Source organism: Xenopus laevis, chromosome 2L, assembly GCF_017654675.1.
Source record: "Xenopus laevis strain J_2021 chromosome 2L, Xenopus_laevis_v10.1, whole genome shotgun sequence".
Taxonomy (NCBI): Eukaryota; Metazoa; Chordata; class Amphibia; order Anura; family Pipidae; genus Xenopus; species Xenopus laevis.
The window spans coordinates 28,333,338-28,621,695 of NC_054373.1; the positions used below are offsets into that span (position 1 = coordinate 28,333,338).

Genomic DNA, 288,358 nt, shown 5'->3' on the forward strand with positions numbered 1-288,358 from the left:
CCTTCTTTGTCATAAACAAATTATTACTTTACTTCTTCAGAAACCTATGTCCATCAAACCAGGTTAAAGGGTTTGTAAACCCCAAAAATATACAATATATATATATATGTGTTCATTACAAATGTTCAGTGTTTTCGAAGTTACCAGTAAATTGCCAAATCTGTTACAACCTTTGTGGCTTGTCAGGGGCGTAACTATAGAGGAAGCAGACCCTGCGGTTGCAGGGGGGCCCAGGAGTGTAGGGGGCCCAGTGAGACCCTAATTAATTAGCAATTTTAATATATCTTGGTAAAATAGGCCAACTTATAAATATTTTGGGGCCCTAAATTGAATTTGCTATGGGGCCCAGTAACAACTAGTTACGCCACTGTGGCTTGTATTCTCTGCACTGCTGGTTTTGACTAATGAAACAATGCGCATTAGCTAGCTGTGATCTTTAAAACCATTAAACATTTTTCAATAAATCGGAAAGGCTGTTTAGAATTACATTTCCTTTATTAGGCATGATGTTATTTTTGGGTTTACATCCCCAGCATATTTTTTTCTAAATATACTTTTTTCTAAATATATATTGTTGATTGTTTTATGCTAATGACGGAATAGGTGACGGTGTGGATAATCAAATGTATCGGATTAGGGACCTTCACAACTCCCCCTTATAGTTATAACCCTGGTCGTTCCCTTGATTATCTCCTACCCTGTCCGCTGTAAGGTATTGTGGTTACTAATAAGTGTGGGGCCTTAAAAGCCGTCTGCCATTGGTAGAAAATTATAGGCATGACACTGTCCACTGTGATTGGCTAAACCAAATGTATAAAGGCCATAATGCAGAAAGCATTCCCTTCCTTATGTAAGAATTTTCTGCATACTCTGTACAACCAGTTCCATGTAGTGCCCATAGATATACTGGGTTTTACTATTATATGGAAATTGTCTCACAAGAGGCCACAATATGGCCGCTCCTTCTCCTACATACAAAGAATAGGACATTCTATAACATAATAAACATTAAAGTGAAAGTGAACTACCCCTTTGAGTGCAATTCACATCTAACCTATTGAAGGGTGTGATTCAAACACCCCCCCTAGAAAGTGTTACATGGAATCCGACCCGGCCCAAAAGAGACAACATCTTAGTTGACATATCAGCCCCTAAAGAACTACCGGTATAAAAGGAATTGCTCTAGTCTCTCCGGTAAATGCAGCTGGGGAATTATCTGGAGGCAGGAAGATCCCAGATAGTTTCGTACGCAAAGTCGGCATAACTGAGCCAGCGTAGCGGGGCCTGTGGAGAAAAGTAGGAATGGAGTTAGAAACATTTACAAGAATGGTACAGGTATGGGACCTGTTATCCAGAATGCTCGGGACCTGCGTCAAATCATGTAAACATTAAATAAACCCAATAGGCTGGTTTTGCTTCCAATAAGGATTAATTATATCTTAGTTGGGATCAAGTACAAACTACTGTTTCATTATTACAGAGAAAAAGGAAATATTTTTAAAAATTTGGATAAAATGGTAGACAGTATAGTAAGAGAAAAGCTGAGCACATACATGGATGAATTCTGCCAAAAAGAACATGGAGACCCAACTTCTGTGCCATGAGGATTAGGTGTTTAGTGGTATTTGGTTTGTCACACATCAGTTACACCATTTAATCTTATGAAAGGCATCTGAGGGGTTAGGGTAGCCATACAACCCATATTGAACCCAATTGGCCCTTGGGCTGAGCAGACAGGGGGCCATACACATTTTAGGTCACCTTTGTATTATAACTTTCTATTGATTTTGATTGATCCTTCAAATGATCGTGGTTTTCAGACTTTTTGAAGCCCCCTCTCTTGTCCAACATTAGGTAAAAACCCCTTAACCAATATCGTGTCAATAATATCATAGCTGCTATCTAAGAACATTACCCAATATTTTGAATTCTAACACTACAAATCAGTTTCCCCTACACATATCATATCGTCCACTTTTTTTCAGGCCCTTCTTAGTGGGCAGCCCCTTTGAGAACAAACCTTTGTATTTAGAACTCATAAGTTTGCACATTGTGTCTTATGTAAAACTCCCCAGCGGGTCTACCCAAAATATGACAGGGCGAAGATAATATATTGTGGTTGCGCCCACTTCCCTGAGGCTATATCAGGTTTGTTGAGGTGTCAGATATGGATAAATACATTGAGACAAGCAGTGTGTGTGTCATGTTTTGTGATCGGAATTTCTTCAATGTTCTCATGAAAATATTTTCAATAGTTTCAAACACACCCTACTAGTTGGCAGTAGACTTAAAGGGCTAGCAGTCATCCATAAAGCTGACACTATTCTTTACAGAATGATGTTTCAGCTTAGAGAGCCCCGGAAGGCGAGGGCATTTGATTTAGTACCTTCTGCAAATAAAAGCACTTGTTCTACAGGACTCCTGGGTGCTGCGAGCTCCACCGGGTATTTGCCTTCAGTATTTTTACACTTTACATTAGCTCCATAGTCAACCAGCAACCTTGCAATTTCTTCACTTGACTTCCTAGCTGCCGCATGCAGGGGGGTGTCTCGGAAATTTCCACAGTTCACATTTGCTCCTATCAGAATGAAGAAGATGATTAGATGATTAACTCTGTATAGTAGTGATTCTGCATGTATAGTGGCATAAACAACTATACTTCAAAGGATTCTATTACCAACCAGACTGAACTGCTCATGTGGAGAGGGGGGAATGATGGGGTTAGGAAGGCTCAGGGTGGTGGACCAAACGTCACTTACATTGGTGCCATTTTGCCTGAACCGTTGCAGAATCCCTCCTACCCAACCCTAGAATAGCAAAGGGTTATGGTATGGTGGTGGTTCAAGGCTTTTGTTGGGTTACATTATATCATCACAACTAGGGGGGAAATAGTGGCAGTTGGGGGCTAAAGCCCAGGCTTTACTTATGGCAAGGATACGTTGTCTGTGAGCATAGGTTCTGCAAAGTGACACCAATAGGTTCCCTGTTTCCATTTGCCCATCTAATCCCTTTAGGTTGGGTGGGCAAAGCTGTTTTATTATCCCAAAGGGGGATTTTCCATAACAGTATGTGGTAAAGGGTTTTATTGTAAAAATCACAAAGGTGAAAAGGCCTAATAATAGTAAATACAGTAGCAAATGTGGTTGAAAAATGTAAAAAGTATTTATTAGGAGTGGACATGTTTACGAGTTTCATGCCAAATGGGCACTTACTCATAGACTGTGAGTAAGTGCCCATATGGCACGAAACACATTAGGCTATACATGTCCTAATAAATACTTTTTACATTTTACAACTACTTTTGCTACATTTACTATTAGTAGGCCTTTGCAACATTGTGATTTTTACCAGTTTTTGGCAACCGTTGGGCTGGGGTTTTTGTAAAGACACATGGTATTACTTTTTTGGGACTTTATATTCATATTCACTCCTTAGGACAGGGGTGTCCAAACTTTTGCAAAGAGGGCTGGATTTGGTGAGGTGAAAATGTGTGGGGGCCGACCATTCAGCCCGACATTCTTTGAACTATAAGCATCGTTTAAACAAGGAATAGCATAGCAGTAATATTAAGGCACATTAGTGAAATGATCTGCCCCATGGTCTATACTGCTGCCTGTGTGCTGAAGGTGTTAGTAATAGACACATACTGGCACATTCTGGTGCACAAACAAGATTCTGAGATGATACAAGACTTGTCTTAATAACAGTGTCCACAAAATGGCTCCTGCCTGATTGCTATAATCATGAATTCCCAGACTGATGGAAACAAGATTCAAATAATTTATATAGTGTAATTAAAGTTCATTTGGCTTGACTACTGTGATAAAATAGGATTTTGAATAATTTTTTTGGGTGACTGGCCCCCTTTAATTTCATTATGGAGGCTGAGGGCCGGTGTAAATTTGAAACAGGCTGCAATTGGCCCCCGGGCCTGACTTTGGACATGCCTGCCTTAGGAGCAGACATGCACGCCATTTTTGTTGATTTAGTAAAGGGTATTATTGCAAAGGTATGGGGGCTGTCCCCATGATGTTATCAGAGTCATACAATATTTATTTGATTTACTGTAGAAGAAGAGCTAAAACCCTGGATGCTACAATGAGCTTCTTGTGATATTGAGACAAGCTATATGGGCTTCCTGTGCCTTGGTCAGTCTTCATAAAGGGTGAACTTTACTTCAATAGTTATGCAAAGAATGGCTCAGTAAAGCAAATACTGCTATTTACAACACCCCAAGAAGACTTTCAGAAAGGTTTCATTACTGCTATACATATTTTAACCTGAATATTACAAAACTTCACCTAACTCAAGGAGCTTCTTGACACATCCAGTTCTCTGGTTGGTACAGGCCACATAAAGGGGTGAGCCGCAGTTCAGCAACTCCTTATCTACATCTGCTCCGTGGGCAATCAGAATCTCTGCACATTCCCTGTGACCTGCGGAGGGAAGAGAAAACTACTGTCAATGTAGAGCTTGAATGAGGCTTCGGTTAATTGCACATACTAACTGATTATATGTAATGTGTCATTATTTTCCTTTATTTATATACCACTGACATGTTAATTAGCTCATTACAAGGGTTTTTATTATTCCCATCAGTCTCTGCTACAGTGGAGCCTACAATTGAATTTTCCTATCACATTCACTCATACTAAGGTCAGTTTTATCAGGAGCAAAAGGACACCTCTTAATGCTCATTCTAGAAGCACTTGGAAAACTAGAGATAAGTACAGAGCATAGTGACGGTGTCCCAACTGTCTGCCATCGGGTAAGTGGTAAGTTTAAGGCTCCATTTGCTCTATGCCTGATAGTGTCCCTATCTTGCATGTCTGAGTAAGGAGCAAGTTAAAGTACAAGTATGGGGAGGATGGAGGGGACCCGAAGGTGCATCTTCTGCCTTTCATGAATACAGCACTGACAAATGCAGGCAGCAGTGTATTCATGGGGAACATGCAGGTCTCTGCATTCCATTTTGTGCATTTTGCTCCCTGTATTTAGTAAATGGCCACTCTACTACAGGTATGAGACCTGTTATGCACAATGCTCCGACCTGGAGTTTTCCAGATAATGGATCTTTTCGTAATTTGGATCTTCATACCTTAAGTCTACTAGAAAATCATTTAAACATTAAATAAACCCATTAGGCTGGTTTTGCTTCCAATAAGGATTAATTAAATCTTAGTTGGGATCAAGTGCAAGCTACTGTTTTATTATTACAGAGAAAAAGAAAAAAATTTGATTATTTGGATAAAATGGAGCCTATAGGAGACAACCATTCCGGAATTTGCAGCTTTCTGGATAACGGGTTTCCGGATAACAGATCCCATACCTGTACTTTTAATGGAAATGTGTTTGCTCTCAGATCTAAGGCGTCCATCCATCTCTTATGGTCTATAGCTCTTCCTAATCCCCCCCCCAAAAGCCCTAAAAGATAATATCATTATTTTTTTAAACTGGCAGGATAAGAGCATTTTATTTGTAAATTAGTTTAGGGCATTTTTATTCTCTGGCATGAATGGTTCACCTTTAACTTAACTTTTAGTATGTTCTAGGACAGCTAATTCTAAGTAACTTTTCAGTTGCCCTTTGTTTTTTTCTTTTTGTTTTTATAGTTTTTGAATTATTTGACTTCTTCTTCTGACTTATTCCAGCTTTCAAATGGGGGTCCATCTAAAAATCGAATGCTCTGTAAGGCTACTAATGTATTGTCATTGCTACTTTGTGTTGCACATCTTTCTATTCAGGCCTCTCCTATTCATATTCCAGTCTCTTGTTCAAATCAAAGCAGGGTTGCTAGGGTAATTTGGAACCTAGCAACCAGACTGTTGAAATTGCAAACTGGAGAGCTGCTGAATAAAAAGCTAAATAACTCAAAAACCACAATTAATGAAAAATGAAAGCCAATTGCAAATTGTCTCAGAATATCACTCTCTGCATAATACTAACAGTTAATTTAAAGGTGAAAGACCCCTTATTAATGTACCTCTTTTAACTGCTTCATGTAGAGGAAAGACTAGCTGGGTCTCTAGCTCTGGGTTAGCGCTGTAGTCCAATAACATACTGACACAGGCAACACTTCCACAGCTGCAGGCATTGCACAGGGGTGTGATCCCATCTATAGTCACTGTATTAACCTGTAAGTCAAACACTGGAATGTTATGTACAGTAGATATTTATACAGCACACAGACAATATTGTTGCAGCAAGATGATCCCCAAGACAGGGTCAAGTAAGGATACCTATTAAAATAAATGCAACGCTTCTTTCTGCACATTTAGGGGCAGATTTACTAAGCTCAAGTGAAGAATTCGAATGAAAAAAAATTCGAATTTCAAAGTATTTTTTTGGGTACTTCGACCATCGAATTGGTCTAATTCGATTGAATCGAATGATTGGAACGATTCGAAGCAAAAATCGTTTGACTATTTGATCATTAGATAATCAACGTACTGTCTCTTTAAAAAATACTTCGACTACAAACTTCACCACTTTAAACCTACCGAGGTGCAATGTTAGCCTATGGGGACCTTTTTTTTGGTCGAATAAAAATCCTTTGATTGATCACTTCAAATTGTTCGAATCGTTCGATTCGAATGATTTTATCGTTCGATCGAGCGATTTTTATTCGATCAAAGTATTTGCACTAAAATCCTTTGAATCCTTTTTTAACCCTCAAAATTCGACCCTTGATAAATCTGCCCCTTAATATGTAGTTAGTTCTCATGGGAAAAGCTTTTCTTTTTTTGTTGAAATTCAAGGGAAAGTGGACAGGTCTCTGAACCCACAGCTAAAAAACAACTCTGGTATGAAAAAAGGATCATCCAATTAAATTCAGGTATGGTTTCTTGGTATAAAACTGTTCATCGCTAAGGATTAGTCTTAACTTTTATTCAAATAATTCATGAAAATGAGAAATATGTAAAAATACGAAAGCTTAGTAACTATAGTGCAAATTTCAGTCCTAATTTTAAAAGGAACGATTTTCCTTCGATCAGAAGTTTGTTAGAAAGCCTATGGAGACCTTCCCCATAGGCTTACATTGATGTTCAGTAGGTTTTAGTTGGCGAAGTAGGGGGTCGAAGTTTTTTTAAAGAGACAGTACTTCGACTATCGAATGGTCGAATAGTCGAACGATTTTTAGTTTGGATCATTCGATTCGAAGTCGAAGTCGAAGGTCGAAGTAGCCAATTCAATGGTCGAAGTAGCCAAAAAAAACGTTTGAAATTCGATGTATTTTTTCTTCTATTCATTTACTCGAGCTTAGTAAATGTGCCCCGTTCTATAAATACTAAAAGTTAACGTAAAGGTAAACCACCCCTTTAATGAAAATAATAAATATGTCAATATATGAAGGCTTAGTAATTCTAATGCAAATTTCGGTCCTAATTTAGATCAAACACAACGTCACTGTGCGCCTTTTTATATCTACACAAGGGAATGATTTTGCCACAAATCATCCCTATTGCCCCTGATACTTACATATGCTCCATGCTCCAGTAATGTTTTAGCACAGGCTACGTGGCCCCCAAGGCACGCTTCATGAAGAGGAGAAACGCGGTCTATGGTCAAAAGGTTTACATTAAATCCCTAGATTGTAGAGTAAAAAAAAAGCTCCCGGTTACAAAGTTTTATAGGCATAAACCAAACTGTCCAATGATGGCTCTGTGCACCTCCCCTACAAATGAGTCATCAATACCATGCAAATAAACAGTGGTGTGACTACCAGGGGAGCAGGGGGTGCAATTAGACCAGGGTCCGCCCCCCCCCCCGGAAGATCGCGCCCGATGTAGTCGGCTGCAGCCGCAAAGAAAATCGGCACCTAGTTACGTTACTGCAAATAAACAACATTTAAATTCCATCTAGTTAAAGGAGAAGGAAAGGCATGTTGTACTTGGGGGTGCCAAATATTAGGTACCCCCCAAGTGATTGTATTTACTTACCTGAAACCCTGTGCCGGTGCTCCTATCAGCAGAAAACTGCACCGGCCAGAGTTTATACCAGTGAGCACCACAGAGCGATTCACTTCTGGCTTCTTCTTGCTTCTCGCGGCTGCGCATGCGCATTAGAGTGAAAAACCGAACTTTAACGAAAAAGCTGACTATTTCGTTCTACAGCGCATGCGTCTGCCCCGGGAAATTTGAAGAGTGAAGAAGCAGGAAAAGGATCACTCCGTGGTGCTCGCTGGATTAACCCCAGGTCGGTGCAATTTTCCCCTGATAGATGCACCCCGAGTAATTATACCTTTCCTTCTCCTTTAAAGGGGTTGTTCAGCTTTGAGTTAGCTTTTAGTATGAAATAGAGAGTAATATTCTGAGACAATTTGCAATTGGTCTTCATTTTGTATTATTTGCAGTTTTTCAATTATTTACATTTGTGTTCAGCTGCTCTCTAGTTTGGAATGTCAGCAGCTATCTGGTTACTAGGGTCCAAATGACCTTAGCTAGTGGTTTGCATGAGAGATTGATATATTTGAATAGGAGAGGACCTGGATAGAAACATAAGTCATAAAAGTGAAAACAACAATGAAATGGTAGACTTTTATCCAGGATGCTCGGGACCTGGGGTTTTCCGGATAACAGATCTTTCTGTAATTTGGATCTTTATATCTTTACTAGAAAATCTTGTAAACACTAAATAACCCCAATAGGCTGGTTTTGCTTCCAATAAGGATTAATTTTATCTTAGTTTGGATCAAGTACAAGGTACTGTTTTATTATTAAAGAGACAATGGAAATAATTTTTAAAAATTTGGATTATTTGGATAAATGCAGTCTATGGGAGACGTCCTTTTCGTAATTCGGAGCTTACTGGATAACGGGTTTCTTGATAACAGATCCTATACCTGTATGTAAAGAGGCAGAGCAATTCACGAGCATTTCGTTGGAATTCCTAGAATGTGTTGTGCCCTAGCAAACGGCAAACAATAGAATTTAGCAGGTTTATTTACAGTTGACCCACTGCTGTCAGTTTGGAAGTTCTCCTTAATCCCTTACGCAGGCAGTTTTTAAGTTTCTAGCTGTCTTTGCTACTGAAAACAATGTCATTGTCACGCAGAAATATTATCCTTGGGACTAATGGTTGGGGGATTTTGTGCAAATGTAGATGTAATTGCAATCAGTAGTTGATTTATTTATCTGACCCATTTTGTATGCATTTAAAGTATGGGGTAAGCTGCTTGTGGATCAGTACCTGTGCAATTAAAGTTTTGAGAGAAAGAAGGCGCCCGTGAAATGCTGCATCGTGCAGAGGAGATCTGTCTGCCCAAGAACCTGGGAAGAAAACAAAATGTGATTAGTGTAGCTGCACGCATAGCTCACCTGTGTGAACCCTGAGACCCTTCCATGTATTACCAAGATCTGTACTGAGTGTGTCCATCCCTAGGGCCCTGGACTAGATTTAGGGCCCCATGATTAAAGGGGCTACTTTGGACAGTAAAAGCGCAAATGACATAGGGGGAAATTCACTAAAGGGTGAAGAGACTTATGTTAGCGAAAATCGCCAGCTTGACGTCATTTTGGGATTTACTTACAGGCGCAGGTGTAACTTCGCTAGCAAAGGAGATAGACACTAGCGCTACTTCACACTCTTACTCCAGGTGAAGTTTCGCTCTGGCGAAAAAGGGTTACTTCGCAAATTCACTAAGATGCGCCTTTTACTCAATGTTACCTGTTCCGCCAGACTTGCCTTTTCCAGCTCAGACCAGGAGAAGTGCATTGGAATGTATAGGGCTTCTTCAATTCCTAGTTGAACATTTTTCTAAGTCCCAAAAAACAGCAGCGTCTTTTACTTTTTCACGGTGCAAAAGTCCGTAAATTTTTTTTTGGGTTCCCTCCTTCCCCCCTACATTTCCTAACATATGGTACATAAACTATACACTGGGCTCATGTGTAGGGCAATATAACAACTTTATTTTATGTAATATAATGTATTTGCTGCAACATACACGTCCACTCAACTTTAACTTCCCGCCAAATGCAAACCAGCCAATGCTAGCGCAACTTTGATTTGCTTGGCACAGTAACACTACCGCAACTTTTCCAGAGTTCGGCACCCTGGACGCAACTTCGGATTTTAGTGAATTAGCGTTGTCCTGGTGAAACTACGCATGGCGAAGTGTTGTGCTATGAGCGAAGTCGTCGCTGGCGAATTTCCGCACCAAAAAATGAAAGTGTTTTAAAGGAATGACAATATAGTATACTGTTGCCCTCCGCTAGTAAAATGGCTGTGTTTGCTATAGAAATACAAATATAGTTTATATGAACAAGCTGCTGGGGGGCAGCCATTCAAGCACCGGATAGATAGCAGATAAATTCTGAAGAATCCCATTGGATACTACAGAGCTTTATCTATTTACGTATCTACTGTGTATCCTGAGCCTTTTCTCCTTTTTCAGCTTTGAATGGCTGCCCCCGTGGCTACACAGCAGCTTGTTTATATAAACTATAGGAGTGTTTCTAAAGCAAACACATCAGTTGTACAAGTGCAGCACAACAGGACATTACATTTTCATTACTTTAAAACACTTTCATTTTTTGGATGTATACATGAGGCATTTCCAGCCTGCGCCGCATGTTTATCTGTAGCTCACAGCATCCCTCTAATAGTTCAAGGCTGTCAGTGGGATGTGGGAATAGTATTTCAGCAACAGCTGCAGAATCACAAGTTAAGTACGACCAATTTCCCTTAGATTAAAGGAGAACTAAAGAAGTAGCTAGAAATGGTGTAAAAGTACATTATGCTTTGTGCTTGTGTGCCAGCCCAAGGCAACCACAGTCCTTTAGCAGTAAAGATCTGTGTCTCCAAAGATGTCCCAGTAGCTCCTCATCTTCTTTTCTGCTGATTCACTTCACATGCTCTGTGCTGCTGTCACTGAGTTTAGGGACCGACTCACAATATACTGTATATACAGAATATAAATGTCACAATATAAGGCTGATTAGTAATTAATACAGATAATTACTACATGGCAACACAGAAACCAGTGCTGATTGTGTGCAATACAGTGCATATAGCTGGGGTACACATTCCACTATACAGCAGCTCTATGCCATGAAGTGAATATCCCGTTATCCTTTTCGGCCTCCTTTCATGTTGGAGGAGAAGTAAAGTAGTTAAACGAGACGGAAAGTAATTTTATTCTAGGGGGTGCCAAATATTAGGCACCTGACACCCTGGACCGGTGCTCTATCAGGAGAAAACGACACCGACCCGGGGGTTATACCAGTGAGCACCCCGGAATGATCGTCTTCCTGCTTCTTCTTTCTTCAAATTTCCCAGGGCAGACGCATGCGCAGTAGAACAAAATAGTCGGCTGTTTTCATTAAAGTTCGGCTTTTCGCTTTACTGCACATGCGCAGCAGCGAGAAGAAAGAAGAAGCAGGAAGACGATCATTCCGTGGTGCTCACTGGAATAACCCCCGTGTCGTTTTCTCCTGATAGGAGCACAGGCCCGGGGTGTCAGGTAAGTCAATACAATCACGTGGGGGTCCTTACTTTTGGCTCCCCCAAGTGCCAAATGACTTTCCTTCTCCTTTAAGCAGTTAAGTCAGGGGTGCCCAAAAGGTAGATCGGGGTAGCTGGTGATCAGTCGATCTCAACAGCTTGTCTAAATCCCCCTCCTGTTTCATGCTTTTCATTTATTATGTTATGGTTACATAAGAAAGTGTTGTTTGTTAAATATAACAATATACATTTTCCCATGTAGATCATAATTGAACAACATCACTAAAAGTAGACCTCACGTTAGTACATTTTGGGCACTCTAAATGAAGGTCTCCATCTAGTTACACCACTGTCCACTGTAATAGTGATGGGCGAATAAATTCGCCTGGCACTTATTTGCGGCGAATTTCCGTGTTTCGCCGGCGGCAAAGAAATTCACAAATCTCCAGCGAAAATTTGCCGGCGTCAATTTCCGATGTTCACATTTTTTTTGTGAAAACATTAGAATTTCACGATTTTTTTTGTAAAAATGTTCGAATATCATGATTTTTTTGTGAAAGTGTTCGAATTTCCCGATTTTTTTGTGAAGACTTTCGAATTTCCAGATTTTTCCGTGAAAACGCTCGAATTTCTTGATTTTTCCGTGAACTTTCCAATTTCACGAATTTTCTGCGAATTTTTCCCATCACTAGTAATAGAGAATGATTATACAGAAAGAAAGACCTCTATCATGGGTCAGTGCAACTCAGATACAGAAAGCAGTATAGACGGGCTGTTCTGCCTGGCGCTTATTCAAGTGATAGTACAAATATCTGTTAGTATTCTGTTAGTATAATGTTAGTATAATGCATGTGACATACCTCCCTGGAATGTATGACAGATATGATTCCCATACAGAGCATTTCTTAACTCCCACGGCAAATATGTTATTCCGGACAGTTCATGCCTCTGGGTTATTAGTTGACTCCCACTGACAAATATTGCTGCAGGGGCAGACATGATGCTGCTGGGAATTAGCTATAAGCCGGGCCCCGTGCAAACACATCAAAACATCACATGACTCCCTTGGATCAGGAACTGCTGCACGGCAGAACTTTGGATCGTATTTCAGAACTAGCAATGACACTGCCCTGTGCACCCCCCTCCCATGAAATCCAAGTGTCTTACAAAATAAAAGTGGTTGTTCACCTTTAAATTAACTTTTAGGGGCAGATTTACATAGGGTCGAATATCGAGGGTTAATTAACCCTCGATATTCGACTGCCGAATGTAAATCCTTCGACTTTGAATATCGAAGTCGAAGGATTTACCACAGATAGTTTGATCGAACTGAAAATCTTTCGATCGAACGATTAAATCCTTCGAATCGTTCGATTCGAAGGATTTTAATCCATCGATCGAACGATTTTTCTTCGACCAAAAAATTGATAGAAAGCCTATGGGGACCTTACCCATAGGTTACATTGCACCTCGGTAGGTTTTAGGTGGCAAAGTAGGGGGTCGAAGTTTTTTTTTAAAGAGACTTTTCTGCTTAGGAAAATAATTAGAAACCTTTCTCAAATCTTTCCTAAGCAGAGGAACATCAGAACAGCCTCTTTCTCTCTCCTGACAACTTCCTTGACTACTTGGTGGTCAGACTGGTGGGAAACAGACCAGCAGGTGGCGCTGTTGTAACAAAATTCATTCATATTAACAGCACATGTGTTCCTAAATATCTTGGAATGAAAAAAGAATAAATAATGAATGTAAATTACAAAAGTTCTTAGAATAGCACTCTCATCAATTTTACATTCACTTGTTTTAAAGGTTTACTTATCCTTTAAGACTTCTTCATACTGAAAGGGGACCGGGTGTATTAGTAAACAAAGCAAAGTGTAGCTGGAGATATTATCCCAGAGTCGAGAGCAACAGTAATATGATATGCTGGTCTGTTTATAGATAGTTTATATAACGGATTCCATGACACAAGATCTGTGCAGCGTGAGCAGCCTGGCACGGCAGGGGTTAATACACGCAGCAAGTTAAAGGCCAAACTGGACACAATATGGTCGTTTGGACACACAGAAGTGTTACCTTGAGCTATGCCATAGATCTCCTCGGCTATCCTGGCTGCTTCCTTCCGGTTCCCCCTGACAATATAAAAGTGTGTGAGCAGAGCCAAGGACACCTTGATTAGTAGCTTAAAGCAAAAGAGGGCAAAAATAGCGATATATATGTTATTGAAAGCTAGCAGGATGGCACTGGCCTCCATTGTAGCCGAGCGTCTCTCCGGTGGCTTCTCTCACTGGAGCCGTCTATTTTGGGCATCGTACAAAGTCTATTTTAGGCCTTCCCACTGCGGCTGCATTTGAGTGTTTATGGGACAGTGACAGACTCCCCACACTCAGGCTTTGGACGCACTGCTTGTTTCCATAGGCGTAGCGGGGTATTAACAGAACAGTGAATGTATAGTTAAAGGGGTAGCTCACTTTAAAGGGAAACTATATTATAAAGTAAGGGGCGAGGTCACACGTGGCGTTTGTACTTTGCTTTTTTAAAAACGTGCAGCAGATCGTAAATACACACAAAATGAAGCCCTATTGAAAATAATGGAATTCGCACTACAGCAATTCCCACAGGGTGCTTGCGAGCCAACATCCGCCAAGCAACACTATGCATACCTCCCAACTATCCCGTTTTTAGAGGGACAGTCCCTTTTTGGACAGCTTAACCCGCAGTCCCTCGTTTGTGCTGGAAAGTCCAGTTTTTCTCTGCACTGAACAGCCAGAAAAAGAAACAATGTTTCCAACTTAATTGGCTTTTGGCAGAGAGCCCAGAACAGCCACAGAAGAAGATAAGATATTTTTGTAACAATTTCTAGATAAGCAAATAAGTAATTGTAACAATGTAAGATAACAGGTCCCATGGAAAAAGTTAGATTCACAGCTTAAAGGGCAATTCACCTTCATTAGCAAAACTGTAATAACTGAAAAAAAAACACAGAAATATGTTCAAGCTTTCATAAACTGCCAAATTTTGTAAAATGAACATGGTAATTAGGGGATAGGACCTCAAAAATGGGTGTGGTCTAAAAAAATTGCCGCACTACGCGCAACTATTTTTTTGTACCTATTTTTATTTCCAAAATGTTGGGAGGTATGCACCAGTATTTGTGTTTTTCAGCAGAAACGCTAATACGTCATATTATTGAACTCTACGGGATCTGCAGGTTTGGAAACACACAGCTGAAATACGCCACGTATTTTCAATATGGCGGCCAAACTCTCACAAGATGGATTGCGCATATACAGTTAGGTCCATAAATCTTCGGACAGAGACATCTGTACATGACCACAATGAATTTTAAATGAAACAACTCAGATGCAGTTGAACTGCATAATTTCAGCTTTATTTCAGAGGGTTAAACAAAAAGATTGCATAAAAATGTGAGATACTAAAGCTTTTTTTTAACACAATCGCTTCATTTCAGGGGCTCAAAAGCAATTGGACGAATTAAAAAACAGAAAATAAAATGCTCATTTCTAATACTTGGTTGAAAACCCTTTGCTGGCAATGACAGCCTGAAGTCTTGAACTCATGGACATCACCAGATTCTGGGTTTCCTCCTTTTTAATGCTCTGCCAGGCCTTTACTGTAGCGGCTTTCAGTTGCTGTTTGTTCGTGGGCCTTTCTGTACGAAATTTAGTCTTCAACAAGTGAAATGCATCTTGGAAAGTGTCTGTGACACTCACATGCTCAGTGGGCTCTGAGCAGCTGTTGAGAAGCTAAGCTTAGGGGTCGTCACTAATTATCAAGCAGAAAATTAGGTTGTCTGTAATATAAGCTGATGCTACAGGGCTGATTATTAAATTCTGATGCTAATTGCACTGGTTTCTGTGCTGCCATGTAGTAATTATCTGTATTAATGACTAATCAGCTTTATATTGTGACATTTATAGTCTCTGTGTACTGTATATTGTGAGTGGGTCCCTAAGCTCAGTAAGTGACAGCAGCACAGAGCATGTGCAGTGAATGGGGAGCTACTGGGTTTCAGGAACATTACACATGGCTCTACTATTAAAGGTGCGTAGTTGAGGAAATATTTCATTTCATTGTTACGTGTGGGGTATATTGATTGAAAATATAAGTTCTGTTAAAAGAAAGTCCAACACAAGGAGCTGGAAATTTTTATACCTTATTGTCCCCAATCATTCCAACAGCTGAGGGGCCAGAAACACAATAAAGTGAAGAATGGTTGCTTGCAAACAGTGCAAAAAGTGAAATGTTATTCTTTATACTGAACTTGCCATAAGGCAAACATAAGGACATTAATCTTTAGACTGTTATGGATTACCATAATATAGAAATACTCGTGTATTTTGCCTATAGTATAAAATAAAAGATGTTTCTGCTTTAATGAGATATTTGCTGCAAACTGAAGAGCTGCTGAATAAAAACGAAATAACTCAAAAACCACAAATAATAAAAAATGAAAACCAATTAAAAAAATTGTCTCAGAGATATCACTCTCTACATCATACTAAAATGAATTTAAAGGTAAACAACCCCTTTAATAAAGTTAAGATAAAACTTTCATTGCAGCATTACTGCTGTAGATTTAAATCTATAAATATATGGAACCTCTAATGGGGTACAGGAGAGGCAATGGTCTCTTAGACCTACAGTATTAGTAAAGAAGGAATAGCTCTCCCTTGCCAAGAGAGAAGAAACCTGGTATATACTGGGCATTCTACTAAACAGCCTGTACAGACTAATTTACCCATCTCAGCTTCAGCATGTGGCATTGAGTTCCAGTTCACCTCTGAAGAAGCAAGATTGGTGAAACGCGTCAGGCTTGATGGCATCACCTTACACTTGGGAAGGAACTCATGGAAGAGAGGAGCACCGACATTTAAACTTTATTCTCACCACTAGTGGATCCAAAGTATTGAGCTTCTCATTGAAGAGATAAGTATTTTGGGTGAAAAGAGAGATTCTGATAAGCTAATACCCAAGAGGGGGACCTGTGAATACTCATCTAAATATGCTTAACGGATTAAGGTTGTGGTCTTCTTGATCTAACATTTTTTTTAAACCGTGCAGTCTCCTGCGACTATTGGGGATCATTGAGTGTTCTCACACATATATGGTGTATCATTGAAGTACTAAATACATGTATGTAATCTATTATCCGGAAACCCGTTATCCAGAAAGCTCTGAATTATGGGAAGGCCATCTTTAGAAGTAGAGACGCTGCTGCGCTTTCTTCACTATAGAGTTGGTGTTAAAGGACCAGGAGAGGTTCTCCGCAAGATGTACCCCAAGGAATTTGGTGCTCTTGACAATTTCCACCGGAGATCCGTCAATGTACAGTGGAGAATGATCCCCACATGTTCCCCTTAAGTCAACAACTATTTCCTTTGTTTTGTTTGTATACATAGACAGATTATTGACTTTGCACAACTCCGTTAGCCATTTCACCTCTTGTCTATATGCTGACTCGTTGTTCTTGCTGCTGAGACCTCCTACGGTTGTATCATCAGCAAACTTGATGATGTGATTGGATCCATGACTTGCCACACAGTCATGAGTCAGCAGTGTGAACAGCAGTGGACTAAGCACACAACCTTGGGGAGCTCCCGTGCTCAGTGTGATGGTACTGGAGGTGTTTTTTCCCATTCGGACTACCTGAGGTCTCTTGGTCAGGAAGTCCAGGATCCAGGTGCAGATAGAGATGTTCAGGCCCAGCATGCTCAGCTGAGGAATGATTGTATTGAATGCTGAGCTGAAGTCTATGAACAGCATACAAACATATGTGTCTTTATTGTCTAGGACAAGTGACAAGTGCAGGGTAGTGGCGATGGCATCGTCTGTTGAGCAATTGGAAGGTTGGCGAATTGCAGTGGATCCAGAGATGGCGAGTGTAGGCCTTTGATGTGTCTCATGACCAGCCTCTCAAAGCACTTCATAATGGTGGATGTTAGTGCGATAGGACGATAGTCATTTAGGCAGGACACGTGGGACTTCTTTGGCACAGGAATGATGATGGACTCCTTGAAGCACCTCGGAACAACAGCGGTGCTCAGGGAGATGTTGAAGATGTTGGTGAGAACATCTGCCAGCAGGTCTGCACATTCTCTGAGCACTCTTCCAGGGATATTGTCTGGTCCAGAAGCCTTATGTGGGTTGACTCTGCGGAGAGTGTTCTACGCATCAGACTTGGCTAGACATAGCACCTGGTCGATATTATTTATTAAGCATATCTGCAAGGGAGGCATCATCATCACAGACTGGTGTTGTCATCCTGTAGTTGGTGATAGCCTGAATGCCTTGCCACATGCGCCCGCTGTCTTGGAATTGGCTATGTATCCTATGACTATATGCACGTTTGGCTGCATTCATGGCCTTGGACAGTTTTGCCCTACAAAGCGGTAAACTGTTCTGTTTTTCATAAACTCCCTCTTCCCTCGCTAAACAGGGTTATTTGTTCATTGGGAGATAGTGAGCTCTGCATAAACAAATCACGAGCTGCAGCCTTTGTCAGGCTTGGGGATAAGGAGTATCTCATTATCTAAAGGACTTATCAGAGGACTGGTCATTTGTATTATCAATGCTCCTCTGCTCAGGAGACACAAGCAGTGGTTTCATTTCCAGCAGGAAGTGGAAGTGGTTTCAATTGCTGGGTAACGGGGTGATTCACTTTCAAGTTAACTTTTGGTATGTTATAGAATGGCCAATTCTAAGCAACTTTTCAATTGGTCTTTGTTATTTATTTATTTTTATAGTTTTCTACTTATTTTCCATTTTCTTTTGACTTTTTCCAGCTTCCAAATAAGGGAGGGGGGGTCACTGACCCCATCTAAAATCAAATTCTCTGTAAGGCTACAAATTTATTGTTATTGCTATGTTTTATTACTTATCTTTCTAATCAGGCCTCTCCAATTCATATTCCAGTCTCTTATTCAAATCAGTGCATGGTTGCTAGAGTAATTTGGACTCTAGCTACCCAAATGCTGAAACTACAAACTGGAGAGCTGCTGAATAAAAAGATAAATAACTCAAAAACCACAAATAATAAAAAATGAAAACCGATTGCGAATTATCTCAGAATATCACTCTCTACATCATACTAAAAGTTAACTCAAAGGTGAACAACCCCTTTAAGTGCAAGAAATAATAAAAAAAGTAGATTTCTTAATCACATGAATCAATGAGAAAAAATGTTCAGCACAATCCCTATTCACTGAGCTCCTGTTGAAAGTAATGCGTTCTACTTTCCCTTAAAAATAGATAAAGGGGTGATGGGAGAGGGAGTCTACTGTTATAGGTGATGCTTCTCATCTGTTGTATAGGCAGCATTATGTGCAAAAAAGCAGGAAATCAGCAATGAAAGTCCCGCTATTTCTCGTCCCAAAAATACAAATATAATTCCCTTCAAATTTGACATTGTAATATAATAGCAAAATATTGATTATGCTCTGTATTTTATACACCTGAGCATCTGTATTCTCCTAACCATTCTATGTTTTAGGCAGACACTTTACTCCAATGCAGTTAAAGGGGATAATTAACCTCTGTTTTACATGAGCCGAATCAATAGGGCTTTTGTAGGAAATGCCTAATAATTAACAGTAATAATAGACTATACTTCTGGGAGAGTTATTGGCATTTTTTGTGTGCATGGAAGAGTCCACTTCCTGGTCCTTGGGTGAATTTCTATTTCCTTTCTGGTGCTTGGGATAACTGTGTCATAAGTGAAAGAGGCTAAGCTGAGGCAAAGAAACAGATGACAATTTTATTATTTAACAATATATATTTATGGCAAAAATTTGATATATTTTTCTTTTTTGCCAGAGAAGTGGAAGAATACACTTCCATGACCAGTCCTTTTTATTTGGCTCATGTTGAACATAGGATTTCGACTCCCCTTTAGTTTGAAACGGATGTAAATCATAGCAAGTAACACATTGTGCTTTCAATAAACTAGACTCATTCATATACCTTTTACTAATGGTTTGCAAACCTGCCTCCCCATAGCAACCAATGACAGATTTGTTCTCTATATTTGACTTACAGTAAATGAATGAACACTAATAACTATACGTAACTGCACTGGGGCAGATTCACACAGTTTTAGTAAAGAAGCTCCTGTGACTTTTCATTAACTTGACTTTAACCATACAAAGGGCTAGAGTTATGGAGCTACTCCTGCAGGCTCAACCCGTCCAAAAATCTATAGGGCTTTCCAGACTGCCTGCCGGACCGATATTTGCCAGAAAACTCAGTCAAATATCTAGCGGGTGTGTTAGAAAATTGCATTAGACAAGATTAGATTTGGTTGAAGTGCTCCTCTACCAAAGGGTCTCACCTAGGCTCAAATGTTCCCATCATGGTCCCGGGGTTCAAACAATCAGATCATCCTGATATGGCACAGTGCACTAGTGGCCAAATTGTGCAAATATCCACTTGTCGGATTAACTATAGCTAGCTTTAGACAAGATGGGATACCACACTATAACAGAAGTGTGGGGCCCTAATATAAAGATGGAGTAACTTTTTAAAAGTGGTTGTTCATCTTCCAAATGCTTTTCAGGTTGTTCTCCAGAAATAAAGACTTTTTCAACTACTTTCCATTATTTACCGTTTCTCCCCCTAAGTTTAAAATTTCCGACTTTTAAAAAATCACACATTATTCGGAATTTATTAAATCCCAAGGATGGAAAAGTCCGAATCTTAAAATCCGGCATTTCAGACCTGTCTAGGTTGCATATAAGTCAATTGGGAGAAGTCCCAATGATTTTTTGATGGGCGCTAGGTTTCGTGCAATACCCTGAAGTTTTCGGGTGAAAAATCTGAAAAGATCTTGAAAATCGGATGAAACCGAAAAAAATCTAGTAAAAAAAAAAAAAAGTAAAATCTCTATTTTTTTTTCCTGCAAAGCAAATTTTGGGAAAATGTAATAATAAATAAGCATAAACAACCCGAGTGGATTTGATCAGTGTTTGTAGCAGAAAATATTGAGATAAATTCAGACTTTGATAAATAACCCTTTTAATGTCCCTGTCTCTGGTGTTTGAGTCTGGCAGTTTAGTAATTCAGGTGCAAACTCTAAACTGTTACAATTTTGCAACATTTAGTTGATACATTTCTCAGCAAAATCTCTGGAATATTAGCAACTATTGTATCAATTCTAACAGCTGCCTGTGGGATTCTGCTCAGCAGGGACAAAGATAGGAAATGTATCCACTAAATGTATCAATTTAGAACAGTTTGCAGGGTCAGCGACCCCCCTCCCAGAGCTGCTTTAGAAGCTAAAAAAAAAATGACATTTTACACTTCAATATTAGAAAAACAGTCACGCATAAAAATAAAAGTAATTGGAAAAAGTCTTTATTTTCTGAAAACAACTAAACTGAAAAAAGTGTTGGAAGATGAACAACCCGTTTAAATGCAAAGCACAATCCCTTCAGCTCTAGTTGGACTCCAGCCAAGCATCAGCCAGTTAGCTTCCAGTTGTCGATATGCAGCACTAAATTGGAATACAGCTTAAAGGCCACTGCCGAGGTATATATTAAAATATCAACCATGTTTTTTTAGTATTGCCAACATTTTCTCCCCATGGGGCTTCTACATTACCCAAAGATCAACCCTGCTGATGTTGTAGGTAGAAACTCAAGCAGGCTTGCAGGGACCTCCACATAATGTTACCTTTAAAATGTAGAAATGAAGCGATTAGAAATGGTCCAAAATGGCAATCTTTGGATTGCAATAGGCAGCATTGCTTACTGAAGAATACTGTATGTGAAAAGTTTTCATTTCATAGATAAAAAAAAAACAGTAAGAAGTGGATTAAAACGGACTATGATCCAGTCCAGTTCTCCAAGTATATCAATGCTCCACAGAAAGGCCAGGCGTTTCTTTACAGACATTGGTGTCCCTCTGTCTGGTGAGGTCACGCTTCTTTTCCACAGAATACGGTCTTGACCAAGCACCATTTGGCCCTGTTGCATCTACAGCAATATCAATAGAAGAATCTGGAGTCATCCATCTGAGAAAGTTCAGCAGCAGGAAGCTTACAATGGCAAAAAGGGCAAAAATACAGCCAATTACGACTCCACAGTGTGTTACAAGACGCTCAAGCCTCTGATCCATTGGTAGTACTTCTTCCTGAGCCACTCGATCGTATACCTGCAAAAAGCCAGATATCATGGGAAAGTGATCTTACAGAATCTTCAACAACGGAATCCTTAAACATAGGGAGATGTCACCAAACGAAACGGACCTCTCTCCAATATACCCAACTTGATGTGGGCGATATTGGGCTGATCCGATCGTGGGCCCTAAGGCCCAACAACTGGATCACAACTAGAATAATAAGGGCGGGCAGATCGAGAACCATATCAATGAAAGATGCGGTCCTAGATCCAACAGGAATTTTAAATGCGCCCGATCGACATCTGGCAGACTTTCAGACAGATATTGATTGGTGAAGCCTGTTGGAGGGCCCCATACACTGCCCAATAAGCTGCCAACTTAATCTGTCGGTAGCTTGTATCTGTCTGTGTATGAGGGCCTTTAGTGAAAGAGCATTATCTGCAAAGCTGAAATACCTTCTAAAAGATATTGCAGTAGCAAAAGTCGAAAAGTACCCAAGTAATCTTGTCTATGGGTGGGCATATTAGGCTAAAGGCCCCCATACATGGGCAGATATAAGATGCTGACAGTAGGCAGTTTATTGGGCAGTGTATGGGGCCCTCTGACGAGCTTCCTCAATCGATATCTAGCCAACGTCTGGCCGAAAGACGGCCAGACGTTGATCGACCGGGCTTAAAAATCCCATTGGATCAAGGACGCATCAGTTCGTTGATGCCGTCCTTGATCTGCCCGACCGGTTTTATCCTCGTTTCTCCTCAAGGTGGGCATATCAGGGAGAGATCCACTCGTTTGGCAATATCCATATGTATGGTCAGCCTTAAAGTGGTCATACATGACCCAACCACATACTGAGCTAAACCTTCTTTTGCTTGTGTTAAGTCCAGGGGTGGGGAATGCTCCTAAGGGTTAATATCAGCAACAAGGGGGAACTACATCTTCTATTACCCAAAATAGGCTTCATAATAATAGGGTGCACTCTAAATACAGAGTTGTAATCTGTGTGGGTTCCAGGAAGATTAAAGGAGTAGTACATGGCTGCACAGTGATTTGTAGCCTCATAGCACTGGGGTTTGATTCAAACCAGATCACTATCTGCCTGGTATTTAGGGTTGCCACCTGGCCGGTATTTAACCGGCCTGACTGGTAAAAATGATGGTTGATCCCAATAGGAAAAAAAGCTAAATATATAGGAAGGCCGGTATTTTTTTCAAGAAAAGGTGGCAACCCTACTGGTATTTGATATGCTGCCCCCTGTGTTTGGTGTGAGTCCAAACACATACAGGCAGGCATCTGAAAAAATGACCATATGATATTAATGTCAGTGGTAGGGTAGGGAACTCATGGAAATGATTCAATGATAATAACAGTCAGCTCCAGAGACTACAGAAAAAACAGCATGAAAAATAAAGACATTCAGGCTCAAGTCACTATTTTCCCATCAATAGTTTCACCAAGACAGCTTAAACATACTTTTTCAGTTCTCTCAGCCACATCTCTCCATGTATAAAATTTGCTCACTGTTCTGTGGATTGTTTCGGGGCTCGGCAATTTCCCTGCCAGCAACCTGTTAATCGCTTGCTCTAAGCCACCGCACAGAGACTTCACCGACGGCTCACAAAGGATAATGAAATTCTCAGGCAACACCTCAGGAATTCCACCCACTCTTGTGCTCACCACCTGTTAGAGGAAATAATATTGACTTGTGAAAAATGTGTTGTTCAGCAATCGGATTGCTAGGGTCCAAATTAACCTAGCAACCATGCACTGATTTAAATAAGAGACTGGAATATGAATAGGAGAGAGACATGAATAATTAAAAACTATAAGGGTCAGGCCACACTGAGCGTTTTGGGGAGATTTGGTCAACTGGCGACTAATCGCCTCGTCTTTGCGGCGACCAATCTCCCAAAACGCCTTCCCTGACGCTGTGCCGGCTAAGATGAAAAAACGCGAAGACTTCCGAAGTCGCCACCGCCGCATGTGATTAGCGCTAGCGTTTTTTGATTTTAGCCGGCACAGGGTCAGGGAAGGCATTTGGGGAGATTGGTCTTCGCAAAGACAAGGCGTGTGGCCTAACCCTAAAAAAGAAAAAATGAAAAGTTGCTTAGAATTAGCCATTCAGCACCTTTTAAGTTAACTGAAAGATGAACCACCCCGTTAATATTCAAAGCTATGGGATATTGTGTAATTTCTAGATTTTTGAAAAAACAAGTTCTATATGTAGTGGATAGAAAGGTATAAGGTAAAGAAAAAAAATCCACATAGAATGTTTCAACCGTCAGTTTATTATAACTAAATTATAATACCTACTGGCCAATACAAACAGGCTGTTGCTTCACTGTTGTAAAAAAATCTGGAACTACCAGTTCATGTTTTACTTGATGTAGGCAGCTCAGTTTACTAAGCCTCTAATGATTTGGTGAAGTTAAAGAGACAGGGTTTTAACAACAAGGAAGTGTAAAAGCCATGGAGGCGATTTCCAACAGCTTATCCCCAACCAGTCCATGTAAGCATATTTTCTCTGACACCCTTCTCTCAGATCAGGTGATGGTAGTATTTAAAATAGTTCACCTTCAGATAAATTTCAAGTAAGATGTAGAAAATGGGTCAATTTTTGTTTTTACTAAATTAGTCAGCCCTCCAACAACTAAAAAAAGAAGGTATAATATTATAAATCCTTATTAAGGTTGGTAACAGCGATTGGTAACATTAAGCCATTCAGATGTACCTGTAATCCACAGCTGGCACCTTCCACAATGGCCATGCAAAAGGCCTCAGTTAAAGACGTGTTCAAAAAGATATCCCCTTGCACCAGGACATTGCGCACCTGCTGATGCTCCAGGGCTCCCAAAAGTCTCACCCTAAAAGCAACAGAAATTTAACAAAATGTCAGGAAAATAAACACTATACTCCTCTGTATTGGGTATTGAACCTTCACTGTCATTTTAAAAGTGGACCTGTCACCCAGACATAAAAAGCTGTATAATAAAAGTCCTTTTCAAATTAAACATGAAATGCAAATTCTTTTTTTAAAAAGCATTCATAGCTGTTGTTAACTCATTTAAAAATCTCAGCTGTCAATCAAATATTGCCTGTCCCTCCTCCCCTCCCTGCTGTAATCTGAGCCCAGAGCTATGAGTGAGCTTGATGTCACACCAAGCTAATATGGCAGCTGCTATCCTAAACAGGTTCTAGAGCTGTTTACTCAGGTATGGTAAAGCATATTAAAGGACTATTGTGGCTAATCTATTGCCAAAAATCTGCCTCAGTAGCTTTCCTTCTTCTTTAAAGGTTAAAATGAAACCAGCAGTGCATGTGTGTTTACTGCACCCTAAGCCATTGCATTGTGTATAAAGAACCACAAAACATAAGAAGGGCAGCAGCGGAGGGCTTTGTCTTATGAAACGGAGATTTAGATAATGGAGCTTCTATTGCAGATCTGCACATTTGGGAGGTGAGTCTAAAGACACATTGGGAGTACGTTAAGAGATGAAGATTATTCCAGTACAGTACCTGTCATGGAGTTGGTACCTTTCTCGTACCTCTTCTAAAATGATTCGTTTTGGACCCTCTCCCCCGATAATGAAATGGAGATTCGGGTATCTCTGACACATTTCAGGAATGATACCGCCCAGCAAATCAATTCCTGCAGCAAAGAGAAAACAAGAACTGTATTCTGCTTCCCATGAGTACATAGAAGCAACCTGAAGTTGGGTGTAATTGGTAGCCCCCCAAGCATCCACACAAACAGAGGTCAGAGGCTTGATAAAGGGCAGGCGCACAAAACGTTGCCAGGTCTTTGGCACAAATAAACACTTTTCGTAGTGCTGCAGCATAAATTGGGAGAGGGGCATATCACTGTGCCAATGTGGTCCTCATACAATGGGATTTTCTAATCTTCCTCTCCAGAATGAGATTAAAAGGGAACTCCACACAAACATTACCTTAACTTTTTGAAAAGTAAACATAATTTCAAGCAATTTTGCAATATACATAAATTTAAAAATATGCAGACTTTTTCATGTTTTTTAATGGTTTGGAAGAGTTCCCTGAGCCTAGCCCCCTGCTGATGTGTCTGACTACTTTGCTGAGCTGGCTGACTACTGTTACTTTGTATCAACAGCCATCTGTCCTCCAAACCCCACAATTCCCTGCACACGTGATTTCAATAAGGAAAGGAACATCTCAGTGCAACGCATTGTGGGTTATGTAGTTCCTGCATGCTGTCTGTAAGCTGTGGAGAAGTTAGAATTTGTAAAATCAGTGTTTAGTCCCTCCTTCCCTGCCAGGATTTCAAATGATGCAGAAAGAAAAGAACTGTTAACCAGCTGGATTTCAGCATAGAAAATGTCATTTATTCATACTTTTTGAATAAACGGGTAACTGTAATGGATATATTAGGGGTTTTTGTGGGCCTCTTTATCAAATATTGGTTTGGAAGCCAGAGTTCCCCTTTAATAACTTGGTTACCAGTGTGAACACAGAATTACTGAAGCAATAGGGCAGGGGTCCACAACCGCCGGGCCGAGGAAAATTGAATTGGGCTGCCGAGCCTAGGGGACAATTAACGATGTGCGCCGAATTGGACGCCGACCCCCTCTCCCCGGGCCAAAAAAGGGGACCGCTGCATTAGGGTGCCCAGAAACAAATACAGGTATAACATCTATTTCATACTTACATATGATAATTTAATAAAGAATTTAAAATGGTAATTACTCACCCTTTCTGTAAACGAGTCTGCTAACTACAACAACGGTAATTCTGCTCCTGTCTCTTTTTTTGGGGTCTGGATTAAAGTCTGTGGGGTCAATAGCATTTGGGATGACAGACACAATTTCAGGATTCAGAGCTGCTCGGAGAACAGTGTTTTCTTTGCTAGTGTAAGAAACGCAGATGATGTGACTGGTGTCGCATAGAGACACGGTGAGAAGTTTGTTGGTGAGCACCGAGCTGACATCAGCGAATCCAAAAAGAGAGTGGTCTGTGAAAACTGTATGCAGTCCCATGGTCTTGGCATGGAAGAGAGCATCATGGGCCATAGCCGAGAAGGAGCTGTGGGAATGAATGACAGAGACACGTTCCCTTACAAATATAAACCTGAGGAGTGGAAGGCTGTGCAGTAGTGTTGTTGCTGTGGACTGGTTGTACATGACCTTCAACGGTAAGTAATAAACTTTCAGACCATTGGTGAGGTAGCGAATACCTTTCCTGTCCCCGTAAGCATGAGTGACAATGATAACTTTGTGTCCTCTTTCAATCAGGCACTGTGACAGCTGATAAATGTGACTTTCCACTCCTCCCACGTTCGGATAAAAAAAGTCTGAGACCATACAAATGCTGTGGAACCTATGGGTGCCATGGCAAGCACATGCAGCAGTATTGTAGGGGCTAGTGCAAGAGCAGAGTCTCCTGTAACCCATGGCCAACACTCAACTGGGGAATTCAAAATTCTGTAAAACAAAAATAAAATAAAATTGTAAAATCATATTAAAGAATATGCACTTAGCTTTTCAAAGCATACAATGGACTTTACTACTCATAAAATAAGATAGAAACCTAAAAATGAACTTGTCAGTACACTGAATTGCAATTGTTCTTGTTAGAACTTATGATAACAGACCAGCGATAAAAAGTAGTTACGGAACGCATTTTAGGACATCCTGCAGCGAAATACAAGTCCTTCCTGCGATGTTCTGCCTTCGGAATATCGCATCGGTTGCTGTTACCGTCACTCATCGTCCAAATCTGCAATCACACCTCTGCCCTCTACCCTCCCTTCTGAGCCGTCAGTCATACAAACTCCGACCTCAGCCTTCCACCTTCTGCCCTCAGTCCTCTTCCTTCTGCCCTCTTCCCTCCCTGCTCAGCCCTCCACCCTCAGATCTCTCTTTTCAGCCGACAGTCTTGTCCTAAGTTTCTAAAGTGGTGAGCGAGGGCCGAAAGTAGAGAATTGCGGGTGGAAGGCAGAGGACTGAGGGTGGAGGATGGAGGGCTGAGGGTGGAAGACTGAGGGTGGAGGACTGAGGGCGGAGTTCGTATGACTGACAGCTGAGAAGGGAGGGTAGAGGACGGAGGTGTGACTGCAGATTTGGACGATGAGTGACGGTAAAAGCAACTGATGCGCCATTCCAAAGGCATAGGACATCGCATGAAGGACAGGTATTCCGCTGCAGGGTGTCCTAAAATGCGTTCCATATACAGTTGCCTAGTCTGTGACAACCCATGTAAATGCTGGTTATACTCTCACTGGTGAGCCACTGCACCAATACATTTCTCATAGTCCTGTCCTTGAGGTTTAATAAATAGGTCCCTATAACTACGAATGATATTTATTAAAAAATCCCAGCAAACCCAGCCAGCCTGAAGCTAAGAGCTGAAATTCACCAGATACCTGTCATTCTCTGTATCCCCATGATTACCTTTTTGCTTCTTATAACTGTCAGATACAGGTAATGACTCCCTGCACCCTGATCAACTCCCCGCTGCCCTATGTGCTAATACACAAGCCATACCTGCTGCTGCTGCTGCTCACCTTTCATTTTGTCCTTTATAAGGTGAGTGACACCAAGTGATGAATAAGTCTCCATTGATTTACAATGTAATGTCTGCTTGTCCCCTTGTTACCTCTGCCCCTAACTACTGTCCCTGCTACATGCGACCCCCCAAAACTTCCTTAACTGCACCCGGGATCCCCTCTGCCTCCCCCTGACTCTCCCTGGGGTCGGAGCAGCGTCTGTACTGACAGCGCCATTTAGGGACCTTGCACATGTCACGTGTCTCATTAGCGGGAGCTCCAGATGTTCCGTATAGAAAGTGCCTGCTCCCCCTCCCCCAGGCGGCAGGAATATACGGGCCGCACCATATGGCCCGTATAGTGTCTCTCTACCCCTGTACAACTACAGGCTCTCACCAGCTATCCGGCTCCTCCTCTTCCCCGGCTCCTGGAGAAGACAGCGGAAGAGAAGGCGAAGAGAGAGGCGACATTTCCTCGGGCTCAGCCATGTTACACTGTTGACGTTCCACGTCACTATCCCGGAAAGCAGCGCCAGTGTCGTAAAGGCAGCAAAGTAACGCCTTGTCCCCGGGGCGGCCCAGGGCTTCCAGTCTTTTTTGTTCCTGAATGAGGCGTTTGTATTGTCATTCGCTGTGTCTGTGGGACTGGGAACTCTCCCTCCAACCTGCCAGCGCCACAACACTGGGAAGGTCTCAACTCTGGGGAATGAGTAATAAAGTGTCGCAGCAACAAACTGCGACTGAGACGCTGTCCTTTATCAGTGTAGTGCTGGGACTTGGATGTTGAGGAGGAGTTAGGGGCTCTCAGAATGGCCACAAGAAAGGACTTACCTACTAGGGATGCACCTAACCCACTATTTTGGATTCGGCTGAACCCCGATCCTTTGTGAAAGATTCTGCGAATCCCAAACCGAAACTGAACCCTAATTTGCATATTCAAATCAGTGAATATTTTTTTTTTTATTACTTCCTTGTTTTGTGACGACAAGTCACATGATTTTAAAGATTCAGATCCGGTTCGGCCAGGAACAAATATTCAGCTGAATCGGAATCCTGCTGAAAATGGCCGAATACCGAACTCAATCCTGGATTTCGCTGCATCCCTAATTCCTACTGAAATTAACCCTTTCCCTGCCAGCCGTTTTGTCCTAGATGCGAACATCTACTGCCAAGCAGTTTTTAGATATTTTGCACTCTTTCAGTTTAAGGGCCTTTCCTGGGGCGGTCTTTTAGTTTACCCAGCAAAACAATATATTGGTTTTTTTTCAGGACAACCTGAACTTTTCAAAATATGCAAGAATGTTGGTGTAATTCTACTTCTGTAAAAAAAATATAGGCTTCTAAGTGTCTAATAAAGTGAAAAAAAATCACGTTTCACAAAGAACAATCGCATATATCAGAAAGATCATTTATTTTATGTACGAGAACACAGCCGATTTGGAAAGGTCTATGTCTCCTGAACGCGGCAATACCAAATATATATAGTTTTATGGATATTTCTCACATTATAGCTCAAAATCTACAAGCAGTACACTACCAAATTTCCAAAGCACCGCTCCCTAAACGGCATACTTCTGATTTCAAGGCCAAACATTCCGCTAACAGTAGGTTTACCCTAGAAAACTACCCATTACTAGAAAGAACAGATTCTGGTGAATCAAAAATGGGTAGAAATATCTTTGTACTCCAAACTACCAAGTTGCAATTGTTTCCTAAAGTTATAATGTTTTATAGAAATTGGTGAATTTTTTAAAAAAATGACCTCAAAGCTTCCACTCTACAGCATCATATCTCCCACACATCATTAGGTATCAATGTAAAACACCCCAAATATAAAAGCCTGGGGTCCATTGAACAGTTTGATGCCCAATATAGGTGTACCCAAACATGTGGTATATAGGGGCCCTAAAATGTAGACACCCCATTTGAGCTATCAGTTCTGTAATTCCAGATACTGCAAAATCAACACATTTACATAGTTTGGGGGGGGGACAAAGTTAGAAAAAAGTATGCTCACCCCAGAAAACCATATATTTTCGGAAAGTACACATTCCCCCGAATCCAAATTGGGTATGCATGTCTTTCTACTCCAAAGCAGCAAGCCGCAAACCATTCCTACATTTGGCAATTTTGGTGCCATTTTCTAAAATCACCTCAAAATTTCTACCCTGCAACATTGTATTTCCAACATACTATTATGTATCAATATAAATAACCCCAAATATGAAAGCCTGGGGTCCCCTGAACAGTTTGATTCCCAATATGTATAGGTGTACCCAAGCACGTGACATATAGGGGCCCAAAAATGAAGACACCCCAAAATCAACACAAAATCAACACATTTACATAGTTTGGGGGGGGGGGGGCAAAAGTAGAAAAAGGTAAGTTCACCCCAGAAAATCATATATTTTCGGAAAGTACACATTCTCACGAATCTAAATTGGGTATGCATGTCTTTGTACTACAAAGTACCAAGCCGCAAACCATTCCTAAATTTGGTGATTTTGGTGACATTTTCAAAAATCACCTTAAAATTTCTATCCTACAGCATTGTATTACCCATATACTTTTAGGTATCAAGACAAATGACCCCAAATATGAAAGCCTAGGGTCCTCTGAACAGTTTGATGCCCAATATGTATAGGTGTACCCAAGCACGTGGCATACAGGGGCCCCAAAAGGAAGACCCCCATATGGTCTGTCATTTCAGGTACTGCAAAATCAACACATTTACATTTTTTTGGGGGGGGCAAAGATAGAAAAAACTAAGTTCACCCCAGAAAACCATATATTTTCGGAAAGTACACATTCCCACGAATTTAAATTGGGTATGCATGTCTTTGAACTACAAAGTACCAAGTCACAAAACATTCCTAAATTTGGTGATTTTAGCGACATTTCCAATAATCACCTCAAAATTTCTAACCTGCAGCATCATATTTCCCACATACTTTTAGGTATCAAGACAAATGACCCCAAATATGAAAGCCTAGGGTCCTCTGAACAGTTTGATGCCCAATATGTATAGGTGTACCCAAGCACGTGGCATACAGGGGCCCCAAAAGGAAGACCCCTCATATGGTCTGTCATTTCAGATACTGCAAAATCACATTTACATTGTTTTGGGGGGGGCAAAGATAGAAAAAAATAAGTTCACCCCAGAAAACCATATATTTTCGGAAAGTACACATTCCCACGAATCTAAATTGGGTATGCATGTCTTTGTACTACAAAGTACCAAGTCACAAAACATTCCTAAATTTGGTGATTTTAGCGACATTTCCAAAAATCACCTCAATATTTCTACCCTGCGGCATCGTATTACCCACATACTTTTAGGTATCAAGAGAAATCAGGCCAAATATGAAATTTTAGGATCCTCTGAACAGTTTGATGCCCAATATGTATAGGTGTACCCAAGCACGTGGCATATAGGGGCCCCAAAAGAAGACACATTTACATCGTTTTGGGGGGTAAAGGTAGAAAAAAGTAAGTTCGCCCCAGAAAACCATATATTTTCGGAAAGTACACATTCCCACAAACCCAAATTGGGTATGAATGTCTTTGTACTCCAAAGTACCAAGTCGCAAGTCTTTCCTAAATTTGGCAATAAAAGCAACGGTTTTTACATTTTTGAAAATCGCCTAAAAATATTGCAATTGGCTGCATTTATCTCACCCAATTTCTTGCATACAATTGTAAAATAACATAAATATTGATGCCAAGGGTCTACTGAACAGTTTGATGCCCAATATGCATTGATATACCAAGGCAGCTGGCATGTGCGGACCCCAAATAAAAATAGTGCATATGAGTTTTCTCCGCTGCCGATTCGCCTTCTGTGAACATAGACCCTTGACTTCATATTATGTGCCTCAAGACCCTCCTAACAGCAAAGACCCCCCAAAACCATATGTTTTTGGAAAGTGCACATTCTGACGAATCCAACAAAGATAAAGACGTCTTTCTACACCAAACTACCAAACTGCAAAGCTTTTCTAAACTTAAAGGTTTTTACAACATTTCTGAAAATTGCCTAAAAATGTTGCAGTTTGCCGCATTTTTCGCACACAATGTTTTACGTACAAAAAAAATTAACCCTAAATATGGATGTCAGAGGTCTAATGAATAGCTTGATGCCCAATATGCATAGATTTACCAAAGTATGTGGTGTGTACGGACCCCAAATGAAAAACATGCATATGAATTTTCACACTAGCCAACTAAGCTGCTAAAAACAGTACCCCGACTTTGCGTTATGTGTTGTAAGACCCCCAAACTGTAAAAAGCCCCCAGAACACCATATATTTTTGAAAAGTACATATTCTGATGGATCAAAAAAAGTAAAATATATCTTTCTATACCAAAGCACCAAACAGCAAAACTATACTAAAGATACATAAGGAAAAGTAAAGGGGACCCATCACCCAAAAAATATATTCAAAATCCTATTTTATCACATTAGTCAAGAAAAATTTACTTTAATTACACCGTATAAATTATTTGAATCTTGTTTCTATCAGTCTGGGAATTCATAATTATAGCAAGGCAGGAGCTATTTTGTGGACACTGTTATTAAGACAAGCCTTGCATCATCTCAGAATCTTGTTTGTGCACCAGAATGGGGGACCTGATGTCCATCCCCATGCCCTGGCTACACAATTAAACAGTGAAGAGAACGGGGGAATGTGGGGAGAGCAGTGACATCTAGGAAGTGCTGAATGGAAAGTGAAAGTAATTGGCTGCCCTGCCTCTATGCCTAAGGCATAGAGGAGGGGCAATCAATATTTGATTGACAGCTGAGATTTTTAAATGAGTTTACAACAGCTATGAATGCTTTAATAGAAAAAAATAATTTAGATTTCATGTTTAATTTGAAAAGGACTTTTATTATACAGATTTTTGTGTCTGGGTGACAGGTCCACTTTAACTACAGTAATTCCCTTGCGAGTATCTTCAAAAAAAATAAATAAATACCACCCTATGAGGAGCCAACACCTAGGGGCAAATTTATCAAGGGTCGAGGTGAATTCGAGGGAATTTTCGAAGTAAAAAAATTCAAAGTAATTTTTTGGATACTTCGACCATCGAATAGGGTACTCCTGTCTCTTTAAAAAAAACTTCGACTTCAATACTTCGCCAACTTAAACCTGCCAAAGTGGTATGTTAGCCTATGGGGACCTGCCAGAGCATATTTCAAAGTTTTTGGGTTGCGAAGGAAAATCGTACGATAAAATCGTTCGAATCGTACGATTTGAAGTACGATCGGAATACAATCGTATGATGAATAAAATCCTCCGACATCGAATGTCGAAGGATTCTATTCGATGGTCGAATTTTTAAGTATTTTCCACTTCGAAATTCAACCCTTGATAAATCTGCCCCCTAAACTTTGTGCTGTCTAAAGTCTGATTCCCATATTGAGTCAGATATCCATGTTACCACAGACTGGGGGCAAAGTGTTAAAGGAAAACTATACCCCCAAAATGAACACTTAAGCAACAGATAGTTCATATCATATTAAGTGGCATATTAAAGAATCTTACCAAACTGGAATATATATTTAAGTAAATATTGCCCTTTTACATCTCTTGCCTTGAGCCACCATTTTGTGATGGTCTGTGTGCTGCCTCAGAGATCACCTGACCAGAAATACTACAACTCTAACTGTAACAGGAAGAAGTGTGGAAGCAAAAGACACAACTCTGTCTGTTAATTGGCTCATGTGACCTAACATACAGTACAGTGAATCCTACGATCCCAGGTGGCGGCCCTAATTTTTTCTATTTATGATTACCCAATGGCACATACTACTAGAAAAGTATATTATTATGAAAATGGTTTATTTACATGAAGCAGGATTTTACATATGAGCTGTTTTATGCAATATCTTTTTATAGAGACCTACATTGTTTGGGGGTGTAGTTTTCCTTTAAATTATTATGTCACACAAAGTAGTCCGAGATTTGCAGCAGCTCTGGTCCATAAAAATGCCCAGAGGAACCCATTTGTGCTGCTTGTCTAGTGCTGGGCAGCCTTGCCCATACAATGAAAAAGCCTAAATAGAAAATAGTTTAGAAATCAGAGTTTATGCCTATAGGTAAACAGGCTAAAAGGCTTAATGCATGCAAATGAAATCTATGGTCTTGTCTGTTTTTGTCCTATAAGTGTTATTTAGAAAAGATTCCACCAATAACTATTTATGTGCAATTCATTTGGTATTTAGAACACGTATGAGAATCTCTATGGATCTGTGGTGCATTAATATGGTGCCCAGGAGAAAGTCTGCAAGTGAGCCGTGCTTAGATGGAAAAGTACCATGTCCCAGGATTTACAGGAAAAGCTCTGCCTCTTGCATTTATTTTTTTTCAGTCCCTGTAGTTTATTGAAGTTTATATTGTCCAGTGGTGCCATTAAGACCAGAACATTGTGATTATATTAATGCAATTATTGTATTGCAATCATTCCCAAAACTTACAGGGATATGTTATGGAGAAGGAACATGGACGCATTGGTTCTTTGGCAAAAACTGATGCAGTTCCTATGGAACCTCTTCAACGCCATAGAAAAATCCACAATATCCCACAGTGTAAGGCAACAGATACTGCATGAGGTCTCAGATGAGACGGCTCACAGTTCAGCACAACTAAGCCAATGGGGATCTCAGGGATGAGTCTTTTGTTTGCTCAGTTATGAACTGCTAAACCCAATCAAATAAAATAATAGGAATAGTAAATATCTTTTTCCCCAAGATAAAACTCTTGATAAGTCACATGTGTTTCTGAGCTGAGTGGATCCCCTACGGTATGTAAGGCAATGAGAAATGTATATTTTTTATTGTGCGTTTGTTTAGAGAACAAATATTACACAACGTGTCCTTGGTTATCAAACTTGACCTTTAATGATTGGATGTGGTAACACTTCCCAGTGACACAGATCAAAAAAGACAAGATCCGCACACACACAGCAAATATCCTAGAGGTCCCTATCCCTAAGCTCCGAGTCAGGATCCCAAGCTTTGTTGTACAATATCTTCATGCCCGTTCTACTGACTGATTCTAAATATCATTTCTGCACCGTTAAATTAATTCTACAGCTGTTCTACTGCTTCATAAGCATCGCTCACTAACTGGTATTGTCAGATAGAGTCTGCTTGCTGTATACACAACAGCTGTTTAATGTGGCAGGTTTCTATTTAAATTCTGCCTTTTTTTCCTGTGTTTAAATGTTTTTATACATGTAAAGCAGTAGAAGCAGAGCTTTGCAACAATAACAGAACAGATATAAAATGATTACCAAATGGAGCCCAGTTGTGAGTGGACTTTATTGATGGTCTGTGAAAGGTATAGAATATAATCAGACAAAAATACAGTAAATAATGTAATAATATATATGTAAAGGATTATGATATTAGAAGTAACAGAGGATTACCATGTGCTCAAGCACAAAATGGCACACATTCAACCACAAAGTCACTTGTAGAGTAGCAACTAATACATTGGGGCACATTTACTACATTTTCTCGAAGTTCACCTCAATTCGCCATGTGAATTTTCACAACACATCTCATATTTACTAAAAAAAAGGAAGTACAGTACACCTTTTGAAAAGAAATGCGGTGAAGTAGCCAATAGAAGTGGGCAAAATCCGTCTAGAGAACCATGCACCATGGATAAAATTACATGGAAAGAGTGATATTGATAGTGAGATTTAAAAGCGGCTGCTCTATCTTTTACAATGGTAGTTCACCAGCCTGTTCCTGGAGAACTTTCTCTTGGTCGAAAATTTGTTTTTGTGCTCTTAGTAAATTGGAGAATATTCACTGGAGAAATTTCACCTGGATAACAGATGGGAATTTACTCCAATTCAAAGAGAATTTTCACCACTGAGAACTCAATTCTCCAAAATTTGTTGTATTCTCCTTTAAGTAAAATGGCGATGTTGAATTTTTCTGCCATTTTTCCTGAATCTCTCGATTTTCTTCAGGTTTTTGCCCGAAAACCCACAAAAGGTAGGATTTTCGGGCTAATCACACGACCCTGATAAATTCAATTTGGGATAAGTGCCTTTACCATTAACTTATACAGGACTTCGACAGGTCTGAAATGGCAGATTTTCAAATTTGGGCTTTTTGCAGCATCGGGGGATAATAAATCTCGAATTCGAGTATTTTTTCTCATCGAAAAACTCGAGTTTTGCCCCAAAAAGCCCTCCCAGAAAAATGTAATAAAGGTTTAATAAATAACCCCCCATGTGTTGTTCTAAAGTTGTCCAACAAATGTTGGCAGGATTGTTCTCCCCAGTTATTGTCTTTATTGGTGGCACCATGTGGGCATGTTGGGATAATTGGAAGTGGTTATTTATGTTCAGACAGTGTCTCAGATAAGAGCATGGCAGAGAGCAGGCAGCAGCATACATCAAGGTTTCAGCTAATAAAAGTTGTGCGATCCAAACAGCGGCACAAACATAGAGCAGAAATAGACTCACTGGAAAATCATCCATAGTATAAATTCATTAGATATGTACAGCTTGACCCAAAACCTGTAATGACCACTGGGTTAACCACTGGTTGGGCAGGTTCAGATTGAAATTTTGGAAACCATTGAGGTTTAGGGTTGGATTGTGGGTCAGAACTAAACTCCTCCACTAGATTCCCTGTTTTGGAACCAGAAGCGCGTACTCAAGTAGTATACAGAGCGAGAAGACGAGCGTATGTTTTGGGTGTGGGTCCTACAACATTATGTGGCTAAAGGTGGCCATACACACCGAGTCGGCAGCTTATTGGCCCGTGTATGGGGCCCTCCGACGGGCTTCCCCGATCTTAATCTGTGTGAAAGTCAGCCAGATCTTGATCGTTGATGTGGTCCCGCGATCCGACCGCCCGTTACCCATGGTTAGGATCCGATCATTGGCCCCTAGGTAAGTAATACAAATGTCGCACATAGAAGCTGATTTAATCCGACACGACTGTCTGATGTGAAAGCTGCATGTTGCGTCTTCTTCCGACAGTTGCGTCGGATGAAATCAGCTTCTACGTGCGACATTTGTATTACTTACATTAGATTCTGTGCATCCGACGTGACGCCTGTGCTTCATCACGTCGGAAAGGATGGACGCGCACCGAAAATAGGCTGTGTAGTTCTACCCTAAGGCTCTTCTATTTTATTGGAACAAGGGGCAGCTTTTACAAGACAGTGTTTATATCAATGACACCAGCAGTTGTATGTGGCACTACTTCTCTACTGGAAGAGCTTTACAACATAGTTTATTAAAAATTATACTGTATATTGCCTCTTTAACATGTATTACCTATTTAATAGAATCTCTTCATTGTGGGATTTCGGTTACACCCACACTATGTGCCCATAATATTCCTGCAGTGAGCTCAGGCATGGAGATCCTTATTTTATCAGTCACATTATCCCGTCAGTCCTGGCATGGGTCTCCATATCCATGTAGCTGGCGGCACTTGGGATTTACCTGTGAGTAGAAGGTCTGTGCAATTCCCAGACAAATAAGAACTGATCTGAAAAGATAAAGGGAAAGTACAGAGAACAAGCGAGGGTAACAGGCACATCGGTCAGCCTGGCTGCTGACAAACATTCCTCCTTACAGTTCTGGAAGATCTGCTATCACACGATCCGGTGGTCCACCTGAATTCACCTCAGATGGCTTTAACGGCATGGCTCTCCAAGACTTGCTGAAGCAGAGCAGTTGCAATAAACTCTTATCCTCAGAGATGAAATGTGCTTAAAACACCAGGATTTCTCATCCAGTGTGAACAAAGCAGCTACAATATAATTCCCACTGCTGATGCATAATGAAACACTGATCATCAATAAATAATGAGAGACCCTATAAGAGCACAGAATAACACCATGGGCCAGGTTATTGCCAATACATCAGTGTAGAACACGACACATGCACATCAAGGGGCCATGAGCTCTAGAATAGAATGTATCCCACTTGTTTGATTGCTGTTTTATTTATCACAATGAACACAATGAAAGAGGGCAAATCAATAGTTAATCCCTGAGGGAACCATTTCTCTTTCTAGAGAAATTCACAAGAACTCAGTGTGACACATTTTCTACTCTCGGGATTTACTTCTCTTTAAAAACCTTTTCTGCCTTTTGTTGTTTGAACTGTGGCCCTTTGATCTGCTTTAACAAGCTGCTAAATGCTGCCCGGTCTCCTTTCCTCTGCCAAGTATAAGGGCAGAACACATGGCACATGCACCAGAGGTGGGTAGTAGCGCACGGGTCTTGATATTTTATTAATGCTTCAAATATTCACAAATGGCAAGCAAATGAGATGGGTGGGAGCGTTGTGTGTGTGCTAGCTATGCGTGAACAGTAATTTTTGCGAATAAAAATTCACAACCTCTCATATAGCAAGAAAGCAGTTCAGTCTTAAAGTAATCTTCTGCACTGCTAAACTGCATCTCATCTGCAGGGGTTCATGTTTTGCTGGTTTGCTTTTATATTTGCATGATATTTTCCCATCAACATTAACCCTCTTTGACGATTTTTATTAAACCCATCTTAGCTATTGGCTGTCTCTGCTTGATTCTTTCTGATTTACAGTCGTATCCCAAACAATTAGGGGCAGATTTATTAAGGTTCAAATGATAAATTTGAATTTAAAAGCACCAACTTTAAACTTGAATGTGAGATTTTTCACTGCTCGACCATGGAATAGGTTCTAATTTGAATATTTGCCACCTAAAACCTGCTGAGTTCATTTACAAGTCAATGGCAGAGGTCTGTTGAACCATTTGAATATGTTAATTGCCTTCCTGACATTCAAGTTTTTTTTTTACGAAGGAAAACTAGATTCCAATTAGATTCAAACTCAATTAGAATATTTGGGTCAAGACTATTCGGTCGAATATTAGACGTTCAAGTTTTTTCATAAATAACCTCCCATTCGAGTTGTGAGTACATTCGAATGTATTCGATTTTTGATAAATAACCCCCTTAAATTCAAATAGCTATCAATCAGGTGGATTTAACTACAGTTTGTGCAGCCATTAGTTGGCTGCTAAAGCAAGGAATAATAGTTTGCAGGGAATATTCTAACACAAATAGACAACAGGCTGTTGTCAAATATAAAACCTCCAGTGGAACAGAAGTTGGTGAAAAGTGAACTAACCTTGTATTGTTTGAGGGGCCCAATTTACTAAGGGTTGAAGTGAATTTTCGAATTAAAAAACTTTGAATTTCGAAGTAACTTTTGGGTACTTCGACCATCGAATAGGCTAGATTCGACTTCGATTCAAATTAAAAATACTTCACCGACCATTCGAAAATCGAAGTACTGTCTCTTTAAAAAAACGTCGACTTCGCCACTTTGCCACCTTAAACCTGCTGAATTGCAATGTTAGCCTATGGGGACCTCCTAGAACCTATAGCCAGTATTTGGCTAAGTTTTGAGAAGTCAAAGGATTTTTTTGTAAAATTGTACGATCATACGATTAAAGTACGATCGTACTATCTTAAAAATCCTTCGAATTCGAATGTCGGACTACCCTATTCGACGGACGAATTTCGACATTTTTTTCACTTTTAAATTCGAACGTTGATAAATCTGCCCCTGAATGTACTGTTTATGAAAAATCAACAATTTAACACCTTATGCCTCTGATGGAGGACTTGTTGAATATAGTGCAAGGGAATCTGTGACCTAGAAATCTGGCAAACTTAACATAACCAGATAAATCAACATCAGTCAAGATTCTGACGTTATGTTGGGATCTTTTGTATTACTAATTGCTTACAAAGCTCCTTATGCCAGTCTATTCCAAAATCCAAAAATATATAACCCAACAAAAACAAAACAATTTTTGGTCAACTAAACATTCATAATTAAGCTGTTGAAGATGGATTAGTAAACTTATTCGCAAAGAAATGTGCAATTATACAAAAGACTATGATATATTAGATATTTGATATATTATATGGGCAGTAGCCTCCTCTTCTGTTTGCGTCCAGAACCATTGTGTCGGCTTTGGAATGGGAACACTAGGCTGATGTCAGAGAAGAACCACAAGACTTTGTATTTTCACCCCAAAATCAGCTAAATGTGTCACCTTCAAGTCGCCACAATTGTTTTGGATACGAACAGAAGAGGAGGATGCTGTCTGAGCAAGGGCTGATTTTCATCCTGCATATTTCAGTAGGCTGTTTTCAGCCCTCTTGTGGCACTAGCCTGTGTGAGGATTTCTTATCTTAGATACAAATGATCATTTCTCCAATTACATGATCTCCAATCATTGCTTTAGACCAGTGGTCCCCAACCAGTAGCTTGTGAGCAACATGTTACTCTCCAACCCCTTGGATGTTGCTCCCAGTGGCCTCAAAGTAGGTGCTTATTTTTGAATTCTGGGCTTGGAGGCAAGTTTTGGTTGTATAAAAACCAGATGTATTGCCAAACAGAACCTCAATGTAGGTTGACAATCCACATAGGGGCTACCAAATGGCCAATCACAGCACTTATTTGGCACCCCAAGAAAATTTTTCATGCTAGTGTTGCTCCCCAACTTCTTTTACTTCTAAATGTTGTTCACGGGTTCAAAAGGTTGGGGATCCCTGCTTTAGACCATGGTCAGATGGGGTGTTGGCTCCACTGCCAGTGTTTTGTTTGGCAGGTGCATTCACTCTCTTCCAAATCTCTGTGTAGCTGCACTGAAAAGTACAGCTTTGACCTGAGTGGAACGAGAAGCGATTGGTACAAAAATGCCCGTGTTTGCAGGCTGATCTCTGCTCTGCTCTGTGTATCTGCATTCACACTGAAGATGTATGTAACCCTTTCCACACCCCTTTGTGTTACACTATTTTTGTGGTAATTTGTTTTTTTACATCTGTGATATAAGAGAGAAGGGAAAATAATTTTATAAATCATTTGTTCTAGAGTCCTGCGCAGAACCAATTTCTAAGACCCGGACCCAAACTCGAAACCCGCAGCCCGCGACCCGAAGCGCAACCCGCATATTTAACCACTATGATCCACTACCCCACCCAGACTCGCAACTGCCTTATCTGCAACCCAACCCACAACCCGCTGACCAACATCAAACAGGAAGTGATTTTGCTAAAAAACGGACGTGACATCATCAAGAGTGGGCGGGGACAGAAACAAGTTTTGTAACATTTTAAAAGGACTAAAATATAGACAATATAACATAGCCAGGGGCGTAACTATAGAGGAAACAGACCCTGCGGCTGCAGGGGGCCCAGGAGGTACAGGGGGCCCCATGAAGCTCTCATTGATGAGCAATTTGAACATATATTGGTAAAACAGGACAAACACTGGATATGTTGGGGGCCCTAAAATTAATTTGCTGTGGGGCCCAGCAACATCTAGTTACGCCACTGAACATAGCATAATAAATTTAGATGACCCGCAACCCTCGACCCACATCTATACCCACACCTGAAAATCCTACCCTCATTCTGCAGAATACCAGATTTTTTTGCGGGTAATCCACGGGTACCCAACTCACTGCAGGACTTGTTCAACATAAGCTTCTGCTAAACATACTTTATTTATATAGTTTTGAACTTCTGTAGTCTTGTTACTTCTTGAGCTCTAGGGCACAATACACTTGGGGGGGTTATTTATGAAAGGTTGAATGTTAGATTTTTTTTATACCATGAATGAACTCACAACTCAAATTGTTTCTTATTTAAGAAAAAACTTGAATCAGCGAGTTCAAGTTGCGAAACTAGAAAACTCAAATTAATCGAGTTTTTGGCAAAAACCATCTAAAAAACACAAACATCATGGAGGCTATTAACATCTGCAAATGGTTCAAGGGACGTCTGCCATTAACTCCTACATGTCCTTGACAGGTTTTAGATGGTGTATTTTTGGAATTGAGCTATTTCCAGGGTTGGGGTATAATAAAATATAATAGATATAATTTTTTTAAAAAGCTGACAAATTAAAATTTTCTTTTAACCTGAAAATGTGGTTTTTGGCCACAAAATAACCTTGAAAACTCAAATATTTAAGGAAAACATAACTCAAACCCAGGGCTGGATTTCTCAGGCGGGCGGCCCTAGGCCACACGGTCCAGTCGCGCAGTCCCACTTGCAATACCCCCACCCGCGTGCACATGCGTGCATGTGTGTATGAGCCGGTAAAGTGGGGATACACCACTCCCCAAAAAGCCGCCCCTAATTTTCTGCCGCCCTAGGCCCCGGCCTGCTCGAACCTAAATAAATAACCCCCCATAGATCCACTGACTTACAGTTCTATGTTTAGCTGCACTGACAGGCACATTGTTGGCATATATATAGTATATATATATATATATATATATATATATATATATATATATATATATATATATATATATATATATATATATATATATATATATAGACAAATACAAGATTCCTCTGCACTCAACCCATTATCAATATATTTAAGACATAGACATTTTGTGCATACTGCTACTGAAAAATGCCTTACCCTTTAAACAACACAGGGATTGTTTGTCCATATATTGCAATATATTTAAGCTGGCCAACTACGTCAAAGTCATCCCATATCTGGCCAGTCCTATGCTCAATTTTCATCTGATTCATTAAGAATTCAATTGCTTAATTATACATTTTATAAAAGGGACGAATACGTTTTACCTGCAACTTACTTGCTGCTTTCAAAGTAAAACTCCCAAACTTGGCTGCCCTTTTATTAGACACCAGTGGGATCACCTGAATATATATATATAATACACAAAAGCCATGAATATATTGTAAATTATATCCTTATAAACGGTGAGTAGTGATGTCATCAGTTATAAACGGTGAGTAGTGATGTAATTTCTGTCACATGACTCACTAAAATTTGTGTATTATAATTAATAAAGTACCCCCAGTTGTAAAATATGAGGATATTAGAAGTTACCTCGGAGTTCCATGACCTGTATAAAAACACTCGGCCTTCGGCCTCGTGTTTTTATATGGTCATGAAACTCCTCGGTAACTTATAATATCCTTATATTTTACAAGAGGGGGTACTTTATTCACTATATTATTATATCTACCTTGTGTTGATGCCTACTGAGTCTCTTCACAGTTCATGCAAGTTTTAGATTAGCCACAAGGGGTCAGTAGTTTTGCATGTCATATTTCACAGAGGAATGGTCTGAATACAATTTTTCGGGATTTGTGTATATGTATGTATATTTTGGCCAATGTTGTGTTATTCTGTAAACTCATGCTGATCAGAATTTCAGACTTTTATCCAGAGAGCTTGTAGTAGCCAGCAGTTGAGCCTCATGGCTGAATTTTCAGTTCCTGGACAGACAAAGTGGTGTAACAGCAAGAACAGCAGAAACAGTTCATATCAACGGAAGCCTTCTAGTGGCCAGAGGTAGAACACACCACAAATAACATCTTATTGCAAAATGTATGGTTATTCTGTATCTAATTACTCCAATTGTTGTTGGTGTTACATCTCTATTAAAAACATATGTATTTATGTATGTCTTTATTTATATATCTCTGCAAGGATATGTCGTGCTGTTTAAAAGTACACAATGTGTACACAAAGTACACACAGGAAGTAACAATAAAAAAAGTATAAATACAGAGATAATAGGTTTAGTGTGGTAAAAGAGAAAGTAGAAAGGAGGTCCCTACCTGCAGCGCAAGTCCGAAAAAAGGGCTGCAATCCACCATGTTTTGAACTTTGTTTCATGCTTTGCAGGTAGAAGAATTGCTGCATGTCTGTATCCAAAATGGAGCTAGTGTGGTACCTTTGGTGGCAGAAGTAGCTGGATAAAGTGTAACTGGTCTGTGGTATCTAGGGGCAGACTGGTGTTGGGGATGGATTTGTGACTTCAGGGGCCAACTGGTGATGTCTGGTGCAGTCTAATGATGTAGTAGGGCTATGACATCACATGCTACACAGTTTGGTGGTGTGGGAATGGTATACGTTATCTGGAAATCCGTAATTCTGAAAGATCGGAATTATGGAAAGTCTGTCTCCTATAGAATCCGTTATAATCGTAAAATAAAACTTCCTTTTTCTCTGTAATAATCAAACAGTAGCTTGTACTTGATCCAAACTAAGATATAATTAATCCTTATTGGAAGCAAAACCAGTTTATTGGGTTTATTTGATGTTTACAAGATTTTCTAGTAGACTTTAGGTATGAAGATCCAAATTACGGAAAGATTCATTACCTCCGGATGAGGTCCCATACCTGTACACACACACACGCACACACACCCCGTACAAAAAACTTTTCTGGACCCTGCCCACCCTGGCCTCCAAACCCCACCCAAGCCCCACCCCAGAGCACACCCGCACCACAGTTTAAAGACCACACAAAATCAGCACTAAAAACAGTAAAACCTCCCCACACACAAATTTAAAAAAAATTGGTGACCAGGGCCCCCCTATAAATTAAAAAAAAAACATTTGTGCCAGGGCCCCCCATAAAAGTTTTTTTTGAATATAAACAATAAAAAAATTTTAAAAAATCATTGCTGGTCAGGACCCTCATTAGTTAAAAAAAACGTTAGCGCCAGGGCACCCCCATAAATGTTTTTTTTAAAAAAAAAACATTGGCGACAAGGCCCCCCATACGTTCATAAATTCAAAAAAACATTGGGGCCCCAGAGATTATTTGTTTTTAAAATATTGGTGACAGGGGCCTATAGAGTACTAAAATAATACGTTGGTGGCCAGGGGTCTAATAAAATAAAAACCACATTGGTGTTTAGTAGAACTGAACTCATGGCTTCAGGACTTCAACTTTGGGTCTTTTCGCGGCTTCGGGACTTCGCTTTTTCAGGACTTTTCCTGTCTTTTTGCGGCTTCGGGACTTCGGCTCTTCAGGACTTCGGCAATTCGGGACTTCAGAGGCTTAGGCACGGCTTCGACGCTGTGAAGGGGGCAGGCTATTTCGAAAAATGCAGCACCGCCGGGCCCCCCTTTAGGCCCAGGCCTGGAACGATAGTGTGGGTGACTAATCTCCCCAAACTGCTTCCCGCCGGCAAGAATACAAAATTTCCGAAGATGCCTCATATTTTCGCCGGCGGGAAGGATGTTCGGGGAGATTAGTCGCCCGCAGTAGAGAAGATTTGTTGCTGGGCGACTAATCTCCCCGTCTGGCACCAGCCGCACCACCCTAAGAGGGAACAATTGAAGGACACTAATGGGCACTTTTGTATGTACCCCTTGTGGCTCTTTTACTTCTAAGTAAATAATCTCTCCTGTGTTGTTATGACTTGTCACTAAAAGAATTCACCATGACAAATGTGCGTGTGCGACACAAGCCTTAGTATCAGCCGGGCTTCATGTGTTGTTTGGCAATGCTGCAGATTAATGAAGCACATAACTCGGCCTCTGTAACCAGATTCAGTGGTGACTTTGAGGCCTGTTATACATAACATATGACTCGTGTATGTTAGCGCTGTACACTCCGTAGATAATGCGTTGCAGCCCCAGAATAAATATTCCCGAGATTTGGCAACGCATCTCTTGTGACATATTACGATGACAGGAGTGGAAGTTCTCTAATTCCTGGGGACTCATAAATCCTGTCCACATTCTGCCTGCTCAGACACACTCAGCATTTGCTGCATTGCTTCTATTCTTTTTACGTTTCGTCATCAATAAGATTTCCAGATGTACAATTTCTGCTTAATAACTTTAACTCCTACACAAGTAAAACACTGGCCTTTAGTTCAGTGATCTGCATAATGTCCTTCAGGACATTAAACAGCATTAAGGACGGAGAGCAGTTGGAATGAAGAGTATTTCCAAGTGTTACATGTTTTCAGTGGTGTAACTAGATATTACTGGGCCCCACAGCAAATAATTTTTCAGGCCCCCAAAATGTTTAGAGGTTGACTTGTTTCTCCAATATTTATTGAAATTGTATATGAATTAGGGCCTCGTGGGGCCCCTATACCTCCTGGGCCCCCCTGCAGCCGCAGGGTCTGCTTCCTCTATAGTTACGCCCCTGCATGTTTTCTTCAGGGCAAACTAAGGCAATGGCAGTAAATTTTATATTTTATTGGGGGCACTCCCATACCCATGGTAATTATTAACAGTGGGTGGACTGCCATGCCATAACACAACCTCTATTGCTGCCTGGTTCTCTGTTCACCGACTGAGGAAATGGTGCAGGAACTCCAGCAAGATGTTCTCATACAACTACTAAATGGGCCCTCATATCTAATGTTTTTTTGGCATCAATGCCATTTTTTTTAATAAGAAGAGGCTCTATTTATAGATGGGACTATCTGCATGGAGGGGTCTTTTCATTGTCATTATGATCCCTTACAGTACTGCAGCAACTGAAACTATGTGTCTGTCAAAAAGCCTTAATATATATATCAGTGATGTGCAGGTTGACCACCAGTTGGTTGGGATCAGGTTGAAATTTGACAAACCATTGGAACCAGAAGCACTCAAAGAATTAGTGTACAGAGCACTGGCATCATTCATTAAGCAGGAGAAACTGCAGATAGTTGTGTGCTCATTACACTGCTTCATCTTTACTTCTACAGCCCACCCCATACACTTCCACTTTACTTTCTTTAAGGTGCCATGCACAGTCCATAGTAGCTGTCAACAGCCTGCATAAAGGATTATGGCCAAAATTCAGTGAGATATCTATTAGGCAGATTTGAAAATCCTGTTGGACAAAGACAACATGTTAATGCAATGTTATACTGATTGGTCTGAATAAGCCCCAGTGTGTGGCTGACCAGATCAATCAAATAACCGCTATTTTGCAGTCTTGTGTATACTCAGCTTTTACATTTTGTTGAATAGACCTGCTAATTTTGGAGTGTATGAGAGGCACTGGAAACTACTTGGTGGTAGGATTGGAAAGGGAAGGGGTTAGCTGTGTTACCCTTTAGGACTACTTAACATGAAAAGGACTAGCCCACTGACATCCCAGGAGAAATCCCAGGGGTCCCACCCCAGGTCCATACACACTGGTCAGGGGAGATGTCATTGATGTGGCACAGTAAGGGTGGGAGGTGGATGTTATTGGTTAAAAGTTGGTGGTGCAGGCCTTGAGGTCAGGTCTTCCAGTGGGCCCAAGGGTTTTGGTCACTGGTAACCTGATATTGATACCAATACTTAAAAATTCACTTTTCACAAGTGCTTGATAATGCAATAGCTTTAAATGAAAATTTGGAAACTTGGAACCTCATATTTTTTTTAATTCAGTGACAGACCCCTAACTGAAAGAGAATCGGGTAGGAATCCCCAGTAAATCCAGAGTATCAAGGCATGTGTTGCAAGAGCAGCAGAAACTCTTCCAAGGTTACATGGAAGGCTATTTTCATGTCTATAGGTCTCTGAAGGTTACCCATCCAACGCTAGGGTTCCCAGTAGCGAAAGCTGGTAGAATATTTAGAGGCAGAATATCCCCCAGAGCTGAGAAGCAGAGACAACATGTGCTGTGCTTGTTCTGCTGTACCTGCAGTATCTTGTTCTGCTGTAAAAAAAAACTGCCTCGGATAAAGTAGCGGTTAGAAGTACAGTAATAAATATAAGTTACCTGTTTTGGAACCTCTTGTACCAGAGTAGCTTTGCACCATAATATTGACACCTCCTCCTGGTTTTTGTGAGCACTTTGGGGACCTGTTTACTAAAGCGGTCAAGTTTTCCCTTTACTTGATTTCATCCCTAAATGCAGGATTTTCTAGGGGTGCAAGAAATTTCTCACACACACTTACCAGTTTGACCATTGATGTTATTTACTAAACCAACTCACTGGCTTAAAGCTTAAAACAATTAAACCCATAGGGCAAAGTTGGGCAAGTGAAGCTGTTACTGCTGGTGCTAGCATAGGGAGCAATGGAGTAGTACTCTTCATACCCAAGTACCCTTTATGTATGTTTGAACCAGCATTCACTGAATATGCACAAAATGAACCTTGTATGTTAATTATATTATTCTAACTGTTCATAAAATAAAGGGCAGAATCCCAGGACCCTTACTTTTTTTAAACTTTAAAGGGGTGGTTCATCTTTAAGGTAACTTTTAGTATGTTATAGAATGGCCAATTCTAAGCAACTTTTCAATTGGTCTTCATTATTTTATTTTTTATATTTATTTGCCTTTTTCTTCTGACTCTTTGCAGCTTTCAAATGGGTGTCGCTGACCCCTTCTAGAAACAAAAGCTCTGTAAGGCTACACATTTATTGTTATTGCTACTTTTTGTTACTCATCTTTCTATTCAGGTCTCTCCTCCATATTTCAGTCTCTCATTCAAATTGCTAGAGGAATTTGGACCATACCAACCAGATTGCTGAAATTGCAAACTGGAGAGCAGTTGAATAAAAAACGAAATAACTCAAAAACCTTAAATAATAAAAAATGAAAACCAATTTCAAATTGTCTCAGAATTTCACTCTCTACATCATACTAAAAGTTTCTGAAAGGTGAACAACCCCTTTAACTAATGAAAAGGAAATGCATTAGGATTATAATGTTTTCAAGAGTTTTTTATAAAGTTTTTTTTGTGCTTTTGATAGATGCTGTGAGTTAGCGTTGATTGAAATTCCAGGATTGGCGGTGATTGCCTCTTATGTGTTGCTCTGGACCTGCAACTGTTACAATGGGACCTATCCTGAACTGCTTGGGGTACTTCTTTCCATCCCAGTAAGTACACCATTGGTTGGATATGAAAGCTGCTGCTTGTAGTTATATAATTGTTGTCCTTTTGCTTTATTCAGCATGAGGATACATGAGTCAGACATATTGCAACCAATATAGCACCCTTGCTATTGATAGACTTACCAGCTGTATTTCCAGGCTTGGAATAGATGCACTTATCTTTTTTCAGCTTGGTTTTTTTTGATGATTGTGATGCACACACATTGATGGCAGGAATGTTGTATGGTAGGTTAAATAGTTATATAGTAGCTGAGGTTAAAATGGCATACTTACATTGAAGGAGAAGGAAAGCTCCAAGACGGTTTAGTGCCAACAGATTAGCCACAATAGTGCAAGCTAGAACGCTATATTTACTCTGCAGAATGCTTTACCATACCTGAGTAAACAGCTTTAGACACTGTCTGTTTGTTTAGGATAGAAGCTGCCATTTAAACTTGGTGTGACATCACTTCCTGCCTGAGTCTCTCCCTGCTTACTTACAGCTCTGAGCTCAGATTACAGCAGGGATGGGAGGAGGGAGGGGGGAGGAGCAAACTGAGCATGCTCAAGCCCTGCCCTGGAGGTTTATGATGAAAACAGGAAGTCTGATACAGAAGCCCATATGTATACAATAAAAGGAAAAAATGCTGTGTTTCTTTTGACAAAGGACTAAGAGCAGCATTACTTTGAGGGTTTACTGATGTATTTATATAGACCTTTCTGATAAAGCTTACTTCATTTTAGCCTTTCCTTATCTGTCTTCTAAGGGTATGTGGATAAAATTTGGTAGTCAGATTCACCATTAAATGACTGTTAAAATACTAATAAAAAAGAACTGAAGGACTAGATGGGGTAAGGTTCCTTCTTGCACCTCCTGGATGTTTAGAAGGTTTTAGGCCAGACCAAGCGGACCCTAGGCTGTGGAGAAACACAGGCCGAGAATCTGCTACTCCGCTCTTACTTTGCTTCTGCTCTGCCTGCAACTGAAAACATTGCCCACAAAGACAAGGTGGATTTTGGAGCTGAAATGCAAGATTTTGCATTTCTCGTCGAAATCCACTGCACCTGATGCAATTGTCAGCCATGTCCACTGTCCACTGCATATTGTGCAGAGGCCTGAATACTGTTATTGGAAAAGCTGTTTATTTATTTAAAGGCAAAACACGTTCATAACATGTTTTGCATAACAAATTTATGCAAAGAGAACAACATTTCCAGCTAGGGGTAAAGTAATGGTTTAAATGTCTCTGGTTTAAATGGCTCCATCAGATCTCAAATAAGCAGACAAGTGATAGTAAAATGTATTTCTGATTTATAATATTTATAATATAATATGATGAAATTCTTTCGTTGGAATTTGACCTATACACAAGTCTTCAGCAGTAATATGGGAACCATAAAGCTGTCTTTTCTGAAGATAAGCACGTTATCCTGTTTTGTCCTTTCCCAATGCATATATAGACATGTTCTTCCAGATAAGATTAATAACACAGTGCAGGCATCCCTTGTTTTCTAGATCCAGTTAACATAGTCTTTGAGCTATTTGGGTCCATTCATAACAGTGATAGGAAATTTGTCAATAACACACAGTGATGCAGGAGTCAATGCATTAATAGGCTACACAAGCATACAATCTGTCACCAAATGGGATGGGTACAGGTCTATAGTATATTTAGAAACTTCACAGCAGGTTGAGGGTGGTTACGGTTAGGTGCAAGTCAGGAAGCTCCTAACATGAACATCAATACTGTCCTGCATCATTTTGAGTGATAATGAAGAACATGTCAGTATCACCTACTGGGGCAAATTTACTAAAGAGCGAAGAGACTAACGCTGGTGAAAATTCGGCAGCATGACGTCATTTCGGTACTTCGCCGATTTACTAACGGTCGCTGGCATAACCACTAGCGAAGGTGATAGACTATAGTGGTATTTCGCTGCCTAACGCCTGACGAATTTGCTCTCTGGCGAATTGACGTAACTACGCAAATTCGATAAAATGCAGATTTTACTGAATGTTACCTCTTGCGCCAGACTTCGCCACCTCGGACCAGGCAAAGTGCAATAGAGTAGATAGGACTTCCTCAAAATTTAGTTGAAAAATGTTCTAAGTCCCAGGAAACGCTCACGTATTTTCCTTTTTTCAGGGTGATAGGCTGCAAAAGAGCAAAACATTTTTTTGGGGGTAACCGACTTTCCCCCTACATTTCCTAACATATGGCACATAAACTATACACTGGGCTCATGTTTAGGGCAATATAACAACTCTATTTTATTTTATTAAGGTTTCCCGGGCTTGTGTAATGTAATGTATTTGCTGCAACATATCCGTCCATTCAACTTTAACTTATGCCGTATGCAAATTAGGCAACAGTAGAGCAACTTCGCTTTGCTTGGCGCAGTAACGCTAGCGCAACTTCGCCAGTGTTCGGCACCCTGGACGCAACATCGGATTTTAGTGAATTAGCGTTGTCCTGGCAAATCTATGACTGGCGAAGTGTTGCACTGTGAGCGAAGCCGTCGCTGGCGAATTTTCGGAGGTTAGTAAATTTGCCCCTAAGTATCCACCCTAATGATGTTGTTTCTAATGTTGATTGTTCCCAGACTTGAGTTATCTGTAACCTAAGCTATCTATCTAAAACCAGCTGAGTTATGTCACATGCAAGCATTACATTAAATAAGGAACCAGTGTACCCATGTTATGTATCAAATTTAATGGTCATCATTAAAAAATGTTTAAAAAGATGTTTTCAAAAAAAAGGAGATAAAACCTGCACAAATGGAATTCCTTTTCTAAACACGTTATGTTTTATAGACCAGTAATTAAAAAAAACATATAGATGCACAAGCACAAGACTCAGTTGATATGATATGGAATACTGATGGGCTGGAAATATGTTCTAACTGTGGCAAGAGCAGGTTATACACATTATTATTCTCTTCTTAGCCTCAATATAATTGTCCATCGTGCTTCATGGGACTAGAGCTCCTTTCCTTCAATCCTCAGGGTTTCTTACAATCATTTTAGTATATATATAACCCCCTAGTTACTGGTTGGCCCAAGTCTTAAGTTGGAGGACTACTTGTTTCAAAATCAATATTGATGTAAGCAATTGTTTAAAAACAAAGTTAGCACACTTCACAGTTTGTATATTCCTCCTGGCAGTGTCGGACTGGGATCTCAGGGGCCCTCCAGAAAACCTTAGTCCTTGGGGCCCACTTTTCAAACGATTATTCCTCCTCTCCTCAAACAATCTATTTTTTTCCTAGTCTGTTCAAAATATACTATATTCTTCTATTATTAAGCCCCTTAAAAAAATAGGGAATGACCATGAAATAGGCTAAATGGTTAGAAGCAAGAGGGCCCACTGACACCAGGGCCCACCAGGAGTTTTCCTGGTATCCCGGTGGGCCAGTCCAACACTGCCTCCTGGAAAACATAGAAACAGAATGTAATACAGGTATGGGACCTGTTATCCAGAATGCGAAGGACCTGGGGTTTTCCGGATAATGGATATTTGCATAATTTGGATCTTCATGCCTTATGTCTACTATAAAATCAAGTTAACATAAAATCAACCCAATAGGCTGATTTTGCTTCCAATAAGGATAAAGTATATGTTAACTGGGAACTGTTTAATTGTTATAGAGAAAAAGGAAATCATTTTTAAAAATGTGGATTATTTGGATTAAATGAAGTCTATGGGAGACGACCTTTCCATAATTCAGAGCTTTCTGGATGGGGTTTCCACATAAAGGATCCCATACTTGCATATATTACCTAAAGTGTTGCTGATTTAATGAATACCTTTTTAATATCTAATAGCAGCAACCATATTCTGTCCCGTCTGCCTACACGTTATTGGAAAAAACTATGTGGACAGCAAGGTTTTTACTTGGCACTTCTTATGAAGAGCAATGACATTAGAACTATAGACGTGTTCTGGCTTTTTCCAGAGTTAGCTTTCTTCGGTTAGGCAATACACACAGATATGCAACATTGTCTGTTCTTTCTCTCTGGAATCAGTGATGGTTTTTTTTTTGGTGTACTCCTGTTTTTCTCCAGTTGCCTGAATGTTGAGGATCCTTCCCCTCACAGAAGCAGTGAGTAGTAAGGGCAGATGAACTTCTTAACGGTTGCATAAATGTGCACTTAAATGTCCAAACATTGATAGGGTCAAATAGCTAGACCTTGCAAAGCAGCATGATTTGTAGTGTTGTTCAGGGGCTTTCTCTGCTTGGGAGCCAAGATGTTCCTCTTCTCTCTTTGGGACACTGAAAATATTTTGCACATACTTGTTTCCCGTTGGGACATTCTTTTATTTGGAATGGACACTTGTCTTCACAACTACAAGGAAAAATAAAAAACAACCCAAAAGCAACAGTTTAATCTCAATGTCGAACTCATATTCTAAAGAAGCGTCTTCCTCTGCACTGGGAACTGATTACCAGCACAGTATTACACAGAATCATCTCTGACTAAAACTCTGGCTCACATTTCTTGAGAGGTCATTGCCTACTCTTGCATTTCTGTACATTTGACCTGAACAACTCCAAAGTGCCTGTTATCTAGGGGCTGATTCACTAAGGGTCGAATATCGAGGGTTAATTAACCCTCGATATTCGACTAGGAATTGAAATCCTTCGACTTCGAATATCGAAGTCGAAGGATTTAGCGCAAATACTGCGATCGTACGATCAAAGGATTATTCCTTCGATCGAACGATTAAATCCTTCGAATCGAACGATTCAAATCCAACGATCGAAGGAATATCCTTCGATCAAAAAAAGTTAGGCAAGCCTATGGGGACCTTCCCCATAGGCTAACATTGAGTTCGGTAGCTTTTAGATGGCGAACTAGGGGGTCGAAGTTTTTTTTAAAGAGACAGTACTTCGACTATTGAATGGTCGAATAGTCGAACGATTTTTACTTCCAATCCTTCGATTCGAAGTCGTAGTCGAAGGTCGAAGTAGCCCATTCGATGGTCGAAGTAGCCCAAAAAATACTTCGAAGTTTTTTTACTTCGAATCCTTCACTCGAATTTAGTGAATCGGCCCCCTAGTGTGTTCTATTATCATTCCATATCCCCAGACCCAGTACCTTGGCGTTATGCTTGATTGTGCCCCGTCCTTCACTCATCACATCAATAACTTTCCTACCTTACAAAATAAAATTCAAACTAAAGATCTTGACATTCAAAGCAATTCACAATTTTGCTCCGCCATACACCTCTGAAGTTATTTCCAAGTACTCAGCTACTTGCTACTCTCCTCTACTGATCTACTCATCAACATCTCAACCATCTAACTCCTATTTCCTATTGTCAGTAATTAGGGAAGGTTTTAATGGGAGGATTAGCTATCTAGCTAGAATTAAGTGTAATATACAATGCCCTTGATAAAGGTACAATACACACCTCCCAATGCAAAGTGCAGAAGATAGGAAACCCACCTGCATGTATCAGGAAAAAATATTTTCTGTTTCTTGGCACAACTTTCTAGTGTCTCCCTACATTCACAGAGGCAGCTCTCTTGGTTCAGAACATGGTGTATGCTGGGACATGTCCGCTTGCACACACATTCACAGTTGTCTTCAAATTCCATGTGGGCTCCACATATAGCTAGTTCTGCATTACAAAAATAACATGTGTTCTTGAGTGGGAACAGTATAGCAAGTAAATGTGCAATCACATTAGTGATAAGTAAATGAAATATTCTAAGCCAATCGCAGGGCAACACTGCATAATATTTTTATTACTTCAAAACACTTTATACTGTTCCTTTAAGATTTCTTTTCTCACAATTTCAACATTTTACAATTTGGCCCCTATTGGCTCAAAGTGTTCATTATAAATAGATGTCTTGCGAAAATGCTAATTCTGTGTCCCAACACTGCTGCAACACCTAGGGGCAAATTTACCTAAGGTCGAATTAATTAACCCTCGATAATAATTGAAATCCTTCGACTTTGAATATCGAAGTCGAAGGATGTATCGCAATTCGAACGATCAAAGGAATAATCGTTTGATCGAAGGATTATCCTTCGATCAGAAAATTGTTAGGAAGCCTGTGGGGACCTTCCCCGTAGGCTAACATTGGCCTCGGTAGGTTTTAGGTGGCGAACTAGGGGGTCGAAGTATTTTTTAAAGAGACAGTACTTCGACTATCGAATGGTCGAATAGTTGAACGATTTTTAGTTTGAATCGAAGTCGAAGGTCGAAGTAGCCCATTCGATGGTCAAAGTAGCCAAAAAAAACTTCGAAATTCAAAGTTTTTTTCTGCTATTCCTTCACTCGAGATAAGTAAATGGGCCCCTTATTGTGCATTATAAATGAATTGCCCGGTGACACTAGGGTACATGGTGTCACATGATACCAGTGCAGGAATCACCATGCTGACTGATTATGACATGTATACTCTTCTGTGCAAGACTTGATCACAGAACCACATTCTTTTTCAATATGTTAACAGCTTTCATTACTGCACTTTTAATACCTTCCCTTCTTCTACTGATTGTTGGCTCCCTTTGAAGCACACACTCACACAGGTTGCTATCCCACTGCCATCCATTCGGGCAGCTTGTATCTTCCTGGTCGCAACTGAAAAAAAAAACAAAAATATTTCACAATATCAGAATATGATCCATTTGCTTGTTGGAAGGAGCTTGCAGCACTCTTTGCTTGCTTCCATGAATCCATAAAAATATGGAGTCGCATGGAGATCCAGTGCAAATCAACTGGCATAATACCAATAGCTGTTGGGTGCAAGGGAACCCTGTTATTCACACGTACCATAGGTATCCCTAGCATGTTGTGCCTTGTTTGCACATCTAATTGATGCACATGTTCTCTTTTACAGTGCCCCACTCAGGGGGTAACACTACTTAAACGTGATTCAATCCAGAGCATTTTTAGTGATATTCCTAACTTAGAACTGGAGTGTCTATAAACATCATATGTTTCTGAATGACCCAGCCACTGACTAGTGTTAAAATAGAGATATATCTTAAACGTGAAAACACTTTCACTTTTCTAAGCTCCAGGTAAGAATCTCGACTCTAAATGGATCACCCAGAGAATAGGCAAGATAGCCTTACCTTTCAAATAACCCATTTTTCAATATAGTTTTACTGATTTTATATTTCATTCTCCTGTTGGTTTACAACCACAAAGTCACTTCACTGTCAGTAGACAGGAATTTTATTGGACCCCTAGTTTACGAGGTTGTCCTTTTTTTTAACACTGCATGTATTTCGTGTGATTTGCATATTAGTAGTTGCTAAATTGTTGTTTACAAAAGTATGATGTTTAGACTGGTTTCCTTGAAAAATGGAAAGCTATGTGGCTCAGCTCTCTCTCACTATAAAAGTGCAAGCTTGGTGGTACAGTATACTCCTGATTAAGCTGGCCATAGACGCAAAGATCTCATCGTACGAATCGAGGATTCGTACGATTTTCGGAACGTGTGTGGAGAGTCCCGACATTTTTCGTCCGACGGAGATCGGTCGTTTGGTCGATCGGACAGGTTAGAAAATTTCTGTCGACTGCCGATAATATCTCTGCGTGTATTGCCGATCGTACGATTTTCAGTGGGAGACTGTCACCAGCTTTGTCTATCGTACGATTGCTGTCAGGGGCAGAACATCGGCTGATCTGTTCTTTAACTACTTTATTTGGTCGGAATGGTAAGACTTTGATCTGAATGGTTAGTGGCGGGTCGGGAGATCGGATCTTTGCATCTGTGGCCAGCTTTAAGCTTAACTAATTTTCATAGTGTGCAGGATTTTAGTGTGTGTAAATAAAGCAAAAGTTCCTGCCACATCCTTTAGTCTCCCCCTTTGGATAACCTTGATCACTTTTGTTTTCTTTCAGAGTTGCAGCTATTTGCTTATTTCATCATTTCCTTCATAATTATTTGTTCCAAAAGTCATATTTCTCTATCAAATTCCTATTAGAAAATAAATAGCGATAAAATAATATCACTGTTTTCATGACCTTTCAGTTCTTGTTCACGAAAGAGCAAAAAGGCAGGTGGCCAGACCACATTAAGGCATTGTTCAGATCCTTCTGCTATCTAAAAATGATTATTTTGCCTGTTATTACTGCTGTTGTATTTGATACAGTTAGTGTTTCTATTTTCATCTCAGTTAATATTCATTGGGTGTCCAATTTAAACACCTCAGGGGCAAGGCATCCACTGGTTTGTGAGCGGACAATTTTTATTGCTCAAGAAGTTTGATTAATGTAAAACAGATGGAGGCTTGAAACTCTCATATGTCATCAATCAATCTTGACATAAAATGACTAAGGAGTTGATCGTTACCCCTTATAGGTGTTAGGCTGAAAGATGGAATGTAAAAAAAAAAAAGTAGAGTGGCTTGGTATTTTAAGGGGGGTTACTGAATGTTCTTTTATTTTCTCAACCATTAGTCAATCTATATTAACCTTGAGAAACCCCAGCAATGTTAGAACCTCGGAGGTTTATGCTACAAACACATGTACTTAGGAATGCAGACAATATTTGTCTTTTTTAACCAACACATTCTTTTTTATTGTGCAAGAAATCACATTAGACATGCATTGTTCTGCTGAGTTTAGCTCAATTTTGCAGATCCTCGACAAATGAGATAAGAGGGACTTGAACATATAACAAAGAGTGGACCAGTGTTGTTAGTGGAGTACCGCAGGGCTCTGTACTAGGTCCCTTGCTTTTCAACTTGTTTATTAATGACCTGGAGGTGGGCATTGAAAGTAATGTTTCTATTTTTGCAACTTTGTAGAGTGATTTGTCTAAGTTGGGAAACTGGGCAGCAAATTGGAAAATGAGGTTCAATGTTGATAAATGCAGGTTATGCACTTTGGCAAAAATAATATAAATGCAAGTTATACACTAAATGGCAGTGTGTTGGGAGTTTCCTTAAATGAGAAGGATCTAGGGGTCTTTGTAGATAACAAGTTGTCTAATTCTGGGCAGTGTCATTCTGTGGCTACTAAAGCAAATAAAGTTCTGTCTTGCATAAAAAAGGGCATTAACTCAAGGGATGAAAACATAATTATGCCTCTTTATAGGTCCCTGGTGAGGCCTCATCTGGAGTATGCAGTGCAGTTTTGGACTCCAGTCCTTAAGAGGGATATAAATGAGCTGGAGAGAGTGCAGAGACTCAGTGCAACTAAACTGGTTAGAGGGAGGGAAGACTTAAATTATGAGGGGAGACTGTCAAGGTTGGGGTTGTTTTCTCTGGAAAAAAGGCGCTTGCGAGGGGACATGACTACACTTTACAAGTACATTAGAGGACATTATAGACAAATAGCAGGGGACCTTTTCACCCATAAAGTGGATCATTGTACCAGAGGCCTCCCCTTTAGACTAGAAGAAAAGAACTTTCATTTGAAGCAACGTAGGGGGTTCTTCACAGTCAGGACAGTGAGGTTGTGGAATGCACTGCCGGGTGATGTTGTGATGCTGATTCAGTTAATGCCTTTAAGAATGGCTTGGATGATTTTTTGGACAGACATAATATCAAAGGCTATTGTGATACTAATTACTAAGTAGGATACTATTAATTCCTATTTATTCTTGTAGCTCAGTATTAAATCTTGCCTGCTATGGTTCCTTATAGCATGAACCAGATAAATGTTAGAACTGGTTTTCCAAAGACATGGGAATATGAGAATGAAAGCCTAGCCTATAGCCAAGGGAAAGCCCAGCTAGAGCCAAAAGTGTATAGGTCTGTATGACTGTTGATGAATCCACAAAATTGAATGTACTTTTTGAAGTTAGTTTTGGCTCTTAGCTTAGAAGTGGGGACATGTCCTTTTGTTTGCCTTTGCCTCTTTATGCTGATTGTTGCTTTTATAGCTGGAGAGGAGCATGCACTCCTCTAAAAACTTTTGGCTCATAGCACAAATATCATTTTGATTATAGGGGATCTTTCTGGAACACACTGTTCTATGTTCTATTTTAATTGCGTTTTGATATTGACTCTAAAAGTGCCCATACACAGGCAGATCCACTCGTTTGGCGATGTCGACAAATGAGTGGATCTCTCCCCGAGATGCCCACATTGAAGTGGGCATATTGGGCTGATTCGATCTTGGGCCCTAGGGGCCAACGACCAATAAGCTGCCGACTCGATCTGTCTGTAACTTTTATCGGCACGTGTATGGGGGCCTTTATACAGTTAATCATTTACTGTTTTGAGGTCAGTTTCAAGATTGGTTGCTAAAGGGAATTTTTTCCCCTATGGACTGTAAATTGGAGGACTACAGACTGGGTGCCCATAACTTTACTACAAAGTGTCCAACAAATACAGTATTAACAATGTAGAAGTAAGTGATTTGCTGTATTAGGGCTATGGCAGGGGTCCCCAACCACTGGGCCACAGGCTGTGCTGAACTGGGTTGTGTCTGGTCCCAGTCTATAATAGCTGCAAAAACAATGAAAAAGGCCCTAATTACCTGCAATCCCAACTACCTGATGCACCATTGCCATGACAACAGCTGTGCGAAGCCCAGAAAGCTTTCTACTGATCGCGATAAGGACCAAAATACTGTTTGGAAAGTTTTTTGGTAAGCCTAAAATGCACCCAGGCATCTACATCCCCCCGACCCTTGTAAAAATGGTCTTGCTTGAAACTGGTCCATGGTGCAAAATAGGTTGGGGACCAGTGGGCTTTGGTGCATTTCAATCACTATCATATGCAGCCCGGAAACACCTCTTCCAACTGAGAGGTCTATGGGAAGCGCTATGCCTAAAACTCAATTGGCAGGACATGAGGTGCATTGTTTTAAAAGCCTTTAAAGTAATTTTGTTTTCTTGAAGCTTTTCTTACTTTATAATTTAACAAAAAGACTAATAATGAACATAACTGAGAAGAATATAGGAGAAAAAGAACACAAGTTACCCGTATTCCGGATAGTGGACAGATCTTCGTATAATGGCCTTCGAAAGCCGTGGAGAACTTGGCGTGCATTTGCAGCTTGTGTGATTGGCTATTTTGATGGTTACGGGTTCTGGTGCTTGTGTTAATGGAACCGAGATTTCAAAAAGCTAAAGAAGGAGAAAACCATGATCAGTTTGTGGTTTTTATTACAAATTTGCCTTTAATGCTTGAAATATGAGGCAATGTTTTTTTGAAAGACATGGGGTTATTTATCAAAGGTCCAGTTGATTTTTACCGAAAAAATTCAAGCTTTCAAGGGTATTTTTTTTCAGTTAAAACTCAAATTTTTGGGTAAAAAAAAACCTTGATTTTTTTTTAGATGTATTATACCTTGATCCTGGAAATAGCTAGAATCTCAAAATACTTCAGCTAAAACCTGTCGAGGTGATGTAGAAGTCAACAGCAGAGGTCCCTTTATCTATTTAGATGTTTATAGCCTTCGTGATGTTCAGGTTTTTCTTGGTGGGTTTCGCTCAAAAACTTGATAAATTAAAGCCATTCGAGTTTTTTTTTTCGCTGAAAACTCGATCAATTCAAGTCTTCAGGATCTTCACCCCGAATTCACTGATTCGAGCTTTTTCCATTTCTTAAATCAGAAAACATTCGAGTTGTGAGTTCATTCGAGGTATAAACAACCTCACAAACCTCTAAAACTCGACCTTTGATAAATAACCCCCCATGGTGTAATTGTCTACAACTGCTCCTAATTACTTGCACTCAGGATGAGTCAAAAGGAGTGTGAATCCCTTGAATATACTGTAGGAATACCCTGCTTCTACTTACTGTATGTTATTTTTTCAATATTTAACTATCCAACTGGGGTTATGAAGAGGGACAATATATCAGCAGCCTTTAGTTATTAATCATCTTGAGATTGGAAGGTCTGGATAAGGATTTGGAGGTGTTCAAATGATAGGGGCACATTTACCTAGGGTCGAATATCGAGGGTTAATTAACCCTCGATATTCGACAGTCGAAGTAAAATCCTGCGACTTCGAATATCGAAGTCGAAGGATTTACCGCTATTCCTACGATCGAACGATCGAAGGAATAATCGTTCGATTGAACGATTAAATACTTTGGATCGAACAATTCGAAGGATTTTAATCCATCGATGGATGGATATTCCTTCGATCAGAAAATTGTTAGGAAGCCTATGGGGACCTTCCCCATAGGCTAACATTGGCCTCGGTAGGTTTTAGGTGGCGAACTAGGGGGTCAAAGTATTTTTTAAAGAGACAGTACTTCGACTATCGAATGGTCGAATAGTCGAACGCTTTTTAGTTCGAATCATTCGATTCGAAGTCTAAGGTCGTAGTCTAAGGTCGAAGTAGCCCATTCGATGGTCGAAGTAGCCATATTCGACCATTCGAAATTCGAACTATTTTTCCTCTATTCCTTCACAAGAACTAAGTAAATGGGCCCCATAGTGTAGGTTACATAATTTTTTCACAAATAAATATGTAGCTGAACTGTAATAGGTGACTTTACTTGACATGCCTGTTGTAAGACATGGTTATGAATTGCTTTTTTCGAAAGCTTTTCTGTTTAAACCTCCATGTCTTCTGCAGTACAAGTCAGACTTTGAGTTGTTTGGTGGCAGCCCTATAGAAACAACTGGCCGCTTGTCAGATCTAGTGAAAACATCGTAATGCAACTAATATTTGCAGCAATGTGTGGACATTTACAGTTCACATATCTTCACATAAATTGTGCGTAGAACAGATATGAAAAGTACATATTGAGGCCCATAGCAGGACAGATGCAGATCAACTTTTTTCATTGTCAAGAAACAATGATTTCAGTTCTGTCTGCCTTGAAATCCAATTTTAATTCAGGATGATGGCACACAGGGCACTTTACTGTCCACGGGACATGTACCCCCACAGGGGACAAGGCGCTTGAAAATACCTTGTCATTGAGAACTGTGGGAATTGCCACGAGTAAAATATGAATTACATAAATGTGTGCCTTCTACAATATTATATGATTATGCTGTTCATATGTGTTACCTGAGGTCATTCCTGCAGTTCCCATTGGCTGGTTATTTTTGGGTGTTTTGCCTATTTCAGTGCAATTTTCTACGGGTAATGGGCAGGGCAGGGGTCTGTATGGGGGCCCTGGCACAGGAGCACCGGTGGGCCCCGGGCCCCCCAGTCTGACCATGTGTGTACTATCACTAGGGATGCACCAAATCCACTATTTTGGATTCAGTGTCGGACTGGGATGCCTGGGGCCCACCAGAAAACCTTTAGCCACAGGCCCACTCTCCAAAATATTTTTTCTTTTTTTGTCATTCACTTTCTTTATTTTTTCAATCACTGTTCCTCAAATATTATTATCAGTCTCTACCTCCACTTCTTCTCTTTAGTCTTATATAGAAATGGGGCAACTGCTGTTTAATTTGCATACAAGGTGAGTAGAAGGGCCCACTGACACCTGGGCCCACCTGGAGTTTTCCTGGTATCCCGGGGGGCCAGTCCAACACTCTTTGGATTTTTTTTTTGGAAAGATTCGGCCGAATACCAAACTGTTTTGTGACAAAAAGTCACGAGATTTCGGTTCGGTTCAGCCGGGCAGAAGGATTCGGCTGAATCCAAATCCTGCTGAAAATAAATCAAATCCTGAACCGAATCCTGGATTCGGTGCATCCCTAACCATAAACATTATAGTGATACTGACATGTACTTTTGTTTACAGTAGTGTCAGAATGCCCTCCCCATTATTCCCTTTGATAAAGGGTTGTTTAATAGACTGAGACAATTTGCAATTGGTTTTCTTTGTATTATTTGTGGTTTTTGAGTTATTTAGCTTTTTAATTCAGCAGCTCATCAGTTTGCAATTTCAGCAATCTGGTTGCTAGGGTCCAAATTACCCTAGTAACCATGCATTGATTTGAATAAGAGACTGGAATGTGAATTGGAGAGGCCTGGATAGAAAGATGTGTAAAAAAAAAAAAATAGCAATAATGATACATTTGTAGCCATACAGAGCATTTGTTTTTAGGTGGGGTCAATGATCCCCATTTAAAAATCTATAAGAAAGTCAGAAGAAGAAGGCAAATAATTCAAAAATGATATAAAATAAATAATGAAGACCAATGGAACAGTTTTTTATAATTAGCCATTCTATAACATACTAAAATTAACTTAAAGGTGAACAACCTCTTTTAAAAAAAAACCTATTCCTTGTCCTCCTCTGAGGCCTCCTTGGACTCTTGATACTCTTCTCCACCTGCTCCAGCCATCATGTTGGGCTTGGGTGGGAGTACAAATACAAAGTTTATATGGTGCTCCAGCCAGCCCCCAGCCAACCCAGCATTATTGTTCCAGCCAGAACAAGGGGAGTCCAAAAATGGTACAATGGTAGTTAAGGACAAGAACATACAAAGTGATATTGAGACATTTCTGTAAAAAAAAAAATCTAAACTTAGGTCAAGAGCAGTGTTGCAGATTCTGTGGCTATGGCAGTATCCTATAGTTTTATATGAGTCAAAGTTGTAATTAAATAAGACACTAAAGATACTAGTTTGTGCTCCAGTCTGCTTGAAACCAGAAGAAAATGTTGTAATAATCCATTGCAATGCATAGAATTGTCTGCAGCAATTTGTCATTATTTGAAGCATCTTTAGAACAGACATCTGGCTTCTTTCTCGCTGTCAGATTAGCTACATTTTTATTTATGTAGCCGGAGACCAACATTTTTTTAATTATTTGTGGAATGGATTTCAAAAATGCTACCAATGTGTTTACCATTGAATGACACGTTCAGAGTATCGTGTCAGCAGTCAAATAGTGTCTGAGATTTAAAATGAGATAAGGGAACACAAGGTTCTTATCTGCTGTAAACATCTGTTTCTTTTTATTTGCATTCACTGTAAAACCAAAGAGGTCTCCAACTACAATACCAATGCTAAACAATGAGCATTCTACATGCAGACATTGCTTATCTGTGTGCAGATGCTCAGCATTAATCCGGCAAGTTCAAGAAAAGTATATGAAAGAAACCATGGAATGGGATCCGTTATCCGGAAACCCATGATTCATTATGCTCTGAATTATAGAAAGGCTGTCTCCCATAGACTCTTTTAATTCAAATACTCAAATGTTCAAATTTCTCTTTTCTCTGTAAAATGGAAAAAAATGTACCTTGAACTTGATCCAAACTAAGATATAATTAATCCTTATTCGAGGCAAAACCAGCCTATTGGGTTTATTTAGGGGCACTTTTACTAAGGGTCAAATTTCGAAGTGGTAAAACTTCGAAATTCGACCATCGAATTGTAGAAATTCGATAGTCAAAGTTTTTTTTTTGAGTGAATGTAACCTTTTTCGATCGAATTCAAATCGTTCGATCGAATGATTTTCAAGAATAAAACTTTGACTTCTAAAAACTTAGGGGCAAATTCACTAAGCCGCTAAGCGCCGAACGCTAGCGTTAATTCGCTAGCATTTGGCATTTTCGCTACTGCGCAAATTCACTAACGAACGCTGGCGTAGTTTCGCTAGTGTTACTTCGCAACCTTACATCAGGCGAATTTTCGCTAGCGACGAAACTACGCAAATTCACTAACTTGCGCAGTGTACTGAACGCTACCTTTTACGCTAGACTTCCTTCACCACCTCAGACCTGGCGAAGCGCAATAGAGTAGATAGGGATTGTTTCAAAAAAAGTCAATTTTTTTTCTAAGTCCCAAAAAAATGCTGGCGTGTTTTCTACATGATGGCTAGCGTAACTTCGCTTTATATAGCGAATCAACGCTAGCGCATCTTTGCAACCTTACACTAACCCTGTGCGCAACTTCGGATTTTAGTGAATTTGCGGAGCCCTGGCGAAACTACGCCTGGCGAAGTGCGGCGAAGTTGCGCCTGGCGCAACTTCGCATCTTAGTGAATTTGCCCCTTAGCCAAATACTGGCTATAGGTTCTAGGAGGTCCCCATAGGCTAAAATAGCAAATCGGCAGGTTTAAGGTGGGGAAGTGTCAAAGATTTTTAAAGAGACAGTACTTCGATTTTCGAATGGTCGAATAGTATACGTTTTTTCAATTCGAATCGAATTTTGGCCTATTCGATGGTCGAAGTACCCAAAAATTAATTCGAAATTTGAAGTTTTTGAATTCGAAAATTCACTTAGTAAAGGTGCCCCTTAATGTTTACAGGATTTTCTAGTAGACTTAGGGTAGGGACACACTGGGCGATTTGGGGAGATTTAGTCGCCTGGCGACTAATCGCAGCGACTTTTCTCCCCGAATGCCTCCCCTCACTCTGCGCCTGGATAAAATGAAAAGTCGCCGGCGCTAATCACACACGGCGATTCGTTTTCCGAAATCGCCCGAAGTTGCCTCACGAGGAAACTTCGGGCAACTTCGGAAAACAAATCGCCGCGTGTGATTAGCGCAGGCGATTTTTCATTTTATCCAGGCGCAGAGTGAGGGGAGGCATTGGGGAAAGATTGGTCGTGGAAAGTCGCGGCGATTAGTCGACTAAATCTCCCCAAATCGCCCAGTGTGTCCCTACCCTTAAGGTATGGAGATCCAGATTACAGAAAGATCCATTATCTGGAAAGCCCCAGGTCCTGAGCATTCTGGATAACAGGTCCCATACCTGTATAATAAAATCAGCAAAGGGTACAATGCATAGCTAATAGCAGAAAGCATCCTAGTATATTGATATTGTACAGAGTTGAGTGAAAATTGGTGGTTAAGCCTTCTTTGTTTTAAGCATTTTAATTAGGATCCTTCAAACTGATTCCACCAACCAACCAATCAATCAAAATATTGATAAAAATAATGTTGACAGTTTGATAAATGCCATGAATGTAAAGGTGGCCATACACAGAGAGATCCGCTCATTTGGCAATATCGGGCTGATCCGATCGTGGCCCCTGGGGCCCAACGATCGGATCCTAATGAATGGTAATGGGCGGTCGGATCTCGGGGCCGCATCAACGAACAGATGCAGCTGCGATCCGACGGGATTTTTAGTCCCATCCGATCGAGATCTGGCCGACTTTCGGCCAGATCTCGATCGGGGAAGGCCGTCGGCGGCCCCATACACGGGCCAATAAGCTGCCGACTCGGTCTGTCGGCAGCTTTTATCGGTACGTGTATGGCCACCTTAAGTCAAGCTTTCTTTTGCAGAAAGTTTCAAGACCCAAGGAAGACATTAAGGGGGTTATTTATTTTGCAAAAATCACAAAAACATTTTTTTTATAAAATCGGACTTTTAAAAAAAAATATCAGAGTTTTCAGGTGAAAAATCTGAAAAAATTGTTAAAGTCGGATGAAAAATCTGAAAAAATCTTGAAAATCTGATTTTTTTTTCTCACAAAGCAAATTTTCAGGGAAAATGGAACAATAAATAAGCGCAAAAAACCCGAGCGGATTTGATCGGAGTTTGTAGCAGAATATATTGAGATAAATTCTGACTTTAATAAATAACCCCCTCAAAGGAATTTACGCTAAGCCCCCTTAGTTACAAAGACCCCCAGCTTGTGGCTGCATTGTACATACCCCAATGTTCAAAGAAATCTAAGCCATATATATAAAAATTGAATGAAGGCTGTTGCATAACAGGGTCTTTCAAAAAATGATTATCTATTATTTAACAAATCAGATTTGTTAAATAATAAATATAAATTTTTTGCCAGACCCTGTTGTGCAACAGCCTTCATTCAATTTTTATACATATATACTGTTAGTACCAGGGCAATAACCCATATAAGTGAGTGCATGATTTATGCAAAAGTGCATCACAGTACAGTACAGTACTTATTGAAAGAGCACGTCCATTTAGGCAGGCAGCCCTGGGGGGGACATGCAGGTCCGTGTTCTCTATTTTGGAGGGAAGAGACCTACAGCTGTTCTTTTATGTACAGTAAAGGGCTAAACGTGCAATGACTCGACTCATAAAAATGTATTTGAAGGTTTGATACTGTGCCAACCTTAGGCCAAAGTCACCCGTTTTGATAAAGAGGGATGCTCTAAATCCAACTTTTTCCAGAATCATTAGATTTCTCTATTAGCACAATATGAATACAGAACTTAAACATCACGTGATATTTCATGGGCAACTGACAATTACACATTTTTGTTCTTTTGTTTTTTACTTTTGCTCAAGTTAGAAAATTCGGAAAAAGGTTGGGCTGGTACCAATAGAGGAGTCAACATTTGGTGAATCCCTACTTGTACAGACAATGCATTCCGTTCTATTCGAGGCATGCCATAAGTATACAGAGTTTATAGAAGGTTATAGAAATGGTTTACTTTGCCATATTCTGCCCCTGTGACTTTATTATATATGTCTCACTGTTGGCTCAGTTGGGATATTTATTTCATATACTGTACGTATTGTTGGTTGTGAGTTCTACAATCTCACAAACTTACCGTCTTGAAAACATATGAAGTGCTCGTGTTTACACATGAGATTCCTTCTTCGTTGCAGCAGCCTCCGCATCTAAACACTGATACACAGGGAGGCTTGAAAAAGGTGTTGGTTGAGGTGCCAAGGTCCTTTCCAACATCCACACAAGTTTCCCTGGGAATACACTGAGTCTTCTGCCATTCCTCATCTATAACTGTTACAATACAGAAATAGCCATGAATGTCACTAGCAACAAGTCTACTAGAATATGGCACATTTTATTCACAGTTATTAGCATAATTACATTCTGATAGCTATTGCTGGCACTTGTCGTAATCTTCTATAAAGCAGAAGAACACCTTCCCCATCTAGCCCTGGTGCTACCATTGCAGTAGATTACCTGTTGGTACCATTGCAGAATGTTTTGGGGCTCCAAAAAATCTGCAATGGGATCAACTAGGAGCCTGCTCATTTCAGAGGTCAGACCAGCAATGTACAGACTAGGGTAAAGCAAGATCATAGCTTTATACAGTGCTACGCAATATGTTGGCGCTATATAAATACATGTTATTATAATAATAATAATAATAATAATAATAGCTGAAAATGAGCAAAAGATCAGGGGACAGTCAGAAACAGGCCAGAGTAAGAACCAGGAAAACACACAATGTTAAAGGAAGGAGTGAACCCCTCCCCACACTGAACACCAGATATTGGTCAAGGATAGGGGTTTGTTAGTGAATTCCTTTTTGGGCCACTGTTTAAGAGCAATGGAATAAGTTATGAGATAGGTTACTGCTCCTGGCCAAGGTTTGCACCTTTTGTTATATATGGGGGTTATTGCCTTGTACCACTGTTAATATACACCCCCTCATATGACTGAGAAATGATCTTTCCTACATAGAGGCACATGCAATGGGAACAGTGATTTCCAGAAACAATTCTTTTCATGATATTCATGTACCGGTACATCTGTGAATTGTGTAGGCTCCTCTCTGATAGAAGAATGTTTCCTGGTTCTGAAATGCAAGCCATAAAGTGGGAATTTGTTGACTGATACTAAGCATTTCATTTTATTCTTTTATGGATCCCAAAGGCAACAAATAAATTGCCTTGTTTCAAAAATACAATCTAAAACATTGTTTATCTTCTTGCCTTTTCTCTTTGTTGCACGCCAACACGACAGATCAACATGTTCTCGGGTTTATTTAGGTAGGATCATCTCATTATGAGGTTTTTTTTGTAATTTGTAAATTTTTTGTGTGCATCTGGCAAGCATTAAAATAACAATAACAATGCATTGGTTAAAGCCAATAGAGCAGCTTTTGTATATATATTTATATTTATTTATATATATTTATTTATATTTATTTATATATTTATTTATTTATTTTATACAGGTATGGGACCTGTTATTCAGAATGCTCGGGACCTGTGGTTTTCCGGATAACGGATCTTTCCGTAATTTGGGTCTTCATGCCTTAAGTCTTCTAGAAATTAATTTAAACATTAAATAAACCCAATAGGCTGATTTTGCTTCCAATAAGGATTAATTATATTTTAGTTGGGATCAAGTCCAAGCTACTGTTTTATTATTACAGAGAAAAATGAAATCATTTTAAAAAATTTGGATTAGTTGGATAAAATGGAGTCTATGGGAGATATCGGGTTTCCATATAAGGGATCCTATACCTGTACTTAATTATTAGAGTAAAACCAGCCCATTAAGTATATTTAATGTTTACATTATTTTCTAGTAGATTTAAGAAGATCCAGAAAAACCCAGGTCCTGAGCATTCTGGATAATAGGTCTATATATATAGTATGGTACCTGTTATCTTTCCATAATTTGGATTTTCATACCCTAAGTCTACTATGTAAACATTAAATAAACCAAATAAGCTGGTTTTGCCTCCAATACGGATTAATTATTATTATATCTTATTATTAATCAGTATTATATCTTATATCTTATTACAGAGAAAAAGGAAATACTTTTTAAAAATTTGGATTATTTGGATAACATGGGGTCTATGGGAGTCGGCCATCGAATAATTTGGAGCTTTCTGGATAATGGGTTTCCATATATTAGTATAATTTTAAAAACGAACAAGATATATGATATAAGACTATGAATCAACAGGCTGACATAATATAACAGTCATATGTGATAGAAGAGAAGAAACTCTGTTTAATGTATTCTTTTAGCAAAATATATGGAACTGATCCCAGATTCACGGCTAAAAAAAGAAAAAGAAAATAAATGGCTAAATAGTTGGACGTGCATCTGTTTTTTAAATAGTTATCATCAACAAATACATGCTAAAAGGCTTAGCTCTGTCAGGCCTTAGGTAAGACTTTATGAAGTGCCTTTTGACACATTTCATGCTGACCAGACTTCATTGTTTTCAGTGAGATGTGTGCTCTACAAAAGAATTTCTAAAAATATATACACTTAAACTGTCATCTGGAACTGTCAGTTGATTTTTATTCCAAGCCCCATATCTTGATATTTTAATCCAAGATAGGAATGAGCCTATCTATCAAAAGTTGTAACCATAACTCCCCAGTGTTGTGCATACTCCACTCAACAACATTTTTAAAAGGAGTCTGTGGAGCTCTATAAAGGGCAAGCCATTAGCTAACTTCCTCCAACTTTATAATCATATCCTATTAGCACAGTACAAGCATCTGAACAGAATTCCTGACTCACCTCGCCTTGTGTGACCCAAACTTCCCTTCTTTAACCCTATTGAGCTTCAGCCAACAATGTGTTCAAACCCTTCTGAGATGAAGGTATCACAACCACCACATAGGGTAGCGGTGGAGAGGCTGGAGGTTCGAAGCCTAAAGGATGGATAACTCAGGGTATAGCCATAAACGGCTGAACTGAGTCAATAGGCCATGTTAAAGTGAATGTGAAGTTTAAAGGAGAACTAAAGCCTAACTAAAGAAGTAGCTAGAAATATTGCACATTATGTTTTGGGTTTCTGCAACAGCCTAAGGCAACCACAACCCTTTAGCAGTAAAGATCTGTGTCTCCAAAGATGCCCCAGTAGCTCCCCATCTTCTTTTCTGCTGATGCACTGCACATGCTCTGTGCAGCTCTGTGTCATACTATAAGGCTGATTAGTAATAAATTACTACATGGCAGCACATAAACCGATACAAACTCCAGCAGCACTCCGGTATAGTAAAAGAAATTTATTTGTGCAAATGAAGCAACGTTTCGGGCATAACCAGCCCTTTATCAAGCAGCTTGATAAATATATCCAAATTACTGGTTAACTACATCTGCATTTTTTTTTTGCATTAAACTGTGAATGGCTGAATTTTGTTTCCTTAATTAAGTCAGGCACCATATTTCCATGTTTTCCCAATCTTCACATTTTCTTTATGTTAACCATTGGAAGTATGAGACTGATGGTATTAACATTAGGTATTAACAGCCTTAGGTCCTATAATAAACCAAAGATGCCCTTTGATGAATAAAGCAATTTTTTAAAATGATAAATTATTTATAAGTTATGTTGACCCCGAAGAAGCCAAAGGGACTTGGATAAAGTACTTGATTTTAAGTGCTTCATGATAGCTGATAAGAGATTGGTAAGTGTTTAGTGATGGCTGATAAATATGTCTCGCAAATAAATATACAAGATCTAAAAATATTCTAACAACTTTGACCATGGGAACTAAGTGAAGAAAGCATGTTATAACTGTGCTGATTAAACTTATATAAACTATTATGTCTGCTGATAACAGCATTGAGGGTTATGAAATACGGGGGTCAGAACTTGTGTCTTATTTTACATTTCTAACTTTGGACAAGATAAGACAGGGGAACTCAAATGAGTTTTCTCCCATTTGAATTGGTTGAAAAGTTTTATACATTTTTCTGTTTTATGAACATGGACATTTAAGTCATCCAGTTATCAGTACAGGAAGGAAGACTGGACTTACAGGTCACATTCCCACACAATATTCTAGGCAGATTTCCACGGTTACTTTTATGTAAAATGCCATAAAATAATCTGGACCTAAATTTTAGGGGGTTATTTATTAAGGTTTAAGTTGTTGGTCAAAACTCATATTTTCAGGTTTAAAAAAAAAACTAGAGATTTATTATATCCAGACTCTTGAAATAGCTTGAACCATGTGAAGATGTTAATAGCCTTCATGATGTTCGAGTTTTTTTTATTTTTTTGCCCGAAAATTTGAATAATTCGAGAAATTTTACTTTTTTCCTGCGGAAATTAGAGCTTTTGGGTTTCGTAACTTGAACTTGCAGAATCGAGTTTTTTTCCATTCGAGTTTTTTCTTAAAGAAACCATTCGAGTTATGAGTTCATTCGAGTTCATTTGAGGTATAAAAAGCGCTAACATTCGACCTTTGATAAATAACCCCTTAATCAAACCACATAAAATCCTTTAGTTAATCCACAAACTACATAGTTTCATAGTGCAAATGATCCCCATTGCTATTCAGTCTCCTGCTATTAAAATTCACAGCATTCATAAGACCTGTGAGTGCGACTCTTTCTCTACATTTATTCACATATATAAAATGATATATAATCATATCTATAGTGACTGTAGAGATCACTATAGCCTTCAATATACTTGTCCAATAAGTCATCCAAGCCACTCTTAAAGGGGTACTATCGCGGAAATGAAAATTTAATATAAGCTTCCTCATACTGAAATAAGAAACTTTCTAAATACAATCAATTAAAAATTCTGCATGTTTTCTCAAATGAATGATCCAATATATCTTATAGGGGGGCTCCAGATGTATTAGAGCTCACTCAAATAACTGATTCCAGTACAAACAAAATATAACAAAATAATTGCCTTTTGCCCTGCAGCAGATTAGGTACCTGTATTTCAGCATACATACTAGATGTGTAAAAGGTGTCCGGAGATCTCCATTTCGGATCCAAGATGGTGGCACCCATGACTGCCGCACCACGTTTTCGATGTGGAAATTCAAGGACCTGGGTTCAATGCCTGAATATAGGTCCTTCTTGCTAAGAGTTCCTGGGTGTTCTAAATTTCTAATTTAACTTGTTCTACTGGTTTTTGACCTCTTGCTTTGACTCTGACCTTGCTACTAGAAGATTGCAGGGCTGGTTGCTGGTCATTAACGGTAGGATCTGGACAGATTTTAGTGATTTAGATTTGCTCAGGTGTTTCCTATAAATTGAGACCTCAGGATCCAATATCCTGTGGCACTTAATTTTTTTGAAATTCCTGTCTTTTCATGGTTAAATAAGCCTAAAAATACAAGGCCAACTGCATAAGGAATGCCTCAGGCAGTCAGGTGTCTCTGCACTTCCATGATTTAACTTCCAAGCTTATAGCGAGCCACTTCTGTGTTTTCAGGTGCAGTAACTGGGTAGAAGGTTGGGTATGGCTACTGCTGGAATATTGGATCAGAGATGGTAAATTGCAATTTACATGATCAGTTATTGGTAATGGATGGTACGGTCAAGTTCTAGCGATTGTGCAGGTGTCTCCTACAAATTGCAAACTCAAGACCTAATAATATTTGTATCTTTTTGTTTTTAGATTAATACAGCTCGTGCTCTGGGAATGGCTGTGTTTCTCAATACATAGGCATTTTCGGCGCAGGAATAGAGCACATTAATTGTGAGTAGTGATTTTAATGTATGTTGCAAGACTTCCGGTTAAGCAAACCATATTACTGCAAGTTGCAGAGTTTTAAAGGACACTGGACACTTTGGACACTTTGGTTTTTTGGATTATATATAAACAAAAGGTACTTGAATATTTATTATGTATTTTATGTATTTTTATATGTCATAAAGGGTTAATATAAATTTTATCACATGGGAGGAGTAAATGTGTTCTCCCCTCCCCCTACTGAGGTATATAAAGGCATAAATGTTACACTGGTGTTAAGCTTGATAAAGGGCTGGTTATGCCCGAAACGTTGCTTCATTTGCACAAATAAATTTCTTTCACTATACCGGAGTGCTGCTGGAATTTGTATTGGAATTTGCACTGGACCTGGGCAGACAGAGTCGCATCTGGCACCCGACGCTACAAAAAGCGGTGAGATTGATTGTGTAGCACTACACTCTATGCTTGTATATGCAAACTCAAGACCTAATACCCTGTAGCAATTGCTGAATTTTCAAGGCTACATCACCCCAAAAATGCACAAGGCAGGCAGTTGGGTGTTTGTGCATGCCCAAATAGAGGAACAAGCACCACCCTAAGTTCGAGTGCTGGTTAGGTGACTGTAGCCTAAATTGTTAAGGCTGCTATAATCCTGAAAATTTAGAACATTGGGTGGCACTGATGCAGTATAGAAATTGGTCTTAAAAACTCTTTGATTTTTTGATTTAACCGAGTCTTCCTGAAAATCTCTGTATAGAAGTCTTGATATACAGTCTATAGAAGGAGATTTAACTACATAGAATTTTCCGCTTATCATTTGCAGGAAATGTTTTCATATAATAAATGCATTGTTTTGTTTTGCAAACTGCGTTGCAGTACATTTAGCAATTTTTAATAAGTGACATTTTCCCTGACTTACCCTTTAATATTTCAATGTCATAGAAAGCAGCTGCAAAACGTGTTGAGCGATGGGAAGCAGACCTGGAATCTGAGCCAATGTAGGATTTAAGCTTTGATCTGCATCTCCAAAGTTTCAGCTCCCTGGGATGAGTTATTCGAAGAAACTCCTCGAGATTTGCAGCAGATCTGATTTTCATCTCCAGCTCGTTCTGGGATGTTCCCTAAGGTAGAAAATAGTGGTGATTTAGAAAAGGTACATGGATTCCCTTGGGGACATGTTAGTATTCGTTAGTATGCAAGCTTCACAGGAACGTCAGCCTAACTACTCCTCCTTGCAAGTCAAAAATATGCAGCCTTCACTACTGTGTTAGCCAGAGACCCCCAAACTTTTTTACCCAGGAGCCACATTCAAATGTAAAAAGAAGTTGGAGAGCAACATAAGCATTTGAAAAGATCTTAGGGTGTCAAAGTTGTGATTGGCTACAGTGTTGGACTGGGATGCCAGGGGCCCACCAGAAAACATTAGACCGTGGGCCCACTTTCCTACTATTATTTCTCCTCTCCTCACTCAATCTCTTTATTCTCCTAGTCTTTTATATTTACTTAGTCTATTATTCCATTATTAAGCATTTTTTTCCCCATAAAGAAATAAGTAATGACCATAAAATTGGCCACATAGTTAGAAGCAAAAGGGCCCACTGACACCTGGGCCCACCGGGAGTTTTCCTGGTATCCCGGTTGTCCAGTCCGACACTGATTGGCTATTTTGTAGCTTCTATGTGGATTGGCAGCCTACATGAGGCTGTTTGGAAGTAGTATTTAGGCAACCAAAATTTGCCTCCAAGGGCAGGAATTCAAAAATAATCGCCTGCTTTAAGACCAATGGGAACAACATCCAAGGGGTTGGTGAGCAACATGTTGCTCATGAGCCACTGGTTGGGGATCCCTGATGTAAGCAATGCGTCTGGCACATACTGCTAAACAAATTTCTAATGGGTCACCAGGGCAGCTCAAAAAATGCTAAAGAACTCAGATGTCTATTGGTCTTCTTGTTGACCCAACTATTTGACCTTCTAGTTTGTACCACCATGTGAGTGGTTCATAATGAGCCCATCTATTACATTTCTGGCGATGTGTTGCGGTACAATGTTGCTGCACCACAAATACTCTTTTTTCTGAGCCTAAGAGGCAGTAACCAACAGTAGCCATTGTGCCAGCTTCAATCTCCTGCCTCTGAAATAACATTACTTAGCTCTCTAAAAACATTAACAGTTAATACTTATTTCAGGAAATAATAAAGCAGAAGTCCACACACTATTATAGAAGTAACCTGGAAAGTATATCCTACAAGATGGGAATTTGACAGTGCACCAAATTGTAAATGATTTTCTTATAAATGGTAGATGTAGATGACAGTGCTGGTAGAAGGCATGTCAATATTCCTGTTGCGGCAGCGCATCCATTGGGAATGATCAATTATAATGATAGTGGAGTGGAGGCTAGCTGGATGTCCAAGGTGAAGAGGCTTCAGTGTGGGCAATGGAACTTGTAGGAAGCATAAGAGGAAGTGGCTGAATCTGTACATGAGAGTAACTGTGCTGGAAATTGTCCATGGAATGTGATAGCTGGTCAACATCTGATGAGGAGGTACTGAATATTCTTCATTAAAAGATTATATACTCCCTACAACTACTACAATAACAGGTTACTAGAAGTAACCTAGAGCTCCTTGATCTTTATGAGAGCTTGAATGCTTTTATATGGTTACCTCTTTATAATACAAAATATAAAGATACAACACTCTGCACCCATATTCTTCATGTTCTTTCAAAACTGGCATCAAACCTATTGAGCTGCAGATTTAATAAAAAGGCACAGCATAACAATTGCCTGTCTCAGACACTGACAGATCTGCTACATTGTGATTACTAGGATGAAACAGCAGAAAAACAAAAGACTGTTATACCGAAGTCCATGAAATAGCCTATCCTAGAAAACGTGTCCATTATTCATACAGTACACCCCCTGCTGTGAAATGTAAGGATAATAGATGTCACATCAGAGTTCTATCATCTGAATAAAGGCAAAAACTCCTCAGTGACTTCTAATTTCCTTATATACTGTATTTCACATCAGGGGGGTCGATCCCTGACAGCACAAGACTCCAGTATATCCCCAAGAGACAGTCACTTTTAGACATCAATTGGCTTCTCTGCTTTGATCAATCCAGGAAGCCAGGGTGCTAATGTGCTAGTAATGGAAGCAATACAGCAGTAGAAATAATCCATGTCAGATACTATAGGTTTGATAGTTATTTCAATAGTGGTTTTAAGTTATTTGTATGCATTGGCCAGGACAAAAGTTACTGTTACTGCCCCAATCAAACAATTAAACCACTAACCACTGCATCACGAGGAAGCCACATGGGCATCTGTTCTTAAGAAACTGGTTAAAAAAATATTCATTAAATAAAAGTTCTTCCTGTTCTTCCTATTTTGCCTAATAAAAGAAAACATAATTCTGATTAACATTCCAAAACACATTTTCAGTGCTCTTGGAGTTATTTATAAAAACAATTGCTATTGAAAGCAGCATTGGCTCAACTGCTGGTTGTTACTTTTTTTAAACAATCTTGCAAAAGTCTTGGTTCCCCAACAAAGACAAGTCTGTTAGGGAGAGATGCATTTTTAGCACATTTTTAATTTTTAACACAATGTGAAACCAACACCATATAATATACTTAATATAACACCATATAATATACATAACTGCCAACATTATCCTATATGTCGCCTTTTAAAATCCTAGAAGATTTGTAATGAATGTATATTGCAAGTTACACGTCTTAATCCCTCACCAAGAATATCCTAATAAATTCTCTCCTTATAAGGGCAAAGACACACATAGAGATTTGGGGAGATTTAGTTGCCCAGCGACAAATTACCTCTTCTTCGGGCGACTAATCTCCCCAAACTGCCTTCCTGCCGGCTAGAATGTAAATCAGCGACGGGATGGCACTCGGAGCACTTCGTTTTCCGATGTTGCCTCACGAGGAAACTTTGGGCGACTTTGGAAAACGAAGCGCTCCGAGTGTCATCCCGCCGGCGATTTAGATTCTAGTCGGCAGGAAGGCAGTTTGGGGAGATTAGTCGCCCAAAGAAGTGGCGATTTGTTGCTGGGCATCTAATATCCCCGAATCTCCATGTGTGTCTCTGCCTTAAATGGTGCTTAGTGATATTATCAGTTATAATACTTGTGTATACTTCTTATATGATACAAGAATATTAGAATTCACCCCGTAGTTGCATGCCATGTATAAAAGCACTCTGCCTGCAACCTTGTACCTTATATGGTCATGGACCACCTTGGTGACTTAAAGAGCATGTAAAGGAAAAAAAATAAAATCCCATTTTTACTTTCTTTAATGAAAAAGAAACCTATCTCAAATATACTTTAATTAAACAATGTGTAGTGTTTTTATAAGAAACCTGACTGTATGCAGTGAAATCCTCCCTTCATTTACTGCTGTGGATAGGAATTGTCAGACGGTCCCTAACTGCTGAGCAGGGAAACAATCATACTTATGAACAGCAGGGGGAGCCACCGCCTTACTTCCCAGCCATGCAGAACTCAAGCAACTTTGTTTATGACGATCCCTAAGCAGCCCAGACCACACTGAGCATGTGCACAGTCTTAGTCTTGCAAAGATGTTTAACAACGTTACAAGATGGTGACCCCCTGTAGCCAACTTTGAAAGCATAAATTATTTGTTTGATTAGGCTTGTGGTGCAGTAAGTTCATTTTTATATTTAGTATACAAAATAGAGCATTTCTTGCCTTATTCTATTTTAGACTTTACATGCCGTTTAAAACATACTAATATTTTACAATGGGGATACATTATTCACTATTTATGTAGTAAAGTATATTGTGAGTTGGTCCCTAAGCTCATGTAAGTGACATCAGTTCAAATCATGTGCTGGGAATCAACAGAAAAGAAGATGGGGAGCTACTGCTAAAGGGTTTTTGTTGTCCTGCATTGGTACTAAAGGCCAAAAGATATTATTTGTTTACTAAGTCTTTGTTGAAGTTTAATTTTTTTAATAGTAAAACCAAGTGCCTCAGTGGTACCATGCGGTCCTTAGTTGTATGACTATCTACAAGGAGTTCTCACCATGTCTGTGAGTTCAACCCCCCTCTCCAAAAATTGGCAGCATAACTGACCCTGTAGTGAGTGAGTGTAACAAGGACCATAGATTGTAAGCTCCATTGGGGCACCGCCTGATATGTTCCACAGCTCTTTACAGAGGTTATTCATTGTGCACACCAGCCTGTATCAATAAAGAATAATAATCATACAGAACAATATCAACAGTCACTTATCTTGCAGGCGCATGGAATCCCCCTGGTTTAAAGGCTTCTTTTCTTTGCATAAGCAACTTGCTTTTTGGCGGCAATGGCCCTTTAAATCATATATCAGCTGCCAGAACTCTCTCAGTCCCGCTGTTTATTAAAGGCATTATCCTTTTTATGAGTGACGGTTATGTTTTTGTCATGAAAACTGCAGTTTCTGTAGAATGTTAAGATGTACCATATGCCCCGGGTTCTTTTGGAATGCCTTCTTGGAATGTTACCACAAACGTGATGCTTGTGGAAAGAATTTAGCGAAAAAATGCGGTAGAACAAATGTAATCTATTTCAAATTGTTGTTTTGTTATGATGTGGTAATGATGTGAGGCTCGCAGGGAAGCTTTGTACACTATATAAGGCCAGCCATGCAAGCAGATGTCCTCTATACTCCACTATGTATATGAAATACGGCAGATTACGTTTGACTCGACTCTACAGTGAAATGTATGGATTGGCAAAGGTCACTACAACTACAACTCCCAGCATCACGTTGTCTACTTTACAAGTAGGGTGTTAGGAACTGTGGGCCCCACAACCCTGGACAAGATTTGATGTGCCTACAGTATTTGAATCACAAGCTCTCAGTGTCGGACTAGGGTACCTGGGACCCACCAGAGAACCTCAGCTCAAGGGCCCACCAAAGGTATAACTCACCTAACCCACCCCCACCCTGGTCTAGGTGCTCTCCCCAAGTTGTCAAAGCATTTTTAAAATGCTGGCATACCTTTACACTGCTTATGTCTCTGATTCTTCCTTTTTTTTCTTCTCTTTCCCCAGTTTCCAAGATGGCATGTTTTTAATGCCCCATGTCTCCTTTCCTATTCCAATTTTTATCTGTCATTGTTTCCTCTGTCTTTTCTCCTCATGTGCCATGTACTTCTTCCTCCCTACCCCCCTATGTACCAATCTCTCCCCTTACTTATGTCCATTCTGCTCTTGTAATCTGTATTACTAGCCCCATCTTCTGCTTAACCCTTTACAATCTCCCCTAGGGTTCCTTTGCTTCTCCTTTACAGTTCCAGCAGTTACTCCATGTTGTAGCCAGCTGCTCACCATTCTGATCGTACTCCTTGTTGTAAAATATGAGGATATTAGAAGTCACGACCAAAAACATTTTAAGCAAAAAACATCTTTAGGCCCTCAGCTAAAGGGAGCGGACAATCTGTAAGCAAAAAACTAAATATAGGTGCAGGGCACATTGGTAACTCACGTATAGATCAGACCGAAGTTTGTAGATAAAAAATTGTAATTTTATTTAAACATTCATCTTATTGCTTGACGCATTTCGTGTAGCTAGGACACTTAATCATAGGCTATAGGATATTAGAAGTCACCTCAGACTTCAGGCTATACTAAATAGTGTACCCCTGTGGTGAGATATGAGATATTAGAAGTCAGCTTGGGGGTATATTTATCAAAAAGTGAAGTTAAAACTGAATTGCACTGAACTTTTACTTTCACCCCTTTATAAATACGCCTTGAAAAATCCCATAGAAATGAATGGAGAGAGGCAGTATTTCACTCTAGCGGACTGTGGTTACCTCTAACTTCACTCTTTCATAAATATACCCCATGGAGTTCTGTCTCCTTATAAGAAGTCAAAGGGGCAAATTCACTAACAGGCGAAAATTCGCCAGCGATGGCTTCGCACACTTTGCAACACTTCGCCAGGTGTAAATTCGCCTGGACAACGCTAATTCACGGAGATCCGAAGTTGCACACAGGATACTGAACGCTGGCGAAATTACGCTCAGCAGTTCGAAGTTACGCGAGCGTTGGCTAATTAGCATACAGCGTGCAGTTAAAGTACAATGGCCGTATATGCTGCAGCAAATACATTACACTATACAAGGCCAGGGAACCTTAATAAAATTATATAAAGTTGTTATATTGCCCTTCACATGTGCCCACAGTATAGTTTAGGTGCCATATGTTATCAAATGTAGGGGGGAAGGAGGATACCCGAAAAAAAAATTTACGATCTTTTTCAGTCTATCACCTTTAAATACAAACGGGGGAACTGTGACTTGCAGCTTATTTGAAGAAATGTGTTCAGATTTTTAAAAATGATTCCCCTTTTCTCTATAATAATGCAACAATACCTTGTACTTGATCCCAACTAAGGTATAATTAATCCTTACTGGAGTCTAAACCATTAGGTTTATATGATTTTTTAAGTAAATCGTTTTTTTAGTATGAAGATCCAAATTACTGAAAGACCCCTTATCTGGAAAGCCCCAGGCCCCGAATAATCTGGATAACAAGTCCCATATAGGGTTGCCACGTATCCTGTTTTTGGAAGGGCTGCCCCGGTGAAAAGTGCCTGTCTGGATTTTCGAATTAGGAAAACCAGACAGGACATGTAAGTGAATGACATGGAGATCAGCCAATCGATGATCGCCACATCATCAGTCCCGCCCCCTACGTCACCCACCCTGCCCCCTTCATCAGCTATTCCGCCCTTGACATCACTGCCCCGCCCCCTACATCACCTGCCCTGCCACTCAGCATCACCACCCAGCCCCCGACATCATCCGGCCCGCCCCTGTCCGTTTACCAAAACAAGAAAGGTTGAAACCCTAGTCCCATACCTGTATAAGAATTCAGCCAAAACCTCTGGAAGTGTTAATGCAAACAAAGTGAAACTTGTACCAAGACAGAGGCAAAGTCAGTGCTATACAATATTGCTTTGTATACAACCTTTTACAATAAAATGTGGGTGCAGTTGCTGCAGATATCTGATGGACAAGTCATCAGAGTTATCAAAGTCAGAATTTATTTCATTATTTTCTGCTACAAACGCCGATCAAATCCACTCGGTTTTTTTATGCTTATTCATTATTGCATTATCCCAAAAATTCGCTTTGCGGGAATAAAAATCAGATTTTCACGTTTTTTCTCCGTAATTTTTCTCAGATTTCCACGATTCTTTCAGATTTTTCAAGATTTTTTTCGGAATTTTCCTCCAAAAACGGTGAAAACGTTGGGGTTTTGCCCGAAAAACCCAGCGCACATCAAAAAATCATTGGGACCTCTCCCATTGACTTATACGCAACCTCGACAGGTCTGAGATGCTGGATTTTCAGACTTTTCCATTCTCGAGGTTTAATAAATTACAAAAATTTGTGATTTTTCAAAAGTCGAATTTTATAAATAAAAAAACAAAATCACAAATTTTTCGTGATTTTTGGCATTCGGAGTTTAGTAAATAACTCCCTAAGTTTTAAAACAAAACTGATCTGATTTAAATTCCCCCAGTCTGCAAATTGGACGCGCATGTTTTGAATAAGAGCAACTGAGAGCAGCTCATGGCAGCTGTCTAATGCCTTTTATTTATTGTCATGCAACAAACATGGCCTGATGTGCACTGATTGATTTCATGCGATCTGACTCTCAGCATTTGTATAGCTGCAGTCGGCCATCTCTGGCCAGTTATAGAACAGCAAACGCAGAAACAAACCACCTATTTCTGAGAATTCCCTCTGTTCATGTGCTATGCACGCCTGATTTTTTTGCTGTCGCTTCAACTATAACCTCTCAGGGGGGGCAAATTTACTAAAGGGCAAAGTGAAAATTTGCCAGCGTGACGTCATTTCGGAACTTCGCCGATTTACTAACGGTCGCTAGCGAAGGAGATAGACTCTAGCAGTACTTCGCTCCCGAATGCCTGGCAAATTTGTGAACGAACGTAACTACGCTAATTCACTAAGATGCGGATTTTACTGAACGTTACCTCTTGCGCCAGACTTGACTTCGTCACCTCAGACCAGGTGAAGCGCAATAGAATAGATAGGACTTCCTCGAAAAATAGTTGAAAAAACGCTGGCGTCTTTTCCTTTTTCATGGTGATAGGCTGCAAAAGAGCGTAAATTTTCTTTGGGGTAACCTGCTTCCCCCCTACATTTCCTAACATTTGGCACATAAACTATACACTGGGCAATATAACAACTCTATTTTCTTTTATTAAGGTTTCCCGGGCTTGTGTAGTGTAATATATTGGCTGCAACATATACGTCCATTCAACTTTAACTTCCCGCCGTATGCAAATTAGGCAACGCTAGCGCAACTTCATTTTGCTTGGCGCAGTAACGGTAGTGCAAAGGTAGTGCAACTCAGCCAGCGTTGGCGAATCTATGCCTGGTGAAGTGTTGCGCTGTGAGCGAAGTCGTTGCTGGCGAATTTTCGGAGGTTAGTGAATTTGCCCCAGGGAGTGAATAAAATAATACTGACACTATGCCACCTGAGGACAACATTTCCTTTGGGTTGGTGTTTATTTTGTTGAAATCACTGTATTTTCATAATTACTGCAGCCTGAATATACACACCTTACTCCTTCCAGAACACTAGAAGTTCTGCCATAGGGAATTATAAGTAGCAACCTGACAGAGTTGAGTCTGTATTTTGAGGCGACTGTAGCTCTGAAAATACAATTAGTTAACCAAACAATAGGACCAAATATTGTTATGCTGACAAAATACAAACAAAGTTAATTTATGTATGGTATGGTGTATACAGCCTTACGCATTTTGTGCTTTTAAGTGCAACAAAGCACAAAATGCGTAAGCCTGCGTACACCTTACCATGTACAGGTAGGGGATCTCCTATCTGCAACTTTGATATTTAAAAAGCTCCAAACTGTGGGAGATTTCTTGTATGGTTCATTTTAAGAGAATAATATCCTTTTAATGATTTCCTTTCCCTCTATAATAATAAAGCAGTATAGGTATGGGACCCCTTATCCAGAAACCCATTATCCAAAAAGCTTTTATTGACTACTTTATTGACCCCTTCCATTTTAAGGAAATAGTTTTTAAAAATGGTTTCCATTTTCCATAATAAAACAGTAGCTTGAACTTGATGGTAACTAAGCTACATGAATCCATATAGGTGGCAAAACAAAAAAAAAAAAACGGTGGGCTCCTGCCGGCCCAGACCTGCTTCCCCAGTTGACGTGCTGTGGTGCAGTGTTTTTCGCGCATGTGTGCTGGGAGTTGGACTGCCAGGAGGGCCCTTCGTTTTGTAGCCCTGGTGGGCCTCCAAGAATCCAGTCTGACCCTGAAAGGGGTCAATAAAAGTGGACTATAAACAGTTGTGGTATGATTGGCCCCAGCTAGGGAAGAACTCCTAAAACAAATTAGAGCCTTTGCCTATGGTGAACTATACCCAAATCTACTTCCATTTTCAATTTAATTCAATAGAGGAGAGGAGAAATATACCCTATTTGAATGTGGTTCCTACCTTCCATTTGTCACCCTAGATGCACAGCAAAGCAGGATACTCCATAAAGAGTAGCGTCTTGCTGTTTATACAACATTTTGCTTTCTGGCGCTTTGCAAGTTTGGACTTTTGAAGGCAATCCCGCTTTATAATAGTCACCAGCGTTTTTTACAACTTTAATGCATTTCCGGCAAAAAAAAACAAAAAAAAAACGCCCAAACACTTTAATGGGCGTCAGCAACAATTCACCGCCGCGAATTTTTGCCAAAACGAAACGGCTGAAATTCGCCCATCCCTACTCACTTGAAATAAATGAATATCTGTGTTTTGTGAAATATGCTTTAGTTATCTTTTAGAGGAAATTGAACTTTCATTAAAAGTTGAGCAGCTTCAAACAGAAGGCGTCACTGAAAAATATAAGCAGCTAAACCTTAACTGAGAAAGCTGTAACTACAGGGGTGTATCTACAGAGGGAGCAGACCCTGTTGTTGCAGGGCAGCCCAGGAGGTACAGGGGTCCCATGAGGCCCCTTATTGGTAAAACAGGCCAACCTCTAGAAAATTGGGGGCCTAAAAAAAGTAATTGGGTCCCGTAATATCTAGTTACACCACCGTGTAAACACAATTAAAGCAAAATGAAATCCTGTCACTGAGCGAAATCAAAGAAATTTTTGTCAGTCCGACTGAAAAAGACATCTTTTGAAGGCAGATGGGATCCTACAGGGTCATTGGATCTGAGTATGTGTAAGAAATTCTGACGGCCTCATAAACTGGGTGGTAAACTGGTTGAGTAGAACCAGACTTCTGCAAGTGTTCATTAGACTGAGTGTGCTGCTGCTCTACTCCCAGTCTGGCCAGCTTTGTCCTTTACAATAACTCCCAGCCCTTCTTCAGGTTGGAATATCCAGGCCCTGATTTAGCGTTGGTGTTTGTAATGAGCTGCATTCGCAAGGAATAAAATAGGGATGCACCGAATCCACTATTTTGGATTCGGCCGAACCCCCGAATCCTTTCGTGAATAGTGAACAGACTCCGAATTTGCATATGCAAATTAGGGGTGGGAAGGAGGAAACATTTTTTACTTCCTTGTTTTGTCACAAAAAGTCACGCGATTTCCCTCCTCGACCACAATTTGCATATGCAAATTAGGATTTGGTTTGACCGGGCAGAAGGATTCGGCCAAATCCGAATCCTGCCTGAAAAAGGCTGAATCCTGGCCGAATCCCGAACCGAATCATAGATTCGGTGCATCCCTAGAATGAAATGCTGTCACATGACTAGTGAGCAAGCAGAAAAAGGACTACATTGTTCAACTTTTTTGTTGAACCTGTTATCCAGAATGCTCGGAAACTGGGGTTTTCCAGATAACAGATTTTTCCTTAATTTGGATCTTCATACCTTATGTCTACTAGAAAATCATGTAAACACCCAATAGGCTGGTTTTGCTTCCAATAAGGATTCATTATTTCTCAATGGGAAATGGCCTTTCTGTAATTTAGAGCTTTCTGGATACCGGGTTTCCTGATATCACATACCTGTACAATGTTAATACAACTTTTTTAATAAGAAGTTTTATTACATACACTGCACATTATCCCAAACTATAAAATTCACAATCGCTATCCTACTGTTGTGTGAAGGGCAAAGGGTTCCCAACATGTTTGTTACATTTGCGCAAAGGCAAAATTCTATGCAATATTTAATCATTTTTAATTTAATTCTATGCAATATAATAGTTTTCCCATTAAAGATTTTACATTCCCCCCCATATTTCTCTAAAATCACGAAGTTATTAAAAGATCCGAAATATAAAAAGTACGAACATAAAAAAAATAAGAATATCTCAAAAACCTCGAAAAATTCTAGACAATTACAAGTGAAAAAATATCTGAAAACCTGAAGCGATCCTAGAGGGGGGCGGGCCCTGGTGCGTGATGCGCAGCCAGGCCCCGCCCCCTCCGAACGGCCGCATTTGGCCGCATTTTCAGCGGCGAACAGACTGCCGGGGGGCCCTGAGGGGGTGCGGGCCCTGGCCCGCTCGCACCCCCTGCTCCCCCGGTAGTTCTGCCACTGGTTAAAAAGAAAAGGTCCAATAGGGTCAGCACAGCTCTCATTGACTTCTATGGGACCTCAACAGCTTTTACTTGGAGAAGTTTTGTATTAGAGTTTTAGTGGTTTTTACACTTAATAGATGTTGAGATTTAGAGGATTTTTAAAAAAAACATGAATTTTTAGAGAAAAAATAGAACATGTGAAAAAAAAAAGAAAATCCAAATGTTAGTAAATAGGCCCCTTAGTGCTTTTCCTTCAGTACTCATGTTCCCACTATGCATTGGGTGGGAACATGATTTTTGGATCAACCTGGGAGTTACATAAAATCACTGCAAACGTGTACTTTTCTATTTTATCCTCTTCTTCTACCTTGTTCAGATTAATGGAGGCCAGAAATATGCAGACTTTAGTTTTATTCAACCAACTGACCCCTGCAGTGGCTTAACTAGATATTACTGGGCCCACAGCAAATTATTTTCCAGGCCCCCAAAATATCTAGAGATTTACTTGTTTAATTGAAATTGTATATGAATACAATATATATAGGGCCTCCTGTGGCCCCTGTAGTTACACCTCTCGACCCCTGGGCTGAACACAGGGCTGCCATCAGGGGGGGACAAGTGTCCCGGGCCTGAGCCCGGCAGTGCTGCACTTTTGAAAGAGCCGGGCCCCCCATTAGAGAGAGTACGGCCATTTTTAAAGTTCCAAACAGCCGGAACGCGGAAGTGCCGAAAAGCCGAAGGACCCAAAGCCACAACAACAGCCGAAGCCCCGAAGCAGCCCATGAGTTGTTTTTTTTTTTAACTTGTAATGGGGGCCCTGGCGCCAATATTTTTTTAAAAAATATATTTTTTGTGTGTGAGGAATTACTTTTTTAGCGCTGATGTCTGTGTGATCTTTTAACTGTGATGTGGAGTGGGTCTTGGGCGCCAGTGTGGGCAGTGCCCAGAAAAATTTGTTGTACGGGGCCCCGTGATTTCTTATGGCAGCCCTGTATGAAAAACTGTATACAGGGCTGCCATCAGGGGGGACAGGGGGGACAAGTGTCAAGGGTCGGGCATGAAGTGGGGCCCGGCAGTGCTGCACTTTTGGAAGAGCCGGGCCCCCCTTGAGAGGGCCTGAGCCGTGCGGCCATTTTTCAAGTCCCGAACAGCTGAAATGCGGAAGTGCCGAACAGCCGAAGGACCCGCATCCATGAAAATAGCTGAACTCCCGAAGCGGTGAAAAGACCCGAAGTCACAAAAGGAGGTGAAGTTGAAGTCCTGAAGCCACGAGTTCAATTCTACTGAACACCAATTTGTATTTTGTTTTTTTAATCCCCTGGCCACCAATGTATTATTTTCATATTCTATAGGCCCCTGCCACCAATGTTTTTTTAAAAAATGTTTTTTGGAGCCCCAATTTTTTTTAACTTGTAAGGGGGGCCCTGGCACCAATGCTTTTTTAAAAAAAACAAACTTTTATGGGGGGCCGTGGCACCAATGTTTTTTGTTTAACTTATAAGGGGGCCCTGACCGTCAATAGCTTTTTATAACTTGTGTGTGGGGGGGTTACTTTTTTTAGCACTGATGTCTGTGTGGTCTGTGATGTGGAGTGGGTGGGATCTGGGGTGGGGCTTGGGCGCTAGTGTGGGCGGGGCTCAGGGGGACCCGTGATTTCTAATGGTGGCCCTGACTGTATATGACCCAAATGAGCAAATAATTGTGATCCACTCGTTAGGCTGGTGTTCTCCATGCAATAGTCTGAATCTTCTCATGTGCTCCATCCTTTAATCACTTCCAGAGCTTGTCAGGCAGCAAGGTCCAAGTCCAAACCGACCGACCAAATCTATTGACGTAGCAGAACTTGTTTGCCGACTGTGACACACAAAATAAAGGCGCCTCCTTCAGGAATAGGGATGTAAAAACCCCAAAAATCCCCAAAATCACGCCTTCTAATCTTTCAGTCATTTTATAGACAATTGTTAAAATGTCTTTCCTGAAACATTACGCAAAGTCATTCTAAAGAATCCTGAATGTCTCCCATTAGTAGAGCCAGAGTCTGGTAATGAGTGGAATGGCTGCAGGCGCGCACGTCTGGAATGTTTATTGTCCCAGATGTTCTAAAGATACGACTATACCTATAATAAAACCCCAGATTTCACTTGTCAACAAGACTTGGAAGGTGTTAAAAGGTCATGCACTAAGCACATTAATCATGGGACACTCGGGCAATGTAATATAGGCTGAATGAGGTTCATACAAACAAAGCCCATACACTTGTATTCTAAACAATTGCTTTACAGAAGGATAAATTACCCGCATGGAACACTGGATCTAATCTAAGACAAATCCTGATGCCTTAAAGTGATACTGGCACTTAAAAACTACTTTTTAAAAAATGAATGAACATTAGGCGGCACATTTACTAAGCTCGAGTGAAGGAATAGAATAAAAAATACTTTGAATTTCGAAGTATTTTTTTGGCTACTTCAACCATCGAATTGGCTACTTCGACATTCGACTACGACATTGATTCGAACTAAAAAGCGTTCAACTATTCGACCATTCGATAGTCGAATTTTAAAAAACTTCGACCACCTACTTTGCCACCTAAAACCTACCGAGCATCAATGTTAGCCTATGGGGAAGGTCCCAATAGGCTTTCTAGCCAATTTGGGATCGAAGGAAAATCGTTCGATCGATGGATTAAAATCCTTCGAATCGTTTGATTCGAAGGATTTAATCGTTCGATCGAATGATTTTTCCTACGATCGATCGAATGAAGGAAATGCGGTAAATCCTTCGACTTCGATTAACCCTCGATATTCGACCAATAGTAAATGGGCCTCTAAAAGTTACCTATAGGTCATGTTGGTCGTTTTTTTGCTGAGAGGTTTGTTTCTAGTTGAAGTTCCTAAACCTGACTTGTTTTGCCAACCTGACTGTCCCATCTCAGCCTGTCAGTTAAAGTTTCTAATGCTAACGGACTCCTGTTGCACAAATATGGCAGCCCCCTCATACAGGAACATGGGGAGTCAGACAGGTAATGTAAAAGCATAGGGCAAATACTTTATGGCAAAGTTATAAGTAGCGTTCAAAGGCAATATTGTGATAAATGTAAAAAAGAGTTTCATTTCTGGTGTCAGTATCTCTTTAAGTCGTAGATGGGAGAATTTATTGCAACATTATGGGGCAGATTTATCAAGGGTCGAATTTCAAGTTTGAAAAACTTTGAAATTCAAAAAGAGCAACCGAAATTAAATCAAAGTTTTTCTTTGGCCGCATAGGTCCGTTTTCGAACTAATTTGGACTATTCCCTAGTCGAAGAGTACAAAAATTAGCTTGAAATTTGAATTTTTTTAATTTGAATTTTCACTTCGACCTTTGATGTTGCTTGTTCTCTATAAATAACTTCTTGAATGATTATTCACATACAGTCAATTTTACACAGCTCTCAATAGAGAATGTCTTAAAGGAGAATTCAACCTGTAATGGAAAAAAAACCCCTCCCCCGGGTAGACACGCCTCCCTCCCCACCCCCAACCTACGTGCCCCCTCAGGCAAATGCCCCTCATTTTTTACTCACCCCTCCATGCAGATTCTGGCCTCTGAGTTCACGGCAGCCATCTTCTTTATTCAGTCTTTTTCGGAAGTTTCGGCGCATGCGCAGTTGGAGTACATTTCCGGTCCCGAACCACTGCACATGCACCGAAAGTCACAAAAATTTCAGATTTACTGCAAATTTCGGCACATGCGCAGTTGTTCAGGACCGGAAATGTACTGCATGCGACGAAAATGCCATCAAGACACGAAGATTACCGGAGAAGAAGAAGATGGCTGCCATGAACTCCGAGCTAAAATCTGCATGGAGGGGTGAGTAAAAAATGAGGGGCGTTTGCCTGGGGGGGGAAGGAGGGTCTACCCAGGGTAGGGGGGAGGGGTTCTTTTTTTACAGGTTGAATTCTCCTTTAAGGTGGCCACACACAGGCAAATTTAATAAGCTGCTGATTTGAGTCCTTTAGACTGAGTCAGCAGCTGATCTGCACCTGTATGGGGCCCTCCATTGGAGCTAACCCTAACCAGATGTCGATTGAGCAGGTTTGATTTTCACATTGGATTAACGACAACATCGGCTTATTGATGCAGTCCTCATCCCGAAAGCCCCTGTTCTAGTCGTTCCAGTTGTTTTCAGCCACATTTGTTGGGCATATCGGTTGGTGACCTTGCCAATGAATCTTAAAATGTATGGCCAATTTTACGCTTATTGGGATGATGTTTTTACGTAATATATCTTGCCAGCCTTTGTATAGCTTATGCATTGGTGTTAGATGTACATCACCCCCAGTAGGTCATTGCTCTGCAAAGCTTACAATCTAAGCGTGGTTCCTTATCAGAGCCATGCAAATGTCTAAATTCAACAAAAAGCAGCCTTCCTACCCAGTGGCTTAACTCATGACCAACTTTACTTTACTTATACTTGAGGTGTTCCTCATGCCGAAATCTGTTTGATACAATCTCCTTGATTGGCTTCTGACTTTGTTTCTCCTGGTGCATGCTAGCAATATGTGCTCTGATCATAGGGTGAAACTTAATAAAACTTCCTGCTAATACATTGAATATGTCACATAATGCTAATGATAGTATACAAACACACCCATGTGTTTGATGCAAGGCTTTTTAACAACAAAACCTAGAAAGATTAGGATTTCACGGATGGGAGTTACCCATGCTTTGCCAAAATGCCTGAGGAAATGAGGGGTAACCACTGATCTTATGGTGGTTTCTAATGAACAAGACAAGTTGCTAGCGTCTCCTAGAGTGACAAGGCTATCATTTCAGGGACCTGAACCACAGAAGGAGCATGAGAATAGGAGTGTACAAATAATGACAGGTTTCTTATGATTCAGGAAGGCAAAAAGTACCTTGATTTGAGAAACATTTATACCAAATGCATTGTATACCAAGCTTGGGGGGCGCCAGGCACATACCTTCTCTGTCACCTACTCCTAGTCCAGCCAATGTCCCCTCACTGACCAGAGAGTTCTGCTCCCCCAAAGTCAAAGAGCATAGATGTGTGCCTTTATGGATGTGGTGGGGGAAAAACATCGTCTGAGTTGTCTAGGCCTGGCCCAGCATTGGTCTACACTGCAGTCAGTCCCATTATATGTTGACCAATGTGACTATGTCCAATTTGTAGGATGCATTCTATCGATCTGACACCATCCTACAAAATCCCCTGTGTAGTTTAGCTCTAAGTCAAGGCTACTTTTATGTTATAAGCTCTATTGAGTGAAGCCTTCCTTACCTCTTGCATTGGATACCTGTATGTTTGATGTTTACACACATCGATTGTCCATTGCTGTGGAATATTTGGAAAATAAAGCTTTATAAATACAGATATGGGACCTGCGACCCAGAATGCTCGGGACCTGGATAAGGAATCTTTTTGTAATTTGGATCTTCATTCCTCAAGTCTACTAGAAAATAATTTAAAGGAACAGTTCAGTGTAAAAATAAAAACTGGGTAAACAGCTTGTGCAAAAATAAAAAATGTTTCTAATATACAGTCGTTAGTTAGCCAAAAAATGTAATGTATAAAGGCTGGAGTGACTGGATGTCTAACATAATAGCCAGAATCCAACTTCCTGCTTTTCAGCTCTCTAACTCTGAGTTAGTCAGCGACTTGAAGGGGGGCCACATAACTGTTCAGTGAGTTTGCAATTGATACTCAACATTCAGCTCAGATTCAAAAGAAACAGTTATGACTCATGTGGCCCCCCTTCAACTCTCTGATTGGTTACTGCCTGGTAACCAATCAGTGGAAACCAAGAGAGCTGCAAAGCAGGAAGTAGTGTTCTGGCTATTATGTTACACATCCAGTCACTCCAGCCTTTACATTACATTTTTGGCTAATTAACTATATTGACTATTTACCTAGTTTTTATTTTTACACTGAACAATTCCTTTAACCATTAAATAAACCCAATAGGCTGGATCTGCTTTCAATAAGGATTAATTATATCTTAGTTGGGACCAAGTACAAGCTACTGTTTTATTATTACAGAGAAAAAGGAAATAATTTTTAAATATCTGGATAAAATGAATTCTATGAGACAGCCTTCAGGGAATTTGGAGCTTTCTGGATAACGGTTTCCGGATAAAGAATCCCATACCTGTAGTTGTTGATAATACTGCATCTAGATACATCTTAAAATGTAATATGGAAACCATTGCCGTCAGTATGGTCTTACACGGTTGAGTACTATTTACAAGGCAGGCACTAAAGGGGGGCACAGAAAATACGGCAGCTTGTTGGGGGATGCAGGACAGTGGCACATACAGGCTACTGATACTGTGCTATTTATATTCAGCATGGTTGACATATTCATAATGTGAGTACCATACTTTCAACTGCTATACAACATTTGCTGTGCTATGTCAAAACATGAGAAATGTACATTCAAATAAAATACGCTGCACCTTTAAAGTAATCTACTGCAAATATTGATAGTACAGGTAGGGGATCCATTATCCAGAAACCAATTATCCAGAAAGTTCCAAATTACGGAGAGGCCGTCTCCCATAGACTGTTTTATCCAAATTTTTAAAAGTGATTTCCTTTTTCTATGTAATAATAAAACAGTACCTTGTACTTGATCCCAACTAAGATATAATTAATCCTTATAGAAGGCAAAAACCAGCCTATTGGGTTTATTTCATGTTTAGATGATTTTCTAGTAGACTTAAGGTATGAGAATCCAAATTACAGAAAGATACATTACATGGAAAGCCCCAGGTCCCGAGCATTTTGGATAACAGGTCCCATACCTGTATATGAGCAGTCTCACAGTGCATAGTTAAAGACATATTGCACGAGAATCTTAATGGGGTAACAAGGGGCAGGTCTATTGATACAGAGAAGACAGAGATGACAGCAGATTCCTTACCTTCATATTCTCATTGTCAAATCCCTGAAGAAGATGCAAAGAAAACACAAAAAGGTTTGCAATTGCCCACGGTCTAATCATATTGGTAGAGCGCGTTGCCAGCCGTTAAACACTAGAGAGGATACAGCTGCCAATGCCCATTTTAATGGACATGGTGAGTAAGAGAAATAATGTGAGAATTAGCAGTTTGCTAGAAGCCACCCAAATAGGGGGGGAAGAGAAGATTTGTAGATTCCTGCGACTTTCTTTCTTTCCGAGAGTGAAGCGATAGATGCAGATGATGGACAAATGACTAAAAGCAAAGTAAATTGGAGTTTCTCGAGAATCTTCTTGCTTTCCGCAGAAATCTAGTCCCAGATTATCTCCCTTGGTTGCTACGATACTTTTCCATCATGCAAGCGAGAAATTGGTATTTTTAGCAAGGAAAAAGCAGTAATCCAGATTCGTTTTCCAACTTTCTTCGCAACCTTCAAGGAAGCATGTGTCTTAAATCTGATACAGACCTTGGCAGAAAAGACAGACAAACTTTGGCTCCTCTCCCATTTAATCCTTTGCAAATTGCAACAGCCAATAGCCTTCCGCTGCTCAAACGGAGGAGGCACTGCTGAATTCTATTATAGCAAAGCAGGGTACCCGGAGCATAAAGCCCCCAGCTGGACAGCGTTACATGAAAGAAGTTCCACATATGTATCATTTCATTAACGGATCCTACAGGACACGCGCTATACACACAGCAGTCTGACATATATATATATATATATATATATATATATATATATATATATATATATATAGCCTTCAAAGTGGACCAGAACTCCAGAGATTTTTTTCAAACTATATATTTATATATTCATTTATATATATATATATATTCATTTATATTTCAGATTGTTCTCAAATATACAAAGTAAATATACATTGTAACAGCGTCTATTGCAGGGATATCAAGTACATAGGAAGCCTTGTTTCCTAGCTTTGAATCAGATTTATTGTCGAATCGGATTTATTGGAAAGTAGAATTAAATAGAAACAGCCACAAAAGGCAAATCAGAACGCTTTAAAAAAGTAAAAGATGTGAAAATGGAACCAGAGTTCCAGACTGGAACAGTTATTAAAAAAATTGTTCAGTGCATAATGTATTGTGCATTAACATATAGTACACAAGAGCCAGGAATATCCTGTAAATTATAGTGAATAAAGTACCCCCTATTGTAAAATATAAGGATATTATAAATTACTGAGGAGTTCCATGACCATATAGTCGAGTGTTTTTATACAAGTCATGGAATTCTGAGGTGACTTCTAATATAGTCATATTTCGCAACAGGGGGTACTTTATTTATTATAATACACAAGTTTCAGTGAGTCATGTGACAGAAATGACATCACTAATCTCCGATTATAACGGATGACATCATTAAGCACCGTTTATAAGGATATAATTTACAGGATATTCATGGCTCTTGTGTATTATATCAGTATATAAACGGTGCATAGTGATGTCATCAGTTAGTGATTAGTGATGTAATGTGTGTCACATGACTTACTAAAACTCAGGTGTTATAATTAATAATGTACTCCCTATTGTAAAATAGAAGGAAATTAGAAGTTACCTTGAGTTCTATGACCTATATAAAAGCACCGGGCCTTTGCTAGAATCGGGCACCTGCGGATTACCCGCAAAGTGGTCAGGTTTTGGGTAATTCCTGAACATGCAGGTGGTCTGCAGGTACCCAGGCTGATTGCAGGCTTGAATTCTCCCCCATCTCGTGAAGTTAAAAGTCATTTTTCCCCCTGACCTGGTTGAACCTCCGGAGTGACATCACTTCTGTTCAACAGTGACATCATTTTCAGTTTATGTGGGTCCCCAGGTCAGGTTAAAGCTTCTGGTAGCTCAGGTAGAATCGAGTAGCGGAATCAGGGCACTTGATAACAGGTCTCAGGGTCGGGTTGTGAGTTAGTGGTTTTGAGTTGGGCACGGGTCTGCCCTGCCCATCTGGCATTGCATAGGGCTCGACCGTGAGCCTTTAAACGGTCATGAATTCTAATGTGTTTGTATTTTTTAATGGGGGAACATGATTACCTGTATATTGTAAAGCTATTTTCTCTTGCTTTTGGGTCCTCTCTGCCCATGCACACACACATATATCTGTATATCATACGAGTCATGAAAGAGCCCTGCATACAGTATGTGCTGATACAGATGCATGTTTTTTTGCCTGCGTGAGTAAATTGTGGGCATATGCAGGGTTAACAGGAGGAATGTATTTTATCTAAAACTTGTTTAAACTTAATATAAAATGTATTTTGCTAATTTTTTAAGTCCAGTATAAAAAAAACAAAGAAAAAAACTGACAGTATGTGCTGTGAGAATTCCCCGCAACATGGAGAATAAAGAAGTGATACTTTTCTTTTGCCCCGGTGGTGAATAGACAGGAATGATTGGCTTGGCTCCTCATTTCTTCCCAATCTTTGACTTCCATGTGTGAGCGTGCTCAAATCCATTGATTCCTAAACTGAAATCCTCGATTGTTTTAGCTATTTCTTCTCTTGTGTTCATTACAAACGGACCTAAAGGGGGGGGGGGGAAGAGGGGGGAAAACATCAAATGAAATGTCCATAATGTCTCCAAGCTACATGAATGTACATATACAGGCAATCTGAATTTATTCACATCCAACAAGCATTAAAGGGGCTGTTTACATTTGAGTTAACTTTTAGTATGATGTAGAGAGTGATATTCTGAGACAATTTGCAAATGGTTTTCATGTTTTATTATTTGTGTTTTTTTGAGTTATTTAGCTTTTTATTCAGCAGCTCTCCAGTTTGCAATATCAGCAATTTGGTTGCTAGGGTCAAATTACCCTAGAAACCATGCACTGATCAGACTGGAATATAAATAGGAGGGGTCTGAAAAGAAATAGGAGTAATAAGAAGTAGCAATAACAATAAATGTGTAGACTTCGAGAGCATTTGTTTTTTTTAGATGGGGTCAGATTTAGCTTTTTATTCAGAAGCTCTCCAGTTTGCAATATCAGCAATTTGGTTGCTAGGGTCAAATTACCCTAGAAACCATGCACTGATCAGACTGGAATATAAATAGGAGGGGTCTGAAAAGAAATAGGAGTAATAAGAAGTAGCAATAACAATAAATGTGTAGACTTCGAGAGCATTTGTTTTTTTTAGATGGGGTCAGTGACCCCTATTTGAAAGATGAAAAGAATCAGAAGAATAAAGCAAATAATTAAAAAAAAAAACCTATAAAAAAAATAAATAATGAAGACCAATTGAAAAGTTGCTTAGAATTGGCCATACTGTAACATACTAAAAAATAACTCAAAGGTGAACTACCCCTTTAAGAGAAAACCACTAGCTGGAGGCACATAGTGACCATAAACGAAGTGTCAGACAGCTGTCCAGACTGCAGTTAACCTTGTGGCCTACATGTCCCATCTCATGGTTATCCCTGAAATACCAGCAAACTTCTTTTTTTTTTTGTAACTAATAATTTGTATTAGAAAAGAATTTGTTACAGGTATAAGAGCCATCCAAAAGGCTGTTCACAATATTATCTTAAACCAAAAAGAATAATACTTGTATAAAAGTCATGAGGCTCAGCTGAGTTTATGAAGAGGGAAAAAGTAGGGTATGGGGGGGGAAGATGGGGAGGGAAGGAAAGGAAAAGGGTAAAAAGTAGAATAGGAACAGTCAGCTTTGAAGTTTAACTGAATAAATGTGAAAAACAATATTATGCATACACAGTAACAGTTCTGTATTGTATATTTAACCATTGGAGCTTGTAAGTTAAGCGGCAAGGCCCCTGAGCACCCAAACAGACCAGATCTTCATGAAGTTGGGGGTCTTATTCTGTATGAATTGCTATTTACCCCAGCTATCACCTCAGGTTAGAGTTGCCACCTTTTGAAATGGTGGAGACTGGGCAGGGCTGTGAGATAAGGGGGCGTGGCTGTGCCATAGATGGGCGTGCCAGTGACATCAGGGGCGGGCCTATGACGCAGTGATCGGCGTGTCAATCAAGGGAATCCTGCAGAGTTTTCCTTGTTTGGAAAACCGGGCAGGAAGTTTTGACCAAAATACCAGGCTAGGGTTGGAGGTTGTAAGGACTTCCAGCTTGTTCTAATACACAACCTAGTCCTGCATCAGGTCGAATACCCGCTGAATACCAGCAAAGTGCTCAAGTTTTGGCCAAATTCCCTTGTTGTGAGGGTAGTTGCAGGTGACCTGCCTGGGTACCAGGCTAAGGTGTGGAATTGGTCTCTCCCACCCTCCACTGAGGTTATTGCATAATTTGTCCATCTGATAAGGCTCTGGTGTGATGTCACTTCCGGTTCCCCCCAGGTTGGATGCTGAATTGACTATTTGTGGGCGGGTCTAGGTAGGGGGGAATCATATTGGGTGGTGGGTCAACGGGTCTGGGTCGGGCATGGGTCTGCCTGACCGGACCTGTGCAGGACTCCAACACAACCCTTAATATTTTACGGCAGAAAAGACATTTTTAAAAAATTAACCAGAATATAACAGACACAGGTTAATAATATAAGTATTAAAGGGCAAGTCAAACCCAAAATAAAAATGTACCTGATAAAATAAAAAAATAATTCTAAGCAGACCAGCTCAGACTGTTGATACAATGTAAGACAAGGCAGCTGATTATAAGACTTGTCTTTGCTGCGGAACCAAGACTTTTGCAACATTGTTTAAAAAGTAACAACCAGGAGTTCAGCAAATGCTGCTTTCAATAGCAATTGTTTTTACAAATAACTTTAAAAGCACTGAGAATTTTTAATCCAAGTATATTGGAAAGCTGCTTAGAATGATGTTTTCTTTAATTCGGGAAATGTTTATTTCAGGGTTGAATTGCCCTTAAAGGCCAGGTATGCTTACCATGCTGTACAACTGGCTCTTTTATTGGTTCTCCGGCAATCAGGACAAAATGGCTTAATTCTTCATTCTGCAATAAATGAGAGGGGACAGCATGTCATTATGCATGGAACATATACCAATATAAGGGTATCATTCAACATGAACCAACTAGTTCTACATTTTTGCTAGATCATGTTAAATATGTAATATCACAAGGACCTCAGACCTGAACTACCCATATTCCCCTACAGTGTCGGACTGGGACACCAGGGGCCCACCCAAAAACCTTAGACCAGGGGCCACTCTCAGTACTATTATTCTTCATCTCCTCAATCAACCTCTATTCTCCTAGTCTGTTTTCTTTACATACTATAATCAATTATTCCATCTATATTTAGCCTCTTAGAAATAGGGAATGGCCATGAAATAGGCCAAAAGTTTAGCAGCATGAGGGCCCGCTGACACCTTGGCCCACCGGGAGTTTTCCTGGTATCCCGGTGGGCCATTCAGACACTGTTCCCCTAGATCTAGTCCCATTTATTCATAGGCAGATCATTCAACACTAATAAATAACACTCTGTTATGCCAAATGGGGTACATATTATTCGTTTTATCATGTATTTATTAAGCAACGACATATTCCACAGCATTGTACATTTAATGGGTGTATACAATGAACATGTAAATTGCTTACAAAAAAACCCATAACCAATACAAGCAGTAAAGAGGCCCTGTCCAAATATTTAGAGCAAGGACTGACTATGATGCCTGTGCTTTTCAGCTTGCATATTGGCTCCACAGATTCCTTCCTATCACAGTACATGATTCATATTGATTATTTGGCACAATGGGCCCTAGTTCTGTGTTGTGCCTTATCCCTACAGTCATTTCTTCACCTGTTGTTGAACTACTATACAGAGTTCTTCAGCTGCCTATGTCAGATGGGGAAAGTTCACCGATATTGGTCGCACAATGGTCAGGCCACAATGTTGGGACTTCTGTTCTAGGGCTGCCACTGTGATATTCAGAGAAATAAAGTGTGCTATTTCTAAATAATAGTCAGTTTACTCTCATACTGCCTCACTTTGAGTATGCACAGGATAATGGCAGTGTAACAGCAAAGTGGACAAGGGAAATGTGCATAGCCATTTTTTCTCACTCTTGCTTTTGAGGACCTGCCAATGGTCAAGGGCCTCTCCTGCTTTGGACATCCAAAAAAATATACCTCTTAGTTACTGGTGATGGTAAAATCACACTGTAGAGGGGCAGCTAACCTGTGGAGCTACTGACCTTTCAACTGCACCTTTAGATTATAGGTTAGTAGGTGGCTGCAAGACATATCACATGGCAAGGTTGCCAAATTAAGCCAACTGGAGGTCTTTTGTAGTTGAAATGATACTTAGTAATGACTAAACCTCGTCTGAATATCTATGTACAAGAAAGAACAGAGAAAAGGGTGACATGCCCATGAGTACAGATTTGCTCCTCTATATGCATCCATATGCCTCCAACTGAATCAGTCTTGTTCAGAGCTTGAAAAGGATATTGAGAAGTTTGAAGAACTGGTAAATATTGGTTGGTTGGTTGGTTGTACAGTTAGTTCTAACTAACCACTGCTCCCATTATTTGCTTGGTTTCCAAAACGAATAAGGGTAAAGCACTGCGTATCTTGTCGGCGCTATATAAATAAATGATGATGATAAGGGTGTGTATCGTTCTCAAATTTTTTTTTAAATGTAGGTTTATGTCAGTGGTAACATCTTGGCTGACTGCCATTTTAACTGGTTTACTATTTCTTTAAATACTCAGATGTTAAGGCAGTGATCCCCAACCAGTAGCTCGTGAGCAACATGTTGCTCTCCAACCCCTTGGATGTTGCTCCCAATGGCCTCAAAGCAGGAGCTTATTTTTGAATTCCAGGCTTGGAGGCAAGCTTTGGTTGTATAAAAACCAGATGCACTGCCAAACAGAGCCTCGGTGTTGGTTGACAATCTACATAGATGCTACCAAATGGCCAATCACAGCACTTATTTGGCACCCCAAGAACATTATTTGTTCATGCATGTGTTGCTCCCCAACTCCTTTTACTTCTGAATGTTGCTCACGAGTTCAAAAGGTTGGGGATCCCTGTGTTAAGGTGAATGTAAAAAAGGAACCTTTTAGTGAGCCTACCTGGTTTTCAAAGTGAGCTCTATCTCCATCATCAAGCACTGCAGTGTGGTGTGCCTCAATCTTCTGCTGGGCATCAGGTGGCCCTAGAATGAGATGAGTATTAGCAAACTTCACTTTATTCTAGGTAAAAGTAAGGTCTTTTTGTTTGGCCGAGGATTGTGGGAGTAACAGTTGAAGAGAGGGGGAGTAATAAAGAGAGACTTACCCACAGATATTACGCCAGACAGTGTATAGATGAAAGCTGTCCAACCTGTAAAATTAGATACACTAGCTATTAGTTGACTTCATTTAACGTGGTCAATAAAAATATCAAACAATGTATTAAAAAACAGTCTACAATGAGAAGGGAGCTCTATGAGGAACACATTTGCAGCCTTTGGAGCCCATACCCTTTAAAGGAGAAGGAAAGGCCTATTTAATTGGGGGTGCTAAAAGTTAGGCATCCCCATGTGATTATATATCTTACCTCACACCATGGCTGGGTTTCCTATCAGGAGAAGACTGAAATGGTCCAGGGCATTGGCGTGATTGGCTTTCTTTTCCCAGGGCAGACACATGCGCAGTAGAATGAAATAACCGACTTCTTTGTTAATGTTCAGCTTCTCGTACTACTGCACATGAGCAGCAACGAGAAGAAAGAAGAAGCTGGAAGAGGATCAATCTGTGGTGCTCTCTGGAAGAACCCTGGACCAGTGTAGTTTTCGGCTGATAGGAGCACCAGCCCGGGGTGTGAGGTATTTAAATACAATCACTTGGGGGTGCCTAACTTTTGGCACCCCCAAATAAAGAGAGGCATTCGTTCTCCTTTTAAAACCCCTGCCATTGGTTTACAGTGGACCAATGGATTCTGCAGGTTCTCTCTATAACCACATTATATTTATTATTGTTACAAGAATTCTTAGCCACTGCACTAAACATCCGATGATGAAATTAAATTAAACAGGGGGGACTCCACAAAGCTAAACGCCCACATCCACAAATACAATGACATACAACATATAGTCAAACTAATTTACTGCTCTGTTTTTAAGGGCTGTCGCAGAGTGCCAAGTAAATATGAGTGCATCTGTGTATGAGACAGAGAGCAGGTGGCAGCAGAGCAGAAGTCCTTCCAGCTGTTTGGCACATCAGCACCTTCTGTGCTGTCTGACGTCTGACTTACATACACCCCCCCCTCAGCCATGTGCAACACAACAGGGATCCCTGATAAAGCAGGAATTCCAGTAGTGAAAAAGGAAGAGCACATTCTTGCGGTTAGTTGTTCTTAATATCACAGCAACAGCCCTGCTTGAGTCGTTGGACTCTATATGTATGAATGTATAACTTTATTTGTAAAGCGCTGTTAAGGAGCTGTAGCACTGTACAATGAATAAAAGTACTATATATCTAAAAGTATACAGGAGGAAGACAAATCACACAATAAATATATACAGAATTCATATCAGGACAAAGAGCTTAAGTGTTATGTGGTAAGAGACACACAGTGGGAAGTGACCCATAGAGCTTACAGTCTAAGTGGATGGGAGGCTAACATACAGGCACAAATGGACATGAAAAAGTGCCACAAGGTAAGGTATAGTCAGTAGGTACAGGACTAGGCTAATGTTCTAATGCTCCAAAAGGTCAGGTATATTTATCAAAAATTTACGTTAGAGATTGCCACAGTCCTCTAGAGTGAAATTCCTCCACTCTCCATTCATTTCTATGGGCGTATTTATTGATAAATACTATTTTAAAAATCCCATAGAAATGAATGGAGAGTGGTGGAATTTCAATCTAGAGGACTGTGGCGATCTCTAACTTTCCTCTTTGATAAATATACCCCTTAGTTTTTTCTTGGAGAGATTGAGAGAGGATTCCTTACAGAGGAATTCAGGGATGGAATTCCAGAAGAAGATAGAAGGGTTTGAGATGAGAGGTGGCAGTGGATGTGGATAGTGTGAAGAGAAGGTGGCTCTGAGAGGAGTGAAGAAGATGACCAGGAACGTATAGTGAGACAAGAGAAGAAATGTAGTGAGGAGCAGAGGAGTGAAGGGCTTTGAATGTTAGTAGAAGGGTTTTATATGGTATCCTTTGCTTAACAGGCAGACATGCTAAAGATTTTAGTTGGCGTTGAGCAGGTTCCCTTTAAGGAGAGAGCAGAAGGATCCTACTAAAGAGCGAATTGTGATTTTTTTTTTTGATGAATTTTTGATAAAAAAAGACAATTCTCAGTGACATCTCCTATTCACTAATAGATGAACAACGCACTTCGCTAGTGAATTTCCTTGTTGCTTTGTAACTTTTGCTACTTTTCACCAGGCCAATTTTTGCTCAGGCAAACAATCGCAAATCTGCAAATTTATCAAAGTGTGAAAATTTAAATTTTTACCCCTTTTCACCAAAATCTATTTCTGGCGAAATAATACAATGCAGCTACATCCTCAACATTATGCGTCAGTGACATCAAGTCAAGAGTTAGTTTGTCATTTCATCCATATACGTTTGAACACAGTGAAACGTAACAACGTTCCTCTAGGACCATGGTGCTAAACAACACAACATAGATGTACCGGACAACAGACAAAAAAAGCAAGTGCAAAAATAGGCAACTCCTGCAAGACAGGTCAGCACAGTACAGGGATAGAACAAGACAGTGCACACTCAGCAGATGTGATATGTTAAGTAAATAATACTAAACTTCAGACACGATGGGTGTATCATTGTGACATGACAGTAGCAAGAACATGATAAAGAACATGACAAAGTGCAGATATCATATCCTGTATTCCAAAAAAGTCATCGGCAAAAGTCAAACAGCTGTTGTTTTTTCATATTTAAAGTGGGATTATGTTTACAAGTTGTAGCTGGTAAAAAAAAAATCTTATTTACACTTTCTTTTTTAAACTTCTGATTCATGCCGCATTTGTTTTAGGGTGGGCTCATGGCCTAGGACAATAGAGGATCTCTGTCTTCCTTTTGCTTCCTTCTACATTTTTAACACAAAGAGGCAACTTCCAGCAATTTCACCAACACTCATTAATAAATACATACATATGACCTATATATACCCACTGAATTAAAATTGACGTAAGCAAGTTAACGAACTTTCGATGGGAAGGAAGTAACTCTAGAAAAAAAATTGTTATGGAATTTTCGACCCAACGAATGATCCCTGACGTAACTACGCCAATGTTCTTTAGCTGAGATTTAAGTTTGAATTTTGATGAATACGCATCACGAAATAACATCTGACGTAGTTGCGAGAAGTATGGTGGAGACTTCCGAAGCGAAAATTCGCAGGTAAGCAAAAGTGCCCAAAGAATGAAACTTTCAGCAATTAAATTAAAGTGATAGTGTCCCTTTAACATCAAACTGGTATGTCTGCTATTTACAGAGGGGCTCCAGATGCTTAGTTAGCCATAGGGGACATAGAAGAAAGAATGTAAATGTGTCCACAGGCAATGGCCGAGCTGATGATTCAGTCCCTCTTGTTTCTTTTTTCTAATTGCGCTGCTATTTTTACTGCAGGCAGCATACAAATACCTTCTGCTTCCATCTGTATTTTATTTACAGCGTTGGGATTGTTTGCTATTTTTATTGCAATGAGCATGTGGACACTTTCTGTTTCAATGTACACTTTATTTATGGAGAAAGGAATGTGTCTCATTTACGACCATAGCGCAGGATTTGCCAAAACTTTCTAGCAAGTGATCCAAGGGTGATCCAGGTTTTAGGCATTCCAAAACCTTAGACTCACATCACTGTTGTATCCATAGGTCTATTCAGCATTTAATATCCCAAGCAATTTTATGGATTCCTTTATATAGACAACTACAGTTATGGGACCTGTTATTCAGAATGCTCTGGACCTGGGTTTTCCTGATAACGGATGTTTCTGTAATTTGAAGCTTCATACCTTATAGGAGAAGGAAAGGCTTGGTGCACTTGGGGGTGCCAAATGTTAGGTACCCCCAAGTGATTGTATTGACTTACCTGAAACCACGGGCCGGTGCTCCTATCAGCAGAAAACTGCACCTGTCCGGGGTTATATCAGTGAGGACCACGGAGCAATCCACTTCCGTCTTATTCTTTCTTCAAATTTCCCGGGGTAAACGCATGCGCAGTTGAATAGCAGACTTTTCAGTTAAAGTTTGGCTTTTTGTTCTATTGCGCGAAGACAGAGGAAGACGGAAGAAGATTGCCCCGTGGTGCTCACTGGTATAACCCCGGGCCAGTGCTTTTCAGGTAATTCAATACAATCACTTGCCTTTGGCACCCCCAAGTACACCAGTCCTTTCCTTCTCCTTAATATAAACCCAAAAGGCTGGTTTTGCTTCCAATCAGGGTTCATTATACTTTAATTTGGATCAAGTAGAAGGTACTGTTTTATTATTACAAAGAAAAAGGAAATCATTTTTAAAAATCTGGATTATTTAATATAAAATGGAGTCTATGGGAGACGGTACTTCCGCAATGCAGAGCTTTCTTGATAGCGGGTTTTCGGATAACAGATCCCATTAATGTATTTGCATGAACCTGTCTGTGCAAATGAAATGATCGGCTTTGGTGCCTATAGGAAGGAATTTCCAGCACACTGTTTTAATAGAGGTACAAATCTGCCATCATTTGAATGATCCCATTGTTCCTATATAATTAATACCTCCTCTATGAAAAGAATACTTCAGGGGCCCATGTATTTTATGAAGTGATGTATAACATGCCAGTGCTACTAAATACTTCACATTGCTGCCTGCAGCAGCTGCACAGACAGAATGTGTTTTACGCACAATAGGTTGTAAGTGTCTCTCTGTGTTAGTTCAAACATTAACCTTCACACTGTGCCTTGACGCCCATATGATTGGTATGATGTACTATTACTTCTATACGCCTCAAACTTTTCATGCACTGAGCCTAAATGGATTCAATATACTTTTATGTTCAACAGAAGGCCACTAACTTGTGCTCATAATGAAAAGCTGGTGATTCGGTGATAAATAATAGGAGAAGGGAATACTTATGCCCAGCACAGGCAGGATACAGAGGGGGCCCCTTCCACCTTATTATACTTTGCAGTTCCTTCCCATTACATTTTAATAATTATTACAAAAAGTTATATAAAATCTGCTCTATCCCTTAGATCAGCACTGTCCAAAATTATAATTGTTAAGGTTCAATTATCAGCTATTTCAAAATGTTTGGGGGGCTGCAAATCTCTCCAGAATGTAGGCCTCCTGTTGGACAGACCTACCTTAGGTTTATCACACTATTGTTCAAAAGTTTGGAATCACACAGAAATTAGTTGTTTTTTTTTCCAACAATCATGCCATCCCCTCTGCTCAACACTTGGTTGGTGCAAATTTCAACATGTGGAAAGACAATAACCCAAGGCATTATCTAAAGGTATTGTTAAATCTTTTTGTGGAAGAAATAGGAAGCGGGAGCACAATTTTTGAGTGGCTGGCACACTCAGGCCCGGATTTGTGGAAAGGCCACCTACACCCAGTCTAGGGCGGCAGGATTTTAGGGGGCGGCATGCTGCCCAACCACACCCACATTGGTTCAAAAACACTGGGGATGCGCTGGAGATACAATAATTTTTTAAATTTCCCGTGTGCCAATCCCCATTGCTCCTGTCCCACTGGAGGGGACAGGGGTGACGAACGGTAGTGGGCCTAGGGGCGCCCACTATGTAAATCGGCCCTGGGCACACTAGAATCAACCCTATTATGTTCTTGTGGAAAGAGCTGCACCTTAAGGTCCCAGTCACACCACAAAGTCGTGGGTTGAAATTTCCCCTGAATATCTTCAGAATCTGACAGCTAGTACACGAAACACAGAAAGAAATTGCCAGCACTCGGTCTAATCCATGCTGTGGCATTGACCAACTGCTAGATTCACACTTGGTCTAACCTATACTCTGGAGTTGACCAGATGATAGAAATGTTTAAAAAAAAACAAAACATCATTTGTACACAAAAAAAAAAATAATTTTGTGCACTCCTTTTTTTTGCAGAATGACAAAGGTCTGCAAAATTTGAATTTCTGCAAATAAAGGATTTGGTGGTGATTGTAACTGTTGAATAAAATGCTACGACATTGTCAATGTATTGACTATAATTTCTAAGCAACCTCATGCTTCCTTGGTATATAGAATTAAAATATATCAATTTCTATCAAAAACATTTCTGGGTGATTCCCAACTTTTGAACACTAGTGCATTTGCTGAATGAATTTAAGCTGTTACATTTTGTTTACTGTCAGAAAACGAATTAAATTGCTCAATGAAAAGAGCCCACATATGGCCCCCCCCTAAAGTAATTCATACATTAAGGGTTAGATTAATTAAGGTTTGAGTTGTGTTTTCCACAACAAAATTGAATTTTCAAGGATCTTTTTTTTTCAGGTTAAAAAAAACAAAATAATTTTTAGGTTTATTATACTCCGACCCTGGAAATAACTTGAATCCAAAAATACACCATCTAAAACCTATCCAGATCATGTAGAAGTCAATGGCAGAGGTCCGTTGAACCATTTGAAGATGTTAATAGCCTTCATGATGTTCAAGTTTTTGATCAATTCAAGGTTTTTTTTTTCGTCGAAAACTTTACCAATTTGAATTTTCGGGTTGTTAGCCCCGAACGCTCTGATTCGAATTTTTTTATGAAATTAGAAGCCATTCGCGTTGTGAGTTCATTCGAGGTCTCGAAAACATTAAAATTTGACCTTTGACAAATAACCCCCTTAGGCAAAATATTTTTGGTGGCACAGTTTGGGCTACTGAACCTCACTGTATGGCAGAGAAAGCAGGGCCTATTTCTGAGTAAATCTTTGACAAATAAAAGGAAATGTGCTGGGTGGATGTGGTGTTTACTTGGAACTTAAATTTTAGTTCAACTAAAGATTTCAAGGATGTTTTCCCTATGCTGATAATGATCTGCTGCAACATGTGTTTGTCCTTACCTTTAGGAATTGCTTGCGTGTGTTGAGCATTTTTCTCTAGCTTGAAGTCTAGGTACAGGGTGGGTGTCCGGGTATAAACTTTAGACTGAAATGAAAACACACAAAGATGGCCGTGATAAAGATCTACATTGGGGATTAGCAGAAATACCTATGTTGTGTTATACTCTGAAATAATCCCCATGTTTCGAGCATTTTTACACAACTATATCTCACACACATGAAACCATCAGTACTGATACTAATTCGGCACCAGACATACACCCTTTACATACACTAATAGATCCACCCCTTCCAATTAGCTGTTTTCCTAGATAAATAGTTTTTTTAATGGAAAGCTGCTCTGTCTGCAGACTTGATGTGGACGAGAAATATATAACACTCAAATAGAACACTTAATTGCTCTCGTGGGGGAATATATTACCCTTGATCTTTAATGTGTCTACATATTCTGTTACTGTTAAAAGTCTCTCTGGATGTGGCTTCAGTCCAGGTATTAGAAGTTTTACAAGAGATTTGTCTTGTTGTGCACTATTTAGACTTCCAACTCGCATATTGTATTGATTGGCCTCTAAAACTGTTTATGGAATTCTCATCTGGTTGTGTAAATGGTGTGTTACATTTTTCATGAGCAAAATATGTGAAGGAAAACTGCTGTTTTGTTTCTAGAGCAAACAGTTCTGTTTAATAAGCCCTAGAAATCTGGTATGGACTTTAAATACTGACATATCTTGATCTTGGTGGACCCAAGAATCAGTAAAATGCCAACAAATCTCTTACTTTGGATAAAGGCATCTGTGAGTCTTGCCTGACAACATAATTTTCCACATCAATTCTTTATCTGCCAGACCTATCTAATGAAGGCTTCATTATTCCTACTTATATGTCATAAAGATAATGATCCTCCAGCGAAGTATGTCATGCCCCAAAAACATGGCCTTCCAGCTGTTTCCAATCTTCTTACTGATATAGTAGTGTTTGCAATGACCACTAAAGAGGCCTGGCATCATTGCATTGCCTATATAATAATAAACATTATATGATGTGTCTCAGATCTGGCAAACCAGCAAATTTTCTTGAAAAATACATATTTTGCTGCAAACTGACAATTTTAAGGATCTGACAACCAGTTCTGAAGAGCAAGGATGAACAGCATATATAACTTAGCTAAGGAAGAGGTTAATCTATATTATGGAATGAATTTAAAAGACAAGGAAAGCCATTTATATATCCTATGTCCCTTGAGCGCCCCACCTGAAATCCACCACTAGCACTCCCTCATTTGCCTGTAAATAAAAGCAGGGTTGTGCGGCACAGTTGGTGGCTGTTTGATGCTCTGTCCCTATCTGCCATAATCATGCCAATGTGTTGCCTATCAATGGCACCTAGAGAGCTGGGGGGAAAACATCAAGTGGTCCAACATGGTGGTCACTAACTCTGCTTTAATTAACAGGTACAGACTAAGACCAAGGGCTGGTTAAGTATTAGCTCAGCTGCTCTCAGTTTGTGTATTTTTTTGAGGCTGAGAGGAGCTGATTCACTCATGGAGCCAATGTTCTGTCTGCCATTGTCCTAAGAGATCAGTAGGTGGTGCAAATTGGAAGGGGAGCCTCTGAAAGAGCAGTATATAAATAGTATATAAATAGCAATATTTTATATAAACACTCAGACCTCCTCTTACTCCCTCATCTGTTGATCCAACAAGGTGTATTGGCAGATTACCTACTATCTATCTTAGGACCCCATTGCTTATATCCTGTGACACACCCAAATAAAAACACAGCCACTCATTTACATAGCCTCAAATGTCTTATATGTTCTGGCACTCAATCTTCTACCCTACTGCTGTTAGTATGTTCAGTTCACCCAAGTGGCACCTCAGAAATACAGCTGTATGTAAGAAAAAAAAAGCTTTGAATCCAGCATTTCATGTTAACTTCCCACATGCTGAAATACAAAGTATGGTTTATTCCAGTGATTGGCAACCAGTGGCTCGCGAGCAGCACGTTACTCCCAGTGGCCTCAATTCCAGAATTGGAGGCAAGTTTTGGTTGATAAAAAACAGATATATTGCCAAATAGAGCCTCCTGTAGTCTGCCAGTCCACATAGGGGCTACCAAATAGTCATTCACAGCACTTATTTGGCACACCCCCAGGAACTTTTTTCATGCTCTCAAACTTTTTTTTACAATTGAATTTGACTCATGGGTAGTAAATAGTGATGGGCGAATTTATTTGCCAGGCGCGAATTCGCGGCGAATTTGCGCGATTCGCCGGCAGCGAATAAACTCGCGAAACGCCCGCGAAAATTCGCGGCTAAAATTCGTCGGCGTCAAAAACGAGACGCCGGCGCCGTTTCGCGAATTTTTCGCCGTTTCGCGTGAAATTCGCTAATTTTTCAGCGAAACGGCGCAAATTCGCCCATCACTAGTAGTAAATGTTGGGGACCCCTGGTTTATTCACTCTTGTATTTTTGTGGCAGATATGGGATGTATCCTAGGGGATTCAGTATTCCTTTAGGAATGTGCTATACTTGGCAACAAACATTATGTGAGTAAAGCCTAGATTGCGAATAAATGCCTCATGTTCTTTTAGCTGGCTCAGAGTGGATGGAATGAATAAAGCCTTAATTGCCTATATCTCCCAAGAAAGGTGCTGTTACTGGCATGGCCATGTTGGAACAGAACAATGGACATGTTTTAATAATGTTGGAGTCATCTTCTGTGTATTTTGGCTGAATCAGATGCCATAGAGTATAACTGCCAGTATATTCAATGCATTGTTTTTTACGGCTTCATAGATGCCCCATGAATAAAAGATATGACTACAAAAAGGGATGGTCGCTGTTTTTTTCCCCAAAAACAGCAAACCAAGTTGAATTTTCACCTATAGAATTGTGTCATCAGCTGTAATTGCTTCATCTGTGTTATATTTAGTAGATTACTAAAGAGTAGATGATTAAAGAGTAAATTCCCACCTTAATGTCCATGCATTCCCCCGAAATCACAGCAACGGTGACTCCGTCCTTTGATGGTTTTGGGATATCAGAGCATTTCAATTCTTGGTACTGGGGCGGAATCATTTTTTCTGTGCTTCTAAGATTAACCCACAGTTGCAATCCATGCGCTGGTTCTGTTGTGCATGGCATCTCGGCATGAACTATACCACGGCCTGCTGTCATCCACTTATATTTGAAGAGAAGTTAAAAAAAAACTAGTAAATATAATTAAGTCTGATATGATATACGTGATGTACAATTAACAATTATACTTTGTTTGAACTAATAAAACATTATAACATATATATATATATATATATATATATATATATATATATATATATATATATATATATATATATATATATATATATATATATATATATATCTCATAATGGTGGGTTCACTGACCCCATCTAAAAAACAATTGCTCTGTAAGGCTACACATTTATTGTTATTGCTACTTTTTATTACTCATCTTTCTATTCAGCCCCTCTCCTATTCATTTCCCAGTCTCTTATACAAATCAATGCATGGTTGCTAGGGTAATGTGGTCCCTAGCAACCAGACTGCTGAAATTGCAAACTGGAGAGCTGCTTAATTAAAGCTAAATAACTTAAACACAAATAATAAAAAATTAAAACCAATTGCAAATTGTTTCAGAATATCACTCTCTTTTTCATACTTAAATTTGAAAGTGAACAACCCCTTTGGGGGAGCAAAATTGTACCCCTTAGTGGGCAAAGCAGTGGATCTCCCCAATTTGGGACCTGAAATGATAATCAATTTAGGGAACAAAATGGGGGATGCATTTGTGCCTTTCCCAGCCAGCCCCTCATGAATATAGCTCTGCCTAACACAAATAAAGCTGTATTCACTAGGAAAGTGGTAGAGACAGAGTGCAAAGTGAAGAATGCATGGTGACTTGTGCTTGGTTTTTGCACGTTGCAACTTTTTTTGATATTTGTAAATGAGCCCTAATGAGAACTGACTTCTGGTCATAAGATCAGTTGAAAGTCCTGAGAAATTATGTTTGTTTCTTGTTTTAACTGTTTTGATTGAAAAGCAAACCTCAGTAAAACAAATCTAAAAAAAAAAAAAAAGCCTAAACCGGAGACTGTGTCTGGAAATACAGGACAATTATGGCTTTAATGATAAATGAATGTGAACAAAATCTTACATTCAGCAGAACATGGATATTTCTATATACGGTAACAGCTTTCAGTGAGCGTGCAGCACATATTTTAGTGCTGTCAGAAGCAGACATCTGCTCAATAGGAAATGCCTGTTCCAATAATGATCTGTAAAGCTTCTCCAAAAGTCATTGGGGATGTCAACCGACCCCCCCCCCCCCAATAATCTTCACTGCAAGGGAGCAGAGCTTATGATGTGCATTCCACAAAGAAGCATGGAGCGCATATTCAGAATATTTCAAGCTACAATGTAATGGGTATTTCATTTGTTTTCATTCATGCCAGTTACCTGTAGATCTCCAGGATCCAATCTGCCAACATGCCCACAAAAGTCTTCATGTGCCATGGACCCGCCATCCAGCAAGTAGGAGACCTGAAATACATACATTTAGATTTGCATTTGCAGGAACCTCAGCATTTCTTCACAACTGGATTTATTTTTTTAATCTTTTAATGTTATACATGTGTCAATAGTACTGGGCAGTTTTCACTTACTAAAAGTATCCAGTTTTCAGAAAATTACACATTTAAAAATGTTTGTTTTTGGGCAAACACCCCTTCTCAGACTCCAGTCATTAACCTTTATATGAGGAGATCGATGTACCTTTTTTTTAAAATATGCCCGTTGTATTCTCACTGTGCCATCTTTTATACCGTGTCCAGACAAACTCTCGCCCAGTTTATGGTGATCTACAGAGCCATAAGCTGTGTATGTAAGGAAAGATCCCCAGGTACTGGGCAAATCATGCTGATCCAATTATCTGGATGAATCATAATAGTGGCCTATGAAGTGCAGCCTGATGTGGTCCTTACACAAAAATATTTTCAAGTTAACTGGTAAAATTGACCCAAGTGTGTGTGAATGTGACAGGGACCTTAGATTGTAAGCTCCCCTGGGGCAGTGACTGAAGTAAATATGTACAAACTCTGAGTGCTGAGTAAATATCCGATAAGTGAGTATAATGAGTAGGGTAAGTTATAATGTCTGATATTACTGGCCCTTAAAGGAGAAGGAAAGGCTTTGTGCACTTTGGGTGCCAAATGTTAGGCACCCCCAAGTGATTGTATTTACTTACCTGAAACCCCAGGCCGGTGTTCCTATCAGCAGAAAGCTACACCGGCCCAGGGTTATACCAGTGAGCACCATGGAGCGATCCTCTTCTGGCTTCTTACCCACTGGTATAACCCCGGGCCGGTGCAGTTTTCTGCTGATAGGAGCACCAGCCCTGGGTTTCAGGTAAGTCAATACATGGTTTGGGCAATCACTTTCTCTTAAAAGCTGCAAGTTAGCAGTTGGGGAGGATCTAGCCTTCAGAATGAAACCAAGGTTCAGCAGACATTTACTTCAATTAATGCTACTATGCAGAGAGGCACAAGATCCTTTATCCTACGACCAGAGGTAAACAAGTTAGGGACCACCATGTGGGGTTTACCTTGACGTGGTATGGTGGCTTATCAACTTTCTGATCATAACTTTGTACCCTGTCTTTGTGAACACATGCACTTGCATATATACTGAATTACTTGGACAGGGGCCCAGGGAATGTGCATTGATTAATTTGGCCAAGTCAGTAGCACTTCCCTTATACTTTAATACATTTTTAGTTAGCATTAGGAGTGCTCCCACAACCCCCCTTTGTATTCAATCACTTGGGGGTGCCTAACATTTGGCACCCCCAAGTGCATGAAGCCTTTCCTTCTCCTTTAAAGAACAAGAACAGGGTATTGTCTATATGAGAGAATCAGTCATTGACCTTTCATTATCTATGGGACAAATACATCATAATAAATTGTAGTTTCCCCATCTAAAACCATTGTGTAAACTGTAGTAATAATTCTAGAAAAGAATGATTTAAGGATATTATTGCTGGCTATGTGTACAGTGTAGTGAAGTATGGGCCAGGCCAGATTATGCAGGTTTGGCTGGCATCCATATATCCCTCAATTTTTTTGTTGAACCGCACATCACTAGTACAATGGTACAAAGAAGCAGGCCTTCTAGCCATTAATTACATTTATGGCAGTTCACAGTTTAATGGTCGGCTGGAACAATCCAGGGAACAGACCACCTTTTTTCTATCACTTTGGTAAAATGGATTCCCATAAATGGAAGATTTTTAGATAAAGGATTTCCAGACAAGAGCCTGTACATACCCATAGTGGCGAAATATCCCTTCTAAACAGTTAAAATGTTCACGTTACCAGATATGTTTATCCCAAGATCTTACAGCATGGCGCGTGTATACCAAATAAAAAGAAGTTATACAGAAGCATGAGTTGTAAGGAAAACAGTAAGCTGGAAGTGTAAAGCATCTCCTCAAATTTGTTTTTCCTATTAAAATTAAGGATGCACCAAACTTATTATTGATACGGGCGAACACCAAATCCTCAGTAGAAAAATATGAATTACTAAAAGGCAGGATGGTGCAAAAAAAATTCTGTTTATTAGATGTTTCTGCCCTTTTCCAAGTGCCTGCTTCTGCTTATTCATTTTTTACTACATGTTACAGTTTGAATAGACTTGATATAACCAAACCACAATGAGTTTGGATCAAAGGTTTTATAAAAAAAAAAAAATATGGATTTGGTGCATTTCCAATGCAACATCAGAAACTGCAAAGTAAAAAAAGATTGTGCAGGGTCCTATTGAAGTACCATGTATGCGCTAGCTGGCAGTTAGAAGGGAGGGAAAAGTGCAAATTAATTAAATTAAGATGGCTAGAATATCTGCATGAGCAGTAAAAAGTTACTATAACACTCAGTTTAAGGCAGTTGCTGACCTCTAGAGGTATATTAGGCAAATTACACTGGCGCTGTGGGACCAATGCACAGCTATGTATACACGTATTATGGAACATGTATGTTATTTAAACTAGGAATGCACCAAATCCAGGAGTCGGTTTGGTATTCAGCCTTTTTCAGCAGGATTCGGATTTACCCAAACTGAATCCTTAAAAATCCTTAAAATCACATGACTCTTCCTCGTGAAACAAGGAAGTTCTCTTTTTCCCTTTACAAACTTAATTTGCATTTGGTTCAGGCAAATCCCGAAATAGTGGCTTTGGTGCATCCCTAATCCAAATGCTAGGGACCTGGAGTTTTCCGGATAACGGATTTTACCGTAATTTGGATATTTATACTATAAAACCAGGTTAACATTAAATAAACCCAATAGTCTGGTTTTGCTTCAAATAACGATTAATTATATCTAAGGATCAGGTACAAGGCACTGTTTTATTATTGCACAGAAAAAGGAAATGAGTTCATAGGGGGTTATTCATCAAAGGTTGAATTTTAGTTTTTTTTATTGAATTTTATTGATCGAGTTTTCTTGAACTTGAATTGATCAAGTTTTCCCATCAAAACCCTCCGAAAAAACCTTGAATATCATGAAGGCTATTAACATCTTCAAATGGTTCAAGGGACCTCTACCATTGACTCCTGCATGACCTCGACAGGGTTTAAGATGGTGTATTTATTGAGATTCTAGCTATTTGCATGGTTGGGGTATAATAAATCTTAAAAAATTCAAGTTTTTTGAAAACATGAATTTTGATCAAAAAATCAACTGGAAAACTCAAATTTTCATGGAAAACACAACTCAAACCTTAATAAATCTGACCCTAAAAGTTTGGATTATTTGGATAAAGTGGAGTCTATGGGAGACGGCCTTTCCCTAATTCAAAGCTTTTTGGATAAAGGGTTTCTAGATAACAAATCCATTCTCAAAAACAGTTTCTTAGGCCTGTGCCATGCAAATGTTTTGACTGCCATTATGCTCCAGCTAAAAACTGTGCTGGTTCTATGTGTTTTTCTGCTGGCCCATGTAGTCATTTTTCCCAAATGGAGTAAAATAATTTTACTACAATACAGGAAATAATTTTACTGATAGATGCCCTTTAAGGTACATTTTTCATTGACTAGTTCCTCCCTGTTTGGTTGCATTTCTTAGGAAATTTGTCCACTGACCAAAGCATTGGTTCTACAGGCCAAGGGAAGAGATTAGAAATGTTATGCTTATCGAGTTAAACTCTTAAAAACAATACGTTTCTGATAAAACACAAACTTTTTTTGTGGTATGAGTGAAAACAATGTGTGTTTGTGATCTTATGTCTAAAGTCAGTTTGTTGAGACCCCCCATTGGGATGCAGGTGCCCGGCTTCATCGGACTGTAGCATAAAGCCATTTTATCACAAGGCTACGGATTATGAGGTCATTCTGCACTTATGTCCTAGGTTACTGGAGATATGTGATGTAAAATGGATGTAATGTCAAAACCTGTTGCTAATCAATTCTTTATACGTAGGTTTTATTTACAGAGCTGTGTACTAATCCTGTGCGTGCTGTTTTACTGTAGTACTCGAATGAGCCAAAAGCCTCTTGGCTCTAGTGAGATGTTTACTGGGCTGGGTGACTGTTCAATCTGGATTTTTATTTGCTTATCTGGCTACTGTACAAACAAGGGAAAGTTGTGTTTACCACTCATAATCCCATTAGTGTGCTGCCATGGATATGGTTTGTATTATGAAAAGGGACACACCTAATATTCACCAGTGCACAGAAAGCTAAGTAAAGTAACAGAAACAAAAGGGAATCTTCTCATAAAATGTATTTGTACATGGCTCACTATATATTCTCCCCAGTCCCAAGCCAATCTCACATCCTTCTGCTGGTAGAGGAATAGAGGGAACCATTATCTACCAAACTTAAGGTGGCCATACACGTAGAGATCCGCTGTAGGCAAAACGGGTTGTCGGATCGTGGGACGGCATCAACGAACAGATGTGGCCGCATCCGACGGGATTTTTAACCCTGCCTGGTCGACTTTCGCTTTTATCAGCCTGTGTATGGCCAAGCTTTAGCCTTATATAGAAAAACACTGGTGCATCAGCCATTCAGCCATCATTTTTAGAACATCTTTGACCTTTAAGATGGACTTTCAAGGGTATCTAAGGAAACCAATATGAATTGGTTTTTTTTTTATCTCACTCTCAATGGATTTCTGTCCGATCCTCCCCACCCTCAAAGGAACTAGCATTGATTACGGCAGGAACAAAGATAGACACTGCATCTTGTTTGGTTTAAGCACACCATTTGGAAATGGCTCCCTTAGCCTATAACAAGATGAAACCATTGCTATAACAGCCATGCAAACAAATGATAACTGATGTAGAAAACAAGGGTCTCACACCAAATCTCATACAAACTGACCTTCAAAGGCTTCCATTTGTATTTAGAGTGGGATTGAGACTCCAAGTTACTCCAAAGCTGGCCATAGACACAAAGATACAACCGTACGAATCTCCGTTTTGGACGATTTTCGGGCTGTGTGTGTAGTGCCCCGACACTTTTCGCGCCATGGTGGTCGGTCGTTCAGACAGGTTAGAAAATTTCTGTCGACTTCTGATAATATCTATGGCCACCTTTACTGGCCTTTAGGATGATCTCCCCTAGGTTAGGGCAGCACTATTGTTTGGATTCACTAGGCTATAGTTATATAATTATAATTATATAATACACAAGAGCCATGAATATACTCTAAATTATATCCTTATAAATGGTGCTTAATGATGTCATCGGTTATGATCTGAGTTTAGTGATATCATTTCTGTCACATGACTCACTGAAACTTGTGTATTATAATAAAGTACCCTTTGCTGCAAAATATGAGGATATTAATAGTCACCTCCTCAGCCTTCAGCATTGTGTTTTTATATGGTCATGGAACTCCTCTGTACAATAGGGGGTACTTTATTCACTATATAATACTTATATCATATAATAGAACATTAAAAAGTGTTGCAAAAATGTTTTTTCTCGGTAATAATAAAACAGTAGCTTGTACTTGGTCCAAACTAAGACATAATTAATCCTTATTGGAAGCAAAACCAGCCTATTGGGGTTGTTTTATGTTTACATGATTTTCTAGTAGACTTAAGGTATGAAGATCCATCCAGAAAACCCCAGGTCTCGAGCATTCTAGATAACAGGTCCCATACCTGTAGTTTAATGCATGAAATGTCTCCCTTAATATATTGATAATGGGTTGAGAGGACTTCTTGTCTTTGTCTGTATTAATTGTGTGGTCACAGCCTCATTGCCTTTGTAGTCGTTTGGCTTAGCCAATGCAATAAACTGGTATTTATATCATATAAGCTTGTGTTTTGTGACTCATTACACTTAACTTGAATGTCAGAAAAGTAAAACTGGTTTACAGAAGTGGAACCAGTCCTATAGCTGCAGAGGTCCACTAGGTAGATCCCAGAATGTTCATTTCTAACTCCTAGTGGTAATTATATTTCATTAAAGTATACTGTACGTCTTTTAGAACACGTATTTAACAATCTTTTTTAACCTTATTAAAAAAAATTATTTCGCACAGTTTGGAAGGAGTTTGCAAAAAGTTGAGCATCTTCTTTAAGATCCAAATCTAATAAATCCATGTGATATCAAGAATATGATTACAAATGATATTGCAATACAATAGTTTATACTTAAGCAATATTGCTGTAAAATTAATGTCAGCACCAGATTCCTCACTTTTCCTTCTATAAAATATGTTATCATTGTAAGGTATGAATGGGGGGGGGGCAGGACTACCACCACATGAGGAAATGAATGTGTTTGACTGCTTTTAGCAGTCAAATGTTTTCACTTACTAAGGGTATAAGTGCTCAGTGCACCTGAGCAGCAGGGCTGAGCACTAATACCCACCCAAATCCTTTCTTCCCAATGCAAATGACAATTATTTTCAGGCCAGGATTTGTGGAAAGGCCACCAAGGCCCGGGCCGAGGGCGGCAGGATTTTAGGGGGTGGCATGCTGCCCAACCACACCCACATTGGTTCAGAAACACTGGGGAAGAGATAAAATTATTTTTTTCAATTTCCAGTGAGCGGACAGGGGTGATGAATGCCAGCAGGCCTAGGGGTGCCCGCTATGTAAATCCGGCTCTGATTATTTTCCTTCACTGAAACAAATTTAGAAATAAAATAATTTATATGCCCCAGTAATGTTTTATTTAGTGGTAACTATTGATAACTATTGTTAAATGATGATATATTGACCTCTATATTTTAGATGCACCAGTATCAAATGCAACATTTTCCCAGCCAAGTATATAATGAATATATCACATGCTCTTGACACCTGAGAAACTCACAGTTTCAAATCCTCTGTGTGGGTGATCTGGAAAGCCTGCCGGTTTACCTCCTTTAAATTCATCCAGCATCAAAAACGGATCCAGATTTTTTAACTGAAAATAGAGGATAACAAATTATAACCTGGTTATAACCTCCTTGAGGCATATGCTATCCCAATGCCACTGTATGATATCATTCCAGTTCATTCAACAAAAACCTAGGTTACAGCGCTGCAAAATATGTTGGCGCTCTATAAATACATGTTAGTAATAATAATAGGTTGACGAAACACGGTATAAAGCTGCAATGATGTGCTTATCAATTCATTGCTAGGGATACTATGTGCATAAAAAATAACAAGAAAAGAAACACATTCTTAGATGTTGTTATTGCTTGTACAAATGCATCAAGCAGCGATCCTATTGACAACAATTTGACAAAAATGTGCCTATAACAGGAGTGGTGCGAACTGTGGTGAACTCTATTTTCACCTCATAAAAAAAAAAAGATCACTGTATCAATTAAATAGTATATATGAAAACACTTGCTATACTCAGCAAGAAAAAGCTATTTTTAAAACCGATAAGTGGTTAGTGCAGACATGGGATCCCTTATCCGGAAACTCGTTATCCAGAAAGCTCAGAATTACAGAAATGCTGTCTCCCATAGACTTCATTACCTGTATATCCAAATTTTCAAAATGATTTCCTTGTACTTGATCCTAACTAAGATAGAATTAATCCTTGTTGGAAGCAAAATCAGCGTATTGAGTTTATTTAATGTTTACATGATTTTCTAGTAGACTTAAGGTAAGAAGATCCAAATTACAGAAAGATCTGCTATCCAGAAAACCCCAGGTCCCAGCATTCTGGATATCAGGTCCCACACCTGTTTAGTATATTGTAACTAGTTCCTCTGGTTATCCAGACTTGCTCTGCGGCACAACATCTTTGAATCATAATACACTGTTATGAAGGTAAAGTACTGTACTATCATAAATACATATGTATAATCAAAGTTATTCTGAACAGTAAAAAAACCACCTACCTCAACTCTGCCAATGCTTCTGCGGACCCGGGCGCCAACTCCCTCGGACTGTTCGACGCTTAGAACAGTTTTTATTACTTTTCTAATGGACATTCTTGCTGTGAGAGTTGATCTGCAAAGCATCAAACCTTTAGTTAAAAACAATTGAGGTGCATAAGGCAAGCAGAGTCTCCATACAACACAATGATGCCAACATTCCCCTTAAGACACTTGTATGGATTTTAGCAAAGCCTTGCATATTTGTCGTTATTGTGTAAATGTTATTCACGTGGCAAAGCTGGAGTCTATGATATATCAGTTAAGATCTAAGAATTATGTTCCAAGAAATCAACACATACAACACCTAAGTTATGCTGCTTACTTGTTAGTATCTTGCTAAATCACAGAGATCTAGAACAACATCTGGGCTATGCTACTGATCTGACATTGGGAACAAGACTTGGGTTATACGGCTGATCTGACATTGAACCAGTGCCACTCAAAAGGATGTAGAACAACACCACTGATTTGACACTGTACCTGTTCCTCTCACAGAGATCTAGAACAAGACCCAGGCTATGCTGCTGATCTGATATGGAACCTGTGCCTCTCACAGATATTTAGAACAACTACCCAACAATGCTGCTGATCTGACACTGTACCTGTTCCTCTCACAGATCTAGAAGAACACCCCGGCAATGTTGCTTGATCTGACACTGTACCGATTCCTCTAACAGAGATCTAGAACAAGACCGAGGCTATACTGCTGATCTGACACTGAACCTGTGGCTCTCATAGATATTCCAAACAACACCAGAGCAGTGCTGCAGAACTGTCACCGTACTTGTTCCTCCTGCAGAGATCTGTGCCGTAATAACATGACACCAGCCTCAGATTCTTATAAATACTGGTTGCACTGGCTCACCATGAGTCAGCAGAATGTGACAGCCTGACTGCCAACTGAAGGAGCTACATACTTCTCTGTATACAAAAGATTTCAATGTTACTAGGCATGAGAATGAGCTGACATAACGTCAATTATGCTCACATACATTATATTCCTAGTCACTAAAAATCAGAAAAAACAAAATGAAAGGCCTCAGCTTTCCACCTCAACTGTGTGTTTATCTCTAGATAATCAGGGAAGTATTACTGGGCAGTTGATGTGATTCCAGCAAAGGGATCCTTGGATCACATTATTAATTCGACTGTATATAACTGAGAATATTAAAGGGAATATCAGCTTTACACAACTGCTATTTTGCTGCAGCCTGGGAAAACACAATTTATTTCCATAGCAGGGGGTTACAAAATAAAAATGGGATGAGCGGGTCCTGCTCACAAGAGCTTACAAGCTATAGAACATAAGATAGTCTTAGATGCTGATATATAGGGGCAAATTTACTAAAGGGTGAAGTGACTAACACTGGCGAAAATTCACCGGCGTGACGTCGTTTCGCAACTTTGCCGATTTACTAACAGTCGCCGGTGTAACTTCAATAGCGAAGGAGATAGACTCTAGTGGTACTTCACTCCTTAACGCCTGATGAATTTGCACTCTGGCGAATGGACGTAACTAGGCAAATTCACTAAGATGCAGCTTTTACTGAACGTTACCTCTTGTGCCAGACTTGCCTTCACCACCTCAGACCAGGCGAAGTGTAATAGAGTAGATAGGACTTGCTTCAAAAAAAGTTTAAGTCCCAAAAAACGCTGGCGTCTTTTACTTTTTTAAGGGTGATAGGCTGAAAAAGATCGTAAATGGTTTTGGGGGTAGCCGGCTTCCCCCGTACATTTCCTAACATATGGCACATAAACTATACACTGGGCTCATGTGTAGGGCAATATAACAACTTTTATTTTATTAAGGTTTCAGGGGCTTGTGTAGTGTCATGTATTTGCTGAAACATATACGTCCATTCAACTTTAACTTCCTGCCGTATGCAAATTACCCAACGCTAGGGCAACTTTGCTTTGCTTGGCGCAGTAACATTGACGCAACTTCGGATTTTAGTGAATTAGCGTTGTCCTGGCGAAGTGTTGCGCTGTGAGCGAAGCCGTCGCTGGCGAATATTCAGAGGTTAGTAAATTTGCCCCATTGTATTTATAAATTGTAATTCTTTTTCTGTTCAACCTTAAAATGAGCAACCTGTTTGACAGGATATAAAAATAATTATTATTTATCTCATATTTTTAGGCTCCAGCCTGTCGGGCACACCACTGCCTGGTTTCTACTGTCTGTGACCCAAGCAACCAGATACAGAGGCAGATATTGCCAACTTCCAAACCCAGTCATAAGGAGATTAGCTTCATCATAGCAACCAATGAGCAGGTAGTACATAGTGGTCAACCACCCCCCATGATTGTGACTTGTCTTCTCCTTTTGGCAGATCATGGGTCAATGAGGCGAGTTGAGCAATTTGCCTCAGGCGGAATGCTGGAGAGGTTTCCAGGGGTGGCAAAGAGCCGCTCCTGGTACCTTTAAGAGCCGAATTTCCATTTTTTAAACTGGAAATTCAGCTTTACTAATGCGAGAGAGCGCAATTGCTCGCTGCATTAGTGTTCCTGCCTCCCCTCCTGACAGGTAAGCAGGCGAGGGGGGGGGCAGCATTGCAGGAGACGCCTCAGGCGGCACTTTCCTTAGAATCGGCGCTGGGGGGCTTTGCAAGTTACAGGTGGGGAAAGATGGCAACTCTATACAAAAACTATAATAATGGTCCACAAAATTATAATTCACTAAATGTGCCATTTTAAGATCTCCACATGCAGTTTAATCTGTCAACAGTTTCCTGAATGCAGAGCTGTACCACCAGCCCAGTATCAATTCCCCTCACCTGTAGGGTTGCCACCTTTTCTGGAAAAAAATACCAGCCTTCCTATATATTTATCTTTTTTCCCTATTAATAACATTGGGATTAACCATCATTTTTACCAGCCGGGCCAGTAAAATATCGGCCAGGTGGCAACCTTACTCACCTGTTAAACAGGACAAATCTCCTCTTGCTTGGGTCTTAAAGCATTCGGCAGTGACGTCACCTGGCATGCAACACACATAAACACAAACTACGATAGAGACCCTCACCACGTGTGTCAAAAGCCACGCCCTCTCCGTGTTCCAAACAGGAAGAGATTCAATAGAAACTGTGACTGGTGAAGGCTGATGGTCGCCCTGAATAAAGATGGCCTCTGCTGCTCTATATAGCCTGTCACATGAGCTCAGTTATGCTTGTGATCACATGATGGGAAATGTTTTTCCATGGAGGGAAGATGTTACGGGAACACTGGGCTCTGTTTGTATCGCAGATGGTTTTCCTGTGTAGCTCAGTGGCCCCAAGGTGTTTGCAGACAGGCTGGTGCTGGGAGGACTAGTGCTGCCGTGAATCATAGGCCCAAGAGAATCACAGTCAGTACTGTCCACCCTTTCCCCTCAATTTTCTCAAATATTTTGCATTCAGGTTTTTTTTAATACATAAGCAAACAATTTTTTTTTAAATGTTTTTATTTGAATAAGAAAAAAACCCTCTAACATATTCAGTTACATTTGGATCCCCTGATTTTTTTCAGGGAAAATAGGTACACAGTTATCCAGAAAGCTCAGAATTACAGGAAGGCTATCTCCTATAGACTCCATTTTATCCAAATAATCCAAATATTCCAAAATAATTTCCTTTTTCTCTGTAATAATAAAACATTACCTTGTACTTGATCCCAACTAAGATATAATTAATCCTTATTGGAAGCAACACCAGTCTATTGGGTTTATTTAATGTTTACATGATTTTCTAATGGACTTAAGGTATGAATGGTCCATATTACAGAAATATATGAGAAATGTTTCTAATTTTTTTCCTAACCAGAAGAACATCAGAGCAGCCTCTTTCTTTCTCCTGACAACTTCCTTGACTACTTGGTGGTCAGAATGGTTGAGAAATTACCAGCAGGTGGCGCTGTAGTAACAAAATTCATTCACTTTAACAGTACATGTATCCCTTAATATCTTGAAAAAAATAATAAAGAATGTACATGCTGAAATAGCACCCTCATCAATTTTACATTCATTAGATTTACTAATTTCCAGGTCCAGGCAGATGCATTAATCAGAACTAGATACAAGACATACTGTAGCTTCTTATCTTACCTGCATTGGAATAATTATGATCAAATAGCTTTTTTTTTTTAAAGCATTTTCACTCTTCTCGTACTTTGGGGAAAAGGAGATGGAAGAAGAGATCACTTAAGCCGAGGCAGATATCGTTCTTCTATTAAAGAAAACAAAGATATTGGCATTAGTGATCCTGGGGAGGTCAGGTTAAGGTCTGGTGCGGGTCGAGGTTTTCTCAACCCATACATCACTAATTGGCATGTAATACTTATACATTCAGCATAACACTAGTCACCTGGAGAGTTCAGTGGGGTGTTCACTTTTCATGGGCTAATGCAAAACTGTTTCATTCAATGTTGCCATAATCTCCTCTTCTTCTGGCGACTAATCTCCCCGAAAAGCCTTCCTGCCGGCTAGAATCTAAATCGCCAGCGGGATGGTACTTTGAGTGCTTCATTTTCCAAAGTCACCTCACGAGGAAACTTCAGGCGACTTCAGAAAACAAAGGGCTCCGAGTGCCAGGCTTTTCGGGGACATTAGAAGAGGTGATTTGACACCGGGTGACTAAATCTCCCCGAATCTTTGCGGGTCTCTGCCCTTATTGTATTTGCTGATTAGCCTTTTATCATTGTTGCAGTCCGGCAGGCCCCTAAATATTGCTTAGTGTGGTTGTTAACAGGGATGGGACCTGTTATCCAGAATGCTTGGGAGCTGGGGTTTTCTGGATAACGGGGAAAACATAAGTTGTTCGTTTCTTCTTGCTGCCATGGATGTCTTTGAGCCTTGCTTGCCTCATTGTTTTAACGGAGCTCTTAATATCATTTGCTGGCCTGAACCATTGCATAAACTACAAAATGGGCAGGGGTCCCATGTAACTTGTGACATCAAAGCTGATGGTGTGGGATGATTTAGGTAGCAACAAAGAAGCCCAAATAAGAAGCCTACTAGAGATGCTTTATGTAACATCTTCACAATAACACACCAATGTATTTTTTTTTTTTTTTTTTTTTTTTTGTTCTTCCCTCAGCTATTTATTATGAAAGAGGAGACAAAGGAGGCAGAATAAATTTTGCATCAGGCCCTAAATCTGGCTCACAAGTCTGACAGCACAAGAGCAATAATTATGGATGCACTTTTTTGGAAAGATTCAGCCGAATACTGAACCGAATCCTAATTTGCATATGCAAATTAGGGATGGGAAAAACATTTTTTACTTCCTTGTTTTCTTACAAAAAGTCACACAATTTTCCTCCCCACCCCTAATTTGCATATGAAAATTAGGATTCGGATTCAGATGAATCCGAATCCTGCTGAAAAAGGCCAAATCCTGGATTCAGTGCATCCCTAGCAATAATCTACACGTATGATCTGGTATGTGCTCTGCACACCAACTAATAGGGGAAATATCGGTTCAAGAGTCTGAGCCAGAGAACAGAAAGGGATAAACAGACCCTGCTTTAAATTGAAAACACATTTACAAATAATGTTAAAACTATAGTACAGGTATGGGACCTGTTATCCAGAATGCTGGGGACCTGGGGTTTTCTGGATAATGGATCTTTCCGTAATGTGGGTCTTCATGCCTTAAGTCTACTAGAAGTTCATTTAAACATTAAATAAACCCAATAGGCTGGTTTTGCTTCCAAAAAGGATTAATTATATCTCAGTTGGGATCAAGTACAAACTACTGTTTTATTATTACAGAGAAAAAGGAAATCATTTTTAAAAATTTGGATAAAGTCCGTAATTCGGAGCTTTCTGGATATCTGGTTTCCCGATAAGGGATCCTATACCTGTACTGAAACGCTTTAATGAATGTGCACTGGAAAGTCATTTTTTTTTCCATTATGCAAAAAAATGTATATTGTCCCTGTAATGCTACTAGATACTTAAAAGTTCAATGTTTGGCACCCTTTACCGAGCACTGTACCTAAAGACAGATAATGAAAGGGGTGGTGGTTGACTTTTAAATAACGTTAAGTGTTATAGAATGGTTAATTCTAAGCAACTTTTCAACTGGTCTTCATTATTTCTTTTTTTTTTGTTTTTATTATAGTTTTTGAATTATTTGCCTTCTTCTTCTGACCCCATCTAAAAACAAATGCTATTTTAGGCTACAAATGTATTGTTATTGCTACTTTGTATTACTTTTCTTTCTATTCAGGCCCTCTCCTATTCCAGTTTCTTATTCAAATCAATGCATGTTGCTAGGGAAATGTGCACCCAAGGAAACAGACTGTTGAAACTGCAAACTGGAGAGCTGCTGAATAAAAAGCTAAATAAGTGCACAATTAATAAAAAAATGCAAACCATTTGAAAGTGGTTTCAGAATATCACTCTCTATATCATGATAAAAGTTAATTTTAAAGGTGGATACCCCCCTTAAAGGGATTTTTAAGTTTGGGAGAAAATGTAGTATGAGCTATTCATCAATGGCTTTTATTTTGCTTCCAGATGGCTAACCTTGCTTTGCTGACAGGAAAGTTGGATACAGTGAGTATTATTTTATTGATAAAGCACCAGAAAATCTATACAGTGACCAGAGAACAATAAAAGGGCCAGGGCCGCTCCGGCCATGAGGCAAGGTGAGAATCTTGCCTCAGGCGGCACGGAGCGGCCAGTTACCAGGGGCGGCAAAAAGCCGCCTCTGGTAACTTTAAGAGCCGAATTTCCGTTTTTTAAAACGGAAATTTGGTTCTTCTAGCGCAGCGAGCGCAATAGCGCTCACTGCACTAGCGATGCGGCCCCTCCTCCACCCGCTCCGACGCTTGTAGTTAGAAGAGCGGAGCAGGAGGAGGGGCGGCATTGGGGCTGCTGCCTCAGGCAGGGCTCTCTGCTAGTGAAGTGGAGATGTGGTTATGATCCATCACCTAAACAGAGGCTGAAACATGCAAGTGGCATATACAGCGTATGTAAAGGTGCGCTAATATTTTAGGTCCAAAACCACACTAACCAATTGGTGTAATTTTGATGGTATGCTTTCTTTCCAAAGCTGACCTTACACATGAAGCTCAGTGGAACACATTAACTTGGCAAAGAATTGTTGGTGTGAACGTGGTGTAAAAGGTGATTTAACATTTGTTATGCAACAATTTCAAGCTAATACTTTTTATAGCTTAATAGATAAGTCCCTATCTACCCATTAGTGTGCCTTAAAGGAGAAGGAATACCATTTTACAACTGGGGTTCCAAAATATAGTCACCCCCAAGTGAATACTTTTACTTACCTGACACCCTGGGCTGGTGCTCCCATCAGCAGAAAACCACACCAGCCCGGGATTCTTCTAGCGAGCACCACAGAGCGATCCTCTTTCTGCTTCTTTGGTTTTCAAATTTCCCGGGGCAGACACATGCGCAGTAGAACGAAATAGTCGGCTTTTACGTTAAAGTTTGGCTTTTCTCTCTAATGCTCATGCGCAACCGCGAGAAGACCTGAAGAAGCAGGAAGAGGTTCTCTCTGTGGTGCTCACTAGAAGATCCCCGGGCCTAATCTGCATATGGTTATACTGCGGTCTTGCAGAGTATTATCCTCATGAATGATATCACAATTGCACTGGAAGCCCTGGGTAACCATGAAGAGGCTTTCGCCATTGTAAACCAAGCATCTGATCTGGCTTGTAAGACTGAGCACCCTTACCTGCATGTAGTGCTGAGTAACCAGGTCATTATCCTCACATATCAAGGTAAGAACATTGTGGTTCTGGGAACCCTGGCCACTGACCCTCACCATTCAATACACAGCTCAATAAGCTTCCATCTGAGGAGTGACCAATTTAGCCGCTGTATGGCCCTTCGCTAATATAAATATGTACGTATGTATAACTATTTGTAAATCGCTGCAAGGACCCCTTACGCTGTACAATGTATAAACGTACACACAGGGAGGACAAGTAACATCATAAATAAAATATACATAAAGTACACAGAGCTTCTATTTGGACATTCTATCAATTACCTTTTTATGAACATGCATTGAGGTTAAAGGAGAACTAAACCCTAAAAACAAATATGGCTAAAAATGCCATTTTATATAATGACTTTACTGCACCATCGTAAAGTTTCAGCTTGTCAATAGCAGCAATGATCCAGGATTTCAAACTTGTCACAGGGGGTCACCATCTTGGAAAGTGACACTCACATGCTCAGTGGGCTCTGAGTAGCTGTTGAGAAGCTAAGCTTAGGGGTCGTCACAAATTATCCAGCAGAAAATTAGGTTGGCCTGTTATAGAACACCAGAACACTCCAGCTTCCAGTACTTGACAGCTAAATGCTTTGAAAAATTCGGCCTTTCAGCTTTTTGGTGCATCCTAATTTTTTTCCAATCTTATAAAATGGGGCCTGGCTAGTTTTGTCTCTGAGAAAAGATTGTACCTTTCAATCCTGGTATGGTATTTTGTTTGCATTTGGTGAATTTTGTAATATCATACAACTGTTTTCTGTTTGGCATTTAGGAAACGAACACTTTGCAGAAGCTGAACACATTTTTAAAGGGATACTGTCATGGGAAAATATGTTTTTTTCAAAAAAAACTCTGCACTAAAATCCATTTTTCAAAGAGCAAACAGATTTTTTATATATTTAATTTTGAAATCTGACATGGGGCTAGACATATTGTCAGTTTCCCAGCTGCCCCCAGTCATGTGATTTGTGCTCTGATAAACTTCAGTCACTCTTTACTGCAAGTTGGAGTGATATCATCTCCCTCCCCAGCAGCCTAACAAAAGAACAATGGGAAGGTAACCAGATAGCAGCTCCCTAAGGGCTAGTCCACACGGGGAGATAGCGACGCGTTTGCGGTCGCCGCGACAGTCGCCGCAGGTGACAGTTTTGTATGGGCGCCTATGTAAAAACGCCTGTGCTAACCACACGAGGCGATGCGCTTTTCAACAGTCGCTTGAAAATGCCTGGCGAGGCATTTTCAGGCGACTGTTGAAAAGCGCATCGCCTCGTGTGGTTAGCACAGGCGTTTTTACATAGGCGCCCATACAAAACTGTCGCCTGCGCCGGTCGCGGCGACTGTCGCGGCGCTTTGTCGCCGCGACCGCAAACGCGTCGCTATCTCCCCGTGTGGACTAGCCCTAACACAAGATAACAGCTTCCTGGTAGATCTAAGAACAACACTCAATAGTAAAAGCCAAGTCCCACCGAGACATTCAGTTACATTAAGTAGGAGAAATAAAAGCCTGCCAGAAAGTAACTCCATCCTAAAGTGCAGGCACAAGTCACATGACTGGGGCAGCTGGGAAACTGACAATATGTCTAGCCCCATGTCAGATTTCAAAATTAAATATGAAAAAAATCTTTTTGCTCTTTTGAAAAATGGATTTCAGTGCAGAAGTCTGCTGGAGTAGCACTATTAACGAATGCATTTTGAAAAAAAAACATGTTTTCCCATGACAGTATCCCTTTAAGGAGGCACTAGAGCACTCTGAGAATAAAGGGGACTCTGCTTCTGTACAGTATCGATAGGAGGAAAAAGGCTAGCTGATCATACCAAAAACAACATTATTAGTAAAGATTTCATTAGAAATATACTTGACATGTTCTGCTTAGTTGCCATGTTTGCCACTTGAGATGGAAGTATCTCTGAACTGTCCAAATGTTGGCATTAAAGGTGTGAATACCACCATGACTTGTTCATGTTTAAAAGCTGTACCTTGTAAATAAGTTATACAACTTTTATGGAATAAAACAAAAATATTTTAAACATAGCCGTTTGTGTTTTGTTTTTAAGGTTACTACCATTGGAGGTTGAACCAATACACATTCAAATGAATTAACCAACAGAACGAAATCCTGACAAAAGAATTTGGTGTTGCTGTGATGGGACATGAGCACATCCAGTCTCTAAGGCAGGGGTCCCCAACCTATTATGCCCATGAGCCACATTCATTTGTAAAAAGAGTTGGAAAGGGGTGATATCACTCCAACTTGCAGTACAGCAGTAAAGAGTGAGTAAAGTTTATCAGAGCACAAGTCACATGACTGGGGGCAGCTGGGAAACTGACAATATGTCTAGCCCCACGTCAGATTTCAAAATAAATTTCAAAAAAATCTGTTTGCTCTTTTGAGAAACGGATTTCAGTGCAAATTCTGCTGGAGCAGCACTATTAACGGATGCGTTTTGAAAAAAAACTTTTTCCCATGACAGTATCCCTTTAAATACCATCATGTTCTTTTTACTGGTGCTCCTGGGCATATAAACCATGTAGAGAGCTGGACTTCAAAACCTGCAAAAATTGAGCTGGCGAACAACTAAAACAAGTATTAGCAAGATATCAGAGGAAAACTTTTCTGCCTTTAGCCACTGAGCCAAACTCCACCCTTAGCCTCAACTTCAGACATAAATTTCCTTTTACATGTTATTAATGCAAAATAAAAGCTTGAGAAATTTTCATTATGCACTTAGAGGCTGCCAGCAGTTTATTGAGCAGATCGGTGGAAAGGAATTGCCAAGAACCTTCATGAAGGACAAAAGTGTTTTGAGGCACTTGCTTGCCACAGAATTAAAAAAGCATTACTGTTTTTACAGAGCAAGTATTTTGCTACTGAATAAAGGAGTTATGTCCTTGTGCTGGTGACCTCAAGGGCATTCCTCACTTGTCTCAACTCTATGGTAACCTGAAAGAAGGATTTTTGACTTGTTTGTACAGAAACAGAATGAAGGAACATTTCAACTGCCCTTAATCTACATTTGGTATAGGGCACCCAAAAGATCTCACATAGGGGCAAATTCACCAAGAGACGAAAATGCGCTAGCAACGGCTTTGCCACAATTTGCAGCGCATAGTTTCGCTAGGGCTGCTTAAATTCAGTAAAATCCGAAGTTGCGCTCGGGAGGCAAAAGGTAGCGAATTTGTGCTAGCGTTAATTAGTCAGGCAAAGCGAAGTTACGCTAGCGATGCCTAATTTGCATACGGTGCCAAGTTAAAGTACAATGGACGTAGCAGCAAATACATTACACAAGCCTGGGAAAGCTTTATAAAATAAAATAGAGTTGTTGTTTTGCCCTATACATGTGCCCACTGTATAGTTTAGGTGCCATTTGTTAGGAAATGTAGGGGGGAAGGAGGGTAACCCCCAAAAAATTTACGATCTTTTTCAGCCTATCACCCTTAAAAAAGTAAAAGACGCCAGCGTTTTTTGGGACTTAGAAAAAATATAAACTTTTTTTGAAGCAAGTCCTATCTACTCTATTGCACTTGGCCTGGTCTGAGTTGGCGAAGGCAAGTCTGGCGCAAGAGGTAACGTTCAGTAAAATCCGTGAGGTAGTGAAATAGCGTAGTTACGTACCTTCGCCATAACGCAACTTTGTCTGGCGTAAGGGTGCAAAGTAGCGCTAGAGTAGGTCCACTTCACTAGCGATTTTACGCCAGCACCCGTTAGTAAATCGGCAAAGTGGCAAAATGACGTCACGCTGGCGAATTTTCAATAGCGTTAGCCACTTCGCCCTTTAGTAAATTTGCCCCATAGGCTTCTATAAATGTTTTAGAACTTTGTAATCCTCCTGGGACTGTCACCTTTGGAGGTTTTACCCACAGATAAAATAAGTAGGGATGCACCAAATCTACTGTTGTATTCAGATGAAACCTGGTCTCTCTGCTGCCCACACACCTGCTGCCAGAATTGTCAGCTATTTGCTCTCTTGTTACCTGTAGAGGAAGCATCTCTTGGCATGTGAGACTCAAACAGAATTATTCTAAGCATTCACAGATAATGTATATAATGTATTTGGGATATTATTATCCACTGCTTCCCACTATAAAAAAATTATAACATACCTCCCAACATTTTGAAAATAAAAAGAGGGAAAAAAAGTTGTTATGCGTAGTGGGGCGAAATTGTTTTTGACCACGCCTATTTTTGTGGCCACACCCCCTAATTACCATGTTCATTTTACAAAATTTGGCAGGTTTTGAAAGTTTGAACACATTTCTGTGGTATTTTTCAGTTATTACAGTTTGCTAATGAAAGTGAATTGCCCTTTAAAGTTTTTAGTATGATGTAGAGTGATATTCTGAGATAATTTGCAATTTGTTTTCATTTTTTATTATTGAAGGTTTTTGAGTTATTTAGTTTTTTATTCAGCAGCTCTCCAGTTTGCATTTTAAACAATTTGGTAACTAGGGCCCAAATTACCCTAGTAACCATGCATTGATTTGGATAAGAGACTGGAATATGAATAGTAGAGGCCCGAATAGATCAGTAATAGGATCAGTAATAAAAAGTAGCAATAACAATACATTTGTAGCCTTACAGAAGGGGACAGCAACGCCCATTTAAAAGCTGCAAAGAATCAGAAGAAAAAAGACAAAACTATAAAACTTTAAAAAATAAATAATGAAAACCAATTGAAAAGTTGCTTAGAATTGGCCGTTCTATAACATAATAAAAGGTACCTTAAAGGTGAAGCACCCCTTTAAGCTGTGAGTCTAACATTTCCCAAGGGACCTGTTATCTTATATTGTAACAATTACTTTTTTGCTTATATCGAAATTGTTACAAAAGTATCTTATGCTACTGAGGCTGTTCTGGACTCTCTGCCAAAAGCCAATTAAGTTAAAAACGTTGTTTCTTTTTCTGGTTGCTCAGTGCAGAGAAAAACAGGACTTTCCAGTACAAATGAGGGACTGCAGGTTGAGCTGTCAAAAGAGGGACAAGTACCTATGGTGGAAGAATTCCCATCAGCGCCATAAACAGCAGAAGATGGTTTTTGGATGGGTGGGGATACAATTTTTCAGGTGCTGGACAATCACACATTACCAGAACCACATTACTAGAACCCTGTATGCAGATTAATGCCCCAGAATACTGCAAGTAGGATATATGCAGTTCTGATGCCATGTATAATGTTATCTACACTGCTGGATAAATACATTGCCAGTTTGATGGTAATGCCCTTGGATATGGCAGAATAAATACGGTGACATTTTCTTTACTACACAGTGGCATGGCTAGATGATACTGGGCTTCAAAGCAAAACCATTTTAAAACCCCTTAAACTTTAGGAATAAGATATTTTTCATGACCATGTGAAAATATGGCCAGAGCTCATGCAATACCAATAAACACAGGGCCAGTTTAATTTACAATATTACCACAACACGCGGCATTATAAAAACAAGACCAATTTAATTTATAATATTACCAGAACACACGGCAGGATAAAAACAAGGCCAATTTAATTTATAATATTACCAGAACACATGGCAGGATAAATACAGGGCCAATTTCATTTATAATATTACCAGAACACGCGGCAGGATAAATGCAGGGCCAATTTCATTTATAATATTACCAGAACACATGGCAGGATAAATACAGGGCCAATTTGATTTGTAATATTACCAGAACATGCAGCAGGATAATTACAGGGCCAATTTCATTTATAATATTACCAGAACACACGGCAGGATAAATACAGGGCCAATTTCCTTCATAATATTACCAGAACACACGGCAGGATAAAAACAAGGCCAAATTAATTTATAATATTACCAGAACACATGGCAGGATAAATACAGGGCCAATTTGATTTGTAATATTACCAGAACACGCAGCAGGATAAATACAGGGCCAATTTCATTTATAATATTACCATAACACAAGGCAGGATAAATACAGGGCCAATTTCATTCATAATATTACTAGAACACGCGGCAGGATAAAAACAGGGCCAATTTCATTTATAATATTACCAGAACACGCAGCAGGATAAATACAGGGCCAATTTCATTTATAATATTACCAGAACACGCGGCAGGATAAATACAGGGCCAATTTCATTTATAATATTACCAGAACACATGGCAGGATAAATGCAGGGCCAATTTCATTTATAATATTACCATAACACATGGCAGGATAAATACAGGGCCAATTTCATTTATAATATTACCAGAACACGCAGCAGGATACATACAGGGCCAATTTCATTTATAATATTACCAGAACACACAGCAGGATAAATACAGGGCCAATTTCATTTATAATATTACCAGAACACGCGGCAGGATAAATACAGGGCCAATTTCATTTATAATATTACCATAACACATGGCAGGATAAATACAGGGCCAATTTTATTTATAATATTACCAGAACACGCGGCAGGATAAATACAGGACCAATTTAATTAATAATATTACCAGAACACATGGTAAAATAAAATAAAAGGAGGGCCATTTTGTGTGAGTTGTGTCAATGAACACACAGCAGAGCCAAAAATAGATTTATTAAAGGAACAATAACATAAAAAAAAGAAAGGTTTTAAAGTGATTCAATTATAATGTACTGTTGCCCTGCACTGGCAAAACTGCTGTGTTTGCTTCAGAAACACTACTATAGTTTATATAAATAAGCTGCTGTGTAGCAATGGGGGCAGCCATTTAAAGCTGAAATCGCTAAAGTATACATAGCAAATGTCTGCAGAATACAATGCGAACTTTTCTGATATCTACTAGGTATCCTGTACCTTTTTTTTTCCAGACTGAATGGCTGTCACCACCGCTACACAGCAGCCTATTTATATGAATTATAGTAGTGTTTCTGAATCAAACACATCAGTTTTACCAGTGCAGGGCAACACTGCATTATATTTGTATTACTTTAAAAGTCTTTCATTTTGTGTCACTGTTCCTTTAAGAGAAACACTAGAACAGGCAATGTAGGATTATAACAGGGAGTGGGAGACAGAGGAGCATGCAGCACAAATTCAGCTCACCTACACGAAACTTTTATTGCAGCACATTAGGCAAGGACCTCTCTTCTAACAGTATTAATGAGCTGCTAATGGAAAAGCCCACTCACCCCCTTCCTTCTCAGCTGCAGGAATATATAGGCTCTCTGATCACCGACAAGGCATTAGCCAATCAAACGCTGCAGAATAAACACATGTAACACACTGCAGACCCAGCTCCTCTCTCAGGGATATTTTGTCACTATGCATCTCTTAGAGTTTCAATAAAGTACTCGGTGTTGAAAAAAAAAAAAAAAAAGCTGTGGAACAGGTGCCCTCTAGCGGCAGCTGTTGAACATGACAGGGTTGTAAGCATGTGTTTGAGAGGCCCGTGACGTGACAGAACTTGGTGTAGGAGACTCGTGACAGATCCCAGTGCGCAGGTAACGGGGAGTCGCAATGAAATGTATTAGGGAAAGGGCCCGTATGTTGCGAGTCCGTGTTGTGCTGATTTCACTCCCTGGCAAAGTTGTGAGTTAGGGGGCGGGCCCAGGGGTATCAAGGTCAGCGGGCAGCGGTGTGTAATGTACCTGGGGAAGCCTGTGGCAGTACCTGGGAATCAATGGGCTGAGCCTCCTTGTAGTGACAGGACACGTGGTGCCCGTGGGGTTACCTGGAAGCATGGAGCGAGGCAGCTGTAATATGTGGGGAGTCTGTGTGTGGAAATGACAGGGATTGGGGGGCAGTGCGTGTTATTCCTCCACTCAGCCTTCTGTTAAAGGAACAGTAACGGCAAAAATAAAAGTGTTTTAAAGTAATAAAAATATAATGCAGTGTTGCCCTGCACTGGTAAAACTGGTGTGTTTGATTCAGAAACACTATTATTGTTTATATAAATAAGCTGCTGTGTAGCAATGGGGGCAGCCATTCAAAGGAGAAAAGGCTCAGGTTACACAGCAGATAAGCTCTGCAGAACATAATGGTGTTATCTGTTATTCACTATGTAACCTTTGCCATATACTGACTATACAGCAGCTTGTTTATATGAACTATAGTCGTGTTTCTGAAGCAAACAGATCAGTTTTACCAGTGCAGGGCAACACTACATGATACATTTTTTGGTGTTACTGTTCCTTTAAATACATCAAGGATATCCAGCTGCTTGTACTGCAACTCCCAGCATCCCCTGAAAGCCTTCTGTCGTCCTGTCTCTAGCAGTTCAGCAGCAGTTCTTTGCTTAGTAAATTAGTACTTTTCCAACAGCAAGGCGGCGGGGTTGTGTGTATAGGGTTTGTGTATAGGGGGTTGTATTGCCAGAATGACTGACAGGAACAGTTGGTGTGAGTATGTATATTGTACTGCTTTAGTGTTGTATCCAGGGGGGCTATCAGGGGGCTCTGGGGGTAAAATCACCCTGGGCCCAATGGTTTCTATATGTTCATTACAGGCACAACAGTTATGAGTGGGGAGCAGCGTGACTGATATATAAGCAGTTGTCCATTCATAATGCTTTCAAGGATTGGGCCTCTGTTTATACACAGTATATTCCCACAATGTTGCTGCCAGGCCTGGACTGGCAATCTGAGGGTTCTGGCAAATGCCAGAGGGGCTGCTATAAGGTGCCATAGAAAGTCAGTATTTAGTGGGCTAGTGGGGACTGATTGGGCCTCTGTGTACCTGAAATGCCAGGGCCTATTTTAATTCTCAGTCTGGACCTGGTTGCTGCCTAGCCCCTCTCCTTTGCTGGAACTCCTCTGAGTCCCACACCCCCTACAAAGAAGCATCATGTCCGTTTTTTGGAACCCTTGAAGCTTTGTGCGCATGTATTTGCGTGTGCGGCACTTTAAAATGAATCTATTTAATGATGAATTATATATTTTAGCTGCACACATTACAGCATATTGCAAGGACTATAGGTGTTCCGTACAGTCACTGCCCCACTATACCTGCAAGGTGGGGGTTGAGTTTGTACCATGGAGGTCATTTAAGAACACAAGTGCGGCCCTTGTGCCTGATGCGTCAAAACAGAAGCAATTACATTTGCTTTGTGACACAGTTTGGGTTCATGTTAAATTGTCAAAGTGAGACTTGTGTTCATTCCAGAGTGAGTGTTCAAAACCGCATTTTCATCTGATTCACTAGGGGGCAGATTTATCAAGAGTCAATTTTTTAAGGTCAAAACTCAAATTTGACTAGGGAATTGTTCAAACTCTATTCAAGTTTTTAAAAAAAAAATGAATTAGATTGTCAAATTTATTGTACCCTGGCCCTTTAAGAACTCAAATTCGACTATTGGGTGGGTGGGGCTTGGGGGGCAGGTGGGGCTTGGGGGGCAGGGGGGGCGGGCCCTGTGTGATTACTAGCGGCAGCCCTGTAGCTGCAGGGTTTCCCCCGGTGTCAGTAGGTGCGGTTGTTCATCATTCATCCGTAGAGGCAGGGGGGATTCATTGTGACCAATATAGTGTATGTGCGTGTTTTGATGCTACTACCAATATGCACTGCTCATTTTGGCTATTTTAGACCACATGCACTTTCAGGTGCGTTTGTAAATGACCCCTCTTGTGTTATCAACCTGCAATGTACTAAAGTGATGGTGAAATTCATATATAGAGGTTAGGGGGGGCCTTGGTTTTAAGAAGGGTGTGGGGGGGTATAAATAATCCTTTAGGGGCTCACATTCAGTACTGAGGTGTATGGCTGTTCATGGACCTGTGTTTTGTGAGTGGGGCAGCTAGACCCCATAGGCCAGCCATCATCAGTCTGCTTACGTTGATTATGAACTACAACTTTTAGCGTCACAGGAACATCTACTGTTGTACTGGGAATAGTAACTTAAATTCGTAGTTCACCTTTAAGTTAACTTTTAGTATGTTATAGAATGGTTCATTCTTAGCAACTTTTCTATTTTTTTTTCTTTTTTATAGTTTTTGAATTATTTGTTTCCTTGTTCTAACTCTTTCCAGCTTTCAAATAGGGGTCACTGACCCCACGTAAAAAACATAGCTCTGTAAGGCTGCACATTTATTTTTATTGCTAGTTATCTCCTAGTCATATTCCAGTCTCTTATTCAAATCTGTACATGGTCGCTAGGGTCATTTGGACCCTAGCAACCAGACTGCTGAAATAAATTGGAAAGCTGCTGAATAAAAAAGCTAAATAACTAATCATCTACAAATAATAAAAGATGAAAACCAAATAAAAACTCTCTCGGAATATCACTAAAAGTTAATTTAAAGGTGTACAACCCCTTTAACACTGTCTGAAGTGTTGTAGGTTACCCCTCCCTGGGGCAATGATTGACATATAACGGGAGATGATTAAATGCATTGTGTTAATGTTACAAACTCAGGCATCAGTTTTTTTAGACTAAAATGCCAGCATGGACAATTTGTTGATGTTGTGCCAAATGCAGGGCTTGTAATAAACTGTCTGACCTCTAATGAAATGTCTCTTTGTTTTCCAGGAATGAGCCTCTGATATAAGGAAAGTACTTTTTATCCTAGTTCACACATGGAAAGAGGTAAGGAGCTCTCAGCATTAACATTAGTGCCAGAGAGGAAGGAATAAGGGGGAATGTAATAAACCTTACAATGTTTGTCCCAGTTTTACCAACCAATCATCTGTAGTGTTTTCTGTTGTGCTATTTGAAAAGCAAACGTATGATTGGTTAGTTACAGGAAGTTATGGTGCCTTTTTTGTTTCCCCCAAGCCTTACAGACATACCAGGGTCATTTACCATGCAGAACGCAGTGTCCAAGTTGCAAAAAAAGGCCACAATCTGTAATTATTTTGCACTTTCCACTCTGTGCTCTGCCTTTCTTGCATTCCCTATGAATATAGCTGGCCTATGCCTCCCCAGACACGGCTCTCTGCACCAAGAGCTCAGTTAAAGGAACAGTAACAGTCTGGGTCCGCACTGGGAATTAAAATAGGCCCTGGCATTTCAGGTACACAGAGGCCCAAACAGCCCCCACCAGCCCACTAAATGCTGACTTTCTATGGCACCATATAGCAGCCCCTCTGGCATTTGCCAGAACCCACAGATTGCCAGTCTGGGGTAACACCAAAAAATGAAAGTGTTTTAAAGTAATGAAAATATCATGTAGTGTTGCCCTGCACTGCTAAAACTGCTGTGTTGGCTTCAGAAACACTACTATAGATCATATAAACAAGCTGCTGTGTAGCAATGGCAGAAACTGGAAAAGGCTATATGGCACAGGTTAAACAGCAGTTTTACCAGTGCAACACTGAATTTTATTTGTGTTACTTTAAAACACTTTCATTTTTCCTTTAAGAGAAGAACAAGGAATTGGTAAATCAACACTAAATGTGGCCATAGACTCACCGAGAATATAATACAAAACTAATTTTCGTATTATATTTGGTGCATGTATGGTGGGAGACGATAGGCAACTGAACATCAGCCATTGTTAGTGCTGAATCGGGTAGAATTCTATTGTTTCTATCTGTATATCAGACGATTTTGCTCTACACGTGTATTAAAACGAACAATATTTCCTGGAAAGATCGTAATTGTATCGTCTATGGCCACCTTAAGGGACATGCTCTTGTGCTATTAATTGGGTGCATTGGCTTTTTATAAGTGATCAGGCACAAACAAATCACCATGTGCAATGCCAAGCGTCAGTATGAGTGATGTCAAGGCCACACATTTTGGACTAAATGACATTTGACTATCTGGCAGAAAAAAAGGTCTGAGTTTGGGAGATGCTAGGAGAATACTCCCTGCCTCAATGCATAACTGTAACATTTGGTAGAGGACAAATGGTCAGGGTTTTTTTTAGGGATGCACCGAATCCACTATTTGGGATTCGGTCGATTCCCCAATCATTTGTGAAAGATTATGCCTAATACCGAACTAACTGGGAAAGGAAAAAGTGGGAAAAAAATGTTACTTCCTTGTTTTGTAATGAAAAGTCATGTGATTTCCCTTCCCAACCCTAATTTAAATATGCAAATTTGGATTCAGACTTGGGTGCGGACAGTCACAAGGATTCGGCTGAATCCGAATTCAGCTGAAAAAGGCAGAATCCCAAACTGAATGCTGGATTTGGTGCATCCCTAGTCTCTATGTTTGGGCCAAGGCCCTTGGTTGTGGTAAAAGGCAACTTTAATGCTACATCGTACAATAACATTCTTGGCAGTTCCCTGCTTCCTACATTGTGTCGACAGTTCAGGGAAGTATTTTACTGTTTCAGCACAATAATACCTCTATACACACAGCAAGGTCAAAGCAAAGTATTTTGTTTCATGTTTCGGCTGCTGAGTATGAAAGGAACCTACAAATAATAAAAATGGGGCGCAATGACATACCTACTTGAAATGATAAAAAATGAGATGGAATGAGAATTTTAGACTTTATCTAGAAGTTTTTATGCCTGTGTAATGGAACATGTCATATAAGTTACATTTGCCGGGGTCAATTTCCCATATGCAGTACTCCATTAATAATGTTATTCTCTTACAGTTGTGATGTCACCAGAATTACTACTCTGAAGGCTTAGTAAGAGTTCCAACCAACACATGTAAACTTCTTCTTAGCTCTCTTCTTCCAAGGTAGGTACATGCATGTCCCTTCCTGGGATTTATAGTCTGTAAAAAGGATACTCTGCTGGTTTCTGTGTTCTTTTTTTTTTATTGGAAATATTATTCACAGACACTTCTTAATATATGATAGACACCATGATTTATTAGCCTCTTGGCTATGTAAAGAGCAGCCCAGATGACTGTTGTACGGTGGCCATATTCAGGCAGATTTAAGATGCCAATTTGGGTAATTTAGATAATTTAGGCATCTTATCTGCAAGTGTGTGTATAGGGCCTTCCGACAGGCCACCTGGACCAATATCTATCCTGATCGTGGATTGCATCAGCTATTTGTTGTGTTCCTCGTCCCGTCGGCTGGTATTCCCGTCATTGTAATCCAAACAATCGGATCAGCATGATGTCACCCACCTTTTGGTGGGCATATCAGGGGAAAGATCTGTTGATTTGGCAACTTTGCCAAACAAGCGGATCTTTTAGTGTATGGTCACCTTAAGAGTGATTTCTCCAATGCTCCTGGTGCCAAACACAAATAACAGCAGGGTATGTTGGGTTTTTTTATGCAGAAGCTTAGCAAGTATTTGTACAGGATGTTTTTCATTCCAAGCCTTTGTTTTTATTGAACACTAGGGGGCAGATTTATCAAGGGTTGAATTGAAAAATCTAATTTTCAAGTTTTTTTTTTTATGGTCAAAACGGTCAAATTTGACTAGGTAGTTATTCAATTTCCATTCGAGTTTTTCAAAAATTTTGAATTCGATTTTTGAGATTTATCATACTCTAGCCCTTTAAGAACTTGAATTCAACTATTTGCCACCTAAAACCTGCCGAATTGCTGTTTAAGTCAATGAGAGAGTCCAGGGATCAATTTGGAGTTGTTTGCAGCCTTTCTGACATTCAAACTCAAATCAAGTTTTTAAAATGCAAATCAAATTCGATTAGAATTCGATTCCGAGTTTTCGGGTCGTTCCTATTCACCCGAGTGTAAAAAAATTTGATTTTTATAATACATTTTCACATGAATTCAAAATTCGACCCTTGATAAATGTGCCTCTACGTATTTTGAGCCCTGTATTCCTTTAAGGGAGAATAAATTTGATGACTGCCGGACCTGCAGCGAGTCACTGGCCATCTGAATACTGTTAAACGTCCAATCTATCATAGTCCTAACGGGATAATTTCTGCCACTCCTTTCAACCTTACTTGCACACAGAGTAGAGCCTTTTGTGGTACATAGAGGCACCTTACGACTGAAAACTACTACCCGTGCTGTAAAGAGCCTGTAACACACTCAAACAAAATATATATATATCTATATCTATATCTATATCTATATATATATATATATATATATATATATATATATATATATATATATATATATATATATATATACTGCACTGTTACCCTGCACTTGTTTCTGGGTTTTGAAAAATTGTTCAGGAGATCTATATAAAGACCTGCTCAGCAGCACGACAAAATACAGTATCATTCAATCATTGAATCTGGTTTCTGAGTGTCAGCAGTGGTACAATTTTGGTGACTAATGTAATAGGGCCCCCCGTGTCCATATTTCATCTCAGGCCCCTGATTTTGTTGAGTTGCCCCCCCAGCAGCAGAGACTCGAGCAGCCAGCGTTGCACTGAGTGTAAGGGAGAGAGGTGGCAGTGAGCAGCAGGAGGAAATGGTAGTGAGTATAAGCAGGTGAGTAGAGATACTGTTGCACACATTTTCTCCAGCTGGATATATTGCATATCAGAGATTTGGATGCTGATTAGTGCATTATATACAGGAAAGCTTTTGGGCTCTAATAACCCTTTTTGGTGGAACATTTCCTGTATGTTTTTTACGGGTCAGCATTGAAAATTTCTGAATACACTTTTGTTTTTATTTTTCTGTATATATTTTCAGCTGAGTGGGTATTACCAGGCTGGGTTCCTAGCATCACAGGGTTCCTTTGGGGGGTTGGGCATAAATAAAGGTAGAAAAAAGTCAGAGTTTTGACATATATCTCCCTTTCTTACCTGTTTCTTATTCCTCTAATCTCCCTTCACAATATCTTTTTTTTTTTTATTGTGTATGTGTGCTGTGCCTAATAACTTTATCACAGTCCCTCAATCTGCATTTCCTGCCTCTTCAACCTATTAGTCCCTTTCTGTCTGAATGTCCCCTCTATTACACAAAAATCATCATTAATAGGCAAAGTATCTTTAAAAACAGGGATTGGTGATGATCAGTGCTTAGCATTGCACTGTTAGTGATATGGAATTATGATAGATGAACATTTATTTTATATTTGAGATATATATCTCAAAGTCAATGGGGCAAATTCACTAAAGTGCGAAGTGGCTAACGCTAGTAATTAGGCAACGCTAGCGTAACTTCGGTTTGCTTGACAAATTAACGCTAGCACAACTTCGCTACCGTTCGCCTCCCTGAGCGCAACTTCGCATTTTAGTGAATTTCCGCAGCACTGGCGAAACTACGCCTGGCAAAGTGCGGCGGAGTGTGGCGAAGCTACCGCCGGCGCAACTTCGGATCTTAGTGAATCTGCCCCAATGTGTCTGCACTTGTCTCTAAACAATTTGTTGAGGTGCATGGTCATTTAAGTATGCATTTAAGTAAGGACCAGCACATTAGGACCTTTATCAAGGATGACAAATATTGACATGTGCAAATCTTAAATACCCATAACCATTCTGAAACTGGAGCCAAAACGAGATCAAACTATCAATGAATTCATGCCTCAATAAAGTTAATTTGAATATGCAAAATACCAAACATATTAAAGTGCATTTCTCTTGTCTATCCACTAGGTGTGGATAGCAACCGTGCATTTTACTAAAATACACATTTTCTATGTATTTTAAAAATTTACACTACACTAGTTTACACTACATAGAAAATGTGTATTTTAGTAAAAGGCACGGTTGCTATGGTATATTAGATATACACTTTTTTGTGTAATCCGGTATACAAGGTTCACTTTCAGAGTAAAAGTACCGCCAAACCTTCCAAACTTTCTCTTTTATCATTTATCACTTTATTAGTTTATTTAAAAATGCACAATATGTTTCTGATCGAGTGGTCCTTCCTCAGGTGCGTATATGAGCAGCTGAGGAAGGATCACCCAATCCAAAATATGTTGTGCATTTCTAAATTAGGTGATTACGGATAAAAGAGATTGGTTCTCCAGAGTGATATCTACAATTTGTATATTTGATATAGCAACACAAAAAAAGTGTATTAAGTGAGTACATACACCCAATTTGACGTTTGGTTGCTATTGGAACTTTTCTCAAGGCAACCTTACCCTAAATACAATCAAGTATAAATAGTCCTTATTGACTTACTAATTGAGGAAGTGACATCAATGTGATTTTAAATAATTTATACATAAGCATGAAACCCAATCAACAATATGAATAAAGGGTTACATAAAGTGACCAGTGCAATATAAAATAATTAAATATAGTTTTAAATGATCTAGGTTATAAAATGCCCATATGTTCGGTACCAGTGAAATAAAGTGCTCAGTGCAACAATAAAATATATATAATATAGTGTACTGTCCCTCCTGCTGTTTCTTCCACAGGAAGATCAACCTACTTTATGCTCTATAGGGCAGGTGGTAAGTACGGGACTTTGTCATGCCCTGCACTCCCTTGTCTTATTTCGCTCAAGAAATAACACAAAAAAAAATCTTAACACATTAAGCAAAAATGAGCCCTACCCATGGTAAAAAGGGATGGCAAAAATTTCAAAGGGGTTGTCACTCCATTGTTTTTTTCATACTTTTAGTAAAGGTAGAGAGTGATATTCAGAGACCATTTGCAATTGGTTTCCATTTTTTATTATTTGTAATTTTTGAGTTGCTGGTTCTGGTTGCTAGGGTCCAGATTACTCTAGCAACCATGGACTGATTTTAAATAAGAGACTAGAATATGAATAAGAGAGGCCTGAATAGAAAGATGAGTAATAAAAAGTAGCTATAACAATACATTTGTAGCATTACATAGCTTTTGTTTTTTTGATGGGGTCAGTTATCCCCATTGGAAAGATGGAAGTGTCAGAAGAAAAAAGGCAAATAAATCAAAAACTGTGATGAAGAAAAAATAAAGACCATTTGAAAAACTGCTATGAATTAGCCATTCTATAACATATTAAACTTAATTTAAAGGTGAACCACCCCTTTAACTGAAAAGTTACAGCTGCAGATGTGTGTGATGTGGCTGGGAGTTCCTTGTAGAAAGAAAAAAGAAACCTAGCGTAAGGGTGCTATGTTCCCCTGAGGGACTTGGGTATCAACTCAAGTGGGTCTGTGGCCAGAGCAAACCCAGTTTCCTTACAGATATTTAGTAAGAAGCAAAATAAAATATAGGCGGCAAGCTGCATTATCACACTGATAAACAACAGATATATTTGCCATATTACTACTGTGTACTACTAGTAAAGTGTTTGTGATATTCTAATTGCGTGTTCTAACCCTCCTATGGATATTCTCTCCTCATTATTCATTGCATCATCGTTATCCTTTCTGGATCCCGTCTCATCATCTTCATTTTATGACTATAATTATTATTGTACCACAATGTTTTTTTGTTGTTGTTGCTGTTTTGTTTCTAAATCTCATTGTGAGTTTAACATCACCTCCAGTGTTTTTTCCCTATCCCTGTGGTGTTACAACAGGTATTTAATCGCATATGATCCCTTGCTTCCTTACATTATGTTATCTTGTCTTTCTGAAATATTGTATTCTTCTTAATGTTTTTTTTTTCATGAACAGCCTCTTCCTTATATGTGCCTGCCAGGGCTGCCATTAAAAATGGTGGGGCTGGCAGGACCTGGGTTATTAGCCTACTGCTCACCCAGACCCCAGGAGGGTGGTGGCTCAACCTTCAAAACCATCATGTATATAAAGAAGCACTTTTATTTTCTTAATAACTGCTGCCCCTTACACCTCCTTTGAGATAAAGAAGGTTATACAGCTATTTCTTTACAGCTGGCCCTTTCCTTTCACTTAAAGGGCATTAAAGCTTGGCAATGGCTTAAAGGATAATTCAATAAAACAAAACCTCCCCCCCTACCCTGGGTATGGGACGTGTTATCCAGAATGCTTTGGACCTAGGGCTTTCTGGATAACGGATCTTTCTGTAATTTGAGTCTTCATACCTTAAGAAAATCGTTTAAACATGAAATAAACCCAATTGGCTGACTTTGCTTCCAAAAAGGATTCATTTTATCTTAGTTTGGATCAAGTACAAGGTACTGTTTTATTATTACAGAGAAAAAGGAAATCATTTTAAAAAATGTGAATTATTTGTATAAAATGGAGTCTATGGGAGACAGCCTTTCTGTAATTTTCTGGATAATGGGTTTCCAGATCCCATACCTGTATTAGAAATCCATGCTGTAGGTTGTGGAGTTTATAGGCCTTTCATTTCAAAGGGTTAGAGTTGCAAAGAGTCACATAAAAAATGCAGAATATGGATTTTAAAAAAAACATCCTTTAAAGGGGTTGTTCACCTTCAAATTAACTTTTAGTGTGTTATAGAATGGCCAGTTCTAAGCAGCTTTTCAATTGGTCTTCATTATTTAATTTTTATCATTTTCAAATGATTTGACTTCTTCTGACTCTTTCCAGCTTTCAAATGGAGTCACTGACCCCATCGAAAAACAAATGCTCTATAAGGCTACAAATGTATTGCTATTGCTACTTTTTATTACTGATCTTTCTATTTAGGCCTCTCCTATTCATAGTCCAGTCTCTTACTCAAATCAATGCATGGCTGCTTGGGTACTTGGTGAAATTGCAAACTGGAGAACTACTGAATAAAAAGCTAAATAACTCAAAAAACGCAAATAATAAAAAATGAAAACCAATTGCAAATTGTCTCAGAATGTCACTCTCTATATCATAGGAAAAGATCATTTTAAAGGTCAACAACCCCTTTAATAAAGTTCAGTTTAATCATTTGTTTTGTGAAGTAAAAAAATAAAAGAATGCAAATACATGTTCTGCCTCAGAAATCTGTTCCGGTATCTGTGCACGGCATCGAGAGTCCCAATGAAGTACATACTGGTGACGGGAGGAGTGATCTCTGGAGTGGGCAAAGGGATCATTGCAAGTAGCATTGGTACCATCCTGAAGTCCTGTGGCCTGAGAGTGACTGCTATTAAGATCGATCCCTATATTAATATCGATGCTGGCACTTTCTCACCCTATGAGCACGGTAATATTTTTTATTTTGCTCTTTTTGAGGGAGGAAAACATGTTCAGTTCCTTAACCTCACCAACAAAAATAAACATCACCTGCCCATTCATCCGATGAAGTTATAGTGCAGGGGGCCCTGGCAATGTGTAAAGATTGGTGTTCTTACTGGAAGGGGCTGGAATGTGTGATAAATAAATAAGACACATCCAATTTGTTGTCCTCTAACTGTACTTGAACTCTAAAACTGCACTGTCAACCAAAGGCAATAATGTATCTGCTGACAGTAATGTATTTAAACGAACAGTAACACCAAAAATCAAAGTGTTTTAAAGGAATGACAATATAATGTAGTGTTTTCCTGCACTGGTAAAACTGTTGTGTTTGCTTCAGAAAAACAACTATAGTTTACAGAACCAAGCTGCTGTGTAGCCATGGGGTCAGCCATTCAAGCACAGGACACTTAATTGATAACATAATTTCCGAAGAATCCCATTGCATACTACAGAGCTTATCTGTTATCTGCCATGTATCCTGTGCCTTTTCTCCTTTTTGAGCTTTGAATGGCTGTCCCCATGGCTACACAGCAGCTTGTTCATATAAACTATAGTAGTGTTTCTGAAGCAAATACACCAGTTTTGCCAGTGCAGCACAATAGAACATTATATTTTCATTACTTTAGGACACTTCAATTTTTTGGTGTTACTGTTGCTTTAATGGCAGTATCTTAGAATTATTAACATATGTCCTTTGTACTCTTCCTCCCTGATCCCCCCTTTGCTCTGTCCCAAGCCATAACCGAATATAGAAATGATTATTGTGTAACATTTTCTAAAGCTCCTTTTGTGCTCTGCATGGCAGGAGAGGTATTTGTGCTGAACGATGGCGGTGAAGTTGACTTGGATTTGGGAAATTACGAGAGATTCCTAGATATCAACCTTTACAAAGATAACAACATTACCACTGGAAAGATCTACCAGCAGGTCATCAACCGGGAACGGCGTGGGGATTATTTGGGCAAAACTGTACAAGGTAAGCTTCAAATAAATGTGTTCGGTGATTGGTTTGCATTCAATGGGTCGATTTACCATTGCTGGTTGTTATACAAATATTTGCAGAACTTGTATAAAGCCATTCTAAAGGTGGCCATAGAAGTTACAATTACTATCTTTCCTGTGACCATTGGTTGCGGGAATGATCGTTTGTTTTTATTGCAGACATTTAGAGCTGAATCGCAGGTATACAGGTAGAAACAATAGAATTATACCTGTATCTGATGATTTGGCAGTAAATACTGGCCTATGGAAGGCGTCCAATCAAAATTTTCAGCCAATCAAGAAGCCGACCGAAGTCTTTTGCCGATATCGGCTCATCTTCCACCATACACACACCAAATATTGTACAAAATAATATCTGTGAGTCTATGGCAGGCCTGGACTGGGAGTCAAAATAGGCCCTGCCATTCCAAGTACACAGAGGCCCAAACAGCCCCCTGCCAGCCCAAACAGCGTCCTACCAGCCCACTATATGGTAACTTTCCATATAGTGGAACCATACAGCAGCCCCTCTGGCATTTGCCAGAACCCACAGACTGCCAGTCCGGGCCTGGTCTATGGCCACCTTAGAGAGCCTCATTTGGTTAGATATGTAGGTGAGGTTGTCTTGCAATTTTTGTCTTCTCACTAGAAGCTGTTGGAGAGGAGATGAAGTTCTTCCTAGGTAGTTATATTAGGAAAGCAGTATATGTGCCAGATTCCAAAAACAGTGCATACTGCATTTTCCCTGCTCTCAGTGCAACTATTGTACTTACCTGTGTCCAACTGCAGCTTGCCCTGATTACTATACATCTCATGTCTAGCACACAGTGATTGCACAGAACAAAAAAAAAAAGAATAATTAGCCCTTGTTTCCTTTGTTCTCTCTGTGTCTGTCTATCCACATTTTGTGGTACGGTTGGGGGTATTTTGGTGGCATATGTGTTTCCTTCTCAGCTTAACAATTCATTGTTTTACCTTTGTATTCTTTTCCCAGTGGTCCCACACATTACAGATGCCATACAAGAGTGGGTCCTGAATCAGGCAAAGGTTCCAGTTGACCGTGACCAGAAAGAGCCCCAGATATGTGTAATTGAAGTAAGTGTAGATACATTGCTTGTTGCTGAATCAGTCTGCGTATTGTGGGATTCTTCTTACCCCATGCAAGTAGCAGCAATAAAGACAGGGGCAACACTCACCAGGTGCATCAGTATGTGCTCAGGGTAACAGTGAAACAAATTATGTGCCGAAGTACTAACACGTTAGTTATGTAGCATCTTTCTAGCCCTACAGGGTGCCATTAGCCCATAACTCTGTCAATTCTTTAAAACTGAACCATCACAATTCTATTATAATATCAAACTATTGATTGATAACTAAGCCCAGAGTCGTGGTTGTTTCTTTTAGTGTGGCAACAAGGGAATAAGAGGCCTAAGTCCAGCCCTGGTATGTAACAGGGAACAGGAGAGTCAAAGGGGGGAATTTACAAAATTCAGATTTCCCACTTAATTCACAACCTCGATCTCCACTTTTTAAAATTTGTCTTTTAAACAGACAGTTTACAGATTTTATCTTTGGCACAACATTTTAAAGACATTTTTTTCTGAATTTGTCTTTAGCGCTTACTAAAATTTCCTGGGAAGGGGGTTTATTTTACCTAGGTAAATTATGCATCATTATTTTCAGAATAACCTGGGCTTTCTTAACCTGCCTACATATTTGTGCAATTCCACTTCTGTAAGAAGATATAATGGTCTAAATACAAAAAATGCTAGTTTGCATAATACAAGGATTTGCATCAGAAATATGTTTTATTATCTAAGGTCCAGTTGCTAAAACTAAAAAATGGCTGGGAAACTTTACTTTTCCTTTAGATAATATATTCACTCACATTGCTAATATTGCCTCATTCATTAAGCTAAAGCTAGTAAAATAATGCCAGTGTGAGTTAAAAACTTTATACATATAAAATAAACTTTTCAGTGTCTTACTTGTTTTTAATGAGGCTTTTACACCTATAGGGTAAGGGTGGCCATACACAGGCAGATTAAAGCTGCCGATATCTGTCCTTTAGACCAATGTAGCAGCTTATCTGCCCGTGTAGGGGGAGTTCCGATGGGTCTCCCTGATCGATAACAGGCCAAAAATCGTCCAGATATCGATTGGGCAGGTTTGATTTTTTTTTCTCCTTGTCTGCTTGGGGACACAGGAACACCAGGGTATAGCTTGCACCACTAGGAGGCAGGACACAATAAAAAATACAAACAACTAGTCCCTCCTCCTCCTGGCGGGGCCCTGAGGGAATGATGAACAGAGAGTCCGACTTACGGACGTCTTCAGTTAGGTGCAGGTAGTACTTGAGAGCCCGCACAAGTGAATGAAGAACCACCTCTTTAGGATTGGACAGAGAAGGACAGAAGGTTGGAATGGTAATCTCTTGGTTTAAATGGAAGGAGGAAACCACCTTGGGGAGAAAGGAAGGAATAGTGAGTAGAACGACCCTATCCTGATGAAAGATGAGGAAAGGAGACCTGCAGGATAGAGCAGACATCTCAGATACCCTGCGAGCTGATGCGATGGCCATCAGAAAAACCGTCTTCCAGGTGAGCCATTGAAGAGAGATAGATGACAAGGGCTCGAATGGTGGTTGTTGTAGAGATCGCAGCACTAGGGAAAGATCCCAAGTCGGTGCTAGGGACCGGACAGGAGGCTTAACGTGGGCCACCCCCTGTCGGAAGGTCCTGACATCGGAATGCAAGGTAAATCGCCTCTGGAACAAATTGACTGAGCCGAGATCTGGAATTTTAGGGAACCCAAGGATAATCCCATGGAGAGTAGCCCTAGTTGTTTGTATTTTTTATTGTGTCCTGCCTCCTAGTGGTGCAAGCTATACCCCATTGTTCCTGTGTCCCCCAAGAGACTGGAGAGAAAGAGATTTAATGGTGAGTACACAAAATCTCCTTTTTTTGGCGATCGATGACAGCATCGGCTAGTTGCTTCAGTCCTTGTCCTGTCAGCGACCATTTCCTTTGTTGTAATCTGATCGTTTGGCCCTAGGGTTTAACCGATATCACCCTGCCTTTGGTGGGCATATCGGGTTATGATCCGCCCTTTGGCGACCTTTCCAAATGGGTGGATCTTATCATGTATGGCCACCTTTAGACAAAAGATTGTGACTATAAAATGCTAATCCATATTAATATGATAAGAATTTCCCAAATGGGGCACCTACAAGAGGTGTGAAATGAAGATTGGGTGAACCAAAGCAGAGCAAATTATTTTAGAATTGATCTGACACATGGGGAAGAGTTAAACTGAGCTTTACTCCTTACAATGTCGGGAGAAAATGTTGTTTAAAATATTGTATTTGCGCCATTTTTATGTCGTTTGAAAGGCAAATTCATAAAAGTGTCTGTGCACTGTCTTGTTGTGTCCAGTAGTACTGTTTAAAGTTATGTCACATTCCTGTAAAAAAAACTGAAATGCATCAGTGTCCTGTAATAGGATTTTCAGAACTGCAGGCAAAATATTCGCCCACTGATTATGTGATAATGTATGAGCGCTTGAAGGTGGCCAAGTGATGTCACACATGCACATCTGCTGATGTCACACGCAGAAGGCCAGTGCCTAAGTAAGCACCAGACCTAAATAACACAATTGTCAAGGACCCAAACTGTAAATAGTTTAATGCGCTATAAAATTTTCTTTATGTTCTGTGTAGATTCTGCTAGAGGGCACTGTTGTTTCATTCCTGATTACTAAATATTTGCAGTAGTAGTGCATTGTATCAAGTTAGCCACAGTTCCCAAAAAGAAATGGTAGCAATGCAATACCTTTTATTGGCTAATTGGTTTAATAAAATAAAATGCAAAAAATTAAACCCCAAAACGCAGGCTTTCTAGACTTAAAATGTTATCAGGCAGAACATATTTGACTTCTGATTGACTTTTTCCTTCTGCACAAGTTGACTCTTGGCTCTAAGAAAATTTGTTTCTGATCCTATACCCTCAATTAAGTATGTCTGTAAAAAAAATATGATGCCAGAGCCACAAAGAAAAAACAAATTATAGTGAAGGCAGTTGGGATGAAAGTAGATGATAGTAGATTGTTGCACCAATCATGATAAGAAGCCTTGAGATACAAAGATGCAGAAATAAATCACTGCTTTTGCAGTTATACACTAAATATAATATGATGTTTAACTGCAATGTGGGCAGTTTTTACTAAAAACGTTCACAATTATCCAATGGATGCTTTGGGGCCCCACTGCGGTTTTTCAGAACAAGAACCCCTATTATTTAATTTCCCCCCCATTTATTCCTTCCCTACCCACAGAAATGCTTGGTTGCAAGGCTCAGGGCATGATCCCTTTATATAACCAGTGGGAGGCAGTAAAAGGTGATCACATTAGGGAAGAGCGATAGTATTTTCAAGATAGAATTTTAAAAAAAGCTTTAACCTTATTTTGAATAAACTGGAGACAGGGTGCCAGGATGTACTCTCCTGCTGTCTAATTTGATTACCTTCTTTACAAAAATACAAAACCCGAAATAGCTGGCAACTCTAAACATTCTATAAAAATACAAATTGCTAGGTAGCAAACTCATTAGGCGCAGACTGGTCTCCCTGGTGTGATGCCTCCTGTCTGCTCCTTACTTTATCTCATTACTAATAATACCGTCTCGTCCATTCTTTTCTGTCTGGGAACAGCTCCTGGAAAAACGCAGCGATGTAGAAGCTGAAAATTATAGGCATTGAAATGACTATGAATATTTAACGGGTGCTACCCTCTGTACAACTCCTTGTGTATTATGCCATAAGGCAGTACAATACCCCCCATATGTTTTGCCTGTTGTTTTAGACCTGAAAAAATATCTTACGCACGCTGAGAGCAGAGGGGACAACGATCTCTCTGCCCCTGGTTGAAAAGTGGCATCAGCTTATTACAATTTCAGATTGGAGCATGGGAGGTGATAATGAGAAAGAAGGAAAGGAGAGTAACCCTTAGGGCTCTTACAGACGAGTGTTTTTTGCTGTGCTCCCCTGCATTCCTGTTCCATGCGTTCAACCACAGGGGAGCGCAGGAGTAGATGCACTGAATTATTTTCAATGGGGCTGTACTCACACAGACGCATGTAAGCGCTGAACGCAGGTTGGAATGCAGCATGTTTCCTGCGTTCGTCGCTTACATGCGTCTGTGTGAGTACAGCCCCATTGAAAATAATTCAGTGCGTCTACTCCTGCGCTCCCTTGCGGCTGAACGCATGGAACAGAAACGCAGGGGAGCGCATCTAAAAACGCTAGTCTCTAAGAGCACTAATGGTCAGGGCACACAGGCGGGACAACTAATCCCCCTGAACTGCTCCCCTGCCTTCCCGCCGGCATGTAAATAGCCGACGAGATGGCTCGGCTAGATTCGTTTTCCGAAGTTCCCCCGAAGTTTCCTTGTGAGGCAACTTCGGGCGACTTCGGAAAACAAATTACGGCGAGTGCCATCCCACCGGCGATTTACATTTTAGCTGGCGGGAAGGCAGTTTGGGGAGATTAGTTGCCCCGAAGAAGAGATTTATCGCCGGGCGACTAATCTCCCTGAATCTGCCTGTGTGCCCTGACCCTAATCGGTAGGAATCTACCGTCCAGGGTGAGTTTGCCCTAAGGTCGAAGATAGTGGAAGACCTTTGAGGAGTGCCTTTCTTTTTAATGTTGTAATCTCCATGGATGAATATGGTGTTTCTTTGCACACAAAAAGCGCATAAGGCCCGAAACGTGTGTTTGGTAGTCGGCAATGAAGCACCTTGCAGCAGGAATTCTGCATATGGATTACTCTCCTTATTCTTCTAAATAGTTTGTGGACCCTCTCTGAGTGTATAGAAGATAGACAGGGCTCAGATTTGCTTTCTTGGGCATGTGTTTACACACACAAATACATTAACATTAAGTTGAGCGTATTTTTCATAAAAACTAGTATTACCAGAATTTCACTGCAAGCAGATATGCTGTGGTGCTAATTTACTAGCATAGGTGCTAGCTGCACCACTGAAAAGATCTTTGCTTTCATTTTCTAAATGTTACTAGACTGATCAAATTGGATTTTTGGTGCAGTGTAGCAACTATGTTAGTATATTATCCTGCCCCATACAGTATTTTCTCACTAATGTTAGATTGCATTTCAAGAACATAAAAATAATGGATAAAAACAGGACCTACAAATCTTTATCTAAATCCTCAAGCGTGTCATTTTTAGAACAACATCATATGTGGCAGTGTATAATTAAGTTCCTGCTGCTGCACATGTAGCTAAGTTCTTAGTAGGGAAGATATACTCAGTTGTGCTATTGTCACAATATAGATGTAATAGTATAAATTCTCTGTTATTTTTGACTGCGTTTGGAAAGGTGACTGTTTGCTCTTGCGTTACAGTTGGGAGGCACAATTGGAGACATCGAAGGCATGCCCTTTATTGAAGCTTTCAGACAGTTCCAGTTCAAGGCAAAGAGAGAGAACTTCTGCAACATACACGTCAGTCTTGTGCCCCAGGTAGGTACCACTGTTTTACAGCGAAAAGTGGCACTCAACATGTATTCTTTTTACTGTAAATGTTACAGCCCGAAGATTTAAAATAATGATGGCATGAAATCTGTGAACAAACTTTTTGGGATACCAAAATAATCTCTTTTCCTGGAACACACTTTAATTGAATCACTCATGGAGGCCAACGATAATTATCTTAAATGGCTTGGTCGAGGGCTACCTGTGCTCTCAAGGTATCCTGTACACCCCTACCAGTTTGAGTTGCAACAGAACAGACTATATAATGCAGAGTTAGTGCGGTGTTCAAGCAAAAGTTTTGGGGTTGTTGTTAATTGGATATCAATGTTGATAGCTGGGAAAGCTTTTCAGAGTTAGGATAGGGGTGCAACATTTTCTGCCGTCTCTAGTTTCCTATGACACTTAATTTGCAGGGCTTTCGGTGGTTTCTAATGCAGAGAGCAAGCTCAACATTTCCCCAGCGTATACACATTGTTGTCACTGCAGGATAACTGAGGAGATAGATAGCCCAGTAGAGCCCTATTACAAAATATACCCCTTTATCTCAGCTTGCCATATTTCAACTTATTTTGCTCCACTTAAGCCTCAGAAGTAATAGAATTTCATTGAAGTTTCACAAATAACTTTATAATAATTTTTTTCCGCAATATCCCGCACTGGTAGGAATTGTCTCTCATTTAAAAGGTGGTGTCATTATAGCCCATCCATACCCCTGCATTATAAACAAACATAGAATCAGTTTGTATTCTGCATTCCATTTGTAGATTTCAGACGCACAGCAGGTACAACAAGCCTTACATCCCTCTTATTCCCCGACAAATATCAATGCAGCAGACTGCAGCACATTTTAACTGTTCAACACTCGGAAATCTCTGATGTAGTTTTAGTCCTCATACCTCATTTAAATCTTTTGTGTTTTGTTTTTATTCTGCAGTTCATTAGAAAGGCAGACTTTGGTCATTCCTAGGACCAGGGACAGGCTGTGCCAATTATTATAGGTGTGATATACTCCTATGAAGGAAATGAGAAAAGGCTGAAATTAAAAAATTTTTTTAATGTAATTAAAGCAATAAGAAGTATGTTTAGCACAAGCCCTATTCATTGAACTTATGTTGAACAAAGGGGAACACTGCCCCTTTAAAGCTTATTTATACTATACACCTAACAGGGTGGAAGTCATATATATATATATATATATATATATATATATATATATATATATATATATATATATATATATAAAACCGTCATTGCTAGTTATTAATCACTTCTATGTAATTTGTACATTTGTTTAGCCTAGTGCAACTGGAGAGCAGAAGACAAAGCCAACCCAGAACAGCGTCCGTGCCCTGCGAGGACTTGGGTTATCTCCTGACTTGGTAAGATCCGAATGCAAAATCCACACTTGTCATCAATAAACAAAGAACAAACATAGGCTGTTTTTTGTGTGCAAGTCAGTCCTTCGGATAATACAGTGTTATTAGCAGCAGGAAGGTATGACCATTGGAATTTTCAGGAAAAGTCTATAATGTAACAGCATAGTCAATTTAGGACTGTTGTACCTGGGGCCCAACAGAGAACTTCACCCTAGGGGACTATTAAACATATAAGACCACACCTGTCATTGCGGCATCCGCCACCATCTCTCAAAGCTTTTGCTGCCCCCCTACTATTTACATGGACAAGCAGGGCCAAAGATGAAAGTAATAGCCTATAGCCACAAACTTTAACCATAATTACCCAGACATGAAAGTGCGATCAAAAGACTGAGATACCCAACAGGGAAAGGTTAACTAACCTCACGAACTCTAATCTTACATATGAAAAATTTACAGCAACAAGCGCTCAACAACTAATAAAAGATACCATCGCCTACCATAAATGGCAAAAGTGGAAACTCAACTATCACGACCAATAGGATACCAGCAGAGACTAAACACAGTGTTGACCTTGTATAGACTTCTGAAGCAGAAGCTCCACCGACATTGTATTGAATATATATTAAGGAACATTACCCCCTCCCCCCCTCTCTCTTACCCCCTCCTACTTACATGCTCTCTTCTCTATCTATGTCTTCCTTCAACTATTGATGGCTTTACTATGATTCTGAAAAACTCAATAAAAAAGGTAAATATAAAAAAAAAAAGAAAGTGCGATCACTTCAGAAATAGACAATAAGCATACCCCTGATATGACATTATGAAATGGTCAATGTATGTATCAACCCCAAACATGCCAGGTAGAAATGGCCAATAAGCATTTTAATGCTGGATTTGCCAGCAAGGAATGGTAAATCAACATATTAACCCCAGACAAGCAAGTAAATAATTGCAGGAATGGATTGTAATCACATTAACCACAGGCATGCTTGTAAGAGCACTGCATGCAATGGATATATTGAAAGCATTTCTTAACCCCCTTTCGCATAATCAAACTTCCTCCAACTTTTTCCGCTCTGCCTCCAGCAAAAAATTAAATAAATAAAATGGCCGTGCAATCCATAGTGTAACATATTGCTGTTTTTCACCTTCTTCTCTCCATCCAAAGGAGTGTGAAATTTTCAGTGGGCCAGTACGCCATCTGCGGGAGCCCAGCAGGGTGAGAAGTTTGGGGGGGGCAAAAAAAGGGTTTTGTTGGCTATGTACAGGTGGGCTGACAAATGGGTGATGAGGCCCAGTGTGGAAGTAAGCTTGCGGCTGGGCCAGAAGGTAGGGAGGAGGGCAGTGGATAATGACTGGACCCAGCGGGATTTCTCCTGGTATATAAATATGAAGTTAGTTCATAAACCCATTAGAAGCAGCGTTGGTGGGTAAAGTGAGGGTTATTAAATGTATTTAGACTGTGACAGGACTGGGTGGCTGAGGTGTTATAATATCTAAGCTTAGCAAATGTTTATCTTGTGAGGCAATTATGCTAAATAACAGAGGCTTCATCTTCTCCCAGCCTTGCCTGGACATTTTCCTCTTTTGGTTTTAAGACATTATGGTATGAGAATGTAGTAACTGGCAGTTACAGCTGTCAGCACACGCAACAACCATTAAGGCTTTTAAATTGATGTACCTTTTCTATTGATATAAATTATATGTTTGCAAAAGCAACTTTTTTAACTTCTCGTACTTGCAGAAAGTTTCTATTTGTTGACCTCAAAGCAGGCTCAGCTTTTTGTACTAACTGTCAAAAACATGTGGGTCATGAATATGTCACAGTTACTCAGTACACAGCGGCAGTTAGACTAAAATGGAACTCATTGGCTCATATTTATTCCTTATATTTAAAAGGGGGGATGTAATAAAAGTCGGTAACGGGAAAAATATTCGCAATGCGAAAAGTAATGCCTTTGTGCGAATTTAATATAGCTTTTGCGATCCCGGAAACTGTTTAGCGACCACTTCGGACAGTGGAAGGAGGTTTGTGAATTTTATAGTTTGTGCCAGTGAATGTAATAAAACTTCTTACTGAAAAAGTTGTTATGTTTGCTCCAAAAGATTACGACACCTTCAAGCACTTCTTAAGAGTGGGCAATGCGCAATTAAAATTCGCAGTGCGCAATTAAAATTCGCAATGTAATAACAGTTTAAGGAAGAGCATTACATTGCGAAATGAGACTTTTTATTCTTATTTGTGCTAATTGTTTTGCTCTTTGCAACTTTTATTACATTCCCGAAAAAGACTTTTAAAGGACAAGTTGGACTTCATTTGGCTAAAATCGCGACAAGCTTGTTCACAATCCTTCAGATTTTTTTTAAATCATATTTTATTTCCCCAAGGTCAACTGCATCATTATGTAATAAAAAGTCATGAATGTTAAATACATGTTTAAGGGCTCATTTAGGAATGCAAATGCATTGTAAATATGCCTATTTTATATTTTAATTTTTAAATACTCAAATCTTGTATCTGCTTCCAACAACTGGTCTAACAAGTTGATAGACTTTTATAATGCCCAAATGTCAAAGAGCCTCATCAGGTCATTTGCAGTAGGAAAAAATGTTACATTGAGAAGGTATATTTATAACCCATTTATGCCCCAATAATAATAATAAAACAATATTTGTGATTTGTGTCCAGTACAGTGTGGGTGGATGATTATAGCTGTGACCGTTTCCATTTAAGTACTGCAGTTCTACTTTGATATTATGTTACCGATCTGTCAGAGGCTCGTCTGTTTGATTTTCTGATCGATTACACCAGAATTAGTTTCTGCTAAAGGCCTGTCATAAAATAGGACAAGGGGTGGAAAGAAAAAGTTATCAATTTACTCTTTTACTAAAATTTATTTCTTCATGCCTGAAAAAGCATATCATTTGTAAAAGTGTGTTTTTTTACCTGGATATTATGTAAAAATAAAAAAAAAAGCAAAACTTAAGGTGGCCATAGACGCAAAGATCCTATCGTATGAATCGAGAATTCGTACGATTTTCGGACCGTTTGTGGAGAGTCCCGTCATTTTTCGTCCGGCTGAGATGGGGCATTTGGTCGATCGGACAGGTTTGATTTTGTCCTGACCGTCCCGCCGGAGCCCATTGCGCTCTCATCTTAATCTGATCGTTCGGCCATAGGGCCGAACGTTCAGATTACCACTGATATAGCCGTGCCCGTTAGTGGCATATCGGGGAAAGATCTGCTCGTTTGGCGATGTCGCCAAATGAGCGGATCTTTTCATCTATGGCCACCTTTACTTGTCTGGGGTAGAGAAAGTTTCTTGTCAACTCAACATCGGGTAATCATTACTGACAAGTATGCTGGTGGGAATTGTTTTCACATGGATGTGCTTCACACTTGATGAGGAGGTACATAATAGAGCTTCCCATACTGGCCTTCAGGCATAGTAGAAAGCTACACGTACTTATGACCTCCAAAAAATTGGGTGCCTGGATTCATCACACTTTCACTTGGTCAATATTTCATTCATTTACTTAGGTCAGTGCCACACTGAGATAAAAGGCTTACTTGCATTTGTTTCATTCAGATTCATTTACTTGGTTGAGGCATTATGCTGCTGCTATGTGCTTAAAGAGATTTTTATGTTCCACTCTTATATTCAATATAAAATGCAATTCCTAAGCCAACAAGTGTATTTTTTAGTTGTAATTTCGGTGTGTAGGTAACATCTCAGGTCATTGTGCCTAATTTTGTGCTTTCAAAAAGAGCCAGCACTTCACAATGGAACTGCTTTCTGATAAGCTATTGATTCTCCTACTCAATGTAAATGAAGGAGTCGTAGTGGGACTTTTTCAATGGAGTGCTGTTCTTATATATACCAGGGAGCTGTTATCTGGTTACCTTCATATTGTCTTGCTGCTGGGAGGGGGAGATATCACTCCAGCTTGCAGTAAAGAGTGACTTAAGTTTATCAGAGCACAAGTCACATAGCTGAGGACACCTGGGAAACTGACAACATGTCTAGCCCCATGTCAGGATTTTAAAATTCCAAAATTCTGTTTGCTCTTTTGCAAAATAGATTTCAGTGCATAATTCTGCTGGAGCAGCATTATTAACTGATGCGTTTAAAAAAAAAAACATGTTTTCCTGGGACATTATCCCTTTAAGTACTTCCTGCTCTGTAGAAGACAATATGGGCGGTGCACATATTAGGCACTGCTGCACTTTTGAGCCTGTGGTATGTATGTGTGGAACACAACTATTCCTCATGCCTTTCACCTTCAGAGTGGCCACACAACCCAGAATTGCAGATAACAGGGTCTTTATATAGGCCTATATTGTCTTTTCTTTTTTTTAGCATGTTTCAGTTGGATAGTGAGCACCTAGAGCCATTGTTCAGCTCTAGTGGGTATTTATGCAACTAAAATATCAAGAAAAGGGCCATGTCCAGTGTCAGCCTGGACTAAATCAGTTAGGTCAATCTGAAAAAATGTCTCCATATATGAGATATTTCTGGATGCATTTAAACTGCTTCTAACTCCCCCCACTTCATAAGGATCACTACTCTTGGTAGTTTTGGGACAGATTTAAAACTTTCTCTGAGGTACATGATATTGATTAGCGGAGCTTTGAACTCTCTGGAAAGCCACCGGTCACTTGTTTTGGGGCACCAGTCGTGAGGCGGAAGATTACTCATGGCGCTTCTCATTGATATCAAAGCAAAGTGACATGCAGAGATGACAACGCTTTGTGTAAGGGATATAATCAAACGAACTGGGAAAGAAGTAGGGGGAAAAAACGTTACTCTGCTGACATTAGAAAATCAATAATGCATGTGTGCCGAATAAGAAAGAGTCACGCTTCCAAGACTTTATACGTGACTGTATCAGCCACTGTCTATTTAATCATTATCTTTGTGTGTGTGCGTGATGAGAATCTCTGCTCTAAAGTATTAGATGTTATTCAAAGATCTATTCACATGATTTAAAGAGATCGGTTCATGTGAGGAAACCCACCAACATCCAAGAGCTGAAGCTGTTCTGTATGGAGGAACGGGCAGTTCGATGTGCAGAACTGATCAGCACTTAAGTTGCAGTTATTGCTGCACAAGGGGGGCTGAGAGCACCATTCACTTAATTTTGTCGTACGCAGATATGTCATTGGATAACTTTTTTCAATAAATACATGAGAAAATATAATACATTTTGTTTCATTTGTTTAAATAAGTTCTCTTCATCTACTTTTAGGACTTGTGTTGAAAATCAGATGACATTTTAGGTCACACTCGTATAAAAAAAAATAGAAAATGTTAAAGGGTTCATAAATTTGACATTTACATTTTACTTGATGTAATGTAAGGATTTCATTCGTTCACAGATTGTATGCAGAAGTGCCAAGCCAATTGAGATGGCTGTAAAACAGAAGATTTCCATGTTTTGCCACGTGGAGCCAGAACAGGTCAGCCTTTTTTAACCATTTGGGTTCTACCACATTGCTCATTGCATTAAATGATTGAGTGTATTTTTTAGCTATCAGCTGATTTGCTCTTATCAAAGATTTATTCTTGCTATATGCTGTAAAGATGACATTTTAATGATGCAAGGCAAAACATTTTACTGTAAACCATTAGAGACCTTTGGCTCCTGGGAAAAGAGGCACTATAATTCAGAAGTACATTTGTCTCTTCAGTCCGAGTACAGTTATAACAGGCCTGATGGATTTGGTACTTAACCTCTGCCTCTAGGATTTTCTATGATGTTGGTCAATATGCCCTGCTGACCCAGCCACTCTTCACCAAGTTAATAGCTTATTGGAATGAATAAGGTAGAGTTCTGTGCGGGTCCATTTTTTGGAACCCGTACCTGCAAACCCACATTCTTACCCTCTTGGACTCACTACCCAACCCGCAAGTAACTTATCCGCAAACCGGACCCGCTGACCATCAAGAATCAGGAAGTGCTGTCATTGTTTACTGGATGTGACATCATCGGAAGTAGGCGTGATCGAAAAAAAGGAGTAAAACAGGAAGTGTTGTGTTTGCAAAACGTAAGTGACATTATCGGAAGTAGACGTGATCAGAAAAAAGGAGTCAAAATCGATATTGAACCGCCAACCTGCGTCTATTCCCGCACCCGGAACTTCTACCCGCAACCCACAGGGTACCACAGCTTTTTGTGGGTAACCCGCAGCTACCCGACCCAGGACTCTAGAATAAGGGACCAAATTTGCTGCTTCCCTGACCAATATCATAGCCATTCCCACTTATGCTTAGACTAGATGTCCATCAGACAGGATAACATGCTGTGGGCGCATTCCTTTCATGAGGAGTATGACATTGTCCCACCATGTGACCTAATCATATATTTATATCTGGCTCTTTAAAGAATGGTTGGCTAGCGCACTGCATGTTTCCATTGAAGGAAAATACACCAACCGGAAATCGAAGCTCTGTGAGTGCATTGGCGCTTGCGTTTTGTCATTATAGCAGGCGGCAGGCACGGAGAAGGCAGTTCTGGGAGATTGTCGACCCACAGAATAGGCGATTAGTCGCCAGTTGACTAAATCTCCCCGAATCTGCCTGTGTGCTAGTGACCATAAAAGAAAGATGAATACTGTACGCAGAGTTGGGCTCCCAGTGGAAGCAGAATGGCAATTAGAAACTGTTGGTGCAGATCAAAGGTGATCCCATGGCTCAGCCTGTGAGATAATATTCATGATATGGTTTATTTTTTTCTGACAAAGTATTTGTTCTGAGAGTCTGAGCAGCCTCTAACACTGAAGGTTACACAAAGAAGATTATGCACCATTTATGCAGTCTAATTAGAATTTCAGTCTTTCCTCCTGCTCCTCTGGTGCCTCTGTTAACACGCAGTACAATCTCAGCCAGATAATGCAGCGCCCATAAATAAGTTATCATGATGATGATATCTATTTGTTCTTTGCCTGAATGAATACAACTTTTGTAAAGCCAGCGGACCGTGGTTATTAAGCAAGCTGCCGCATACAGGAAGTATTACAGGATTATCTTGACTTTCATTTGCAAACAAATTGCTTAAGACAAAAACCGAAACAGCTCAAGACAACTGCAGTATAAGAAGGGAACTTCTATCCCACCATGTCCCCAGCACTTTTCTTTCCATCTACACACTGTCCAGAATCCTGGTTTGCATGCATTACTGCCAAACTGGACAGATAAAGCAGAAAACCCCAGGTTCTCTCTGGATAACAGATCCCATTCCTGTGTTTGGTAAGCAATGGAGGTTAACCTGTAACCTTAGAGGGCTACGTGTGGAGCATTTATGACCTATGGGGCAGTTTTCCATTGCTAAGTGACTTAATAAATACTAACGTATACCAATACCCTTACAGATTTTTTCGTTTCTAACTTCAAAGGTTATACACAGCTTTGAGAATCAGAGCTGCAGATCTATTAAATTATATTAAAGGAAAACTATACCCCCGAACAAAGTAGGTCTCTATAAAAAGATATTGCATAAAACAGCTCATATGTAAAACCTTGCTTTATTTAAACCAGGGGTATCCAAAAGGCAGATCGGGATCTACCAGTAGACCTTTAGTTGGTGATCAGTAGATCTCAAGACACTATCAAAAACAGCTTGACTAAATTACCTAATCACATGCAGCGATTCATTTTCCGAAGTCGCCCGTTCGGCACGCCAAAACGCTCAGTGTGACGTTACCCTAAGGTTACATAGAAATTGTTGTTTTTTAAAAATAGTAATATAAATTCTTTTATACATTAATATAATATATGAGTAATATTTTCCATGGAACAGAATGCTAACAGTGATATTATGGATGTAGATCATAATGGGACAACATCAATAAAAGTAGATCCCGCATTAGTAAAGTATGGGCACTCTTGATTTAAATAAACCATTTTCATAATAATATACTTTTTTAGTAGTATGTGCTATCTGGTAATCCTAAATAGAGGATTGCCATTTTAAAAAATGAGGGCCTCCACGTGGGATCCTAGAATTCACAGTGCATACAAACAAACCATACATGTTAGGTCACATGAGCAAATTTTTGCAGAACAGAGACCATCACAAAATGGTGGTTCAAGGTAAGAGATTTAAAACAGCAATATGTATTTAATCATATACTCCAGTTTGGTAAGATTATTTAATATGACACTTAAGGTAATATGATATAAACTATCCGTTGCTTAAATATTCATTTTGGGGGTAAAGTTTTCCTTGAAAGGGTTGGTTCACCTTTACAATAATTTTTAATATGTTATAAAATGGCTAATTTTAAGCAACTTTTCAATTGGCCTTAATTGTTTCTTTTTTTTTTTTTTTTTTTTTTATAGTTTTTAATGATTTGCCTTCTCTCTCTTTCCAGCTTTTAAATGGGGGTCACTGACCCCATTTAAAAACAAATGTTCTGTAAGGGTACGCATTTATTGTTATTGCTACTTTTTATTACCTTACTTGCTTTTCATATACCTGTCTTTTATTTAAATCAGTGCATGGTTGCTAGGGTAATTGGAATTGCAAACTGGAGAGCTGCTGAATAAAAAGCTAAATAACTCAAAAGCCACCAATAATAAAAAATGGAAACGAATTGGAAATTGTCTCAGAATATCACTCTCTTCTACATTATACTAAAAGTTAATTTGAAGATGATCAACCCCTTCAATATCAACTTAAAATACAGCAACCCATCCAAACCCCCCTCCCACACACAAGCAGAGCTGCACTGAGTGTGCATATCATACACACCATAGGATTTAGCTGCTGCTTGGAGCATAGAAAGGAATGTCACATTTCAATCAGTATTAATGCAAACATGATTGCTAATTTCTCCACTAATATTCCGTGACAGTTTGGCTCAGTGCTTTTCAAAGATAACCCGCTCCCTATGAACTCGCTCACTGCAGATAAAATGCTGTCTTTTAGTTTCCCTCGCACACCTTATAACATGTGGCTGACAGATCTATTAAAATGTAGGACTTCGTTCCAAGCTTTAAACTGGAATATATTTCACAAACTTCTGACAGATATGTATAAAATGAAGCACAATATTCCATATGAAGTTATCCTTTAACTCAGTAGTTGCCAAACTGTAGAGAGCCAGTGTTAAGGCTAATTAGGGTGAGGTTTAGAAAAAAATGCCAATTTGTTCTCCTAAATAGTTCTTGAAGCCATCGAAAAGAGCTATTCTGGTGCAAATATTGCTGAACATTTAATTGCTGCCTTGGCACTATGGACAAATGGGCAGGGGCCTGTTATCCAGAATGCTCGGGACCTGGGGTTTTCTGATCTTTCTGTAGTTTGGATCTACATCTACTAGAAAATAATTTACATATTGGATTACTATGCTTTCAATAAGGATGTATTGTATCTTAGTTGGGATCAAGTACAATGGACTGTTTTATTACAGAAAAGTAGGAAATCATTTCTAGAAAAAGGTTATTTGATTATAATGAATTTTATGATGACCTTCTCATAAATCAGAACTTTCTGGATAATAGGTTTCCGGATAGCGGATCCAATATCTTTTGGCCTTTTAGGGGGTGATTTGGATTAAGTGCTTATTTGATGCCTCGGTTACCTCTAGAAGAATAACAGATAACTATTACACTAATGTTCTTACATGTCTGTGACCTTATTAGCTACGGGGGGCCCTGACCAAATGTCCAATTCCAAACAGGGGGACAGAAATAAAAGTCCAAAAAAACACTACTTTAACTACTGTTTTACAACTTTCAGCACCTGTTTTGATATTTTGCAAATTTTTTAAAATAAATATAGCGTAAATATGCAGTGCTGGAAGGTTTAGAATAGCATTTGCTGGATTTGCACCTCTTGGCTCTGTTAAGCAAATAATCACTTTCCTAAATCCTAAAAATTTTTTATAGGTTATTTTCGTCCATGATGTGTCCTCAACTTACAGAGTCCCCATTCTTTTACAAGAGCAAGGCATAATCAAGTATTTTAAGCAGAGGCTGAGCATTCCTATAGAAGACCAACCAAGTACTCAACTTTTCAAATGGAAAAGAATGGCTGACAGGTATGGATTCTTTCCAAAATGCTTTCTTACAGATCCCACCAAAAAGTGTTTTGTAGCATTATTGCTTCTAGAAAAATAATTTAACAGAACATGCAACCATATTTTAAGACTTGTGTCTCAAGCTAGCCATTTGTATTACAGATAATACTGCTAAGAACAGTAGCTGGCTTCTATTTGTATATTCATATATATAATACATATGTTTAAAGTGCAGTGACAACCCAAACTCTATTGGGCAAATTTACTTACTTTCGAATTTGCGCCAGCGTTGGCTTCGCCAAACTTCACCAGGCGTAAAGTCGCCAGGGCTGCGCAAATTCACGAAGATCCGAAGTTCCACACAAGTTACAGATCGTTTGCAAAGTTGCGCTAGCGATGTTACTATCAGCGGTTCGAAGTTAGCGATTGCAAATTTGCATACGTCGTGCAGTTAAAGTACAATGGCCGTATATGCAGCAGCAAACACATTACACTACACAAAGCCAGGCTTAATAAATGCTTAACAAATGTGTTCTAATGCCCTACACATCTGCCCACAGTATAGTTTAGGTGCAGTATGTTATCAAATGTAGGGGGAAAGGAGGGTACCCTAAAAAAATCAATCTTTTTCAGCCTATCACCCTATAAAAAGTAAAAGACGCCAGCGTTTTTTTGGGACTTAGAAAAAATGTCAACTTTTTTTTGGACCATCCCTATCTACTCTATTGCAATTCGCCTGGTCTGAGGTGGCGAAGTAAAGTCTGGCGCAAGAGGTAACGTTCACGAAAATCCGCAACTTAGTGATTTAGCGTAATTACATCCCTTTGCCAGAGCACAACTTTGCCTGGCGTAAGGGTGCGAAGCAGCGCTAGAGTAGGTTCACTTCGCTAGCGAATTTACGCCAGCAGCCGTTAGTAAATCGGCGAAGTGGCAAAATGACGTCACGCTGGCGAATTTTTGCTAGCGTTAGCCACTTCGCCCCTAAATAAAGTAAATTTGCCCCTAAGCATTATGTCACTTTTTTAGGCACTTGCCTAGTGGCTCTAATCAATAACCTAGGACCCCGGCCTGGGGCGCCTCTTCCTTACGCACCAAACCTCTATGATAGGCCATATTTGCAGCATCTCTGACCAGTTCATGCCCAATATTTTTCTGATTTATTTGCCTACTCACGAAGGAAAGGGATTTCTGGAGAAAATCAAAGAAAATAGCAACATGGTACTCTAATGGAAAGTACCATAGGCTGATGCATTTTTAAGGATGAGGAGCTCCAGGCCGTGTTCCCAGGTTAGCGATTAAAGTCACTGTGAAGCCCATTTTCCACCCTCCCCAAAGGATTTTGGTTTTATTGACTCTTAACACCCTTTTTTGAATATCTGTACTGAAGATTCTTTAGAGCAGGGATCCCCAAACTTTTTTTTAACCCAGGAGCCACATGAATATGTAATAAGTTTAGGGGGTACTAAATGTGAGCTGTGGTTGGCTATGGGTAGCCTATGTGTGGACTGCTGCCAACAGGAGGCTCTGTTTGGAAATACACCTGTTTTTATGCTTTAACTAAAGCTTGACTTTAAGCCAGGAATTAAAAAATAATCACCTGGTTTGAGGCCACAGGGAGCAACATGCAATGGGTTGGTGAGCAACATGTTGCTCACAAACCACTGGTTTGGGGATCACTGCTTTATAGTTATCCACTGGGACTATTATTGTGCATTATATGGTTTCCCTTATTTCCCCATCTCCATTACTTTTACTTCCTTTGACATTTTCCTTCCCTATATGAAATTTAAATGCTCATTTATTCCTCAGCAGTGGGGAACAAATTCATACATCTTTTCACACTTCCTTAATTTTAATTCTAGCTCAAAATGTCAGTTCCTGTATTAACATTATATCTCTACTTCCCTCCCCCATTTCTTTTGCATGGAAGTATTTCATTACCTTGTTTAATAGCAGCCATTTTCCTTGACAGTTTTATGCCTTTAACCTTGCATAAAGGTATAATATATCTAGTTCCATAACTTTTTACATTGAAACATAAAATAAGAGAAAGTTTTCACTGCATTTGCTTTTTCATTTTCCATTTATTAATATCATTTTTCCTTTTGACTGTTTGCCATCGTCATATCTACATAACCAATTTTATGAATTTGAATTTGTTCTGCCACAGAACAGGGCCAGAGTAATATTCTGTCAAATAATAAAATGCTTCCTCTGGTTAAAAAAGGGGGATAAGTTGATTAGAAAAAAAAGTCTAAATTTACAAAAGGTTCATCCTCTTGTACAGAACATTTCTGACCAGTTCAAGTAGCAAATCGTCAACTCTTTTTGAAAGGTATAGAGAACGCTCTCTTGCTCTCATTGATTCTAGTAGGATGACTGATACCACAATGAATTCATGTATCTATTTCCTTGTTATGAGAAATCGGGGGGCCCTGACCAAACCCCAAAAAACAGAAAACTTGAATCTCAGTCAAATTCTACTTTAAGAAGATGAATATTTCTGCATGTTATTTACTGGGGAGTGCCAATTTATAAGCGCAAATATTAATTGCCTTCCTTGAATTGGACTGGGGTACTTTTCATTAGAGTTCAGCAGGTCCGGGTTACAGATAAGGTACTTGCAGGTAAGAATGCGGGTTGCAGGTACGGGTCGGGTACGGGTTTCGAAACATGAATCCGCGCAGGACTGTACGTAACCATGGTCTTAGTCAAAAATATAATTTTATGAATATATGAGGATTTTCCTTCTACTGCATCATCACTAATCAAGTGCCAAGGATGTAGGCACGAAACGCGTTAGAGAATCACATACCCTACCGATCTATGTAATTTTAAGCATTGAAATAAAGCCCGATTGATATTACATGAGTCTGTCTCCTGGTATGCTCCGATCAGCGCTCCGTAGCGAGTTCTTGTATTCTCCAGCATCTTTCCTGCAGCCAAGATTCAAGGAAAGGACAAATAAAAAATGTGTGTGGGACAATATTAATAGAATTTTTAGGGTCCGTAAATTGTGACTTGAAAAGGCTATGTGCTGTTACATTCTGTCTCTTACATTACAGTTATGGGATCTGTTACAAAAGCCGTCTCCCATAGACTCCAAATAATCCATATTTTGTGTAATGACAAAACAGTACCTTGCACTTGATCCCAACTAAGATATAATAAATCCTAAGCAAAACCAGCCTATTGGGTTTATGTAATGTTTACATGATCTTGTAGTAGACTTCCGGTATGAAGATCCAAATTACGGAAAGAGCCATTGTCCAGAAAACCAAAGGTCGTGAGCATTCTTCATAATGGGTCCCATACCTGTATATTAATATAGCTTATATGCAACCGTGTGCCCTGCTTGAAATTGTATCTAAGTTAAGAGTGTTAAACCTTGTTTTCAGGAGTCCAGTCATTAAGCTGCAGTATATGAACGCTGTATGGATTTAGATGTAATTTAGCTGATGAGGACAAAGGAAATGTACCTCTGGATTGAGACATAAGGAAAAATAGACATGTCTTTATTACTATTTATATGCATTGTCAATATTGGCATTGTTAATAAAGGTAAACTTTCCCAACTGATTGGATATAGTGGAGTAACTAGGTCTTCTTTTTCAGATATGAAAGACTGCTGAAGACATGCTCCATTGCTCTGGTGGGCAAGTACACAAAGCTGAGTGACTGCTACACATCAGTCTTCAAAGCGCTGGAGCACTCTGCCCTGGCTATTAATCACAAGCTCAACTTAATGGTAAGGCAGTGCATGGCCTAGCTCTGATTGTAGCTATAGAGTAGACAGAAGGTGACTGTGCAATGCACATGAACTATGTTTACTCATCAATTGATATATCTATGGGATTTTTCTGATGCATATGTCTTAGGGTTGCCACCTGGACTGATGGTTGATCCCAATGTTATTAATAGGGAAAAAAGCTAAATACATAGGTACATAGTACTCTTGAAATCAGCTGGTCCAGCAGCGTTGCTTTGAATTGAGTGGAGTGTGAGCCAGTCTGAATTTAATGCCACCTATGAATGATTTTCCTCATAGACGTCCCATGTGTTTTGGAGAACATTAAGTGATGGTTCACCTTCACAGCACCTATTTTTAAACAGAGACCACAAATAAATAATTCATTATAATTTGTAAACATTTTTGTAAGGTCCTCCAAAAATATCATAAAAATAAAAAAATCAAATAAAAGAGGACCTTTGCACTCACCAATTATCTCTCTCTCTCTCTATATATATATATATATATATATATATATATATATATATATATATATATATATATATATATATATATATATATACAGTAGTAATGGATCAGCACACTCATTTTAGAAGTGATTAAAGTGGTTTTATTGGTAACACAGCATTGTAACAATGCTGTGTTACCAATAAAAACACTTTAATCACTTCTAAAATGAGTGTGCTGATCCATTACTGCTGCATATTATGAACATTGATCGTGCACCTCTACTCTACTGAAGATCGAGTGCGGACACCCAAAGCATTTCTATCTATCTATCTATCTATCTATCTATCTATCTATATCTTAAAGAAAAATGTATTATCAGCGTTACAGTCCCGTTTTGGACCTGTGACTTGAGAAAGGTCCAAAATGGGACCAAAACATTGACAATAAATTTCTCTTTATTTTCACCGCATTATGAAGTCCTGGAGTTCGTCTGTTTCTGAGAAATTTTATACATATATATATATATATATATATATATATATATATATATATATATATATATATATATATATATATATATATATATATATATATATATATATATATAATACAAAAGAGCCATGAATATCCTGTAAATTATATCCGTATAAATGGTGCTTAATGATGTCATCGGTTATAATCAAAGCTTAGTGATGTCATTTTTGTCACATGATTTACTAAAACTCGTGTATTCTATTAAATAAAGTACCCCCTGTTGCAAAATATGAGGATATTAGAAGTCAACTCGGAGTTCCATGACCTGTATAAAAGCACTCGGCCTTAGGCTTCATGATTTTATATGGTCATTGAACTACTTGTTACTTATAATATCCTTCTATTTTACAATAGGTGGCACTTTATTCACTATGGAATGTTTTTATTCTCTGTCTCCAAATCCGCATTTTATTTAGAAGTGATATTGGATTCCAGTGCTCCTGTGTTGCCCTTTAAATCTTGCAGCTTATTTACTCCTGGCCCATTGTATTATCTCAGTACATAGATTCTGCAGATCTGGAGCCTTCCATGAAAGCTCAAGACCCTGTGAAATACCACAAAGCCTGGGAAGAACTATGCAAAGCAGAGTAAGTAATTGAAATGGATGTTAGCAACATAGGAGGCTATTTAGAACTGGCCTCAATTATCTGCAGTTGGCTTCTGTGTTGGTTTTTTTTATACCAATGAACTGTAAAATCTATCGCGTTCAGGATAAAATACGGTTTAATGGTATTAGGTTAATGTTCATTTAAAAGATCTACAGCCACAGAATGAATTTAGAAGCCTATTAAAATGTGATCATGGCAGCTTCTGATGTGTATAGTAAAATGCCAGTTTGTGTGTTATTACCGGTTAAGGTCAGTATGGCAGCACATTCATTATGTTATTGCATATTACAAACCTGCGATAACTGAACAAAGAACAATCCATTTTATTTATTATCTATTTGCTTTCCTCACAGCCTCTTCCCATGTAACTGTTTTTAATCAGCTGTCTAATGATCCGGTATTGCCTTATAAACCTGTGATATCTACAGTATGCTACATGCAAGAGCTATATTTCTGCTCAGAATTTTTCTTATCAGTTAAGTAAAATATCTGTAGATACATCAAGGGAGGAAGGGCACATAAAGCAATTGTACTATTTTTTTCAGAATGTACACTGTGTGGGTCAAGGTGAGGTTCTCCATTGCTATATGTATACAATTTTACACAAAAAAAATCATTTGGATGTTAATTAAGATATATTATGAAATTATTGTGTAACTTTAACATGAAAAGCCTGTCTGTTCATCAATAATAAAAAAAAAAAGATGTTTTTTTTTTAAAAAAAAGAAATGAATGGAGAGTGGTGGAATTTCACTCTAGTGGACTGTGGCGATCTCTAACTTCATTTTTTGATAAATATACCCCCATGGTCTTTGTTTCAAATGTGCAAGTTCCTGCATTTTAAAGAGCCAAATGTGAAGAGTTGGTCTATAATGTAAAGTTTATTTGGTGTGGTTGGGCAGGGGAGAGTGGGGCCCCTGCTTAATCTTTGAGTTTCATTCTACATTAATATTTAAATTTCGCACACTCACACAGAATTAAATGAAGACGTTTTTATTCCTTTAAAGTTTATGTATAATGGAAATCTCGCTGTACCTCAATCCCTGGCTTTCCCTTGTTTGCAAGTGGTTAGAATGACCTTTTAGTATTGTCTTATTTTGTATAAAGCTAGCATTATTGGGACACACAGCAGCAATAATGACATACAATTCTTTGTCCTAAAATTACCGGTACTCTTTTTTTTCCTCTGCATTTCAAATAACTTTTGTAATAGTCGGATACTTGTATTACATTTTTAAGGGATAATATGGTTGTTTTCTACTGTAATTTCTAGTGGTTTCAGGGAGAGAACAAACACAAGCACAGTTATTTTTTGCGATTTTTTTTTTTTTGCTTTGGCACAACTTAATCTTGCTTATTATTTAGTTAATTGTGTATCAGCACTGTGCTCTGTCATTCAGAAACTATACACAACGTGTTGTTTTACATATTTAAGAAAGACAAATACTGCGGACTTTCCACATATAGGATATTCATATCCTGCCTAAACAAGCCTCATTTAAAGGAATACTGTCATTGGAAAACATGTTTTTTCAAAACGCATCAGTTAATAGTGCTGCTCTAGTAGACTTCTGCACTGAAATGCGTTTTTCAAAAACTACGTTTTGTTTTTTTAATTTAATTTTGAAATCTGACATGGGGCTAGACATATTGTCAGTTTCCCAGCTGCCCCTAGTCATGTGATTTGTGCTCTGATAAACAACAGCATTTACAGTACCTTTCTTCACAAGACCCAAGGATTGCAGTAGTTTTTTTTCAGTGTGTGTGTTTCAGTGGCTCTCAAACTTGGTTTGCTGCACTCAAAGGTCCAACCTATGGCTTGGCCACTTCCTTGAAGGTCCAAATTTTGTTCATGTCCCCTCACATTAAATGGGTACAGATATAGGAAAACATCAGTGTATCACTTATTCAGCCATAGTTTCAAGAATAACCAGGAAATCAAATACATATTCACCCCTAGTCTCACACTAATTGACCTTCCAGCTGGACTTTCAGGTATATCTAGTAGGGCAAATTTCCATTCTTCCCAGTTCTCATGTTATTTTTATTTATTATATATTCCATACCTTAAAAAGGAATATGTAACCTCGTGGCTGCCATTGCTTTGCCTCTTCCTCTCTATAACAATTCACTATAGTCTTAGCAGTATTGTCTGCCTTAATTAAGATTCACTTTACAAATCAATTAAGCAATTGAGATTCTTGTAATAGAGACATTTTGGAAATGTATGCTCTAATAAAGACACTGGCTGATCAGGACAACGTCTGATGTTTAGTGATGAATGTTGGAGTGAGGTTTGAATGTATTACTGAAGGTTAAAGAGTGATGACTTTAAAGGAAGCCTAAATGTGTAGAAATGTATATTTCTATATAATAAAAAAATATTAACTGAGGCTTTAGGACTTGAGAACACTTGGCTAATTCATGTCTTTGGGTGTCCGTTAAAGGCCAAAGTTTACTGTCTGCACTGCATTCAAATTACTTCTCCCTTTTTATTGCTAAATTATACTTCTCCGAGAGAAACATTTGGTGCCCTGTACATATAACATATTCAACAGATTGAACGTTAAACACCTCTGCTCCTTTTGCATTCAACATAAAAAGCTTATTTGATCCTACACCTTACTTAGTTGTCTGTCTTTCTTGCCCTACTGGTGTCCAAGTCTGTGTGTGTGTGTTCTCAACTTACAGTTTCTCTTCTGATCATTTATTTATGTATTATAGGCTTTCGCCATGTTCTTGTTCTTTGCAGTAGCAAGCTGTGTATTGTAGTGTTTGCTTTCTATCCTTGTGCCAGTTCCAAAAGAATATTTGGGCTTTTTTTCTATTCCAGTGTTTCTTTGATGTCTTTGTTTATACTCACAGCAGTATTATTGCTTTATGTCTTATCACCGCTAAATTTGATATATCCCCTATAAGCAAAGCACCAAGAAAGGTTATGGAAAGATGGTTAAAGTTAACTGAATGGTTTTGAAACTCCAAATGTAGTTAATGCGACCGGTATGTATATAGTAACTCTAACCAAGCTGCATGGCATAAATGGGTTAACATAGAAACATTTATTTATTTTAAACATTTCGATCATTAAATATCTTGGTTAGGAATTACTAACATCTTAATATACCAAGTAGTCAATATTGTGATGTTGACTAGTTATAGGTAATATAAAGTAGAAGAGGTTTCTACCATGGCAGTAGTTAAATGTACAGTTCCAAGGAGACACAATGTAGAAAAATCCACTCTTACGTCAATTTTCTCTGCTTCTAGCCACATCTATAATTCTAGAAAACGAATGGAAAAAAAGTAATACGGCCTGACCCCACAACTATACATGTTTTGGTTTGGTGAAAGCCAAAGGATGCCTTCAACCTAAAATTTGGTGTGGGATCCATTATGGAATTAGTAGCCATTTTTGCAGCAGCCAAGATTAAAAAAACACCAAGATTAAGTCAAGTATCTTCCATTGCTTCATCAATCACCAGATGTAAACGTTACTTAACCTTCAAGGAAAATTTTGGAGAACAAAAATGCAAAGTAGTTTTCCACCTTCTTTGTCCCTTGTAAAACTGGAGTCATTTTTTATGAAGAATGAACTAGTATCACACTTGTAACAGTTCAGGACTTGCATGACAGCTTTCAGGAAGGGCTGAAGCTGCTTTGAAGCCAAAGGATGGCCCTACTTTTTACTGGGACATCGATATTAATGTAAAACAATATAAGACTATATCATTAATCTGCAAAATATGGTGCTTAGTGATGCTATCAGTTATAAACTGTTGCTTAATTATGCCACTGAATCTGTCATATAATTGTGTAAATAATTACGTATGCTCTGCTTAAAATATTAAGATGTTGGAAATGACCTCAAGGTGTATGACCCACATAAAAGCACTTAAAGGGATTCTGTCTCTGTCAACTTCTGTCAACTTTTCCAGAAGAATCCTGCACTGAAATCCAGTTTTCAAAATAGCAAACATGTCAGTTTCCCAGGTGCCCTCAGTCATGTGCTCTGATACATTTCAGTCACTTTTTACTACTGCACTGCAAGTTCAAGTGATATCATCCTCCTCACTTTCTCCCCAGAAGCCCTTCAGCAGAACAATGGGAAAGTAACCAGCTCCCTGACACAATATAACAGTTCCCTAGTAGATATAAGAATAGCACTCAATAGTAAATATCCAAGGAGAAACAATAGCCTGTTCCATCATGAAGCGCTGACTCTTTCTGAAAGCAAAGCACCTTCATCTTTTATTTTCCTTGTGGATTTACATAAAGAAATATTTAGAGCTGAATGCTTATTTTCAATTTACCTTTTATAACCTAAGCATCTATGAAGATATTTCAGATTTAACTTGTGGTTGTAGTCTTGCCTAAGCATTCATTGGCTCACTGGCTCCTTACTTCTTTCCCCTCTGCCATGGGGCTGCTGACTGCAGTACCCTCTGTAAACTCTTGATGGCAGCCCTGCCTGCATGGATAGATAACAAAAGTCTAAGGCAGTATGTTTATTCCACTGTGCTAAGCAGCATTTTGCTGGAATAATTAAGGATATAGTTGCCTTTAATTTAAAGTTAATTTAGCCAATTTATATCATCACACTTGCTGCATGTATGAACACATAATGGAATACTGAAGACTAAATTGGGTTTTTAACATTCATGCCTTTGATAAATAGCACTCAAGCTAATCTGGTTAAAATGTACATGTTAGTTCAGCATGAATACTACAGCAAATTAAAGTAGGAAATATACGTCTGTAATACAATTTGTTCAGCTGCTTCTTATTATTTGTGTATTTGAATATTATGGACAACAAATCAATTTAGATCAACTTACTCACAAGATAATGTTCCATTCTATTTAGTGGTTCCCAAACTGTGGGGCTGGCCCCCTGAACAGTGGAGGTATAGTTCCAGCTTGGAGTAAGATTGGGGGAGAATGTCTATTGGCTGTACTAGATACACTTAAAAGCCCAGCTTGAAGGTCATTTATGGTGGTGGCACACGGGGAGATTTAGTCATCTGCGATAAAAAACAAAAGTTTCCGACTTTGGAAAACCAAAACAAAGCTTATGCCATCCCACATTATTGCCTATGGGAAGTCATTTTGTGGAGATTAGTTGCCCGCAGTAGCGAAGATTTATCTCAGGCAACTAAATCTCCCCATGTCCTACCACCCTTAGGATGAAAACCTCTGTCCTGTCCTAGATATTCTTGGAACTATGGCTGAAACAGTGTTTTCCTATGGCTGTAACATTGCTATGAGCTAAGAGGGGAGCCTGATCAAAGGTTGGGCCTTCTAGGCTTGAATTGCAAAAATATGATCAATGTTGGTTTTCAAATATTTATGGCAATGATGGAGGTGAATCTCATTCCATGACACTGGACTAGGATAAGTCATTTGTCCAAGAGACTGAATGTAAACTTTAGTGTAGTTACAAGCAGTATAGCTTGCCAACCATCAGCTTAGTGTAACAATGGGAAAGATACCATAGACAAATGGTCATAATTGGACAAAGAAGTGGCTGCGCTAATGGGAAGGTTTTTAGAAATCGAGAAAAAAATCTTTTTCCTCCTGCTTTTTGTTGTGATTTTGTAATTGTGGGGTTCATCACTTTATAAATGTTGTCAAATTTTCTTTTAGAGGAATTTTAGTTCCTGGTGGCTTTGGATTGCGAGGAACAGAAGGCAAAATTCAAGCAATCACTTGGGCAAGAGAAAGAAAAATTCCCTTTCTAGGTACATTATTGAATTTACATTGATTTTTCTATAATATAGACTATAAGAGATTCCGCTGCATGATTTTGGTGCCAAAGAGGTTCCCACCATATAATAATAATAATAATACAGAGGGGATGCCCCCACCTCAATTGAAACCAGCAGAACACTAATGGTCAGACAATACCATTGTTTAATTACACTAACATTTTAGGAAACCGTTTATAAACATTTCATAGCATACGTTTGATATAAATACTCTTCTTTGTTGCAGGAATCTGCTTAGGAATGCAATTGGCTGTGGTTGAATTTGCAAGAAATATTTTAAAAATGACAGGTGAGATTTCAGTTTTACATGGAACTAATGTAATGAGAATGTGGGGGTTCTTCAGTCCACTTGCACATTAAATGCTACCTGATTTAATATTTTATAAAATCATTAGGCATCGAAAGGGATAGAATCCACTAATGTTTTTACCTCTATTTCTGCAGATGCAAATTCAACAGAATTTGACCCGAATACAAAAAATCCTGCGGTAAGTACGGTAATATTTTAAAAGGACATTCCTCCTAGTGTAGGCACAACCTTATTCTTTTAATCAGCACCTGCCATCATACAATCTTTGTGTCCGCTGCCGCTGCTACCAAAAATGTTTTGATCATAAAGTAAGAATGCGGAAAACTTTACGTGATATTTTTAAAGTTTTACTTTCCATCTATGGAGGACTGTCACTCAAAGTTCAGTATCATATGAAGTGAGATAATATAAGCAGAGTCATACCTGTTTTTGTAATAATTTAATTATTTTCTACTTTTACTCTGCCTCTATTTAACATGATATTCAGAATGTAAGCAGGACAATAACTACCATCACCCAGAAAACTAAATGAGTTGCGTATCTCTCTCTCTGTACAGGTCATCTCCTATTTAAAGTATCTGTTTATTCTCTTAGGAAACAGCATGTACTGTGTATTCAGAAATAATTGATTGTGAGGGCAAAACTCTGCTATTGTCCTCACAAAGGCCAGAATTCTGTGCTACTGCAGATAAGCTGTTGCTTTTGTAAAGCTTGAGGAATCGGTGGGGAGTGATATTCTCCTGTTTATAAGCGTCACTGTACAACTATTGATGGAAACTATTTCCAGAACAATGAAAGATCCAGGTACCAATGAGCTTGCGCAGTTGTGTTCTGCCTCCTGCAAGGAAAAATATCCCGGTTGCTGAGATACCTATTAGACCTTTGATTTGCAGTCTACTGTTCCTAGTTGCAAGGGTCAGTGACCCAACTCCATATTAATTCATTACACAGCGGTGAGCCGCTGAACAAAGCACGAAACCACAAGATAGAAGACTCACTTAAATTGTGTTAGAATACAGTTATACTGTAGCTGTTAAACTAATAGTTCATCTTTCCTATGGTTTGATAAAAGCATTAACTCATGATGTGCTTCTGACATCTGTAAAATTTGCATTTCTTTAAACTTTGTGCCATTGTATAGAGAGATTTTTATCTTTGATGGCATGTTACACAATCATTTCACTATCATCCTATTATTGTACTTAATTGAAAAGTCCTGTGATACTGGACATGGAAATGATTTGCTTGAGATCTAGGTGAAGAGAGAAACGTATGGGAGATATTAGCAGGCTTGCAGGACTGTCTTCAGACCTTCAATCCTCCTAAATAACCGTGTGTATTCACCAGTAACATATGACTTATCTTTTGAACCTAGGAAGAGTCTCTTCATGTGGCTTCTAGATCATTAGCAACCAGGCAGTGACTTGAATGGGAGACTGGAATATGTCAAGTAGGGGTCCTGAATAGAAAGATAACAAAAACATTGTAGCCTCACAGAGCACTAGTTTTTCGATAAAAGAGGCAGAAATATATTTTAGAAAGTACAGAAAATAAAAAATGAAGACTTCTGGTCCTCATATTTTATTTCTACAACATCCAGCAGTAACTGTCTTTTATTTGTGCATATACCCCCTTAATATATCATTCTCTTTAGTACCTCAGAAATATTTCTCTACAATTTGATAAATAATCCGTGTTTTTAATCAAAACTGGTATATTTGTTCCTTAGATAAATCTGAGTACAACCTGGTCTAACTTTAACATAGCTTATGATGGATATATTTCCGTTCCAAATGATTGCATCACTCACTTTGTCTGCTAGAGCCTGTTTTTACATCTGACACTATCCTTCACCTTTTGTGCTACTGTCAGTGTGATGTGTTAATCTTCCTCCTACTAAAGCATTTCTCTGTCGATAGCAGTTTTAGCAGACTTTTTGTACATAAAACTAAAGTAATTGCACTTGGCTCCTTGTGCTTCCGTCTCAGAACACCATCTTGGCATGAGTTCCAAAGTGTTTTAACTCATATTTATGCAAGTTTTCTATGGGTTTTGGATTTGGAGTCACTGTTGGTCAATGTAGAACAGTCCAGACGTATGCCTTTAGTCATTTCTGGTTGCTATTAGAAGTGTGATTTTGGTCATAAGTCCTGCTGGAAGGCCTGGGATCTGCCACAAAGATATAGCATTCTGTCATGATCTCCAATGGTTGTCTTGGTCCAATGGTTGTCTTGGTAATCTCCAGATTCCATAATGCCATTCCCAGACTCGAAGCACATAGTTCAATAGGCAGCAAAGCAACCCCAAACATCATTTTCCTATAGGGATGATGTTCTTTTCTTTGAAGCCATCATGGTTTCCTATAAACAAAAAAAGCCCACAATTATTTTGGCTCGTTTAGGGGTGTTTTGGTAAAGTTTGTCCAGACTTTGTGTTTTGGTCCACAGTGGGATCTTGCTGGGTCTCCTACAATGGAGGCCTCTTTCCTTGAGATGGTGACTGATTTTGATTCATATTCCATAATGCCATGCCCAGACTCAAAGCACATAGTTCAAAGGGCAGCAAAGCAACCCCAAACATCAGAAAGTCTCATTTTCCTATAGAGATGGTGGTCTTTTCTTTGAAGGCATCATTGTTTCCTATAAACAAAAAAATGTTGTGCTTTTTTTTAAAAAATAAAATGTTTGCAGTTTTATCTAGTGTGCACAGAACATCCTACCAGAAGTATTTTGGCTCATTTAGGGGTGTTTTGGTAAACTTTGGTCAGACTTTGTTTTTTGGTCCGCAGTAGGATTTTGCTGGGTCCCCTAGCATGGAGGCATCTTTCATTGAGATGGTGACTGATTTTGATTTTTGAAATTGTTGTATGGGCAGATTTGTCAAAGGTCGAATTTATGTGAATTTTTTTTTTACTCTGCCATTGACTTGTAAATGAACTCGGCAGGTTTTAGGTTGCCAATATTCGAATTAGAACTGTTTCCATGGTTGAGGTGTGATACAGTAAATCTAACATTCAAATTTACATTCGAATTGGGGGGATTAAAATTTTGACACCAAAAAACAATTTGAAAATTCTGATTCTAATTTACTACTCGACCCTTAATAAATCTGCCCCTTAAAGCCCACTTAAAACTCTCACCGTTGATTTAGGTTCTTCACCACCTTTCAAATAATTAAATGAAATGTTCTTATTGTGTTAACATCCAGGGAGGTAGGCTACATTGCCGTGGGCCTTACAATTGTTATTCTCATAGTGCTGTGCCACCTCTTAACCTGGTGCAAGAAAGATGGAACTTTAAAGGCTTCTATTTTGAGGCCCCTAGGGCTCAAGCAATTATGCCCAACTAATCATAAATGGGCCTTAATCATGTCATGTCATACATTTTTATTATAATATTTTCTACTCTACTTCTACTTTCTGCAGCTTATGAAGCAAGCCGTTTTAAAGAGAAGAAATAAAATATTAATTGTATTCCCTGCATACAGATGCGCATTACTGAGCAGCCTCAAAGGATGAAATGTGCATTTTGACAGTAACATTATTAGATACAGTACCTCCGTTTTTTGCATTAAGTCTAGGAAGTTTTTTTTTTCCTCAAAGCAGCAGATTTGAAACCTGTATTTGAAGTCAAGCCATGGAGATCAGCGAGCACACACACACAGAGTGGGATCAAGGGATATGTAATTGGCACTTAGTACAGTTTGCAAAATTCATCTTATCTCCTTAAATAAATTCTGGATCTGACACCTGGAAATGTAAGGAATCCAGAGTCATGTTTAATCCTCTTGTAGTCAAAGAAGTGTATGACTAAAAATAAGGCAGCTTTTCCAATTTAAATAGGAAACATTCTTCCTTAAGCATTAGCTAGCCTCTAGTTATTTGTAATCACTGGGGAGTTAGATTAAACCTCAGGTAAACAGCGACAAGTATAGAGAGGCCTGAGGAAAATAATAATGAGTCCGTTTGGCTATGTCTTGTTAATATTATCACCATTATTAATATGATACAGTAATTCTCTAACAAATGTCTGAGCGAGTATTTAGGCATTTAATAGGGAAAATTAATGGCTGTCACCAGGCTCTTACTTATATATGGGGTTGATATATGTCAACTCTTCCAGGCTTTCAACTGTTCAATACATATCTTGTGTGTCTCAGTGTATATTAGAAGCTCATAAGGACTATTTGAATGTTTAGGATAAAATAAGGCATACCATTATAATGCTGTGTACAATAAATAATAATGTGGGTATGGGACCTGTAATCCAGAATGCTCTGGGCCTGGGCTTTTCCAGGTAAAGGATCTTTCCGTAATTTAGATCTCCATACCTTACGTCTACTGAAGTTATCAAATAAACAAAAATAGTCTGGTTTTGCTTCCAATAATGATTAATTATATCTTAATCAGGATCAAGTACAAGCTACAGTTACAGAGAAAATGAATATATCTATGGGATATGGCCTCTTGTAATTTACAAGTTTCTGGATAATGGCCATTTCTGTTTTGCATAATTGAATCACAAAAACATTGAGTAATGTAGTGCAGGCTTAAAACAGATTTCCTAACCATGTGCTTCTTTCTTGCAGGTCATTGACATGCCAGAGCATCATCCTGGTGACATGGGAGGAACAATGCGGCTGGGGAGCCGAAAAACTGTGTTTAAAACAAGTGAATCTGTCGTAAGTAAGTACCTGTAGCTAATGTGCCGTATTTACTATAATGTGGGCTACAAAGCATATTGCCTTAACTATTAAATATCATTGCTGGGTCCTTTTTATTCAATAACAGCTCATTAATCTGCGAAGTCTCCCCCGCAATTACATCCCCATGTTATAAAATGCTCTAAAATTGCTCTGAGAACACCAGCAGAACTACCCAGACCACACGACTTTCCACCTTTGATAGCTTTACATATTATAGGGAAATGTACTTTAAATAGAACCTAGAAGGTTACCTAGCAATCATGCCACATGTATCCATACAAATTCTGGAGAGCTACAGTACAAAAATGTAAGAAAAAGACTTGAATAAAAAAAAATGGCTGTCTTCCGTTAACTGGAAACCTGTTATCCAAAAAGCTCAGAATTACGGAAAGGCTATCTCCCATAGATTCCATTATAATCAAATAATTAAAATTTAAAAAAAATGTAATAATAAAACTATTCCTTGTAATTGATCCGCTCAGATAATTAATCCTTATTGGAAGCAAAACCAATTTATTGGGTTTAATTAATGTTTACATGGTTTTCTAGAAGACTTAAGGTATGAAGATCCAAATTATGGAAAGACCCGTTATCCAGAAACCTCCAGGTCCTGAGCATTCTGGATAACAGGTCACCTACCTGCACTAGATTTTAGGTGCGCTAGTCCTTAGCCACCATTACACTCTATGGTGGGAACAGGCAATAAAACCGATTTTGTTTTTTATAGAAGGTAATTTAAAGGAGAAGGAAAGCTACAGAGGCATTTTATTGCCAATAGATTAGCTGCAGTAGTACAAGCTAGAATGCTATATTTATTCTGTAGAATGTTTTACCATACCTGAGTAAAAAGCTCTAGAAACTCTCTGTTTGTTTAGAATAGGAGCTGCAGTATTAATGTGGTGTGACATCATTTCCTGCCTGAGTCTCTTCCTGCTCTGGGCTCAGATTACAGTAGAGAACGGAGGGGGTGGGGAAGAGGAGCAAACTGAGCATGCTCTTGCCCAGGGCAATGAGGTTTAAGATGAAGGCAGGAAGTCTGATACAGAAGCCCATGAGTACACAATAGAAGGAAAGAAATACAGTGTTTCTTTTGACAGCATTACTTTGAGGGGTTACTGGTGTATGTATATAGACCTTTCTGATAAGGCTTACTTAGTTTTAACCTTTCCTTCTCCTTTAACACAGACACTTGTCTTAATACAAAACGTCCATACTCTAAGGCAGTGATCCCCAACCAGTAGCTCGTGAGCAACATGTTGCTCTCCAACCTCTAGGATGTTGCTCCCAGTGGCCTCAAAGCAGGAGCTTATTTTTGAATTCCAGGCTTGGAGGCAAGTTTTAGTTGTATAAAAACCAGGTGCACTGCCAAACAGAGCTTCAATATAGGTTGACAATCCACATAGGGGATACAAAATGGCCAATCACAGCCCTTATTTGGCAGCCTTAAGAACAATTTTCATGCTTGTGTTGCTCCTCAACTCCTTTTACTTTTGAATGTTGCTCACGGATTCATAAGGTTGGGGATCCCTGCTCTAAGGGTAAGGGCAGACAGGCAGATTCGGGTAGATTATTCGCCCCGCCCCTACCTGCCGGCTAGAATGGAAAATCGCCAGCGGAATGGCACTCACGGCACTTTGTTTTCTGAAGTCAGGCGACTTTGGAAAACAAAGCACCGCGAGTATCCCGCTGTCGATTTTTCATTATCCACATTTGTGGCACAGTCATATTAACGTAGCGCCCATAACCAGAGCAAGGGCTCTATTTGCCTGCACCTCTGTGAGTCCTCTGTGTTTATTACAAATAATGTATGGCCCCCATACCTTACTTTAGAAATTGTCAATGTTGCAACTAAAGGATCTGTTACTGTATATGGAACCCTGATATGCAGAAAGCTCAGAAATTATAATATAGTTTCCCATAGTGTCAAATTTTAATGAATAATTTTTGATTTTGACTAATTTTCCTTCTTTCTATGTTATGTATCGTGTACCTAAGCTAGCATAAATTTGTATTGGTAGCAAATCAGTCCTGTTGGCTTTTGTTAAATTTCAAGAATTTCTATTGGCCTGTGGCAGTTGCATTGGTTTTATTTTAAAGTTCTACCTTCAAGCTTATCTTTTATTTTCAGAGAAACTTTATGATAATCAAGACTTTGTAGAAGAGCGGCATAGACACCGCTATGAGGTAAGTGTCTTGTCATCTCTGTTTTCTATTAATTTAAGAACACTAGTACTTTGACCTCCAAATCACTCTCATATTGCCTTTTCTCTCTAGCTTTGAATGTATTTAGTTCTTCTTCTTCTAAAAATCGCTCTAAATTTTTTCTTCCAATGATGTCTCTCAAAGGGGCACAGTGCAGTGGTTAATGGCAGGTACTGTGCCTTCAGTCACTTGAAAAAAAAACTGAAAAAAATCAAAGAAAGCTGCTTTAGTCCTTTTTGAAATGTGTAAAAGGGGTCATTTTCTAAATGGGTTCAGCACTTCCTGTGCTCTGGCTCAGATTCAGTCAGTTTTAAAATGCAGAACTCCTTAATATTGTCTTTTTTTTTAATGACCTCTCCTCTGCATATTCACTATTACAATTTTAATTATTCTATAAATAATGTACCTAAACAGTTATCTTTTTAGGAATATTTAAAAAAAAAAAGATATATTGCTTAATCAAAACTTTATTGGCACAGTCTTTTATTCCCGCAACCTCTATTGCAGAGGTAGCCTAAGGGAAAGATATGACATCTGTTATTAAAGCTGGACAACAATGTTTTCATGTATCCACACCTATTAGCTAAGGTAGCAGTCTGATCTAATGTTGAAAAGAGGGTTTGAGCCAAAAAACATTTTTGCAGCTCAGTTACCATCAAGTACAAGTATGGGATCTGTTATCCAGAAAGCGCCAAAATAGGGAAAGGCCGTCTCCCATGGACTCCATTTTATCCAAATAATCCATATTTGTAAAAATTATTAAATTTTTCTCTGTTATAATAAAACAGCACCATGTACTTGATCCCAACTAAGATATAATGAATCCTTATTGGAAGCAAAACCAGCCTATTGGGTTTATTTAATGTTTACATGATTAGTAAAAAAAATCATTTTAACTAGAAATAAACCCAGTAGGATTGATTTTACTCCAATTAAGATTCATTATACAGGTATAGGGCCTTTTTTCCAGAAGCTGGGATTTTCTGGATAATGGGTCTTTCCATAATTTGGATCTCCATACCTCAGGTCGACTTAATTAGATCTTATTTGGGATCAAGTTCAAGGTACTGTTTTATTATTACAGAAAAAAGGGAAATCATTTGAATTATTTGGATAAAATGGAGTATATGGGAGATGGCCTTCCCGTAATTTAGAGCTTTATGGAAAACGGGTTTCTGGAATACAGACCCAATACCTGTATCTTAATTAGGATCAAATACAAGGTACTGTGTTATTATTAAAGAGAAATAGTTTTTAAGAATTTGAATTGTGTGATTAAAATGTTTTCTATGGGAGATGTACATCCAGTAGTTCAGAGTTTTCTGGATAATGGGTTTCTTGATAACTGAACCCATACCGGTACTATAAATCCCTTTGAAAAATTAGAACTATTTACTTAAAATGGATGGTCTTTTTTTTGACCAGTGACTAATATAAAGAGTATATTTAGAACCCAAATGTATTATACAGCTCTTTTATTCTGTTTCTTTTCTTCTATGCTTAAACAAACAGATTTCAGAGGAAACATAACATTGTTCTTAAAAAATATCTGACCAGCTGTTAAACGTGATTCTAAGACTAGAATCATCCTGCTAAACACAATGCTTCTTAAGGTTATATGTTGGGTTGACATTGCACTACAGAAATAGTACAGAGTTGGGATTTATTATCTGGAAACCCAGCAGTCCGACAAAGCCAAATCTACAGCATTGCTGTTTCCCATAGTGTCCTAATTAAACAAATAATTATTTTCACAACACTTCCCACGCTTGATCTGAGCCGCAAAAATCCAGGGTGATGGCAATACAATCCTATTGAGTTTTTTAATGTGCAATTGTTTTTAGTAGCCTTGAGGCATGGTGTTCAGTTTTATGGAACAGGACCCTTATCTGAAAAGCCAAGCACCAAGTATTCTGAATTATAGATCCCACACCTGTATGCATGGCAACTAAATCCCATTGGTGAACAGATGTAAACAATATAGGCATAATTCTTTTCCAAGGGAGTTCTCCTAACATGTTATGCATGACCGTTTAAGACCCCTAGCTGCAGATATTTTTGGGAACATACACCTTGGGAGCCATATCCTGTAGCTTTGCTATTGCGGTAGAATATTATTGATTGAAATTGGAACATAATATATGAGATTGTACATGAGAACTAAACCCCCCCAATAAGAAAAGCCCCATCTAATACCCTGGATAGTCCCCATCTCCCTGCTTCCTCCAAAGTTCATTATTCCAAAAAGTGTCCATGAACAGCATGCTCACTTATTTATGCAGAGTAGCGCAGCGGAGCTCAGGAACGCCATCCTCCAGATCTTTTGTCTTCTTCGGATCCTCTTACTTCCCTTCGGCAATTCATGGAACTTTTTGGCACAACCGCACATGCACCAAATATGGCGGTCCCTTACAGAAGAAGACCGAAGATCTGGAAATGGATGAATACATCTCAGCAGTCTATTTGTAATTGCAACTAGGAATGCACTGCATCCACTATTTTAGGATTCGGGTGAATCATTCACAAAAGGTTTTGCCGAATCCTAATTTTTTTTATGCAGGGGTGTCAATAACATATTTTTCCATACTATTGCAGTGTTGTGGTTCATAGTTCTGTTCTGATATGAGCACTCAGTACTTTAGTATGGCCTGTGTCTGCATTGGTTACTTTCCACAACACAAAATATATTTTAAGGAGAATAAAAGCAGAATTCAAAGGGGATGCCAATTGGTTTGGCACCCTAATGACTAAAATCACCGACCTTCTACCCTGAACCTTGTGCTGCCACACTCTCCTAGGTATTCCTTATGCCAATATAAGCTGGGAACATAGGCAGTGCAGTGAAGTCAGATACAGTACCTGTCTCCCACCCAGAGCAGCACAAGAGAAGACTATGGTCGTGTGATGCTCTTCACAAACATACCCCTGACCAGTGTAGTAGGTCAGTCATTTTAGCTACTAATTGGGAACCTGTTTCAATTGGCTTCCCCCATCCCCCAGTGATTTTTGCTTTCTTGTGCTTAAATGCCTGCATCAGGGTAAGGAAACTACTTCATATTACATCTGTAACACCCAGCACACGCATACAGGACAGGCAGGTGCTATATTCACCTTATCCACGTAAACTCAATAGATGATGCAAGAGCCCAGTATTTAATATATATTATACATATAAATGCATAATATACACAATCATATAAATTGCTGCATATCCTGCCATATAAGAGCAGTTTGTGTTCCAGCTAAATATTCTCTATAAAAATGAATAGTAGAAACCTTGTCCTCAAGTTTGTCATAAAAGGACTGACTTAAGAGTCAAGAAACACCTCCGGGCACTTTTCTAGTGTGAGGAACATGCAGAGAGGATCTACGTACTCAGCAGCAGGATTGATCTCTGTACAAGGGACAGACATTTAAAAGACATTGAATCGCAAGCCATTGGCTTGGGGTGTAATATTTAACAAGCTTGAATGTTTTTAAGATACTTGGAGATCTATTGATCTACAAAATGAATATTCCTTTAGCATTGATATGTCATCTGCCGTTACTTCAAGTATCGAATACAGGCAGTGAGATTAGAATGATGTAGCTGTGTATATCCACTAGCAAGAGACTAATTGGGTGCAACAAAGGGCACTTATATAAGGCACATTTGGTGGACAGTTACTTTTAATAAAGCAAAGAAAATATTTCAGGAGAGAAATATAAATCTCTAAAGACGGTGATCTTTGGGTAAGTACCTGTTTCCATGATTTATTGAGTGTATGGGTCCAATTACACAATTCACATGAATATAAGAGAAGCAGAAAAAGAATTTTTACAGACTTCCCCCACATACAGAAACCATAATAGAACCAGTATTTCAGCCTTTCTACTGTACTGAATTATTTGAACAGGACCTACTATAACATACTATCCATACGTTGGTGGTGTTATAAGGCCAGGGATGCGTGATTGTTTATTGCTAATGACTTGACATGACAAATCACAGTAATTCCGTCCATAAATTCGCCAGGAAACGGTTTGATGGATCACCGTCCATCCGACACAAGCCTCGAGTTGCATTTATTGCCTCTAAAACTATTCACCAGTATGAACTGCAGGCAATACCTGAATGCTGCTTTATTTCATGGAATGTTTAGCTCGGTTTTATGAAGCCTGAAATGTACAGTGGAAGTGATGAATTTGTCACAGTAAAAATTGAATCAATCGAAAGACCCCGCTGACTTTATTTTGTGCCGTGCCGATATATCTATTCGTAGAGAGAGAAGACTGGGAGTGGGATGTAACTATTCTGCCGGAAGAATATAGATTCCAGGGAGAAGGTGAAGAAAACTTTGAAACAATTGCGGGAAGCCAAGCAAATGCAAAGTTACCAAGTAGACTTTGAGTAAGAACAGAATACTGTGCCCTGACTGCTGGGCCTGTACCAGTTGAAGCATCTGGGTTGTGCATAAGCTGATCACTATGGGAGAAATAGTTGACCAGCAACAAAAGAATAATCATGGCATAATGGACATACTAATCATGGTTAAATCAACAAGAAATTAACATTTTATATAAAATCTATAAAAACCAGTGGTCATTTGCCAAATGCAGGGCAAGGTGCAAAGTTAAAAAAAAAAAACAAGCACAAACCATTCTTTGCATTTGGCATCACTGTATTCATGAGTGGGTGGGGAGAGGAAAACCTTCCTTCTCCTAACTTGCACTTTATTAAAATGTTCAAGAAAGGTAGTGCCAGTGGGCAAAGATTTTTAATTGAGAGCAATGTTCAGACCACAAACATTCCGCCTGGCAAAGGGGGTATTAATACTCGGTGCTAATCAGCAGTATCGTTTAGCCACCCAAATAGGTGATCCCTGATCTTAGAAAGGGACTAAGGGAAATATAAAATGTGTTTTACATTCTACAAGGAATCATTCCATTTTGTAAAAAGAGTATTGAAATATTGTATTGAATATTGTTTTAGGTGAATCCAGAGCTGGTTCAACAGTTTGAAGAAAAAGGTTTAAAGTTTGTTGGACAGGACAATGAAGGGCAGAGGATGGAGATTATTGAGCTTGAAGGTTGGTATTCCCTTTATTTGTATAAGGGAAATTAAGGTTTTTGGGGTTTCACTTCTTTAACTGCTAATTTTATGCCTCACACAATATTTAAATATATTTGCAGGTCACCCGTACTTTGTTGGTGTACAGTTCCATCCAGAGTTCTGCTCTCGACCAATGAAGCCCTCTCCCCCTTACCTTGGCTTTATGTTAGCTGCTTCAGGGAAGCTCAACACCTATGTACAGAACGGCTGCAAATTATCTCCAAGGTATTTAAAATAATTTATACATTATACTAATGTATAATGCATGACAGTTGCTAAATGCTTACATACATAATTAAATAGCTGTATGGTTACATTAACCCAGTACATATTAATATTAAAAAATGCTAAATTAGATTAAAATACAAATAGTCAGAACATATAAGGAACCGTGCGTAGTGCAAAAAGTGCAAGGAAATACAAATTCAATGGGGTCTGCCAATGTGCTCCTGTTAGGAAAAAAATAATATACCAGCTCTGGGAAACAGTAGTGCCTTAAGATGGTAGCATGGCCTTTCGATTTACAATTTTCCCCTAACCTGGTGCATTTTTTCCCCTAGATTAGAAAAAGCACTGGCCAGATGATAAACTCACCTAAAACCTTAGTCTTTAATCACATTTAAAGGTGCACATTTTTGCATTCATTTCAACAGCACTTGCGCTCAAAGTGAGCTCTATTATTTGTATTCAGGGAATGATGTACAGGGTTTACAAGGGTAACATTTTATTTATCTGCGAGATACTACATTTAATCTGATAATGTATACAGAGATGTGCAGCTGTGATTTGTTAAATTTTTTATTGAAATAATTCATTACTGTTCTCACAGACAATGATTTTACAAATAGTAAATATTCAGTGATAAAATAACCTGTATTATTCCTTGAGCTTTATCAGCATTGGAATTTGGACAATAAAGCCAAGCGTTACAGTTCAAATCGGAAGATGTGCTTGAATATACTAGCCTGCCGATACAGATGAATGCTTCACAAGACTGAAGGAAGGACCAATGGTTTCCAAATGTTCTGCTTTATCCTCTATATAGTATTTTTAAGTAGTTTATATTAGCAGTAATGGACGGTTCTATTACTTTCTGTAAAACAAAATGCCCCCTTATGGTAAGACATGGTTTCACCTCTGTTGAAATTTAAAAAAGGGAATATGGGAACAATTAAAACTGAGAGCAAGAAGGAATAAACAAAGAAAGGAAACCTCTGCTGATGGACCCTGCACAAAGAAGCTGATGAAAGCTGCACTACTCAATTGCAGAATAGGTGGTCATCAAACTTGGGGTTTTGTTGGTGGGGTAGCAATTATGAATTAGTACACCCAGGGATATAATTATCATTGGAGACAAACAAAGCAACATATCAGATCTTTATCTGTTATTTTCTAGCTTGTAGATGACTGTTGAAATCTAATTGCTGATTGGTTGCTATGGGCAACATCACTTGTGATGTTTTTTTCCCAATATTATGCTCCCCCCCCCGTGTGATAACTGCAAAGAGTATGCAAGTCCTATGTGGGCCTTCATTTCTGCTATAGGAGGTTGTGATATGCAGACCACACATATTCTGTGGGTCGCGGGTGGATTCGGGTTGAGCTCTTCTTCCACTTCCTCTGCTTCTTTCATCTCCAGCAGCCTCCATTTATAGGCACATGCCAGACCCCTTTTGTGACATCAAAGATGGGCAGGTGGGGCGCCAATCTATACATGTAGTTGTCGGCCAGGTTTATGTCAGGTGTGGGTTGGGAGGGGGCGGGTGTGGGTCAATTTTTGTGAGCCCGCACATCACTAATAGGCAGAAAAGGGTACAGTAGGAAGAGACTCATTATCCAGAAGTAAAAAAAAAAGAAGGTGCAAAAGGCATTTCATATTTTAAAAGTTTTTGTTTGTTTATATTCTGGGGATCTAAGTCTCATTTCTTTTTCTTGTTTGTATTTTGTTTGCTTCCTTTAATACCCTTCAGAAGAAAGTAAGTATTGCCTTGCACTGCCCTCTGCATGTTCTGGTGTGAACAACATTGTCTTGCCCATCTCTCTGACAGCAGCATTTTGTACTTGTCTTAAATTTCTTTTTATTGATTCGAAAACATGTTCCAATTCTTAAGCATTTTACAATATGAAATCACAACAGAATCACATCAATAAATAGATTGCATGAATATTGTATGCTCTACAGAAGATCCATAGGTAAAACAAAGCCAGTCTTATCTCCAATACTTTATATATATATTTACTCTATCACCAAAAGTAGACTGCTCCGTCCGCTGTCGTTGTTACATTTTAATACGTTTCTGTCCACAGAATTGGATTTATAAAGGGGGGGGGGGGTAGGGAAAGGAATAAAGGGGAGGATGAGAATTCCAGGTTTAGCAAATCCATGTTAAGTTGAGCACAAAGAACAATAAAAGAACCAACAATTTTTCCTATCAGAACCTGCAACCAAGGTTCATCTATTGTACTCGGTAGCATAGATAAGATAACAGTTTAAGCATAACTTAACAACAAGCCTATGTGTGAGTACTGTGATTTGATGTAGTTCTGCAGCTGCAGAACCACAAGCTGGACACTCCTGAGTCTTAAGCTGGCCATAGACGTAAAGATCAAGGATTCGTACGATTTTCAGACCGTGTGTGGAGAGTCCCGACATTTTTCGTCCGGCAGAGATCGGTCGTTTGGTCGATCGGACAGGTTAAAAGATTTCTGTCAGCTGCCGATAATATCTCTGCATGTATTGCCGATTTTCAGAGGGAGGCTGTCACTCGTTTTGGTTGGACATAACCTTCGTACGATTGCTGCCAGGGGCAGAACTTTGGCTGATCTGTTCTTTTGTACTTTATTTGATCTGAATGGTTAGTGGCAGGTCGGGAGATGGAAAAGTCCGATCATACGATGATTTGTACGATTGGATCTTTGTGTCTATGGCCAGCTTAAGACTAATGAGAACAAGTCTTTCTGTTTTAATCTACCATGACCTACCTAATGCTGGTCCTACAGAAGATACAGTAAATGCAAAGATATAGGAAACCATCACTGCTGAAAGTGCAATACTGTGGATCTGCTATGCCCAGTACATTGTTACAAATATTCTTCATCGATTCCTTACCCTTTGCTAATTTATCTTTCAACTGAATGGGAATGCTGGATCTGCCGATGTGATATGTACAAGATGGGGATGAAAGCTCGCACATATTATATAGAGGTTTGCCTATTTCAGTAATTACGTGTTGCTGCACTTGTGCTCAATACAGGGCAATTACAGATTAAAAATCTGCCTTTATGTTATTTCTGCGTTCAAGCAGAGAAACAATGTAGAATGTTGTTTCTGCTATAGGTATTTCAATAGGAAATCAATATTAGCTTTTTAAAAAATAACAGAGGTGATCAGGAAAACTAGCAGCCAACCAGAAAGCAATTGGCTTGTCAAAGAGGGGGTGGCATGAATCAGTATCTTACTAGTGACATTGAATTTAGAATTCTAACTCTGCACATTATATTTTGCTCAAATATTGATATACATTGCCTGCCAGTGCCTCCCATCTAAACTATGGATAATATTATTTCTAGGACTAGATATGGAATTATTTCTCCCAATCCCTGCAGCTACCCCTAATGTCATCCTTTTGTGTAGCTATAAACTCATTTGCTGAACATACTATTCCATCTGTAAATGTTAGTGCGGCTTAACACAACTACTTTCTGCATGCGTATAGCAGTTGTCTCATTTATTAGATGCATGGAGTCCTGGAGCCCTTGGCAAGTCATCTATTCACTGTAATAAGTCTAGGCTTTCTTTCAAAGCAGTAACCCCATCATTTATTGGCATTTATCGGTACATTTCCATCTTTATTACACATTTCAGCCCTGCTGTTGGCTTTGCTGTAGGACAGTAAACTATCCTGTGTTGGTGCCCATGTTATAAAAGCCTCAGCTGCTCAGGGCTGATCACACAATCTCATAACCTCTCCATTTTTCTGCCAGATGAGTCAGAAAGCGTTATTTCATCTTCCCTCGCGTAGCCATTTATCACACAAAAGAAGTATTTTTTTTTATATAACACTGACTTAGTTTGAACTGAAACACTCTATAATTCTGCTTTGAGATCTACCTTTAATCTGATTGAAGTGGGAAGAAGAAGAATTGTCAATTGCCCCTTGGGTGTACACATTGGTGTATTTTACCAGACTGAAGAAGCACAGCATTGACATCACAGACATTTATTACATAAGAGTTATCTGTTATATCTACTGCTGCACCTCTATAAAGGCAATGGCTCCCAGAGCTGTTCAATCAACATAATTTTCCTCTTAGTACTGGAATGATCTAATGAGAGGAATCATTGTCATTGAAGAGTAGTGCACAGCCTGTGGCTTACAGGAGAACATAGACTACTTTCAGATCCAGGTTTTCAGAGAGTCTGCAGTAATTATCAGTTCTTTTGTACTTTAAATGTACACATATGCCTATTGTGTTTCAAATATTTTATTGAAGTTTTACAATCAACGGGTGAAATTTTAATGACAGCTTTTAAAGATGCAGTGTCGAGAACATGCGTTATAAATGACACAACAGACATCTTGTTTTCAGTAAATAGGGACATATAAAAAGAGAATTATACAATACAAGTCAACACAGAATCTAACATTTATGTTAAAGGAGACCCGTCACCCAAAAACATTATTCAAAATCCTATTTTATCACATTAGTCAAGCAAAATTAACTTAAATTACACTATATAAATTATTTGAATCTTGTTTCCTTAAGTCTGGGAATTCATAATTATAGCAAGCAGGCAGGAGCCATTTTGTGGACACTGTTATTAAAGCAAGCCTTTCATCATCTCAGAATCTTGTTTGTGCACCAGAATGGGGGACCCGATGTCCATCCCCATGCACTGGCTACTCAATTAAATGGTTTAGAGAATGGGGGAATGTGGGGAGAGCAGTGACATCTAGAAAGTGCTGAATGGAAAGTGAAAGTAATTGTCTGACCCACCTCTATGCCTAAGGCATAGAGGAGGGGCAGACAATATTTGATTGACAGCTGAGATTTTTATATTTTATGTCTGTATTAATTCAGAGTCAAGCCTCTTAAGATCCGAGTGCCTAATAAGCAAGTATATATAGATATATTGTTAGCAAGTGCAGTACTTAAATGAGACTATATCCTAGTACCCAACAAGAGTACATCCTCTCCCTCTGTATTAGTAATGCCCAATAGTCAGTCCCCTGTAAGCTCTGCTGTGGCCCTAGTGTTGTGCAAGACTAAACATTTGTCCCCGCCAGGAAAGATTTTTAGGATAATCATCTGGATGATGCACTAGAAAAATGCTGCACAAAAGCAAATGTTGGTATATTTTTTGAACATTTGTGGTTCTTTTGAATACTCTAATGGTGCACATTACTGCTCTTAATTATACAGGGGTTTGACCCTGGCATTTTCAGAGAAGCTGTAATCAAAAATATGTCTGTGCATCAATGGAGCTGAGTTAATATGATGTGCTAATTCACTATTCTGCATCATAAAAGTATATTTGAGTTTAATGTAATGCCATAGTGTTTGCCATGGTAAGTTGCTCCATCACAGGCCAACTTTAAGGATATCTAAAGGCACTTGGATGAACAATTGCATATTTATTTACACATACATATGATACACATGCAATTTGGGTAACCCTGTAGCTAATCAGATTATCACCCGGGCAGTTGAGTGACTTCAATAGTAACCAAATGTCTAATGTGGTCGCATTTGTTCCTGCATATTGATAGTTTTCTGATTTGTCTTCTCATAAATTAAAATACAAATATACAAGGAAGAAATGTTCTTGGAACACAGTAACCTACAGTGAAAAACAATGTAATACCTTTAGCTTTAATAGCATGAAACTTCAGTGTAGAATTTTGCTAATGTCACAGGTTTCCAACTGCAAACTCCAATTTCAAACTCTTAAATCTAGTTGGTGCATAGCAGTTTATCACGGTGGAACAAGAAACTTTTCACCCTAATAATCTCCATTGCAAAGAAACTCATGGAGCATTCTGTTAAAGCAGACTTGTCACCCAGACAAAAGTATACATGAAATCCAATTTTTTTTTTTTCTTAGCAAAGCATTCATAGCTGTTGTAAACTCGCTTAAAAATCTTAGGTGTCAATCAAATGTCGCATACCCTCCTCTATGCCTTAGGAATCGGGGCAGGGTTGGCAACGACTTTCACTTTTTATTCAGCACTCAGTAGATGTCACTGCTCTCCCCACATTCCCCCCTCTCTCTTCACCATATAATTGTGTAGCCAGGGCATGGGGATGGACATCAGGTCCCCCATTCTGGTGCACAAACAAGATTCTGAGATGATGCAAGGCTTGCCTTAATAACAGTGTCCACAAAATGGCTCCTGCCTGCTTGTTATAATTATGAACTCCCAGACTGGAAACAAGATTCAAACAAAGATTCAAATAATTTATAAAGTGTAATTAAAGTTTATTTTGCTTGACTAATGTGATAAAATAGAATTTAGAATAATTGTTTTGGATGACAGTTCCCCTTTTATGAGAGGTTACCCACAATATCTGTGACGTTATTAAGCATCCTGCACAAGCCCATATATCTTTCTTGTATCTTATAGATCTTCTATTTCATTCAAGACCTGCATTTATTTTTACACATCCCACATACTGAACTTTTTGTTTTTTTATAGACTTTCCTGTATAAAATATTATGATGATTTCAACCTTACATTGGATTAAATTAGAAATGTTCATATTATGACACCGCACCTTGCTAATTGCAGTGTTTGGAATTGCATGGGACACTGATGTGTACTAGCTACTGAAGCTAATCTAGTCACAGACGCATGAGGTATTTGATGTCACAGAGACTAATACAGTAAAACAACAGGGGCCACAACGTCTAAGTGCACCAGTTCGGATTCCTTCAAAAATATTGTGAAGTTGTTAGCATTGGGCATGTACCTCTTCTGCTTGACCTCCGCTCGTTTGGTGGTGTCACAAAACGAGCGGATCTCTCTCCGATATGCCCACCTTGAGGTGGGCAATATCGGGCTGATCCGATCGCGGGCCCTAGGGCCCAACGATCGGATCCTAACGAATGGGAGTGGGCGGTCGGATCGCGGGACCGCATGAACAAACAGATGCGCCCGTGATCCAACGGGATTTTTCGTCCCATCTGATCGAGATCTGGCCGACTTTTGGCCAGGTCTCGATCAGGGAAGCCTGTCGGGGGGCCCCATACACGGGCCAATAAGCTGCCGACTCGGTCTGTCGGCAGTTTTTATCGGCCCATGTATGGCCACCTTAACACTAGTTTATGCCTGTAAGTCTGGGGTATTGAGTGCTTGAGTCACAGCAGGGTGGAATTCTGAGTCCCGCTGAGGAGAAGAGCAGGTAAAAAGATGGAGTTTGTAATTTAGGAACTTGCCTTGAGTGCACCCAACCTGAAGCCCAGGAAGTTATGAAAAGTTATGGTGTTTGCCAAACCAAAATCATTTCTAAAATAAACGTGGATATTGCACTCAGAGATTGTAAAGCCAGCCATACACAGGGCTGATCATGAATGCTCTCCAACTGATTGGACCATTGATGAGAATGTACAAGTGGCCAACACAAACAGCACATTCGAAGCTGCCCAATTTCCTAAACAACAGATAACCATGATACATGGCTATTGGTCGCTATTAGAAGTCCACCACACATTTACAAATCGTTGATACGTGTATTGCCAGCTTTAGAGTTGACACTAAAGCCACAAACTGATTGTTTCACTGGAAGAAAGCCAGCAGCACACTGAGTCTGGTTGCAATTGTGTTCAAAAGGAAATTTTATTTAGCCCATATGCAAAAGGCTGATTGTTTCACTGTATACACAATACTAAGCTTTAATATCACACCTCCTGTACATTACTTACTGCCACCCAGGCTGCATTGCACCCACATGCAGAGAAGAAGTGTGTACAAAGAATGCATCGTGCACCTAAAGAGCACCTTAATGGCCATGCAATAATCATCATATATATCTCCTCTGAAATGCTTGGAATTATGTCATTATAATACACAAAAGCCATGAATATCTTGTAAATTATTTCCTTACAAATGGTGAGTTTTGATGTCATTTCTGTCAAATGACTCACTGAAATTTGTGTATTATAATAAATAAAGTACCCCCAGTTGTAAAATATGAGGATATTAGAAGTTACCTCGGAGTTCCATGACCTGTATGAAAACACTCGGCCTTCGGACTCGTGTTTTTATATGGTCATGAAACTCCTCTGTAACTTATATCTTTATATTTTACAAGAGGGGGTACTTTATTCACTATATATTATATTTCTATGACAATGTCATTTTTGCTTATAGGAACAGCTACAGTGAACACAGCGACGAAAGCTCCTCTGATAGTTAGCTGCAACAATGAACTGTCATGAAAACAAGGTAATTGAATTTCTCACTGAAATAGAATAAACTGCAAATATACCAATCTGTGCAAAGTGCAATTTCTGGTGCAAGTTGGATTTGTTTTTTTACCCACCTTTCCAGTGAGGTGGGGATGCAGTTGTATAGAAGAGAGGGGATTGATCAGTGAACATTCCCTGGTCCCCGTTTCACTAGTATCTATTCAAGTGCATGTATTTAGAACAAAAAAACAGGGTTTTTAGTTTCCAGGTTATGATCATAAACTTGTCAAGTCCAATAACACAATAAGGTAATCCCGATATGGTGGTCCTAACTATTTACTTCCGTTCATCTTTTTCAAAGGCTGGGACATTTTAAAGGCATAAGACTGCCAATAAAGGTACTGGTGTGGGAGTACTACAACCACATGGAAGTGCAAATGAGAGAGAATTGATACTGGGTTCCCTGTTTCATTAGAGATTTACTATAAGTGCAAATGATTATAGATTCAAAAACAGGGGGGGGTTTACACTTTCCTTTGATCTTCTTCCTGCTGTGAGCAGCATTTTGGCGCATGCGCAGTAGGAGCATTTCGCCAGTACGGATCTACTGCGCATGCGCCAAAAGTCACGAAGTACTTTTGGCGCATGCGCAGTAGATTGTACCGGCGAAATGCTCCTACTGCGCATGCGCCAGTCAAAGCAGGAAGAAGATCGCATGGAAGAAGATGTCGTCTGTGAACTCCCTGGACTGAACCTGCGCAGAAGGGTAAGTAACAAGTTAGAGGCATTTGCCCAGCAGGACGAGTAGGCCAGGGGGGAGAAGGGAGGGTGGGCAACACACGGGAGGGGGGGTGTTTGCGCCAACTAGGTTTCCTTCCCCTTTAAAGGCATAAGACTTGATACAACTGTGGCCAATGCAAATCAGACACAACTGCACTGAACATCTTCAGTGTTGGAATGTTGTCATTTCCGGGACTACTCCTGATTTTGGTGGGTCTCTTCATACAGGCCACTGTGGGAGCCCTACCAGGGTCCCTCTGTATCGATAGATGCATTACACTAGATTGGTAAGAGGGGACAGGATGGCACCATTAAGAAGTACAAGGAGCAGCTTTAGATGCAAGTACCTTTAATGAATGGGGTTTAATTGCACAATGACTGAACCTTGCGGGACCACAGCTGCACTTGCACTTTGTAAATGAGGCCTTTTATATGTTTACTGTACATGTATGGGATCTGTTGTCCGGAAACCAGTTATCCAGAAAACTCAGATTTATCGAATGGTCTTCTCCCATAGACTCCATTTTACCCAAATAATCCAAAATTTTAAAAATGATTTATTTTTCACTAATAATAAAACAGTACCTTTGTACTTGATCCAAACTAATGTATAATTAATTCTTATTGGAAGCAAAACTAGCCCATTGGGTTTATTTAATGTTTACATAGTAAACTTAAGATATGGAGATCCAAATTATGGAAACGTCCATTATCCGGAAAACCACAGGTGCCGAGCATTTTGGATAACAGGTCCTAAGCAGCTATTTATTTGGCTTCAGGTATCGTCTTTCTGCACTTGGGAAATGGACATAGTCAAAACATTTGTCCTGTAAACGCTGTACTTTTATGACTATGAAGATTTTCATTCATCCAGGTCATAGTATATCTAGTATAGGTCAATCTAAAAACAACTGGATTTGCTGAGTAATCAATGAAGACGTTTCACTACTCATCCGAGCAGCTTCTTCAGTTCAACTGACTGGTGTGGGAAGTTCTCGGCATATAAACTCTTCCACTAATCCATTTACAATGGCACATTGTAACTCTTCAAAGAGGTGACATCTGAAGAAATTCACAGAGGTGTTGATTCTGTGTAGTTGTGATAGGATTATCCAATGTGTCATGCAACTCCTAGATACAGGTGTTACTTGTGAGAGTTGCATGAATGGATGTGGGAAGTGTTCTGAATCCGCCGGGGTACAGATGTTAGAACAGCATTGTATGTAGCAGACAGGTGGTGTCAAAGGCCCCCACCTCTGTTCAGAGATGGTCTCTCCACCTGGATATGATGCACTGTATTGCCCCGTTGGTAGGCAATACAGTGCATCATATCCAGAATGCCAAAGAGTTTGTAACCAAGATTCACGGTGTTACACTAGAGGCAGAAGAAACAATGGTGCCATATGATGTCACTTCTTTGTTCACATGTATACCTACTACAGAGGCAATTGAGACTGTAATAAATCGACTGCAACATGATAACACCCTCAGCAGCAGAGCGAAGCTCAGTCCCAACCAAGTTTGTGTGTTGCTAGATTTGTGCCTTAACACCACATACTTCAAGTACAAGAACCTTTTTTATAGACAGAAACATGGCTGTGCAATGGGTTCTCCAGTCTCTCCCATTGTAGCAAACTTGTACATGGAGGAAGTGGAAAGGAGGGCCTTACTTACATTCCAGGGAACTACACCGACTCACTGGTTCAGGTATGTGGATGATACTTGGGTTAAAATCAGATCCAATGAAGTGGCGGCCTTTACAGAACACATTAACTCAGTGGACAATAACATCAAGTTCACAAGGGAAGATGTCCACGAGAACAAACTTGCTTTTTTGGACTGTTTGATATGTATCCAAGAGGGGGGTAACTTGAAGACGGAAGTATACAGGAAACCCACTCATACGGATCAATATCTGTTGTTTGATTCCCACCATCCACTGGAACACAAACTGGGTGTCATTCGAACCCTGCACCACCGGGCGGAATGTGTGGCAACTGATACAGAGTCCAAAGACAAAGAGCAAAAACATCTCAGAGGAGCTTTGAAAGCGTGTGGCTACCCAGACTGGGCCTTTGTCAAAACAGCAGCAACCAAGCCCAACAGGAACACCAATAGAAATAACCGCCCGGAGACACATAGTAGGCGAAACATAGTCATCCCATATGTAGCTGGAGTGTCAGAGAAACTCAGGAGGATTTTCAACAAACACCATGTCCCTGTGTTTTTCAAACCTAGCAACACACTGAGACAAAAACTGGTACACCCAAAGGATCCAACACCAAAAGAAAAACAAAGCAATGTGGTATACGGAGTCCAGTGTAGCGAGGAATGCACAGATCTATACATTGGGGAGACAAAACAACTGCTCTCCAAGCGAATGGCTCAGCACAGGAGGGAGAACTCTACAGGGCAAAACTCAGCTGTCTTTCTACACTTAAAAGACAAGGGACACTCCTTTGAAGACAGCAAGGTCCAAATCTTGGATAAAGAAGACCGCTGGTTTGAACGAGGCGTGAAAGAGGCGATTCATGTCAAGGTGGAGAGACCATCTCTGAACAGAGGTGGGGGCCTGCGACACCACCTGTCTGCTACATACAATGCTGTTCTAACATCTGTACCCCGGCGGATTCAGAACACTTCACACATCCATTCATGCAACTCTCACAAGTAACACCTGTATCTAGGAGTTGCATGACACATTGGATAATCCTATCACAACTACACAGAATCAACACCTCTGTGAATTTCTTCAGATGTCACCTCTTTGAAGAGTTACAATGTGCCATTGTAAATGGATTAGTGGAAGAGTTTATATGCCGAGAACTTCCCACACCAGTCAGTTGAACTGAAGAAGCTGCTCGGATGAGTAGTGAAACGTCTTCATTGATTACTCGGCAAGTCCAGTTGTTTTTAGATTGACCTATACTAGATATGCTGTACTTTTATGGTTTCTTCCTGGTTGCCCCAAAAATATCCTACCTCAATCTGTTTTCCAGAGCAATGATACTATTAGCTTTACTGGGTCCCTGTACTTTGCCCTTCTATCCTCATGTAGAAGTCAGAGTAAGGGTACTTGGTAATAGAGGGCAGTAAATACCATCGGTAGAAGGGGGAACATTTAGTTCATCTATATTCCAGGTGAAGGTTCAAATGGACATCGGTGCTGCTTATCCCCCCCCCCCCCCATAACCCTTAAATACATAATTTCACCTGTTATTCATACACCACTCTTCTGTCTGATTATTCTGGCTGACTGCTTTGTAAGCTTAGGTGTATCTCCATTCTTCAAATTCATTTTTACTTCAACATATTTGCAGCACTTGATTTTGTGTCTGTTTTATACCGATATTGGCAGAATGTTCAGCTTCAACTTAGCCCGATGGCACTTGAGAAATAAATTCAATAAACTCAATTTAAATGCAATTTTTTGTCTTACCCTCTTATCCCATGATTTATTGATCAGACACTGGCCTCTTTGGTGTAAAGCTGAACATTATCCAGAGCCCTGGGCAGCGTTAGGGATCATACAGCTTAGTGTTCTCCCCATATATGAGTCCCTTCAGATGGACTGAAATTACCCAGCTTTGCAAAGAATATCCTCATTAATATCACATGTTTAGCCCATCAATCAAAAGCCGCGTAACAGAATATTAGAGCAGTGAAGAAATCCTTCAGTTGTAAAACAGCAATGCACAACTACAAGTCCTCGTGTAGACCCATACATTTTAATAACTCTTCCCTTTACATATCTTGCAGCTTTCCTAACTGGTTGGTCTCCTAACTCTTTGCTATTCCCACTTAAGCATATCTGTGCTGCACAGTCTCTAAAAGTGACAATACTCAAAGGGGCCCCATTTACAAATGCAATGCTGTGAGCAAAGGCAATCATGATGATCCTTCTGTTCTGCAGTCCTTCCTATGTAGCATCTACAAATGAATATGCATTAAAGTTTACAAACTGTTGGCCATGTTTCTACCTTATAGAGAGCTTAAAGGGATTCTGTCACGGGAACACGTTTTTTTCCAAAATGCATCGGTTAATAGTGCTGCTCCAGCAGATTTCTGCACTGAAATCCTTTTCTCAAAAGAGCAAACAGTTTTTTTTTTATATTAAGGGGCAAATTTACCTAGGGTCGAATATCGCGGGTTAATTAACCCTCGATATTCGACTGCCGAATTGAAATCCTTTGACTTCGAACGATTCGAAGGATTCTAATCCATCGATCGAAGGATTATCCTTCGATCAGAAAATTGTTAGGAAGCCTATGGGGACCTTCCCCATAGGCTAACATTGGCCTCGGTAGGTCGAATAGTCGAACAATTCTTAGTTCGAATCGAAGTAGCCAATTCGATGGTCGAAGTAGCCAAAAAAAACATTCAAAACTCAAACTATTTTTCCTCTATTCCTTCACTCGAACTAAGTAAATGGGCCCCTTAATTTTGAAATCTGACGTTTCCCAGCTGTACCCAGTCATGTGACTTGTGCTCACTTCAATCACTCTTTACTGCTGTACTGCAAGTTGGAGTGATATCAACCCCAGGCCCGGACTGGCAATCGGTGGGTTCTGGCAAATGCCAGAGGGGCTGCTGTATGGTTCCATAGAAAGTTACCATAGAGTGGGCTGGTTGGGGGCTGTTTGGGCTGGTAGGTGGCTGTTTGGGCCTCTACGTACTTGGAATGGCAGGGCCTATTTTGACTCCCAGCCCAGGCCTGATCAACCCCCCCCAGCAGCCTAACTACAGATGATGGGAAAGTAACCAGATACAGCTGCCTGGCAGATCTAACAACAACACTCAATAGTAAAAATCCGGGTCCTACTGCGACACATTCAGTTACATTGAGTAGGAGAAAAAACAGCCTGCCAGAAAGCAGTTCCATCCTAAAGTGCTGGCTCTTTTGAAAGCACATAACCAGGCAAAATGACCTGAGATGCACCTACACACCAATATTACAACTGAAAAAAATATAAAAATAAATTTTACATGGTATAGTGAATAATTTGCAGTGTAAACAGTGTAATTTAGAAATAAAAACGACACCACAAAAATCATGACAGAATCCGTAGACCTTAAAGGACAAATCTGTCTGGAACCCAAACCTAAGTCATTTCTTTTGGTTGGATTGCCATTAAGGCCATTTCCCCTGCAATCTGCCAATTGGCCGTATAAGATTATTTAAACAGCTAATAAAGGTACATCGGTCTCTAAATTCAAATCAATGCGTGGTTGCTAGGGTAATATGAAATTGCAAACTGGAGAACTGCTGAATAAAAAGCTAAATAACTCCAAAACCACAAATAATATAAAATGAAAACCAACTGCAAATTGTCTCAAAATATCACTCTCTACATCATACTTACAGTTAACTCAAAGGTGAACAACCCCTTTAACTGTAGTTCTGGTCCAACCTGATTGGGTCATCACTGATGAAGATGATCCAGCACCTATTGTTTTCATTTTCTTTAAAGGATAAGTAAAACTTTATAATAAGTGAATGTAAAATTGATGAGTGTTATTCTAAGAACTTTTGCAAATTACATTCATTGTATTTTCTTTTTCCCCAAGATATTAAGGTAAATATGTACTGTTAATATGAAGGAATTTTGTTACAACAGTGCCAGGAAAGATTTAAGAAAGGTTTCTAATTTTTTTCCTAACCAGAAGAACATCAGAGCAGCCTCTTTCTTTCTCCTGACAACTTCCTTGACTACTTGGTGGTCAGTTGAGTCTGAAACTGACCAGCAGGTGGCGCTGTTGTAAGAAAATACATATTAACAGAACATGTATTCTTTAATGTCTTGCGGAAAAAAGAAAATAAAAAATGTACATTACAAAAATTCCCATTAATTTTACATTTACTTATTTTAAAGGTTTACCTATGCTTTAACAGTCAGTCAGGCGTTTGATTTTAATTTGTTCATTCGATTGCTTAGTTGCATCCTTATTCATGTTGCCTGGATGGCGTTTAACTAATATGGATATGAACTGATATAATCTCCTGTCCTGCATGGTGGGAACAATGGATCGAAATTGAACAAACTCTGCAGCACTGAAGGTGTGAATGAGGGCTTTACTCTTGGCTACCAAAGAGGGGCGCTAGTTGTGGAATCCTTTGGTTATGGACTACACAGGCTAGCCCAGTTTAAATTGCCAATTTTCTTTTTATTTCCAGATATTCCTGCCATCAAACAAAAAAAGCAATGTCCACAATGTATCATGTGGCCTTGGATCTGTCATTTGTAACTGACTTCATAGGCATATTGGCATGACATCAATCTGAAGAAGTAGAAGAAGAAGTTGCTCACCTTGGATTACTCATTGAATTACTGGAGAACATCACAAATACATTTATAGATGCAGCAGCAGCATTTGAGATATTGCTTTTAACCTGCATTTACCCAGCCATGATGCTTCTGGTGTTTTTTTTTTATGGGTATACGCTCCATTTATTTTTATTCTGGGCTCATCAATTTGTTACTTGCTGTGGGCTGGAATATAACCCCCCTCCCCCCGTTAATCATTTAGATTTTTAAAGGAGAAAGAAAGCTACGGAGGCATTTTATTGCCAATAGATTAGCTGCAATAGTGCAAGCTAGAATGCTATATTTATTCTGTAGAATGTTTTACCATACCTTAGTAAAAGTTCTAGAAACTCTCTGTTTGTTTAGAATAGGAGCTGCAGTATTAATGTGGTGTGACATCACTTCCTGCCTGAGTCTCTCCCTGCTCTGGGCTCAGATTACAGTAGAGAAGGGAGGGGTGGGGGAGAGGAGAGGAGCAAACTGAGCATGCTCTTGCCCAGGGCAATGGGGTTTAAGCTGAAGGCAGGAAGTCTGATACAGAAGCCCATGTGTACACAATAGAAGGAAAGAAATGCAGTGTTTCTTTTGACAGGGGACTCAGAGCAGCATTACTTTGGGGGTCTACTGGTATATTTAGATGGACCTTTCTGATAAGGCTTACTTAGTTTTAACCTTTCCTTCTCCTTTAAGAATAAGGATTAGCCCTTCATTCTATTAAATACATATGAAAACACATTAGATCATTGCAGATTAATAATCTTTGCTCTGATTTGTCAGTGATCTTTTGTAGCCTGAATCCATGTTTTTTTATGGATATGCGCTCCTTTTAGGGTCTTTTATTCTGGGCTCATCATTTTGTTATTAGCTAGGGGCTGAGTAGAACCCCCCTCCCGCCTGTTAATCGTTTAGATTTCGTTTAGATCATTTCAGGTTAATAAGCTTTGCTCTGATTTGTCAGTGATCTTTTGAAGCCTGAATCCATGTTATGTGCCAACATGTCGGAGAGTTTCAGGCAAGAACCGAACCAATGGAAACATTTTATCATCTCGAAAAGGTCTTCAGAATAAGGTCTTGGTATAACATCGCCTTGTAGTATTTGTATATTGTGTATGTTTAGAGGCACCACATATAAGAAACCATATTGATCAAGAACATTTTGAAAGTCATTGCTTTACAGACCAACAACTGTCACCCATTGTTAAAGGACTTTGACCTGTAATGGAGTGGACAAAACATCAGGGAAATTGTCTTGTCTTGGATTAAAAAGAAAACACTATCTATAACCAGTTTTTATATATTTTCTTCTTCTGAGTGAAATAAAATGTCTATGTTTTCATTGTTGGTTTATTTTTGTGCAGGTTGGCATTTGGTAATGATTGGTGCAATTAAAGGGGTAGTTACCTTTAAAGGGAACCCGTCACCCAAAAAATTATTCCAAATCCTATCCAAAATCCAATCCAAATCCTTATCATGTTAGTCAAGCAAAATTAACTTTAATTAAATTGTATAAATTATTTGAATCTTGTTTCTATCAATCTGGGAATTCATAATTATAGCAAGCAGACAGGAGACATTTTGTGGACATTGTTATTAAGACAAGCCTTGTATCATCTCAGAATCTTGTTTGTGCACCAGAATGGGGGACCCGATGTCCATCCCCATGCCCTGGCTTCACAATTAAATGGTGAAGAGAACGGGGGAATGTGAGGAGAGCAGTGACATGTAGGAAGTGCTGAATGGAAAGTGAAAGTAATTGCTTGCCCCACCTCTATGCATAAAGCATAGAGGAGGGGCAGACAATATTTGATTGACAGCTGAGATTTTTAAATGAGTTTACAACAGTTATGAATGCTTTAATAAAAAAAAGAATTTGGATTAATTTGAAAGGACTTTTAATATACAACTTTTTATGTCTGGGTAACAGATCCACTTTAAGTTAACTTTTAGTATGTTATAGAATGGTTCATTCTTAAGCAACTTTTCAATTGTTTTTTGAATTATTTGTCTCCTTATTCTGACTCTTCTTGTTGAAAAATATGAGGATATTAGAAGTCACCTCGGCTTTCCATGACCTGTATAAAAGCACTCTGCCTTCAGCCTCATGTTTTTATATGGTCATTGAAACTTCTCGATAACTTATATCCTTATATTTTACAATAGGGGGTAATAATATTCACTATATAATTTACATTGTGAGTGTGTGTGTGTGTACAGTTTGGCGAGTTACTAATGTCCTTCTTAGGAATAAAGTAACTTACACATCTACAGTAATTACAAGAATAAACACAAGAAATTGCAATAAGATTAAATTGTTTATTATAACCTGAAAGTACAAGTGACAAATAATTTGGTATCAGGCGTGTTCTTGCCATGGGGTGGGCAGGGTTGGACTGTCACATCGAGGATCCAATTGGGCAAGTTTATGCAATGGGAGTTGGATGTTAGCAGTGGTGTTGTGTGGCAGATGTTATGGAACTGGCAGTCAGTGGCAGCAGGGGCCCTTGAGGTCAGTTCTTTTTGTGGATCCAAAGTTCCCCAGTACAACACTAGGGGGTGGGTGAGATTTTTGCCTCAGGCAGCATTTTAACAGGAACAATCAATAACAAGAAACAGGAACAAGCAGCCGCTGGTTAAACTGAGAGACAAATTTGTTTTTAGAAAGGAAATGTCTCTTTTAGTGCTGGGAGTAAATATATATACAATATATATTTTATACAGGTCATGGAACTCCGAGGTAACTTCTAATATCCTCATATTTTGCAACAGGGGGTACTTTATTATAATACACAAGTTTTACTGAGTCATGTGACTATGTGATTATAACTGATGACATCACTAAGCTCCGATTATAGCTGATGACATCACTAAGCACCGTTTATAAGGATATAATTTACAGGATATTCATGGCTCTTGTGTATTATTGTATTATAATAATGTGGCCCCCGATGAACCCTCTCCAAATGCGAGTGAGGTAAGCTGAGGGATGTGGCACGGGTAAATACTCATTATCAACCAATGCAGAAACACTCATAGGAATAACAGCTGATCCTTTTCATGGATGATTTTACACATTTAAGCAAGCTGGGATTGAGTACCTCTTTGTGCAATTGGATCTTGGACTTTCTGTCAGAGAGGCCTCAGGCTGTTCGTATCGGCGACAACGTTCCCAGCACCATCAGCACAGGAGCTCCTCAAGGTTGTGTTCTCAGCCCGTTGTTGTACACATTGCTGACACATGACTGCACAGCTAGACACAGCTCAAACCACATCATCAAGTTCCCCGATGACATAACTGGTGGGGCTCATCAGCCACAACGACGAGTCGGCGTACAGAGATGAGGTTCAGCACATGGCGTTCTGGTGCAGTGAGAACAACCTGTCCCTGAATGGGGATAAAACGAAAGAGATGATCGTCGACTTCAGGAGAAACTCGCCCTGCTCACACACCACTCAACATCAATGGCTCCACAGTAGAGACAGTAACGAACACCAAATTCCTGGGAGTCCACATCTCTGATGACCTCATCTGGACCACCAACACCGCCTCCGTCACCAAAAAGGCTCAGCAGCGTCTTCACTTCCTAAGATGACTGAAACGGGCCAGCCTTCCGCCTCCCACCCTCACAGTGTTCTACAGGGGCACCATAGAAAGAGTCCTGATGAGCTGCATCTCCATCTGGTACAGTAGTGTCAGCTCTGCTGACCGGAAAAGTCTAGAGCGGACTGTCAGAGCAGCCGCAACATCATTGGAGCGGCTCTTCCATCACTGCAGGACATCTTCCAGCGCTGTGCAAGAAAGGCCTCCTGCATTGCACTGGACTCCACACACCCTTCACACAGACTGTTCATGCTGCTCCCATACGGCAGACACTTTCGCAGCATTAAATCCCGAACAACCAGGCTGCGCGAAAGCTTTTTTCCGCAAGCGATCAGACTCCTCAACTCATTGCCTGCCCTCCCACTACATTCCTGAACTGCGAACTGAACTTTGTGAACTGTTAATTTATTTGCACAATTCTAAAGGTTTACACATGTATATATCCAATTTCCGCCAATATATTGTGTATTTTTAAGTGCCTTTTTGTGATATGTACTAGCTGGAGCCACGTCGTCTCGTCTCACTGTGTATTCCTATACTGCTGAGATGACAATAAAGTTTACTTTGACTTTGACATTTCAGACGACTGATGAAAAATTATGCGAAAATAAGGGAAATGTGTTAAAACAATGAAATGTTTCACATCTTGCCCCTTCTGATCGTGTCTCACAGACTTGTGTCCACACTGTATTGAGTGAAAAGCAACAAGTCTCAAACGGTGACATAAAATCAGGTAAAAAAACATAAAAACCCAGGAAATGCACCAATAGGAAGGCATTAAAACTACTGGCGAGACCATGTAACAAACACGTAAAATGCAGGGAACTTAAATCCGGGTACGTAAATTCAGGGTTTGACTGTATTTAGTGGACTTGGGGGGGGGGGGGCTGTTTAAGCCTCTTTGTAATTGAAATATCAGGGCTTATTTTAGATCCAGTCCAAACTTGACCATGGCTGTATTCTGAAATATTAAAGGAGCTGGGCATCGAGAGGGGGCAAACGCCAACTACTCCCTTTACACCATTTCCACTATGCTGTCTACCCCCCCCCCATGTTACTTCTACTTGGTTTGTCCCTTCCCTCTTCCTCCCCCATGCACTATGGCCAGTCCAACACCCTGCAATTGTCTCTGGCCGACCATTATGTATAACAAGTACAATGGCATAGATTATACTTTTTTTATCAGAACATTGAATCATTTTTTTTAGGAAATGCCTTCATTAATTTTATATTGCATTTTTAAAGCTCATCCTGTATCTCACCTTTCATCTGTTCCCAGTGCGCAGAAAAACGCATTCTGTAATGATTGCGCTGTAATAACCAAGTAATAACATTATAGTTTATAGCGTCCATTAGTGGTACATTAAATCTAGTGGAGAAGCATTTTTAGAGCTTTATCTGCCCCTAATTTTAAGCAGAAAAGGACTGCGGAGACATAACTGGGCTATTGTAGAATCTGCTGCATGGAATTCAGGTAAAAGCCAATCAGAAAGGACATAAATATTCATGATAAGCAGTAGAAGTCACCTTAAAGTGAAAGTATTGCCAAAATGAAAATTTAATATAAGCTTCATCATACTGAAAGGAAAAAAAATCTACATATAATCAATTAAAAATTCTGTACTGTTTCTTACTCTCCCTCTCTCACCATCTGTCTCTCTTCATTCACTCTTTATGCAGGAGTTGGGAGTCTAATATAGCCTGGGGTATGACTTTTGCCTAGAGTATGTATTAGAGATCTCTCTTTTTAAATCCTGTCTCTCTACATGCAGGATTTGTGCCAAAGAATTAGAAGTGGTGACAGATTGACAGAGGCATTTTAAGCTTAGATTACAACTACACGAGTGTCTTCAACGCGATTCCGGTGGATCCAGCACAGTGCGCCAAAATGCAGGCGTCAAGTCGGATGCGATGGAATACAACTGTCGGATGCAGGTGCTGCACAGCATCGGATCTGCCGGAATCGCATTGAAGACGCTCGTGTAGTTGTACCCTTAGATGTAGTTGTCAACATGCTCCATGTGCCTTAGCATTAGAGGTTCCTAGAATGTCAGACCTATTTGGGAGATAAAACTGCTGGAAATATTTATATCTGCCTAGCTTCATTTTCTATTGGTTCTTTCAAATTGCTGCAAACGGAGCAGTTCACTTTTCAATTAGCTTTTAGTATGTTATAGAATGTCGTATTCCTAGCATCTTTGCAATTGGTCTTTATTATTTAGGGTTTTTTTTAATTATTATTTGCTATCCTCTCACCTCTTTCAATCTTTCAAATAGGGGTCACTGTCCTCGGCAGCTAAAAAACTGGTCTGTGAGGCTATAAATTATTGTTATTGTTACTTTTTATTACTATTCAGTACCTGCCTAGTCATATTCCAGTCTCATTAAAACCACTGCCTGGTTGCTAGAGTAAATAAGAGCCTAGCAACCAGATAGCTTCTGAAATACCAAACTGGTGAGCTGCTGAACACATCTAAATAACTGAGAAACCACAAAAAATAACTAAATGAAGACCAATTGCAAATTGGCTCAGAATACAAATCCCTACATTATACTAAAAGGTAATTTGTTATGCTTCAGTCCAGTCTCCATCTGGCTGGCCACAATCTTCATCAACTCTTTTAGCCATCTTGTATTATTTGGTATCAACAGTGGGTGTTACACAGCACCTGAGTCGTATTGTGATATCGGTGACCCATCATCTAATAGTAGTTGTTAATGGAATCCCCCTAATTTTCTCATAACACAGAGTTACTCTAGTAAAATACAGTATATAGATCCTTTTGTTGTAGTACTGATGCACTCCAGCATAGGAAATGGTGATGCCATAAAGGGATAATAGAAATACAGATACAAGACCTATTATCCAGAATGCTTGGAACCTGGGGTTGTCTGGATAAGAGATCTTTCCATAATTTGGATTTCCATACATTTTAAATCCCTTAAAATATTAATTAAACCCAATAGGTTTTTTTGCCTCCAATAAGGATTACTTATATTTTAGTTGGGATCAAGTACAATATACTGTTTTATTATTACAGAGGAAAAAGGCAATCATTTTTAAAAGTTTGAATTATTTGATTATAATGAAATCTATGGGAGACGGCCTTTCTGTAATCCAGAGCTTTCTGTATAACGGGATAACTGAGCTGATACCTGTACGATCCCCCCCCCCAGCCTAGTGTGTATTATTGGGAATTCACTGTAATTCTTTGTCCTAGCGCAGGTATTTTTTAACTATATTGGTAGTTTTTTTATGCCTTTCATACAATATGTACCTGACTCTACAGCAGCAGCCACATAGTAATGATCATTTTGCCTCTTTTCTTACCAGACCGGTCTGTTTTCTGGCTGGTTTAAGAAAGATAAATCAAACAGCTGGTGCACAGGCAGGTGCCCAAGAAAGCAGCACAGCATCAACCTCTACATTCCCGCTGCTTCTAAGCTTAAAAAACCCTTACAATAGAGAAATACTGTATAATGTCTGCTCTATTGATCCCAGTATAACAAAAAGGCATTGAAGGCTACGCTGAAACCCACTGTAAGCTTTGAATGCAACTTGTGGGGAGAGTGGGTGGTTTATAAAGTGCGTCCCTCACAAATGGTTATTTAAAGCAGCCGACTTCTTTTGATTGAATAATAATTGATTGACAAAATATTTAGTGCATTTGTGTGGTTTTTTTTTTACTGTAGACATCAATGTCTCTGCACGAGGTGTTTAAAGGGCATGTAAAGGCAAAAAATTAAAATCCCATTTTTACTTTCTTTAATGAAAAAGAAACTTATCTCTAATATACTTTAATTAAAAAATGTGTACTGTTTTAATAAGAAACCTGACTGTATGTAGTGAAATTCTCCCTTCATTTATTGCTGTGGATAGGAATTGTCAGATGGTCCCTAACTGCTGAGCAGGGAAACAATCATACTTATGAACAGCAGGGGAACCCCCCGCCTTACTTCCCAGCCATGCAGAACTCAAGCAGCTTTGTTTTTTTCCTGTAGAGGAGTCGGCGACTATATAGAGATTTGTATTGGATTTTATTTTTGCCTTTACATCCCCTGTACTGTTTCCAACTCCAGCTGCAGGGACAAAGATCATGAAACCAGATTTAAACAGATAAACCGGGAATTCCTATTTGGAGGATTATTTTGCTGCAGCCACTGGTTCTGCAGGGTTGGAGAAAGTTTTTATTAAACAATACAAAAACCATAAAATCCACATTAGATTACATGACAACACAGGACCCAGTGCAGTCTGCCTATTCTGATTACTAATTAGTCTTGCTGTTTCGGTTTCTGGCAGATATTATTTGACGTATGCTGTTTTGGTAATTTATAACGATCCCTAAGCAGACCACACTGAGCATGTGCACAGTCTTAGTCTTGCAAAGATGTTTAATAAAGTTACAAGTTGGTGACCCCCTGTAGCCAACTTTGAAAGTATAAATTATTTGTTTGATTAGGCTTGTGGTGCAGTAAGTTCATGTTTATATTTAATATACAAAATACAGTATTTTTAGCATGATTCTATTTTAGACTTTACTTCCCCTTTAAAGGAAAACTATACCCCCCCAATAATGTAGGTCTCTATAAAAAGATATTGCATAAAACAGCTCATATGTAAAACCCTGCTTCATGTAAATAAACCATTTTCATAATAATATACTTTTTTTAGTAGTATGTGCCATTGGGTAATCATAAATAGAAAATTGCCATTTTAAAAAAATAAGGGCCACCCCCTGGGATCCTACCATTCACGGTGCACACAAACAAATCATACATGTTAGGTCACATGAGCCAATTAACAGACAGAGTTGTGTCTTTTCCTTCCACACTTCTTCCTGTTACAGTCAAAGCTGCAGTATTTCTGGTCAGGTGATCTCTGAGACAGCACAGAGACCATCACAAAATGGTGGCTCAAGGCAAGAGGTGTAAAAGGACAATATTTAATCAAATGTAAATTCCAGTTTGGTAAGATTCTTTAATATGCCACTTAATTTAATATAAACTATCTGTTATTTAAGTATTCATTTTGGGGGTATAGTTTTCCTTTAATTGGCTTTTGGCAGAGAGCCCAGAACAGCCACAACAGAAGATAAGATGCATTTGTAACAATTCAAATGTATCTATATAAGCAAATACGTAATTGTAATAATATAAGATAACAGGTCCCTTGGGAAAAGTTAGACTCACATCTTAAAGGGATACTGTCATGGGAAAAAATCAATTAATAGTGCTGCTCCAGCAGAATTCTGCACTGAAATCCATTTCTCAAAAGAGCAAACAGATTTTTTTATATTCAATTTTGAAATCTGACATGGGGCTAGACATATTGTCAATTTCCCAGCTGCCCCAAGTCATGTGACTTGTGCTCTGATAAACTTCAATCACTCTTTACTGCTGTACTGCAAGTTGGAGTGATATCACCCCCCCTCCCTTTTTCCCCCCCAGCAGCCAAACAAAAGAACAATGGGAAGGTAACCAGATAACAGCTCCCTAACACAAGATAACAGCTGCCTGGTAGATCTAAGAACAGCACTCAATACTAAAAACCCATGTCCCCCACACATTCATTTACATTGAGAAGGAAAAACAGCAGCCTGCCAGAAAGCATTTCTCTCCTAAAGTGCAGGCACAAGTCACATGACTGGGAAATTGACAAAATGTCTAGCCCCATGTCAGATTTCAAAATTGAATATAAAAAAAATCTGTTTTCTCTTTTGAGAAAAGGATTTCAGCGCAGAATTCTGCTGGAGCAGCACTATTAACTGATTCATTTTGAAAATTTTTTTTTTCCCATACAGTATCCCTTTAAAGGGCAATTCACCTTCATTAGCAAAACTGTAATAACTGGAAAAAATATGTTCAAACTTTTATAACCTGCGTAATTTTGTAAATTAATATGGTAATTAGGGGGTGTGGTCAAAAATCACCACGCTACACACTGCAACTTTTTTGTCCCTCTTTTTATTTCCAAAATGTTGGGAGGCATGCACTAAAACCCTTTACTTACAAAGCTCCACTCCAGATCCCACCCCACAGTAAAAAGGCTACACAGACATCAGAGCTAAAACAGTAACCCCCCCCCCCCCAAGTTATAAAAAGCCATCGGTCGTTCAGGGCCTCCCTACAAGTTAAAAAAAATAATTAATTGGTTAAATTAATTATACAAATATTTTGGTTTCAGAATCTACAAAGCTTTTCTATCATATATAAAGTAGTACAAATTGCATACGTATAGCATTCTCATTCTGTTACTGACACTTTACCATCAATTGGATCATGCCAATTTGGCCCAGCATGTGGGTGGCCTAATCAGGCTTAGATATTCTCATTTAGTGACTGATATTGCAGTGCATGGCCAGCTTAACTGTATTCAGTTGTGCATTCACAGGATTTGCATAAGATACCAAACAACACACAGTTTACAAGGTTAATATGAATTCTCTTATAACTGTCTATAATTTAAAGAGTATTTTTTTATACCCCAGCCTGGTAACGGTCAAGGGTGTCTGCTCTCTGGATTTACATTTTTACTTTTTGCTCTTTCACAAAGCTAGCCATCATTATACCTACGCGCACATTATTCTGCGCTAATGCTTTAGCAAGGCGAATCAGTCCATCAGATAAAATAGCCAGTGTGCTAGGACACACCTGGTGATCGGGGAGATTTATTCGCCTGGTGACTAATCGCCTCTTCTTTGGGGCGACTAATCTCCCTGAACGGCTTCCCCCTGTCTTGTGCCGGCTATAGTGAAAAGTTGCCTGCGGCATGGCATACACGACACTTTGTTTTCCGAAGTCGCCTCAAGAGGAACTTTTCATTATAGCCAGCGCAAGACAGGGGGAAGCCGTTCGGGGAGATTCTGTGGGGAGATTAGTCGCCCCAAAGAAGAAGCGATTAGTCGCCAGGCGACTAAATGTCCCCAAATCACCAGGTGTGCCCTTACTCCTAGTGTGTGCATAACCAAAGCAGTGCTTTGCAATCAAGAGAAATAAAAATGATTATGGGGACTGCGAGTGGACAAACTGATTATTAATCTTTATTAAATTAATTTAAAGTAAAGACAGCAAGAAGACGTGTACAACAAATGTCATGTACTTTGGCTGCCAACATCCTACTTTCTAGGTAAGTGGCAAAGGAGTAAACATAATGACGAGTGTAGAATTTATGTTTATAGATTCTGTTATCTAGGGGAAAGCTGCATTATTATGGAGTGGTTTAGAAGGTACAGGGTTAAAAGATAAGCAGCATCCAAATTAAAGGCATAATAGTACAGTACTTATATGGAGGGGAGGAATAGCCAAAGGTGGAATGTACACAGCTTAGTCCACACAGGGCGTTTTGGGGAGATTTGGCCGCCTGGCTGATATTATAACAGCCTATAAATATGTGGCATGTATGGGATCTGTTATCCAGAATGCTTGGGAAATGGGGGTTTCCAGATCATGGATCTTTCTGCAATCCTGATCTCCATATCATGTCTACTAAAAAATCATTTAAGCATTAAATAAACCCAATAGGATTATTTTGCCTCCAATAAGGATGAATTGCATCTTAGTTGGGATAAAGTACAATGTACTATGTTATTTTACAGTGAAAAAGGAAATTATTTTTACAAAAATTTTAAATATTTGATTAAAATGGAGTCTATGAGAGATGGCCTTTCCGTAATTCGGAGCTGTCTGAATAATGGGTTTCTGGATAACAGATCCCATACCCGTCTACGCCACTATAAACTTAAACCTGAGATGTTACAAGCAGCAAGAAAATATTAAAGATATCAGCTGATCAAAACCATCCCTGCCTTGATATTTTTGCTTAGTGGAGAAAATCACAGGCTGACATGAGCGATAAATTATTCTTTAATGCTAAAGTATTAAGAGCAACAATCTAGAAACAGAAAATCAAACAGACCAGATAAAAAGCAAACTGAAAAATGGAAATGAACCCAGGATTGTGTATGTGTCACAAGTCAATGTCACAGCCCAGAGTCTTTCTGTGCGGCTATTTATTTCCCAACATTAGAATAATATTTATAACATTATCAGCTTTTAAAGCGCACGGTATGCAAATGGCCCCAAAACAGAGCACTGACCGCTAATTCTGAATTTACATATTTTACGTACATTGATAGAATCATCACAAAGAACTAGAATGATGAGTTATTCTATCATTTCCATTCCCAAAACAAAGCAGCCATTCCTAACACCTGAGACCACATCCCAATTCAGCGTTACTGAATTATTAACAATAGACATACAGTAGATATGAGATGTGCAAATGAAACATGGTTGATATATACGGAACCCTAAATGGAATATAATCTCTCCTTGTGAATAAGTCATTTGAAATGATTACACTGAAGGAAAGGTTTGAGCTCTGTGAAAAACCAGGCAAGAATTTTAGCATCCGAAACAGAACGCCTACTGCTCGCAGCACAATGCAGGATTAACAGTTAAAATTAGGGCTAATTTAAAGCGAAGGGAGGCTGCACTGTTGAAATGGAGAAAACACAATCGATATTTCTTAACAGCTCTCTGGACAATTTCTGTAGAGGGAAAGGAGGCGATTGTTTTGCAGATTCTAAATCTTATAGGCACAGATTAGGTCTATTAAAAGAATATAAAAACAACATTTGTTATTAGAAAATGGGCAGTATTTTCGGCCTTATGCCGTGAACTCTCAGTGTGAAATCACATAATAGCATAACATTTTGTTGTTAGTAGTTATTTTTGCATGAAGGCCACATTAGTTTGTAAGTGAAACACAGCTTTTCCAGCAGGCTCACACCCAAATTCAAATCTCCCAATGCACCGATTAGAAATGGATCAAACCCTGCCGCCTTTAAATAGACATATATGAAATGCAGGCCCGACTCCTGCAGCGCTCACCCTTTTACTGAGTGGGTCTGGGTGCAAGTGCCCCGGACCTTTCGCTTAAACTTCCACGTTCAGATATGCATTCATGATGTACAGGTTACTTACTGCTTTGGGTCCTTGGTCTGGGTGCGACGCCCCGAACCCGCAGCTTAGGGAGACCACACGACCAATACGATAACCATGCAGCGTGCACTCTACGGATCAGTAGACAGCGGTGAATTTTAAATCAGCTTTATTTTACCGAACAATACTCCTAACGCGTTTCGTGTCATATGAAAGCGTTAGGAGGATTGTTTGGTAAAAATAAAGCTGTTTTAAAATTCACCGCTGCACGCTGCAAGGTTATCGTATTGACCATCTTGCCTCTTGCATCCCAGCACCCCTGGGTGGCACAAAGCAAACAGGGTTAGCAATAAGTGAAGAGGGATAATTATTAAATTCCTGTTTCAGAAACTTCTCTAACTTCTATAATGCCTTCATGATTCTTATTGATTTAAAATCCATCCCTACAGGCTCTGTCCTTTTTGTTCTCTCTAGTTTCCCAAAAAGTGTGTGTTGTTCGTATGCAACACAAAAAGCCAACCAAACACAACTCCCAAAGTTTTCTCTCTATATAAAGTGACCATAAAGCAAAACCTAACATTGCTGCTGTGTTCCACATTTACTTAGGCAAAGGCATTTTTAAAGTTTTAGTGGGGAAATGTAATAATAGTCTGAAACGGAAAAACTATTTGCAGTGCCTTTGCATGAGCAAATTTTGCTTGAGCAAATGTAATATTGCTATTGCCAACCTGGAACTGTTTAGCGACAATTCCGAGAGTGGAAGAAAATTTGCAAATGTTATAGTATGCGACCAATGTGCAGTGAATGTAATAAAATGTCTTACTGACAAAATGTATGTTTGCTCCAATAGAGAACACCTTTAAGCACTTCTTTAAAGTGCGCAATTAAAATTAAAAATGTAATATCAGTTTAAGGAAGAATATTACATTGCGAAATGTGAATTTTATTCTTTATTAAGGCATTTATGTAAGTTTTTTTAGTTGCATTGGCTGTATAGATCATGATGACTTTTGCTATTTTACACCAGTAAAATCCTTCCTTTATTGCCTTTTTTAACTGACTTTTTTGGCCCTGTGGATTCCTCTGAGTGACGAATAGCCCATCAACTTGGTGATCTATCTACACTGTGATTTATACTGATATTCTGGAGCACCTACTCCTTATACTGAGATCTTTCCAGATAAAGGGACAATCAATATCTGTGCACTTTTCCCAAGGTACTGCAACCAGGCCGGGGGGAATAAAACAAACATGACCAAAGGTAAATAATTAGAATGTATATATATATATATATATATATATATATATATATATATATATATATATATATATATATATATATATATATATAGAGTTCATGACATGAATAATGTGTGATGTGAGTGTGGTCGCTTTGGATATTTTGATTAATACCAAAAATCCCCTGAGTGTTGCAGCAGTTTTGCCGGATCAATACCAGTTCTATTACACATTATTTAGCCTTGGGGTACGTCCACAACCACCAACCGTGTACACATGAATTGTAAATATTTTGGGAGAAGTATGTAGAAACTGTGTTTTCATCCTTTAATTAAAAATATTTCAAAATGCTCAGGATTTGCAGGCTGGATTTGCAGTATGACAACAGCTGGGTGCAGGATAGACACATCTGATGTATCAATTGAAAATGTTTAGAATATTAGAGCACATCCCTATAGCACATCCCTACCTGTCTGTACAGGTATCAGATCCATTATCCGGAACCCCATTATCCAGAAAGGGCCATATTACAGAAAGGCCGTCTCCCATAGACTCTGTTTTATCCAAGTCTTTAAAAATGATTTCCTTTTTCTCTGTAATAATAAGGGATGCGTAGAAGGATCACCGGCACACCGTTTAGTTAAGCAGGGCAAGCCCTTGCAATTTTATTAAATGCAGTGCAACGTTTCGGGGCACGCCACTTTGTCAAGCATAATGTGGACGTAGTGCAGGCATTATTTAAATAGTGTTCAATTAGCATACAATTAACAACCATGTGGTAAAAAAGTGTAAAAATTCATATAAATAATTACATACACAAAAATTTCAGACACAAGTCCCAGTGGAAGATTATTCACAAATCCTTTGTAGTAAACTAGTGCAGTGTGGAAAAGGCTATTTTGACTGTGAAACAGTAACCTAAAAACAAGATAAAAACCACTTGGAATAATTAGGGATGCACCGAATCCACTATTTGCATATGCAAATTAGGATTCAGATTTGGTTCGATATTCGGCCAAATCTTTCATGAATCCAAATCCTAATTTGCATATACAAGTTAGGGCCGGGAAAGAAAAAAGTAGGAACATTTTTTTTTTGCTTCCTTGTTTTGTGACGAAACGTCATGTGATTTCCCTTGCCTCCTAGTTTACATATGAAAATTAGTGTTTGGATTCGGTTCAGCCATGCACAAGAGTTCACCCGAATCCAAATCCTGCTGAAAAAGGCAGAATCCTAGATTTGGTGCATCCCTAGTAATAATAAAACAGTGCCTTGTACTCGATCCAAACTAAAAAAATAATGAACCCTTATTGGAAGTAACACAAGCCTATTGGGTTTATTTAATGTTTACATGATTTTCTAGTAGACTTAAGGTATGAAGATCCAAATTACGGAAAGATCTGTTATCCGGAAAACCCCAGGTCCAGAGCATTCTGGATAATATGTCCCATACCTGTATTAGATCATAAAAAAGATTATTTTTATACTACTAATACTAATAGTTACAGTGTTTAAATATTTGGCTAAATTAGCAGCACTCTGACCAGTTACTCTAAGTTACACTGTAAGGACTCAAATGTAGACCCCTGCAGTGGCGTCATTAGATATTACTGGGCCCCAAAGCATATTAAATTTAGGGCCCCCAACATAACCAGAGGTTTTCCTTTTTTACCAATATATGTTTAAATTGCTCATTATTTAGGGCCTCATGGGGCTCCTATACCTCCTGTCCCCCCTGCAGCCACAGGGTCTGCTTCCACTGTAGTTACACCCTTGGCTCCCGGTTAAAATATTTACAGCTTTATGTTTAATAATCTGGGGCAGGCATTTATTCATTGCCTGGCTTTACATTAAGAACACATTATGATAACAATACAGGATCTTGGAGGCAGTGTCATGTTGCAAAAACAACTGATACTCTAAAGCTTCCTTCTCATGACGCTCTCTTCCCAAAACAAATATAGTTTGTGATGCACATCCAGCACACTCAGGCTTGAAGAAAAACAGATCATTTATATTTTTATCTTGTTTTGATCATACAAATCTAATCTCAACTCCAAACATAAATAGATTGCACTGCTGTTTCTCAAACATTTGCAGGGAAACAAGCAGAGTTATTCTCAAGAATTTCTTTTTTTCCCACTTCATCTACAGGAAGTCACAGCAGTCGGTGGGACCCAACTTATCTTGGTTTAATCATTCTAAGAATCTTGCTGGGCTCTGCAGTGGGATTCCTTGTACAACCAGCTTAGGGGTTCCTTCCCTTTCCCCATGATATTGATGGTTATTTTCATTTTTAGAACAGTTGGCTTGAGTTTGTATGGTCTCCATGTGCTTGGGTACTCCAGTTCCTTCTAAAACCATATTGGTAAGTTAACTGACTCCTGATAAAACCTATTGTGTAGGAACATGATAGGGACATTAGATTCAAAGCGCCAATGGAACAGGAACTGATGAGAAGATCTAGTCGAAAAATGTTGACAATGTAAAATTAATGTATAATAATATATGGACAAACTAAATGTGCAAGCAAAATATATTAAGGCACCCACCATATACCAACGGAAAGAGAATAAAATCCTATGTATGCAGATGCCCCTGTGAGCCCCCCTGACTTAGATGGATTCTTTTCTCAAGCTAACCTTGGTCAATACTACCCTGGCCTTGAGGGTAGAGCCAACTGTTTGGCTGTAAGAGCAATTCTCCCACTGGCAACCCCTTTCATTCCTGTACTTGTATGTTCTCATGTTGTTTCTTTGTTCAGGGTTCTTACTGTTTGCGAGTTCAGAATCCATGGAGCTTGTGTCAAATAAATTTTGTCTTTCACTGCAAGTGGTTTCTGGTAACTGAATTTCCCCAACACAACCAAGGCCTCACTCCAAGCCAGGGAATTAGTGAGAAGAAACCGGTATTTCACTGACTTTAATATGGACACAATAAATACAGTAGGAAACAATAAATACAGTACGTGACAAAATTGGGTTGGCTCCTGTATCATTCCTACAGAAAAAAAACATGGAATCCCCTAAAACAATTCAATCCGTCAGTTACATATTAACAGTATGGAGTTATTGATTAGTTGCCATGGATTAACGCCTAGGTGCAAATTGCACCATGTTTATAATCTGCTACTGCAAGAACGCTTTGAGGTGCAGCCAGCCGCGCTGCACAAGTGGTAACTGGTGAACCACTAGAGCTAGGAGAAACTCTTTATATGAACCCAAATATAATCCAAAGAACTATCTACAGAATTATTATATATATATATATAGCAGATGGCGCTGGACACCAGATAAAATTCACAATACCTACCTAAACCAAAAAGAAGAAAAATTGAAGGCACACCTAAAAACCACTGTTTATTATAACATTAAAAAATAGGTGGCTACCGTGTAATGGATGCCTAATGCATTTCAGGAACACCCTTTAAAGGAGAAGAAAGCTACGGAGGCATTTTATTGCCAATAGATTAACTGCAATAGTGCAAGCTAGAATGCTATATTTATTCTGTAGAATGTTTTACCATACCTGAGTAAAAAGCTCTAGAAACTCTCTGTTTGTTTAGGATAGGAGCTGCAGTATTAACATGGTGTGACATCACTTCCTGCCTGAGTCTCTCCCTGAGCTCTGGGCTCAGATTATAGCAGAGAAGGAAGGGGGGGGGAGCAAACTGAGCATGCTCTTGCCCAGGGCAATGAGGTTTAAGATGAAGACAGGAAGTCTGATACAGAAGCCCATGTGTACACAATAGAAGGAAAGAAATTCAGTGTTTCTTTTGACAGGGGACTCAGAGCAGCACTACTTTGGGGGTTTACTGATATATTTAGATGGACCTTTCTGATAAGGCCTACTTAATTTCAACCTTTCCTTCTCCTTTAATCATATCCATTTTCGATCTTGGATAATCTCCGCCAGAGAAACTCTGCATGAGTGCAGGCACACTGAATCCTTAGCAGTCCATCTTTAATCCCAGTAAAGACAGCAGGGATGAGTCTTTAATGTTTTGTTGAACCCCCTACCTACCAGCAGTGCTGGTGGAAATGGGAGAGGTAGGTTCTCTTCTACACGTATGGTGGAGCTGCCCAATAGCACAAAACTTTTGGCCCGAAGTATTTGAATTAATAAACCTGGTGATCAGTCAAGCTTCTGGTCCTGTCTCTGGACCTAGTGCTGTTTGGCCTAATTCCAACCCACCTCGATAAATCTCAGTTGCAGCACCTTGAGAAGTGTAATAGTCAAAACATTGCATTTGCATTGGATTCAACTTTTTGACTAAGATAAGACCTGTGGGTGTGGATTTTCCTTTAATACATGGGAGTTTGTTGTTATTTAGACTGCACCCGGACGCAGTACTTATGATTCATGTGAGCGCAGCTATTGTTTTGCATAGTAAAAGTTAAGGAATAAATATGCTGACATACCACCAATTCTTGAAAAACAAATGACCAATTCTACTCACTGCTAGGTCATAAGGTTCAAATGGCATGGTCTGAAACTGCATTCATCGAGTGCGGAAGTACCTTGGCGTCTCATGCCACATCAGATAGAGAAAGTTAAAATGGAGCTCCACAAAATCAGATGATTGTTTAAAAGCTTGTATCTTTATTCACATTAATAGGCATGCAGCGTATTCCGCCTGATGCGTTTCGGGCGTTTCCACCCTTAATCATAGGCTTGATTATGCATGGAAAACGCATCAGGCAGAATACACTGCATGTCTTTTAGGGCTCTTACTCATGAGCGTTTTTACCTGCGCTCCCCTGCATTCCATTTTTCAGCTTTCAGCCGCAGGGGAGCGCAGGAATAGACGCATTTCATTATTTCAAATGGGGCTGTACTCACACAGGCGCGTGTAGGCGCCGAACGCAGGAAAAATGCAGCATTTTGCGTCTCAACCTGCGTTCGGCGCCTACATGCGCCTGTGTGAGTACAGCCCCATTTGAAATAATGAAATGCGTCTATTCCTGCGCTCCCCTGCTGCTGAACGTCGAAAAACAAAAACGCAGGGGAGCGCAGGTAAAAACGCTCATGAGTAAGAGCCCTTAATGCAGACAAATAAAGATATGTGCATTTAAACAATCATCTGATGTTGTAGAGCTCCATTTCAACTTTCTCAATTTTTTCTTTTTCCCTAGCATCGCTCCCTGCCATCTTTCTTTTTGAGCAATCTCTCTCTCTTAAAAGCCCTTGCTGGCGGGGGAGGATTTAGCTTTCAGATTGAAACCAATGCACAACACACATTGTGTACAGGTAATGCTATTATGCAGAGAAGTATCTTTTTATATTGTGACCTGAGTTAAGTAAGTTAGGGACCGCCATATGGGGTTTACCTTGACGTGGTATGGTGGCTTTTCAACTTTATGATCATAACTTTGTAACTAAAAACCCCTGTTTTGTAAACATATGCATTTGCATTTATATTGAATTACTTATGAGACAGGGGCCCAGGGAAGTGCATTGTAAGTAGCACTTCCCTTATACTTAAATATATTTTGTATTAGCCTTAAGAGTGCTTCCACCACCCCCCCTAGATTTTTGACCCCATGTTAAAAAAATAAGAGGCTATAGAAAGGTTTTGCCTTTATCACAGAGCGATAAATTAACTTGGATAAGGACATAAGGAGCTGATTTGGCACCTTGATAGAAAGCCAAGCCTATCTGAACGAGTCTAATTTAACCACTGTGGCAAGGATTGTCCCTTTCTGCTTACATCAAGAACAATTCATTTAATACATTTGAATTTCAGTGAATGGGAAACTTTCCATTAGCCCAATGTTACTGCTTATAAAAATTACTAAGGGTTAATCAATCAGCTCTTTTGCCATTGGGACACAATCATACACAGGTGAAAAGTAGATAAAAATGCTAATTAAGAAAATTTTTATTAATCTTGCAGACAGTTCCCCAAACGTATAACTAGATAGAGCTCATCTAACCTTTCGATTGGTAGAAAGCCGAGAGAATATTATATCTAGGTATAAATTTGTCTAAAAGAGCACACAGAGGATGATTTCCACTCATATAGCTACCTAGAGAGAATCTGTATTCTTCCCTGAAGAATATAAGAAATTAAATTTGATCTTTGGTAACCACAAATGATTTTCCAAAGAGAGAGAAAGAGAAAATGATAGAATTGCCTGCAAGTTTGTGCTGACAGCTAAATAAGGCTGATAGGCTGATAAACCGTTTGAATTCTTTTTTTTTCTTTTTAAAGGCTATGCAAGGTTAAACCAAAGAAAGTTCTATACAGGTATTAGACCAGCTATCCGGAAATCCGTTATCCAGTAGGCTCCAAATTACAGAAAGGCCATCTCACGTAGACTCCATTTTTAAACAAATAATTCATATATTTAGAAATGATTTCCTTTTACTTTGTAATGATAAAACATTAGCTTGTACTCCACTAAGATATAATTAATCCTTACTGGGGTCAAGACAATGTTACTGGGTTTATTAAACTTTTAAATTATATTTTAGTAGACATAAGTAGATCCAAATTACTGTATGACTCTATGATTGCTATATGTAACATCAAAAGAATGTGATGCTCATGGTGTGATATGTTAGCCGGTTCCATAAAGTCAAGATGGATATATGTTTTTAAATATTGATTGTATTTGATCTTCTTGATTTCCAAATCGATTTTGTGTAGTGCAACATATTCTCATGACCTATACTCGCTACTTAAACAGCCCCTCTAGTTATACTATTATGTAAGTTGTGAGTGACTTTATGGGCTTTGTCAATAAATTGATTCCCTGCAAACTTGGCATCGAGTGTATTATATACAGACTTAATCTAGAAAAACAGGTCGCCTCCCCTGGAAAATTTTCAGTGGATGACCATGTTTGTATGTACAGCATCCCTGTATTCAGTAAGCACCACATAGTGAATATTTAGTTACTAATTTAGAAACTGTAAATATTCAGCATATTAACCCAAATGCCATCATGCATGCGGTTTTGCCCCTCGGTCCTTAAAGAAGAACCAAACCCTTTTTATTAAAATCCCCTACCCAACATAGACCCCCCTCCCTGCTCCCCCCCAGCCTATGTGTTCCCCCGGGTAAATGCCCCTAACTCTTTAATTACCCATTGTTGCATATTTAGGGCATCAGAGTTCACAGGCACCATCTTCTCCTCTTCGGTAACCTTAAGGAAGAAAGCAGCATGTCGGCGCATGTGCAGTTGTCGCAATCTGCTGGTCCCCAACAACTGCACATGCGCCGAAAGCCACATAAATTGCCGAAGGGCAGGAAGAAGACCCGAAGATTACCAAAGAGAAAAAGATGGCGCCCAGGAACTCCGCTGCCCAGAATCTGCAACGAGGGGTAAGTAAAGAGTTAAGGGCATTTACCCAGGCTGGGGGGGAGCAGGGAGGAGGGTCTATGAAGGGTAGGGGATTTTAATACAAAGGGTTTGGTTATCCTTTAAGAAGGATATAAATGAGCTGGAGAGGGCAGGGACGTGCAACTAAACTGGTTAAAAGGGATCAAAGAATTAAACAATAAGGAAAGACTGGGAGATTTCGGTTGTTTTCTCTGGAAAAAAAGACGCTTGCGAGGGGACAAGATAACTCTTTACAAGTACATTATAGACACATAGCGGGGGACTTTTTCCCTTAGAAAAGATCGAGGAACCAGAGGCCACCCCTTTAGACTTTAGTTGTGGAATGCACTGCCAGACAATGTTGTGATGGCACATTCTATTAATGCCTTTAAAAGGGGCTTGGATTATTTATTGGACAGACATAATACCAAAGGCTATTGTGATACTAAAATCTACAGTTAGTTTAGGTATTGGAATATATATACAGTATATATAGTTTGTCAATAGATCTGTGTAGGTATGTGTATATTAATGCACTGAGGTTCATTTGGAAGGATAAAGTTGATGGAGTATTTATTTTCAACCCAAATTAACTATGTAACTCTTTTACATTGCACATAAATATATATACCTATGCGTGTTTCAATTGCTGGCTATGAAGGCAGTTCTATAAATCACCCTTGTGATGAGCTGATTGCAAAGTAACATGCAAATCACTGCTAATTGGTAGGGCTGGTCAATACGTTTTATCCAACTGAGCACCGACAATCTTGTACAAATCCAAGATAATGAATTGCTGTGCCAAATAAGCAAGAGCTAAAGACAGCCGTCAGAGAACAGATTTAGCCTTGGAGTGCAGCCCACACAGAAACTAATGTATATTTAAACAATGCATCATAGTAATTGGATGTAATTGGTTGATTTGCGAATATAGTTGCCAAGAAATCTTCCCCACCCCCAGAGGCATTAGTACTGATAAATTATTTGTTACAGGTTTTTTCTGTGAGAGGAAAATATATGACTCAAGTGATATGCGACCAAACTTCCCTCCAATGCAATCAGAAAAACCTAAGGCCCATGAGATGCACTTAAATATATAAAAAAGTTGAGAAGCAACACAAACATAAAAAAAGTTCCTAGGGTGTGCCCAAAAATTGGTTATTTGGTAGCCCCTATGTGGACTGACAGCCTACAGGAGACTCTGTTTGGCAGTACACATGGTTTTTATTCAACCAAAACTTGTCTCCAAGCCTGGAATTCAAAAATAAGCACCAGCTTTGAGGCCACTGGGAGCAACATCCAAGGGGTTGGTGAGTAACATGTTGTTTGAGACCCACTGGTTGGGGATCACTGATAAGGGGTTATTTATCAATCCTCTTGTTGGAAGTGCCAACAGTACTATGGGCCACACAATAACAGAAGTATTTGTAAATGTAATTGCTAGGGATGCACTGAATCCAGGATTCAGCCAGGATTCTGCCTTTTTCAGCAGGATTCGGATTTGGCCGAATCCTCATGCCTGGCCGAACCAAATCCTAATTTTCATATGCAAATTAGGGGTGGGAAGGGAAATCACCTGACTTTTCATGACAAAATAAGGAATTAAAAAAATGTTTCCACTTTTCCTCCTCCTCGCCCCTTCGGATTCAGCCAAGTCTTTCGCTAAGGATTCTGGGATTTGGCCAAATCCTGAATAGTGGGTTCGATGCTTCCCCTAGTAATTGCTTTTGATTGCAGGACCTTGCTATTGTCTTCACTGCTTGTCCTGACTACATGTACCACTAAACAATGTAACCGTAATTAAAGTCATTACAGACAAGACTTCAAGGCAACGTCCATAATATTTTCATAAAATTATCAGAGGAAATGAACATATAACTGGCTCATCCATACCATAAATAAATATGAACCTTTTCGCATGCAAAGCACCTTCCGATACTGTTATTGGTGTAAGGGCCACCAGTCACCCTACAAAGGTACCTATTGCCAAAAAAAAAAGCACAAGTGTGTTTTGAGTGAAAAGAAACTAATCCCAGCTTCCCAGTGATATCATTGAGAAGTTATACCCAATCTGTACGTGCCAATTAGGTGCCATTACTATACAATCCTGGTTTTCTAACTCTTCTACTTAAAACATTCCTTTAAAGTTCAACATTTCACTTCTAACAAGGCTACAGATACATAAAAATATTGGTCCTAAATGCATTCAGCCATATGTCAAAAAACAGCAAGCACATGTTGACCCTTAAATCTCACTCTAAATGACCCTCATAGTTCGTAAAGGGAGTGCAATTGATTTTTCTATTACTGGAATCCATCTTGATAAGATACGTAATGTGTGTTTAAAGGAAAAGTAAAGTCTGTTTGCACTTGGGGCTGCCAAATGTTAGACATCCCCAAGTGATTGTATTGACTTTCCTGAAACCCCCGGGCCGGCCAGTCCGGGGTTATACCAGTGAGCACCACGGAGTGATCCTCTTCCGTCTTCTTCTTTCTTCGTGCAGTTGCGCATGGCCAGTAGAACGAAAAGCCGAACTTTAACTAAAAAGTTGGCTGTTTTGTTCTACTTCTTATGCATTTGCCCGGGGAAATTTGAAGAAAGAAGAAAACGGAAGAAGATCTCTCCATGGTGCTCGCTAAAAAAACTGGTGCAGTTTTCTGCCGTAGGAGCAACCTCCCGGGGTTTCAGGGAAGTCAATACAATCACTTGGGGGTGCCTAACATTTGGCACCCCCAAGTGCAAACAGACTTTCCTATTTGGCCAGATACCAAACTGAATCCGAATCCCAATTTGCATATGCAAATTAGAGGCAGGAAAGGAAAAAAATTAAGTTTTACTTCCTTGTTTTGAGACGAAAAGTCACGTGATTTCCCTTCCGTCATCTAATTTACATATGCAAATTAGGATTCGGATTCGGTTTGGCCACACACACAAGCATTCGGCCAAATTAGAATCCTGCTAAAAAAAGGCTGAATCCTGGCCGAATCCCGAACCAAATCCTGGATACGGTGCATCCCTAGAAACCTAATTGATAAAAGTGAATGCAAAATTATAAAATGGTGCTGGAATTCTGAAAATAAACACTGCTTTGTTGGTAGAAAACAAGGAGATTTGGATTTGTGTCCAAATAGTGTGTTGCATGTAGCAGTCACCCCATTAACCCATACCCATGTCTTCTTGCTCTTTATGCTACTTCTGTGCGAGCAACTGGTTCCAATACAGGGAATCTTCGGGAGCAGAGGAGGAGGGTACTTCACCATCCAACCCTAACCCACCATGGTTGGCCAAATTTCAACCCAAACACAGCCAACCAGTGATCGAAATACATGTCTCTACAGGTTTTAGGTCAACCCATACATCACTAGTAGACAGTAAGGACAGGGCACAGTTGGGTTATGTGCATTAATGAGCCCTTATGTCATGTTATTGTAAATAATGCACATGAATGGAAAGATTTAAACCTCAAAAATGTATCTCACTGGCAACTTTTTTGCAACCAGCCTACATATATGGTATACTTCTCAAAAACAAGGAGAAATAAAAAGCACTTTGCGTTCTTCTTCTATAAAATATATCTCTACTGAAAGGCTTCCCATGGCATTTTTTTGTTTGTCTGTTTTATAAATGACATTTTTGCCCCATGATAAACATGAAAATGTTTTTTGCATTTCTCAATCGTTCTCTTCTGGCCCTGAACTAAAAACATATAAGATATTCTGTATCTTTATTAAAAGAACAAAACCACTGAAATCCTAATAACACATAATTCTGTACAGAGCCAGTTAAGTGCTAACTAATATAAAAAAGGAAAGAAACTGAGCTTTGTGTTAATTATTCTTTTCAGAAATGTGTTTTGTGTACAGTATGTGATCTGCATAATAAAATGTATTTATATATTATAGGACGAACCCTCCATCAGCAGCTGCTATGCATTACACAGGAAACAGGAAATGAGTGCACGTGCCAATGGACAGTGAGCACCATATAGAAAATTTCATTTCTCCTGCATATTAAAATATTTGCTAATAAGCTGACACGTGAGCTGCCATTTTACTGATACCGAGTACTGAAAAGCTATTTTGTTCTTGAAGATACATTTTGCATATGGCTTAAAGAGCATGTAAAGTCTAAAATAGAATAAGGCTAGAAATGCTGTATTTTGTATACTAAATATAAACATGAACTTACTGCACCACAAGCCTAATCAAACAAATAATTTATGCTTTCAAAGTTGGCTACAGGGGGTCACCATCTTGTAACTTTGTTAAACATCTTTTCAAGACTAAGACTTTGCACATGCTCAGTGTGATCTGGGCTACTTAGGGATCGTCATAAACAAAGCTGCTTGAGTTCTGCATGGCTGGGAAGTAAGGCGGGGGCTCCCCCTGCTGTACATAAGTATGATTGTTTCCCTGCTCAGCAGTTAGGGACCGTCTGACAATTCCTATCCACAGCAGTAAATGAAGGGAGAATTTCACTGCATACAGTCAGGTTTCTTATAAAAACGGTACACATTTTTTAATTAAAGTATATTGAAGATAGATTTCTTTTTCATTAACGAAAGCAAAAATGGGATTTTATTTTTTTGCCTTTACATGCCCTTTAAGTGGAAGAGAGATAACTTGTAGCCAAATGAACATGCATAATGGTTACATTATGGTTACAGATGACAAACCAATTCGAGTGAATTTTCGAAGTTAAAAAAGTTCGGATTTCAAAGTAATTTTTTGGGTACTTCGACCATCGAATAGGCCATATCCAACTTCATTTGACTATTCGACCATTGATAATCTAAGTGCTGTCTCTTTAAAAAAACTTCAACTTCAATACTTCGCCAAATTAAACCTGCCGAAGGGCTATGTTAGCCTATGGGGACCTTTTAGAGCATTTTTTTTTTGGCATTCAAATGTACAATCATACAATTCGAAGTATGATCGTAGTACGATCGTACCACGATCGGAATACGATCGTACGATGCTAAAAATCCTACGAATTCGAATTTTCGTAGGATTCAATTCGATGGTCGAATTTCGAAGTATTTTACACTTCGAAATTCGACCCTTGATAAATCTGCCCCTAAGAGTCTTTATCCACTTATCTATGACAGAATGTTGAAGCTACAATGCTGGATGTAGAATGAATTCAACACATGAATTCCCCAAGACAGAGGGAGAACTACACTACTATATCCCTTATAAATTCCCTTTCATTTGCATTACTTTTATCGGTTGGAAAGTAAATATTGAGAACAAAGCACCCTGGACATAGCTCCTAAGGACATAACATTAGGGAAAGCCGGAGTGCATATCATATTAAGCCCTGGAGTCTGGGGGGCTATTGTTGGTAATTTGGCAAAGTTTATTCCCTATATGAGATTAGAATCTTGTTATGCGGATAGTACCATTCCCACAGAAAGCAAATGTATATTAGTAGATGTGGTATTGATAGTCACATCTCACCACTGGTTTCTTCCCCTATATATTCCCTTCCAAATGGTTGTGATAATAAAGAGGGTGGTCGGTCCAACGTATGATCTTGGTGGCATTGACACACGGTTGATCAGTCATTGAAACGATCTTGGATACTGATCTGAAATTCCAATGAATTCAATTCAAGAAAAAAAGATTTTTTCCATTGTAAATTTCATGAATTCTATTTACCTTTTTTTTTCTTTTTATTTAAATACAGAGCTAATATATTTTTATTAAAGTTTTAAATGACGACATCAGGTGGCATATTAAGAGTGAGAATCACTTAGAGACAGTTCATATCAATTTCTGATAAGGCACTTTATTACTTGAATGCACTTTGATTTCACATAATGAATTGTACATGACTGCACAATGAAATATCATGAATTTACATTAATTTGGACAATGAGTGTGTGTCTATGAATTGCACTAAGATATTCTTCTCCCACGGCTGTGGGTGTTATGGTCATTCCCTTTCGTCATCTCCCATAGACTCCATTTAATCCAAATAATGCAAATTTTTAAAAATGACTCCCTTTTTTTCTGTACAGGTATAGGATCCCTTATCCGGAAACCCGATATCCAGAAAGCTCCGAATTACGGAATGGCTGTCTCCCATAGACTCCATTATATCCAAATAATCCAAATTTCCTTTTTCTCTGTAATAATAAAACAGTAGCTTGTACTTGATCCCAACTGATACATAATTAATCTTTATTGGAAGCAAAACCAGCCTATTGGGTTTATTTAATGTTTACATGAATTTCTAGTAGACTTAAGGCATGAAGACCCAAATTACGAAAAGATCCGTTATCCGGAAAACCCCAGGTCCCGAGCATTCTGGATAACAGGTCCCATACCTGTACTAATCAAACAGTACCTTGTGCTTGATCCTAACTAAGATATAATTAATCCTTATTGAATGCAAAACAATCCTATTAGGTTTAATTAAAATGTAAGTGATTCCTTAGTAAATTTAAGTTTTATTTAAGTATGGAGATCCAAATTATGGAAAGATCCCTTATATGGAAAACCCCAGGTCCCGAGCATTCTGCAAAACAGGTCCCATACCTGTACCGAGTTTATGCTGGCGGTGGTAAATAAAGGGTGAATATCAAGCGTCACAGTTTGAGAAGCACAGATGGAGATAATTAATTTAGGACATGAACTGGAAACCAGGTGACAACTGAATTTATATGCTGCCTGGAAACAATACATAATTCATATTCCAATAGTCACAGAATTACCATGTAGATTAAATACTGATCATGTTATGTGCTTTATTTTTTTTTTTTTAATGAAAGTACACAGCAGAAAGAATGGATTACATGCCAGAGATACACAGTAGGAATGGATCACAAATCTATTAGATGGCCTGCAATGAACTGACACCTCAAAGGTCATTAGCATTTTTGGTTCACCTTTTTTTTGCCAATTTAAAAATTACTTAGATTTGTCCATTCTATAACACATTAAAAGTTATCTTAAAGGTGAAGCACCCTTTTAAAGGAGAAGGAAAGGCTAAAACTAACTTTCTAAACACCGGTCTGGCTTTTTGGGGCTGGAAAACGCACATTGTTTTAAAACAAAAAAACAAGCGATTTCGGAAAAAAACTCAATTAAACCAGATTAAATCAAGCTTTTTAAAATAATAAATAAGCTAAAATCGGGTATGGGAGTTTGGGCGTTTTTTTTAAATTAAAAAATTCGATAAATTCCTATTTTAGTAAATAACCCCCTGAGTGTTCTGACTAAAGGCTTGAACTTTATATGCACTATAGAGTTTTGCACTTGTCTGTCCCTTCCTCTGCTTGTGACTTCCTACCATTATATGATATTTTTCTATTATCCTTGCATTTTACAGTAGAGATATATCAGTCCCTATATTTACTCATCAGGAATATTCAGCCTTCAGTCTTTACTGAATGGCAGCTCCAAGTATCTTTTAATACATAAAGCTATAGGATCTGTTATATGGAATGCTTGGGACCTGGGGTTATCTGATAATGGCTCCTTCCATAATTTGGCTTTCCCATAACTTAAGTTTGCTAAGAATAGTTTAAACAAGAAGTTAACACATGAGGATATGGATTAATGCTGCTTATTATTATAGAGAAAAAAATCATTCGTGATGAGCGAATGTTTTCACCAGCCATGGATTTGCGCTGAAAATCCTGCATTTTGCCATCTGCAGCAAATATTTGCAATGGAAAAATTTTCTGCGACAAAAATGGCGCAGAGACAAAATAGTCGCCATAAGAAAAAACGCATATTGACTTTAGTGCATTTGACACATGAGTAAAAGAAATTTTGAAGCCCATTGACTTCCACGCGCTTCACAAATGTCGCCAGCATTACCTCTTTCAGGCACTTAAACGATTTACTAACGGGCGCAGGCGTAACTTCGCTAGTGAAAGAGACAGACGCTAGCAGTCATTCGCACTCTACCGCCAGGTGAATTTTTACTCTGGTGAATGAACGTTACTCCGCAAATTCACTAATATGTGGATTTTACTGAACGTTACCTCTTTAGCCAGACTTGCCTTCGTCAGCTCAGACCAGGCAAAGTGCATTGGAGTGTATAGACCTTCCTCAATCTTCTGTTACTTCCATCATATTTTTATTGGAAAAAGTTTCTAAGTCCCAAAAAATGCTGGTGTCTTTTCCTTTTTTCAGAGTGATATTCAGATATTTTTTGGGTAACTGGGTTCCCCATATATTTTCTAACACATAAACATAAACTATACAGTGTGTAGGGCATTATAACAACTCTATTGTCTTTATTAAGGTTCCCTGGACTTGTCTAGTGTAATGTATTTGCTGCAACATATACGTCCATTCAACTTTATTCGCCGTATGCAAATTAGAGCGAAGACCACTAACAAAGTTGCGCTAGGCATAATTGAACGTTAGCGCATCTTTGCTTTGATTGCCGAAGTAATGCTAGCGAACATTTGGCAGTGTTCGACGCCCTTGACGCAACTTCGCATTTTAGTTAATTGAGCGAAATTTTTGCCTGGCGAAGTGTTGCGATGGCTGCGAAGCCATCGCTGGCGAACTTTCGCTGCTTAGTAAATTCACCCCTAGACACCATTTTATACAAATGTTTAAAAATGATTTCCTTTTCTCTTTAATAATAAAACAGTAGCTTGTGGAATATGGAATAAAAAGTAGCAGCACAGTACTGCGGTTGTTGTGGCATCCTTCGTGCTATGTGAATTGAAGAAGTAGGTTGTACTTGATCCCAACTAAGATATAATTAATCCTTATTGGAAGCAAAACCAGCCTTTTGGGTTTATTTAATGTTTACATGATTTTTATGAAGACCAAAATTACAGAAAGAAAACCCCAGGTCCTAAGCATTAAAATGGACTTTAGGGGAGATGGCCAATCTGTGGTTCAGAGTTCCCTGGATAGCGGATCTGCAGATAAAGGATCCCATACCTGTATTTACACTGGGTCCCAGCATTCCCTTCACTGCCCAGGCCCATCACACCTATATCATAAAGCACCAGATCTAAAGCACCAGATGTTTGGTCTGGCAGTTAAGAGATTTCACAGCAGAAATGAAATCTTAATAAACATTAAAAGCAGCCTGGTTTTAATCTCAGCAGTAAAAGGTTAATATTGCAGAAAGTGCAAGTCAATATATCTGTCACACGTGTTACAGCGCCTAGGGGAATGAAGGCAGATAAGAATTTTAAATAACAATCTCTAAGCTTCTTGATAGAGGTGAGGAATTGTTTGAAACAGATTTTTAAATGCTCTTACTGGGCATTAATATGGTGATATATTACATGGATTATGTTGTGTTTAATGATGTTTAAACTCACGAAAAAACCATCAATAGAGTTACGGTAATGATTAGCAAGTCTAATTCTTTCACCTCTAAAATTTTACTTAGGTTTGCTTGAATCTGTTTGCAGAACAGCAGATGGAGCCACCTATATTTTATATGTTTTTGAAAGTTTTACGGTAAAGAACCTCTTTTTGGTGCAATATTTATAAAGGACCCATGTCCTTGCATATAAACATAGAAAATATTGTTACCCTACCAAAGGATAAGTCATCTTACCATAGTTCCAAAATGATCTAAGACAGCAAATAGACCAACCCCATATCTGCCCAGCGTCTACTTTATGTTCCCACTTTTCCATTTGGGAACCTAAGATTTTAGTGATAAACAGTGTTATGACAACGACAGCACATACCCCTGTACAGGTATGGGACCTGCTATCCAGAATGCTCAGTACCTGGGGGTTTCTGGAAAATGGATCTTTCTGTAATTTTGATCACTATACTTTTAAGGGGAAGTAAAGTCTAAAATAGAATAAGGCTAGAAATTCTGTATTTTGCACCACAAGTCTAATCAATCAAATGATTTATGCTTTTAAAGTTGGCCATAGGGTTCACCATCTTGTGACTTTGTTAAACATCTTTGCAAGACTAAGACTGTGCACATGCTCAGTGTGGTCTGGGCTGCTTAGGGATTGTCATACATTTTAAAAATAACACAAGTCAAATCATATCTGCCAGAAGCCGATACAGCAAGACTGATTAATAACCAGAATATGCAGACTGCACTGGGTCCTGTGTTGTCATGTAATCTAATGTGGATTTTATAGTTTTTGTATTGTTTAATACAAACTTTCTCCAACTCTGCAGAACCAGTGGCTGCAGCAAAATAATCCTCCAAATAGAATCCCAGTTTATCTGTTTAAATCAGGTTCCATGATCTTTGTCCCTTCAGCTGGAGTTGAAAACAGTAAAGGGGATGTAAAGGCAAAAATAAAATCCAATACAAATCTCTACACAGTCGCCTACTGCTCTACAGGGAAATAAACAAAGCTGCTTGAGTTCTGCATGGCTGGGAAGTAAGGCGGGGGCTCCCCCTGCTGTTCATAAGTATGATTGTTTCCCTGCTCAGCAGTTAGGGACCATCTGACAATTCCTATCCACAGCAGTAAATGAAGGGAGAATTTCACTGCATACAGTCAGGTTTCTTACAAAAACTATACGCATTTTTAAATTAAAGTATATTGGAGATAGGTTTCTTTTTCATTAAAGTAAAAATGGGATTTTATTTTTTTGCCTTAACATGCCCTTTATCAAGTGTCGAATTGAAAATTTGAATTTTCTAGTTTTTTTATGGTCAAAACTGTGAAATTCTACTAGAGAGTTATTTAAATTTGATTTGAGTTTTTCAAAAAATTCAAATTCGATATTTATCATACACTGGCCCTTGAAGAACTCAAATTCGACTATTCACCATTTAAAACCTGCCAAATTGCTGTTTAAGTCAATGGGAGATTTCCAGGGATCAATTTGTAGGTGTTTGCAGCCTTCCTGACATTCTGAGTTTTTAAAACTCAAACCATATTGGATTCAAGTGTTTTATTATTGCAGAGAAAAAGTAAATAATCTTTAAAAATCTGGATTATTTGGATCAAATGGAATCTATGGGAGGCTGCCTTTCTATAATTTAGAGCTTTCTGGATTACGAGTTTCCGCATAACAGATCCCATATACCTGTATTCTAAAGAGCTTTTTACTATTCAGACTTGAAAAAAGAATACATAGAGTTATTTGTGTTGTGTATCCCATCATTTATAGTAAGTCACAATTACTGACTTTGTCAAGGCAACTTGAATATGCAAGATTGGAATAAAACGTCTGATACTAAAGCCCAGCAGAGTTAGTACAGATGTCTCAGTTACAGTATTCCTCTACAGTAGGGATGGGCGAATTTTTCCACCATAGACTTGTATGGTGTAGTGCGTCAAAAAGTGCGTCAAAAAAAAAGAAGACGCGCGTCAAAAAAATTTTGCCTTGCGTCAAAAATTTTACACCACCCATAGCCCTACTCTACAGTATTCAGGGATTAAAGAGACAAGCGCTAATTGTACATCTTTTAATTCATTTTCTTTTTTTTATAAGCAATGATATACCCATGTCTGGGAAATTCAATGTATCTGCTAAATCCAGCATTCTACAGATGTTCAGAATTAAATTAGTGGAAACAGTGATTGATAGGAGAATTATATAAACCCTAAGCGGCGTGTGGCAAATCCCAGAAAGCTTCCTGACAAGCTGAATGAATCAGGCAGATGTTTCTCTTGAACCTGTATTTTTCCTCCCACCCTATTTTGTCTCAATTGGACTCATTTACCAACACTTTGCACTTGGGTAGTTGGCAACCATTGAAATATATTTGCTTTCATTTTTCTACCTTCCTCTGGCTGATCACTGATTGGTTGACATGGGTTATTGCCCAGATGCAGTGTAGAAGATAAATACATGTATGTCCCCATCACCATGGACCATTTTGCTGATATAAAATACCAATTTGCATAAGGTGCAGTAACCCACTGGGCAAACTTACTACAAGCTCATTTTATTTTCAAATGCACATTGGGAAACCAACAAAGATGATTTCATACATTTCTTTGAAACTAGACAGACTTCTGCACTGAAATCCATTTTTCAAAACTGATTTTTTTTATACCTAATTTTGAAATCTGACATGGGGCTAGACATATTGTCAGTTTCCCAGGTGCCCCAGTCATGTGACTTGTGCTCTGACTTCATTCACTCTTTACTGCTGTACTACAAGTTGGAGTGATATCACCCCACTCCCTCCCCCCCCCAGCAGCCCATCAACAGAACAATGGGAAGGTAACAAGATAACAGCTCCCTGGTAGATATAAGAACTGCACTCAATAGTAAAAATCCATGTCCAACTCCGACTCCTTCCATTACATTGAGTAAGAGAAACAACAGCCTGCAAGAAAGCAGATCCATCCTAAAGTGCTGGCTCTTTCTGAAAGCACATGACCAGCCAAAATGACCTGAGATGCACCTACTCACCAATATTACAACTAAAAAAAAAATCACTTGTTGAGTTAAGAATAAAATTTTATATGGTAGAGTGAATTATTTGCAGTGTAAACAGTGTACTTTACAAATAAAAACTACACCATAAAAATCATGACAGAATCCCTTTAGATTCTGGAAAATATAATGCACACTATTGGTCAATCCTCTTCTGCCCCTCAACTTTGATGAATTCTTTTTGTTGGTACAGCACTGTGCCCTGTTATACAAGTTACTAAAGAGGCTTAAAGTGCCAACTCTGTTTAAGTTATTGGAAGAAAACTGACATTTAATACAACATAAAGTGCTTTTGTAACTCAATATTTTACCAGTATGGACGTACACATGGGGCTTGATAGAAAGCCCTATTTCAAACAGATTAATATCTGGCAGTTTTATTGAAAGAATGACAGATTTGCATAGATTATCTTTCCATACACCTTAGTATTTACAGTCTCTTCAGTCTGTTTATTATATTTAATACTGAGAAAATTGCAGCGAAATCATTCTTGAAAGAAATGGTGTTTAAAAAACAAAATCAATTTGACTATTAGAGGATTAGGCTGCGGAAATCCAAATTGTGAAAATAACAGTGACTCCGTCTCGAAATGGATCATGCCTGCCTTATGTTCTCTGATCAATAGATACAAGGAGAAATAAGTGAATACAACTATTCTTCTTAGCTGGGAAAGGTTTACACTGCCTCCTTCAGCTCAGCTCTGCAATTTCACTTCCCATGCTTGAGGTTAATAGGTGATTTAATTGCCTTGAAGTTCTGTTCAACAAAGATCTTCACTACGTGTATTATTTTAAGGGGCCATTTTAAACCCAATAAATATATAGTTTAAGACCTTCTCTAAGTTCCCATGCTATGAAAAACACAGCGTACATTAATCCTGCACCTAGCTTAAAGGAGAACTGAACCATAAAAATGAATATTGCTAAAAATGCCATATTTTATATATTGAACTTATTGCACCTGCCTAAAGTTTCAACTTGTCAATAGCAGCAATGATCCAGGACTTCAAACTTGTCACAGGGGGTCACCATCTTGGAAAGTGTCTGTGACACTCACATGCTCAGTGGGCTCTGAGCAGCTGTTGAGAAGCTAAGCTTAGGGGTCGTCACTAATTATCAAGCAGAAAATGAGGTTGGTCTATAATATAAGATGATGCTATAGGGCTGATTATTAAATTTTGATGCTAATTGCACTGGTTTCTGTGCTGCCATGTAGTAATTACCTGTATTAATTACTAATCAGCCTTATATTGTGACATTTCTATTCTATGTGTACTGTATATTGTGAGTGGGTCCCTAAGCTCAGTAAATGACAGCAGCACAGAGCATGTGCAGTGAATCAGCAGAAAAGAAGATGGGGAGCTACTGGGGCATCTTTGAAGACACAGATCTTTACTGCTAAAGGGCTGTGGTTGCCTTGGGCTGGTACAGAAACCTAAAACATAATGTACAACATTTCTAGTTACTTCATTAGTTACGTTCTCCTTTGAATGAGCCCTTATACTGTATATTCAGAAACATTTAGAGAAGTAAAATCTCCATAAAATTATTTCCCACAATAAAGTACCCTTAAAATGTTTCTGAATAACTTTTCACAAAGCATATCGCGTGTTTGTTACGGACAAAAATCCTGAATGAGGACACGCATACAATTGCTATGGAAAGGACCATTTGACAAAGTGATTTTCCAGATGATGGCTGGGGCAGGCAATGTGAAGTTCTTAATAAGATTCCATCCCTATGGTTAAGCTAAGGCAATACTATTGTATAGGTAGAGGATCCGTTATTCTAATTAAGGTATGAAGATTCTAATTATGGAAAGATGTGTTAATCCGGAAAACCCCAGGTTCCCAACATTCTGACTAACAGGTCCCATACCTGTAGAATAGCCATAGGAAGATATGCAATAGAAAAGCTTACAGAAAGACTGTCATAGACTTCATTATCCAAATAATCCAAATTTGTAAAAATGATTTCCTTTTTCTCTGTATTAATAAAACAGTAGCTTGTACTTGATCCCAACTAAGATATAATTAATCCTTATTGGAAGCAAAACCAGCCTATTGGGTTTAGGTAATGTTTAAATGATTTTCTAGTAGACTTTAGGTATGAAGATCCAAATTATTGAAAGATCTGTTAATCCAGAAAACCCCAGGTCCCCAGCATTCTGGTTAACAGGTCCCATACCTTTAGTTTGAATTGCCGTAGGAAGATCTGTAATAGAGTAAATCACCCATGAAACTTGGGTGCTGTTTAAAGTTCTTATAGTAAAATATCTATGCACTAGATATTAGCACCAAGTTCTATCTTAGTTCACTGAGATACCCCCACCGTGGGGTGGGGGGTACGGGTTTTTTTCTTAAAGGGTTGAATTCTCCTTTAAAGGGTTGTTCCCCTTTAAATTAACTTTTAGTATGATGTACTAAATGACACTTTCCGATGAATGAGTTCTGGCCATAACCTTACCTTATTGCAAGTACAGCGATGGGCTCTATTATCCAAAATGCTAGGGTCTCAGGGGTTTTCTGGATAATGGATCTTTCCGTAATTTGGATTTTCATATCTTAACTCTACTAGAAAATCTAGTTTAGCTTGGCATCTGTCCTCAGATAACTTTTTAGCAGTTTCTGATCTTTTTTACTGCTGTTTTCAAAAATGCGCAGTGGTGTCCTGCCCGGTCGCAATACAAGTTTAAAACTTATAGGGAAAAAATGTTAGCGTGTTTCATTAGTTTACCAAGAATTTAAGTGACCATTAATTCAGATCATCAGATGAGGCAGGCTTTGAGGAATATATTCCCATTAGAAAAATAATTTACTATTGCTGGAATCCATGGATGTTGAATTCTGGATTTTTTTTCTCCTTTACTGGAGACAAAAAAGTATCCGATGTCTCCTTTGGCGCTTCTCTTTATAAGTGTTGGTCAGATTCTTCTGAAAAAGGTGCTCCATCTCTTCTACATGTTGAAGGGCCACAAGGTGCTCTGCTGCAGCCTTTACCTTGATGACAGCTGCTCTTGCGCTGTCCATGGAGAGACTTTGGTAGTGTGTCCTCTCAAGCCACTGTTGAACCTATTAAAAATTTTTTAAAAAAACATCAATTTCAATGTCTGCCCAGTGTGAAATCATATTAACTTTTGCAGATTATAGTACTCATGGTCACGTTCTGAATAACACTTGGTCTCTATCCACAAATAGTTTGAACACAGAACTACTGCTCTATTAGACTGTAAGCTCTATGGGGCAGGGAACTCCTTCCTACTGTGTCTCTTATCACATAGCACTTAAGCTCCCTGTCCTTATATGAGCTCTATGTACAGTGTATATTTATTGTTTTGTTTTGTATGATTTGTCCTCCCTGTGTGTACTTTAAAATATAGTACGTTTCGACCATAGGGGCACAAATAATAAATAAGGAAAAAAGAAGCTGCTGAATAAAAAGCTAAATAACTCAAAAACAAGAAATAATAAAAAATGAAAACAAATTGCAAATTGTCTCAGAATATCACTCTCTACATCATACTAAAAGGTGAACAACCCATTTAACTCTACAGAAATGCCATCGTTTGAAGGGGTAGTTCACATATCAGCTCTTTTCAGCTCTTTCCAGCTTCAGATGGGGTCACTGACCCCATCTGAAAACAAATGCTCTGTAAGGCTACATATTTATTGTTATTGCTACTTTTTATAACTCCTCTTTCTATTTAGACCTCTCCTATTCATATTCCAGTGTCTGTTTTTAAATCAATGCATGGTTGTTAGGGGAATTTGAACCCTAGCAATCAGATAAAATTACAAAAAGCCGCCAAATAAAAGCTAAATAACTCCAAAACCACAAATAATAAAAAATGAAAACCAATTGCAAATTGTCCAAGAATATCACTCTCTACTACGTCAAACTAAAAGTTAACCCAAAGGTGAACAACCCCTTTAAAGTTGCTGCCGATTAGCAGTTCTGCATTTCTGAAAAGGTGTAGAACATTTCATAAAGGACTTTTGTGCTTGTAGCATTTCTTCTCCTCTCTGATCGCTCTGTTATTAGATGTTTTCATTAAAGTACCACTGGTTCCCTCCTGAAAAGACCCACTGAGATGATAGAGATGAGGTTTGCTGAGAGCTATCATTCTTTATTTATAAGCTGTGGGTCAGAGAAAGCAGAGGAAGAATTGTTTAATGTCTGTTAAAGGTCACACTATGCCACATCTGATTTTTAGATTTTTACATGTAGGCAGTGACATTAAACTCTTTTGCTGATATCAAAACCACTACTTACAGTCAGGGCCGCCATTAGAAATCACGGGGCCCCGTACAACAAAATTTTTGGGGCCCCCTTATAAGTTAAAAAAAACTTGGGGCCCCAACAAAAATTTTTTTTTAAAAAAAACTGAAAAAAAAAACCCATTGATGGCAGGGGCCCCCTTATAAGTTAAAAACAAATTGGGGCCCAAAAAAAAAAAGTTTTTTGAAAAAAAAGTGGCAGGGGCCCCCTTACAAGTTAAAAAAAATTAGGGCCCCAAAAATTCTTTTTTTAAAAAATGTTTTTTTAAAAAAAACATTGGTGGCAGGGGCCCCCTTATAAGTTAAAAACAAATTGGGGCCCCAAAACATAATTTTAAAAAAAAAAGTTTTTTGAAAAAAAAAAAAAGTGGCAGGGGCCCCCTTACAAATTAAAAAAATTGGGGCCCCAAAAAATTAAAAAAAACAAAAAAAAAAAACATTGGTGGCATGGGGCACCTTACAAGTTAAAAAAAAATTGGGGCCCCAAAAAAAAATGTTTTACAAAAAGATTGGTGGCAGGGGCCTATAGAATATTAAAATAATACATTGGTGGCCAGGGGATTAAAAAAAAAAAAAAATACACAAACTGGTGTTCAGTAGAATTGAACTCATGGCTTCAGTACTTCAACTTCGCCTCCTTTCGTCACTTCGGGTCTTTGCGCCGCTTCAGGACTTCGGCTGTTTTCGTGACTTCGGGTCTTTTCGGCACTTCGTGACTTCGGGTCTTTTCGGCGCTTCGGGTCTTTTCAGCGCTTCGTGACTTTGGCTTTTTCCGTGACTCCGGGTCTTTTCGGTGCATCGGCTTCGGCTTTTCGGCACTTCCGCATTTGGCAACGCAGAGGGAGGACGTACGGCTCAGGCGCTCGTAAGAGGGGCCCGGATCTTCAAAAAATGCAGCGCTGCCGGGCCCCCCTTCATGCCCGGGCCCGGTACGCTTGTCCCCCCTGTCCCCCCCTGATGGCGGCCCTGCTTACAGTATATAGTATATATTCTGGTGTAATTTAGCTATATATATATATATCTCCTTTCATTTCTGTATAATTGCCGTACTAAATGGTATATTACGACATGAAATGATTTGCTGTAATTACAATTGCCAGTGATTATGTTGTTCTTTGCATGTTGCGTGTACAGGTACAGGTATGAGATCCGTTATGGGGAAACCAGAAATCTCTGAATTACTGAAAAACCGTCTCCCATAGGGGCAGATTCACAAACCAGCGAAAAGTCTCCATCGTCCGATTCGCACCCATAGCTGGCGACTTTTCACTATCGTTACTTCGGCAATGCGAGCAATTCAAAGCAAAGATGCGCTCACACTCATTTCTGCTAGAGGTCTTTAAAGTTGAATGGACGTCTTTCTGTTACACGTTGCAGCAAATACATTACATTTCCACTGTTAATTACACATGTCCAGGCATTAGTAAATTGCCGATGTCCCTGTGGGTGCTAACAGTGGCAAATTTTCGCCAGCGTTCGCCCTTTAGTAAATCTGCCCCAAGGTATCAATATATAAGATCAATTATCTAGAAAACCCCATGTCCCATTCTGGATAGGAGGTCCCATACCTGTATATGATTTTCATATATTTTATGACGTCTGCATTAAAGGGGCACTGAACCAAACCCTAAATATGTCCTAATGCACCCCCTAGTTCTCTGTAGAAGTTGACAAAAACATAATTACACATAGAAAACAAACCAATAAGAATCATAATGACCAAAAACTGACCAAAAACAGACCTGTTCAGTGCTAGAAAAACTGTGCTTAATACTTCCAACTGCAGGATCAAAGAACATAGAGCCAAATTTACACAGACCAGGTGGGATTCTCACTGGAGTATTATTTTCCATTTGAATGCAAAATTCAGTGTTGCTGTACTACAGCTCCCACATTCCTTAAAGGATAAGTAAACCTTAAAAATCAGTGAATGTAAAATTTATGAGAGTGCAATTCTAAGCAACTTTGCAATGTATATTCATGGTTTATTTTTTTAATTCCAAGATATTAATGGATACATTTACTGTGAAAGGAACAGTAACATGAATTTTTTTTATTAAAAATTTGTTTGTCCTTAACGAAAAAAACGCACCAGCACACATTTAACTTTACATTCACAAAGACTTTATTAAGAAATATCTTACCGATACTCTGCTTGCGCTCCTCATCTGAAAAGGCTACATGGCGACGATCCATCCGGCAGCGCTTGATTTCTCCTCCCTGCTATCTCCTATAGAAGGCAGGGAGGAGAAATTGAGCACCGCCAGATGGATCATCGCCATGTTGCCTTTTCAGAAGAGAAGCGCAAGCAGAGGATCGGTAAGATATTTCTTAATAAAGTCTTTGCGATGATGTTCTTCTGGTTAAGAAAGATTTGAGAAAGGTTTCTACTTTATTTTCCAAACCAGAAGAACATCAGAGCAGCCTCTCTCTTTCTCCTGACAAATTCCTTGACTACTTGGTGCTCAGAATGGTTGGAAAATACCAGCAGGTGATGCGGGGCAGTAAAAAAGTTCATCAATATTAACAGTACATGTACCCTTTAATATCTAGCAATTAAGAAAAACTAAAGAATGAAAGTACATTGCAAAAGTGGCACCCTCATTAATTTTACATTCACTTATTTTTAAGGCTTACTTATCCTTTAACCTTGATAATATGTTCAATTGTGCTGGCATTTGCAGACTCCGGGTTGACCAGTGCAAAGCAACGATGTTTAGTGCCCCTTTAGGTTAAAACAGCAATCTAAAGGTCATTACTACTTTTTTTGTCTTATTAAAAGAAGTAGTAAAGGGTTTATTTTAAGCCACCACATTGTATTATACGTATAGTTTTCTTGGAAGTTATTGATCCGTAGGATCATAAAGACAGGATTTGTTTGTTCTACAGCTTTCCAGTTTGGCAGCTATCTGGTTGCTGGAATGCAGTTTACACTAGCAACCAAGCAGTGGTGCGAATGAGAGTAGAATTGAATCGGAGAAGTCTGAATAGAAAGATAAGTAATACACTGTAACAGTAATAATAATATTGTAGCTTCACAGAGCAATATATTTTTTGACTGCTGGGGTCAGTGATCCCCATTTAAAAGCTGGAAGAAGAAGCAGAAGAAGACGAAGGTGAATAATTCAATTTTTTTATAAAAAATGAAGACCAACTGAGAAGTTGCTAAGAATAACTCATTCCAGGGGCGTAACTATAGAGGAAGCAGACCCTGCGACTGCAGGGGGGCCCAGGAGGTATAGGGGCCCCATGAGGTCCTAATTCATATACAATTTCAATTAATACTGGTACAACTGGTCAACTTGGGGGCCTGAAAAAAAATCTGCTATGGGGCCCAGTAATATCTAGTTAAGCCACTGACTCATTCTATAATGTACTAAAAGGCAACTGAGAGATGTAGTAAGCCATTAAAGGGCATGTAAAGGCAAAAAAATAAAATCCCATTTTTACTTTCTTTAATGAAAAAGAAACCTATCTCTAATATATTTTAATTAAAAAATGTGTACCGTTTTTATAAGAAACCTGACTGTATGCAGTGAAATTCTCCCTTCATTTACTGCTGTGGATAGGAATTGTCAGATGGTCCCTAACTGCTGAGCAGGGAAACAATCATACTTATGTACAGCAGGGGGAGCCCTCGCCTTACTTCCCAGCCATGCAGAACTCAAGCAGCTTTGTTTATGACGATCCCTAAGCAGCCCAGACCCCACTGAGCATGTGCACAGTCTTAGTCTTGCAAAGATGTATAACAAAGTTACAAGATGGTGACCCCCTGTAGCCAACTTTGAAAGCATAAATTATTTGTTTGATTAGGCTTGTCGTGCAGTAAGTTCATGTTTATATTTAGTATACAAAATACAGCATTTCTAGCCTTATTCTATTTTAGACTTTACATGCCCTTTAAGCCTTAGTTTTCTTTTGTGAACACAATACTAAACCTTCCAGCAGAACACGACGAACCTTAGCCCATCAAAGAGCTTACCATTGATAACTGTATATGGTCTTTCAGTCCAGTCTAGTTCTGTATCCATGCATAAAAAGCATTGCCAAGACCAAAAACTTTTGAAAAATCAAAGACTACAACTCCACTGTCCAACTTCCTACTTACTATAAAAAAGCAAGCACATTTGACATTATTCATGCTTCATAAAGCCATGAAGATTCCTACTTATAATGTCATTCTCCAGCATATAATCTTGAATGTGATCTCATTAAACCTTTACATACCCACAGATGTCAAACTTACAGGCCTTTCATTGTCAGGTTGACATCATAATCCCTTTTTTTAAATATTAGAAATAAAAGAGCTTTCCTCTTATCCATTGGTACCATAGCAGATAAAAGGGAGTCTGAGAAAATCAGAAATAATGTCCTGGCTAAAACTGAACTAAGCTCTTTAAGTACTCAAGGATGCATTCTTTAGACAACGAGGCCTTGTTCACATTAACTTTTGCTTAACACCGGGAGGCCCATTTATCAAAAGTCAAAATTTTTTAAGCCATTTTTGCCATTCTATAACACACTAAAAGTGAACTTGAAGGGGAACCACCCCTTTAAAGGGATACTGTCATTGGGAATAAATGTTTTTTTTTTAAACACATCAGTTAATAGTGCTGCTCCAGCAGAATTCTGCACTAAAATTTGTTTCTCAAAATAGCAAACAGATTTTTTTATATTTGATTTTGAAATCTGACATGGGGCTGGACATATTGTCAGTTTCCCAGCTGCCCCCAGTCATGTGACTTGTGCTCTGATAAACTTCAATCACTCTTTACTGCTGTACTGCAAGTTGGAGTGATATCACCCCTCCCTTTTCCCCCCCCAGCAGCCAAACAAAAGAACAATGGGAAGGTAACCAGATAGCAGCTCCCTACAAGATAACAGCTGCCTGCAGAGCCAGAACTAGGGGTAGGCAAAGTAGGCAGGTGCCTATGGCGCAAAGCTGGAGGGGGCGTCAGGCATGTACCTTCTCTGTCGCCTATCCCATGTCCGGTCCCCATCTCCCTATCATTGTTTGCGCTCATGCACATGCTCTGCTTTTGCGCATGCGCACACGAGCACGCTCCGTTTTTACGAATTGCACGCACAAGAACGCTCCATTTCGCACATTCATGCATAAGTGCTAATCGGCACGCGCGCACGAGCGCCAATCCGCCTGCACGTGCTCAGCTGGCTGCCCTGGCCCGGCTCTGGCTGCCTGGTAGATCTAAGAACAGCACTCAATAGTAAAATCCAGGTCCCACTGAGACACATTCATTTACATTTAGTAGGAGAAACAACAGCCTGAAAGAAAGCAGTTCCATCCTAAAGTGCTGGCTCTTTCTGAAAGCACATGACCAGGCAAAATGACCTGAGATGCACCTACACATCAATATTACAACTCAGAAATTACATTTTATATTGTAGACTGAATTATTTGCAGTGTAAACAGTGTAATTTAGAAATAAAAACTACACCATAAAAATAATGAGTCCCTTTAAGAAACAATTTAAATGGCTAATATTCAATCGAATGCTTCCGAACCATATGCGATTAGTATTCAAATTGTACGAATCAAATTTTCTCCCCAAAAAAACCCTTGAATGTAAGGAAGACTATTAACATCTCCAAATGGCTCAACGGACCTCTGCCATTGACTTGTACAGGTGGTGAATATTCGGATTAGGACTGTTTCCATAGAGAAATTTCACATTCGAATTAACATTCTAATAGGGGGATCAAAATTTGAATGTGTGACTTTTGAAACTCGAAAATTCGAATCTGAATTTACTATATGACCCCTGATAAATCTGCCCCATAATGTACTATATTTCCAGTCAGCCACAGACAACTTGTTTGAGTTTTAGGGTTGTTCACCTTTAAAATAACTTTTGGTATGATGTAGAGAATGATATTCCGAGACAATTTGCAATTTTTTATTATTCATGGTTTTTGAGTTATTTAGCTTTTTACTCAGCGGCTCTCTGGTTTGCAATTTCAGCAATCTGGTTGCTAGGGTCAAAATTCCCCTAGCAACCATGCACTGGTTTGAATAAGAGACTAAAACATGTATAGGAAAGGACTTGACTAGAAAGTTGAATAGTATAAATAATAATACATTTTCAGCATTACAAAGCATTGGTTCAGTTTGCTGCTAACATGAGCACTGACCTGGGGTATCAAAGTAATAGTAAGTTAGGGTGAAAAAGACACAAGTTCAACCTTTCAAAAAAGGGTATCAGGTAAGCTATTATAATCAATAAACAGTGCCTAACATGTAGCTCACCTAAGTCACTATAACTTCCTTCTCCTTTAACAAAGTTAGGTCCTGTATCTTTGTCTCCTTTTTCAAATATACCAAGGAAATAAAATCATTGAGTGCATCTGCTTTTTGGAAACAAAAAGATTCCATCTTTTAATGGATTGGGGATTAGTCTTTGCAAGTGTCAGCCAGTATTTTTGTATGGCGAAAACTGTCTAATTCGACTGGGGAATTATTAAAATTTGATTTGAGTTTTTTTAAAAATTCAAATTAGATTTTTGTGATTTATTATACACTGGCCCTTTAAAGTGCATGTAAAGTCTAAAATAGAATAAGGCTAGAAATGCTGTAAGTTGTATACTAAATATAAACATGAACTTACTGCACCACAAGCCTAATCAAACAAATAATTTATACTTTCAAAGTTGGCTACAGGGGGACACCATCTTGTAACTTTGTTAAACATCTTTGCAAGACTAAGACTGTGCACATGCTCAGTGTGGTCTGGGCTGCTTAGGGATCGTCAGAAACAAAGCTGCTTGAGTTCTGCATGGCTGGGAAGTAAGGCGGGGGCTCCCCCTGCTGTACATAAGTATGATTGTTTCCCTGCTCAGCAGTTAGGGACCGTCTGACAATTCCTATCCACAGCAGTAAATGAAGGGAGAATTTCACTGCATACAGTCAGGTTTCTTATAAAAACACTACACATTTTTTTAATTAAAGTATATTGGAGATAGGTTTCTTTTTCATTAAAGAAAGTAAAAATGGGATTTTATTTTTTTGCCTTTACATGCCCTTTAAGAACTTGAATTCACTATTTGCCACCTAAAACCTGCCAAAATTGCTGTTTTAGTCAACGGCATTCAAGTTTTTTTTTTTCGGAGAAAAAAACTCATGTCGAGTTTTCAGGTTGATCCTATTCACCCGAGTTTTGAAAATTAAATTTTTTTAATACATTTTGATTGGTTGAATTTTGAGTTCGTGGGGGTTTTAAAAAAACTCCCATTAATATGAAATTCGACCCTTGAAAAACCTGCCCCTAAATAAACCCAATAGGCTGGTTTTGCTTCCAATAAGGATTAATTATATCTTAGTTGGGATCAAGTACAAGCTACTGTTTTATTATTACAGATAAAAAGGAAAACATTTTTAAAAATTTGGATTATTTTGAAAAAATGCAGTCCATGGGAGACAACCTTTCCTTAATTTGGAACTTTCTGGATAATGGCTATCCGGATACCTGCATTCTGTATTACAATGATCATTTTGAACCTTTCCTCTCCTTTTATGTCTTTGAACTTGTGTTGTCAGATAGACCTGAGAATAAACAAACATAAACCTCCCCTATAAGTAATAAAGACACCAAGTTTGCCCACCTGCATTAACACATAGCAACCAATAAAATGTTTGATAAGATAACCAGTAAATGCTACCTGCTGATTGGTTGCTATAGGTTACTGCTCCTGGGCAAACGTAGTGCCTTTTATTACATAACCCTCGAAGTCTATGGTCCTGGCAGTAAGGTGCCATTGATTTTAGAGTCTAAAGCATTTAAAAACATTAATTTAATCTGTGTTTTTAGCTTAGAACTTTATGTTCCAATCTATATGCCGAGGTAATGTCTTATCTTGAGGTTTGTTTAGGCAACATACATTAAATGAGATTAATATAATAATCACTGTTACCCAGGTGTCCTATTACTAGCGCATTTCTGCATTGATAGAGATTACTAGAATCAATACAGCAATTCATTTCATGATTAAGGGGAAGATTTATTAAGGGGCAGATTTATCAAGGGTCGAACTGAAATATCAAATTTTTAAATTCGAATTTCAAGCTAATTTAGGGGCAGATTTATCAAGGGTCGAAGTGAATTTGAGAGCATTTTCGAAGTAAATAAATTCGAAATTAGAAGTAATTTTTTGGATACTTCGACCATCGAATAGGATACTACGACTTCGAATTTACTTCAAATTAGATTTTTGCTTTTAGATTGCGAACTAGGGGGTCGAAGTTTTCTCTTAAAGAGACAGTACTTCGACTATCGAATGGTCGAATGGTCGAACGATTTTTAGTTCGAATAGTTCGATTCGTAGTCGTAGTCGAAGGTCGTAGTAGCCCATTCGATGGTCGAAGTAGCCCAAAAAACAGTTTTTTTACTTCGAATCCTTCACTCAAAGTTAGTGAATCGGCTCCGAAAAGTTAAAAAAAACTCCCATCACCTTTAAATTAGTCCCTTGATAAATCTGCACCTAAGGGTCCAAGTGAAAATTCATATTTTTTGGTCAAAGCTCTCAAATTTCAATTGTGAATTATCCAAATTCAATTCAAGTTTTAATTACAATTTAGAGATTCATCATGCTCTGCCCTTTAAGAGCTCAAAATTTGCCACCTTAAACCTGCCAAATTGCTGTATAAGTCAATGGGAGAGGTCCAGGGATCAATTTGGTGATTTGAATCAAGTTTTTTTAATGCAATTTTAGTTTTTCTAATTCAAATCGAATTCAGTTTGAGTTTTCGGGTCGGTTAAATTCGTCCGAGCTGAAGAATTTCGATTTTTATGAATAAACTTTGGTCGAATTTCAAGTTTATTGGAGTTTTGAAAAACTCACATGAATTCAAAATTTGTCCCTTGATAAATGTGCCTCCCCTGTTCCTGGGACACAAAACGCGTAGGGTGGATTGAGATGTTGATATTAATATTCCAGTCATATCAATGTATGGTTGCTAGGGTAATTTTGCAATTGCAAACTGGAGAGCTGCTGGATAAAAAGCTTAATAATAAGTCATTTTCTGAAAATTCATATTACAGTTATTATATTTCATTTGTAATAGAGTTGTACTTGAAAATATTAAAATGTATAAAGCTTCAGCAAAGTGGCAGAGCAAATGTTCTAATACACAGCATTGCACTAAAGTATCCTATAGGCTAATTAAACAAGGCATTGTCATACATTTATGAAAAATAGAAATACACTATACTAAAAAAAATATACAAACAAACATACATGCTGTTTTTATGTACGCATATATGCATATACAAGTATGAGATCTAGTGATGGGCGAATTTGTCCGGTTCCACTTTGACGAAAAATTTGCAATATCCAGAGAAATCCGCGAAACAGCGAAATATTCGCAAAAAAAAAGAACTTTGACGCCGGCGTCAATTAGCGGGTGTCATAATTTGACAGGTATTGAAGTCAATGGGTGTCCGTTTAATTGTCGCCAGCATCGGAATTGCCGCCGGCATCAGAATTGTCGCTGGTGTTGCAATTGTCATCGGTGTCAAAAAAACCATGGCGATTTTTCACGGCAAATTCATGATTTTATTCACCGGCAGTGAAACGCAGTAATTCCCAGTGAATTCTCATCTGACGAATAAATTCACCCATCACTAATGGGATACACTATCCAGTAACCAATTATCTCCCATAAACTATTTTATCCAAATAATCCAGATATTTAAAAATAATTTCCTTTTTCTCAGTAATAATAAAACAGTACTTTGTACTTGCTCCCAACTAAGATATAATTAATCCTTATTGGAAGCAAAACCAGCCTATTGGGTTTATTTAATGATTACATGATTTTCTAGTAGATTTTAGGTATGAAGATCCAAATTACGGAAAGATCTGTTATCCAGAAAACCCCAGATCCTGAGTATTCTGGATAACAGGTCCCAGACCGCTACCTATATTTTCATTAATATAGTGCAATTTGTTTAAATAGGGCTGTACATTAAAACAATACATTAATGTAACAGACAGGGAATAATACAATAACAGAATATTAACAGAATATAAATGAATATAAAATACAATTGCTATAAAGATTAATGCCATGTGTTATGACAAGAGGAAGGAGGTCAAATAATTATGAAAAATAAACCCGAACTGCTTTTAATTTGTCCTCTGGCAGTTTCATGTATAGGGTACAGTAAAGCTGTTAGAAAGCTTGGTTTAGTTCTATGGGTTAATCCCTGCAGACTGGATAGATCAATATCTCTGTAGCCGGAAAGTCTAATTTATTGTACATCTCTGTAAGGGCTTAAATCTGACATCTGGATTCTATAGATTGTCGACTGTGTTTTGTATACGATGACTTCAAGCATTGTGGTTATCATTATAATTTAGACTTGTAAAAGATGCAATACCACTTAAAGGGGTCGTTCACCTTTTAGAGGCCCATTTATCAAAGTCCGAATTTATCTTAATATTTTCTGAAAAGAACTCCCACCAATTCCGCACGGGTTTTTCTCATTTATTAATATACTTTCCCGAAAATTGTTTTTGCCGGGGAAAAAAACCAGAAAAAAATAGCGAAAATAACTAATCATACCAATTTTTCCGATTTTACAAAAGCCACAAAATCTTTGGATTATTGCATGAAACCCAGCACAGATCAAAATATCTTTGGGAATGCTCCCATTGACTTATATGCAACCTCGACAGGTATGAGATGCCGGATTTTCACAATTCTGACTTTTTCCATATAATAAATTGCGAAAAAAATGTGTTTTTTTTCCTTCACTAAAAATTCGTATTTAATTCGGGGGTTTTTAAATAACCCCCTCAGTGTTATGTAGAGACTGATATTATAAGACATTTTAAAATTGGTTTTCATTTTTTATAATTTGTGGTTTTTGTGTTATTTAGCTTTTTATTCAGCAGCTCTCCAGTTTGTAATTTCAACTATCTGGTGGCTAGGATCCAAATTCCCCTAGCAACCATGCACTGATTTGAATAAGAGACTGGAATATGAATAGGAGAGGCCTGACTAGAAAGACGAGTATAAAAAGTAAAAGAGCAAAAACAGCGGAGCACTGAGGAGGCCAGTAAAAATATAAAAAATGAAAGTTTATTTAATATACATAAAAAATCAGATTACAGCAGCAAAGTATGGACCCTGGCTGCCCGCTTAACGCGTTTCGTGGCGCCCTGCGATGTGGCAGGATGCCACGAAACGCGTTAAGCGGGCAGCCAGGGTCCATACTTTGCTGCTGTAATCTGATTTTTTATGTATATTAAATAAACTTTGATTTTTTTATATTTTTACTGGCCTCCTCGGTGCTCCGCTGTTTTTGCTTTTTTCCTGGAATGAATTGACCGCTTAGGGTGGCGGCGGGGTGTGCAGCACGCTGAGCCCAGTGTCCGGTAAGTGCTCCCACCGGACTTGAGTATAAAAAGTAGCAATAAATAAATGTGTAGCCTTACAGAATATTACAAGACAACAAATCAAATGCTCTTTCATTTAAGCACTGAAAACCAAACAGACAGAAAAGAGTAAGGGCTCTTACACACACCCGTTTTTGCCTGCGTTGCACTTTCTTCCGTTCAGCTGAAGGGGAGCTCAGGAGTAGACGCAGTCAATTATTTTGAAGGGGGCTGTACTCACATAGACGCATGTAAGTGCTGAATGCAGGTGAAATGCAACATGCTGCGTCCCAACCTGCGTTTGGTGCTTATATGCTTCTGTGTGAATACAGCCCCCTTCAAAATAATTGACTGCGTCTACTCCTTCGCTCCCTTGCGGCTGAACGGAAGAAAGCGCAACGCAGGGAAGCGCAGGCAAAACCAGCCGTGTGTAAGAGCCCTTAAATGGCAAGAGCAATGCCAGACTTGTTGCATTCTTCCCTGATGGTGTGATCTTCAAAGTGATTCCCAAAGGCAGTCAATCTGCAAATGCCATGGATTAGACATGTCACAAGAGGTTCATAAAATATTCACCATTTCTACAATTCTTTAATGCCTCTTGAAGCGAGAATCCTTCAGGTCTCATTTGATTTATAAATGTACAATTTTAGAACATAGTAAGTCTTTTTATCACCACGAACGGGAAACATATTCTTGACAGTTGTCCAGGTAGAGAGACCTAAAGATTTCAGTCGTGATCATGGCCGAGTCAGCAGGAAACTTGTTATTTGGGTCTCAACACTTGAATTGATGTAGTCGCCTGTTGATATAAAAAACACTTCTGTAAGGAGCTTTGCTCTGCTCCAGCTCAACATGATAAATGCTTCGCTGATGATCAAGTCGAAGCTTCATCTTCTGGTGACAATGCTAAGGATCAGCTCCTGACCTCTGTAGAATACTAGCGAGACAATTATGGAATTGCTGACAAAGAAGCAGGAACATTTTACCCTGATAATAATAGAATCCCTTCAGTCAGGTACAACAGGGAACAGTCGCAGGGCAGGGTGCATGTGTTTTATCATTTCCTACATCAAATTTTAATTTAGTAATCAGACTTTTTTTTTAATAAAGAATGGGCCACATTTATGAACTCTGTTTTAAACTCAAGCAGTGTAGTTAGGGAAATAATAAAAAGCATCACAATATACCTGCAAACACTTGTACAGCTTGTTACACTTTCTAATTGGAAAGTGATTTAAAAATCACAAATTATTAAAATAAATACTATTCCCCTTCAGCAGTGGTTCCCAATTGTGAGGCCATTTAAGGTGAGATTTGGGCATAATGTGTATTTGCTGTCCTCTATATACCGGAAAGCCCAGCTAGAAGGTCAGTTAGGGTGAATATGTATTTGCTGCCCTGGATATTCTTGGACCTATGGCTGAATGACTGATAAACTGGTAATGCTGGTAAGGCAAAATACTGTAGCTGTTGATATCTTCATATTCCTTTGAGATCTTTGTAGATTTCTGCATTGGTATATTAAATGACATTATGTTAATCAATGACGTAACTACAGTGCGCCGGGCCCCCCTACAAAAAAAAATCTATGGAGGGCCCTGTACACAGCATTTCCCAAGCTGCCTGCCCTGCACCTGCTTCCTCTATAGCAGTGCTGTCCAACTTCTGTTGTACTGAGGGCCGTAATTTTTCTGGCCTATGCGGTGAAGGGCCAATAATGGAAGCCAGTTTGTTGACCACTCCCTGTTTTTCAACCACACCCACTTTAAACCACACCCATGTTACCACCAGACAATGTCCACATTTATGGTGATAGCACCCAAAAAACCAAATGATTAGTGCTCACTGCAGGGATTTCACTCATCATTCATATGTGAATGTGTATTATGTCCTATTAAGACATATCCTTAAATTCATATGCCTCCTCCTCCCTGTGTATAACACAGCTCCCCCAAGCACGTGATTAAACACCTTGAGGTCCACCTAACAAGTATTTTCAAATTTTTTCCCACCAGACTCAAATCCCACAGACAGAGAATGGCACACACACAGAGAATAGGGCAGGCAGAGTATGGCACACACACAGGGAGCATAGGGCAGGCAAATTATGGCTTATACAGGGAGCATAGGGCAGGCAGAGTATGGCACACACAGGGAGTATAGGGCAGGGAAAGTATGCAGGGGCTCTCCGCCAATGGGGTGAGTTGAGTAACTTGCCTCAGGCAGCATCGCCCCGCAAGGTACCAGGGGCAGCAAAAATGCTGCTCCTGGTACTTTAAGAGCCGAATTTCCAGTTTTCAGACCGGAAATTCGGCTCTTCTAGTGCAGAGAGCACAATTATTCACTCTGCACTAATGTTCTGGCCCTTTCTGCTGCCCTTGTGGACTCCCCCCCTCGACCAAAAACATGAGTGCACAGAGGAGGGGGCTGCAGCAACACCAAGCTGCCTCAGGCGGCGGAGGGGCCAGGATCGCCCCTGAGAGTATGGCACACAGGGAGCATAGGGCAGACAGAGTATGGTACACACAAGCAGTATAGAGCAGGCAAAGTATGGCACAAACAGGGAGCAAATGGCAGGCAGAGTATGGCACACAGGGAGCATAGGGCAGGCAGAGTATGGCACACACAGGGAGCATAGAGCAGGCAAAGTATGGTACACACAGGGAGCATAGAGCAGGCAAAGTATGGTACACACAGGGAGCATAGGGCAGGTAAAGCAGAGTATGCTACAAACAAGGAACATAGGGCAGGCATTAATAAATGCTGTCAATTCACTTTCTATATTGCAAATAATGAACATGTAAGCAAACAAATATTCTACAGAAACATGTCTGACCGAAAAAGCTATATATATATAGGACCTGTTATTCATAATGCTTGGGACCTGGGGTTTTCTGGATGAGGGATCTTTCCACATTTTGGATCATTTTACTTAAAATGTAAAGTAACCACTATATGATTGTTTTACTTCCAATAATGATTCGTTTTATCTTAGTTGGGATCAAGTACAAGGTACTGTTTTATTATTACAGAGAAAAGGGAAATCAGTTTTGAAAAGTGTATTTATTTGACTAATATGGAGTCTATGGGAGACGGCCTTTCCGTAATTCAGAGCTTTTTGGATAATGGATTCTACAGCTGTACTGACATTTTACTTTTTACTGCAGACTCCATTTGTAGCTTTTTGTCTATAAATGTGTGAAGATGTAATTTATGTGCTGTAGGCAAATTATTTTTTACAGGAATGGACATTTCTGTAATTGCTGTTATTTCAGGTAGTACCAGGCCTAAGTGTGGACTGTTCCATTGTAGGCTCTTATGGAGCTGGTGCTGTAATAGTGCCCATACGTTATGCTTTTCTTCCAGAGCAAGGAAGATATATTAGGGACCCGCTGATATTGATATGACAGCTACAGTCTTTAATTTCTGCTTGTTCCTAAATGCCTAATTATAAAGTGACTGTAACCTGACCAATTTAATTCTCTCTTGCCACATCATCTCAAGCAGAATACTATTCCCCTGCAGTGTTGTGTTAATGAGGAAATTCTATGATTCGGATGTCAGTTAAACTGGAGGTACTTATTTGATAATTATATCAAATAGATTATAAGGGGGTTATTTATCAAAGTCAGAATTTATCTTAATATTTTCTGAAAAAAACTCCGACCAAATCCGCACGGGTTTTTTGGGCTTATTATTAATACCAGAAAATTTTGTTTGCGGTAAAAAAATTGTGAAAATTAGTGATGGGCGAATTTTCGCTGTCTCGCTTCGCCGAAAAATTCGCCAAAAAATTTGCGAAACGGCGTTTTTTTTATGCCGGCTCCCGTTTTTGACGCCAGTGTCCGTTTTTTCCGAATAAAATTTTTTTGACGCCGGCGAATTTTTGCGAATTTATTCGCTGGCAGCAAATCGCGCAAAATTCGCCGCAAATTCTCGCCTGGCGAATAAATTCGCCCATCACTAGTGATTTTTCCGGATCTTTCATTCGATTTTCACTGATTTTTTGCCCGAAAACGTTGGGGTATTGCCAAAAACCCAGCGCACATCAAAAAATCATTGGGACTTCTCCCATTAACTTATATGCAACCTTGATAGGTCTGAGATGCCGGATTTTCTGATTCAGACTTTTCCTTCCTCTGGGTTTATTAAATTCTGGAAAATTTATGATTTTATAAAAAAAAAAACACACAAATTTTTCATGATTTTTGCATTCGGAGTTTAGTAAATAACCCCCTTAGTGTACAATGGCTGTCAATGGTTTGATTAGATCTAAAATATCTATACTGACATACCTTATGGTATCTCTTTCAGCCAGATACACCCCCTAGGAAGTTAGACACCCGTAAATGACAGGCTATACACCTTGTCACAATTTATGGTCTTAGATTGACTATTATCAGTTTACAGATTGAGGTAAATCTTAGATAAAGGGGCAATTTATATTATTGTCTATTGCTTTCAATATACATGCACTATTTGTACAGATGCACAGCATTTAGATCTGTAGACCAATGACTGTTGTAAATATACAGTGGCATACCTACTGGGGGTGCAGGGGTTTGATTGCACCTAGACTTGCACCCCATTTTGAACCCACTGGAGCCGTAATAAAGGACTATCGCATGAGGAATGGCAGGGGGTTTGTGTGCATGCTTTTCTGGAGGGCAGGAGGATATGAGTTTAGGGAAAGGCCCCCCTATACCCAGGCCCGGCCAACACTAGTTACACCACTGAAGAGTTACTAAATCTCATTTATAAACTTGAGTGTGCAATGACACAATTCACAAATAGAACTTGCAACATGCTCCTAGCACCTTCAGGTTAGTGCAGCAAGTGCCCGCATTGACACCAGACAATCCTGGAACCACCGTCAACCTGGATGTAGCATTAATTCCACAGTTCCCTTAGTGGATTGCATCAATGTCTCACCTGACTTATGCCAAGCGAATTTAGATGCTAATATAGTGAATAAAGTACCCCCTATTGTAAAATATAACGATATCAGAAGTTAACGAGGCTTTCCATGACCATATAAAAGCATGAGGCCGAAGGAACTCCGCGTTTACAGTACTTCCAATATCCTCATATTTTCCAACAAGGGGTACTTTATTTATTATAATACACAAGTTTTAGTGAGTCATGTACAAACGTTTTTAAATCAGGAGCACTCCTCCGACTTCTCTCCACGCCGTGCTAAATCGTACCAAGCAGCATCCAGAAGGCCTCGTTAAATCATAGAAGCAAGGAAGATATGGAGCACCAGCGGGATCTATTCCAATAAAAGCAAACTTTTATTCATATTGTTAAGATACAGGAGCTTAAATCATCATTCCCTTACCACACGCTTGACGCGTTTCGTGGCTACCAAACACTTTCTCAAAAGCCATATGGTAAAACAAACAGCCCTAAAGTATTTAAACTGTCATTGCACCCCACCCCTAAAATCATTAACCCTTAAAGCAAATTGATTAGACCTTTATCCACATCTCATTGAGCAAGGCTGAAATAATGTCAGACATTACAAATAATTACAATTAATATAGCATGTGTATATAATATAGCAATACCAATATAAATATATAAAATTGTTCACATGAAATCATAATGAATAGTCACATAGCCAATTAATGCGCGCACATCATTAAGAATCCCTCACACTAAAAGCATGAGACCTCCCATTCTAGCCATGAATTTCCACGTTTCACCGCCGGCGAATAATTTTGCGAAACTGTGGCAAATATTAGTTGGCGAAAAATCCACCATGTCTTTAATGATGTTGCGGGTGTCAAATCGACGTGCATCAAAATATTTTTGACACCCATTGACTCCAATGCATTTTGAAAAATTTTCGCCATTTTGCGAATTTCGTTGGAGATTTCGCAAATTTTTCAAAATTCGCCCATCACTAGCAGCTAGTTTCGTTTTAGTGAGTCATGTGACATGGCATCACTAAGCTCTGATTATTATCGATGACATCACTAAGCACCGTTTATATAGTGGATAATGTACCCCCTACTGTAATTTATAAAGATATTATAAGTCACCCAGGAGCTATGTGACCATATAAAAGCACGAGGCCACAGGCGAATTCGTGCCTGGTGAATTTATTCGCCCATCACTAATAGTGGTGTCAGTTCCGACCCAAAGACCTCTTTCTGACATAAATACTTAATACTTTGTTAAACATCTTTGCAAGACTAAGACTGTGCACATGCTCAGTGTGGTCTGGGCTGCTTAGGGATCGTCATAAACAAAGCTGCTTGAGTTCTGCATGGCTGGGAAGTAAGGCGGGGGCTCCCCCTGCTGTTCATAAGTATGATTGTTTCCCTGCTCAGCAGTTAGGGACCACCTGACAATTCCTATCCACAGCAGTAAATGAAGGGAGAATTTCACTGCATACAGTCAGGTTTCTTATAAAAAACAGTACACATTTTTTAATTAAAGTATATTAGAGATTATATCATATTTACACTGCAAATAATTCACTCTACAATATAAAACTTAATTCCTGAACCAGCAAATGTATTATTTTAGTTATAATATTGGTGTGTAGGCGCCATCTCAGGTCATTTTTCCTGGTCATTTGTTTTCAGAAAGAGACAGCACTAGGATGGAACTGCTTTCTGGCAGGTTGTTGTTTCTCCTACTCAATGTAACTGAATGTGTCCCAGTGGGACCTGGATTTTACTATTGAGTGCTGTTCTTATACAGTATCTACCAGGCAGCTGCTATCTTGTGTTAGGGAGCTGTTCTCTGGTTACCGTCCCACTGTTCTGCTGATGGGCTGCTGGGGGGGAAGGAAGGGGGGGGTGATATCACTCTAACTTGCAGTACAGCAGTAAAAAGAGAAGTTTATCAGAGCACAAGTCACATGACTGGGGGCATCTGAGAAACTGACGATATGTCAAGCCCCATTTCAAAATGAAATATAAAAAAAATCTGTTTGCTCTATTGAGAAACGGATTTCAGTGCAGAATTCTGCTGGAGCAGCACTATTAACTGATGCGTTTAAAAAAAATGTTTTCTCCTCATGACAGTATCCCTTTAAATTAAGGTCCCCACAATTCCCCTGCAGTCAGTTGTGCGTAAAACCACTTTCACTAAAGATACTTGTATGAAAATGTGTTCCACTGGCACTCAGTCCTTCCTGGCTTCTTTTCTGAATCGAGAGATGCTCCACCTATTGGACATAAGGGAATCCTGGAGCTACTGCCACCTCCTGACGGTAACTCCAGGGTTCTCTTAAAGAATGCCTTAAAAAATTAGGCGTAAGTGTCACTGGCACACCAAAGGCCAGAAATGGCACGGCCGGACTTCTGCTCAATTGTAATCTGATTTGCGACAAAATGCATTTGTGGTTGCACTGCATCGTGGGAAGAAAAACATGTTGATTGCACTCAAAGTTGCTTAAAAAAATTGTGGAAGTGCATGTACCCTCATATCTATCAGGGATTGGAAGACCACTTCACAATGCAAGACATGCAGCGAAGCCTTGCACTGAAGCTATTAGTGTTTGAGTATATCATAAGTATACAGAGAATACAGACTCCATACATAAACACACTGTTATGGAAGCAAACATGGTCGCAAATATCATTGCGAATGTTACCGACCATGTTTGCCTCGTTTTACCGTTTTTACCTCCATTACCGACCTCAACGACTTCCTCGTAAAGTTTGCGACCATGCAATAACATCTCACGATCGCAAAGAGTATTTTGTGACTACAAATTTAACAAAACTCCCAAGCAAGTGATAAAGCTAACCTTTGCTTAGCGATTTAATATTCGCCAGTGAATTATTTTACGTTGGGAGCAGCTCTAAACATTCGCAAAAACACCATTTTAAGCATTGCTTAGGATTATTAATTACATTCCCCCTTAACGTACTATAGATGCTTTCCTTCTAATTATTGGTTTCCCATAAAATGTGTAATTTGGCCTTTTAACTAGCAGCTGTACTATGTAATAAGCCTGACTGTTTGCACATCATTTTAGTATAATTATAGACCATATTTAGAATGATTATGAAGATTTCAGTAATTGTGTTAATCTTGTTGTAAAGTAGCTTTCAGTGATGTTTAACAGCATTAAATATTTAACCCTCCCCCATGCATTCTATAATATTTTAACTTCTTGATGACTATTTCAGAGCAGTCCATAAGGAACACAACTGGAGGCAGCGCTGTTATGGTTTAATTACTTATAAGAACTGAAAAACACTTCAAATCCCAAGGTGCCCTTAACTATCACATAAATGGAAATATCTTTGCCAGCAAGTCATAATAGGAATTCTCAAAAGGATAGCTGGAATTTCTATATCGTTTGTATAGAATGTGCTATAATTAATATCTATTCTTTACTTACCTTTGTACCTTTGTCTACCTGGCCGGCATGATTTTCGGATGGGATCACTATCTGATGCATCAAGCTGTATTCTGCTTCAATCATTGGGTCATTTATTGGTGGACCCCAATTGATTTGAAAACAAACGACTCAGCAGAATATAATGTTACATGTGTGGTCAGGTTTTCTTGCATTATTTAAAGTTTCTAATTGTAATACCAATTTGCAACATCTGATGAAATTTAAAGTTGAAAACAAGCTGGTGATCTGGAATAAAAAATAAATTTGTTTGCTTTCATATTGATCTGTCTGCCTTTTTTTAATAGGTTTTAATTTATGTACCACTATATTGATGAAGTCAGCAACGATAACCACTGTTTGGCACCATTACCAGCTCCATGGGTCCAACTGTCCATCTTAAGGTGGCCATACACTGAGAGAAAGCCAAACTAGCAGATCTTTCCCTGATATGCCCACCTCGAGGTGGGCGATATTGGACTGATCCAATTGTGGGCCCTAAGGCCCAACAATCAGATAATAATAAGTATGAGCGGTTGGTTCGCGGGACCACATCAATGAACAGATGTGGTCTGCAATCCGACAGGATTTTAGCCCTGCCCGATCAACATCTGCCCTTATTTTCAGCCAGATATCAATCCGGGAAGCCCTTCAGAGGGCCCCATACAATGGCCAAAAGGCTGCTGGCCCGGTCTGCAGCTTTTTATGGCCACATTTAGGGCAAGCTGCATCTTGCGCCACAGTAGAGCAACTCGGGGTCAGACTGGGCCGGCGGGAAGCTGGGAAAAAACCTTGTGGGCCTTGCCAACCCAGACACGCTCCCTGTGCTGCTCCTGACCTTCCCTACTAACCCTATACATATTGCTTCAAGAAGAAAAAAGGGGCGGGGAGTTGCGGCTTCGCTGGGAGGAGGGCGGGGGGCTGTGCCTGGGGCAGGGGGGTTTTCTCACTCCTGAAGTGGCAAGCCCTGTAGTCCCCTGACCCAAATCCAAATTTTTCAAAAAGTTTCCAAGAAAAGAACACATATTATGTTAAATTTAACCCAGTTCATTTCTATAGGCACTTTAGAAATGAGCCAAATGTATTTTATGTCTAACTACAAATTTGTAGTAACGTAATAAATTGTTTGTTAATTTGACCTTGCTTATCAAATTTTTTTGCACAGTTTTTGCAAGTACAGTGAGCAATATGCAAGTTCATGAGCAATTGCCATGTGTTTTTTCCCATAATTCAGCATTTTCTCACAGAATTCCAGTATCATGTGATCACCAAGGCCAGGGGGGGGGGTTGCATGTGGCTGCTGTGTCAAAATCAGTGAAATGGTGCGGGCATTTAGGCGTAAATCTGATGCAATCAGGGTCGGACTGGAGCATTGGAAGTCTACCTGGGCAGCAAAATGAAGAGCCCTCCTGGCAGTCTCCGTGGGGCCCCTGCCGACCACTAAACTTGTGACGCAGCACCACGCGTATTCGCAAAAGATGTGGCACAACAACCGATCAGCTGCTCAGGGGAGCAGGTCTGAGCCTGGCCATGAAGGCTGGGGTTTTTTTCCGACCCAGGAACCAAGTGCCTCAAAACTTTTCCAAGTCAGGCTGCATGAATGTAGATTAGAGATAAACCTGTATTTTGCCTTTTAATGTTTATGTGTGAAAGAGAATATGAATATAGGCTCGAAAAACAACTTTGATAGATACTGAAAGAGTAGTAATATATAAGTGTTAGTAGTTTCCTTGACATTTTAAACTTATGGAAAAAAGAAAAGTCATGGAATTTGCCTCCAGCTCTAATGTACTTACACTGGCCTGTATCAAAGAAATATAAATATACTCATAGAATTTATAAGATTTACAGAGTGTGGTTAAATGAAATGCATTTAGCTTCCTCTTAATCACAAAATAATTTCATTATTGTCCGTATCATTTTCTTCTTAATCTAGTATGTAATGTGCTGTTTAGAATTAGCCTCAACATAATTTGAAACATACACAGCGCTGCCATCATTTAATTGCTAATGGCAGAAAATAAATAACATGCTAATGAACTTAAATGTAAAAGTCTTGAAAATATCAGTACAAACATTTAAATATCATTAGTTTTAATGCAGAAATAGCTTTGCTATTAACTCTATTAGATAACTTCATTATTTGCTCCATAGTTCATGTCAGTTGAGGATCCAGTTTGATTTTATGTGCAAGTTTCCCCAATGTGCATACATGTGATAATATGTTATACAAGATTCCATTACTTCCAGGGGCTAAGTTGTAAAGTTCTTATTGGTTGCTATGGGTAACAGAACTGCTGCAAATTAGCAACTATGCTAGTACTTAAGCCTTAAAGTATTTAATACAGGGATGCACTGAATCCACTATTTGGGATTCGGCCGAATCGCCGAATTCTTCACTAAAGATTTGGCCAAATACTGAATCTGAATTCTAATTTGCATATGCAAATTAGGGTCAGTAAAGGAAAAAAATAGAAAAATTATTTTGTGACGAAAAGTCATGTGATTACCCTAACCACTACTAATTTACGTATGTAAATTAGGATTCTAATTCGGAATCCTGGATTTGGTGCATCCCTAATTTAATATTTATATTGGACCTTTGTAGTTTTCTGGTTAAAGGGCATGTAAAGGCAAAAAAATAATATCCCATTTTTACTTTCCTTAATGAAAAAGAAACATATCTCCAATATACTTTAATTTAAAAAAGTGTACCGTTTTTATAAGAAACCTGACAATGTGAGTTTTGACAAAAAAATACAACTCTAAAACATGAATTGTTGTGAAGAAACAACTTGAACCTTAAAGGGCATGTAAAGGCAAAAAATTAAACTCCCATTTTTACTTTCCTTAATGAAAAATAAACCTATCTCCAATATACTTTAATTAAAAAATGTGTACCATTTTTATAAGAAACCTGACTGTATGCAGTGAAATTCTCCCTTCATTTACTGCTGTGGATAGGAATTGTCAGATGGTCCCTAACTGCTGAGCAGGGAAACAATCATACTTATGTACAGCAGGGGGAGCCCCCGCCTTACTTCTCAGCCATGCAGAACTCAAGCAGCTTTGTTTATGACGATCCCTAAGCAGCCCAGACCACACTGAGCATGTGCACAGTCTTAGTCTTGCAAAGATGTTTAACAAAGTTACAAGATGGTGACCCCCTGTAGCCAACTTTGAAAGCATAAATTATTTGTTTGATTAGGCTTGTCGTGCAGTAAGTTCATGTTTATATTTAGTATATAAAATACAGCATTTCTAGCCTTATTCTATTTTAGACTTTACATGCCCTTTAAACAGCACCGGGGAATGACTGGTAACCCTCAACCTGCAGCAAATTTTGCAGGCATTAAATGAAATGGTTCATTGGTGAGATCAATCCCTGCATGTTTAACCTGAACATAACTATGAATGTTTTTAACGCAAGAATGGCATCCAACCAATTTTCACCCCAATTAATAGATAAACCACCCTTGCAAAAATACAAATCAATACGGCCGATTGCATTCGCATGTTGTTCCTGTTGTTTGTTCATTTACATCTTGAAATCAATAAAACGACAGAACAGAAAGACAGTTTGAATGCTCTGATGGGCTTAATGCTCTAATAATTAACAGATTACAATTATGAAAATCACATTTATAACATGGAAGGATAAAAGAACTGAGAGGTACCAACTTGTTAGACCCCCCTCCCAAGAGATTGTAGTTGTGGGGGGGATGCTGAAAATTAAACAATAAACCCCATGAAGAGTTAAATGTATTTTGCTTTGCAGTAGTGGTTCATATCCACTAGAACTAATGTACATTGATTTACAGCTAAAAGACTATCTCCGCTCTCCTGTGACTTGCAGCAAAAGTAACTTACAGCATTTTATATACAGTGTGTGTCTAGAATGGGTACAATTCTGTAATAACCTTTTTCTCAGCTCATGAAAAGGGACACTAGTAAGTAAAACTACATTAATGTTAAATGATTGGCTTTGTGGCTCCTTTGAGCTCTCCTAACCCTAAACTCACTGTATCCTCCATCTTCATCGCTTTAAACTGACCTGCTGCCATAGGTCATCAGATTTACAGTGCCAGCTGTCAAGAACCTAACTGTCAGTCGTGTAGATGTTACATGAATATGTTGCTCTTTGATCTGTGCCGCAACCTGTGTTGTCTGATAAAACTCCGGAAGGCAAGATCAAAGTATCTGGCAGCATTTTCTTTATGTTACTACATTAAACATTGATGTGTGTTCCAGCTAAGGATGCACCAACTCCAGGATTATGTTGGGATTCAGCCTTGATCAGCAGGATTCGTATTTGGCAAATCCTTGTGCCTGGCTGAACCAAATCCAAATCCTTAAAATTAATGCTGAATGAATCTGTCCTGTTTTGCCCTCGCCAAATTTTTTTTTTCGAAACTCCAAACAAATTAATGAAATTTGAAAAAATTTGCGAAACACATTGAAGTCAATAGGCATCAAAGGCAACTATTTTTTGCTCGTGACAATTTTTTCCCCTTCCTGTACCTACTTTGCATATGCAAATTAGGATTCGGATTCAGTTTGGTATTCGGCATTCTTTCACGAAGGATTCTGGGGATTCCACCAAATCCCAAAATAGTGGATTCGGTGCATCCTTATTTCCAGCATCTGATCATAACTCTAAATTAGCTACATAGTCATGCTAACAGAAAAACCTCATTTTTGTATCTTTTGTCATCTCAATTTTTTTCCATTTTGCCAAGGGCCACCATTTGGGAGTTGTAACCTAGGGAAAGAAAGTTGCTGATAAACTTTCCTAGTGAATTTGGTGTGCAACTGTCTAATAGCTAATGTGGGAATGGCCAGACTGGGACTTTTATGTAGTCAACTTAAATATATGGCAGAAGGGAAACAATAAAGTGGCAGATTTATTAAAGGGCATGTAAAGTCTAAAATAGAATAAGGCTAGAAATGCTGTATTTTGTATAAACATGAACTTACTGCACCACAAGCCTAATCAAACAAATAATTTATACTTTCAAAGTTGGCTACAGGGGGTCACCATCTTGTAACTTTGTTAAACATCTTTGCAAGACTAAGACTGTGCACATGCTCAGTGTGGTCTGGGCTGCTTAGGGATCGTCATAAACAAAGCTGCTTGAGTTCTGCATGGCTGGGAAGTAAGGCGGGGGCTCCTTCTGCTGTTCATAAGTATGATTGTTTCCCTGCTCAGCAGTTAGGGACCGTCTGACAATTCCTATCCACGGCAGTAACTGAAGGGAGAATTTCACTGCATACAGTCAGGTTTCTTATAAAAACGGTACACATTTTTTAATTAAATTATATTGGAGATAGGTTTCTTTTTCATTAAAGCAAGTAAAAATGGGATTTTATTTTTTTGCCTTTACATTCCCTTTAAGGTTAGAGTTGTTTCTTAACAGCAATTCATGTTTTTGAGTATTTTTTGGTCAAAACTCACATTGTCACGTTAAAAAAAAAAAAAAACTCAAATATTCAAGATTTATTATACCCTGACCCTGGAAATAGCTTGAATCCAAAAATACACCATCTATAACCCTGTTGAAGTCATGTAGGAGTCAAAGGCAGAGGTCCCAGCCTGTATGGTGTTCAAGTTTGCTCGAAAACTCAAATGATTTGAGCGATTCAAGTTTTTTTCACCGAAAACTCAATTACAATTTTTGTATTCCAGGACTCGAACTTGCATAGTCGGGTCTTTTGCCATTCGAGTTTTTTCTTAAATAAGATTTCATTTGAGTTTCGAGTTCATTTGAGTTCATTCGAGGTATATGTGGGTTTCCTCCCATGGTCCAAAAACATACAGGCCAGCTTCTGATTAAACTGACCTTAGTGAACATAAAAAGTTTAGGTATGCAATTAACGGGGGAAAATCGTTGAAAAAAGTATGTTACGAAAGCCTATCAAAGCAGGGGTTGCTTTCTCTGGAGATGAGGTGTCTGTGAATATATGTTTATAGGGGAATAAAATACAAATAGAATATTTGTTGTGCGTTATAAAAGAAAAAAAAGGCCACTATTTTAGACTCTTTTAGGAAAGGTTTTTTTCATCTGGTTCTTCATTATCTTCAGAAGGTGAGGATGAAGAATCTATTGACCTCAGGATGTTGTGATGGAATATATTTCCTACATGCCATTTGGTTGTCTTGGACAGTCAAAATACCAAGGGTTACAGTAATAACCCTAGTTCTTAAATTTACTGTACAGTTATAGGATCCGCTATCCAGACGCCTTTTATCCAGAATGCTCCGAATTATGGCAAGACCATCTCCCATCTCTGTAATAATAAAACAGCCCCTTGTACTTGATGCCAACTAAGATATAATTAATTGGAAGTAAAGCCAGCCTATTGGGTTTATTTCATGTTTACATGGTTTTCTAGTAGACTTAAGGTATGAAGATCAAAATCACAGAAAGATCCGTTATCTGGAAAACCCCAGGTCCTGAGCATTCTGGATAACAGGTCCCATACTTTTATAAAAGAAAATACGTCGGATGGTACGTCGGATGGTACGCAAAAGCTTGTTGCTATCGTTATAGAATATTTTTTTTAAATAAAAGGAAATATCAGGAACAGAACACAATTATGGTTAAACTGTGGCATTACAACAAGTTTTAATTTATGCAAAAGTCATCATTAGAGCAAAATAGCAAGAAAACATTGTATTCTGTTTTCTCCCATTATCTGCCAATGCTTTCAGCCAACATATATTATAAATGGCAGAAGAATTTGCATTGGAAGCAGCAAACATAAGCCTTAATAATGCGTGCAATCATATGCATAATAAAGGGCTGCATCAAGATCACAATTTGTTATAGAATGTAAACTGATGGAATCTTTAAATGAGTCACTACTGAGAGCTGTCATTATTCACCCGTACCTTTATTAGCTGACCTTTAAATTCTGACATTTAGGGGCAGATTTACAAAGCTCGAGTGAAGGATTCGAATTAAAAAAACTTTTTCGAATTTCGAAGTGTTTTTTGGGCTACTTCGACCATCGAATGGGCTACTTCGACCTTCGACTACTACTTCGACTTCGAATCGAACGATTCGAACTATAAATCGTTCGACTATTCGACCATTCGATAGTCGAAGTACTGTCTCTTTAAGAAAAACTTCGACCCCCTAGTTCGCCATCTAAAAGCTACCGAAGTCAATGTTAGCCTATGGGGAAGGTCCCCATAGGCTTGCCTGTGATTTTTTGATCGAAGGATATTCCTTCGATCGTTGTATTAAAATCCTTCGAATCGTTCGATTCGAAGGATTTGCGCTAAATCGTTCGACTTCGATATTCGAAGTCGAACGATTTTAGTTCCTGGTCGAATATCGAGGGTTAATTAACCCTCGATATTCGACCCTTCTTACATCTGCCCCTAAATAATGAATTTGCTAGAAAGACTCTTAAAACAAGCTTTATAACCAAGGCTCTTGCATGGTTTCATTAGAATAACTATTACATGTTATTGTACAATGTATTTGACCCACTCTACAAATGAAATACATATTAATGTTTCCACTTGGATAGAATATTATATTATTGGATAGAATTACAGGACTGGGATATTATTAGATCACAATCTGCAAATGAACTTTGTGAAATCTTTGCAGATTTGATGTTTATCTTTTTTACTGCAGTGACTCTACTTGGAAAGAGGAATATGTGCTTTATCAGTCTCAAATATTCTGACTGTTCTCTGTGTGAGACAATGGACTAGTACATTACCTATATTTTCTATGATAGATTGCATTGTAATATATTCAATATACTGGATAACTAGTGATGGGCGAATTTGCGCCGTTTCGCTTCGCCGAAAAATTTGTGAATTTCCTGCGAAATTCGGGAAACTGCGAAAAATTTGGGAAACGGCGCCGGCGTCTCGTTTTTGACGCCGGTGTCCATTTTTTGACGCCGGCGTCCGTTTCTGACGCCAGCATCTGTTTTTTTTCGACGCCGTCAATTTTTTTTTAAGTTTCGCGGGTGTTTCGCGAATTTATTCACCGGCGTGAATCGCACAAATTCGCCGCAAATTCGCACCTGGTGAATAAATTCGCCCATCACTGTGGATAACATGCCAGTTGTAGGGACTGTATAGACAATGAAAAGCCTGTATTCATATTATTCCTACTTCCAATTCATCTAGAAGCTTTAAAATCCATTATCCTTTTGTTCTGTATTGATTTATTGCCAGTAACCTTGAATATACTCAAGAATATTCTCAAAAAATAAAGGCATCACCCCTTTCTTGATTTTACTTATTGTATCTGCCAGCAAACCTTTTGAGAGTTGTGGTTGGCTTATTCAATGGAAATAGCCATTAAAAAATGATTTCCTTTTTCTCTGTAATAATAAAACAGTAGCTTGTACTTGATCTAAACCAAGATATAATGAATCCTTATTGGAGACAAAACAATCCAGTTGGGTTTAATTAACATTGACATTATTTTTTGTAGACTTAGGGGCAGATTTATCAAGGGTCGAATTTTGAAGAAAAAAAAGTCGAAATTCGAAGAAAAAAAAAAAGACCAATTAAAATGTATTAAAAACAATCAAACTTTTTTTTTCTTCGGGTGAATAGACCGTATTCGTTCAAATTCGAATCGAAGTAACATCGTTTTCGATACGAAGTTGTTTTAAAAAAATGTTGATTTTTCAAAGTCCACCAATTGAGGTCTCCCATAGGCTAAAACAGCAATTCGGCAGTTTTTAGATGGAGAATGTTCGAAGTCGACAGTACATGATAATTTTTCGATATTTGAATTTTCTCTTTTTTTCAAATTTGGACTGTACACACAAAATAGCTCGAAATTCTAATTTTTTTCATTCGAATTTTCACTTTGACCCTTGATAAATCTGCCCCTACCAAGATCCAAATTACAGAAACATCTAATACAGGTAAGGAACCTGTAATCCAGAATGCTTGGAACCTGGGGTTTTCTGGATAATGGATATTTGCATAATTTGAATCTTCATACCTTAAGTCTACTAGAAAATCATGGAAACAATAAGGATTCCAATGAGGAATTGCTATATTTTAGTTTGGATCAAGTACAATGTACTGTTTTATTATTACAGAGAAATCATATTTAAAAATGTGGTTTATTTGGATAAAATGGAGTCTGTAGGAGAAAACCTTCCTGGAATTTGGAGCTTTGTGGAGAACGGGTTTCCCATACCTGTATCCAGAAAACCCCAGGTCCCAAACATTCTGAATAACTTTAAAATTCAAGAGTTTATAGGTTTACTAAAATTGCACGTATAGAAAACAGATTGCAGGGGTCAGTTACAAATCCAGGGCAGGGTGCAATTTAAAAAAAAATTAATACATCAAAAGTTTTTTGATCATGTATGTCGTGCACTTTTGTAGATCGCTTTATTTCCAAATGGACACAATGTACTTGAGGTAGAGTCAAAGGGAGGCACACATACACCACCCCATTGCTATCCCCTAACTTGAGCATTAATCAGACTAACAAGTTAGTAATTGCCAGCAGGCATAGGCCACAAATGATCCAAGTTCTTACCACCAGTCCTATGGCAGGCAGTCCATGAAAGCTGTGTTAGAAAATGATTGAAAACACAAATCACACCACAACTAAGAACTCTGCAGGCTGTTGATCACAGGCTAGTGCTGGATATTAGACTATAGGCAGCACCAGCAAGCTTTCTCTGGAATGCCAGTGAAAATGTTGAGGGGCAACCTCCCTAAAAATAGGAACAAGTAGCCTAAATGTGACCCACTCTGCATCTGCATAGTAGTTGGGGTGTATATTGAATATGGGTATGCATAATAGTTTATATCTGTGTTTACTATCACTCTGAAGTCTGGTTGGTATTGGATAAGATTCCTACAATCTGAAGGAGACCATTTTTTCTAGATTTCCATGTGAGAGAAGTCATTGTAAACCTACTGTAATTAGACACCTTACTGACACTTCTCTAGGTCCGGATTTGTGGAAAGGCCACAAAGACTGCAATCCTAATTTTTCTGAAGCAATGAGTACAATGATGATGAATGCTAAATACTAAAAAACTGATGTAACCATGGAAATAAGTGAACATTTGTAAACCTGCCCTGCCTCCTCTGTTCTGGATAAAGGCATTGGGAGAGAAGTAGAAAAGTGCACAATCAGGGAAGAGCCACTCGTGTAACCTCATTTTTCATTTGACAAATGCAGACCATTACCCATTGTGCAAATGCTTTATCTTCAAGAAGTAGTTGAAGCACAAGGCAAGGGAAATATGGCATCAGTAAAGCATGGAACAAAGCACAAAAGGGCAAAACCCAAGTGCAAAGCTCTATTTTGTGTACTTTATACCATGCCCCATGGTTTATGCTTTTGGCAATGACCTATAGAGCAGTGATCCCCAACCAGTAGCTTGTGAGCAACACGCTGCTCCCCAACCCCTTGGATGTTGCTCCCAGTGGCCTTAAAACAGGTGCTTATTTTTGAATTCTATCCTTGGAGGCAAGTTTTGGTTGTATAGAAAACTGGTGTACTGCCAAACAGAGTCTCAATGTAGGTTGATAGTCAACATAGTGGCTACCAAATGGCCAATTGCGGCACTTATTTGGCACCCCAAGAACATTTTCATGCTTGTGTTGCTCCCCAACTCCTTTTTCTTCTGAATATTACTCACAGGTTCAAAAGGTTGGGGATCCCTGCTACAGAGCACCGGACCCTGCAGTTTGGGGGGGCTATGGTCTGCTTTCTCTATACAGGGGTCCAGGAAGGGGTAGGTTTGCAAGTGACCTGTGATGCAACCAAAATCAAAGTCAACTCGTGATTTCACAGGTGACCTACTTTTTTATGGTGGGGGGTTGCAGAGGAGTCCAGAATTTTTTTTTGGCAGGATGGGGGGAAGAGTCTATATAGTGACACCACTAGTCCCTGGCCCAGGTCTTTGCACCTTTTCCATGAATACAGCTGCCTGATTTTGGTAGCACTACTTTAAGAGGTGAGAGCTGGAGGTGGTACTTGAGCAGACAGATTAGGTAACTCTTTGGAAACATTCGCATATGTTCCTTGGTCATCTAGTACAAGATCTCACTAGTGATAGGCTAATAAATTAGTCTGGCATGAGTTTGTGGAAAATTTCTATGTTTTGCCGCCAGTGAATAAAATCATGAAACTCCTGCAAAAAAGTGCTGGCGTCAAAAATTTTTGGACACGTATACAAAAAAGTCACTTGCATCAACACTATTCAGACCCCCATTGACTATAACGCCGGCTTCAAAATTGAAGCAAAACAGAAGAAATTCGCCCATAACACGCACACAGTTTAATCACTTTAAGTACAATTTGCAAGGTAGGCAGTTCATAAAATGATTGTCAGAAATGGGCTCTATAATTTGTTGATTATGACCTCAATGTGAATATTAAAAGTAAGGCCTCTATGCAGATGTCTAAGCATTGCAAAAATTCTTATAGCTACCTAAAAAAACATGGTTGGGTAGGGTAATTAAGGTCAAATAACATTGAACTGAACTGTTTTAATTAGTGATATAACATTACTAATGACCCCCTATTGTGTTCTCTTGCTTATTAATTTTCTCTACCCCCATATTGAACCTATTATGTAGTCCGGCTTTTGACTTGTACAATCATCAGAGACATCCTTATGTAAAGTTGCAAATGATCTCAAGGATTCTAGGGCCACTCTTCTATTCTGATCTCTTCAGTGTTAGCACCTGCATTTACTTCTCATACACATTCTTTATTGGTATCCCCAATCAAACTGCATTCTGGTTCTCCTCTTTGTAAATGATTCATCACTTCTATCTTCTATGCTAAAGAAATGTTCTCACCATCACTAGTGTGGAAGTGTATTGAGGTGTACACTCTGCTGTTAAAAGAACTATTATATATTCATTTGGTTTTAAATATAATTTGTATGGAGAAGATCTAGATAGATCTAGATATATTTATAGTCACCTCTTCACTAACCCTAACTGTCTCCTACCTGGTCCTCAAGGCCATGCTGAAATGAATCTAACAAAAAATGAAGCAATTATCTGTGCAGCTATAACCTGACTTTATGTCCCCTTCACTATTGGTGAATTAACTCTGGGATATTCACAGGATAATTTACTGACTCTCTGTGATCAGCCAAGTATAACCAGTAACCGGAATACATTCTGTGATATTGTGAATACAACATGTGTTTCTGCACGCTATAGGAAGTTTCTTTATATAAAGCTGGCTCTGTAATATCTCTACTTTTTCTGTTTCGTTGATAAGCTCATTCTTTAATTCTTACCAGTCTATACATTTCTTTACAATACGATTTCACTGTGTCCTTTTGCAAACAACATGAACCAACAGAGCTACTGCCATGTTTGCTTTGTCATTTTAAAGTCATAATGTCACATATATTATCAGCGTTACTGTCGGTTTTAGATAAATCATTACATGAAAGCTTTTGTTAACCATATGCTTGTAGTTAGCAGCTCTGCATTATCAACTTGTTGCCCACAACTAACTCATGACCTTATGATAGAGGGCAGGATATTGGTGAGATAATTCTGCTGTTGGCTTATTATTACCTGATTCAGTGATGTAGTTGTAACACAATAAATATTTTCTAACAGAAAACATGTTTCAGTAATGAATACGTTTCTAATTACATTCGTAGATGTTTCATATAGTTAGTAACCTGTGCATATAGTTTATATAGTTAGTAACCTAGTCAGGCACGGATTTGTGGGCAGGCCACAAAGGTCCAGGCATGGTGCCCACTGGCCGGATCACAACTGGGTCTGGACGGGATATTTTGACAGTGGTTTGAATCTCTCGTCCACCCAGTACCCAATGGAAGAGATTCCAATAGGCAAAAAGAAGCAATTTGGTGTTGAGGATTATGAGTGGGGGGAGGTTGGGTATACACAGGGTAGTTAGGTGCAATCGGCGGGTGGCCTATGGGCGTAGCCTCTTGAAATCCGGCCCTGAACATAGTGACCTGTACATAGGGTTTCTACCTTTTCGATTTTCACTCAAAAAGCCCGGTTTTTGGAAGGGCTGTCTAGGTAAAAAGCCAAACTAGGAAATCCAGACAGGACTATAAAATGAATGGCGTGACTAGCAGCCAATTGGTGATCACCATGGGGTCCAGTGCCCGCATGGAATGTCACTGGCCATAAGATAACAGAAGTAAAACTGATTGAGAAAAAGTATGTGGTTCCCAGTTTCCTTACAGGTACTTCCAGCTACTAGGGTAAAGGCAACCAAAGTTGATAAAGGAAATCCTTGTTCACAGTAAAACATGGTCAAGGGCTGGTTTTACTGAAAATCCTGAAAAAACAACTTCAGTGCTACGAATTATGCTGGCGTTATATAAATAAATGTTAATAATAATAATTTTAAAATGAATAGGGTACTAAACTAGAAATAGACATATGCCATATTTCCTATATTGGACCAGCTTAAAGGTTCAGCATCTCTATAACAGCAACAATCCAGGCCTTCAGCTCTGTCACAGTAGATCACCATCTTGGATTTTGTTAGGAGTGTCAGTGGGCTCTGAGCAGCTGTTGAGAAGCTAAATTTAGGGGTTATCACAAATTATCAGGCTGTCCTGATTAAATCCGAATTAATTACTAATCAGCCTTGTATTGTGACATGTATATTCTATGTTGACTGCATATTGTGAGCTAACTGTTAGCTTACCGCGGTCGCACACTCAAGAAGCTGCCAGCAGGTGCGAGGGCTGTATAGACGACGTGACACGTCAAAGCCACAAGACCGAGCTGCAGCAAGCAGGATGAAGAGCCGCATGAGGCCGTGGGTTGCCTACTCCTGGCCCAGAGCCTGTACAGTGAATTACCGTATATACTCGAGTATAAACCGTCCTGAGTATAAGCCGAGGTACCTAATTTTACCTCCAAAAACTGGGAAAGCTTATTGACTCGAGTATAAGCCTAGGGTGAGAAATGCACCTGCTTCTGGTAAGTTTCAATCAAAAAATTGATGGTTTCTGCTCCCATTGGAGGTGCCGGTGTCTCGTTTTTGGATGCCGGCGACCATTCTTGGGTGCCGGCGAATATTCTTGGAGACTATTCTTGGACCCCGGCAACTATTCTTAGGCGCCGGCGACTATTCTTAGGCGCCGCCGACCATTCTTAGAAGCCGGCGACCGTTTTCGCTCTTGACCCGAGTATAAGCCGAGTTTTTCAGCATATTTTGGGGGCTGAAAAACTCGGCTTATACTAGAGTATATACGGTAGCAGAAAAAAACATGGGGAGCTACTGGGGCATATTTGGAAGCACATATCTTCCCTGCTAAATGGCTGTGGTTGCTGTGGGCTGGTACATTGCCAAAAAATAATTTATAACCTTTCTGCCCTACTGCTTTAGTTCAGCTTTAGCTCTTCTTTAAATGAGGTTGGGGTTGATTACCAGTCCCTAAGGCCAGACCAGGCTTTCCAACTTTCCAGGCTGTTTCTCTTTTACTGCTTGCAACCAGTAAAACTTCATTATTTAAAAAACAAGGCAATCTCTCCTCGTAACTACATTGTCAGTAAGATACTGTCCAACTGGAGTTTATGGTCTGCATCTGGCTTGCTGAGAGATTTGTATGGTCATAAGTTTGTCCAAGGGCTCCATATTTATGGTACTAACATTTTATAAATATAAATCAGTCTTTGTCTATAGAGTACATTAAATAATTGTCCTGCTTCACTCCTTTTTTTTTCTTTTCTTCAGTATTCTCTATTTGGCATAGTTAAAGTAACGAAGGGGTTGAAACTACAGCGTGGAAGCTGTTCTGCTTTGGTACAGGGCATAAGCTAATTAGGAAATAATACGCTAAAGGAAGAAGGCAATTATTTGTGCAATCAGTTTTTGCAAAGGGCTTATAAAACAACTAGGCTGAAATTGGCCAGGGAACCGTAAAACTGACTCCATTGTGTGCTTCACTTTTCTCTACTAAATAATGAAGCTGCAGCCGCTGGAGAACACCGTAAAATAAACATCAGACATTGGAGGATGGAGAGTTTTTCAAGAGGCATTTCTAATGTCTACATTTTGGCGTTAAAAACGTTTCCCTGCATTGCATGAGAATTCAGCTGCTGTTACTTTCCTGTATAGCACAGGTACTGTATACAAAAAAATCCCAAATGCATTTACCCTTTCCATGCCGGACTTCTTTAACCCTGCCTTACCATAATAAACCCACTGCGGCATACATTATGGGAATGTAATAAGTTTGATTTGTTACTGAAGTTACTATATTAATAACACTTCAAGGAGCTTTTCTGCTATGTGAGTCTTAATTATCTTAAAACATTAAGGCACTCAAATTTGCAGTGTGATGCCCTTCAGGATATTGACTGATCTCCAAGGGCAAATAAGGCTTTAAAGTTGGGATATCAATGGATTTAGACTGACTGCTGATTAAATTATTATGGATTATACAGTAAAGGTGAGTAAGAGATAAATTACCAGCATACTGTTAGTGTCCCTGTAGGCTTGAGAATAATTTTTCCCATCACAAGTTTCATGAATTGTACACAAAGCTTCTGGGCATGATCGGGGGCTTCGAGTAGGCAAATCAAGTCATGCATTTGCATTGTGGCTCATGAAAAATGTGTAAAGCACAATACTAAGGGATGCAGTAAAGATTTCAGTGCATGACTGGTCCTGCATTTTGTTAAAGGGCATGTAAAGTCTAAAATAAAATAAGGTTAGAAATGCTGTATTTTGTATACTAAATATAAACATGAACTTACTGCACCACAAGCCTAATCAAACAAATAATTTATACTTTCAAAGTTGGCTACAGGGGGTCACCATCTTGTAACTTTGTTAAACATCTTTGCAAGACTAAGACTGTGCACATGCTCAGTGTGGTCTGGGCTGCTTAGGGATCGTCATAAACAAAGCTGCTTGAGTTCTGCATGGCTGGGAAGTAAGGCGGGGGCTCCCCCTGCTGTACATAAGTATGATTGTTTCCCTGCTCAGCAGTTAGGGACCGTCTGACAATTCCTATCCACAGCAGTAAATGAAGGGAGAATTTCACTGCATACAGTCAGGTTTCTTATAAAAACGGTACACATTTTTTAATTAAAGTATATTGGAGATAGGTTTCTTTTTCATTAATGAAAGTAAAAATGGGTTTTTATTTTTTTTGCATTTACATGCCCTTTCATGGTGGTTCAATGTTGCCATTGGTTTTCTGGACAAAAGTTTCAGCAGAGCTCAGTTGGCAAAGAAAATTTATGATTTATGGGCAAAATTGTACTCAGGTAAAAAAACTGCAAGAAAATGTCAATTTGCACATAATAAATTCTCAAAATAAACACCAAGGAGTGGAAAAATACTCAGGGCTTTCTGCACAAGAGAAAATGTGATATAATAATGTAACATGTATCTAAAAAACAAAAAACGTGTGATTGAAACATATTTATTCCCTCAGGCAAAAATACCCACATCTTGTACCTAAAATGTGTTGAATTCTTACACGTGTTTATATTGATTTTTCATTATACATTCAATGTATATACAATGCAGAAATGTGTTATTGCTAGCCATCAGTAGAAAAAAATGCACTAATATTTTCATGTAACAATAAGCTTGGGATTGTGCAGAAGTGAGAATTGCTTCCCTTGGTATTGCATAGTAATGTGTCACTCGAAAAAAAATGTAATTAATTTTTTATTGAATTGTCCATATCAATATCTCTGAAAGGTGATAACCCTGCACAAATCTAGAGAATGATTCATTGGAATGCAACATTTTGCTTGCTTGAAAGCACAGGTGGGGTGACCATCAACTGGATTCAGGATGAGTGCATAATAGATAGGGTCAAGGTTTTAAAGAAGAAGATGTTTGATATTTAGTCAATAATATAACGGTTGAATACAAAATGTATGGTAGTTTCTATATTCTTCATCGTGTATTTATGTAGCACAGGCTCTCGTATTTTTCAACTTTCACCACTATTTTATTTTTTTCAACAAAATGTTTTATCAGGTCTGGGATGTTAGGAAACGTTGTTATTTTTTGACAATATTATTCCAAGTTTTTTAAAGGAACAGTAACATCAAAAAAGAATTACTATTACTATTGTTTAAATAATTAAGCTGTTGTGTAGCAATGGGGGCAGCCATTCAAAGAAGAAAAGGTTCAGGTTACACAGCAGATAACAGATAAGCTCTGTAGAACATAATGGTGTTATCTGTTATCCACTATTTAACCTGTGCCAAATTTTTTCAATTTCCGCCATTACTACACAGCAGCTTGTTTATATGAACAATAGTAGTGTTTCTGAAGAAAACTGTCATGTTCGGCACCCTAAAACCAGAACCAGTGCTAGGCTCCATGGTCTCGGCTCTTGCTTCTGCCTTTAACAGTCGCCTTTCACTTCGGAGGAGCCCTCCGCAAATTGGATGACGCCAGGTCTGAACAAGAGAGGAGCCAATCAAAGGGTTCTGGACAAGCAAAGGGGCACGGATGTTTTACCAGGGATATAGGATGGAAGGCAACACAGCTCAGAAGACAGGCCAGATGGAAAAGTGTGGTCAGGCAGACTGGGACAGCACAAGCAGAGTTGAAGATTAGTCAGACAGGCCAAGTTGGTGCAGGCAGAGTTCAAGGAATATTTGCTTATTTGGTAGAATCAGCTCGCAAACTTTTTCAATTTGTGGGTCCTGGTGAACATACACTGACTGGCCACCTTCCAATCCTCTCACAAGTATTGATTGAAGTACAGCACCATAAGTCTTTTCTATAAATAAAAATGCCTTTATTGGAACACTGGTAGGACCTGAATAAGCTTATCCAGGTCTTGCCAGTGTTCCAATAAAGGCATTTTTATTCATAGAAAAGACTATACTTCAATCAATTCTTGTGAGAGTTCAAGGAATAGTCAGACAGGCTAGGATCAGAATTAAAGAGTTCAGAATAGTCAGCAGCCAGGCAAGAGTCAGATTGGAGAGTACAGAATAGTCAGTAAGCAGGCAAAGGTCAAAACCAGTATAAACAGCAGAATTCACCAGGAATGAGCACCCAGGAACTAACTAATTAGACCTAACAACGGGCAATGAGTTTACATTCAAAGCCCCTTTAAATACTATGAATTTCACGCCAATGCGTGATGACGTCATCACGCCGGCACGTAGCACCAGGAAGTGCGTGCGGCGCGCGCCATAGGATAGCCGGCACTGGCAGGAAAGAAACGCAAGTGGCGGGCGTCCCCACCGGCCAATAGACCACCAGGATGAGTGAACCTTACACAAACACATCAGTTTTACCAGTACAGGGCAACACTACATTATATTTTCATTACTTTAATTTACTTTAATTTTTTTTTGTGTTATTGTTCCTTTAATTTAAAAAAATGGAGCCAAGTGAAAGGAGTAACCTGTAGTATAATAATACATAGCCAGAATGTTACTGTTTTTTAGTAAATTTGTTTCCATTATTAGAAGAAATTGGTAGCCCTGGGGCATCATAGCTTTCTCTTGAATTTACTTGCTCAGTCTAAATCGAGGAAATAGCATACAAGCATAATATTTTATTCACTCAGTGTATAGGTTCACCAACTGGAATTTATGAAAAAAATGTACATTTTTCAAACTCGGTTGAATGGGATCGACTCACAAACTCGAATCTAATTCAAATCGAATTTGATTCAAGGTTTTTTTTCTAAAAAGAAATGAATGTCAGGAATGTTGCAAACAACTCCAAATTGATCCCAGGACGTTCTCCATAAAGCTAAAACAGCAATTCGGCAGGTTTGAGGTGGTGGATACTCGAATTCTAATTCTCAAAGGGCCAGTGTATGATAAATTTTGAAAATCGAATTAGAATTAAAAAAAAAACTTGAAATGAATTTAAACCATTACCTGGTCAAATTTGACAGTTTTGGGCATAAAACTCGGAAAAATATAATTTTTAATTTGATTCTTAGGGGGTTATTTGTTTATTTTCAGATTCAGACTTTTTCATCCTCGAGGGCTTAATAAATTACGAAAAATTCGTGATTTTTTAAAAGTCAGATTTTATTAAAAAAAAATCACCCACTAAGTGTGCTGACTAATCTTTAATTATATTTAACTGGATACCGAATGTGGCCTTAGATGTTCCCTGGTATTTATTTTAACTCAATACAGATATAGGATCTGTTATCCAGAAATCTGTTATCCAGAAAGCTCCAAATTACAGGAAGGCCATCTCCCATAGACTCCATTTTTAGATTTTTCACATTTTTTTTTACATAATTCACATTTTTAAAAAATGATTTCCTTTTTCTCTATAATAATAAATCAGTACCTTGTACTTGATCTCAACTAAGATATAATTGATCCTTATTGGAAGCAGAACCAGCCTATTGGGTTTATTTAATATTTAAATTATTTTTTAGTAGACTTACGGAAAACCCCAGGTCCTGAGCATTCTGGATAACAAGTCCCATACTTGTATTCTCTATTTTAGACTGTATCAACTATTAGAATAAAGGAACATAGAAGTATTTTGTTTTCTAGAGGGGAAATCGTAAATTGCAAGAAAATATAATGGCTTAATTAAACACGAAACATGAATGCTGGTGAATGCGGAAAGAAGTTCTGCTCAGAAAAATTGGTTGATTTTGATGTTAGCAAAACTTTTTGTTCAAAGTGCAACAGTAAATGGCATATGACTGAAAGAACACCAAGGAGGACAATACAGTATATAACTAGACTTTTTGTTTATACTACTTTCATGTCTTTGTTATACACACAAACATCAGAACTCCTGGCAGAAATCTACAGGAATCCACTGACATATATCAAGGTAAAAATAAAATGTGCGACTTCAATTTCTATTATTTATTTGCATTGATATTCCCGCTTCTGTGTTTTGTCTGATTTATTCTCTTTGAAAGTTCAGATCAGGCATCGCCTGATAGAAAAGGATCACGTACTGTCTAGTAGGCAGCAATAAATTAAAGGAAATCTCCTGGAAAATAATAGAAACCCAAAAATGGATTGTATATGCTTTAAAATGTCCTATACAACTATGATGTACAGTTTTACCCTCATTTCCAGTCTTCTGACTTTTATAATAAAAAATAATAATTGAAATAGATTTTTGTGTTATCATTACTTTTGAACTCTTTCCACTAAACTTTTCTTAAGACTATAGAGTGTGGCTGCAAAGGTCAGTAGTAGCTATACCAGATATATTTATATTAAGATGTATTTATAAAGGATGCAAGGATGTACAATAGAAGATTGATTTATGTGCAGTGTAGTTGAAATGCATAAGGCAGATTGTAGTTACTGATTATTTTATTCACAGCCCTGTAGTGCAGGTCCTTCTTCTGATGCACCAAAAATTGCCTCCCCTGGGCTATATGGCTAATGATTTTGCACCCAGGCCCAACTTATCAACAGCTGAATGGTGGTGTTATTAGCATATACTATTTGTATAACTGTCAGTAGGAGGTGAGTCTATAAAAGGAGTGACTTCGGTCAATGAAGTTGCTTAAAGGGATTGTTGTTAACTGTTAGGGGCGAGGGCGAAGTGGCTAATGCTTGCGTCAATTCGCTAGCATTACTGCAGCAGGGACATTGCCGATTTACTAACAGGCACCAGTTCGCTAGAGAAAGAGACTGCCGCTAGCGGTCATTCGCACTCTATCGCCAAGCGACTTTTCGCTCCGTTGAATGGTCGTTACTCTGCAAATTCACTAAAGTGCGGATTTTACTGAACGTTACTTCTTTTGCCAGGGTTGACCTCAGACCAGGCGAAGTGCATTAAAGTAGCTAGATCTTCCTCAATCTTCTGTCGCTTACATTATATTCTGTGAGCCAAAAATGCATCAAAGTCCAAAAAACGCTGGTGTCTTTTCCTTTTTTCAGTCCGATTGCCTGCAAAAGACCTAACTTGAACTTTTTTGGGTAACCGGTTAACCCCATACATTTGCAAACATATGGAACACTAATTTTACAGTGGGCACATGTGTAGGGCATTAAATATAACTCTATTGACTTTATTAAGGTTCCCTGGACATGTGTTTTAAAAAGTGTCATTTGTAAGTATATGCACCAACATTTAACATAAAGACGTCCATACAACTTTAAATTTCACGCCTATGCAAACTGACCTGAGCGTGAGATCCCTAGCAAAGTTTCGCTAGGCAGAAATTAACGCTAGCGCATCTTCACTATCAAATGCTCGCATTGCCAAAGTAACGCTAGCGAAAAGTCGCCAGCGTTTGGCGGCCACAACAAAACTCAAGTTTTTTCAAGATTTTAACATTCAGATGTTAATAAATAAACCCCTTGGTCTATCAAGTGTCCACAATATTTCAGGAAGTGCTTGAATGCTGTTATGCACGAGTTAAGGTGCAAAGATGATAAATCAAAAAATAATCATACTGATTAAATCACTAAAGAAAGAGTACCAAGATTCTGATTCTGCATGTGCATTAATCTTAAAGGGGTAGTACAGCTTTATATTAACTAGTATTAACTAGTATGTTATAGAGTGTCCTATCCGTTGCAACTTTGCATTTACAAATCTTAAAGGAACAGTAACACCAAAAAATGTAAGTGTTTTAAAGTAATGAAAATATAATGTAGTGTTGCCCTGCATTGGTAAAACTGTTCTGTTTGCTTCAGAAACACTACTATAGTTGATATAAACAAGCTGCTTTTGAGCAATGGCGGAAATTGAAAAATGGCTATATGGCACAGGTTAACTAATGGATAACAGATAACACCATTAGACAGAAAGAGCTTATCTTCTATCTGCTGTGTAACTTGAGCTTTTTCTCCTTTGAATGGCTGCCCCCATGGCTACACAGCAGCTTATTTATATAAACAATAGTAGTGTTTCTTAAAGGGATCCTGTCATCGGAAAACATGTTTTTTTCAAAACACATCAGTTAATAGGGCTACTCCAGCAGAATTCTGCACTGAAATCCATTTCTCAAAAGAGCAAACAGATTTTTTTATATTCAATTTTGAAATCTGACATGGGACTAGACATTTTGTCAATTTCCCAGCTGCCCCTGGTCATGTGACTTGTACCTGCACTTCAGGAGAGAAATGCTCTCTGGCAGGCCGCTGTTTTTCCTTCTCAATGTAACTGAATGTGTCTCAGTGGGACATGGGTTTTTACTATTGAGTGTTGTTCTTAGATCTACCAGGCAGCTGTTATCTTGTGTTAGGGAGCTGCTATCAGGTTACCTTCCCATTGTTCTTTTGTTTGGCTGCTGGGGGGGAAAGGGAGGGGGGTGATATCACTCCAATTTGCAGTACAGCAGTAAAGAGTGATTGAAGTTTATCAGAGCACAAGTCACATGACTTGGGGCAGCTGGGAAATTGACAATATGTCTAGCCCCATGTCAGATTTCAAAATTGAATATAAAAAAATCTGTTTGCTCTTTTGAGAAATGGATTTCAGTGCAGAATTCTGCTGGAGCAGCACTATTAACAGATTCATTTTGAAAATTTTTTTTTCCCATGACAGTATCCCTTTAAGCAAACACAGCAGTTTTACCAGTGCAGGGCAACACTGCATTATATTTTCATTACTTTAAAACGCTTTTATTTTTTGACGTTACTGTTCCTTTAAAGAAAATGACTTCTCGGATATTCCTACTCTTCTGTGGCAAAAAAAGATTGTTTTTATCTTCTAGGGGTATTTTAAGAGCTAATATGAAGTGACATAGAATTGATCTGAAATAATAGACGTCACACAAAGCTATGGCAACAAAACAAGCAGTTGTTCTAGATGTGACTATTACAAGGATATTGTCTCTTATTAACCATCTCTTCTAGTGGAAAAGACGCCTCCTGGAGCCTTCTCTCAGAGCCATATTGCTTAACTGCATACTAATATGAATGTATGTCGAAAGAGTGACCTTGGTCTATTGATTGCACTGCTAGGCAAAAGAATATTTGTGTGTGGCTGCATTTCCATATCTATTATGTCCTGCAGTAAGGCATCATGGAAATATTCAGGAGGACACATATGATAAGGACGGGTGTATCGCTAAACAGGATAGAGATTATACTAAACAATGATGATCACTGATACAGAGATAAGAGAGACACAATCTGAGGGAGAAAGGCAGGAAATGAACTAATATTAGGCACAATAAACGATGAGTATCATCCAAAACCAAAAAATAACCAGGAAATGAAGAAGTAATATAATAGCCTCAACCTTTGGATCCTGGATGACTCAAATGCTTGTTATTGGGTCACAGTATATTTAGAGTATAAGAAGGTGGAGACTGTTATTAAGATAATCTAGGAAATAACCATTCTTCACTTTTTTTTATCATTTTTATTTCTTCCTGTTTGTGTTATTTGGCTCATATAGTAAACACGCCAATGACCGGATCTATGGCCCAATGAGAATGTTGATGACAAATAATAAAAACTGGCAGCCACTTCCAACTGTAGACTTTGGGAACCAACCAATACTTGCTACTTTATTGTCCCACTCAAAGCATCATTCTCATATACTTAATGGAATTAGAGGAGATACTAAATAGCGAATTTTCGCCAGCAAACGCCACATTTCGCCAGTTACCACTTAGCTAATTCAATAAAAAGCAAAGTTGCGTCTCAGCAGCCGAACGCTGGCGAAGTTTCTCTAGTGTTAATTCGTCAGCACAAGCATTTCATAGCGTTCAATTCTGCCTAACGAAACTTCGTTAGTGCTCTTGCGCTTAAGTCAATTTGAATAGGGCAGGAACATATAGGTCATATAGATGTTATTAGAGTGTCTGGTGCAAATGCTAAAAATCGACCCCTAAGAATCAAAGGATTATGGATATTAGTCTGTGTGACTTTCCTGCATTGTTGCATAGCAAAATTCTAATATCTGCCTAGACAGAGAATATGTTGTACAATGCAGCCTGCGAGAGACTGAACTCATCAGACATGAGCTAATTACCAGGGCCGGCCTTAGGCCAATTGGACCAATTGGGCCCAATTGGGCCCCGCACCTCTGGGGGGCCCCGCACCACAGGGCAGCACAGATAATATTTCCCTCAGCACATGATGCTGCCTGGCCTGCCCCCAACTTTGAGAGTCCAGCCCATCCCCAAATCCATAGGTCCAGCCCACCTCCAACTCTGATAAGCCAGTCTATCCCCCAACTCCATAGGTCTAGCCTGCCCCCAACTCTCATAGGCCCAGCTTTCCTCCAACCTTGCTAGGCCCTGCCTGCCCCAATCCAACCAAGCCTGCTCCCAAGCTCAGTAGCCAGCAACACTTTGTCTAGGGGCCCCGCCAACATGGTCCCAATTGGGCCTCACATGTGATAGGACCAGCCCTGCTAATTACAGTATGAATAGGTATAGAGGGTACATTGGCAGTAACATGAATCATACTTACTTTTCAACCTTTTTCTATTTATGGAGAAATTAACTTGAAGCTGATGAATGGGGAGTCAATAGACACTAGATGCTGCTATTCATATTGTGTCACTTAACTTAGGTATAATAACAAGTGTAGCACAAGATAAGAGGGCTCTGTAGCTCGGCCTAGATTTTAAATTATGTCATAAAACTCATGACTTCTTTACTTTTTATTATTATTTCTATTTCAAGGACACAATTTTCTGGAGATCCTAGTCAGAAAGTCCATGATGTAGGAATATCCGATTTTAGTTTAATTAATAACTATGATATTTAAAAATACGGAGCCAATAATATAAGCTGACATTCCCAATGTGTATGAGACGGGGGTTAATAATCTACAGGTCCTGTTAATCATGTGCAACCATCTCACTCTCTCTTATTATGTTCTAATTCCTAGGTATCCTAGGTTAGGAATAGATCAAGCTTTATCCCTACAGTTTTTATCTGCGACAGACCTGGGAATTAAAAAAAATCAACTAGGTTGCATAGCAGATAACTGGAAGAATCCCATTGTATTTAATTACAGAGCTTATCTGTTATCTGCTAAGTAGCCTGTGCCTTTTCTCCTTTTTTAGCTTGAATTGCTGCTTTCATGACTACACAATTGTCATCTTTCTGAAGAAAAGTCATAACTTTTACCAACACAAAGCAACAGTACATTAACTTTAAAACGCTTTTATTTTCTGGTGTTCCTGTTCCTTTGATCAACAGTAGTGATGGGCGAATTTGCGCCGCAAAACGGCGATTTTTTTTGACGCCGGCGCCCGTTTTTGACGGCGAATTTTTTCCGTGAATTTTCGCGGGCGTTTCGCGAATTTATTCGCTGGCGGCGAATCGCGCAAATTCGCGCCTGGCGAATAAATTCGCCCATCACTAATCAACAGATATTTTACGTGGCATATTAAAGAATCCTACCAAACTGGACTATAGAGATCAGTAAATATTGCCCTTTTACATCTTTTCCCTTGAGCCACCATTTTGTGATGGTCTGTGTGCTGCCTCAGAGATCATCTGACCAGAAATACTTCAACTCTAACTGTAACAGGAAGAAGTGTGGTAGGAAAAGACGGAATGTGTCTGTTAATTGGCTCATGTGACCTAACATGTTTGTGTGTCCTTGGTTTGTTTGTGTGCACCGTAAGTAGGAGAAACAACAACCTGCCAGAAAGCAGTTCCATCCTAACATGACAGAATTCCTTTAAGCTACTATAAAATCTGTTACCCTTTAAACAAAACAGGGATTGTTTGTCCATCTATTGCAATATATTTAAGTTGGCCAACTAAGTCAAAGTCATCCCATATCTGGCCAGTCCTACGCTCAATTTTCATCTGATTCATTAAGAATTCTATTGCTTCACTAGACATTTTTATGGCAGGAAGGCCCAGCGAGACCCTTGTGCGACGTGATATAATTAGTGATCAGCACGTGCATCAATACTGGGATCATTATGATAGAATTCCCTTGAGAATAAAACTGCCCCTTTATGAGCCAAGCTCTTTATCCACTATAGGTAATCTCTAAAGTCATTTTAAAGGCTAATTTCTAATACTGATATGACCTTTAACGGAGGGGCAAAAAAGGAAATCAATCTGTTCTGACGTGTTGATGTTTATCCCTTTACAGGCAGATAAAACTGGAAAAACTATACTAGAATATAATTGTGGGGGGGGGAGGAGAACTAGGCCTATCATCTAAATTCATTAACATTATGGAACACAAATGTGACCTTTTCACAACAAATCATAAAAAATTATACAGCCTAAAAATAGAATTAAAAATGGACTTATCATCAACAGCAGAGCAGTAAAACCTGATCTTACACTTCCTTGTGGTCTTTTTAGTTTTGCGTTCGCTGTTTTCTGGAATTGGGGTGTCCCAGAATGCACTAGCAACTCATTAGACCGGATACAATTGTACAGTTGGGAATTTCAGCTGTATTCTTGCTAGTGATTAGTCATTATAGGGCAATATCTGGTATAATATAGGGAAGCTTTTAATTGGTTCTGACATTTTGCTGCAGAATATGCAATGTTGCTTATGCTGGCCTAGTCTTAATGCATTACTTAGTACAGACTTAGAAAATATAGATCATTTTTCCCTGCTTAAGATGGAGTTAAGAAGAAGGTCACCTTTAAGTTAACATTCAATATGATGTAGAGAATGATATTCTGAGACAATTTGCAATTAGTTGTTATTTTCTATTATTTGTGGTTTTTGAGTTATTTAGCTTTTTATTCAGCAGCTCTCCGGTTTGCAAGTTTAGCAATGTGATTGCTAGGGTCCAAATTACCCTAGCAACCATGCATTGATATGAATAAGAGACTAGAATATGAATAGGAGAGGGTCTGAATAGAAAGATGAGTAATAAAAAGTAGCAATAACAATACATTTGTAGCTTTACAGAGCAATTGTTTTTAGATGGGGTCAGTGACCCCGCGTTTGAAAGCTGGAGAGAGTCAGAAACAGTAGAAACCCAGGCAAGGCTTTGGGCATTGGGTCAATTCTGGACTGTTTTATTGGTGATTATTATAAAACACTGGGGATCTCACTTCATTTAGTTGCACAACATTAATCTGTAAATGGGGAGGGAGTGTACGTGCAAAGCTTAAAGGGAATACTGGGAAGCCCTCTGTGAACAAATAGGGAAGGCGATTTATGAAAAATCACATTTTCAAGTTTTTTTTTCTAATTCAGAAAAATGTTTAAAATTCAGATGTGTGCTTATTTATTAACAAAACTCAAATTTAAAAAACTCTGATGTATGTGATAAAACAGCTCAAAAGCAGTGCATCATATCCTACACATCCTTTTCAATGATTCCGCCAGATTTCAAATTCATCTCCAAAACTCAAATTGAAAAATAGCTTCAATTTTTTTTTCTAACACGTTATCCAGAATGCTCGGAACCTGATGTTTTCCAGATAAGTGATCTGAAAAATCTATTAAACATTAAATAAACCCAATAGGCTGGTTTTGCTTCCAATGATTAATTATATCTTAGTTTGGGTACAGTACAGGTGTGGGATACGTTATCCGGAAACCCATTATCCAGAAAGTTCCGAATTACAGAAAGGCTGTCTCCCATAGACTCCATCATAAACAAATAATTCAGGTTTTTAAAAACGATTTCTTTTTTCTCTGTAATAATAAAACAGTACCTTGTACTTGATCCCAATTAAGATATAATAAATCCTTTTTTAAAACCAGCCTATTGGGTTTAATTTATATTTACATGATTTTTCTAGTAGACTTAAGGTATGAAGATCCAAATTATGGAAAGATTCCTTATCTGGAAAACCCCAGGTCCCAAGCATTCTGGATAACAGTTCCCATACCTGTACACGCCACTGTTTAATTATTACAGAGAAAAAGGAAATTATTTTTAAAATGTTAATTATTTGATCAAAATGGAGTCTATGGGAGATGGCCTTCCTGTTATTCAGAGATTTCTGGATAACGGGTTTCTGGATAATGGACCCCAT

At 39.1% G+C, this 288,358-nt stretch overlaps 5 protein-coding genes across 16 annotated transcripts; 1 reads left to right on the forward strand and 4 right to left on the reverse strand.

Moving 5' to 3' along the window:
- Positions 1-333: 333 nt before the first annotated feature.
- On the reverse strand, positions 334-14,141 carry asb11.L (ankyrin repeat and SOCS box containing 11 L homeolog). Of its 3 annotated transcripts, none has more exons than XM_018246023.2 (7): positions 13,516-14,140; positions 9,190-9,269; positions 7,480-7,587; positions 5,984-6,134; positions 4,302-4,436; positions 2,387-2,578; positions 334-1,284 (listed from the first exon to the last, which is right to left on the reverse strand). In XM_018246023.2, the coding sequence occupies exons 1-7, from the start codon at positions 13,691-13,693 to the stop codon at positions 1,160-1,162; spliced, it is 969 nt and encodes a 322-aa protein (XP_018101512.1). In that variant the 5' UTR covers positions 13,694-14,140; the 3' UTR covers positions 334-1,159. The 3 variants fall into 3 exon arrangements, with proteins under 3 accessions (XP_018101512.1, XP_041437564.1, XP_041437565.1); XM_041581630.1 differs by lacking the exon at positions 13,516-14,140 and adding an exon at positions 12,303-12,683; XM_041581631.1 differs by lacking the exon at positions 7,480-7,587 and having other exon boundaries at positions 13,516-14,141.
- Positions 14,142-20,795: 6,654 nt separating this feature from the next.
- On the reverse strand, positions 20,796-28,980 carry piga.L (phosphatidylinositol glycan anchor biosynthesis class A L homeolog). Of its 6 annotated transcripts, none has more exons than XM_018246027.2 (6): positions 28,921-28,980; positions 26,297-27,026; positions 25,090-25,222; positions 24,305-24,437; positions 23,047-23,253; positions 20,796-21,609 (listed from the first exon to the last, which is right to left on the reverse strand). In XM_018246027.2, exons 2-6 carry the CDS (start codon positions 26,994-26,996, stop codon positions 21,310-21,312), a joined length of 1,473 nt encoding a protein of 490 aa, XP_018101516.1. In that variant the 5' UTR covers positions 26,997-27,026; positions 28,921-28,980; the 3' UTR covers positions 20,796-21,309. The 6 variants fall into 6 exon arrangements, with proteins under 6 accessions (XP_018101516.1, XP_018101518.1, XP_018101513.1 ...); XM_018246029.2 differs by lacking the exon at positions 28,921-28,980 and adding an exon at positions 28,487-28,914 and having other exon boundaries at positions 23,095-23,253; XM_018246024.2 differs by lacking the exon at positions 28,921-28,980 and adding an exon at positions 28,487-28,914.
- A 22,451-nt stretch (positions 28,981-51,431) lies between these two features.
- Positions 51,432-92,699, reverse strand: vegfd.L (vascular endothelial growth factor D). Its single transcript, XM_018244687.2, has 7 exons — positions 92,185-92,699; positions 73,598-73,799; positions 67,060-67,250; positions 59,636-59,781; positions 55,228-55,331; positions 54,185-54,359; positions 51,432-53,080 (listed from the first exon to the last, which is right to left on the reverse strand). The coding sequence occupies exons 1-7, from the start codon at positions 92,263-92,265 to the stop codon at positions 52,954-52,956; spliced, it is 1,026 nt and encodes a 341-aa protein (XP_018100176.1). The 5' UTR covers positions 92,266-92,699; the 3' UTR covers positions 51,432-52,953.
- Positions 92,700-93,149: 450 nt separating this feature from the next.
- Positions 93,150-133,578, reverse strand: pir.L (pirin L homeolog). Of its 5 annotated transcripts, none has more exons than XM_018244762.2 (11): positions 133,449-133,578; positions 122,676-122,796; positions 118,559-118,670; positions 117,532-117,624; positions 110,660-110,743; positions 109,157-109,363; positions 106,183-106,267; positions 99,446-99,490; positions 99,241-99,323; positions 97,090-97,156; positions 93,155-94,755 (listed from the first exon to the last, which is right to left on the reverse strand). In XM_018244762.2, the coding sequence occupies exons 3-11, from the start codon at positions 118,649-118,651 to the stop codon at positions 94,640-94,642; spliced, it is 873 nt and encodes a 290-aa protein (XP_018100251.1). In that variant the 5' UTR covers positions 118,652-118,670; positions 122,676-122,796; positions 133,449-133,578; the 3' UTR covers positions 93,155-94,639.
- A 156-nt stretch (positions 133,579-133,734) lies between these two features.
- ctps2.L (CTP synthase 2 L homeolog) lies at positions 133,735-204,326 on the forward strand (the record flags this gene model as incomplete). The annotated part of the gene is given in 22 exon segments (NM_001092579.1): positions 133,735-133,760; positions 136,781-136,837; positions 138,806-138,894; positions 140,466-140,587; positions 144,907-145,115; positions 145,956-146,126; positions 147,126-147,226; positions 152,549-152,665; positions 153,973-154,056; positions 159,437-159,517; positions 163,950-164,101; positions 167,696-167,828; positions 169,314-169,402; positions 175,066-175,160; positions 175,414-175,476; positions 175,632-175,675; positions 180,085-180,181; positions 182,330-182,385; positions 187,376-187,472; positions 187,576-187,720; positions 195,868-195,942; positions 202,861-204,326. Coding segments are annotated over 17 exon segments (1,737 nt in total).
- Positions 204,327-288,358: the final 84,032 nt, after the last annotated feature.

Bases quoted from the DNA above. Each gene is read 5' to 3' on its own strand.
- asb11.L (XM_018246023.2), bottom strand. From the start codon at position 13,693: ATGGAGGCCAGTGCCATCCTGCTAGCTTTCAATAACATATATATCGCT. The intron at 6,135-7,479 runs GTAAGTATCAGG...TTTGACTTACAG, and splicing joins TACTGGAGCATGGAGCATAT to GTTAATACAGTGACTATAGA. The intron at 4,437-5,983 runs GTACATTAATAA...TTCCCTCCGCAG, and splicing joins ACATGAAGCAGTTAAAAGAG to GTCACAGGGAATGTGCAGAG.
- piga.L (XM_018246027.2), bottom strand. From the start codon at position 26,996: ATGGGTTACAGGAGACTCTGCTCTTGCACTAGCCCCTACAATACTGCT. The intron at 24,438-25,089 runs GTACTGTACTGG...TGTTGCTTTTAG, and splicing joins AGGTACCAACTCCATGACAG to GGTGAGACTTTTGGGAGCCC. The intron at 21,610-23,046 runs GTATGTTTAAGC...GGCTTTTTGCAG, and splicing joins TGGCTGAGAGAACTGAAAAA to GTATACGATCGAGTGGCTCA.
- vegfd.L (XM_018244687.2), bottom strand. From the start codon at position 92,265: ATGATTAGACCGTGGGCAATTGCAAACCTTTTTGTGTTTTCTTTGCAT. The intron at 55,332-59,635 runs GTAACTTGTGTT...TTTTTTTTTCAG, and splicing joins GTCCACTATCCGGAATACGG to TTGCGACCAGGAAGATACAA. The intron at 54,360-55,227 runs GTATTAAAAGTG...TTTGTAATGCAG, and splicing joins AATCAGTAGAAGAAGGGAAG to AACTAGCTATATGTGGAGCC.
- pir.L (XM_018244762.2), bottom strand. From the start codon at position 118,651: ATGTCCATTAGAAAAGTAATAAAAACTGTTCTAAGCGTCGAACAGTCC. The intron at 110,744-117,531 runs GTGAGTTTCTCA...TATGTATTTCAG, and splicing joins CACACAGAGGATTTGAAACT to GTCTCCTACTTGCTGGATGG. The intron at 99,491-106,182 runs GTAAGGACAAAC...CTAATTTTACAG, and splicing joins CACGCAAGCAATTCCTAAAG to GTTGGACAGCTTTCATCTAT.